Consider the following 288,358-nt stretch of genomic DNA (forward strand, 5'->3'; position numbering starts at 1 on the left):
TGTGACGTCAGTTTGCTTGCTTTTAAATCAAACTCTGGCCAGTAAGTTTAAAATTGGCTCGGGAAATGGGTCTACTAAGAACTTGCTCCTTTTAGGATCTGTGTGATGCATATTTTCAAAGTACCTCAGTCAGCAATTTTCCATTTACCTCTAATAAGAATTTGTAAAGAAATTTGGCAAAACAAACACTCAGGCTTTTTTTTTTATGTTTTCATCTCAAAAATTGCCTGATAGTCGTCTTAGAGCTAGTCCTTAGAAATAATAGATAAAAACCATACTGTTTTTCAATAAATAATTCATGCGCATAATATTCTAGACCAGTTTTAATATTAGTAAAATGTAAATAAAACAGAATCTGTAAATATCATTAATAATTTAAATTGGAAATTTAACTGAAAGCTATACCAGACATGCTGAACGTTGAACATTTTTGGACAAAAGGATCTTTATTCTGAGATTTTCACCCGCAGCTATTTTCCAAAAGTTCATCCAGAGGTCCGTTTATAGTGGAGCTTCATCACCTCTTCTTTTAAAAATAATGCCAGAGTGAGTACTAATTCCACTATGCAATTTTGTGAAAACAGCAGCCTTTGATCCACAAGAATACACAGGTTATTCATGCCAATTAGATTTTAAACTCTCTGATAGTATTGCACTTTATTTTTGTTCATGTGAAATGAGCTCAAGTCCAAAAAAGTAGCAGCACATCAAATTCTTTGGTAGAGCATCAACTTGTAATGCTGGGTATAGATGTGAGATTGTGCCCAATAACAAGACTTTTAAGAGGTGCTTCGATGCCATGCAGTGAATTCTGCCTGCTTTTAATTTATTAACAATAGAGCCTTTCAGTACTATTTTTTTCAATTTGAAAGAATCAAAGAACTGCTTCTCACACTCTGCATGTTAGGTGAACTTTTTTTCAAACTTAACAGTGAGACACTTCAATATTTAATTTCTGAGAATTACCACAGTGAGGCTTTTGTGTATTTTACCTGAATGTTAGTTTTGAAAGGCTCAGCATCTATCAGCATCTTTTTGTACTTCATTATATGACTGACCAGTCAAGAATTGACCTAACAAGCTGAAGCTAGTTCCCCTGGTGCATGTTTTTCTCCTGTTTTTTATTCTTTTTTATATACAGAATGCATGTTGGGTTTTGGAACATGCTGTTGGCAATAAATAATAATAAAAAAGAAGCAAAGCTCGGTTCAGAGAAAAACTGAGAAACTAGTGAAGATATCCACAAAGTAAGGTCCATGAGGACCTGAACGGGTGTTTTGTGTGAACAAACTTCCCTGGTTTGCACAGAAGCAGAATGTGTTCATTTTTTAAATGTATGCATTTGTCCTTATTGAAAGAAGATCATATGCAGACCCACCAAATACACACAGATGACAGCTTAGATGTTATTGATTTTTTTTTACATCTTAAGTTTTAACTATTTCTAAAGGAATGTCAATGTAAAATGTAATCTGTTTGCCAATGTCATTTTCCATTTGGCTCCACTGTGCTGATTCTTTCTGCTTCTTTACCAAGGTCCTCTAATGAACCTCTGAGGACAACACAGAATAGTTGTGTTTATACTGAGATCGATTTCGACATGAGGGCTCTTTAGTAATTACATGACTTTTGATAGTAGTTAAATACTGTGTAATTTATTCAGGTGTATCAAAAGTGTTACATCTAAAACATTTCAGATTTTTGTATGTAAAATTTTGAAAACAAAATTGCATGTCTCTGCATCGGCACCATGTATGTCAGAGTTGATAAGACTGTTGTTTCTATATTTTACTCGTAGTAATTTCTTATGAAGTGTTACCTCAGGACATATACAGTAGGTCTCATATATTCAACATTAGCTTCTGGCTTTGGCTTTTATTGACCAAAGAATCCCTGATTCTTTTTACAGTATTATTCTACTGCAGATATTCTTTGTCCTTTCGACTTGATATTGTTTTTCTCAAATCCAAGACTAAGCTTTTTGTGAATGCTTCTTTTTTGCCCAGTTTTGACATTCTCTGGTGTCAGAAATGTTACTTTCGTTGTACAATCTTCCAGAATGTTACCACTTATATATATATATATATATATATATATATATATATATATATATATATATATATATATATATATATATATATATATATATATATATATATATATATATATATACTGTATTAATCTTTCTGGACTGATTTTTAAGGGTGTTTCAAATCTGTGAGTTGTCTACACTTCCACTATAGGATTACCAGTTGTTTTAACTTAGCCTTGTAAGGTTTACTTCAATTAATCAACATTTTGTGAAAATTACTGTGCCCAATGTTCCAGTAAACTCTGTAACAATAGCCTCATAATTACAATCCAGTGCTGTCTTTCAAACTCCCCCAAAATGTAACATTTTATGGCAGTTTTGTGTTACACTTATTTTTGATTCAGAGTTCAAGGACTGGCAAGCTGTGTGTTGTTAGGTTATTGTATGGCTGTGTTCATACTATCATTGGAAACATTGATTTAAATGGCACAAAGACTCATGCTTTGTGTCTTTTAGCGGTGTTAGTTTTAATTCCTGAAAAATTACCTTATAGACCCAGATGAAATCAGCTCATAGTTGGAAATATTTACTGAAAATGACAACACAGAAGGGTAAGTTCAGTTTGCTAAAATTTAAAATAAAATAATAAAAAGATTACATACCTGTGTGTGCGTTCTGCCTTAAAAGAGATTTTACATTTTTACGATACTTTTTAATGGTTATTTATACAGGTGATATCTCAGGGAGAAAATAAATTCTCATTTTCAAGAAAGACCTGTTCCAATATCATATAAAATTGTAAAAATTGCATTTGAAATAACAGTATATTTCAAATGCATATCAAAATAGTGTCAAAATGTAAAAGATATTTAATAAAGCTATGAATAAGAAAAGAAACAAAGGCTCACTGCCATGTTCTCAATATTCTACCTAAATACTCCCAATGGAATCAGATCAGACAGTTTAAGTTCCTTTTTGGAGATGATTCCACATTAATGGTCCAAAGTAAGAGAAGGCTGGCTTCCCTGAGGAAGCATAAAAAGCTTTCCTTATCCAATATAGTCCACACGTAATATATTTGCTATTGCTCTTGGAATTAAGAGGCTTATGTGCTTCACATCTTGGAATACCTTTCCATTCTTCAACAGCAGAGAATTAAATAAACCCTGGAAGTGTCCAATCCAAGTCCGAGTTCATCCAATAAACTCTGCTTGCCTACTTAATATAGTCTTAGATGAACCTTTAATTTGTCCTAGAGAGTCAATTGCGAAGGAGAAAAGAGCCATCAAAAGAAAATCGACATCGCTGTGGGCAAACAGAACTTCAATAAGAATTTTTAATGACCCATCAAGAACGACCGCTAACGGCATTACAGGCACAATGAAGCCTGCGTTGTCTGGTCTTTGTTTAGCATTTCTACCTCAGGCAAGTTTGTTTATTGGATTTCATTCAGATTAAAGTTAACTCACTGAGTTTAATAATGCAATGTGTGGAATCATATGCACAGGAGGAATGAGTGATGAATGTGTTCCCGCTCTGAGAACACACTAGGGTTAAAGGTCAGAGGCAGTTTATTGCGAGTGTGATGGCAACAAACTGGCTGATATGAATGGTTCAATCAGGACACAATTTAATAACTGCAGATTCAAATGAAAAACTGCCTCCCCTCAACACTAGAAGGGTAAATGAAGACCTGGTTTGGAGGTAAGCGGTCAATCACTAGTGACAGTCAGAGGTCAGCTGAAACTCACTGACGCCCTCTGGTGGACAGGTGGAATGGGACGACGCATAGATTGCTGATAAGGGTGGATAACAATGTGGCAAGCAGTATGTACCAGTCATACCACCTTTGTCATTAGAGAAAAGAGGGAGGTTGGTTTGTAAACACATTTTTCTACCCCAATGGCTTCTGAAATTGTTCTGTCACAAATATTTAGTCTGGAAAAGGATTTGGCCATGAGGAAGTCAGGTTTCTGAGTTATGAGTGTGTACACTATAAGAAATCATGAAAACTGGTCTCTTCCACAGCAAATATTTTAAACTGTCAAAGTAAAGAAAACTGAAATCTGGATCATTTCCAAATATAATTTTTTGTGTATGCAGCATATTTACGTTTTCTTGAATTATCTTAAAATAGTTTTTTTTTTGTCATTGACTGAAAGAATGTAATGCAAAAACGTGTCCTAATGACATTAACTATAAAAATTTATTGAATAAAATACAATGTATGCATCCAAAATATACAAAAGAGTGAAATATCACATTTGCATATTCTTTCAGAAACTTTGTAATAGTGTATCGTACTTTTTCAGTTGTCCCTGCGATGCTCTTATTGTTGCCTAGCTTATTCTAATTAAACTTGCTAGATGCATGTATGTGTGTACAGTGTCTCTTACTCAGGAAGTAGAAAAACAAGCATTACCTGTGACATGGATGTTTGCAGAGTTGGAGGAGCATATATAGTGCAATGAAAACATTTCCCTCCCACTTATGGATTTCTTCTGTTTCAGATCACCATCAATTTTCATAATATCAGACGAAGATACCTGCAATAAATAGAAAGTACCGTGTTAAAGTGATTTTATTTATTTAAAGAAAGAAAAATATTGCTGTCTAAACCAATCTGGCTCTTTGTGAAAAATCCATTTCTCTCTAATAGTTGTTTACATTTATGTAAGAGTATTTGACAGTCCTTTTAATTCAACGTGATTTACACATCAGCATGTAACAATGTAGTTAATGTCAAAGCTGACAACAAGCTGTTAGTAGCAAGCCCACTGGTCAGGTTCTGTCAGAGGTGACAGGCCAGCTACTCTTGGGATTCCTCATCTGTTCATCGTTTTCCCCATTTGAGAATAATGGCTACAGCTGTAGTTCCACAGCCTTAGAAATGGCCCTTTAACCCTTTCTGTTCAGATAAATGTCAGTGACTTTGTTTCTCATTTATTCTTCAATTCCATGAAACTAGGGCATGATGTGTGGCTTTATGATGCCTATTATCCAGCATCGTTTTGTTAGATAGGTTCTATTTAATTAAGTTTTGAATTTCCAGGTCATCAGAGTGTTGTGTTGCTTGTGAAATTAAACAACAACAACAAAAAAAACCCAAGATTATAATTAATTCCTGACTTAACAAGAAGTGGGGTGGAGGGACATTTTTCAAACAGAGACAGATTGGTTTGGATAGCTTTTTCCTTTCATAATTAACATCATTTATAAATATCTGAGTTACAATACATATTATTCTCAAGCCAAATAAGCAGGGAGAAGGAGAGAAAAGCCAGACAAAAGGACAACCATGAGCACAATGCTCCTCCAGTCCAACATTTATGGTGTTTCATCGGGACATAGAACTTTCCTCTTTAAGTGACTCACTGCAGCCTGCAGGGAATTTGAGAAAAAAAACAATTGTGTAAAGAACTATTAGAGCGTAGGTCCACAGAATCTTAGTCTGGTGGGAAGGTTTAGAGTTCAACAAGGCAACAACCAGAGGAATACAGCCATAAAACTATTTTTAAGCTCTATAGTGATAAAGCCTATCCTTGGATTCAAACCCAGGGGACAATCACTTTAGTGACATGACAGTGGCAGCCCCAGCACTTTCTCTCTAAGTATTTCTGCCAAGAAGAATGGGAGGGAGATCAAAGAGACAAAACACCCAGAAGAACAAAATAGAGACTTTTGAAAATGTATGTCAAGTGAATATTTGAAAATTTGTGTCCGCTGATCTGAGAGATTAGGCAAAAGTATGGTGGCATCAGTTCCCTTGCAGTAGTAGGTTTGCTCTACAAAAGAAGCCAAAGGAGGATATTCCTCTTGTTGCACATTTGACTTTTTAAAAAAATGTAACAGGTTAGAGGTTGGTTTGGTTCAAGCACTAAACTGAACAGGCCAAAACAACTGCTAAAGAGACAAAAATATAAGCGAAAATTTCTTTAAACTTATTTCAAAATCACTTCTCAAGATTAAAGTGAATTACAATAGGCCAGATGCAAGAAAATTATCCTTGGATAACAAAAACAGAGTAGGGGGCCAGCCAGAGAAATAGTAACAATCGTGACAAGGACATCAACCCAAAGTTTAGCATGGAAGACAGATCCTCCAAACATCCACAGACAACCACCACACCAGACTTGGCCCTACAATCCACCATGCCTCCATAAATACCCACAGCACTGAGCAGCACCAAGCCAAGCCATTTACTCAAAGTCAAGCCACAAGGCCCTAAGGGTCACCCATTGCATTCAGAGCATCACGTCTACAAGACACCAATCCCAACAGCAGAGCAGGTCAGGCAGTCCTCACAGCAATACAAAGATGCCACCAAACCAGCCACCTCACACTCGCATCACCAAACTCCAATCAGCCAATTATTGTTGAAGCTAATTAATTAACTTAATTGGGATGGTTGTGGTCTATTGGTACCCATGTGTTCTCTCAAAAGGGCTTTTTGATTTCCTACTGTTGTCGGCGCACTCTGCTTCACTGAAGTCATCTAGACCAGTGATGCAAAATTCATATTACTATTGAACTTAAAATTTGCAAAACCTCCCAGAGCTTTATTTTGGTTACTTATTAATATTAATCAGTGTAGGCAATCTTGAAACACAGCAAGATCCATAAAAAACTTGAAAATCCCTAAAAAACTTTCCATTGGTTGATCATTTCTGAGTTTCTTTTTATAAAGAGCTCTCTGTTCAACTCAGTGCTGTGGCATTCATTGTCTCTCACATCATGGCAATCCTTTGATGAAAACAATATGCAGGAAACAATCTGTTTCTCAGTGATACAGGATGCTTCTTCAGTAGGATCATAGTGAAGTTTGTCCTTTTAACATTTTTGTCTCATAATAGAACTTAGCCTGATACGACTCGATGATATGAAAATATACTTCACTCCCTACAGATTCCTTCTATTTTTGCTGTTTGTCACACTTAAACATAAATAGCAGCTTTCAGTTAATTTTTCAGTTGTAGAAAGGAAAGAAAATCCAGCCCAAGCCCGCTCTTTGCAGTAATTCACAATGAGTGTTTTACATTTCTTTGTAAGGAACTTCATTTGGTCCATTTTCTTTCGATCTAGATCTTAAGGAAGCAAAATTAAAAGCCTCAAGGTATCACACTGCAACTTCCGTATTTTTTTTCCACTTGATACAAAACAAAAGTTATCATTTGAAAACTACTTGCAGTCTGGTTATGTTTACCAAATATTAACATTTATTTATTTTTAAATATTTAAGTGCGACAAATAAAAAATAAATATTTTGTGGGCCAAATACTTCTTCACAGCCCTGTACAACTTAAGGCTCTGCTCAAGCTAAAAATAATGTAATCTACAACCCACCATTTAATGAAACTGATTATCCAGAATTAAAGTCAGACATATTTTACATTTGTGATGGTGCCAGCAGTATTAAGGAGCAATTTATTATAATTATGGAAATGCACCACACAGGCTGTGGGTTGCATGCTGCACAGTGTGAATTTGTGTGTGTCAGTGAAATGTCAGGATGGTCTATAGACTCTTGAGGCCTGCTGTGATTTAAAAAGACAGGGATGGGGATAGACACAGCACTCTTACCCTCTTCCTCTCTCGTATTGATCACCGTATAACTCAAAGGTTGAGGAGAAAACATGTTAATTGACTTCTTCCCTGCCGAGAAACAACCTCTCTCATTGCAAAGCACTCGGAGAGTATTTAAAAGCCCAATCTGGTTATTGACCTGAAGCCCATAATCAAGACATTACCTCTTTTGCTTAAAGAAAAGATCTTCTACCTGCAGCACATATCACTTCTATGCACACTTTTATGGTGCATCACACCCAGGCATTTGCATTTAGATCGCCTCCCCTTACACCCCCTTACACTGCATATTGTGTGGTGGGATTTGAGTCGATACTGCAGCGGGCTCCTAAGGAGAATGGATGGGGGCGGTAATGAAGGCGAACCACCAACACAAACAAGCCACCCGGCAGTTCCCTCGCCCGGCACCATTCAGCACCTGGAGTCGTTAGTTTCAATTAGCAGAGGGGAGTGATAGGAGCTCCTCTACCCTACCACTCGCCCACCCACCAATCCCCTTCTGAAGGGGAGCAGCTGAATACCGATGCTCTTTTTTTCTTTCTTTCTTCAATTTTGGATATAATTGCAGTAACAGATGAAGATCATGACAAATTTTGAATCCACAGAACAAAGAAATCTTCAGACATGTTGATGCACTGACTCGGGTTAATAAAGAGCTTAGTCTGATTGTGCATTATTTTTTTTTCAAGTGAGCTGCAGTGGAAAAGGAATATTTTTTGGGCTGCAGGGGAGAAGTTAAGGGAGATGGATGTAATTTGGCAAGCGGCATCTATCCACTCATGTTCCATGGAATTAACCTCCTGACAGCTGCAGAGAGTTAAGCAGGGGATTCCAGCATCACCCTGAAAACTGCCTTCCCTCTCAGTGCTGTTCTGAGCTGCTGATAAGACCTAAAGTCACCTACACTGTCCTGACACTCCACCCACACACCTACACTTCTGCCTGGCGAGCTCGAGTGAGAGGAGGAAGCAGCAGAGCAGCCCTCTGAGTTCAACCAAAACTGAAAGTCAATGTACAGTGATAACAGCCCCTTGTATTTAGACAGCAGTATTGCAATTTTCCACTTTTTTTTCCTCTGAAGATTATGGTTTTTATAATGGCTTCTTCGGGCTTTATCTGTTTCATTCTTATTCAAACCTGCATTCTTGGGATTTGAGTCCAGATAGAATCCCTCGGCTTTATCCAACGCCCTCCTCTCTCCGTAGAGAAATACTCCATGATTTACATTACCCATCATATCTTTCCGCGCGCTGCTGTCAGCCACTGAGCACACCCTTCCAGCCTGGAATAGCTTAAGCTCCACCTCATCCTCACAGTGTGTGGATGCTGAAAATGAACGGGTGAGGTGGGGTTAGGATGTGCATCGGTCTTGACAGACTTATTTCTGAAAATAAGTCCAGTGTTTTCGAGACCTGTAATAGTCTGACAGTCCCATTGGTATGTTAAGTCCCTCCTTGGTTCAAACATGTGGAATATCTTTTCCACTTTCCAAGGCCTCTTGAGTACCAGCCAGACTGGAACAATGTATAGCGTGTTAAACTGTTATATGCTCCGTCTTAAAGCTTGCACGGATATATGAAATGACTTGTGCGTAAAGTAATGCATCTGAGAAGAAGCTTAGCCATGAAGCAAACTCCTCACACAGTTTGTCTTGGAAAACAGAAAAAGTAATATTTCACCTACACAACCTTGTACTCATTGTGAACACATGCACAGATGCCTCTCAGTAAATCACATTATTTCTGTTCATTTTAGTGATTGTCTTAAAAAAAAAACTAATTCAGTTCAAATAGAATATTAGACTAATCCAAAAGGGTCTAATGTTTAGTCATAAAGTTTATGTTTTGGTCATTTTGTGGTCTAAACAATCATGAGAAAGACAGCTGACTTGACAGTTGTTTAGCAGTGAGTCACAATTCACAATGGAGGTCAAAATGTAATTGTTGAAGAACCCGGCTGTTCACAGATAATAATGGAAATTTGAGTGGAAAGAGAACATGTAGTAGAAATAGACTGACAAGCAGGGGATTATGAAGATGAGACCATTGATATTGGCCAAATATAATACTTTAGTTTATTTATACTGTCTTGTTTGCCAAAAATTGTCATCTGAAATCACTTGCAAGAAAAAGAAACATTATTTTACAGATTATATAAATAATTATATAACCAAATCAACCAAACCATATAACATAATCAAATTCAGTTATGTATATTTTAATTAAATCTTATAATAGAGACCATTTGAACTCAGTTACATCAATTGGTTAAACTGTTTTCTGTCTAAGGAAGTCTAGACAAAATTGATTTGTGTTAAACCATTCCTGAAGCAGAGGCGTTAGAAGCGTCTTACTCAGACTGAACAGAAAAAGGACTAGACCTTCTTTCTGAAAGAAATTACATTTTTCATATCATTTTTGAATTATTAATCCATATTTATTGCAGGTCCGAAGTTTCTAAGGCAATGAATTTTGAGTTTTCAAAAACTGTCAATCATCAAACAGACCAGAAATAAACCATTGAAATTCATCACTCTGTGTTTAATATAATATGAGTTGAACTGAATCACTTACCTAAATTAATCCTTCAGCTTAATTATAAGAAATCTAGAGAGCCCTGTGTACATAATGCAGTTTATGTTTGCTTTGGACTAGCATTGTGGTCTTTAAGTGTTTTGCTAATTTCCAAAAACAGGTGGAAACACATATTACCTCACAGCTATTACAACTCACAGCTTTGTCCTAAAATCTGCATACATTGTATGTCAGTGGTGCTCAGCCTTATATTACTCCTGGGAGGGCTACGTGTTTGAGAGCTGCACAGAACCTCCTGGTCCATGTTGATTAAATCAAACAATATGCAGCACGGCTGGAATACATAAGTGCATTTTCCCCCACGGCTGAACTGTGAGAGAAGCCTCTTTATCTCAGGGCTCAGTTTAATACTCCAGACTTCGGAGGAGCCACCTTGGGGTGGATAGATAGGACTTGTCATTGTTTTACTGGCTCACGCCCCACTATGGAGCTGTACAGGCTCCCCTGTGTGCCTCAAGTCAATATAACAGTTCTACAAAATCATACAGCATGGATTTGTCATTCTGGCTTTTCATCTTAAACCGCCCAATCTGGGCTGAGGTTGCAAAGTGGATGCCACTTACTGTTAATGTCAGATTAGAAAATAAGATAACTTTGTGTAGGGTATGGGGAGGGCTGCATCTTAAATGAGAGACTCTTTGCAATTATTCTATGTAAATTTTATATTGTATGGCCTTTAGACCAACAAAAAAGGATTTTGTTACAAAACTCTGCGAGCATGTCCAGACTTAAGAAGTTAAATTAGTCCAGGATTTGTGTAGACCCCTAATAAAAGGAATATACTTGTACTGCGATCATGCATCAGTGCATTTTCATGTAATACTATAATGCTGTATATGACTAACTTAATCTCTTCTTACACCCTAAAGGTCTCTCTCAGTCTTTGTCTCTCCCTTGGCCTTCATTCACATCCATCACCGCGAGTGGCCAGTGGCTTGAAACAAGCCTGCCGCCTCATAATGGATGGTTCCGATTAGCCGCCTCTGCGTATATGCTCGACAGATCCACGGCGACTTGAGCACTGTGAGGCTGGTGATTTGTTAGGTCACATGTGATGATACAGTACGGGGAGGGAAAGATATTAGCAGCCGTTTGGCGTCCCAGGAGATGTATTTTTCCTGCTGACGCCATCATATCTGTAGGGAAATGCGTGCATGCGTGTCTACTGCATCCTCTTAGCCTGTCTGTCTCTTGCAGGCAACGGGTCTTGCACAAATAACCTCCTCCTGGAGTTAAAAATGAGCTTGGGGTTGCACCATCCATCGATCTGGCATTCCTCCTCCATTTCCTGGCTCCAGCTGTTGGGAAGAATTTCCAATTCCCTTACTCTTCCGCTTACTTTCTTGTAACAATTACAAAAATGGTCCCAGTTCTATTTTCTGCAACTGAAACTGCAACTCAGTTTGAGTTAAACGCAAATAGAACAGTTATGGAAAAAAAATTAAAAATGAGAGTATTTTTTCCATAACGGGTAAAGGAAATTTATTGTACTTGCAAAAAGGATTATAAAAAAGAAAATGAAAAGAGTATACTTTGGAAAAAAAGAAGAGTGTGAGTTATGACAGTTCTATATGAATAGTATAAAGATTAGGGTGATGGCAAGGATGCTTTTCAACCACAAAGACGTGGAGCTCATCACCATGGGAGCTTGTTAGTTATATTACTAATAGATTTTTAAATGACCTTTAAGCAAGTATCAAACATAATTTTCTCAAAATCTGAATTAAGAATGTATTTTTTACAGGTCTGGTGAAATGTTTTTGTTGTAAATATGGTTCCAATTGTTTTAGGCAGAAAATCATCATAATAAGCACAAATAACGGCTTTAAAATTAAGAATTATTTCCAGTCATTCCACTTTTTTACAGATAACACAATTTTAAGACTTTTGTTTTTATGTGTTTATATGTTTGGATTATCTAGGTTGCTATTGACTTATGGTGTGAAATTCATGCTAGCAGCACCATTAGAAGCATATTTACTGAAGAAAACATCATCATGTTAAATGCTTATTTTCTCACTGTTTATATATTTTGGTCAAAGTACCAGCTGAAAATGTACCTCATCTTTGGAGGAAGACTCTCTGTGGAGGCTTCAGACCTCTATATAATAAGCAAAGAGATAATGTATTTGAAGATGATGCTGGTGGAAAATCGACTCTGATTAAGAAAATCCTCTTTTACTTCCTTTGGTGTGGTCTCATATGCATACACCTCCCAAATTCCCTGCATCTCCTTCTGTAATTTGGAACTGATTCCCAAAGAAAAAGCCTCAGAGGGATTTTCTGGGCTCCTCTTGAAAGCGTCACGTTAATGATAACAACCCAGTGTTGTTTGTTTTTCTTATGACCTTGGAGGTATTTCAGAAAATGTGTTTCTGTTTCTTTGTAGAGAATCATAACAAAAGCTTTGTTGCTTTTAATAATCATTTGAATATTTGCGTGTGTGATCACAGCACTCTTTACAGCTCCAATGATCAGGGAAATTTCTTGTTTTGGTCTTATGTCATCTGCAGGAATATGTTTGTTCTCACTTTACAAAAATGAAAATAAATAGTCACGCGATATCAGTGTGAAGAAAAACCCTTCCAAAAGGTTAGTCATGTCTTATAAGGGGGAAACAGAGGAAGAGTTTATTTATTGCAGACACATCCAGCATCCTTTTATCCTGCTGATTCAGGTCTGTAGCACTGCTCTGCAGCATAAATCCGCAAACCGGGTTCCTTGTTTTCTAAACATTCATCATCTAAGTTTGATAACATGCCCCTGTGAAGATTTGTATGAATGATCCACTGCAACTAAATGCTCTAGCCAAAACCAATAATTTTGTTTGATTCTGGGAGTCAAATAATTACTGTCTTTAGAGCCCAGACTGAGGGGAATCCCAAAGGTCCCTAAGTGTGACTTTCCTTCAAAGAAAATCTCCTATCTGTGATTGCTACTGCGTAAAGGGGAGGAGAGATACACCTAGTTGTTTTTCTGAGCTCTATTTGGTTATCCATTTGTTTCACATTTGTCTTCCATGGCTCTATCTGCCATAACAAACATTTAGACATCCACAGATCTTCACCAATTCAGCTGATAGGATCATATCAGATCACATCTCCCACAAGTCTCTGTGATTTCTAGTTTTGAATACCGCTTCCTCGTGTCAAATTGGGAAATTAAGTTTAAAGGCATCATTAATGCATCCCTAGTACTCATTCCATCCCATCACATTGCTACAGTTATGAGGCATATCTTGACTTGGGTGTTTCCTCACAATATGAGACATTTTTCCATATATGGGATTTTTTTTTTGTGGCTCCACCATCAGTTTTAGTCTTCCTGTGGAAGATGAAGCACATTATCTGTAGTTTCATCAGGTTACCAGTAGCATAAGCGGGTGCATGAGAGGAATTTTAACTTGACTCAGAGCTTTGTACACATACCTCAGTGAGTTCTGTCAGATGGTATTAAGCTCACAAAATGTCTTTCACAATAGGACAAACACAGCCTGTACATATTTAGACTCCAGGCTGAAAAACCCCTTTCCTAAATATCCCTGAGCAAAATTTCACTTATAACCAACTTGGTGGTTTGGATCAGTTAGTCAGAGGAGGAGTCTGAGCTTGGACCAGTATTTATTGGTGTAGAGATTGTCAGTTTTTCATTGGTGTCTGCCGAGATCCTTTTGATAGTAGCCAGAGCAGCGGGATGAGGTGAGTATAGCAGATGGTGTGTCAACAGGATTACAATAACTTAAAGTGCTGCCAACTGAGGTGGACGTGACGAAGTTCGACTCTGCTTTTGGACGGTGGATCCACTCCCATTTGAAATTCTTTAGCACCTGCTGCCACCAGGCTGGCCAAAATCACACTCCTTTGCTTCCTATGCTGCCACTGTAAGACAGACCCACTTTGATGTTATTTTTATGTAATTACTTAAGGTCAGTCAGGCAGGGAACTCTCCTGGGTCCACAAAGCGTAATGGAGAGCACACTGTGTTCTTAATGCACAACTGGACACTTTTCCAAGGTAATGCAAAGACCTTCCTGATTCCAGCTAACTTTTCATAGTGCTATCTTAAAATCATAAGGACTGGTGACTAGACTAGATTATCCTCTTTGAAATCAAAGGAAATCAAACCTACAGTCCCAGAAGGACTCAAAACTAAATGATTTTGCGTTACATGTATTGTTAAGCTGGAATTATTCAAGCCACATGCAGAAATAGATTTAATTTCATTCAACCAAGAAGTTTGTCTCTGATAGGAAACGAGACAAACCTTTATAAAATGATAATAAATTAATGTAAAGGGTGATGGACTGGTGACCTGTCCAGGTGTATCCCACCTTTTGCCTAATGACCCCTGGAGATAGATACCAAGCTCCTAGTGACCCTGAAAGGGTATGCTGGTATAGCCAATGATTGGATAGATTTAAAGGGGGGATCATCAAATCTCATTGAATGTAAATATAATGAGAAATATTTATGTCTTTCTTAATGATTTGTGGAAAAATCCTAATCTGTATCACATTCGTTTGTCTTTTAATTACTGTCTACCTTGTTGAATACCTCCACAGATATTTTGACGATTTGCCTTTGGTAATGACTTCCAAACCTTTGAGGATGGAAGGGAACCCTGATATTTTACTCTATCCATATTCTCTATCAGGTTCAAGTTAGGACTCTGATTGGTTCACAAAATATTATTATTACATCCAGTGAGCAGAAACATGTTAGCAAAAGATTACTATAGATCTAAGTTGGTCAGGGGTTTGGATAGTTTCTGCCTGAACAGTGTGAAAAGAACTTGGGATAGAATTAACTATGAAGTCAAACCATATTTAGATTCTGGTTTAATATTCTTGAAGACCTAAATCTTAAGTCACTAACCTTTTAAAGGTATCCAACACAAAGTCCATTACATACCATCTGTGCGGCAGCTGTCAAGGCATTTACTGAGTTCCTCTATGAAGAAAAATCACTCAGACAGGCTTTTCATTTTCTCTATGTCTCAGTTAATAGTTTGTGGTAAGATAAGGTCCTTGGAGGAAACTTGTAAAAAAGTCTCATTCTTTCCCCTTCTTTTTATGCTTTCCATTACTCTTGCAGGGGAAATAAAGAAGCACCGTCCACACCTGTAAACCATAATGACCTTCAGCCATTTCTCCAAGTGACTATCAGGGTAAAACAAAACAAAGACAGGTCTATACAGTCTTGGAAATATATACAAAATAAATCACTTGACACCAAGTGGAGCTTTTCGAAAAAAAGAAAAATGCCAATAAGAATTTTATTTATTTATTTTTTTATCCAAGTTGATATATAGTTAGACTTGTCAGGCATCAGATGTATTATTCTACACAAAACAGAAATTTTGGCTTCATATTTATTCTGTTGATGAAACCACAAAAGAGCATTTCTACAGCTTTACTGACAATAGCACCACCTTAGATTCCGACATGCATTAAATACATCAAACATAGAGACACATAAATCTGTCAACAATGACACTCAAAAATTCTTAACTATATCATCAGAAATTGTAGAAATGTCTTTGACAATTTCTGATTTCAAAGTCATCTGCTAGCATTGAACAAGAGGGTTATTTTGAATTTCAGAGGACAATAATATTTAATGCCAGTAAACCTAATGACCTTATATTTCATACTTCAAAGTATTAAACATAACACATTGTTCCAACTGGCTTTCAAATGAGTTATGCAATTTTAAAATGCATCTTCCTGACATAGAAAAGCATGTTGAGTCACTCCCTGAAAATCTAATACGTACTTCCATCTAATGATTATGTGGCGTAGGAAATAATATAACCTGGATATCTTTCACAGTAATCATAGAGCAGAACATTTTCATGATAAAAACTTTCCTCTTTAATAGGAAAATATAAAATGGATTTGTGGCAGGCTGGACGGCTGCACAGTTGCAATGCTAAGGCTCTGGATCCTGTTTACTCTGCCTCTCACCCAATGACTGCTGGAGACAGACGCCAGCCACCCGCAATTCTGAAATGATAAGCAGGTTTGATAATGAATGCATGATCAATGTGTTATTCATTGATAGTCAAGTTTTGCATTCTAAGTGTAGTCTCATCCTCTTCTGCCAATTTCAACTTTGTTGTTAGTTGCTTGCATTCATGCATATTTCTGAATGTTGCACAGAAAGTTTTTATAAGTGTGAAGAGCCGCCAGCCCAAATAAAGGAAAAACTTTAAAAATTATGATTTGTAAGAAGTCTACAAATCACTCAGTACAATAGTATACCTTTGTTATGTTGTCTCCTAAGTGTTTGGATTTTTTTATTATTATTAATTTTTAGTTGCTCTGCTTTTTAAATGTAAATCTTCTCACCTTTTGAGTTTTCCTTGCAATATAAATCTACTGCAAAATAGTGCGCTCTTGCGCTCTGCGCAGTCCAAAACCATTCCACCCCCTTGCAGATTAAGGCAGAGTGATCCACACAAATTAATAACACTGCACTGATTTGGAAACTGATTACCATCAAAAAAGAAAAAAAATGCAAGCGATGAATCTGAAGTGAGGTGCAAATTTTTTCTGTAAAAAGAAGCAAATAATACCAAGATTAAAAAGAGTAAAACTATGGGAGAGAAGAGGGTGGTAAAGGGAAAAATTGAAGCTACAGAGCTTACTGGCATTATGCAACCACAAAGATGGAGATAGAATTGAGAGTGGGAGAGGCGGGATAGTTTTTTTTCTAAGCAGGTTTTACATAAGTAAAAAAAGAGATAAGCAAAAAAATTGGCAGATCCCAAAACAATTAAACTGAAAGAATTTTTTTTTTTTCATGAAATAGGGTGGAGGAGAGATTTTTTCTAGAGACTCTCGGGTAAAGCAAGGTCAAACATATTAAGGCCGTACAAACAGAAAGACAACACATTGCCAAAAATAAATGTCTTGGAAAAAATTGCAATCCCATGTGACAATGGCAGACCTGTGGATTCGTGTGAGAGTGTGTGTGTGTCTGCTCTCAATCACAGGCCTGCAGCCAGCCTCCCAATATGGAGCCAGCCCATAGCCCAAAAAGATCAGGTAATTTGACAGATCGTGCCACTCAGGCTGGTGATGCTTGCAGCTCTCTCTAGCTAGGGATTGTTTCCCCAAGCTTGTTTGGCCGGCCTGGCACGCCTAGAGAAGATGAATAGCAGCTTCTTTTCCCACCCTGTCTGTCTCTGATCTGTCCTCGCTGCTCGAAGGTCAGCCAGCCGAAGAGTTGCAAAGAATGGGAATGTGGACTTGGGATTGCTGCTTGTCTGACTTACGAAGGGAGAAAAAGGCAGAGGCAGGGGGCAGACGTAGAGTTGTGTGCGTGTGCGCGCGTGTTAGTGAGTGTGTATAGGGGGGAGAAGACAGATGTCAGGTAATCTACAAGGCAGGTACATGACTTGGGTCTGAGCAGGTCTGCGTATGCCCTCTGTTTGTCCTGTGGGTTTTCAGCAAGTGTGTGGGTTTTTGGTGTGCAAAGAAGGAAGAAAAGGGCAAGATACATCAAACGAAATCAGTTTGAGGCTGCCAAAATTCAGTTCAGCCCACCTGCAGGTCAGTGTAGGTCTTTTTTTGTTTACCTCTGCTTTATTGAAAAAAAAAACAAAAAACAAGGCTATTTCTTGTGTAAAAACCCACTGACCTTAATTCACGACCTAAAGGAACATATACTGTATATTGATTTTATTTCAGCAGGATTTTTAGTCTGTAGCAGAAAGCTTGATTTTTAAAGAGTTCATGAAAGCTGGGATGGCAAAAAACATTTTTCAAAGAGAGGTATTCCCCACAAATAAACCCCTGAACTAAATCATCAGAGAAGGAGAGAGATGCTGGAATGGAGATGGAAGTAATTGCAGACATTCAGCATTGAGCTTTTACTTCAAAAAAGTTATTTCTAAAACAGGTTTATTGTATACTATGAGAATAATCATGACGTAAATAAAATTTTTAAATAAACTGAAAATTGCAAATCCCATGTTGACACCTAAATGTTTATGTAAAATAAAAACATAAATAGGTGAACTAAAAAAATATGTCAATCTTGATTTTAGCATTCAAAAATACCAATAAAAAAGAAAATATCCAATGATATTTCTCAGCTTCTGTATACAGACTAATATTGGTCAGCACTGTAAAGGAAGTAGAAGCATAGCTCAATGATAGATGGACCTGAATTATAAAATCCCTTCAGACTTGATTTAAACCACTGGGATCAAATTCTGGTCAACTTGAGCTTCTTACATGATGACATAGTCTTGTTTCAGTGTTAGAGCAGGGATACATCTAAAGTCAAGTCTGAAGGCTCAAAACTTGACTTAGGCTTGTGGTCTGTTATCAAACCTTACCACCAAGTCTTGTTATCAAACCTTATTCCACGAGTGAAAAGACGTTACAGACGTAAGAGCTAACAGATGATCATTGTGAAGGGATGATAAACTCAAAGTTCGATAAAATAATTTTGGTTAAATTTAGAACAAAACATCCTTAATCTGTTGGTGACATTTTGCTCTCTTCCTGTTGAGATACTTGCATCATTACAAAGACTCTTGTTACTTATCAAAATAAAAGCACATCTCCAGTTTAATCAGAAACTCAAAGTTTTTCTTTGTCCTTCACACCAGAATGTTTTTTATTTATTTATGTATTTTATTTAATTTTATTTTAAACGCGTGGCATGTTGGTGCAGGTTCACCTTTAAGATGATTGGTGGGTGGCACCAACGTAGTCTTTAAAACCAGGTGAGCACCGTGCGCGAGCATACACATACCATTTCTACTGGCCTTTGTGGTGATCACGTGCTGTGAGCTCCCACAATATCTCGTTTGGGTCTGTGTCTTTTCAAAACGTTGTGGATTTCGCCACCGCATCCAGGTAAGTTTTGTGGTCTGAATTTGTCTGGTTTTTAGACTGGTTCTTTGTAATCGTGCCTGTTTTGGGTTCAGAGTCGCGGTTGGGTTGTGTGATCTCGCGCCTTTTCCGCAGGGTGTGCGCGTGGGCTCGGGGTTTTTACGGGCTAAGTGACTTCATTGTCCAACTTGTTTTGGGATGACTGACACTAAATTTTGGCTTTAGATCCTGGGTTATTGCGGGTCTTGGCCATTAATCTTCCGCGGCTCTCTTCCTCCTCCTGCGGCCTGCGGGTGCCCGCGCCTGACCTGCAGGTACGTGGCGCACGGTGTGCTCAATCCGCTCATGGTGAGTCCTTTAGTAATTTTGCTGCTTGTTCATTTGCTGCTTGCCGTTTTTCTTTGCATGCAAATTGTTTGTCATTTACTTTCATGTTTTGCTATTTTGTTGATTTGATTACTTTGCATATTTGTCTTTGCTTGTTACTATTTCTCTTGCAGTGCTTTATTCCTGTAGTTGCATTAATTTTTTTTAGTTATTGGTTGAGTTTGAAGATACCATTTACTGCTGAAGGGGTAATGTGCAATATATGTTTTGTAGCTGGTGCATCCTGTAATTTTGTCTATGTACAGACTCTATTTTGTTGTAGGCCTATTTTTTTTTTTTACTTTTGAGGAAATAAATTACCATTTTTAAAATTAATTTTCCACCGTTCTTTATTGTCCCGATCTGGCACAGACTTTTTTCAAAGATTGGGAAGCTGAATAGTCCTGCTGTTCATGGTATTTCACAATTTAGGTTTCTGACACAGCTCATGTCACAAATGACGAGACTCGATGAGCACCAGGACATAACAATATGCTTTTGCATATCCAAAGTTGGTCTCAAAATCTAGGCGTTTATTACATTCTATGTGGCAGTAGAGAGAGACTGAAGTGACACAGACACAGTAACGGATTGACGACGCTCATTGAGCCTGCTCATTTTAACTTCACTTTAGAACATGAATGTTATTTGGTTGGACAAAAGAAATGGTCTCTTATGAAAGTCTGTTAACCGTTTAGGCACATCATTAAAAAAAATATTTTGATTCTTCTTGCATTTTAAAATGTAAGAAGTAATTTGTGAATGTGTCTGTTAAATTAGGCCTGATGGGGGGGGGGAAACCCCATTTAATTTTATGTAGTTTTTTTGTCCTTGGAGGCAATTCAATTCACATGGTTTAAATTTATAACCTACAGCATTGCACTGTTAATTTTACTAATGAGACTTGACTTGAGCTTGCTCCTCAAAGACTACTCATGCAGAGGCAAACATTCTTCAAAGATAGGGAGGATGATGCTGTGATGGAGGAAGTTCAGCATGCACATGACTGCTGCAGAGAATAGCGGAGAACACAGCAATTCTCAAACAATTTCCAAAACTGTTTGTCAAACTGTGAAAATACTAAATAAGAACAAGGTGTAATTATGTCAACATTTTAGAAGAAACTGAAGAAACTGCCTTAACACCTGAATGTTTATTTGCAAAAGCAGTATGCTGTCAAAGACAGCTGGCTCTCAGCAGGGTAGATGAATTTGGGATAAGTGTGGAAAATAATGTTAATATTTTTTAGCAAAGAAGCAAAAATCAAATAAAGGTATGATTTTTATTTTATTTTTTTCTAAATCCTATTGTCTTGCATGCTGCCTAATCCTCTTCAGGGTCATAAAGCCTACTGTCTTGTGTCACAGCCAGTGTACATGATGAGTCCCTCATTTCCCTAACTGGTAGTAATGGGATTACTACCAGTACCAGAATGTTTGCGCTTTCTCAACAAAGCACAAACATTCGAATGCGTGCGGATGGAACCAGTTCCGGAACTAGTTATTTTAGTGGAAAAATGCCTTCAGTTAATTTTGTTTCTGTATCTCTAACACACATGGTACACACCCCACTGCACTTTTTTAGATATTTTCACAACCACAAACTTCAGAAAAAGTTACTCAGATTTTATGAGGTGGAGCCTCACAATGTAGCTCAGCTGTTAATTAGAAGATTTTTTTTTTTAATCTTTGAAAGTTGGAATACATTAATATAAAAGCTGTCATTTTTGTCTCGTTTTGAATTTATTGCTGACATTAAAATAAAAATTACACATAAAAAAATTACATAAAGCATCGATAGGTGTTCCTTGTAGAGGCGTATAAATTATTATGTTTTTTTTTTTCAACAAAAGAAACAAAGATTTTCTTTCTCACGGATTCCAAGCAAAGTCACCACTGAATCAGAAGGAGCTTGTTTAGAACACCCAAAAAGCCCCAGCATATATACTTTCAAACAGATGAAACTATTTTTTATCTGATTATAATTTTCCTATTAAATCTTGTTAGGGGATGTCCATCCAAAAGTAAGAACACACCATGGTGTCTTTCATTAAATATTGATACTTTCTTATACATATTTTCCTGTTTTAGTCCCAAATGCAGTCTGAGAAGTTATGATTATCCAACAGTCTGACATAAACATGGTGCATAAAATTCTTCCCTTGCAAATGTTTTTAGGTATTTTTTATGTGCACTGCCTGATTCAAATCTATTCAAAGCATTCCAATAGGATTCAAATCTGGGCTTTGACTCTGACTCTATCGCCCAAGCACTCCTTGATATCATGCATAATTCATTTGCACCTCGTTGCTTCACCGTTGGTTTGAGATTCTTCTTGATCATATTTGATTAATCTGTCCACTGCACTTTATTACTTAAGGTCGGGTCTTTGCCTTAATGCTGATTCTCAAGCTCCAGTTCTGCTTAAAAATACATTTTCTGACATCTCTAATAATGTCTCACTTGTACAACACCACTTACAAATTTTACAGTTTAGAATTTTTTTGAAGTAAGATTTTGCAGAGTTATCATTAATAGTTTCTCTATTTCCAGCAGAAATATATAATGCCATTGTAGAATTGTAGAGAAGTGAATAAAATTTTAGGAGAGATTAACATTTAGTCAGAAGAATTCCAAAATGTATGTAAAGCTACGTTGGTTGATGTTTGATGCAGCTGCTGGCTTCTTTTACTGGCAGATCAGTGATTGTGTAAATCTAGATTCTGGATCCAATCCAGATTACATTTATTTTTTAGGGGATACTCAGCTGAGGCTCAGCCAATAGCCATATAGGAGGGAACCGATTATAACTCAAACACACTGCAATAAAACAAATTGGTACTAATTAGAATGTTCAAATGAAAGCATTAGGTTTATGACATGTTTTTTTTTTTTAAATCCATACATAATTAACTGTAACTGCCGAAAAAGGACATTAGGAAGCATAATACAATGAATAATGTTGAAACAAAAAGGTAGCAAGATAATGTGTATTAGTACCTCAGCAAACATCTAGTTAAGTAAAAGCATACTCAGCAAAGGAAGATGTTTATTGAAGACATTTTGTACATCACAACAGCTGTATAAAACCCAGTGTTTTAGCAACTAACAAATTTTGTTAAAGCTGATAATTTCATCCCCTCTGAGTATATATTACTCTTCTGCAAACTTATAGCATCACTACTTGTCTGTTAGTGGCAAGTTAACAGAAGCTTTCTTCAACAACAACAAAAATCTATGCCTTAGGTAAAGTTGTTGGAGTGCAAGTCATTTGAGATTTACAGCACATGTGGGCAGTGATATGCATGAACTGAAGTTCATGAAGTAGAAATGTTTATTTTGAACTTCAAACTGAAAGATTATTTTTAACTGCAGAACATGAACAGACCACAGCTTGTTCTTGCATCATTAAAAAACCAGAATAGCTGAAAAATCGAACTTAATAGGAAAAAAGGTTGTTTTTATTTCATGTTGCTCTTTTCTTAGGCTAGCAACTTCCACTTTAATTATGTAGGAAGCTTTAGGTTGCTGCAGATCTGTATCCTCCACTATTTATATGGGGCCCATTGATAAAAATCCTGTTTAGTCACATTGAGGACATGGTCCTCTTCACGTACTGTATGTACTGTACTATTTTGTGCCAAGCATAATTTTGGTTTCATCAGACCGTGATACTTTTCCACAGGGTACTTTGGGAGGTGGGGGGGAGATTCTAGCCAGCTCATGCTTTTTATTGAAAATTATTTTTCTGGTATCCTTACCACTTTGTTCAGATGTTGAATACTGAAGAATGGTTTTCATATGTAGAACACAACCACTGCTTACCAGATATTGCAGCAGCTCCTTCAACTTTACCGTCAGGCTCTTTGCAGCCTCCCTGACCAGCTTACATTTTGTCTTTACATCAGTTTTGGAGAAACTCGATGTTTTTGTAATGTCCGTGTTAAATATTTTTCTCCAATTGCTGATGAATATTTATTTTTTGCCACCCTTCTTCTTATTCATGCTTTTTCACATTAAGATAATTTTAAGCGTTTGGAGCCTCTGTAAAATATGTTTTTAGCTAAAGGATGTAAACAAGCAAACATGAGGAAAGCTGTATGAATGCAGATTAACTTTATTTATGGTTAATCAGCCTCTCTGTATAGTGAACCCCTGGTATTAACAGGGTTTAGGAACCAAAGTCACCCATGAATAATTAAAATCCATAAACACTTGAGACTTCCTTTAAAGACGTTTGTAACTGTCTGTTTTAACAGGCAAAGGAAAGTAAAAGGTGTTTCTATTGGCTGCATGGTAAATGCCAGCCAATGGTGTATCCAGTACCATTGCAACCAGATATTTCTGCTTCCTAAGTTGTATTTCTTTAGAACATTTTGGATAAGCTCAATGAAAATATTGGCAAATGCTGATTTACATCAAAAAATGATTTAACAGTCTAAGGGTTGCACACTTCAACAGTAAGTTTGTAGCTTTTTTTTTTTACATCTTGAAACAATTAAGATTATTTAAATCAGTTTTAATCTCTGAAATAAACTGTTAACTAAATACTTTAAAGGATAGGGTTTCATAATGCTGCTTTTGGCCATTTTGTGTGTAGGTGAACTTATTTGAATTAATTTTGAGATTTTGTTTTTAGGCATGGCCAATAACATCCGATTATTTTTGCAATTTGTGCACCTCCACTCACTTAGTTGAACAAATAAATAAAACACCAGATGCTTAAAACAAATACTATTAGTTTGTATCATGTAGGTTTCATTTCCATTATGTGTAGGAGAGAAAAGGTCCATTAACAAAAACAATGTAAAGTATGCTATAGTTTTGTTGCACTGACTCAGTTTGTCAGTGCAATTTTAATAAATAATCTTAATAAATAAAATTATCCACATCAGTCCAATATAGGAAATAGAATACAAATAAACAAATCAAAAGAAAACATCATCATTCCAGATGTACTGAAACAAGGAACATAGTTAAAACTATTCCTATATTGGACATATAACCTAATCTTCTGGTTTGGATTCGATTTGATGCATAGTGTGGTGTTTGCTACTTAACTAATTTCAGTGTTCAGTTTACAATCTATTAAGTGAAAACAGAACTTGCTTCAAGTTTTGAACAGCGAATGGATTTAAGGGGGGGAAACTGTTAAAATGTCTTAAAGTGCATAATGTGACGTTTTTGGGGCAGTTTTGCTCAGTTTAGTTTTCTGTCAGCCAAACAACATTGGTAACACTGATATTTTTTCCTTTCCTGTCATTTTTATTCTTTTCCCCTGCATCACCTGTGGCTTGAAAACAGTCACCTCCGTATCATCTTTTGAAGCTATGATTGGACTTTCCACTCTGTGGCCATGCCGAGTTTCTTTTTACTCCCACTGTTTCTGTTTGGGAGAGCAGAAACCAAATGTGACTCGCAGTGAGAAACCCAAATGAAATGTCTGGCTGATATGTTTGAACACTACCTTGTGTGTAGCTATTTAAATTTATCAAATTAGTTTCCATGCCAAATCAGAGTGCAAAATAGCATTTTGTTCCAATATGTGCAGTTGCATATTTATTTTCCTCCTGTATTGGACATGTCATATTTTATTCTACATAGTGATAAGCTTGCTTTTGGCTGTTGCTGTTACTCCTTACACCCAGATGTTCAGGTGCATTCCAGCTTTGTGCTATCATTGTCTGCATTATGTGTGCCATTGTGCATATGTGAACCTCATGTGAACGTCACTAGATCATTTTGGTGGAGATGTGGCTGAGTAAGTGTAGCTCAGAAAATCAATTTTATGTTCCACCAGGGTAACATGATTCTCCAGAACATTTTTTTTTTATTTCAGCTAGCTAACCTTTAGTTCTGTTGCTCGAGCTTGTACATCACGCTGGGCTTTTTTCCCCACTGACTAATGCAAGTAAAAATCGCAGTACAAATGATGCAGTTCTTTCTGTTTTACATAATTTGTTCGCTTTTTGCACAATACTGCTCAGGCGCCTCTTTAATTAAAATGTGATTTTCCTTATACAACATTTGATTTGTCTTGGAATCGAGTTTATATAGCAAATGAATTGCTCTCTTGTTTGGGGAGATGCGTAAAACACTTCTCTCTCTTTGAAATGCAGTCTCTTGCATTTCATTTACCAGTAATGAGAATTTAATGTTATTTTTTCTGAGATGTGCAGTCCAAGGCCGAGCTTCTACATTCCTCAACTTACCTCATCAACTTTCACTTCACCTCTGTTCCCCTTTACTCTTCATCTTAACTAACCTTCTCCTCTTCCTCCACACCTTGCTGTGCTGCTTTCTACCCCTGCATCTCCTTCTTCAATCTTTGCACTGTCAGTTTGTGGCTCTCGCCTCTCCTTCAGTCATTGATCACTGTGGCAATAGTGTGGTGTTTGCTAGTCTGGAAATGTGTGTCTCGGTGGGGAAGGAAAGGAGATCAAACACTTTAATTACGGCAGGCTTGTAGGTGGTGCCAGCTACAGGCTGCAGTCATGTAACAAGGACAGGTAGAAGAGAAATGCAGGGGTAAACATGGGATGCAACGAAGCAAAAACCTTCTCAATCTTGGTACTCTTGAAAACGTGCATGGGACAGCCTCATAAATACCTTGACACATGTGTGCTCATACATCCTGTTGACATAGATGAGACTTGGATGTGCTTGCCAGATGAAAGCTCTGCTAAGCTTGTTTTTAGTAGAGAAAACCAGTCACTCGCATGCGAAAACCATAGATGTACCAGCACACACAGGCAGTCAAACCACAACTCCATCTCTCATCAAACTAACAAGCTTCATCATTTGCTTGTTCACTCAAAATGTAAAATCCTGTAAGACCCTAAATGCCATTGCTATTCAGCCTTTATCGCCTCGCTGATTTATTTGTACTGTCCAACTTGCACTGATCCAGCAGAGAGTTACACGGAAAGGAGGAAAAGGCTGACACAACTGCTGCTATGATTGATGCACTGTCTGGCTCGTCTTAGTGCTGATTCAGAAATCTAGACAGTTGTTCGAACCAGCTCTCTACTTTGCTGGGTTTTATTCCTTCTGGGTAATGCTTCCCTGTCACTCCACGCCCAGTCATGACTGCTTACATTGTCAGCCAGTAGATTTAATGTGAAGTTGACAGAATTACAGCATTTCATACAGCCAAAGGTCAGAGGGCTGTTTTCGGTCAAAAGAAAAGCAATGTGCCCTGAAGGTCCAAACATTCTTATAAAATGCTTTTTGTCAATATCAATTTTGAAAAAACAGAAACATCAAAAGTGTCATGCCAAAAATGATTTATGCTGACAATAATATATATATACTGTGTGTATATATATATATATATATATATATATATATATATATATATATATATATATATATATATATATATATATATTACATTAACACAAGGCCTCTTATAATTGCTGACCAGCATTTTTGCAGGTTTTTACTGCTATTTTGACAATTTATCTTTACTGATTAGTTGCAGGTGTTAAAGGTTGGAAACCCTTCTTGCCATCACCTCAATATTTAGCTTTCTCAACAGATTCTCAATCAAATCAAGTCAGGGCTTTGTGTGTGCCTATAAAAAAAAAAATCCTAATAGTTCAAGTACAAAAACATACATTACTTTAAGCTTACTTTTAGTCTCTGTCACTTCACCCACTTTTGCTGCTTGTGATGGTTGGAGGGCTGATTGAAGGGCAGTTAGTTTGTTCCAGGGCAGCTGTGGCTACAATGTAGCTTACCACCATCAGTGTGTGAATGGGTCAATGACTGTTAGTAGTTTAAAGCGCTTTGCAGTCTTGATAAAGACTTGATAAAGCACTATACAAGTGCTGGACATTTACCATTTAAACTTAAATCTTCTCATGGAATAAATAATTTTGGACTTAACTGTATGCTTTTCTGTACTCAAATCTCTTCAGGGAGTGTCATCACAGCACAAAGTGCTATATTCTGTTTTGAGACTTAAAGGAACTTAATGGTAGTTAAAATGTTATCCAAGCAGCTATTTGTTAGTTTATGTGCTTTGCAATGTCACCATCCACCTCTGATCTCAACTCTATTGAGAACCTTTGGAGTTTCCTCAAGCAGAAGATTTGAGGGTGCAATGCAGTTCATATCAAAACAGCAGGTCTGGGAAGGTTTTCTGACATCCTTCAAAGAAATTCAAGCAGAAACTATCCACAAACTCACAAGTTCAATGGATGCAAGAATTGTGCAGGTGATATCAAAGAAGGGGTCCTATGTTAACATGTAACTCGGTCTGTTAAGATGTTTTTGATTAGTACATGTGACCACTTTATGTTGCACATTCAAATAATGACCGTTTGCAGTTCTTTATAATCCATAAAATGTTTAGAAAATCTGCTGTGCATAATAATTTGGAACAGTGCATTTTGAGTTTTTTATTTTTGAGAAATAATACTGTTCTCACGTGGAGCTTTGTTGAGTAAAATTTGATTTATACTGCAATAGTTCATGACTTGAAAATTATACTGACTATCATTTGCATTGACCATTTAAGAAAATCTGAGCAAATATCACCTGCATAATAATTTGGAACACGGTGTATGTCACTACTGAGAAAAATAAATATTGAAAATACTTTTTTTAATGTTATTTACTACTTATTTACTAAAAGTGTTCAGAGATGATCACAATGAACCTTCTGCACTCTGCCATAGATCTTCAAATACCTCAAATAGACCTACGATGGCTAGCGTTTCAATTCCTGCTCTTGACAGACAAATCTTCCCAATTTTCAAACCAAGATAAAACTCTAGAATTAAATGTTTTTTTTTTTTTTTTTTTTTTTACCCCTCCAGGGGGTTAGAATTAAATTTTGACATACTTAATAATTTCACTCACCAGGTATGAGCAATGTATCTGCCCTTAATTTGTTCTACGGTATGGTAGTGCTGAAGGCTATGGGAACAAACCTTTCTCTAGGATAAACCTAAAGTCACTTTCCTCAGTGATCAGACAAAACATCTGCTTCGAACACAAAGAATCTGGAGGAAAAAATGTTAGAACTTACCAAGAATCTCAGCGAAACAATCAGAAGTCAGAAATATGTATCTGTATCTTGCAGAAACCGTAAAGAGAGAGTCAGCACAGTTTGCGCATGGCGGTCTCAACGTGAAACTCAAAGCTTCATTCCTCCCAGCTGTAACATTTTAGAGCACAGTGGGTGTCATGGTCTTGTAACATGTTGCTTTTCTTTCTCCTTTGCAAAATGGGAATCATGAAGGATTACATGCAACTACAAAAATGACTCGCTATCAATTAAAGCAAGATCCCCTTAAAGTGAGCAGTTTAAGGTATAAGCTATAAACAAAATAAACATTGAGACAAATTTTAATTCAAATTTTCAGCTTTTGCAAATATGGTAATGAAAGAAAGAAATTGGCTGGCAGATAGGTAGCATCAAAGAACGAGAACATAAAGAGTCGATATGAAAACGGCATGGAAAAGGTTGTAATTTTTTCTGCCACAAAGCCTTTTGCTGCTGGGTTTGTGTTATAATTGTTAAGGTTGCTTTGTGTTGGGGGTTTTGGCTTAATGAGAAAATTAACTGAGTGCAGATGTTAACTAAGCCATTGAGATGAAATGTTTTTCTTTGTGAAACACTGAACCTTGTGGGCAAAATGTAATCAAGGAGCCTGATTTTGTCTTATTGTTAGTGAACACAATTTATATTTTTAAGATCCACGCCAGAGGGTGTCTTCCTTTAAAGACCACAGTAAAAATGAAGAGATAATTGGCATAGATATGATAAATATTACTATGCAAAAAGATGTTTTTTTGGGGGGGGGGGGTGTTTATCATTTCTTACCTCTAAAATGCACTGTTTCATCCATTCCCCTGGGGACTAAGACATATCGGCTTTATGGTTGTTTGGTCTGGCTTGCACCACAGAAATGGATTTATTTTTTTCATAAAGAAGTGAGGTCTTTGATATGGCAGATCAATTTTTCAGAAGTGTTTTTCTTTGATAAACAAGGGCTTTTTCCTCAGCGGGTGAGCACAGGCATGCAAGCTTGGACCTCACCCAGAGCAGGTTGGAACGAAAGCAGTCAAAGAAATTACGAAGAAAAACAGGAAGAGAAGGGAGAGAGATAGACAGAAGGAGAGGGGAAGGAATGGCTGAAGATGGAGGCAGTAGCAGCGAAGAGTGAAGAATAAATATTTATGTCCTGTAATGTTTCTGCATGACGGATTCTACATTATATTTGAATGCGGCGCTACACCTCTACCATGAGGAATGTGTTGGCAGCGAATAGCACAGCACACACCAATAAAGCACATTAGTGGTTTTGGAAAGAAAGAAGAAGGATTATGCAGGGAAGAATGGGGGGAACGTAATGATGAATGAGAAAAAAGAAATGCAGCAAAAGAGAAAAGTGATAAAAGAGGGGCTGAAGGAGGAGATAAAAAGCAAAGCTCAGATAGACAAACATTGACATCTTGGGCGCCACAAAATGGCACGATGTACAACAAGCAGGTTGAGATAATGTACACAGGGAAAGATGGTAAAAGAATGAAAAAGATTTGTGGCCTGTGGAGTGAAGGGCATGAAATGAAGGGAGCCAAGAGGCCCAGCTGTGTGTGTCCTGGGGATACGTGCAACCCGATCAGGGAAAAGAGTGGGCCTTAGAAGCAGGGATGGTTGCAGGATGGGTTTATAGAAGCGGCTAAAGGAAAGCAGAAGAGACTGACAAGGCCCATTAACTTCCCTATAGTAGCTACCAGGATCACCCAGGAAGGGGCAGCACTTTGGCTCTGCACCAGAAAGAAGAGTGTAAAGTGAAAACTTTAGTCTTTTCATTTTCTTGTGAAACCTTTTTGTTAAAGTGTAGATTTCATTCTGCTCCTGCAAACTGATCAATCATTACCAGCTGATGTTACTAATACCCAATCCACTCTGTCTTCCTCAGTATGGCAAGAGCACCATAGTGTATTAACTTAAAAATCAACCCCAGATTTACTTTTCTTTTGTGTCTGTTTTTGCTGCGTACTTCTGTTAGAGAAGTGGAGTCATTTTCGATCACCCTGATTTACACTTCATGCGTCTTCACTTCACTGTAAACCCAATCACTGTTCTCGACAATCAGAAAGACCATCTCGCTTTTCAAATCAAGATAAAAATGTAGTTTTACTATATTTAACAATTTCACTCACCAGGTGTGAACAATGTATTTTTCCTCAGTTTGTTCTAAAGCTGGTGACAAAAAGAATGAGTGGTGTCAAACAAAAAACTAGATCTCAACTTCCAAAATTAACCTTTTCCCATCCATTGTTGTACCTGTGCACTTCCCTGATGAAAATTGACTCGACTCTGTGTCTGGCAAAAATGGGATCAGCTCTAATTTTGATGGATACGCAGACATTATAAATGTTTTCATTGATTATAATGGCTGCATATTCATTGTGAATAACAAATCAGATTTTTTTGATGGTGGAAAGACTGGAATTGGGCTGTTCAGACTGCCAGAAAAATAGCTGGAATAGGGTTGTCGTGTGGTGCTCTGTTCTTTTGGAGTTGCAGCTTCCACCAGAAGGCATAGCAGAGACCTGGAACTGCTGGTTCTCCGCTGGAGGACGGTTGCTGCAGGTCCTCATTAAGATCATCAGCAGGAGGATAAGAGGAGCTGGATGCCAGACACTCTGCCAGAGTGTGAACCTGTGCAGCAACCCAAGCCATCTGTGTCTCCTTATCTTCTCAGTGCCTGCAACCAGCTCTGACTTCTCTCCTAGTGCTTTTTTTTCCTCTAGACATTTCTTCTTCCTTGTAACTCAATTTTTTATATGCGATCACCTAGATTTCCTCACTCCAACAATACCTGTTGGATTCTTCTTACATCTGGCCTCCTCTACAGTACACTCCTCTTAGTCATCTTCATACTCTTGCGAACCACCTGTTTGCCCTCCAGAATTTCACTCTGTAATTCTGTTCAAATCTCTAGCTTACCTCTGTGCTCCTCGTTCCAAGTCTCCAGTGTCCTCAGGCCTCTCGGTTCTCACAACTCTAAGACTCATCGCTCCATCTGACAGTCATCGCTCAGCCAACAACCCCCATTCCACTCATCTCTCCCTTTTGTCCATCAGTCTACTATCATCGTCATCAGTCCTCAGTCTCTCACCATCATTGCTCCCCAGCTTTTACATTTTGTTGCTCTCTTCTTCATCTCCTCAGTGTACCTGTTGTCCAAGTCTCCAGCTTCCCGCTTCAGCACCCTTTCACTGTTCATTTTCTAAATAAATCTTCAAAACTCTGTTCAGCCTCCTGGGAATGTTTGTGCATGTGGGTCAGAATTAGTGGTGCAAAAAGTGGGTATATGTACCATATGTGACACATAGGTGCGCCGCTTTTGCTAGAGAAGGTGCAAAAGCAATGACGTAAATCAGCATTCTTTGTATTTAACACCCGTCTGTTCATGTGATGTGTGATTAGGCCCCCCTCTGCTCCTTTACCATAATTTCATATTTCCACAATAGAAAATTTGAGCACCAGGTGCTGCTACAGTTACATTTCCTTATATTATTATGTTGGAGATTGAAAGGTGCCTAAACTCATAAGATATTTAAGTAAAGAATTACACAAGACTCAGAACTCCCTCTGCTCATAGTCGAACGGGAAGAGATTTGAATGCACATCTACAAAACAACTCCATAAGAAGTATTTCCTCTCTTTAGTGATTGTTATTAAACATCTCTCCAAATCTGAATTCCTTCCTGACTTCTAGGTCAGATTAACCCAGTCCATTTGACACAATACACTTCTTTTAGGTTAAAACATATCTTAGTGCGAACCAACCAAACAACATAATTAACTATTAATATAATTATAGTCCTCTACAATTACACACTATTTTTTGTTTTTGATGAGATAACCTATGATAATGCATAATATAAAATAAAAATCTGCAATAGAAGTCTTGTATTTTATAAATCTATGACCAACTCATTTATCCATCTGTAAATTGCAAATCCTTGGCAGGGGCACCTATATTGTCTGTTTACATCTCTAAAAGTATTTAGTTGTGCACCTAGTCAGCAATGTATCTAAAACCATGACATGAAAGTTAGATGGGAGCAAAAAATGTGATTTGGATCACATTTGCCTGCTCTGTGAACTTCACTTTGCACTTCAAAGTGAAGTGCAAAGTAATGTCACTGTTTAATATGGTTTAATAAAAACACACTTTTTTTGTTTCTGTTAAACTAGGCTGGCATGAAGCAATCCCGTGCAAGCATCTTTGGATATAATGTGGAGGTTGTGACCACCTCTAGTTTATTCATGTTGCCTGCTCAACAATTCATCTACAAGATCAGGTGGGGATTAATGTCAGGTAATTGGTTAAAAATAAAATATAAAAAATACTCACGTTTTTCTTTTATGTAAACTAGTTTTCAGTCTCACCGTTCATTTTATTAGCCTACCACATAACTCGGATGCATTTTGGCATTTAGACATGGAAAGGAAGAATTGAGGATCTACGTGTACTTTGTACATTGTATGATTTTTGGTGCTAGACAGGTTGGACTGAGTATTTCAGCAACTGCTGATCCACTGGGATTTTCACAAATCTCTTAGGTTTACGGAGAATGGTCAGAGAGAAAATAACCAGTGAATGGCAGCTGTGTGGACAACAATACCTTATTAAAGTCAAAGCTCAGAGGGGAATGGGTAGGCTTGTTTGAGATTATATAAAGACATAAATAGCTTTAGAGGAATGTGGATTATCATCTCTAAATGCTCAGCATGTTGACCCTTAAAACAGATGGACTGCAGCAGCAGGAGACAAATTTGTGCCGCCTGTCTTCTAAGAACAGAAAACCAAGTCTAGAAGGTGTCCAAGATTGGAAAAAAAAAGTCCAGAAAATAATTGAAAAATAATTTTTTTTTTTTCTGTTCAAATAAAAATTAATTTCATCTTTAGCTGAGGTTCCAATGTCAAGGTCAGAATTTGGTGTAAACAGTACTAAAGGATGGATCCATCTGGCTTTGTATCAATCTTTCTGGCTGATGGTAGTGTAGCTGTGTGGGAGATATTTTTCTTTGCACACTGTAGGTTCCTTATTACCATTTGAGTATCGTTAACCATCCAAACCTACCTGAATATTGATCGCAGAACCACTGGAATATGGAATGGGAGATTTACATCATGGATATGCAGCTGAAAAATCTGAATGACACAATCAGTAATTAAAATCTCAGAGGAATGTTTCCAACACCTTGTTCATTTATATTAAGGATTTGAACAATCAAGGCAGCTCTGAAAGCAAAAGGTGGTTCAATCTGGTACAAGCAAGGTTTAGCTATCCATAAAAGTTACCTGCCAATACAGTCTCTAATAGCTTCACAAATTTGTGGGCTGAAACGATAATAATACTGAAATCTTACTTATCCAGCTTGCAGAAGCAGTGGGAACTAATGACTAGTCCACTTCTCTTATCAATACAAATTTATGGATCTCAGCATGTCAGAAAGTGAGATTATTTTCATGCTAAAGTCCTTGTCTCAGCAGTTGTTTCATAATGTCCATTTACTCTTAGGCTCTCAAACTGAATAAAGTCCTGGGTAGTTTATAAATGAAATAATTATATGGATAGAAAGTATTAATCTACTCGCTGAACTCATGTTCCAAGCACTCAAGACTGGCGAGCAAGAAAACACACACATATGGAGTTAGTTTTTAATCATATAATTGTGGATACTTGCTTAATTGTTTACTCAAAAGATTTGACCCACATAAAAAAAATGTGCCAAGATAATTTTCATTATTTTAGCACATTGACAACATATTTTATTTAAATAATTATCATAAAAACAGAACTTAAATATTTGTATAGGTTTGAAATGTAGGTTATGTTGAGACCTGAGTTACTGCCAAATGCATGCATCTTCAATTAGAGGCATCACTGGTTTAGAGCCCACATTTTCAGCCTGGTTAAGCTCACTATGATGTACATTACACCACTCTTCATTGTATATTTCTACAATGAAGAGTGCACAACTTTCAAGCACAACTGATTTATTGATTTTTGAATACATGATATCTGCTAAAAACAAACTTTAGGCAAGGATTTAGGAATCATTACATTTCTGGATGAAAATAATATTTTTGGTTTTTACTGCAACTGTCAAAAGCCTTCCACAGTTTATTGACCTGCTGCTAAAACAACACCCACAACCTCACAAATGTTGTTCAAAGACTTTGTTTAGGAGGCTACAGAACTCATGTTTGAGAATGAGTCAAATGCTTTTGTTTTTTTTTTTTTTTAAGTATGATGAAAAAAGAAGCGCGTTATTATTGTTCTGGTCGTCTTTGAGATTTTTACATTGTTCATATCCTTGCAATGTTGAAAATTTTGTCTTTATAAAACATTCTGTTCTATTTGTGATGCTTCAGGCGGTGAATCCTACTGAACTGTCATGACTGAATGATTGTTTTCTGTATTGTGCCTCGAAGCATTTAATACCTTTTTTGGCACTTCAAGTTACTCACAAGCCTGAAATACAGCAGACCTTGTGGATATTGAGTTCAATGTGAGATTACTAAGACAGATTTCTTACTAGAGCTGTTTGGGCCACATTAAGCAGACCAGGGGTTGTTTCTTCAGATATTCAGCTTTGTTTGAGTAGATTTGAAAGCTCACAGATAGATCCATCCATCCCCAAATTGTCCTTGCAGGGTGATGGGGGGCCTGGTGCTCATATCCAGTGGACTGCACAACAGACCTTGTGGATATTGAGGATAAAGATGTGATCTTTTAATTCACTCTTACTGTGTAATCAGAGCAGCATGTCTTAACATCTGCTTTTTTCTGTCTTGCTGCAGTCATCATGTATACAGAGCATCATGCTGGATATCTCATTTCTTCGCCTACTGCTCATACTGGGCAGCTTGTAGAGACGGCTCTGGGATGTTGTCCAGGTGGTTTTGTCTGCTTTCAAAGGTGCAGAGCAAATGGGACCCAAATCAAATGAAAGTGCGAAATTTTCCTGTAATCTCCATCTAACCGAACCAAGCTCCCTGGGTTATCCTGGTGTGAAGGCACTCCAAGGATTACTGTACATGTGTCTGGCTGAATTGTTCCTTTCTGACCCAAACACGTGTAAAGCCAATAAACAAGGTTAAGAAAATGTTTATTGTAAGATTAGTTATATTTACATAACTGGGAGAAACAAAAAACACAACAGGAAGAGAGTCTGAGTCAAGGTTGGATCATTTGGAAAGGAATAATATTTGTATGTAACTGTAATTGTTTCACAGTTGTTACCAGCAGGGGTGTAGGGTGTCTGTAGATCCCAGACATGTTAGATTATAGTTAGAATAAATGGGTTGATTCTGCAGTGAAATCACATGGATCAAGTACATTTTCTCAGGTTAGTACTGCAGTTATGGTCTGAACCAGGAACTGACTTAAAGAGCCAGGGGAAGTTCTGATGGTGCCAAGATGTGGTATTTCAACCTCACAGGGAAAAAAAGGAGTGACAATAACATGAGTAGCATACAAGTCTGTAGACTGGATTAGAGTGCTGCTGGTTCTTCTAATCAGCATTTTGAGTCTGGCTTTTTTACTTACTAATTCAGCAAATGTTTCTGCCTTGTTGAGTATTCACAACAAAACCACGAGTATGTAGAGTAGTCACAATCAGTTTGCATTCAGCTCTGATTTTTTGGGATCACTTTTTGTTTAACTGATATGAGCTGATGAATCTACCCAACAGCTGTGAATATATGAGCAGATATTTGTCAGTGTAGGTGTCTATTTCTGGAGACATAGATGGATATGAATTTAACAAAATTAAGTTTCTACAGTTTGGAGTTGAAAATTGTATACAGAAATAATGTTGAGGTAAAATAACCGTATTTACAATGTACACAGTGTAGTTTTTCAGAAGTCGCAACAGAAACCAATCCAGCATTAACTAGAACAATAAATTTTAACTTGCTCTCACTCCGATTAAATATTTAATTTGTGGAAGTAATTGACAGGATACCATCAATATATGCTCATTAAGGCAAAACTGTTGCATGTTTTACCAAGATTTAAAAATTTCGTTCCATTAAAATGATTAATACCTCAAGCAGTGATAAAAACACAATTAAAAGTACACAAGGGTTGAAGATGAATTGAGATTTAGAATAAACAAGAAAAAATGAAGTGCTGTTGATAACGGAGTGAAAGAGTTCCATTCATATAGGACTAATTTCCTTGGGTGTATAAAAAGATTTGTAATGATTTCAGAGCTCAGTGCTGCTTTTAATCCACAGGGACTCTGCCATGTCTACTATTTCAATCTTTCTTGTTCCATGAGAAATGAAGGCAGGTAGCGGATGAATCAATAAAGGAATTTTTGCTTTGCTTTACTGAATCAGAATGACACAAAAGGGGGAGAATTTTGAAAATACCTACTGTCAGAGAAAATTATATTTCATTTGAAAGTGTATTAAGCAAGAATGTTTGTTTTAACAATGAATCAACTGACAACCTTATACTGAATTATTGCAACTACTGCAGTTTCACAAATATTCAGGTGGATATTCAGAGCCTGATTCCTTCCTTGCTTATTTTAGTGACTCACTCTGAAGCAAAACCTGAAAATTAAACTGCGGGCAGCCGCTCAGTTCTCCGGCACACAAGAGCTGATTGTAGGCCCTCTGCCCAGAGTGAAAAGATGGGGAGCCAGAATATCTGAGTGCTTACTGAAAACAGATGACGATCCAGTACTTAGAAGAAAATAGAGGGCGGTGTTTTTTTTTTTTCATTAGCTAGAAAACAGAAAAATTAATGGTAGTGAAGATTGTACTTCCTTTAACAGGTGGTGAGATAGTAGTCAAGGTGAAACCTCATGTTTTATTTTCCCTTTTCTGACAGACAATTTCTATTCTCTTGTATTTAGCAGAGAGAGGATGGATCTGGTAACAGGTCCAGCATGAAAGTCTAGCCATCCTACAATCCAGCAGGGCATGTCCAGAAAGACCTCCAAAGGAATTTCCAACTCCCTGGAGGCATTCTTATCAGACACCCAGATAGTCAGATAGTGTTAACCCAGAGCTTCTCATCCTTTGGTTGGGAAGCTAATTCTGCTCCTTGTATTCATAATGTTGTTTTTTCAATCACAACTGATCTCTAATGACCATAGGTGAGGATTGTGTTACAAATGAAAATTGAGTGCTTCTTTTTCAAAAGAAGTAACACAAACAGCATCAGATTATTTCTATAAAAAATAATTTAAGGCATGCTCTTGAGAGTTTTGCAGCTGTCCATGATCAAAACAGCAACTAAATGCCCCTGAAAAGAATACAAAACTATTCTCTGCTTAGATCAGTTTTCACATCTGCCCATTTTACTAGTCTATAATATATGAACGGACAATGCACAAGATGGCCCACACAGTTTAGTGCTATATTGCACCAAGAACAAGCATACCGTGTGACTTAAATTGGCTGCTGACCATCGATGTAAGCCCACTATATCGGTAGGAAAGTTTTTTTCACTTCTTTAAAATGCACAAATACATTCAGACAAAAGCAAAGTCAGACCCTGCAGAGTGAATTCCTGAAAAGTACAGCCCTTGGGGCAAAGACTTGAAAGTCAAAAAGTTTTTGTGCAATGTAAGTATTTGGAGCTCTGTCTGTTTTGTTCATTTAAAGACAGTCGGGCAGGTCAATACTGCAGTGGTGCAGAGCCTGGCATAAGCCGAATTGGAGCGGTGAGACTTGAACAGTTGGACCACTGCTTGAAGTGTCCTCTGTCACCACAGAAAATATGCTGGTATTAGTGTGGTTTTACTTTTTATGTGTTTGTGTTCTGTTAGTCCATAGCAGTAACGGGGGAAAAGGAAGATTAAGACAAAAGAAAGATGTAGTGGTTTAGTTAGAGTTGCAGTTTCACTCATTGGAAAGGCTCGGCAGAATAAGTTTGGAATAAGTGAGTCACAGGAAAACACCCTAGATGTGTTCACACCGACGGTACACCCCTACATTTTTTCAGACATGTTCCAGAAGGGTTGGAAGTAAACATTTTCTCTGAAAGATCCAAATGCAGCTGTAAATGCATCTGTGCCAATGATGTTGCTGTAAACTCTTCACCCTTATGACAAGAGGGATTACATTTGCTCATTTTTTCCAAAGTAATTGTCCATAAATTGGCACTCTGGATATTTAGGTTTGCTTCCTAACTATTCCTGCATGTGTACTGTATTGGTTGGCTTAAACCAGGACCTGGTGATATGTGGGAGAAGGGATTTACCTAAAGGTTATGGGAAAGTGGTTCTTGAGGACTGGGGTTGGGCACCCCTGATCTACAAGGGCAGCCGTTTCATTATTTTTACAAAAAGAAATAACTGGACAGTAACACAAAATGTAATTTGAAGATGTAAATATTTGTTTAAAGTGACAGATAATTCAACAACATTGCAGGACTTATAGTTTCAGTTTGAAAGATTCATTATATCTCTGAAGTGGCTTTGATAATGTCCACATAAAGTGACTCTCTATGGGAAACAAACTGTAAAAATCCAGTGAACCCAACCTGCCTAGCACCAAAAAGCAGACGGACAAAATTAGCAACTGTGTTAATATTGTAGAATATTTAGCAGCTAATGAACTAAGTCTTTCCCAAACAGTTGGTCAGAGTCTAAAACAAAGCAACCAAAACATAAATATTTCATAAAAAGACTGCTGAATTCAACTAAAGACCATTGCTACTCAAAATTACTAATTGACATGAGTTGTATTTTATGCATCTTTGAATTTAAGTCCACATAAAACAGCAAGAATAAATTTGTTGTGGTTTTTTCAGTTCGCTTTCATTTTCATTTAGCTATGACTCCTCATGATTGAGCTACAGTATAAGTCAGTGGTAAGCGAGTTTAAAAAAGATAAACGGCTAGGCAGCATTTATTTCTTATATCATACCAATAATCATAAAATTATTTAAATGATAAACAATGCTCTACATGAAGATGGCATGGTCTGACCGTGCATTTTAGTTCTCTATGGATACTCCAGCTTCCTCCCACAGTCCCAACACATGCAAGGTAGGTTAATTAGTAATTTGCCCTTGGGAGTGAGTCTATATGTACATGGTTGCTTGTCCTAAATGTCTCTGCACTGCCCTGTGACAGACTAGCAACTTTTCCCTTGGGATTAATTCCAAGTTCTGCCTTGAGATTCAGATAAATCAAACAGGCTTGTGATAAAAGTTAAATGATGTTTATGGATCAAAAATCAATGATTAATACTCATTAATCACAATCAACCCCTTTAACTAAGTCAGGCATCAGCAAAAAGTTCATATTTTTGCCCAAAGATGTTTCATTATAGTTTTAATTTGATTTATCAAAAAGGCCAATGAGTTAATGAGAAATGAAACAGTGACTAATTATAAAACTCAAATGATAACATACTATTACAAATAAAAATGTCAACTCATGATAACATTTAATTAAATAGAAAGTAAATAGAAATATTAGAAAGTTGGACCCCCTTGTACTAAACATGCATTAAACTTTAAGACCATTTAGGGGACAAAATCAGAATTGATACTGGAAAATTGTAACAAGTATTGGATAAAATATACTCCGTTTGTGTGGTTATTCACTAACCACAGAAGCCAGAGCATGACATAACAAAGCATGTTCCCACAGAAAAAAATGTTTAAAGAATATCTGGATAATCAAAGAGTTATTACAGAAGGCTGAGGCACTTTGTGCCAGATGTGCCTGGAGGGTTGGAGGATGAATCAACTGCAGTAGAGCTAACAGGCTCCATGTCTAGAAGTGCTACCTACAAATCAGGTTACAGTTGAGCTATTAACATACTTATTGCTAATTAGAAATGTGATTTATTTTCAAAAATATACTTATGGTGATTAATGTTCCTGACTTGCTTGAATAGATACAATCTAAGTGTGGGGAAAAAACTGTTTGGAAAGAGATTCATTGTGTGAATATATGAGTGGATGAGTAATTATTTTAGTTTGTAGAGGTTAGAACACAGCCTGAAAATATAAAAAAATGCAGTCAACGGATGGCACAAACATAATATTTTTTCTGTTAAAGTTTTAGTTAAATATTGCTTCTACTGGAATCACATTTATTTTTAACCTTAAGTTTTGCATCTGGCGATGCTCAGTGGTAATTCATTATTTAACAAGTTTGTACTGCCTTCACATTTGTAGGCTGCACTGGTTTTATCCTAAAACAGGAAAAAATACGGCCGTGTTTTTTGATGTGTTCTGTTTGTTGCCCTTTAGCGTGTCCCCATGTGCACAACAATGTCTGACCATTTTATTTGTTTACACGAACTTGTAAGATTTTCTATTAGATCAACCAGAAGAAAACCAACTCGTGTGGAATTCTCAGGTTTTCATCTCACAGAAGACAAGTTGAGAACAGCACAGTTTCAAAAACATGTTGAGCCATGTACCTCTACAAGCTAGTTAAGATGACATTTTACAAAATAAGAATGTCATTCAACATGACTCAATCAATTTTGTTGCATTTCTTTCTGCTTAAATATTTATTACCACAAAAATTATTTCCTCTAGATCAGTAATACTTGGTGTTCAGCTCCCTTTGCAGGATATTAGATAAAGTGTGGTCATAAAGGAAAAAGCCCATTCAGCAGAGCAAAATGCCAAGAAGTGATTCGCACTCAGACGCTAAGGTACTATTCTTTATCATCCAAGTAATTCCTCATTTTATTTGTACTTGCCTTTATTTCTTTTTTTGATGGCCTGTCGCACAGCTAGGCCCTGCCACGACACACTTCTTTTTCAACCTTATATAAACCCCTCTTGAGATCCACTTTATTATCAGGCAGTAGAATGACTCCTTGTCAAGGAGCTTACGACCCTTGATGTTCCCTTTCTTTGTCATTTATACTGATGGTAAAAGGACAAAGCTAGTGATCAAGCTAAAGCTAATCACAGCTTAATGTTGGCTCAGCATGCAGAAACGTCAATAATGCTATTGTGTTCTGTAGCTGCTTTTTGCACTTTCTGTTTAGAAAACAAGATAAAAGGGAAATATAACTTTAATCTTGGAATTTTGATTAAATTTCAGAGCAATTTCCAAGTATCAAATTATATTTTTGTCAAAGTATGTTTCTGTGGGTCTTGATTTAAAAATTACTCATTCTCAGTGAACTTTTCCAATTTTTATCATATCAAACAAACTTTAATATATATTACTTGTGGTTAACAATTTTATGAGACCAAAACAAATAGTGCATATTTGTGAAGTGAAACAAAGTTACATATTTTTAAAAATGTTTTTCACATAAAAATCTTTGATTCTGAAACCCCTATGTAAAACCCACTTCAATCACAGTTTCAAGGTGCTGTTGAAAGAAAACTGCCAGATCCACTGGAACTCATCAGTCCCGTCTCTGCCAAGCAGACTGTCGGCTGTTCAATGGCATCAAAGATGGTATATTCCTGTGCTTTACAGGTCATGCAACTTAAAAAAAAAATTCCACATACTTCCAGTCAGCAACATCCCCCATATAAGCTGATGAGCTAAGCTCAACCAACGCAACTCCATATAGGAACACAGTGGTTGTCAGGACAAAATAGCATCTAGTTTTTTTTTTTCCAGGCTCTAGTGTTTTATCCCATTGATACAAACATCTTAATTTTGATTCGCTAACGTAAGTCTATATTCTTAGCGTTACACCAGTTACAGAATATATTGAATTTTATTTTAAATTTAAGCTCATCTTATTAAATTTTTCTGCTACAGGTAAGGGAACTATGCCAATAAAAACCCTGAGTAGGCTAAAGAGTGAAAATGTGTAAGAAGGTGCTCTAGTCAGTTCGGTACCAAAACTGAATTTTTTTTTGTCAACATGCGACATATCATATGTGGCATAACTCTAACAATGCATCGCCCTGAACACAGGATGTCCATGGTGGTAGTAGTATCATGCTGTGGTGTTACTGTTGTTGAGTCAGAGAACCTGATCAGAGTTGGAGTGATTAGTGATGAATTTGAATCACCCTCTCAAATTTCAGCCCTAAATCCAAATGAGTATCTGTGAATAGATTTAAAAATTGTTGCCCACAGATGCACTCTATCCAATCTGAATGAGCATGAGCTATTTTGCAAAACCTTTAGTCTGGTAAAGACATAACTCAAAAAGACTTGCAAGTGTAATTGCAGTGAAAATAAGTTCTATAGAGCATTGACTGAAGGGAGCTGGATACAAATACAAATCACATTTTTTCAGATTTTCAATTTGTGAAAAAAAAACAAAAAAAAACTTTTGTCCTTTACCTTCCACAATTATGTGCCAAACATAAAGGCTTCTGACTGAAATGTGCAAAGGTTCTAAGGATGAATACTTTTGCAAGGCACTGTATTTAAGCTTTTATACACACCAAGGCCACAAACCCCCAAAACATTAGCACCCAAGGAAGGACGCTACTTAATCTGTCTTTCACACTGCTTTTTTTGAAGACTTCTCTTCACCTCCATCAAAGCAACAATGTATGACACATTTTGCAGACTACAGAGCTTTCTCCTTTGCAGCCATTTCTCTTTTTTCATTTACTGTCTTTTCTCCCCTTCTGCTGCAGGGTATTGTATGTCATTTCACAAAGAAAGTATTGCTAACAGTATGTGGCATTTTGGTGTGAATGCATGGTGGCCTTGCAGGTCACTTTAATTTATTATGAAGCTTAGACCATGGGGAAATGTGCTCTACAGCTGTTAATACATGTCACCTGTGTTGTCGATGTGGAGCTTAAAAAGTTAAAGCAGAAAGTTTTCAGACCCTGTAGAGTTCAACATATGTAATTATATTTCAAACTTCAATTAATTCTTTTTACTTTTTCATAAGTCTACAAACACTTGTTTGGATGGATTTTTTAAATGGCTTTTTTTTTGGTAAGTTTTGTTGAAATCTTAATTTCAAAAAATGCAAACCTTCACTTAAACCTGAGCACACTAAGAAACTTCCTGATCTTTTATTTAACTGGCTCTAGAAGGTCAATTAAGTATTGCTATTCACTTCCTCCATGTTGGAAAGTATGCACCGCTTTTAACTAACTTAAATGCTTAGAAAATGGTGTTTTTCCATACATCCCTGCTCCTCTGAGCCTGGACACAGGGAAGTTACAGTTTCAAGATACTTTTCTGATCCTTGTGGCTTGGTTTTGACTCATGAACTGATCTTAAACCCTGGGAAATGTGAGATGTCTTAAATATTTTCAGTAAAATTAACTATGCTGTTATTTACTCCACTAAAGTTGTTGAAGGATTTCAAGGATCACTTATGAGTTCAATGCACCCAGTGAGTGTTGCAACAGATAAAAGGGTTTAGAGGCACCTGTTGAACTCTTTTTTTCTTATTTTCCCCTCCTGTTGACAAGCTGCCTTTTATACAAGATGTGGAAAAAAAAACAATCTTGCTGTTGTTGGTAAAGGGACGTTTAATTTTTTTGTTGCAAGCATTGGCGGCTCTATGTTCCTGAGATTTTTTTTTTTATATATATATAAGTTAAAGTGTTTACTCTCCAAGAGCCTTTGTGGATTATTGATTGCTTAGTCAAAGACTCAGCTTTTCTCTGTTTCGTTTTTTTTTTTTTTTTTAACAAAAGTACCATCCATGGCAAGATCGTTTATTTATTTGAAAGTAAAAGTTCTGTTTCCATTCATTCTTCTGACTACCTATGAGGCTGTATTTGGGTCCTCCAAGCATCATAACACCCAGTTTCTAAGTGCCTTGCGGGGATCTGCTTGCCTTCTGGTCATGGAGTTTAATGTTACACAGAAAAATCCAATTTATAATACAACATAGGCACTCCACCTTTTTGTAGTAAATCTACAAGATTTGGTTGTGAGCAGATGTAATTTTTATGCGGTATAAATGTCAAGATTTTAGGCTTGTGAGGAACTTGGTGATGCATAGTATCTGCTCATCCCAAATCATATGATATAATAATACAAATGCTGAATTCACCATCACTGATAGAATCATAAAGTTGTAGTTGCCCGTTAGGATGGGGTAAATTACCATAGATCTATCACACACATGTACAATAACAGCCATTGTGGTGTACATTCCTGTTAGACCTGAATTTTCCCTTTGCAGGATAATAAAGCCAGATTCTGATCTATTCTGCTTCTAAAGATCATTAACTCTTGAGCTGATAAAAGGTGTGCATATTTTTTCTCAAGATCAGCATGGATTAAAAATAACTTAAATTTAGCTAAAGACAAAGGTGGTAAAAGTTTGACTTGACTACTTAAAAAAAAAAACATAAAAAAATCAACCCCAGACTTGTTACAGGGTGCCAGCGAACATAAAATTCACAGCACGGACATAAATGGTGGCATTCTCACCAAATGAGGCACAGATCCCAGCATAGTGCTGTAAGTGAGACAGAAGGACAGAATGATCAGTAGCATTAAAAGCTGCTGTGAGGACCAGCAGCACCAACACAACAGGAAACCCACCATCAATGGACAAAGCAATGTCATTGCGTGTGCTTTTAGAAAGGCAGACTCTGTGCTGTCATTGTTTGAAGGCAGACTGGAATTTTTCAAAAAATAAAACTTTCTTCTTAAAAGGAATGTAGCTGGGCAAGAACATTACAGCACTGTAAGACAATACTTTTTTCCCTTGGGATTCTGCCCAAAAACAAGGGAGAGATGTGGATAAAATTAAACAATCCAGTTTAAGTAAACTTTAATCACCAAGAAACTAGACCACTTGAATGAACAAAATTGCAAGAATTATGGTGAAATACAGATGCACCTGAAAAAAAATTATAATATTGGGAGAAATATATATATATATATATATATATATATATATATATATATATATATATATATATATATATATATATATAATCATTTGAAATCAGTCAATCGTTTGAATTTCTCTCTTAGACCGCAACCCCCTTCCTCCATTATTATTATTATTATTATTATTATAGTCACAGTTCTGATTACAGATGCTCTCACTATATATATGTATAGTTCTTTTGGAAAGTTACTTCTATATAATGTGTAATTTCAATTAATTAGCTGATTATTGTGTTACACCACAAGTTCCCAATATTTCACTTTTTCAAAATATAAACATTTTCTGAGACTATGTCAAAATTGCAAGAGATAAAACCTTGAAATATTTCAATCTATGTGGTGAATCTGTATATTTAATTTTCTGAAATGGCTCATGAAAAATCTAGCTTTTTCATGGTATTTTAATGGTTTCAGATGTCCCTGCTTGTCACTTTACTGGGAAATATCTGCATAATTCAAATATATTTTGTAATATATTTTCATTATTAAGTACAGCATTAAGTTAACACTCACTGAATTAAATTCTGATTTCTGTACTTTGAAATTTTGAGATCATATTTAAATAGACACATGGACACATTTCATCAGCCCACAATCTGTAATTTATATTTGTCAAATGTAGATTTTCAGCCAAAGAAAACATGAAAGAACAACACTGGCTGTGAATGTAGCCATCCATGAGCATATTGAGGGCACACTCTCCGTGAAAATAGAAGACAGATTTACCAGGGAACCGAGCCGAGCAGAGAGAGCCATCCCATTTGGATGGAACCCTAGAAGAGCATCTTGAAGCTAAGCTTTTGGAAGCAGTCTGGTGCCTGAAGCAAGAATTATACTCTTGCACTCTTAGAGTCAATCTTAACTATTAGGATACGGGCACTATTGGCTTCCATCGACTGGCTCAGCATCTGACACCTGCTGCAGTCTGTTTGTACAGGTGCATGTTGTCCCTGAATGGCTTTGGTAAGAAGCTCATGCCAGTTTTTTAACTGCGACAAAATACATTTTTAAGACTAATCTGGTAATTACTCTGGGCTCATGTTGTGAAATCAGTTGTTTATTTTGATGCGTGCCAGCACTATTTTTGGCTCGTTTTAACTTTTGGTAAAATGAGAAATGCATTAGGTGCATAAAGAGATGGTCATGAATTGGGCTGCTAGCCTTCCGGTTGATTAATCCCTGGAAGTAACTCACATTCCTATTTCTGTCATATTTTTTGGTTCAACAAAAAACTCTGAAGAAACATTTTTTTACCTGTCTGAACCTTTTTTTTCCAATTTCCTGCTTTTAATATGTTGAGATTTTCACAGCAAGCCCAAACTGCTGGTAATTTAGCAAACCATCATTCAGCCAAGGCCATATTTAACACTTAGGAATTCACACATACTCCTTTTACTTTCGAGTTCAGATTTGTGCTGAATTCAATTCCTTTATTCATTTTATGCTTTTTTTCCAAGATAAACTGAGAGATCCTGGAGGAGTTAACTCCTCCAATTTTAATTTTGTCACCTCAAAAACACTGCTGCATAGTATTTCTGCCAAGCGGACGGTGGTGTGGGAGTGAGGCTGTTATAAAAGCACAAGGGAGGGAAAAAAATAAACCACAAGACAAGAACAGCGAACAAGCTGCAGCTCTTTTCCAGGGAGGAGTTTCCCCAAATGTCACGGCATCCATTCAAACTTCAATTTACATTGGTAAACGTACTGCACAATGCTTATGCACTTACAGGGCCAAGCAGAAATTTTAAACATCTTTATTTTACATCAGATCAGTTGCAAAGAAACAGCAGAGCACAAATTCTTTGGCCCCATTAAATAGCACCTGGTTACCAATGCTTCGTCTTCAACTGAGAATAAGACATACAAAGAATCAAAGACACATTAAATACATGTGTATTTAATGTGTATTTAATGTGTCTTTTAGCTCTGGGTCAAACATAGCTTATGTAACTGAGTTAAACAAGTTTAATATAATTATGAAAGTAGATTACGTTATTACAAGAAGACTGGATAAAGAATTCAGTTGCAGTTTTCTAGCTGCAAATAAAAACCACTGTGGTATTTTAGGTCTGTAAAGCAGCTCTTGTTTAGATAGATTTATATTTAGGGAGAAGATGATTAGCAGAACAGAGACTCCAATTTTAATAATCGCAGGTCCCATTGTTAAAAGACTGAAATTATTATTAAAAACTTAATTGGAAAACATCCCCCACAAAACAATGAATAAAAGAATATTTTATTTTCATAGTCTTTGAAACAGTGTCCTTGAACAATGTTAAAGGAAGAACTGAACTTTCATAATTTATTTAATAATATTAATATTGTAAGATTGGGCTATGAAAATCAACACCTTTAGCTTCTGGAGCTAGTATAACTCGGTAGCAAAACAGCTTCAAAGTATAAAAAGATTGTATAGCTTTACAGTTTCCATAGCGAGTTGTGTGGCATGTGCTTGGTCATTTTGTGAAGTGTCTAAAGACAAAGAGCTAGTTCTACTAAGTGAATTGGTGATTCTTAATTGACCATATGTGTGAGTGGGCTTACATGGTAGTCTGTTTGTTTATATAATTCTTAGTTGCCTGGACACTGCATCTTTTACAGTGATAGTTGGATCAGTCCTCAGCAAAATAGTTGTTTTGTACTTACTGTAGATACGTTCCTGAAAGTTACAGATTGTGTGGCAATGAGAGAAATATAACAATAACACATCTTCTATTGTTTTATTATATGAAATTATCTAATAAAAACACTACCAGGTGGCACAATGCTGTGGTCGTGGAGCCAAAATAGATTATCTAGAAGGTAATGTAATTTTTCAAATGCATAATAATGAGAGTCACGCTGAGTTGCAAATCTGTTTTCCTCAGAATGTCAGTGAACTACCGTAGAACAACAGCTGCTGGCCTGTCAGGACAGCTCTATCAGACAAGACAAAGCATTCGTTCTCAGCATTCATTTTCGCTCCAAATCGCTTTCCATAATTTGGCTGAGAATATTACAGATTTAAAAAGTACCATCCACAACATGGCACACAGGTTCTGATTAGACGTGATCAATGGGTGGTGAGTGGGGATGCATTGAGGGAGGTCAGAGAGGCGAAGAAAGAGAAAGCTGGAGGGTCAGGGAGAGTGATGGATATGTGCAGACTGAGTGAGATACACCGCAACAGGGATAGACGAGCTGAGAAGCAGGTAATGCATCACTAATTGGCACTGTCATAAAGCCACGTCAGCACTGAGGTGATAACAAGTATTGACAAATGTCCCTCATGCTTGGGAAATAGAGGTGTTGTTTTATTAATGGACAAATCAAAATGTATGTTTGAGAATTTAACAGACGAAGCACCCAGAGGTTGGGAAAATTTCCTACAAATTACAGAGAAGCTTGACAGTGTCTAGAATCAATACATTAATTACAGCAGTGTGTGATAATCATGCCAGGATGTTGGTGACAGATCTACTTTGATTAACAATTTCACTGGGATTCAGTCCAAGTGCAAAACAAATGTGCCAGAACTGGTACGCTAATAGTAAAGCATGTCCTTTACACAACTGTTTAAAAGCGTATTGATGGGCCATGCTAAATAGGTTAGGGGACAGGCTGCAAAATGAATGGCAGCAACATAAACAATCACACATTTAATTGTGCATTCCACTCCACTTAGCTCCTCCGTTGGGTGAAAATAATCAATTTAAGAAGCCACAGAGGTTACACTGAGAAGTGTTGTATCTCTTCTTGGATGAGTTTACTGCACTGTAGATGGTATCAATACGAAGTTAAAATCCCTAGTTGTATCTTTTTTTCAACCCTCAATCCTCCCTTCAGAATCCTGCTTAATTCCTTTCCTTTTTCTTAAACTATTTCCTTGAAGAACATTACGAATCCGGCAGAAACCTGCTGAGAGAATGAGGCATGACACAGATTGATTATCGCTCTCTGCTTATGCATCAGGGAATGCTACCCTGTAGGAATGTTGCTGAATTTTGAGAGGAAATGGATAGCTCTACCCGCATATGCTTGTGTGATTACACTGCACAAACAGCTGAGTGCAGCTTGTTTTAAAATTGTTTTGCATCTACAAACTGATGAGACTGTTATTGTACTGATGAGTGTATGTTGTCGTTGTATACATCTCTGTCCGTCACTCCGAAAGGTGTTTTCATTGCCTTTTTCCCCCCCCCCCCCATCAATCAGATTCCCAGCACTGCGTTTTATGAGAAAAATTGTCTTGAGGAAACTGCCTAACAGCCCAGAACTGAGAAGCAACCATCAAAGAGAAGAATAAAGTCTGAGCTCATTCGTGTGCAGGACCATTTAACTGCTTCTTTTATGCACCTCGGGGGTTAAATTGATGGAATCAATATTTGCCCTCTTCTCCACCTGTAAGTATAAAAGCTGCATGAAGCTAATGATGGAAAGAAGTAAGTGTGTGTCTGATGTCTCTCTGCAGGCCTGAAATCTTAATTCATGTCTGAAATTTTAGCAGGTCAGTTTCATGACTGCACTTATTTTCCTTTACACAGTGAATTCAAAGGCGTTAATATCTCTTAATGTTTCTTCACATTTTGTCACCTTATGGCCACAATTTTATTGTTCTTTACTGGGATGTTTTGGAATGACAAACAACATGGTGCATAACTGTGAAGTGAAAGAAAAATTATTACATTTTTTAAAATTAAAATATAGAACATATAATGTACACACATAATTCAGAAGTAAACTCAAGTTACTCTTGAGTTAAATCCAATGCAACTAATTTGTTTTAATAGAGTCCACTGGTAATTAAATGCCAGAATAAATCCAGCTGTTTTGTGAAGGTAACCAAAGTTTTGCTTGTGAGAATTGGTCAGCAAACATCGTCAAGACCAAGGAATATCAGTGATAGAATTGTTGAGATTTAAAGCAGGGTTATGTTTTGAAACAATATCCCAAGGCTTGAATATCACTTATAGTCTTCAGTCCATTAGTTGAAAATGGAAAAAAGCATGGAATAGCTGCAAATCTACCAAAACCGACAGGCCAGGCAAGGACAGCCTTAATCAGATAATACAAGTGTTGCACGGCAAAGCTCAGATGGGAGAATCCATTAGCAGAGCAGCTATTAGTTCTACACTCTGCAAACCTTGCCTCAGTGGCAAAGTGGCTAGATTAAGTAATGACAACAAAAACATAAGAAGTCCCATTAACACTTGCCAGGTGCCATTTGGGATATAGCAAATGTGTAAATGAAGGTGGTCTGGTGGTCCAGATGAGAAAAAGGCTGGCCATTGCCTTCCCATGCAATTTCATGGTTTTTACCAGGCTAATGAGACCAAAACAGAAATATTTGTTCCACATGCAAAAAGCTGTTTAGCATGTCTCCACACTGAATTATGTTTTTTTTTTTTTTTTTTTTTATCAGAATTTGTTGGGAAGAAACTTGGAAAAAAATTGTTACTGGCTATAAACCTCGAGTCTGGGGAAGTTCATCATCCAACTGAATAACTACCCTAAACTTTTTACAACAAATGGCAACTTAATAATTGCTATGTGTCCCAAGCACAACCAACCCTATGTTCATTGAAATATCATGCTGTTCTCCACCCACCTCACAATTTTATTATTTTCTGTTGGTTTAAAAGAGTCAGCTCTCTCTATGTAAGTGCAACTGGTGATGATACATATGGTATCTCTCAGAAAATAAATAGATTTTTCATTAAGCCTTGAACCTAGAGTCAATATGCTGCTTACGTATTTGGCAAAGTTTCCTTCATGCTTACAAATTTTCTGCATGCGCTTCTACTAATCACTTGGCAGAGTGAAAGATCTGTCTCTTTGTGCTCAAGCACTGCTTTTACTGGCTGTTCAAAGACTGCAGTGTTGTGTTCAAGCTCTAGCATGTACTTGATTTAAAGGGATTTCAGAAACACACAATGTGTTGTTTTAAATTCACTCCACTGTATTTCTGAATTGGCATCCATAACAAATTCAGTATGTTAGGCTTTCATAAATTCTTAGCTTCTATTTATGGGTTTGCTCAAGCAACAATTTAAGTTTCCTTTGTTTTTGTTCTACCTCAGTCAAAGATGCAAAAAAGTTAATGTCTTGCCAAACAAAATGGTGAAACAGTTGACCTCACTGATTGGTCAGAGAGAAATTCACCCTCTTTGTTTTAACAGCAACTCGTAAACGGCAACAACACATCCAGTGCCGCAGTCACTTTTGCCAATTTGTGGGCAGAGTTTGAAGATGTTGCAGCACTAACTGAAAGACAAAACCCAACTGTGACCTGAGACAGTCCATTCTTGGTTTTCAATTCAAAAATTGGCTACTTCATTCCCAAATAAGGGACTCCATATACATCTACAATCATATAATGAAAAGCTGGTTTAGTTCTTGTTGTTACTGGAAAAAGATGAATACACTCTAAAATCATTTTGAAGAAAATAATTTAGGGAAACCAAAGTAGTGCAGTTTAAAACATTCTTGGATCTTACGTATGTGCAGGAGCTGCACATTCATGAGCATGGATTAAGAAACAAAAGGCACATTTTGGTGTCAAATAGCATCATGAAATCATGACAGGCAAAGTGAATAGTAGTAATTACTCCTTCATCATGGCAGCTGTTAATGGGAGGGATTTTGTCCTTAAAGGTGATGTTAGAAACTGTAAATATGGTCAAGTATGAGAGAGCTTGACAAGGACCAAAATGTGAAGACTAAATGACTGGGTTATTTTATCTACAAAACTGCAGCTCTTTTTTGTGAGGCATTTCTGGTCTGTAGTGGTTGGTATTGGTAAAAAATACCAAGAAATGGTGGGGGTTCATTGACCGGTTTCAGGGGTGGTGAGTAGTACCATTTTGACAGATGGCCTACAGTGGCTAAATCTGTTTGAGTACATTAATTGTGATTCAGATGGAAAGGTGTCAAAATACAAAGAGCATCACAACTGGACTAGATAGCATGGAAGAAATTATTTTATAATATTCTCTGGTTGTGTGTGTGGGCGTGCTCTTATTATTCAATAATAAGATTGAGGCAACAGTATTCAAGAGTCATCTTTACCAAATCCAACTCAAGTCTCATATCTTTAGAATAGTTATTTTTGCCACTTATACAACAGGAAGAAGCCCTTTGCATGCATATAAATGTGAACAGTACAGTATATTGTTATACTTTCACAATACTCTTATGACAGATAGTGTACATTCACTGTACTTTACCTTACACTGATCATTTTGAGAAGCAACCAGAAAACACAATGTGACCAAAAGAAAATTTCAGGACATATTTAGGAACTTTTGGTGTTAATGTGTTAAATTAGCTTCTGGAGTGGTCTCCTATTTGGCTTAGTTCACCATGTTTATTCTTACATTAACTTTTCATTCCTTCATCCATCATCACTACCTCTTTCATTCCTTAGTCTAACCTCATTCGCCCTTTACTGTCAATTTCTTTTCCAATCTCCTTCGTTCCTCATTGCAACCTTCTTTGTTTTGTATACCTAGTCTCGTCATACTTTCTTCATCCTACTGTCCTAACTTTTCCTGTCCTCCTCTTCCCTTTATCCATCCCTCCTTTCAGTACATCTACTGTCTTCATCCTCTATGTATAACTTAATCTATTCCTTTTTTCTTTTTCTGTACTTTCTTCATTTGTTCCTCTATTATTTCATCCCTCAACCTTACTTTAATCATCCATCAACGCAACCTTCATCATTCCAAATCCACATCCCTTCATTCTTTATCTCTACTTTCTTTGTCCCTCACCACTCACCGCCTTCATCACTTTTCCTTCCTTTTTTTCATCCTTTATCCAATTTAATTTAGCTTCATTTATTATTTTACCTTTTTGGGACTTTTGACAAAATTCTGGGCCTAAACTAATTTGAAATGTTTATTCTCGGTTTGACATTTGATTATATAAAAACAAATATTAAGTAAGGTTTAAAATGCAAACAATAAACAGACACTACACTTATTAAGCCAAAATCTAAAATTTTTAAAATGCATACAATAACATCAAAATAAGCAGTAAAAGGTGGAAAACTGACGCTTTCATCTCTCATCCTCTGCTCCTTCGCTAGTCAGCTTTAACGCCATCATTATTAACCTGTACCTCCCTCTTCCCAAATCTTTTTTTTTAAATCTCTATCCCTTCTTCCTTTATCTAATTCTCCATCTTTTCTACCCCTTTTATCCCTTGTTGCTACATCCTGCATCCTTTATTTCTGGCTTCTTTGTCCATTGTTTCTTCTTCTTACAACGCATCATCCCTATCTCTTTCATTATTTCATCCTTCATCACTCATCAGTACTTCCTTTACCATTCATCCTTGCCTTCTTAGTCTCTCATCACCATCTCCTTTTTTCTTGTACTACTGCCTTCTTTCCCCATTTCCACCTCAGTTCTAACGTCTCCCATGGCATCCACAGTTCTCTTCAACAAATATTTAAAACCGAAATTGTTGTGGTATGTCACTTCCTACTAAAACCTATTATACTACAACTGTGTGAACATGACAAAAAATGACTCAATGGGCTTAATTTGTAATGAGTTACAGGGGGCAACACATAGCAAGAACAAAACAGTGTGGTGTTAATCAGCAAAGATGGAGTTGAGCAGAATCAAATGAGTTAGCAAGAGAGGATTGCAGAGATACATAAACATTTAGAAATACCAAAATCAATTCTGGACGAAATGAGACAGATTGATTTGGAAGAAGACGAGGAAAATGGTGATGAGAGTGGGTGTGAGTAAAGACAGAGAAAGGTGAAGGAAGAGATGACAGAAAAATAGATGTCACTAATGGGTGACTGCAGGTCAGAAGAGAAAATGAGGGCTTGTCAAATTCAAGAGGAGGGTGTGGAGGTGCAAACTACTTGTCAGGATATACCAAAGCATTTTATGTTTTTGAGTCCTGCATTGTGAAAATCAAGTTTTCAACCTTGTTGCCATGTTTTTGTAACCTTTTCTATCTGTCTGTCTTGGATCAGAACTCAGAAATGAAACAAGCTATCAACACAGTGCCAGAGACTTTTTCTATATGCTGTTCCGTTGCTTTCTCTCTGCCCTATTTGACATGCATATGTGTGTGTCTTTGCAAAGAAATTGTATAGGTCCATTCTTACTGTGTTTGTTTGGTTTATCCTATTCTAATTGCAGAGTCAGGAAGCAGAACTAAGTTGTATACACAAGCAGGAATATAATGACTAAATTAAACAGAAAATGAAGGTAAACCTTACAAAATAAAGAACCACAAAGAACCAGGACAAACTCCTAACCCTAACTAACCCAGGAAAGAAAAGAGGCCTTCATCTGTTGCGCTGGAGTTACATTTTGAGACGTAAAGATATTATTTATCAAGTATACTCTTAATATGTAATTTTAATGAACAGAGATCAATTTTCAGATGTTTAATCAATGCTCAGAGAAGGACTTCTTTGAAGTTAATTTAGTAGTTTTTGCTTTAGTCTAATTTGGATTGGAGCTTTAAAGCATCATTATTCATCCGTTGTTTCTATCATCTTTCTTTTCTTTTTTTCCATCTATCCATTTTTCCCCCTGCTAGCATTATCAGTCCTAAGTGCTCTTTCAGATGAATAGAGTCTCTATAGTGGCATCATTCAATCGGCTCCTCTTGGCATAACTGCTGAACTATGTTTAGTGTTTGAAACCGTGTGTGTTTGATTTTTACATTTTCTAAGCCACAGCAACCTTGGCAATGCTTTCCAGAGATTAAGCTAAATCAAAGATTTACTCTCATAATTCTGACTCTTAATAATACTACACAATTTTTAAAATTTTACTGTTCAAACATTTTCTAGTGCAAGCTTTTATTAGTAATTCCATTCAAAAATCCTGTATGTAAGATTCACTACGCACAGAACGATGCACAGAGGTAAAATCAAAATCAAAAACATTTCATCTGTGTTTTTGTCACCTAAGTTCTTCAGATAATCTAACATACTTTCATATTACACAGTGTTGACCAAAGTTAATCAAAGATGCAGTCTTTAAATGCCAGTTTTATTTAGTAAGGACATCAAAACAATACCAAACCTACTCAAATCCTAATGAATGCTTATGCCACCTTTAGCACAGATAACTGCTGCATAGTGTTTCTCAGAATAGTTTCTGTGGGAGAAATGATCAGACTCTTCAAATATACTCATGCATATCCTATCAAGAAGTAGTTACTACTATAACAAGGTTACACTGCCCTTATTAATACACCTGCTTGTCATTCATATTTTGGCATCAGTTGGTAGTCAAACTGTTAAGCATTACATTTGTGCTTTAACTTGATTTACTGCTGTAAATGTTAGGCATATCAGTGTGTGTGTCTGGTTTTCTTAATTTATTTTCCGTCTCTTTAATGCCCCAGGCAAAAAAAGATGTTTTGATCCTCATTAACCTCTCTGCTTCTCAAACTCACCTCAGGCCAGTCCCACCTCAAGAAGCCCTCATAGCTGCTGAATCAAGCTGGGGAGGTAGAAACTGAAGCTCCAAGTGAGAGAGAGATAGTGAGACAAATAGCCAGCTGGAGATTGGACACTGCCATAATGGGTGACAGACAGGAAAATGAAAAAAGATGGGCGAGACAACAACAAAAAACATCTGAGACGGGCAGAAAAAGCAGTGATTCACTTTACTGTGGTTAAATGAAAAATGGATAAAACAGACAGAGTGACACAGACAACAGGGGTATAGAATCCATTAGGGAGGTTGGGAGTGGCTAAAATGATATGTGAGCCAGACATAAGCACATATTAGAGGTTGAATTGTAGCACTTGAAGTGGTTATCGCTGATACATATCTACCTTCAGAAACCAGTGATTCATCAGTGTCATATTTGTGTTGACTTCAGAAGGTGTATTTTCCTAGCAACAACCGGCAAAGAAATTCATGGGATCACAAATCCTTTCTTAAAATATGAGTTTATCCACTTAAATGGCCCTGTTAGAGTTCTGCAACTCCCAAACACATCACTGGTAAATTACCAGCTGTGTAAAGTGTTTTAGACCCATTGAAGCTTGATGTCACAAGTGCCTCCTTCATCCATGGCATCAATGTTTGGCAGAAGAGTCCCATTGCAATACTGAGGTTAAAAATAAAAACATCTGAAATTGTTCATTTCAAAACTAGTCTGCTAGAGAATTATTTTTGTAAAGAGACTTTGATGACTTACAAAACTTTAAGAGAGTATTGCAGCTTTTTATAACATGGGATCATCTATAATTTGCTCAATTTCAGAATATGTTTAATTTTAGTGTCTTAGCAAGAAAATAATGTGACATACAAATGTAGGAAGGTGCTCAGCTTTAAGAAAACAAAACTCAATTTCCTTGTCCACTCCATTGCTTTCTTTCCTCAGACATTTATATGAAGCTCTTAATTTTGAGTATAATGTGCCGCTAAACAGTTTAAACAAATGTTTCTTTTTTTAACACAGCCTATTCAGGTGTTTACTTAATTACGCTCATTGAAAGATGTTTGGCTTTGATGACTTATCAGAACCCTGCTAATGAGATTTTAAAAATGATCTCCTGCAAATTAAATCAATGATATGTTACATCACCAGTTTGTTTGAAACAGCAGCTTGTCCAAATGAACTAATACAATATGTTGTTGTTTTTGTGTCATAGCACATTAAAACCGAGTAAAATTGTGAAACAAACATTTTAATAGTTTTGTAAATTTTATAGAAATTGTGCAGCATTGAAAATAGTCATTAAATTAAATTAAACTTTTTGTATTTTTTTTACTGCAATAGAACATAGAAAGGGAATATGAGACAGTGTTGGGCAGCAGACATGATTAAATTCTATCATCTATTGCAGCTCGGTTTGCAACTTTGATCCGGCTTCAAGGCCGAGCTCTCTGATGCGCTCCAGCTCCATTTGCTGCTTAAAAGGTGACCCATGTCTTGTTTCATTATTAACAATCCATCATTTTCCACCTACAGCTAACCAATTTGAAGTGTATATGCTCACCAACACCTACGTACACTTTCCAGCTACTAAACCCGTAGTTAAATTAAAAACCTTGGCTAACAGCGTTGACATTTTCACCCTGAGAGAAATCTTTTTGGTCATATTTTTCTCTTTTCTTCTCATATCAGATTGCTTTTTTATTACTCTGCAAGTCCCCTTTGTCAACTCGGTTTCCGTTTCAAAAGAAGTTTTCCCAGCATGAAAGCACTTAACAAGCACATCATGTTGCAGCAAAAAGAAATCAGGGCTGAAAACAAGTGTGCCTTAAAGCAAAATGTAAACATCATAAGATGTTCTAAGAAACAAACTTTTCATTAAAAGTGTCAATAAATCATATTAATAAGCAATCTGACTTTTAAAATCAGAATGAAATCTTTGCTCCTGCCTATTTTGAGAATATAAACAATGATTAACAGGAACTAGTTGAAGGCTAACATGCTTTTATCTTCAATTTCAAGGAATCGTATCTAAGAGAAAACCATAATCTCTAAATAATCTAATTATTTTCAAAAATTACCATTTTACTGAGGAGCTTGTAGAAAAGCATCTGGAACCACAAATCCTAGAAATGTTTCTCCACCTTAGTCTGTGGGTATTTTTTTTGTTTTTATTTTTTTACCTCATCACCATTAACCATTCAGAATACAAAGTGCATTGCACTACTGCACAGTATCTTGTAATGTATCACGCATGTCTTTTACTTCTGTTGTACATTTGATAATCGCTAATATTTGTGGTCTTCCACTCACCCTGAATACAGTGTCTACAGTGGTGGCATCATCATACTTTTCTCATTAAGGACTGTGAAGTTATTCAGAGTTCTTGGAAGTGTGGGAGAGCTAAATACAAGGAGAGAACCTTGACAGATAAGTTTAAATCTCGAAAATGTATATCCATAGATCCATTCCTCATTGAGTCTGATTGAACTAATTTTGGGAGATAAATGGGCAAAATGCTAGTTTCTATATGTGCAAACCACGTACAACCAAACTCTACAAGACATGTAGGTGGAAGAGCAGATGATATAGAGACCCTGATTCAGGTCAAGCTAGTTTTCTTGTTGCTACCCCAAAGTATAAAATTGAAACTGGTAGGCACACATCATACTTTTTAAATGTGTTTTCAGTTGAACCTTCATGCCATTTATCTGGCTATAGAATAGATTAATTCTGTTCTATTAAGAATGTTCATATTAGTGGTGATGCTGTGTCTACTTTGTCATGCATCATTTCAGAAACATCAAAAGCAAGGATATATTACTTATAACTTTGTTCATTCTCAGCTTGTTACGGAAGGAAGAAATATTTTGTGGGTATATGTGGATAGAGGGGTGCAGGGAACTGAAAACGCTGACCAGATTGCTAAACATGCTCTTAATACAGACAATGTAGGCTTAAATATTCAGTTATCTAAACAAGAATGTAAAAGTATTGTTTGTAGACACATTAACCAGCTTTTGCAACAGCAGTGGGAACAAGAGATAAGGGGAAAACCTCTTTTTGCATTGCAGAACACAATTTTCAGAACCAGGTATTGTGGAGGAAACAGGAGGGAGGATTCCATATTAAGATAAAGAAAAGGTCATACATGTCTGAACAGCACTATATTTATTATTGGGAAATATGACAATGGAAGTTGTGACTGAGCACAGAAAATGTGAACCATGTTATCTTGAATGTTTCCTTTCAGCTGAGTAAATACTCAGCTGAAAGGAAACATCTTTTGGACCAAATTGCAACCTAAGTATCAAGCATTGCTTTCTTGACGTGTTTATTGGATTGGGGTCTACTAAAGGAGATTTAATATGTCAAAGGATCTAGTACCTTCATGTGGCAGTAAGACGTTTTTTATGGATGTAAGCTGTCATTAAATTCCACAAAAGATTGACTGGAAGAAATGGCTTTGAATAAACAGGGAATGTGGTAAAAAAAAAGTGAACAATCTACAGTAATTACACAGACATAAACCCAGCATCATGACATGGTTCACCATAACCCATCCTCCTGCTTTGCTGAGTGATGTGTCCTGTAACACATAGACTCCTAATCAGGCTCACAAACTAAGAAAATGTCATCTGAACTGTGCAGAGATTATGTTTGGCAGAACATTAAATACATTTCTTATAAATGTGACTGACCACCTCTCAGTCATACAGTTCTCTTTTAATAGTATTTTAATTGTTTGCAATTGGAGAAATTATTAATAATAAATCAGAACACTAGCTTTAGAATATACTGGCAATGGAAAAGGAATCAATTGCCTTGCCAGTATAAACTAGGGTAGGATATGAGAAATACAGTGGGCTCTTTTGGTAGGTAATTAATGGGATTATATGCCTTTGTGGTTTTTAGAAGTCCAAAAGACATTTCACACTGGACACAATTAATGTAGGTTCATTTTGGAAGTCAGAAAACCTTTATTATCTTGTGTTGACCTGGAATTCCCTTCTGCCTCCATGCTTCACTGCAATCAAAACCCTAACCTCTTCCATCTCTCCACAGCTTTTCTAAACAATTCAATCTCTGTCAGTAATCCTCTGCATGAGTTTTCCTTTTCTGCCTACGTTCTCCTCCTGTTCCATTATTTGTCATCTTTTTTTTTTTTCCAGGAAGTGCTCAATACAATTTTGACAATTTCCCAACTACTTTTTTCCCGTTTTTTCTGATTGTTCTATGTCCTTCCGCCTCGCTTTTCCACCCTCTCTTTGTCTTCATCGCATCTCAAAGCATACCATATTTCAGAAGACAAGCCCTTGGAGACCAAGGACTCTCTTTCAATCTTCCTTCACAGCCCCCCCTTTCAATCCTGCTCAGTAGGGCTCTCAGAGGGACAGTGATTACAACCAAGGTACTGCTGCCCCTGCCATGCCAATTAATGTTGGAGGCTTAAAGATGGAGCTGTGGGAAAGAGGGAAAAAGGGTATGTGGCTGCATCTCCATACATTACCATGCTGAACAGGCTGCTGGAGTGTCTCAGCCCAACTGGTAGCTCTACAGCAGACACTTCAGGGACACGTCGCCCCAGCCAGACGTACTCTAAGTCAGACGTGTTTGCATAAACTTTCCCTCTCTTTGAGAAAGCTCAGCGATGTGTCCTTCAGTGTTTGTCCTCCTACAGTCAAGATGCCACAATCTGACGTCATTGTACATGATTTTTTGTGTACTGACCAGGTGTGAAATAACTATTGGGACAGTCTGGCCACTCAAAGTGCATCTTGATGTTGGTATTAGGAGCAGTAGGTCAGGCATAGACCCTTATCTGATTTACATCCAGTTTATTTGAAATTTGTTTTTATTACATTGTAGACGGTGTATGTATCTTATGCTAGCTATGTATTATTAGGTCAAATGCAGCATTTCTCTTATTTCAACATGGCTTATTGAGGTGATGATACAGGTTTTGGTTTTTGTAACTTTTAATAACACTTTTTTCACTTTTTTTTGAATGAGTGACAGAACCCTACACAATGACCCTCATTAAAATCAATGGATTTTTTGTGCTATTTCTCTTAATTTGGTTAAGTATAATCATTGTCATTTATAATATGTTGCATAATACATATAGCTGGTTCATCAAACTTATAAAGTTATTAAACAGACTAATGTGGTGATACATGATAACGGAGACCTATTCTTTCACACAATAGTCATGAATGACACACAGACTATAAATAGTGTAATGTTGACTTAGAAATACTATAAAATAGACAAAATTAATTTTGAATGGTAAACACAGTCACACTATAGTGATGAGTCATATGAGTCATACAAATGAACGCACACACACATTCGAGAAGGTTAGTTTTTCTTCTCTCCATTGTCGCTTTATGGAAACCTGGTATGAGGGATTGCTGCCAAGTCAACACAATACAAGCAATTGTCTACTTTTGCTATGTGCTCATCCAGGAGGAGTGAATCCTGCAAATCAATGTCTCAATGCAATCTTGTAGTTTCAGTAGATAGAATATGTTTTAAATTGATTTGGATATTAAACTGAACTTGATGCAGTGCTTGATAATAAGTATCTATTGGAATGGATAATAAAAATCTTTTATGATTGGATAAAAAGACTTTTTGTTGTTTTGCAAAGTGCCTTGAGATGATGTAACTTGATGCAATATGAATAAACTGAATTGAATTAAATACAGTTAGCTACCTCAGTTAGCTAGTCCTATAGATTTACATCATTTTTGAATTGCTATGCTTATTTGTATTTGTTTGGATAAATAGTTTAAAAAAAAGTTAGCCAGACCTAACTTCTCCCTAACTCTTTCACACAATATATATACATACAAATATGAGGTAAACAACTGAAGATAATAAGTACATGCATTAGATGCATGTGATGTGGTGTTAGTTATATATATCAAGCTCATCTCTGTTACCTCTGCACTTGGGTTAGAATATGTTTTGTAAAATGTATTGTAGTTATAATTAATCATTTAAATGGCATAATTTCAACAACCCTCTGAGAAATAGCTGGGATGTGAAATATCTATATTAAATAAAGATATGGCAAGAAAACAACCTCACTGGGTCATTTTTTATCCTCTAATGCATCTAAAGGATAATTAACATTTTCATTAGCAGATTTGTACATGGCCTGTACATTAGCCCTCTATTGTAACAGGCTGCAAGATGTCCATTATTATGTTACCAAAGGTGTTTCTAGTGAATGTGACCCAAGCTGGTTCAGATCATTAACAAGCTTCTCTTGTATTTATCCCTCACCTTTCTCATGATCTTTCTCACCCCATGAAGCGAGACATTGAATAGAGCTCCAGACTGTGAGCTATTGGTGGTCATTTCATGTTTAACTTCTCTCACAGGTTCTTGCTGATGGTCCCCTGATCCTTTCCAGCCTTGTGCAGATCAATTATCTCGTACCTGATGTCCTTTGACAGCCCTTTGGTGTTGCCCATGGTAGTGTAGAACCTGGAATGGAAAACATTGATGAACTTTTTACACATCACAAGTTAGGGATAGCCTGTCTCACCTCACTTAATTGAAGCCACAATAAAAATCAGAGGCTTTGTAAGTGAGCAAACTCTCAAAATCAACAGGGAATCCCATAATTATTTCAGTATTCTGAACCAAAAGCTTTCTGTCTGCATAAAACTATGGATGCAACCTCCACAAAGGCCTGAGAGCAAGTAATGTTGGTTACCATCCATCAAACTGGCCTTTCTGTTTCTACCTCTGATGAGTAATGATGCATTCAGTTCCATTGTGTCCAGTCACACTCAGCTATTGTATGCATTGCCGTTATCTTAAGGTACCAAACAAGAGATTAGGTACTTGGTGGTCAACAAAAGCAGCAACAAACCAGCCAAGTGAATAAAGAATGACCAGATGTTCAAAATCTACAAACCTGAATATGTCAGTTTTGTTAAATTATGGTTTTATTGTATGGCTAAAATTAATACCAACTTCTTTAAAAATATCACAGCTACATTTTATCATGAGAATATACAAGTTACCCTGCAAACTACTGTCCAGACTCTGCAACCAGTTAATTAGACCACAATTTTCTTTCACAAAACTCTTCCAAAAATGTAATTATCTCTTTTACATGTGTGGATCTGCCTTCTTGGTGTGAAGTACAAAGCTTTTTGCTTTTTGTTATGTTTTGTCTTTCATGAGCATGGCTAATAGTTGTACTGTTGAGATATTTTGCCACATGAGCTTTGGCTCTCTATTGCTCCTCCAGAGCAATCAAGGGCATCTTGGCTGCTTCTCTAAGTAAACATGTTTACTAATAAAGCATCTTCTTAAAGTAGTAGGTTTAATGGAATTTTATTTGGGGATTTTAGAGTAATGTAGACTAAGTAGAAATGCACACAATGCTGTTCTGAAGTCTTGTATATCTTTACAAGATTTGTTTTTTCACATGCACAATTAAAGAATAATTGCATTGTGTTATTGCCAGCTAACAGAACATAAATAAACCTTGTACTTGTACCACTAACAGGTTTATGCCTTTGAATGTATCAGCCAAATGCTATATGGGTCCTTTCTTTGATCAACATTTTGATTTTGCTGTCAGTGGAGCAGGATTTGTCAATGCTGATTGCAATATAGGTGGGTTTATGGTCCTTTTAAAACATCAACTATGGAAGAAACTATATCAAGATAATTGGCTTGAGCATATTGGCTCCGTATAAGCATCACTCAGACTGACAAGAGCTTCGCAAGACCAAACGTATGCATTTTTTTTATTGCTAATACGCCTATTTCTATATCAAGGGCAGCTTGGAATGATACACAGAAAGTTAATTCAAGTGAACATTTTTAAAAGTTTTAAGAGTGAGAGTGCAAAGTATTTGTCTTTTATGAAATCATGATTTCTTTTTCATTTTGATTTCATAGTAATTATCATAAATTTCCTTGGCACTCAAAAGCAGATTAATTATTAAATTTGGTTAAATACAGAAAGATTTTAAGAAGTGCCCCTTTCTTATATCTGAGAAATGACACCAAAGAAGTGAAAATCAATCCAAAAATGAAGGAAACTATTTTTTATCACAGTAAACATTCAAATCATAAAGAATTTATAGTTCTATTTCCTTCAAAAATTGGACTACTTTATTTTAATAGAAAATTTGCTTGCTTAGTTTGTTTTTTATGCATTTCTATTAAGGAATAGATTTATAATTTAGAACTTTAGCATTTTTCTGTAAAAAACCTGCATAGTATTTTTTCAGAAGATACCAAAACATTCCTTAACATTGTGTTTCTAAGAAATTACCACATGGTAATTAATACCTTGGTTATGATTGGACGGCTTTGGGTTTTTGGTTGGGTGATTCTAACTTATTAGTTTGAGTGACAGAAAATTTATTTTTATTTATTTTTGCATTTTTTGATTTTTGAATATTACTTTTGTTTCTGCGAATAATAACAGATGGTGACTGTTTTTCAACAGACACCCAAACCTTGACATTTGATTTTTAGGCTGCATTAGTTAACAAATCCACATTTTTGTGACTCTGTGCTCACAGCAAGGAAGCTGAAGAAAATTTTGAAAAGCCTTTTACATCTTTTCAGCTTGCGTTATGACAACACCATGAAGCTTGTTAACTCTGTTCAAAAATAGCTGGAAAATGGTAGTTCACTGAAGTAATGACACATAAAGATGTTGAGAGGGTAACATTTCTGAAATATGACTAAGATTAAGTCAGAAGTTTAGTTACAATAATTGGTCAGTGCAGTTAAAAGGAGCCTCACTAAAAAAAACTGTTGCTGAAGGTAAAAGAAATGTGCAAGAGGTTTAGACCCTGACACTGCAGAGCTAATTAATGTTACCATGGAAGACGAAGTTTTAAATTTTTTCTAAATCTCTCCTCTTCTGTGAGTAACTGGGCTTTTTTGGTCATTTCTTCAGCAGTACTGTTTTCTTTAAATAGAAGATGTCCTGTCAGCTGTCTGTTATGATCCAGCAGAGCCTAGTTTGCTTCCCCCTGTCCTTTAGTAGCAAACGGGGTTGGTGGATTTGGAGGACACAAATGTGGGCAATTGAGATAGAACACGAGCAAAAATAAATCTGATAACGCAACAACAAAAACAAACTAGTACTATGGAGGAAATATGATGGAGAGTAGATTTTCATAGAATAGATTATAACAGGATTGAGCAACATATAACAATAAAAACCAGTGATGATGTGTTCCAGTAATTTGTTCAATTTAGAGATGCAGGTGCCACATGTAACATTTTTACAAGTGTCTCATCAAGTGAACATGTTTCCATCATAGTTTGTCACTATTGATGTGAGGAGTGGCCATATTGAAACACAAAATCTGCCTCACAAGTTGTAACTGGGCATAGTTGGAGTTGCTCCCCTTTCTCAGTGGGAAAGCCAACATCACCTACTGTATTTTCCAGTTCCCACTACAACTGGAATGCATCATAAGCTTGCATTCAGAGGGAAAAGTGGGGAATTACATTGAATGCAGGTGATTTAATCAGGGATTAGGTATTGCTCTGGAGGAGAGCATACAGGCAGACTGAGGGATGATGAATAATGAACTCAAAGTAACCTGAACTAGACAAAGAAAGACAAAATACAAACCAAGGGGAAAGTAACTAAACCCTGGACTAAGAGAATTAAATCCAAATGCACAAAGAACAGAACACAAGAATAAACAGAAACCAAATATAATACTATTAATATGACACAACCATAATGGCAATAACTACTGAATGTGGGAAGACATTTTCTAACAATAATAAACCCAGAAAGAGGAATGCAGAAGAAAATACAAAAACACTCCATCATGTATTGTCACTCTGTTTATGTACAAATTGACCCTTTTTTTTTTTTTTTTACCAAACTTCTATTTCACTCTTCTACTTTATGGAAATGCTTCAACCTCCTGGACATTTATGAGCACATTTCCATAAAGCTGTGTTTGTTGAGGACGATATATTCCCTTTGTGGAATTAGAACATAAGCACTATTGTGCTTCAAGACAAGAATTTGCAAACAAAAGTTAAGAAAAATAACTAAAAAATAGCACAAAAAAACCCCCCAAAAACAAATATATATTTACTTTGTAAGCCTGGGGACAGCAGTCAGGAGCCCTAAAATATCTTGTTCCTAATTTTAAGCCAAGGTAGTAAAAATTCAATATAATTTTTTAAAACTGCTTCAAACCAGACTTTCCTAACTTGCGAACTGCCTCCTGTCTGCTCACTCGCTTTCATCGTGCTCGGGTTGTCACCCAGCTTGATGGGAGCTGGTGAGGTTTGAGGGTAATTGCCTTTTGTAAAAAATCTGAGTCAAAATGCAAATTTGTGTCAACATTTTTTCAGGTGTTTCTATTTTTGCAGAATAACTGGCAACAACAGATTACAAACAAAGTCTGACATATGACAGGTGTATAAATAATATTTGCAAGTACAACAGAGCCCAGCTGAATCACTGATTGCAATAATGGGAGCCATTAATGAAAGCCGCCCAAGTGCAAATACCATATCTTTTGTTTGGATCTCAGTTCTCAGCGTCACACCAAGCCAATATTTCTATGTTAATGTGGGAGCTGTCCTGCGGCATTTCAGTGGAAATACTGAACTACACTTGTACCGAAAACAAGAAGGGGGGGAGGAGGACATGCTGATTAGAAGAACAGCATACCATACTAGTGTTGGAGTTTTGTTTAAAGAAATAGCATGCCGTTAAGCCAATTTTGAAACAGGGTTTCCCTCTGGCCCAAGACCTGCTATCTTTACTCTAGATAATGTTTCTATTGTTCAAATTAGCACCTTTCTGCATTCATAAATGCAGAAATTTGATATTGTAATCATCTTTACAACAGACATATAAAGTGTTTTGGAAAAAAAACATATTTATTTTGTTTGTTTCTCACATTTAGACGTTGAACTCCTTAAAAAATTTCAGGTAAAGATTATCTGAGTAAATCCCAAATTGCAAGTTTTAAAAAAGGATTTCAGGTAGCCTACTATGGGAAAATGAGAATGAATAACTTGGTTAGGGTCATGTCACAGCATCTCAGTCACATTATAGTCTGGACCTTGAATGGGCATCTTCAAAGCCTTAATTTGTCTATGCATTTATAGTTGGTCTTGCTGATGTGCATGAGGAGACACTGTGAGAATCACATTCTTTGATTTCTCCAGTGCCTTCAACACCATCCAGCCTCTGCTGCTGGGTGAGAAGCTGCGGAGGATGGGTATCAACGACTCAGTGATCTCCTGGGTGACTGACTACTTGACAGGCAGGCCACAGTTTGTCCGTCTGGGCAGTGTCCTGTCTGATGTGGTGGTCAGTGACGTAGGAGCTCCACAGGGAACTGTGCTTTCTCCCTTTCTTTTCACCCTGTACTCCACTGACTTCCAGTACAACTCTGAGTCATGTCACCTACAGAAGTTTTCTGATGACTCAGCGGTTGTCGGGATGGAGGGGAGGGGGAGTACAGGACACTGGTGGACAGCTTTGTGGAGTGGTCTGACCAGAATCACCTGAGGCTCAACATTAGTAAGACCAGAGAGATGGTGATTGACTTCAGAAGGAAGAAGATACCTTCACGGCCACTAAAGATCAAAGGGGAAGTGGTGGAGGATTACAAATACCTGGGAGTTGTAATCGGCAACAGACTGGACTGGGCATCTAACACTGACGGTGTGTGCAGGAAGGGGATGAGCAGACTCTATTTTTTAAGGAAGCTGAGATCCTTCAATGTGTGCAGCAAGATGCTAGAGACCTTCTATCACAGTGTTGTTGCCGGTGCCATCTTCTTTGCTGCTGTGTGTTGGGGAAGCAGCATCAGAGCCAGCGACTCTAATAGACTAGACAAAATCATCAGGAAAGCTGGCTCTGTACTGGGACTAAGGCTGGAGTCCCTGGAAACTGTGGTGGAGAGGAGGACACTGAAGAAGGTTATGTCTATTATGGACAATAAACAGCACCCTCTCCACAACATAGTGGACAGACAGCGGAGCACCTTCTCACATAGGCTGCTCCAACTCCGCTGTCGTAGGGACAGATACAGGAAATCCTTCCTGCCACATGCCATCTCACTGTACAATAAAAGCTAAATCATTGTTCTGCACTAATCAGTCCAATTTTGCACAACTGCACTGTGGCACACTTGCTGTTACGTATACATAATGTATCTGCATTTTTTGAATCTTTGCAAGGACTGCTCTAAGTTGCTTTTTATATTGACAGCATGTTATATTTTATTTTTATTTTTATTTTGTCTACAATTGCTACTCAGTGGTGGTTGTTGTGTGTCTTGTCTCTATGCTGCTGTAACTGCGAAATAATTTCCCTGCTGGGATGAATAAAGTAATCCTATTCTATTCTATTCTATTCTATTACCCAAGTCCAATTGAGTTTAAGATCACAAAATGTTGGTTGGATAATATCCTTCAAGAATTTCTTTCAGAGCAACATTTTCTGTTCTGTCAGCGTCCATGTCATTTTTTTGTATATAGAACTTTTAAAAACACCAAAGTGATATACAAAAATGATAACACAATAGAATAAAATCTGTAAATAATTGCAAGTAGAAATGTAGTTAATCACAATGAATTTAAGTTAACAAGAATGGGGCTAGTTTTTCAAATAACGCTAGATTTTTTTTGCTTTTTTTTTACCTTAATAAATGAAAAGTCATATAATTTGAATTTTTATATTGAGCTAAAGGACGTGGTGATTTGTATCAGAAAAAACTGCAGGCATCCATTCAAAGATGTGGCATCCTTTTATTATTGCTCAACTTACAATTCTTGATGCAAAGAAACTAAATGATCAGCAAACATCAAGCTTATAACTCCCTTTTGATAATACAATTGCTAATCTATTGAACTACTTTTTGCCTCACCCAAAGTAAAACTGTTTTATTACATAAGTGTGCACACTTACACTATTAAGCACAAATAACAATGTAAGGCCTTTTGTCCTTCCATTATACATCATATCCCAGATATATGAAGAATACAGGTGTTCCCTGGTCTATTTAAAACCCTAAAAGATTCTTCGGCTCTCTTTCACTGACTGGTATCGTTCAATAATGAACGTTTTCTAATTCTTTGGAGGCTCAGTGTTGCATGTGACTCAAAAATTGTTGAGGAAAAAAAACAGCTGAACTTTATTTGAGGTTAACCAGGAGTGATTATTTATTTTATATCGGACAAGCAAACAGTTATGTTTTAAATAGTGCCCTAATGAGTGACTTCAGATGTTCTCTGCTGCATCAGAGCTAATTATAAGGAATAATATAAATTTCCGGGCAAGTCATTCACAGTTTGTAGCTCATTCCAACAACGACCTCACTAATCAGTCCTTGGTTTTTATTAATATTGGCCTATTCCTCTTCTTGGCCTATTCATCTTTCATCAGAGCCTGAGATGCACTTTGTTTATCCCCAACTGTATTTGTTCTAATTTTGTCTGAATAACATAAATCAGCCAGCACTGCTGTATTACTTATGTACTCAGCAGTTATAAAGCATTAATTGGCTATTCTGGGAATAAAAACAAAGCAGCACTCAAAAATGAAAAAAAAAAAAAAAACTTAATATGGAAATAACCTATTTAGGAATACTGTATATAGAATGGAAAGACCACTGTGAGCTAAATAACAAGGACTATGTGATGTTTTATGACTGTAATGAGCTGTCAGGTGTTTGTAATCTTATCATAAATATGCGACGCAAACTTTTCTGCATTTACCTTCCTGTCTGTGGTTGTCATCAAGCTTTGAAATAAGATTACCTGCTCACTGTGGCCCCTTACTAAAAGCAACTGCCTCTTATGTAATTGGCAGCAGATGCAGCAGAGACAAAGAGACTAACGTGCCTACAAATAGCTCATTAGTTGTCTACTTCTGCATAAATTGAAGATGTCTACCTAAATGGGTTTATGTTGGCGTCTGTTATCAGATTGTTACAGACACAAGTCAGTCTGTGCTCACACGCATAAGACATCCTATTTTTTTCTCCCATTTACCTTCTTTGGATTGCTGACATTCAACATTTGAGTCATGTCAGGTTGAAATTCATGCATAAATCATAAAAAGGATTATGACCACTGACAATTAAAGTGAATAACAAGGATTATCTTTTCATCATGGCACCTGTCAGAGCAAAGGGATAGCAGCTAGAGAATATTTTGTCCACCAAGTTGATGTGCTAGAAGAGGAACAAATTGTCAAGCATGAGGATTTAAGGAAGTTTGACAAGAGCCAGACTATGATTGCTGGGTCTGAGCATCTCCAACACAAAAATGTTGGACACAAACACAGTTCATACCAGAGGCATAACTGGTAGCTCAGAGTCAACAGCCAGACCATCATACTGTCGCAGTAGCTGCTTGTGTGTGTAACGTTTATCTGATAGGAATTTGCTGTTTTTTACAACAGTAACGTAAAGCAAAAAAAAAAAAAAGAAAGTCTGCTGATGTTCATGGATCATTTTAAATTACTGCATAGTTTGCTAATATATTTTGCTAGTATTCTAGAGAAATGCAGGAGCTGGTCACTGCTGGCCAGATATGAAGCAGAAATTACAGTGTTCACCTGAATGCTGCAAAAAAAATCTAGCTTTATGAATTACAATATTTATCATAAGCAGGCATTCATTACTATGGTGAATAATGTAAAAAAAAAAAAAAAAACATAAGCTCACAATAGATGGCTTTTAAATCCCTTTAGGATGGAGGTTTGTTAAACTGCTCTCAAACATTTTCCCATGGCTTCCTCCACCTCACCAGGAAAATCTCCACATAAATCTTCACATTATGAACTTAAATTCAAGCTGGAAACCTTAGAATGATTACTTTTGTCTTTGGTGGCTGAAGGGCTATACATAGATCCCAGAGAAACATAACATCATTGTTCCTCATCTTTAAGGTCCAAACACTAATGAAGGTGGTCATAATGTTCTGCCTAGTCTGCTACAACATGACCACTGATGTGAGGACTTCACCTGCTCCTGACTCCATCCTCCTCCTCTGTCCCTGTAGTTATCACGGCTGCCCGCCTGTCCTCCCGCCCCCCAGTGGACTACCTTCTCTGAGTACTGCAGCAACACCAAACTGGCTATAAATCACATTGCATTACCACCGCGCCGCGCTTTGCCTCTCTATCCTCCCCGCCCACCCAGCGCTTCCCATTGGCCTGCTCGGCTCCTCGGTCTGCCTTTCTCTGCGGGACATCGGTGCAATCGTACATCCCGCCTCCTTCCTTGGGGCCAGCGATTGGGGGAGAGGGCCTCTCCTTGAGCTGCCAATCATGCTCCGCGCTGTGCGCCTCGCGTTCAACGCTGCTCTCTGCGACGCGCTGAGTGCGGAGCGAGGAGACGCGCTGCATACCAACAGAGACACAAACGGAGAGGCTCGAGGTTTTTTGGCCAGGACGCACAGACTCCATCCTGCTCTCTGAGAAAAACATTATCAAATCAGATTATCGGACGGTGTGAATGTTAACCTTTCAGTTTTCATTCGTTTTTAGAGAAATTCTGCTTGTTCTTCAAGGCACTGAGAGCCAAACTAAGTCTGTCTGGGATATTTTTGCTTTCTGCTGTAATATTTTTTTCTGGCAGACAGAGACATTTAAGAAAATCTCACTCTTTCTTTTTCCCATCTTTTGCTCTCTGTCTCTCTCTTTCTCTCTCTGACGGGACTTATTAAAAAAGTCGGATGTAGAAGAGTTGGACTATTTCTGCTGAGAGTCATCCAGTGGGTCGTGTTTACATAGAGAATTCCCGCAGAGGTTCCATAAGGAAGGAATACCGTAACATTTGAGCAGAAAATCAATCAGAACTCCATCATGGGCTGCCCTCTTTTGCAGAACACATTGGCTGGTTTGATCCTGGTTCTTCTGTCTAAAGGTAAGTTTCTTCAGTGAGCTTTTGCTTTTTAATATTCTGTTAATGGTTATGGGGGGGAATACTAATGATGATGAGAAGGAAGAGGAGGAGGCTGGGGGTCCAAGCCTGCATGTGGATCACGCGTGTCTGCTGTTTTATGTTTGCTTACACACAGATGTCAAGAAATGCTGCTTGTACGCATGCACACAGAGCGCGTGCGTGTGAGCGCAGAGCAGTGTGCAGCTACTAGTAGACATCGTGGCTTAGCGTGGGCATCGACTGATGCTTGTTGAGATGTTTACAGAAGGGGGGGAATAGACTCATATCCCTCGGTTCTCGGTGAACGTTCCTTTACTACGTGACTTGAATGGGCCGGCGGCATCCCCATGCGCACGACGCATTTTGTGTGCAGGAGGGAGGGGGGTGCGGGGAGGCTGCGTGGAGTTAATGTGAGTACGGGTCGGAGCAATGCAGAGAGACAATGTTTTTATTCTTTCCTCAAACCAAGGTCGCGGAAGAATGAGAGATGGATGGAAGGTTTTGGGATGCTGAAGTGATCCAGCATGGACTGCCTGGGTTTCTTCTTTTAATGCTGGCATAAAACATTTTAATTCAGCTCATCGCGGGAGGCAAGCGCACTTTAGGAACATGCGCCAAAAATGACTACACATTCTTACTCAATATTATAGAGTTACCAGATTCACATTTTCTGAGTTTTTAGTCAGTTTTGCCTATTTTAAAGTTGACCAATATATTGAATACAAATAATTCTGTCAGTGACCCTTGTGTAAGAATTGTGTAAATGGATGATTAGATGGATGGATTGACACATGGATATATTGATGGGTGACAGAAACAAGGCTGGCTGGATTGACGGATGAATTAATTCATAATTACTTCGTAACATGGGTCAAATTGTGATGGCCAGACAACTGGACTAGGGCATCTCCAAAATCTTTAGCTCTTATAGGTTTTGGAGAGGTCAGAATCATTACTGATCTAAAGAAGGAACAGTGGTGAACAAGGTAGGCTGTTACACATCAATTCACATTAATTCTAACAAGTAGCTACTGAGCCTCAAATTGCTGAAGAAGTTAAAGCCAGTCCTTCCCTGAAGGAACACCTGCAACAAAGAGACACCATTGGAAGAAGGATAGTTAATGCGATGGGCAATGTTCTGTTGAGATCCATGTAGATTTTTCTCTCACCCATATCATCTAACTAAACATTGACCAAACACATCCTTTAATGGAAATGATATTCATTAATGCCTATATCCTCCACATATCAGAAATATTTCATGATTGGTTTTAGGTGGGAAAGGTTTGACTGCTGAATTGGATTTAAAATTTCCCTAATCTTAATTCAATTCAACATAAGTGATCTCCATCATGCAGCTTAAAGGATCTGCTGCTAACATCTTTGTGCCAGAAATCACTGCACTCGTTTGGGACTCTAATGGAGTACATACATATATTTAAAAGTCAGGGCTGTTGTGGAAGCAAAAGAGGACCAACACATAATTAAAGAGGTGGCCATAATGTTGTGCCTTATTAGTGCATTTTTATCAAAATCATCCACTAAGTTCTCACTTTACAGCTGGGCGATCCACGACTCACTAGCTGTGCACATACCATTCTCACCATATCCTCTTATTTCCCTTGGCCCATCAAGCTCAAATCCTCACACCTGTCTCAATTAGTCCTGCCTTGGTCTGGTGGGAAATCAGTATATAAATAAATTACTCTGGCTGCTTAATAACAATAATTGATGTGTCAGTGCAATGAGATATGAGGTTAACAATCTGCAGATACAGACAGGCCTGTACCCTCCTGCTCCTGACTTTCTTGTGGGCAGTGAAAGCCCAGCCGGTCATGCTTGACTTCCTGCAGCAAGCTCCCCATATCCAGCCCAGGCAGACAGCAGACGGACAGCCCTGCAGGACGTACACACAGCACACAAAACCACAGCAGGCTTCGGTGTCACACAAACCAACCCCACGACAAAAAGTGAGCCTCATTTCAGATATCATTTGTCTGAATTTGTAACCTGTGGCATTCTTTGCGATATGAAGGTGCGATCAATCATCTCAGGCATAGCTGAGGAGTGATTGGACGCTGATGTAAGCGCATTGCCTTACATGTGAATCAGAACCATCTTTGAGAGGAATGCTGCCTTCTACTGCAAGGTGCTGTAAGGCCTTTCGTATGTCCATCTATTTAAGGTGGAAAGCATGCATTATAAAGGAAGAACAGAACTGTTAAAAGGCTGCAGCTCAATGCTTTATAAATCATGCAGCAGCAGAACAATCCTTCATATCTGTGGCCCCAGGAGACGTGTGCACACTGTGACTGCCTAAATACTTCACCGACACTGTTTAGCAGACTGTATGTGAGTTATTATTGGCTGTTTAATGATGTAGAAGACGCATTTCTCTGTATTGTAGAACTATTTCTACTGAATTCTGTTTATTTAATATTTAATTCTCTCATTCTCAAATCAGAAATGCTTTACAAGAGTTGCACATATTTTGCACATGCACTCAGAAACAGCAAAATATGATTCAGACCTGCACAATGGCATGCCTGCCAGAGGATTTTTATGAGCTGCAAAACACCATTAAGCTATTCAAAGGTTTCCCACAGACTTGGCCTGTGAATGCACAAACCACACCACACATGTGGTATCCAGGTCCTGGCATGAGATCATACCTTTCTCTTTCTCATTTATTTGCCCTTGTTACGTGAAATACAAAATTTGGTTAATCTGGATGGCTGGCCAAGTGCCTCCTGAAATTCACGGCAAAATATCTTTGCATTCTTGGCACGCACACCGCCTGTGATTACTCAAAACCTGTTTCATTACTGAAATCAGACCAGGCACTGGACATTATAGCTGGAATATATCCATACAAATATACATATGAAATTAGAGAGAGACTTCTGTTGTAATAGAATACTTTAATATTTAATGTAGATAATGAATCCATTGCTTATTCGGGAGAAAATGGAGGTACGAAGATAATTTGTTCAAGATGCAACAAAGATCCCAGCAGGGTACATGCCAGACAGGGCAGGAAAAAGCAAGAAGGGGGATGTCCTCGGCATCATAGTGGACATCTTCTATGGAAGTGTTTCTGTGCCCTGCATGTTTTAGATGTTTCCCTGCTTCACTACACCTGATTCAGCTGATTGCAGTTAAGTAAACACCTGTCAATTAGAATCACCTGGGCAGGGAAACACCAAAAACATGCAGGGCAGTGTGCCTTGAGGACCAGGGTTGGAAAACACTGTTCTATGGGGCCTGTTCATGTTGAATAGCAGCTTTAGTGTGAAAGAAATCTTATAATTTCATGCTCCCTAAAATAGAACACATCCATTCCCCCACTGCCAGTTTTATTTTGGTCTGGAATGAATCTCTGTAATAAAAGTTTATTAATCCTCAGAGTTTATTTCATTGTAGAAAGTGTCTTAGTGTAACATTTATCTTAACTTTTCCTAATTATGGTTAGTGATATTAGTGGTTGTTTCCCCCTGGATTCTGAAGATCTGATTTGTAGCTTCTGATTCAGCAGCTGGGTTAAGGGATTTCACTTGTTTAATTTCTAAACTGGAATCTTCAAACAAGATAATTACTCCAGCTTTGTGTTTTCCACTTAAAGTAGTTAGGAGTTTACCAGATGAACCGCTGTCTTGCAAATCTCTTTCAAGGAAAAAAAATATATATATCTCCTTTAAAGAAAGACCCCAGCAAGCAATTGATCTCTATTTAGACATTATCATACCCAGTAGTTTACATTTTGTTGCTGCTAGATAACAACGAAAATATTATATTTGAACCTCTGAATTCATTTGATTTTATTTATTGTGAACAGCATGCGCCTGTCTCTGCTTTGTTTTGCAGTCAGCTTTTAGTGTTCATTTCAGTCTTCTGGTCCTTTTTATTAAGTCTGCCACAACCAAAAAAACATAGAAATAACCCTGCATAAAAGGAATGAAAATTGTTTTTAAATTACATAACCATTGTCGCCCATACTGGACAGAACAAGATGCTCTTAAGATCAAGCTTTTCACCAATATCCTATAATAATCTAATATCTTTAAAAGTGTGATTTATGAATTGACATCTTTTATCCATTTGGTGTTACAAGTTGAAGAGGAAGTGGGATGAAATTGTGAAATTTTATTTTCTTCTTCTTTTTTCCCCCAAGACAATAGTGGAAAAAGTTGATGCCCTCAATTGTTAAGTTATAATTCCACTGGGTCTTGGTTTAATTTTTTTTTTTAATTAAACCAGATAATTTTATTTTAGTTCTAATTTTATAATGAACCTGTTTTCCCTTGTTCACAAATGCCCTAAAATTTCAGTTTCACACTGACGTATACAGAGATCATATTACATATATTGTACTGAACCAGTGCAACAGACGGGTTTCCTAGCAGCATCCTGGAAGCTTCAGTAAGAGGAAGTGTAGAAGGTAGGAACGCAGGTGAAAACATGAGAGGTCGATTTGTATCTTGTTTCAGCAACATATGGAGGCCAAGTGGGGTCAATGCGCATTGCAAATGTTAGCACATAGACATCCCTCTTCATCCTGGATGCTCAAACACACATGCATGCATAAACACACACACACAAGTCCTCCACTGGATCAACAGTCTTGGCTTGGAGATGAAGAGAAGAGAGTTGCCAGCATCAACAGATGCCTCACACTCCTATTCTGGAGGGGCTTCTGGTTTTTCTCCCTCCCTTTGAAATCCTTGGTCTCTGTGAGCTGTTGTTCTCCATGTTTGGCTTAGAAATGCTCTGCTGGTTTGGCAGATTTTTATTTATCTGCTAGTGTTCAAGTGAGAGGGCTATGATTGGTTGTGAAGAGCCTCAGGGACAAGGGTGGAAGGTATAACCAGAACTGAGAGGGCCTGTGGTCTGAAAATTCTCCCAAGGGTTTCTATTTTTTTTTTTTTTGGTCTCCCTCTCTTTCTCTGCTGTTGTGTGGTGGTGTGCCACATGTGCTGCCTTTACAGTGAATTTGTTGCTCATGCACCATTGAGCAGATCAAACCTCAAAACGCTACTGTTTCACATCAGAGAGAGAGGTTGGGAGACTGAAACGAAAGTGAATTTCATTAATCTTAATTCAAGCAATGTTTAAAAAATATTATATTTTAATTACATGTTAAAACACACTAAAACTGAATAAAACGGCATATTGTGAAGAAGAGGGTTGACTTCCCTCAGATTCTGATGTTTTATGCTTCTTTTCTAAATAAATACAATGATGAACCAACTATATGTGCAATTACTTCTATAAAAACAGTGAAAGTAAATGTGTGTGGATGTTTCATGTTCTGACATAAAATTGAGGAAGACAGACTCAAGATGCCATTTAAAAAGGCATTTTCTGATACAAATATTATTCTACTACAGTCATGCACTCTAACAATCCCTGAGATTGTCAACATTTATGTTGGCACAAGTTTTAAGGTTGCTGCTTAGCTGTGCATATTTTCTACATTTTAAGACACCTCTCAGATTAGGTAGTAAAAATATTCATACCTCTTGAACTTTTTCCTATTTTGTCACATTTCAACCAGAAACTTTAGTGCATTTTATTAACATTTAATGTGATCAACACAAAATAGTCCATATTTGTAAAGCAGAAGGGGCAGGTTATGGTTTCCATACTGTTTTACCTTTAGTAAATAATTATAGTGAAAAACAAATTAAAGGTGTGGCATGTTTGTTCAGTATGCAAAACAGGTAAGATTACTTCTGGACATCGTGAAGTTGAAATATGTTGATTTCTGTATCATGTTGTGGGAAGGTTTTTCTTTATTAGGGATAGAGAAGCTGGTAAGTGTTTGAGAAAATTATTGGGGGGTAATTCTGGAAGAAAATCTGTAAGAGGCTACTTAACACTTGAAACTGAGGCAGAGGTTACCATTGACTGAATACATATGGATGCCACACCTCTCAGATTTTGGGGGTAAAACATCTTGACTGTCCTTTTCTACTACATTATTATGCACTAGAGCGTTTATTGGTTAAAAAATTGGTAAAATACATTTAAGTTTACGACTGTTATGTGGCTGTATGTAAAAAAGTTTAAGATATATGCATACTTTACAAAGCACTGCATTCAGCTCAAGATGTAGTGGGTATGATTATTCAAAAGTGACCCTGATCACTTGTCTCTGTACATATGAGGCACACGAGGTTTGAACTATTTATAGAAAGAACACATTTGCAGCCTGAATAATAATAATATTTTTTTTTCTCCTAACCTTTTTACTCAGTTTTAGCATCAGTCTTGTGTGTGTCTTGCTCTCTGAATCGGCTTGTGTGTCTGAGCAGACAGCTTCAAGAGTTCTGCTGTCATCCTCAAAAATCGCTCTGCTGCGACTGTCCTGACGGCTAGAAAAGCTGAGTCGCTTTGAATGGATTACCCTAAAAAATATTTCACTGAAGTCTCAGAGCAGATCTGGATCTGAGTGAGGCGTTTGGGTCTGGATCTTGACGGTGTAGAAATTGGTGACCTTGGATTTAGTCAAAATTAAATCAAAGCTCCATGAAAGCCCGGAATCAATGTTAAGGTTGTGTTGCTGTGTTCAGGGGTCGGAAAACATTGAGACTTTTCTGTACATACTATAACTTTGAATAAAGATAGATTGGATATATTTGCCATGAACTTGTAAGGTACTCTCACAGTGTGTAAACCTTGAGTAAAAATACCACAGTGTTTTCACAAAAATGTTTGCAAAAAATTATAATATGATCTAATCACATGTAAAATAAGAAATGCAACTGTTACAATTGCAAACATAATTTATCATAATAATTAATACAATTTCAAAGCATATAATAAACACCATCTAAATTTAGAAGTGATTTCCTTATCTGTTCTTCAAAGAGTAACATAACTATTCCAACGTGACATTACCTGATTATTTGAGGTAGCTGGTTTATGCGGAGTGCAATTTCAAAACAGTGCTGCTTTAGTAGAAGTGATGTGAAGTGCTCCTTTAGTTTCCGTGCCATGAATTTCAAAGGTTTTTTGCAACTAGAAATATTTCAAAACAGTAAAATTTGTCGGTTTTTTTTTAGCAAGGAAAAAATGTAGAAACCTTCTTTCAGTCAGCTGACTGGCAGGTGCAGCAAAACGTGAGGGGTGCAGTGCTCTGGTACTCAACGCCTCATACGACTGGAGAAAACTGAGTAATTTTAGCATTTCCTCTGGTGTGCTAAATGGCATATGCATGTTTTATGGGCTTTGAATCATAAACCCCCCCGCAAAAAACTTAATTTACCTTAATGACGGAAACTGCCCCAGGGATTAATATGAAATTAAAGTTACATAAAGCAAACTTCTACAAACAGGTTAGTAGGATTCATATGTTTCACAATTTGATCTACCAAGTTAGAACAACTAAAAGTAGTTGAGCACCATTATTTCAGCGAGAGCTTCATTAAATGGAACAAAGCAAAAACATCCCACCATTTTAATTTTTTAAATGCATCAACCTTCAGAATGTACTTTGGCGTCGAACAACATTTGGTTGTTTATGAGTTTAGTCCTTTGAAATGAAAAATTTCAATCTAATAAAGTCAGATTGGGGCCTGAAAACTTAAGTGTTTTTATTAATCGATACTGAGCCATTGTTTCCTGTTTCGTTAGATGTTTTTTTTTTTTCAGTATTTCTCATAATTTGTATATTAAACACAAAAAGATAGAATGACATTGGTTTGATGTTACCATCGCAACTCTTGAGTAGTAAAGTATTCAAGTTGGTGTGACAGAAAAAGAGAGCAAACTTATGATTTGCTTCTTTTTATGTAGGGATAAGATTTTGTAAACTCACCAAAGGTTCTTGAAACGAGTCCCTGTTACACACCAAAGATTGTACAGAATCACTTGAATTATCAGTTTTAAATTACGACTCAATCATTCAGGTGTGAAGTGGCTATTGTACCTTGACTTTGGTCTTGCGAATACAATCCAAGGAATAGCAGTCGAGTTGGCAACCTTTGGCAGAATCTGTATTGAATTTCGGGAAGTCACGGAAGTCACAGAAGCACATCAGCAGAAGGTAAAAAAAAAAAAAAAACGCTTTACTTTTTCTTGGTCACAGTGGATAATTTAGCTGGAGGCATAATTTAAACAAAACCATCCGATCTGACTCCTAAGCAGATTTGTGATAAGCAATCCAATGCAGAAAGAGGAGGATGCAACAAAATTAAACACTTAGACAGGCAAATCTGGACAGTTAAATCTTAAATATAGTAAGACAACAGAACATTTGTTCCATCCAGTCATCTTACAAACCAACATTCCAAAAGTATTTTATTTAAATACATACATTCTGTTACGGCCCTGGGCCTTATGGGCTGGGTTGCAGGTGTTTTGTTGTCTGTCTTTGTGCTCCTCCCCTTTACAGGTGCTGCTGATTTTATTCATTTGGAGCACAGAGCATTTAAACCTGGCTGTCTCCACCTTCTGGGTCGCCATCGGCGTCCACTCTGCCTTGATGCTTGCGGTGTTTTGTTGTCAGGCCTCAGCTCCCCTCCTTTTTGCACATTTGAGTTTGTCTTTGTTTTTGCACTTCAACAACTCCATATACATTCATACACCACATCCAAGCATTTGCATTACACCACTGATACTGACATCCTCAATCCATTGTTGTTTGTGTTAAACATTCCTTTTTATGCACTTTAATCCCTGCATGGTCTCCCGTTATTGTTATGACCTTGAGCCAGTCTATATATACTGTATATTCATTGTAGTGTTTGTTGTACATATTCCAAAGAAGTGCATCATATCCTCCTAAAAGGATTTTAGACAGTAGTAAGGTTTTCTACTTATTTGTTTGACAGAGATAAATAACCAATAAACCAGTGACCCTGTGATATGTCAAGCTAAAGCTGAACTCTGCCCTCAACATCTTATGGTGTTAGCAGCTATCGGACTAGAACAGAGAGTGAGAGGTCACAAGTTAAAATCCCCTTAGGATGGTTATCCACAGTGCCTCTGTGCATAATAGGCAGCAGGAACACTGTCTTGATACCGCTGAGATTCCTTTAGTTGGTTTTGATGACCGCTCCAATAGGGCTTCACGCATTGGGCTTAGGAGCTTAGCAATTACTTATGTCACTGTCATATTCAGTTATAGGAAGAATAATGTCAGTTATTATTCAGATATCTGTTATGATATATGATGAATAATAAAAAAATTTCTAGTAGTTATGATATATGGAGAAAGGTATAAGGAAAAGTAAAGGAATCTTGTGCACAGTCTGAAAACATCCGTCCATCAATCCTTCCTGACAGATTGATGGATCCATCAGGCAGGATTGACTTCTAGCTTTGTGTGTGTTTGTGCTGATGACACAACGGGAACAAATCAACTTTTCACAGATTTTGGTGTAATCAATTAATGTTGCACAACCAAATGTGGTTGGCAATGCAGGGATGACAACAACACTGATTCTCTACAGAACTTTAACTGGTATGAATTTGCGTATATTCCTCTTTTGTTTTCTACTTGAATGGTTTTTGTGCGTATTTGCCACTCTTGAGTAAATGCCACATTTTGAATGTTTCACCCTAAGGTCTGTAATTTAGTAGTAGATTGTTGCTGCATGCAGTCTGGAACGACCTCTCTCTTTTAGACTGCCAAGTGATCTTTATTTTTTTTTTTTTATCTCTTCCCTCTGGGAGTTGGCAGGAGTAATGCTGATGGTACAGGCTGTGCTGCAGGTGCATGCATGGTGGGGCTAACTGCTTGGATTGGGCTGATTATTGGTTTTCCTCTCTGCGATCATTTTCCCTGGGAGGAGCAGGCTATGCAGCAGTTCTGCAGAAAACAGTTGGGACTTGAAAATCATCTTAATGCAATGCATCGTCCAAATCATGTGGTTTTTATAACTACATGACTCAAAACGATTGCTGAAATCAGTCGCTTTTCCTAAAGACTTGAAATTGATCTGACATTTGACTCGGAAATGTTGATCCAGCTTTGGAGAATACAAGTAAACACAACAGAAGGAGGAAACAAACAACATGGGTTAAATGAAAGATAAATGCAGAAAGATGTACTGATAATATAAGATAAGATGAATGAATTACAATGTTCTCTCATTGAATGAAATCTGGTTAACCTGCTCATGCCTAATGTGATGTCACCAGATGCATGTGCATGTGGAATATTGGTTTTGGGAGAGTAAATTTTATCCTGAGCAAATAATCTTCAGGAATGGTATGACATGTTGTTCTACTGGCAACACTAAATCTAATAAAGTAGGCTTGATATTTAGACCTCTAGAAATGTAGCCCAATTAAATTAGACTGTTGTCTTGTTACAACCTTCTTTCGTCCTTCCTGTCTGTTATGTTCAGCAGAAAGACCTGTGCGGATTTTTGGCATGAATACAAACATTGTTTGAGTGTTCTTACTATTGCAAACTGAAAATTAGAATCTATTATTAATGATGAGGGATGGATATTTCATGAGGGAAAACTAATTCTTGTCGAGGAAGCAATAAGTAATGCCTCAGCCATTTCATATAAAACAGGCGCACACGGTCTGAGACAGAACAACATACTTTTGCCTATATACGCACTGAATAATAATTTATTTGGGCTACAGGGAATATGAATTGCACCAATTTCCTCTAAAGCTGTAAGCGGTAAATCAGTGGAAATTCAATAGTAAGTGAATGTCTATGGTAGTATTAATCAACCTAAAAATTTAAGAAAAAAAAATGCTTAACGACTACCTTACTCTGTGAATTATTGATAAGGTGAAACTTTACCCCTTTTGCTCTGAAAACTACCTGCTGACATTTTGAAGCTAGTAACGATTACACACAAAGTATTGAAACACTAAACCCCAGTCATGTTAGATTGCCAGAAATTATTTTTTAAAAAGAAAACTTGATTACCACAGGCAAAAAAAAGGCAAACAAAAAAACCCCCAAACTAAATCAGCTTCAGTAAAAATGCACTAAACCACTGTATTTTGATAATGTGGCATAAGCTTCTAATTAAAAAGGTTACACACTAATTGACGATCATTTAAAAAGGCTGAATATTAAAAAAAGAGAACAATGTATTCGAATTCCATTCATATAAATTGGTTAAAAGCTTTTTTCATAGGCAGTGCAGTGATAATGGACATTTGCTTGCATTGTGTTGTTGACATTGCAACAATCCCTCATTTAGCGCATGCATGCGGTGATAGTTGAAAGAAACTCTTCATGAACAGGAGGAAACTTCCACCAGAACCTGGCTTAGTATGCATGGCCTTCTGCCACGACTGACAGGCGGTTTGAGAAGACAGAGCAGTATTTCCTATGTTAACGAAATCTTTTTTTTTAAATTAGGGTAATAAGTTTAGAATCTAATCATTTTAAAATATTTTCTGATGAATAAAATCCATGAATTAAAAGAAGATGAACTTACAATACAATGATGGAAAACTTTTGATCTTCAAATATATCAAGATGCTATTTTACTATGGACGCTCGTCACTGGGGCCCCTTTTTGGAGCCAGGCCTGGTGGCCGGGCTGTCAGCCATGGAGACCTGCTGGGCGCAACCTGAAGAGGAGACAAGGGTCAATCACCTGTGGGAGAGGTGAAAGGTGTCGGACTTAAGCAGAAATCAACTCAACATCATCATAAGGCTCAACATTAGTAAGACCAGAGAGATGGTGATTGACTTCAGAAGGAAGAAGATACCTTCACGGCCACTAAAGATCAAAGGGGAAGTGGTGGAGGATTACAAATACCTGGGAATTGTATTTGGCAACAGACTGGACTGGGCATCTAACACTGACGCTGTGTGCAGGAAGGGGATGAGCAGACTCTATTTTTTAAGGAAGCTGAGATCCTTCAATGTGTGCAGCAAGATGCTAGAGACCTTCTATCACAGTGTTGTTGCCGGTGCCATCTTCTTTGCTGCTGTGTGTTGGGGAAGCAGCATCAGAGCCAGCGACTCTAATAGACTAGACAAAATCATCAGGAAAGCTGGCTCTGTACTGGGACTAAGGCTGGAGTCCCTGGAAACTGTGGTGGAGAGGAGGACACTGAAGAAGGTTCTGTCTATTATGGACAATAAACAGCACCCTCTCCACAACATAGTGGACAGACAGCGGAGCACCTTCTCAAATAGACTGCTCCAGCTCTGCTGTCGTAGGGACAGATACAGGAAATCCTTCCTGCCACATGCCATCTCACTGTACAATAAAAGCTAAATCATTGTTCTGCACTAATCAGTCCAATTTCGCACAACTGCATTGTGGCACACTTGATGTACATATATTTACATATACATTCTGTTCTGCATTTTGAATCCTTGCAAGGACTGCTCTAAGCTGCTTTTTATATTGACAGCATGTTATATTTTATTCTTATTTTATCTTGTCTACATTGCTACTCAGTGGTGGATGTTGTGTGTCTTGTCTCTATGCTGCTGTAACTGCGAAATAATTTCCCTGCTGGGATGAATAAAGTAATTCTATTCTATTCTATTCTATTCTATTCTATTCTATAATTAACAGAAATAAAGACATGAAAACATCAGTCTTTGTGGAACAAATCTAAATAGGCTAATGTATTTCTTTTTGCTTCATTTAACTGAGTTACTGAAATGTACTTGGCAATAGCATTAAAATGTATGGAACGTGACTGTAAAAGTCACTAATACAGTATTACACTAATTCTATCTAAAATAATGTATTTTCATATAGAATATGACAATGTTTACATAGTCAATTTACAGTAATTATTTTTTTTCGTTAAACTGTCACAGACGGCTTCTACGTTAAACAAGGCTCATTTCAAGAAAGGCTGATTATTAAAAGGAGAACTGTCACATATTTTTGTAAATTTTTTGTAAAGATAAAAAGTGACAGCAAAAAAAACGTGTATTATTTTTTCTAAAAATTATCCCATAGTGTAAGTATCAAGCATTCATTAAAACCTTGACTGGAAAATTTGGAATCATTTATCTGCATGCCAGATTTTAGTTCTAGATTTTGGTTAAATCATATCATTCCCTGAACAGCTAGATAGTTATGAATGCACTATCTATGAGGAACTGAAAAGTATAATACACTTTTTTTCATAACTTGTTATTGCACAGTTTTATAACTCAATCAAAGAGAATAAAATATGACCAACATATTACCTTGAAAGTTTTGTTTTCAGTTTTTTTAAAGAACTTTATGCCCTCTTCCAATTTCTGATGCAGATCAAGTAGTGAAAATTAAGCCCCTTCAGTAAAAATGTTTCTTTATTTATATAATATTTAGATAACATTCATGAACTGTCTGGACTGCAACAGGGCAGATAGAGGGAAAGCTCAGTGAGCAATTGTAGCTTAAAGAACAAAACAGAATCTGAAAGATGGTAGAAATATTTTGACGGGGGATAAGGCAGAGGTGGTGGTTTCATTGTATCCAGAGGATAATAATTTATACCATTTAAAGACACACTACTCAAATTCAAGGGCACCAAATAAAATGGTACAGAAGACTTTTAAGTAGAAATCTGCTTGCAAAGCAGAGAAAAGAACAAGAGAGGAAAGCTTTGTCTGAGTAACTTAAAGTAACGAGACACACAGACCGTACGTGAGTACACTATCTATGGAGCACTGATAGAAGGCCTCCAGCAGGTCCGAGGGGAGACGGTTCTTCTTGAGTATTCTCAGAAAGTACAGTCTCTGCTGTGCCTTCTTCAACAGCTCCTTGGTGTTGGTGCTCCAGGTTAGCTTGTCCTCCAACTCCATGCCCAGAAACCTGAACACTGGGACCCTCTCCACACAGGTCCCACTGATGGTGAGAGGCTGGATGTCCGTTTTGTTCTTCCTGAAGTCGATCACCAGCTCCTTTGTTTTGGAGATGTTGAGGAGCAGGTTATTGACTTTGCACCACTCTGACAGCCGCTTCACCTTATCCCTGTACTCCAGCTCCCCCTTCCCACCTGAGATGAGACCAACAACAGTCGTGTCATCTGCAAACTTTATGATCTTGTTGCTGAGGTGGTTGGAGACACAGTCATGAGTGTAGAGGGTGTAGAGAAGTGGGCTGAGCACGCAACCCTGTGGCGATCCGGTGTTCAGGCTCAGAGCAGTGGAGGTGTGGGGGCCCAGTCTGACCCTCTGGGAGTGACCTGTTAGGAAATCCAGGATCCAACTGCAGGTGGCTGATTGGGAGTCCAAGGCCTACTAGCTTGGACATCAGACGTTGGGGAAGTATGGTATTAAATGCAGAGCTGAAGTCCACAAAGAGCATTCTGACGTAGCTCCCCTGCTTCTCTAAGTGGGTCAGGGCAGCATGAAGTGGCTACAGCATGTGGATACAGCACCCTCTGTGGACCTTTTTGCTTTGTAGGTAAATTGGAGAGGGTCCAGCTCAGCAGACAGGCCAGCGAGGATGTGACTCCGCACCAGTCTCTTGAAGCACTTCATGATGATCAGTGTGAGTGCCACTGGGCGGTAGTCTTTCAGGGTGTTGATATTGGTTCTTTTCGGCAGGGGTACAATGGTAGAGGACTTTAGGCAGGGAGGGACAGTGGCTCCAGGAACCTCCACACTGTAGCCCGGAATAAGCGAGTGTAGCCAGGTTTCCGTGAAGCAGAAGATACTGCACTCCCAGTACTCCTTCTGGGTCCTACCCAGCGCCGTGAGTTCATCTGTCCAATTTACCAAAGACCTCACGTTCCCCACAATAATCGCCGGTAACGCTGGCCTGCGCCGTCTCTTCTTCTACCTCCGTTTAACTCCAGACCCGCAGCCCCGTCGTTTCCTCCGTAACTCCTCCGGAACCACAGGCCCGTCTCCGGGCAGCAGCAGATGCCCACACAGCGCAATCAGCCATTCACGCGAGCAAACAATGCCGCTACACCACTCGGCAAGGTTCTCCGCCACCAAGAGTATAAAAAGTAGCAGACAAACGCAGAGAACATAGACAGAACCACATCCAGCCATTGTGCCCAACTGATGATCCATGGGTTCTTCAAGCACGGATCATTAATTGGTTACAGCAAATATACACAGACAAACACACACGACGGGAGCTGCGTCTGCAGGCAGCCAGCTGCGCCGGCGCCATCTTGACGAGATGACAAGATGATTGTGTTAATGATTTATAGAATTAACAGAAATGTGATGATTTAAAAAGATGGAATTAAAGTGATGAGTGAGGTCCTTTTCTCAGGCTGTGTCGCAATAGGCAAGCTGAGTAGAGCGGGGGAGCAGGGGAGTGTCAAGGAGTACGATTGCGAAAGACGCCAGATGACTCGCAAAAAGAGGAAGTTCACATGATGTTTAACGCTGTTAGTTACGCAAGGGCTGACGGTTGGGGAAGGTTGGGACTTTCCATAGACTCATCGAACGTTCAAGGAGTCACGTATACCATCTCCCCATACACAACCATGGGCTGAGATAGTATAAAAGATGGCAGAAAGAGGAAAAAACTGCATTCCCCCATCGGCTGATGCAGCGGTGGACTGTGACGTCATCAGCTCTACCGCAGCCAAACTCCAGACTCAACACCCGGACGTTGTTATTGTGTCTTGTCTCTTGTCTTGTCTTGTCTCTATGCTGTAACTGCGAAGTAATTTCCCTGCTGGGATGAATAAAGTACTTCTATTCTATTCTATTCTATTTAAATATGAGCCTTCCCACTGCTGAGCTGTACAACAGCACTGTCACTTATAAATGTGACTTTAACATTTATAAGTAGCTGGTTTCTGAAAACCATGGGCAGCCCTGCTGTACAATTTAGTGAAGTCAGGATATTTCTCTGTGATTTGCACCAGAATTACATTTCTGCATTCCAGAAATTTGCTATACTATTTTTGTCAAAATATTGAACTTCTCTAAATTTGTTCTAAAGATTCAACCCTCTTCTTTTAAGAAGTCATTTTGTTATTTTTCTGCAGAAAGCTCACGCTGATTAAGATGGCTACTTTATAAAACGTGCAATTCCTATTTTACATTTATTTAATAAAATCTAAGTCAATATGCAGAATGTAACACAGCACTAGCTCACGTTTTGATTGAAACAAAAGAGAAGCAGAACATCTCCAAGAATAACATACACCATGTTTCAAAATGTGTGAAAAGCCTTATAATATTTTTTTATATTGCAGTTGCCTACTTTCATATAAGGGACACTAGAGCCCACAAAAGACACCCTGGAGGGGAAAAAGAAAAAAAGTTCCTTAAATGTTTACAAATGTTTTTAAATGTTTTAGATAATACTTCTAATAATTTATTTCTAAGTGCATTCCTACTAAATTAAACATAAATCCTTCCTTTGTTTTCCAAAGCTTCGGTTTACTCTGCAGATGAATATATTCTGCAGACAGGAGAGGAGTACAACAAGAAAAGAGATGTTTTATTTTTTGGCAATGTGTATTACATTGCATACACTTTGGAGGAGTGAATTCTACTAGACGGAGAGCTCTGTGTGATTTTCTTTCCTCTATTCCTCATTCTTCTGGTCTGTTTTAGTGCCGGGGAGTTAGAATCATTCGAAACACAATTCAGATTAGTGCGGGCGGCTTTTCCTGAGGGAGCCTGGAGGGACCAGGGTCTTGCTTTTCTCCCTGTCCTCATTACCAAAAGACAAGGCGCTCTCCAGCAAATCAATGGAAAAAGCTCAGGCGCTAATGCAGGCCATGTCTGGTGAAGGGATTCAGCCTTGTATTCATGTGTGTTTTCCATGTCCCATGTGCTGCGTTCGAGGACAAACCTCCCTTTGCTGTGTTGAAATTTTAATCATTCTTTAAATCATTTTCCTTTGCAGAGGAGAAAACATTTATTTCAGCCAAATTTTGAATCTGTGTAAAATTTTGTGCTTCTCGTGGTTTTCATGTTTGGCTCAATCTAAAAACATCCAAAAATAGAACAAAAGTGTAGAATATAAATAAACTAAATAAACAGATTTGTAAATAGAACTGGCCAAATGTAATTGCACTTTATTTTATCTCTGTATCAACTTCACTGTCATTCACAGGCTGCGGTGTATAGCCATATTTTCTTACACTTTTTACTAGGTAGACATGGGCGCTCTACTCCCCATTGACTTAAGTTCAGTTCAATTCAGTTTATTTCCATAGCACCAATTCAGAACACATGTCACCTCAAAGCATTTTATAGAAAGGTGATTCAATCCAAGCATATATATCAGTTGGGAGAAAACTTATCCACAGTGTTTCTCCCCCTGCTGGCTTCCCTCAGGCCATGCTGCCCCGGGCAAAAAGCCACTTCATCCATATCAAAATCGGCACTGACCCCACTAACTTTGTTGCTCTTGTAATTATAATTACTAAGGGCGTTGTTGCCATGACTACTTCTACCTCAATAGCCAGTGGTTTTGCACAACTTCCTTTGCACAGAACAAAAAAGAGGAAAAAAAGCAGCATCAGTGTTTCCTGTCAACAACTCCGTGAAGCAGATGCCGGCACCAAAACGTGCCGAACGGCCCACCTGTCTCACGACTCAATCGATGCCAAAGCTGCTGTTCCAGCTGGAGTCAACGTTGCCATGTTTTTTTCTCCCTCACATTTTCAGCCTCCATCCCACGCTCGCGCCTCTCATTTTCTGTTTACACAGGTGAAACCGCTGGGTGCAACAAATGCTAAATAATAGTTTTATGTTGTGGATTTTCTGCCTCTCCTGCTGCCTCTGCCGTCTCGTGGCGCTGGAGGTGTTTCTGGGTCTTTGCAGACGGGATGGGAGAGCAACAGGAAGAGAGGGAAATAAATAAAACTGAGGGAAACAGATCAATAAATATTTCAGCATCTGCTCCCTTCACAGAGTTCTCCTGTAAGCCATAAGAATAGAGAAGCTAACGCACAGAGAGAGGGAGGGATGGATGAAGCGGAAAAAAAGAGAGAAAGTGAGAACAGGGGTCATTGTGTTCCAGACTCTTATTCACAGCGAGCTCAGAGGGAGATGGAGGGTGAAAGAGACCGACAGAGAATGGGGATAATTTGGTCCCAGACTTTAATAGACAGAGGGAGGAGGCATGAGTGAGGAGTGAGAAAGAGACATAGGGCGTGCTAACGAGCGGCACATACCAACATTGTCCTCCAAGGGAACCCAAAAAAGCCATGAGATGGCTGCGGTCTGAAAGTTTGGCTCACTATAACAATGACTGTAAGAGTCTTTCCCTTGCTGACTTTCACTTAATTTTAATTCCTGTCAGGAGTTAGCGGCAGACTGTGTGGGAGTGTAGTTTGTGCACCAAGCACTTCTAAATGATAATGAGCCGCTCAACAGCTGAGATGGCCAACGTGTCGCCGTGCATCAGGCGCAGCCGTCGTCAGTGCCAATCATCAGCTGATATGTACTGAAATTTGCTCGTCCAGGAAACGTGTTACACGCCGCACCAGAAACGAGATGCACGTATTTAATGCATGGAGCAGACGCAGCATGAGAGGAAAAAAAGATAGGGGAAGCATATGAGAACGGACAGGCCGCAGAGATGGAGGAGTTATGAAAAAATGATTGAAGGAGGGCTGCGGGGAGAGGGAGCGAGGGAAGAGAGACAGATGGCGTGAGGGAGGACGGGGAGGAGGGATGCAAAGACCCGCAACAGGCGGTGATCGAGATGGATTCATTTCGCAGGCAGATGATTAGGTGGAGGCAAAAAAAATAAAAATAAAAAAAATACATGGCAGGTTTATCCTGCCAATGAAAGACAAGTTTGGTAATATTGCTGCTTGAGTGGGAGCGGTGAAACCTTTTCAGGGTCACTTGTTGTGTGATATTGCGGTGTTAAGGAGCTGGTGCTAATGCGATATGCTGCTGGTTAGGGAGCCATTCCAGCCAGGCAGCGCACCTCTAATAAGACAGTAATGCAGTGCGCCCACATAATAAGCTGTTTAGAGATTGTCAAGAATCCACAGGTTACACACGTTATTATATTTAGACAATATGTAAAACCAATTACACATCATAAAAATACTAGTATAACATGATCTGCTGCTGGTATATAGAAAGTTACATAATTGTAACAAAAATGTCAAGATTATGAAAGTCATTGCCTTTACAATCTTTACCCTGTGATTATGATACCCTCATCTGTCACTGTATTAGGTACAGCTTACGCCATCTAGTTCCAAGCTGTATGGTCCTTTACCTTCAGATCTAACTCAACACGGTGTCAGAAATATTGAATTTTGGTTGAAACTGACACAGCATCACACATTTGCTGCAGATATGTAGGCAGTGAATCTCCCATTCCATCACACCCTAAAGACGGCCCGTTAGGCCCGTGATCTGATTCAAAAAATCAGCTTAAGATGATTGGACCTCTGACATGGTAATAGTTTTGGTGAATGCTGGAATGATTATATAGCCTGATGTCATTTAAAAAGTTGCAAATGGGTACATCTGTTTTTGTTTTGGTGCTCTAATAAAATAGTTGTTTTTTCAGAATAATTTTACTAGAACATCTTCAAACATTTATTTATTTATTTATTGCTTCTTAATGGAATCCATATGTTTAGCTAACATTTATTGCTGTCCAAACTGTTCTTTGCAATATTGATATCGCCTACAGTGATAATAACAGTATGTCGTGCATAATTTATGTTCTCCAGAACTTGCATTGACTCCCATATAAATTGTGGCATATGTTTTCACAAAATAGAGAGTGGGATTGTTGTGCAAAGACTAAGTATGCAGATGTGTTTGAATTTATCTGTTGTCATGGATGGCCATGATCTGCAACAATATTTAGGTGGTGTGGTTTTGTGTGTTTATTTCGTGTTGTTTAACACAAATTCTGACTAACATCTATCTATTGTGATTCACGTCGACAGACAAAGTAACATTTCCTGTTTGTTGTTCATTTTTGTTTAACAAAAAGTAAACATCCTGCTCACTTGATAATATCTTTATTTTGCACATTCTTTGTAAACCTGAAACATTGTGGCATAGGTGAAAATCTCATTATATTTGTAGCTTTTTTTTTTTTAGAAATACAACAGCCCGTTTGTTTTTCACCAACAACCATGTTGGAAAAAGAAAACTCTTTCTACCCCTTACTTGATTTGAACTTTCAGCCACTTGCCTTCACCTGTTAATGTTTGTCAACTGCATCTAAAGCCAGCAACACAAACTCAAACACTACTCCATCATCTACCATTGATGTGAAGAAAGCTGGATAATTAGAAAGAAATGTCAACACTGTGTGGAACCTATTGTTTTTATCATTTGTATTCATCCAAACTGTGATTATAGAAGTATCACAATTCTCCCGTCGTCAATACAGACACACGTCTCCAACTCAAGCAGTGAAAGTGCCGGTGGGAGTTCTTGTAATAAAGTGTCCATGTTAGCATGACATTCTGACAGAAGAGACTCAGTTAGCAAGGATTTGGATGTGTCAACCCGTAAATACATTCACAGTTCTGCAGCATCTTGAAAAGTTGTGTTTCTGCTCACCCTGGCTTCTATGTATTAGGTATTGAAAAATTCTTCCACAGATTTTGAGACAGGAATAGTCTTGGGGAAAGTGGGGAAAGACTAGCAAAAATGTAAGGATGTGTTGCTGTTATAATTGAAATGTTTGCTTCTATCAAGTATTTTTTGCTGTTGCAGACATTTAGCTGGGTTTAGAAGATGATGCAGTTGTATTGAACTGATAGATATTTATGTGTGCAGTTAGATAACACTAAAAGCTTTCACTGCTCTTTGTGATTCTAGGAGCCAGATCCTATTATTGGTTGAACCTGAGAACAGTATTTGAATGAGATTATTTAAGAAATTTCAAGGATGTGCTCTGCTTTTAAATTGGACTACAATCTAATTTTCCTGCCTTACTGAATGACAGATATGAATGGATGGTTCAGTCTAATTTATTGAATAATGTTATTCCAAGGGTGTAGCTTTTTAATTCCTTTCTAAAAATCAGTTTCTGATAAAACTTTAAGACTGATGTGGATGCATGATAAAAACTCAATCTTCATTACTTTCCTCTGCCATCTTGTGTTTGAGCACCAATACATTAAAAGAATCTTGTTGAAAATGGGATTGTCAAAATGCATGACATTCTCCAGATTTCATCAATTTACTGCTTTCATTTAGTGACTGTTGGGTCCTAGTTGCTACAGTAGCAGAGCAAATGCTGGGTATATGAAGAAAATGCAGAGGTAAAATGTTAAAATAAATGTACACGCTCAAAAGAAATATCTTAGCAACATTCCCTACCAAAATATTTTATTAAGTAAATTTGTCAAAGCAATAGAACACACTCCTGCCAGTCCTCCAGTCTACCCCAGCTACACAAGTAGCAAAGCATCTCATCCCCACTGCTAAGTATGACAGAGGACCTGTGATGATCTGGGTCTTCTTCTCTTGCAAAAGGAAAACAATTGCAAAATAACAAAACTTGAATTGAATATCAAAGTATATCTGCTAGCTGGTTACTCAACAGTATATTAGAGGTCTATTTGAATATTGATTGTGAATACATAAATTATTGATCAGCTACACACCATATCATTTGTTCATACTGGTTTTAATGGTGGGAAATACTATTAATTAATATTTAAAGTTTGCATTGTAAATATTTCAAAGGGGATTATTTTTCACTAGGAAAAATACTAGTTAATGTTTTTATTCCAAGTATATAATTAAAAAAATATATGTGGATGGGACTGATAATTGTTTTGCATAATATATAAGCATTTTAAGTCATTAATTTTTTACATCGTAGGAATTAGAAATCACAGATGATGGATGTTGGAGGAGCATCACATTTCTTAGTGGGATATTTTACTCACTACCTGAATCAGGTGCCTAAAGCAAAGGGCACTTAATTCTCTGTTTCAACTAAATAGAGAAAACTGGACAAAGGACTGGGAATGATCTAGAGCCATTGTATCCTCCAGACTTGTGAAATGTTATAGGAGATGACTAAGGCCTATTGACGAAATAAAGGTTGGAGTTCCAGTGTGTGATTGTGCTACTCTAATTAAAGAAGAATTTGTCTTAAGGTTCTATACCCAACTTTACGATAATGCAGTCCTGCTGTGACAAATGGAATGTTAAATGAGATACCATCAGATATTTATACTGTTGTATTAGTGTGCCATAAATCTAAAGCTATTGATGGGTATGATGTGAAAAGGCTTGACTGAAATACTAAAAGTAATTGTAGTTCATAAAAGCTAATGTCTTAGCAGCTCCCATCCCAGAAATGACTTTTTCAAACCACTTTGTCAAGCCAGCAGAACATCTTCTTTCCTGCTATCAAGGGGGCACAGCCTGTATTGATGTGACCTTTCTCTGGCCAGCAGACCTCCAATTCCATTAAGAAATAATGAAGGTGTCAGAAAAGGGCAATTAGCTGCTTAATGTTGGGCAACAGTACTTTAATGCAACATGCATTTGCTGACAAGTCAGTATAATCCCCCTTGATGACACAGATCCACAGACATGCCATAAGCATGTTTTACAACAGATTTGTTCATTTTCACAAGGACTCCTTCTGCTGCAGTCAACAGTTTAGTATAGGTGATTAAAATGAAAATGTTATAAATGTGATGAAATGAAACCCAGGCTAAAGAAAAAAAAAAATCATTATGAGGCTATTGCCAGGCTCGTGAAGATTGAAATCTGATGTGAAGAGACATTATCTGAGCCACAGAAGACAAACAACCCAATTCATAGCTTGTTATTAAAGCCTCATGTATCGTAAACATCTGCTTTATCACATCTTCAGATACCTTTGTTTGTTATTTTGAACGTGACAGCTGTAATCAAAATTGATCTGTATGCTACAGGGAGGCTGCTAAAACTGACATGACAAATGTTGGGCAGAGCGTGCAGGTGTTTTCTAAATCAGACCGACGTGATTGATCCTCCCTTGAATCCATCATGATGAAGCCATATTGACAGTGAGCTCCTATTAAGATTTTCTTTTGACAGTTGAGAGAAAAAGAAAGATAGGTGCTAATTGACTGCTGCTTGGAATGATTTGGCTAAAAACGGCGCTGTCACTGGGCTGTAGGGAACAGTTATTAGTCTAAAAATGTTAAGGGGAATTCTGCTGCTTGTGCTGGTGCTATTGATTTTCCGTTAATTAGACTTTGTTTCACAGTGTTTTTGCATGGTAAATTAATTTGAAGACTTCAGACTCTGGGTGAACACTTGCTCTTATTATTTCAGCCTGCTAAAGCAATTGCACAACCTACAGTATGAAACATATAAGCTTAACTAAGACCTGATTTCACTGCCTTACAAAAGTATTCATACACCTTGCACTGTTTTTGCATTTGTGAAATTGCAACCACAAACTTCTGTACATTTTATGTACATTGTGTGGTAGAAAAGAATTATGAGGTAGGGGGATAGGTTTCACAGTTTTCAACATTTCTACATGCAAATATCGTAAAGGTATATTTTGCAGATGTATTCAGACCTATTTACTCAAATACCACTTAACAGAATATACCTCAATGTCAATACAGCTGTTCTCTGAAGGCCTCAGAGGGTTGTAAGAAAACATTAGTGAACAAACATGAAGAACAAGAAACCTTTCAGACAGGTCAGGAGGAAAGGGGGAGAAGCATAAAGCACGGTTAGGTTATAAAAAGATATTTCAATTTCACTTTCTAAATATGCAAAGAGGACACTCTCAACAGCAGATGCAATTGTAAGTAAAAGGCGAGTCTACAAAACCTTGAATTTTCTCTATGGCTGAATAGATTTTTGGAAGAAATTGTGACAATTCTAATTCATTTTGCTTTGCTTTCACTCAGATGCAACAGTTGGTGTTATTTTCATAAAGGGTCAATGAGATACATGAGTCTTTGTGATTACAATGTAACAAAGTGTGCAGAAGATCAATGGGTGTAAATAATATAGAAAAGCTGTATAACGTACTTAAGAAAAATGATTTGATATTATGAGCTAAAAAATAGCTTCTTCAGCCACTCCCCTCTCATTTAAAACCTCATTTGTGTTCACTGCGTCTCAGTGAGGTTTTTCCTCTCAAGCACATATACATGTCTGCTCTCCTGATTTTGACAGTGGCTTTTGATGTAGCACAGTAGTTATTTTTCTCTCTATTTTTCCTAAAGACGGGACTTCTAACCAAGAAACGTTTCTATACAAGTGTGCAGCTCAGGCTGAAAGCAAAGATGGCGTAACGCAAATTGTCAGAGCGTATAGACTGACTGGCTTTGAAATGCATTGCCTTTGAAACTGCAACATTTCAATTCAGAGAACAGCAATTACACAGTCAAACATGGAAGGGGATGGAATTGCATTACAGCACTGTCACATTTATTATAATTCAGTCAGTTTTTTGCTCTGTGCTTAGTGCTCAGCCCTGGGGACCCCACAGGCCTTCTGACTGTGCCCACTCACCCGTCCCTGCTTCCTGCTCTCAGCTCACACTTCAAGACACGAGCGCACAACCTAAGGCCATCTGTTTGCCTTTTCTAGGGCCGCTCGATGCCTATAGGGATGTGGGCATATGTGGTAAAAAAAAAAAAAAAAAAAGCACCAGCAGACCTGTCAGCCCTGCTGTGTCTGTGCTGATTACCTGGGGACCAAACCACATCCTCTCAACCTTTAATAAATGCTGTATTTCCCCTGCTGCGGTGGATATTAATGGCCTCATTCATGGCTAATTCCATCAAAGTGGCTGAAAATGGCAAATATTCTCCTCAGACAGACTGATTGTTCAGGGCGGCACTTAACAGAATGACAGCAACAAACACATTTTTGGTGGTTTTAGATACTGAAGTTTGCAAATAAACATAGAGTAATAACTAACTTTTTGCTAAAGCTGATGTTAAACAAAGACTGAACCTAGGTTTAGTGCAGTATAATTACAGTTTTAGCAGTTTTTTTTTTTTATCTCTTAAGTAGCTTCTATATATAAAAAGCTATACAATTAGCTTTGATTTTATAGCATGCCTTACTAGCAGTGCTGTAAAAAGATGTATATGGCCTCAGGCATATTGTGAACTTTGCACTAGCTATATAAACAATATGTTAGGAATTGTTAATTAAGGAGGTTTAGAAGTAATTACTGCCTTCTGTTTTATCTGCTTCTGTTTTTCACCTACACAATCTAAGGACATTCCTTTTTATAACCAAAACAATGGCTGTATCTTTCTTCGCTGTATTTTCTACAAAAGTGATGCGTTCCAAAACTATAATTTTGACTTCACTTGTCAACCCACTGTCTCATCCACAGAATAGGAAATTTAAATTTAATACTTATCTACTTTGCTAAGACTGTCTTTAAAAAAGTTACAATATTCTTCTTTGTTCATGAGCACTTAGACTAATTGGTGTTAGCATCATAAAAGAGAAACTTGCATTACATGGATTTAAATGTGTGGAAATCAAGGAGATTTTGTGGAACGAGTCACGTTATGTAAGGTCATGTTTGATTTGCTCTCGTGTTGTGCCCATACTGGAAACAATTCACAGTATACAATTATGTTCTAACCAGGTACGTAACTTTTCAGTGACATCACAGTCTCATTGGGTGTGCATATATACGCATACACCCCAAGTGGTGGTTTAAGTTTCATCTTCAGTTTCAAACATCCCATGCCAAACGGCAGTGAAGTATTAGCATAGTGTAGTATGAGATTAATCAACATTATTATTGGGTCATGGTTGGGCTATTTGAGTCACATTGATTGTGGCAGTAGTGCACATTTGCTGTTTGCATGATGTGGTAGTGCCTCAGCCCTCAAGTGGCATCCAAAATATCTGTGGTAGACTTGCTTCTACAATGGCGATCAGATTGTGCATTCTAGTGTTAAATGCACATGAACGTTAGGGCATTATTTTTATACGTCATCATGCCTTGCAATGTAATTTTGAAAACCTGACAGTGCGACTTTAAAACAAGGATTTTCCAGTGTGCTTAAAGATTTTGAGTTCACAATTTTTGTGAATCAGAAGTAAGCCTCCAGTTACCTAGAATGACCTTAATATTAGGTGAAATGTGTCTTTATGAATTAGGCCTCCCTACAAGATCAGGGAGGTCTAAGATACAGAGTTTTTTTTTTTTTTTTTTTGTAGAGTAACAAAATATCTATATACTGGAAGCAATATTTAATTTACATGTCCTCTCACCCTCCTGATTCATGGGATTGGTTGTACACTACTGTCCAATCTATATGCCTGTTTAAGTTAAATTATTGGTGCGAAGACAGTGACTTAACTATTCCTCAGACTACATTCTCTTACTTTCCTTAGTCTTCAGTGTTCCCAGGACTAGATTCTAATGCAGTCTCCACCCTGTTTTCTTAACTTAGTTGTTGGCTATTTCTCCTTACTATTTTTTTTCTTTAACTGCAACTCTTATATGTTATTTGGATCCTCTACTCAAGACTGAAATTTAAACAATTATTATTTTTTATTATTTTAATTTTGTAGAAATTTCTACAAGGTGCCCATTGGGCCAGTAGGAAGTGTACTTTGTCTTCCTCTCACAGTCCAAAATTATCCATGGTAGGTTTATTGACCATTCTAAATAGCTTTTTCTGTGTAGCCTGTGTCTTTTTGTTACCATGTATAGGACTGGCAACTCATCCAAGGTGTACCCATCTCCTTGTCACTGCTGGTGACAGACACCAGCTCTCCTGCAGCACTGCTGGGATGAGCTATAATAGATGGATAAATAGATTATCTGACCACCTGCTGGGCACCAACTGTGTAGAGCATTGAACTTTTAGTTAAAGACGGTCAGGCTGCATCACAGCATAAATGTGATATTTACTCTTTTCTTAGATAGTAACACTGTAATTTATATATCCTTCATTACAATACACACAATTTATGTAACACAGGTGCAGCACAAACTATACACAACTAAAGTTTGAACAGTATCATACAACATCGGCATAGCAGGTTAGGTTTTGTGCTTAACTGTTGATTTCCTTGTACAAATGATGCCAAAGGACACAGTTTGGTTTTATGCAATGCTGTGATTAAAACTGCAATGTTATTTGTTACTCTCTGTGTTTCTATCATGTAGTAAATAAAATCCCTGTAACAGATAAGCCTTGTGCATCAAATTTAATAGCATACATAGACAGATATTTTATTATTACTCGGTTGAAGTAGGAAGCACTCATCCTGATTATACTGAAAATAAAGTGAATCAGTTTTAGAATCAAGTGTGTATGTATGATTATGTGTATGTTTACTGAACAGAAGCATGTATCACTATTATGAAGTTATTTCCAAAGCAAATTATGTTGTCAACTGATGTGAAACTGGTAATTTATCACATGGTCATATAGTCCTTGAATTTGCCAGTACAAAATCAAAATGTGTGTGTTTGCTCATGACTATAGAATGAAAACAATACAAAGCACCATGTTTTATTTTACTGTCAAGCAGCTTAATGCATTTTCTACAGGGCACCTGGGCCCCATGCTGTAAAACCAGGGTGTCACTGAATGGTTCCCTAATGCATTAGACCTATTAAACTCATGAATCTTCCTTGCCTGTAGTTCAGGAAGATAGCAGAACCTGCTCTTGCTGTCTCATTTGGGGAAGTGCAAGATGAGAAGAGAAACCGGGCTGGAGTATATAAGACCCCTCCTTGGATAGACTGTGTATTGCACAAAGGATGGATAGCGGCAGATTGAGATAGAAGTGGACCATATGGAGTGCTGTGTCCAGCTGTAGTCGGTTGTTTTATTTATTAGCCCTGCCACGTTGGTTGCAACATTAATTTCATGCCTGTGTTACCACACCTGCATCTTGAGCTGAGGTTGCTGACTTCAGATAACACAAAATAAAGAAGCATGGGCTCCCTCTCATACAGCAGGAAAGCTACATGAAGTGATTAATAACATTTTAAATGTCTTGGGTTCTGCTCTAATCGCTTAAAGCTCACAATGACATTTCTATCTCACTCTATATTCTCTTAAATGACAAATCTTCATGTGAGCTACAAGGACACAAGATCTTAAGATGACAAATTAGCTCAGCATTCACCTGCCTTGACACTTATCTACTTCAATCATGTTCTCTGACCTGCTAGGTTTCCTTTTTCATTTCTCATCAGTGTTGCTTGTAGTTGGTCATCATAATGTCAGTCACCTGAGTGTTGACTTACAATGGGAGAACTTGTTAGAGGGAAAATATATTGAATATTACAATCTCAAAAATGACAAAGAAAATAAACGTCTGCTCAACTTGAGGTGCATACAAACCATCTCATAACATTCAATGCTTTACAAACTGGGTGTGTGTAGGCACAGCTATGGCTAAAATGGTGAATTGTTTCTGAATTATTGGCAGCAGATTAGACGGAAGAGTGGAAAAGAATCAAGAGGAAGGTCCTCTTGATTTGGAAGCTTCCCAAATCTGGAAAGCTTCCAGATTTGTCTTTGTACTGTGTCCATTTTAAAGACACAATTTTAGGAAAAAAAATAAAGTTGAAGATGACTCACCTAAATCTTAATGGAATGTGCAACATTCTTCACTGTTTTTCAAATAAATTTAGCATGCAAAAATTTGAAGGTGACACTGTTTAAATATCCACAGTACTTGTTACTTTTCGACTCCTATAAAATCTTGAGCTTTGAGTGGTTATTGACAGCAAAAATTGCTCTGTTCTTGGGCTCCAATTCTGAAAATCAGTTGACCTAGATATTCACAAAATAAACTTTGATAGCAGTGAGAGAGAGGCCCCTGACTATCGTCTGCGACAGATAACTGCAGACTGCTGATAAGTAAAAAGCTAAAAACGGTGCTGTCATTCATTCTTTTTTTTCTCTAAAATGCCACAATGTGACTTTTAAATTAAGGGGCTTATTTTAAGAAGATGGCTAGGTCTTTTGCATTCTTTTGTACAGAGATGCACAAAGCCAAATTGTATGACTGATTTCACTGCTTCTTTAAAACTTTGACATACCAATACTGACTTGAGTTAATTTCAGTATAAAAAAAATATTTTCCATCCATCCATCCATCCATCCATCCATCCATCCATCCATCCATCCATCCATCCATCCATCCATCCATCCATCCATCCATCCATCCATAAATCCATAAATCCATCCATCCAAAATAATTTGGTTGTGGTTCACTGCAATTAAAGCATCTACATGTAGACATCCTTATCTTATCTCTTAGATAAGGTTGCGATCAGGACCAAATCCATCATGTTCCATAAAAGACAGGTTGACAGTTTGACCTTTGTTGTCTTAAAACCTATGGAAAATGTAAAAGCTTTGAAATTGACAAGTCAGCTGATTTTGATAAAAACTTGCCTCTGCCCAAAAAAGTATATAAATGTGAAACAAATATAGTACTGGTGAGCCTCCCAGTGTCTGAAAATCATACGTTAGGTTTATTGACCATTGTAAATTGCTTTTAGGACTGAGTGCGTGCGTGCTCCACTCTATAAGCGGTGTACCTCTGTGTTACCGCTGGCGACCTGTCCAGTGTGCATCCTGCATCTACAGACTGTTGGCAATAGACACCAGCCCTCCTGTAAGACTGCTGGGATGTGTTTGTATAGATAATGGATGAATTAATGGATTACTGGACCACTTGCAGGACACTAACTTTAAAGAGCAGAGGTCTTCAAATCCAGCCCTCAAGTGCTGGTGTCCTGCAACTTTTAAATGTCTCTCTGTTTTAACACACCTGAGTCTAGTAATTAGGTCGTTAGCAGAACTCGGGAAGCTCAATACATGCAACAGGTATATTTTTTATACCTGAACAGACTTAAGGTTTTAGAAAATGTGTTTTATATTTAAACCTATGAAAAAGCATTTCTACAGATTCAAAGACACATGTAGCAAGATAGGAAACAGCTTAGGTTTTGTGCTTAATTTCTGATTTCCTTGTACAAATGTTGCAAAAGGAATCAATTCAGATATCTGTTTTGGAAGAAAAGCTAATGCTAATATAGCAATGTTTTATCTTTTCATGGCAATTTTTAGGGCATTAAACTCAACTGTTACCCACTGCTAAATCGAAAGAAGCAAGAATGGCAATGTTATGTTAGGTACAAATATTTCACTTTTCTAGATGTGCAGAGATGAAAAACATTTTTTTGCATTGAACTAAGTAACTAAGTATTGAGTATATAGCTGAACTTTGTGGAACCTGATTAAACAACTCAATAAAAGAAATGCTATATACAGTTTTGCTACTACATCTTGCAGAAATGTTATCCTCGAGTGTGAGGTCTGTCTATTGGATTCTTTTATCCTCTGAGTGATGATTAATGTGAGGATGGTTGCTGCCCAGGGCAACAAGCAATAGAATTTTTTTTAGGTAAAAGCTTGCATCAGTGAGAAAGGAATACTAAGTGCAATGTCTTAGCCAGGACAAAAGTTTATTTGTTTTGAAAATCACAACAGCTGTTAAGTGCTGCACTTTAAAATGCAGAAACTTCTGAGAGGATGTATATATATTTGTTAATTTTTTTATAATAATAATAGCTACTAAGCAAAATAAAACAGAAATATGTGTATTTCCTTTTAGGCAGCCACAATATTTGTCAAGAACTTTTTATTCTGCACTCAGAAACTATTGTTTCCCCTCGACAGATTTCCATAAATAAGATATGAACCCGACTGGCCTCTTTTTGTGTCTGCATCAGGATGACCCACCTGTCTGAAAGATTGTATGAGATCGTGATTGAGGTGCTCAACCTGAGACACTGAGACCTGGTGGTTCATCAAAACCCTCTAGGGAATAATTCTCCTCTTTCTTTATTTCTCTCTTTCTTTCTTCCATATCAAAAAGACAGACACTGCTAAAAGATTCATGCATGTGGACTTTAGGGTCATTAAAGAATGATCCACTGCAAAGCTGTTTTTTCACCCTCATAATGAAATCCAATATTCATGAAATGGATTTTTTTTTCTGCTCGCCAACTCATTCTAGTCACAGATGTGTGTTTGCTGGTGTATTTGGACTATGTTTGCTCAGACTTGTTAGGCTCACACAGGCTAATGGTATCCTTAAGGCGCATTTTCAGACCACCTAGTTAATTACATATGGTTGACTGATGACCTCCCCCACATTACCTGTGTAAAGCAATATAGAGTTGGGGCCTATCTGAGCTTTTCTGAGATTGAGGTCAGAGTGAAGACCAGTTAATCATAGCTTTGTTTACAGAAGTATTCTGCTAACCACACAGGGCTTCCAGGTAGACTGTATAATTTGATTGGCACATCTGAAACCAATGATATGCATCTGAAACCAATGATATGATGTAACAAAGTTTTTCATACTTCATACTACTACAACACAGTAAACTGCATTAACAACTGAGGAAAGAACGAGAAGTCTTATATATATATATATATAAAAAATAAAAAATTCCCTTCTCACCCACCGCGGGTGGTTCTTATCCTCTGAGCTCGGGTCCTCTACCAGAGGCCTGGGAGCTTGAGGGTTCTGCGCAGTATCTTGGCTGTGCCAAGGACTGCACATTTCTGGACTGAGATGTCTGATGTTGTTCCTGGGATCTGTTGTAGCCATTGGTCCAGTTTGGGGGTGACTGCCCCGAGGGCCCCGATGACCACAGGCACCACTGTGGTCTTCACCTTCCAGGCCCTCTCCAGTTCCTCCCTGAGGCCCTGGTATTTCTCTAGTTTCTCGTGCTCCTTTTTCCTGATGTTGCAGTCGCTTGGTATTGCTACATCTATCACAACGGCTTTCCTCTGTTGTTTATCCACTACGACAATGTCTGGTTGGTTCGCCATTACCATTTTGTCTGTCTGGATCTGGAAGTCCCACAGGATCTTAGCTCTGGCGTTCTCCGCCACCTTATATATATATATATATATATATATATATATATATATATATATATATATATATATATATATATATATATATATATATATATATATATATATATATAATATGTTCTGTTTTAATGGTTTTGTTGGCTCTCGTGGTCTTTATTTGAAAGTGGTCAGACAAGAAAGTGGGTAAATGAGAGAGGGGGAAGACATGCAGCAAAGGTTATCAGGCTGGGATTCGAACCTGTGACTTTTGAGTAGAGGGCTAATACCTCCTTACATGATTGTATTTTGCCCTGCACCATCCTGCGCCACCTGTTTTGTCGTATAATTCTATAATTCCTGTCATCTCATATAATTATGAGACACAACATAAGAGTTGATGTTAAATTGTTCACAAAATCAAGCTACATTTTGTTTTGTTGTGTTACGAGAGGTATTTTTATAATTCGCTTCCTTAAAAAATATTAAGGAATGAACCGTTGACTAAAAAGTTTCATATTTTTGACTTTTTGTTCCCTTTCAGTATAATTAGTAAAATTATCAGAAGTAATAACTTCACATTTATATAATTACAATAAGAAAACTTTACTATGTAAAAGAAAACTGCTACAACACATGGTTTGTGGTAAAAAGAAAAAGAGTGTAATCCTGTTGATCGTCTTTTTGTATTGTATAACAAATATACATGATAAAAAATGAATTAAATTGAGTTGAATTGATAAATAACAGATTGTTCCATCATGCAAAATAGATTTTGGATTTAAAATTAAATTAATTTGCTTTATTTTGGGCCTTTTGTTAGGGCGGGTTATTTTTGACCCGTAGGACAAAGGGAGTAAACAGAATGTTAGGATCGCACGAGGGTTAAATATCTTAGATAATTAGTGTGAAACCACTACAATTGATGGTATGAAACAAAACCTCTCTTGGCTATCATATTTAAGATTTAGATTTTGCTGTAATAAAAGCAATAGCAGCAGATTTTATTCTACTTGAAAGAGCATCTTGCCAAGGGCCATCTCTGACTTGAATGTATTGTTTTGCATTTAAGAGACTTAAACCTACAAAAGAAAAAATCTTAAAAGAAATTTGTTTATTACAGTAAGTAAAGAATTTGCCTTTATTCAGCATACTGATTTGCATTTAACAATTAGATAGGTTTTTGATTAAGAAAAATGCAGTTATTTTTGAATCATGTATGTCACAGATTTATTTATTTTTCTTTGTTTTCTCGCCCTCAGGCATATTACCTTATTGGTATGTGTGACAAGAGCTGGGTAGTACCTTCACTCACTGAAGGGAGAGGATTGAAAAGCTTAAAAGCTTTTCTTCTCTGGATAAAAATGGCGTGTGTAGGCCTAATTTAATTTTTAGTGTCAGTAGTCAAACTAGATTTTAAATAAAAGCAAGTGAGTGACACTAGTGTTGACACCCCAGGGCAGTATTTGTAGTGGAATATTCATAAAGTCATATGGGGTGCTGTGTTCTGCATTGATGAGAAAAAATAAAAACCCGAAAGGAATTATGTGAAGCATAACAGCTTCTTGCTGCACTGAATTATGCCAGAATATGTGAAATCAGATATCAATGTGATTAAAATTCTGCCAACAAAAATACCACTATCATCATTGGCATCAGTAGCAATTTTAATCAAGTCATCTTTTTTGTCATATCATCAAGATATTATGCCACATTTAATCCTCACCACCTTCATTATGATAACCACCAACACTGTTATCATCAACACCGATAATCATCTCAATCTGTCCTCCCCATCGTCTCTCTGTTATCTCCATCTTTATCGCTGCTGTTAATTCCCTGCATCGCACTTGGCTTTCTGCTGCACAATTGTGTTTTGTTGTTGCAGCTACTCAGTGTTTTTTGCTTCCTACAATTACATACTCCACTGAAGCAAAAGAGGTAATCCGTTCTCCCACTTTGATTATGTTTTGTTGCTCTGTTCTTCAACCCAGAACCACCCAATGAACTCATACTTCTCCTAAATTTCATCTATGCAATTTAATAATTTGTGGCAACCAACCAATGTGAACATTTCTCTTCTTAAACTCATATTTAACTCTAAATCATTCCTGTCAGAAAAAAAGTCTGTCTTTTTGTGTCTTCCATCAAAAAACTTTATTTTGAATGTTAAAACTTCTTTAGAGTTAGTTTACCAGAACTGTTTTACTGACCCAGCTATAGGCTGAGACGTAGCAGTATGTCTAGAGCTGGGGTGCTCAAGTCCAGTCCTCGAGAGCCACCATCCGACAACTTTTAGATTCACTCCAGCTTCAAAATGCCTGAGTCAAAAGGCCAAATTCCTTCACCAGCAGTAAGTGAGCTCTGCAGAGGCCTGGGAAGGAGCCATTTATTTGACCCAGATGTGTTAGACAAGGGATGCATCTAAAAGTTGCAGGGTGGTAGCGCTCGAGGACTGGACTTCGACACTCCTGGTCTAGACCTTAATGCTCTGTACTTAAAGGGAAGATTGTATGTCATCTTGGTGGACACAAATTATGAATAATGCTGAGACACTTTTCCAAATAAGTGAATCCAGGTGTTAAAATCATCATCATAGCCCAATATGTATACAATCCAACAGCTAGGCAAGACTGCTTGTAATTTGGTTGTGCTTGTAATAACAGATTGAGGCATAAATGTGATGGGCAATGTAAAATCATGTCAAAGCATCTAATGCACAAAAATAGACTCTAGATCAGTGGAGACATGCTGACTGAATTAGAGCAGGAGATACTTTCTCTGAATTTTTTCTTGACCCCTTAGTTCTAACAATGGAGCCAAAAAATATTTTGGGAAATGCGATATTCTCTACTGTGTGGGACCAGTCTATGGATAGCCGCTTCCAGCTCCAACATGACTAATCAGTAGTTCGCAAAGCAAAATAGGAAAGTTAAGGCACTGATGAGCGAATTTGGTGTGGAGAAATTTGATCGGCCCAGAAAGAGTTCTGGCAAAATCCCCCAGAGAAAATTTAGGGTAAACTGTAGTGGAGTCAGTGAGGGAGACACACTTCTCCTGTTTGAGAGCCTTTCCTCACAAATGCTCTCCCAGAAGAAAGATCTAGTATTTCTATAAAGACCATTCTAAACCTAGTGGAAAGCCTTTGGGCCGTTAGAGGTGGGCCAATTTTCTTCTAAAGTTTTTCTTTAAATTCTGAGATGTCTTAAGATTTATGCATGAGTATAAAGGCAATTGTATCAAGACATTTGGCAATATGGTATCACTCAGTCCGAATACCTAGAAAAAGGACAGCTGTCCTAATGCATGGACGGCCATGCATTAGTAAACATACTTTGGGTTTAACAGATGTATGTGCAGCATGTGAGCACAGAATCCTCTGCTCTCATGTTTTTCATGAGAAGGCCAAGTGATGTTTGTGATACCTGAAGGATTGAGCTCTTATAAGGAGGAAAGGTGAATATGTCAAACACTTCTATAAACATCAAGTTACAGCAAGAAGTGGATGCACACACAGCCCCAGATGGGGTTTCCACCCACATCTGCACCTCAATTTTTGTAGCGGTAAAACAATAATTTCTTAGGAGGATCTGTCTACACAGAATAGGAAGCTCATGATGAGGATGTCAGTTTAAAAGGTATTTATTTTCACTGCTTTGGTTGAATGGCTTAATCTTCTGCTGGCTTGACTTTGTTTGTATTTGACCGCATTGCTGACTTTCTCCTCTCAACTTCTCCATCATATCATCATGGATATTGATCCTTCTGACTATATCTTCTTTGTTTCTTCTATCCCCCATTTATGTTGTCTCTTTTTCTTGGCTGTGTGTGTGACAAGCAAGGGAAAGAGCTGCCTTTGCTGATCTTAGCATCTTCATACTCTGTTGGTTTCTAGGGAAGGCATTACTTGGAGCTCCCAGATCTTTTGTTTGTGTTTCAAAACCATAGAGCTGACACCTCAAGTACCAAACATATAAAAGTTTGAAATCTCCATCTTAACAGCAGAAAAAAATGAAGTCACACATAGATGATTTCAGGAAGGAAGACATTGCCTCATTAACAACTGTTTTCTAACTGGCTTTGAGCACAGACAGACAGTCATGGAAAAGTGAACTTTTTATAAATACAAGCTTTCGTTGACTCAACCTGAAAGTTCAATAGGATGAATGCTCACATTCACACAAGGCATGAGAGACGCAAACAACTGAATAAATACCATGAATAAATTGCAAGATCTTGATATATTTTTCGCTCCTTTCACCGTTTCCTTTTGCTACTGCTGCCTTCTTGATCTTTCAGTATCAACAGGAAAAGAGAAATTGAATTAAAAAGCACTTTTGATATCTCCTCCTTGCTGAAGATAAATAAAATGATCAGACTCTGTCAACAGGATGACTTCCGCCCCTCTTTCACCCGTCTCCGCCTCCTGCCGAACACACCCTCATCCTTCTATCTTTTCACCCCCACTCCTCTCCTCTGATTGGAATCTGGAAACCCATTTGCTATCTTGCTCTCAGACCTAACTCAGACCTTGTCAGGTAGTCTGCTCACGTCCCTCTCGCCTTTTTTCTCTCTTTTGCTCTCTCCTTTCGTCTTTATCCCCTCACCGTCTGCTGCGGGCTCTGTGGAGAATTTGCCCAAATTACCTGTCATACTGGCAGCTACGTGTAAATAAGCCAGGAAAGTGTGTCGTTTTTTTCCATGTCCCCCCTTCCTTACTTCTGTCTCCCCCCACAGCTTACCTTAAAGGCATTTCATCTCTCTCAAAACTACGAATACCCCTCTTTTCAACCCATCACTTTTTTCCTTACTTTTTTTTTGCATGCCCTCAACCTCAATCTTTCCATGCTGGTTCTCTGTTTTTCTATTCTGTCTTACCGTTTGCCATCAGGACTGCGGGGAGGTTTTCTAAGCTCTCATGCCTTTTTTTGTAGAGAAAATGAGTTCATTGTGGACTCTGTGGGAGATGTAGCATGTGGAGAATCAGACTTCATCACCATTATTTGTCGTATAAGCTTTAAATGAGAGCAAAAAAAGATCTGTGCATCATGTTTTTAATAAAAACCTTATTAGTACCTCTAGCAGTAACCTTAAATTAGATATATTTTCTTCAAAAAATAATCCCCCACATTCTATTCTTTGGGATTCAACAGGTGGATGTTGCTGTTAAGCAGTGCATAAATGTGTTTTTCAACATTTTCAAATGATAGATGGAGGTGGATGTGTTTGAATGAGTTGGAGGCCAAACTCTGAGGTCAGTTACAGCTCAAGAAGGGGTAATCATCTCCCACCCAGGGTTACAGGTGCAAAGACGGTAATTTGATGGGAGGTAGTGAAAAAAACGCAGGAATGCATGCTGTTGAGCTGCTAGAGGAACGATAAAGAGAGCAGCATGGAGAGGGGTAGTTTTTAGACCCTGTCCTGCTATCAGAGCTAGGCTCCAACAGACATGCGGTGAGATTTATTGAGACTCCCCCACTCACCTCAGTCTATGTCAATAGACATTTATCTTCCTGATAAATGAAGGTCCTTTTAGGTAATCTCTAGACAGTTTTAATGACTCTGACTTGTAGAGAGTTGAATGTTGCATCCCCAACAATCGACATTCTGTGAAATAGGCATGCAACAAGAAAAACTTTATGTCCACATTAGGACCCATTTAACCCAGAGCAGAACCCTGCTGTAGACCTCAAGACCTTCAAAAATGTCCTGAGGTAACAGCAAATCTGTCTAGTATGAAGTCATTAATGAAGTTATTGAGCACACCAAATAGCTTTTTTCTTGCAGCTTTCATGATCATTCTGTCTTGGGTATCACATTAGCAATAAGATGTTTCCTCACAATCTACATTTTCCTTTCATAATTTCCTAAAATATAAGTTAGAGTTCATTGGTAACTTGACAAGATGCAAGTGAGGGAAGGACCCCACACCAAGATTAGAGCTAAGAACAGTGCAACGGTGCTAACAAGTTCACCATTGTGCAGTCAAGACCTATTTAAATGATGAAAAATGCATTTGCATGATTTTAAACAAATGCAGACTGTTGACCATTCAGGCCAAAATCAAGGTCACCTTGCTTAAAGATGTAAAGATTCAATGTGATGCTTGTAAATTGATTACCGGCCTCAGGAGTATTACATCACAAAAGTTTGAATATGGAAATCCAATGACAACACAGCAGATTCTGAAATTGTGATCCTTAGCTGCTGAAGCCCACTCTCACTTGGAATTTCACACTGTGCCTGTTTTTGGGATCAGATTATTCATACATTTGTTAATCTTTTTCACCTCTTGTGGGGGTTATTGGTGTAAGGTTTGCAGAAATGATAACAGCTGTTAGCTCACGGGGACTCAATCATGAACAGTCACACATCAGCTCACTGTGATCTTGCCATGTAGGAGAGAGCAAGATATGCAAACCGAGCAGTAACTGTAGCGAAAGCATGGTGTGAATTCTCTAATCGAAGAGCTGGTGATATATACGTAGGGAAGGAAATACTAAAACTGAAAAAGAAGACTTATTCTATAGAGTATGTGTTTCTCTAAAAATATCAGTCCAAACCCAAGCTTCTAATCCCAGATTTAAATGTCAACTATAGCATGCATTCTTGCAATGCAATATGTGCTTGTTGTAGCAGTCTCCAGAGATGAGCAATGCACTTTGGAGTGTGCGTTATGTGCTGTAATGAGGGGAAAGAGGTGGAGGTATGGGAAGAAAACAACAGGTGCTGGATGACTTTTAAACTTTGCAGCTATTTTTCATAAAAGCAACAGAATCTTGCAGGAACTGAGAATTCTAATTTGCTGCACGTCAGCCTTCCTCACAAAGTGATTCCATGTAGCAGCATGTTGCTGTCAGTGTCTTTCTACTTTTCTTTTAAGGCCACCCTCTATTCACATTAGTGTAGTGACTCTGCCAGTCAATCTGCCAGCGGAAGACTGGGCAGAGAAGCAACAGCAAAGACGTTAGGAACTGACAGCAAGCTGAGAGAGAGGCCTTTGATCAGGGCAGATCTGCGTCTACAAACAGCCCTATTTACTCCGATCTTCCTGACACACAGCTGGCCTATTGTCATAAAGCACGGAGAGACTTTAGGACAATCTTCCTCACGTCTTCTATGGCCCACTGTTAGTGTGACAAACTGAGGCCAGGCTGGATTTCTCCCACGGACTGCATGCCAAAAATTGTATCTACAGAACAAAAGCTTAAATTAACATTCCCAATCAAATGAATTCATTAAAACCTGAGAACCAGACAGCTTAAAAAAATCTCTCAGCATACTGTGCACTATTGCAAGCAAGGAGAGGAACATGTTTCTCTAATGAGCTCAGGATAAAATTTCCCACCATGCCATGTTGGCTTTTCATGGCTTGATTTCACATCCATTTATCCTCCCCCTCACAGCAAATGAGCTTGAGAATTTATGCTTTTCTACAACAGTGGCGCTATCAAAGCAGAAAGCTGCCTTTGGACGGGAGAGGAGATAATAAAACGAGTATACGGCTGGATCAATACCACTACCACTCGCTTGTGTTCAGGCGGGAGCATAAAGGTGTAACAGAGATTGAAACACTTGAGCCAGATGGTGAGGCGACATGGTCTTGTAAAGAAGTTTTGTAGGTTTAATTTTCTTTCTATTCCTTTAAAGATGAATTTAATCACAAGCAGGTTCACTCTCCTTACCTTATTGTGATGCATTTTGTTGGGTATGTATGTGTGCCTGTCTGTAGGTAGATTTAGATTGCAGACAGATTTATCTCTTTGGATTGAACTCCTGTGTCCTTTCAGTGGGAAAACATGTGAAAGCAAATATGCATCTTCCAAGGACTCCACAAATATCTGCACTCATTTTGTTGCAGATGAAAGCAACAAAATGCAACAAAGTTATTCAACTATAACTTCAGTGTAATAGTTAAATAAGCAAAGTTGCAATTTAATTAAATTCAGCTAGATTGTCCATCTTATTTAAGCTTTTTCAAAGAAGATAAGCATTAGGTTTTTAGTTATTGATTTGAGCATTTATGCTTTATGTTCTTTGTAGGCACTGTCATTAGCACTGTTACCACGCAACAAGAAGGTCCTGGGTTTAAATCCTGACCTAGAGACTTTCTGAATGGAGTTTGCATGTTCTCTCCTTGTGCATATATTCTGAAACATGTCAGGTTAATTGACTACTTAGGTGGGAATGTATGTGTCTGGCCCTGTGATGGGAGTGGTGACCTGTCCAGGGTTCATCTTTACCACAGGGTACCCCACCTCTTTCTTATTGCTCCTTGGGACCCGGTGTAAAATTAGAATGTATAGCACAGACATGAATGACAATTCTTTGTAGATATACAAATGAGCAATAACCAGATAAAACTACAACTGCTCAGCACCTCAAATCATAATATCATATCAAGGACTACTTGGATGTAAATACCATACATTCATGCCATGGACGTCAAGATCTTTTGCAAGTTCAAGGCTTAAAACCTACATTTTATCAAGGTTTTATTTTTCATAGTGACAGTGGTAAGGACATTGTTGATGAAAAAGAGAAGAATGAGGAAAATGTGAGCTAATTACAAAAATTGCTTCTTAGATAAAACTATCCGGTATAATAGTGTTTTAATTCTAGTTATCCTCTGTTACTTTAGTTGAACAAAAATGTGGAAAAGATAGTGAAATCCTTTAGGTATGAAATGGATTTTTACTCCTCAGTAGAAAGAGAGGCTTATACATATTTCTGCATATGTACAACCCTGAGATGGAAAGATAACAGCTGTTTACCCTGAGGATGGGACTTCCTTTAAAACAAACTCAAAAGGAAAGCAACAACAGTACATTCACTGCCTTAGTGTAAGAGATGTCTTTAAGCAACAAAGACCTGTACACAAATTTGCACTGCAGGCTAACCACGTATTTATATTTTCTGGCAAGATCCTTAATACTGTGCTGTCAGTGGGATATTACATCTGTAATTCCTGTTATTAGGTTCAAATTATAGATGATAAAATAAATTTTGCAGCAGGCAGAGCAGGTGCATGCAAATGCAAATCTGCTTTAAAAATCTAACCAGAATCCATATGCAACTGCTCGATGACAATGTTTTGTGTATGAATAAATATATAAATGAGCAATCTTTCAAGTAATACATTACAAAGTAACATATTGAAGCGCTAACAAGGTTACTTTTTTTTTTAGCTCCGCCTAGAATGGTGGTGTGCTACTTTCAGATTCTAGTCACTGGCCTGACTTTGTCAGAATATCAGCTGGCAGTTTACATTATCACTTCATCTTTTTCCCGCCACAAAACATCTAAAGCGGGAAACGATCAAAACAGAGAAAATTCTTATGGGCACATAGTGGCTTATTTTTGCTTGTCTGCAGGAACCCAGGCTTTCACATACAGCCATGTGAAAAAATAGGATAGTCCATTAAAATTGTTGTTCTTTTAAAAGCGATGTTCACATATCAATGTCTACTTTGTTTATCTCTGAAATAAAAATAACTTGTGAAAAAATAGGATAGTCCATTAAAATTGTTGTTCTTTTAAAAGCGATGTTCACATATCAATGTCTACTTTGTTTATCTCTGAAATAAAAATAACTTAATAACAGGTGAACACTTACATTTAACATTGTTGTACTTAAACAAAAGATTAAAAAATATATATTTTCTAACCAACTTTTCTTTAAAGGGGGTGTATGCAAAATTAGCTTTTTTTTTTTTTTTTAGCTTTATATCATATTATAATGTCATTCCCTCATCAAACACATACTCAAAGTTTTGCTTTGACTCATTTGAAACTCCAGCATCACACAAATACATGCAACTCTATTAGACTAGCGGCAGCGACAATTAGCAAACAACTGGTGAAGCTGCACGTCTCCTGAGCTTGTAAACAACATCAATAAATGACATGGAAAAGCATTGCTGTCATGACATGCTGAAGAAGCAGTGCCAGAAAGGGTAGAAACCTTCCCAAAGTTTTTACCAAATGACATTTTATAATTAAGTAACTTTGGTTTTAAAGTCATAATTAACATTATTTAGGAATGTATGTAAACCAGTGTATATCATTTGAATGCACTTGAATGAATTGGACTGATCTTTACATCTCTACATCATGGATATAAATTGAACCTATTTAGATTTTAGTGTGCCCTAATATTTGATTTGTTGCTTGTGCTTTATACAAAATAAATTAAATTCAGTTGCAAACAAGAAATTTTGTTTCATACAAGGATGTTTTTTTGTTGAATGTAACATTGTAGCATCACTTGTTACTCTTTGAAGGCTGTAGTCCATCCTTTTTTTCACATTTGCATTTCAAAGCAGTGTCATTCAACACTGGAAATGAGCACCCAGTGGTATCCCCGTGATGTGTTTTCATTCAATTAATCCACTACCTACTAAGATGCTGGCTCAATATGTTGGCAGTGCAATGACTGGGGAGTAAACGGACTCTCTCACATTGGGATTGATTTAGCAAGGCACATTACTGCAGTGCCTCTTATCCACTAGTGTTTCCTTGAATACCAAATTATCTGGAAAACACAAGTAGATTAGAGCTATTACCTATTTTAGGAGGTTTACTGTCCAAAAAATAGACATACATAGTAACTTGGAGTGAAATTCTTAGAATAGCAACAATCGCAATTCACTCTTGGATTTAATGAGAATTAGTCTCTCAAAAGGGAATGCATCATCAAGCCCTGCTAGTCATTTTTCAAATTCTATCAAAACCATTAATGACCCTTAGCACAATTTATTTGATAGAATTGCTCTGCAGAGCTGTAGAGGCTGGAAACCTTCAGAGCCTTCATTGGAATTAAGAGGAGCTTCAGATGTGCTAAGATGAAGGCAATTCGGTCAGAACAACTGCGCATTGTTGGAGACTAAATTACACGAAATAAGGAGGCAAAAAAATAAAACATTGTCAGAGTCGGATGGAAAAAATTAAAATGAGTTTTTTTTGTTCAAATCGAGATTAGAAATAATGGAAGTGTCAAAGAAACTGGATGAAAGCGCAAATTGGAGTTAAGAGGGAAAAGGAGATCGGTGAGAGAAGATGGTGTCAAAGCTTAAATGATGGACCTATATATTAAATATTTTAAGGGACATAATGATACGTCTGGGAAAGGATACCTGCTGCATGTTGTAAAACTCATCACTGCCAAGCAAATGGGCACATTTATATTTAGAATGCATACCGGTTTCTGCAATTAAATCCAAAAGAATTTCATGTTCATCACCTTCATAGGTTTGTTGCAGGACAACTTTGGATAAAAAGAGGGGTCCTATGTGGATCCTTTCATTTCAGACCGAGGTGAAACCTAAATTGTCTTGCAAAAGAACTTAAGTCTCAAAATAGTATTTTATTGGGGTTTTATGTACCAACACAAAGTAGTACATCATTGAGAAAGGGTAGGAAAAATATTTAATGGTTTTCAAAATGTTTTACAAAAAAAGCTGCAAAGTGTGCAGCTTTATTTTGAGACCTTATGTCTCCCTGTTAAATGTGTTTTTTTTTAGATTTTATTGGCTCTAGTGGCCTTTATTTGATAGTTAACTGACAGGAAAGTGGGTAATGAGAGAAGGGAAAGACATGAAGCAAAGGTCGCCAGGCCGGGAGTCGAACCTGCGACAGTCTCGTCAAGGCCTAAGGTCTCTATATGTGGGTTGTGCTTAAACCCTGCGCCACCACAGCACACCTTGTTAAATCTCTTTGAGACTTTAAATAAACATAAACTGAAAAAAATAGCTAGTACAAAGAAGAATCTCGTTTTGTCATGTCTGCTTCGGAATTATCCAGCCTGATTAAAATCTTTGTAGACCTCACATACATTAGTTGGCTAGATATCAGAAATGAATAAGATGATGGCATTGGAGTTGTTAATGCCAATTCTGCAATACAATTGAACAGTCTATCAGCCTAAGTATGTAAAGCAGAATATATGATATCATTCGTCCCATCTTTGTAAACCTCTGTAAATCTTTTCTTATATTTATAAGGGAATGACTGGTATCCCTCTTGGTTTGAGACAGATGAACCACTAATAAAATGATTGCCATCAACACTCCCACAGAGGATAAACTGCATGTTTATTACTACTGATTGTGTGTTGAATGACTTTTACAGGGGAATACAAAATGGTTCTTGGCTGTCCCACCGTCCCCCCACAGGCCAGAGCCTCTCACAGAGGCAATTAGAAATCAAGCAGAGACACAGACGTGTGAAGAGAGGGAGTTGCACGTCTGGCTCCTTGTACCCCTGAGTGAAAACCAGTGTCTGTGACCTTGAGCAAGGTACGCAATTTTCAGTCACTGAGGATGTGACAAGTGCAGCAGTTGCATTGAACAGAGGGTCGTATTGGTTTGAGAGACATCTCATCAAGCTGACATGCAGATAATATAATGGCTGAAAGAGAAGAAAGATAGAATGCTTTAGGAGAATAAACCTTTTGCTTCAGCACGATTCTCTGCTGACAAGCTCACGTCCTTGGCCCCCGCCACGATTTAGCTCATAGTTCTATGAATTCTTTAGAATGCATGTGTGCATGGAATATAATCAACAATGTGTCTCAATTGTATTTTTGTGCCAGCCGAAGAGAGTTTGCCAGCAAGTGATCTGTGGTTAGAGCCTTCCCCCAGGTGTCTGATATCTGATCGCCTGGATTGATCGTCCCAAGGAGAGCATGACATTCAGCTCGTACTATTAGGCCACAAGCTCACCCAACAAAAGGTTTGTGGAGCAACAAAGGTATAGACTTTTGATCTAGGAAGTTCATTAGATCCACCTAAATCAAGTAGATCTAAAGTAAAAAGAAAACAGGTTAACTTCAAAGAAATACAATGATTTTCCAGCAGCAGATGGTTGCCCCCATGCTGTGTGTGTCTGTGTGTGCATATACTGCATATGTTTGTGTAATTGATGCGAAGTTCCTATCATTTGTAAAGTGAGTCCCTGGGAATGCCAGCTTCTTCTTTAGACGCGCCACATAGTCTTTTGTGAAGACTCCAGCTAGCACAAGTTGCTATTCTTATTTATATTAATCCTTTAGTGCATCATAGGGAATACCACTGGTAGAATGGAAAGCCCTTTGACTTGGCTGTGGTACTTTATGATCACAGAGGAAAGACTTTGCAGCATTACTGTCCATAAGCCTTCACGTTTAATGGAAGCTGCACAAACTGCTGATTCTACTAATGGAATTTAATGACCAAAGTACTTTGTTTGTACACTACCATTTACCATACTGAATGCATCGCTGCGTTTCTCAAGTCTCAGCAATTACTCTCAGGATGGTATGAACTTACAAATACTTGCTGATTTCTATATATTTATGTTGTTTCAGCCTGAAATAGATCTGGGTTTCGCCATATGATACCTATGATAGTTGTTCCAGCATCCATTACACAACCTGAGTTCTTAGCCTCAGTGCAGTATTTTCAAGGTGTTTTTTCCCTTTCCTGATGTCTAACATAAATAATAAACTAAGCTACCAAGTAAGATTTTGTGAAACTGATCTTGGCATAGTTCTGTACTCTATGAGAACTGTTGATACTGATCTTTGTGAATCTGTTCATTGTGATACTTCCCTGGTTTGGAATGCTTTTCCAAATTAAATACAGTGTTGAAAAGGGTATGTCCTTGACTTTATTTTGGAAGGTGGTTTCATTTTAATGGTATGCAGAGGCTACTATGGTGTAAAAATAAAAACATTATTATATATGCCTACCCCCATTGCATACAAATATGCTACCATATCATTTGTTTCTACATCCATTTTGCACCAGTAAACAAATAGTTTTGTACCCAGGTACTTAAATGCATTTAATTTTATTTACCATTTTAGTTGGGTACTTTTGATCGATTGTTGTTTTGCTTCATTTTTTCTGATCTTGAAGCGACCTATAACCCAAAAACTACTTTGTAGTTTGAGTTGAGTCTTAGGTTGTCATTGACAACTATTGCAGTTTTAATTTTCATGTTTAAAATGTTGCAATTTAACAATTTTAATTAAATGATTTTAATCCTAAAGTAACATTAATACTAGGGCTGCATGGTACACAGAGTTTTAGAATTGCGCTTGTAATAGCATGGGCAAAAGAAAGTTTGAAGGACATGCGTTTTCATTGAGTGCATCTCTGTAGCCTCTCCCTCTCTGATTAGACTTGATGATGAAAAATTACTACAGTTCAGCTTTGAGCCTCCTACTCAAAATGGCTCTCTATGTACTGCTCAGCCTCGAATTATTAAAACATACTTTTTTGTGAAAATGATTAATTTAATTATGTGCTTTACTGAAGCAAAAATGTATGGTATTTTAATCTGTTTAAGCAACAGGATTCTACCTCATGAAATATTTTCCCTGAATATTTTTGATGCCGTACCATAAGCCTGCTTATGTTTGTGTTTACGCTCCATGCCCTTTCCTTCTGTACATGTTGGGACCTATTTGCCCTAATTCTGTAGAACTGTGATGACTCACAATTTAAGTTGTTTCAACCAGGATTCGGATACATAAACAAGTGTTAGTCTTTGGTAGAGTACAAAGCTTTCAGTAGACTTCAATAATTTAAATAAACCTTTATTTAACCAGGGAGACATCATTGAGATTAAGAATATCTTAAGAGATACTTGGAAGGCTTCCATCTCTCTCAATTGGCACCATATAGTCCAGAAAAGATTGGTTGTTGTCTTCTGCAGCCATCATAGTGCACTGAACATTGTCTTCCATGATTCAATAAACTTGCAATATCCAAAGTCATGTATTATTGCTACATTTCTTATAAGTCCACAGGCCCAAACAGGAATCAAAACCATAATGAACAGAAACATGGTGCAGCATAACATCTTCAGTGAATAATATGTAACAGCATTAAATTAAATAAGTTTTAGACTTCTTTAGAATTTCATAATTCATGAAAAGGGTAACTGCCTTGCCACGTCAACTGGTAGGCTGTCTTTGCAGGTACAAAATGGAAGCAGGTTCTAACAAATTAGCAGCATGTGATTGTAAAGTGGGGTAAGAATTATCAAAGGGGTAAATTGACCCAGGACAATTGGCTTTTTCAGATGTTGATGACACCATGGCCACTTGAGAACAATGTGCTTATTGTGTCATTAACCCATGGATTTTAATAATTGCAACATAAATATCAACTGTAAAATAGACTTTATGTTTGAATAAAGTGAACATTAACAGCAAGATTACAAAATAAAAACTGGAAATACAATTGTGGCGTGCTGTGGTGGCGCAGCGGGTTAGCAGGCCTTAGACCCGCGGACGTCGCGGGTTCGACTCCCGGTCCCGATGACCTGTGCCACATGTCCTCCTTCAAAAAATGGCGCTGGCTCAGCTGGCTGCCTGCAGACACAGCTCCTGTCGTGTCCTGTAACTGCAAAATAATTTCCCTGCTGGGATGAATAAAGTAAAAAAATTAGAAGAAATTAGAAAATTAAAACAGTACCAAAGATAACACACGAAGAAGCTCCAATATGGAATGAAACATCAAAATGAACAACTCTCAAGAGTATTAGACAACAGTGGCAAGATGAGTTTCCATCTGTTTCTAAAGATATAAACCTTAAAAAATTCAATTCTACATCAGTAAGTTAAATGTGTGCGTTCATCATTTTGTGATAAAGGCTATCATGGGACTTTGTTACTGTGGCAGAGGTAGGATTTACTGTGATTTACTGTGGTTGTGGACTAAAGTGATAAAATGTTAAAGTGATAAAAGGGCGGTTCAGAGGAAAGACCGTGCCTAAGTCATCAATTTAATGAATGGTCTTTTCTTATGTGGTCGCTTTTTCACAGTAGAGCTCTGGGACACAATGACAGCACTCACACAGTCAGCCGAACATTTTGTTTCCCATTTCTTGTTCAATGAAATTCTCCTGCCAAAGCTCTCTCTGTATCTGCCAATTGGGAAACAGGTCTGGAGAAGACCAGAGCTCTGATAATTAATGATAACTAATGATATATAATCATGTTATGATATTTTTAATGAAGAGTTTCATTCTGTAAAAGAGGAGTTAATGGTAGGTAGGAAATATCAGAGAGCTTTGTACTAGTGCAGAAAGACTCAGTGGACCCCTCTGGGCCTGCATCAGGAGTCCTGGTAGAGGATCCCACAAGACTTCATTAATAGTATCTCTGTTAGCTGACTGATGGGACATATTCTCTTAATATCAGACTCTGAACAATCCCCAGATGGCAAAACCTCTTTAAAATGTCAAACCAAAGCAAAGTCATTAATGAAGAATTGTGGGAATACAGGCTAAGTGAAAGAAGACAAAGAATTATATGAATAACTGATGATGCATTGTGTGGTTTTTGTTTCCGTGTGAATGTTTCTTGGTGCCAGTAATGGTATTTTTTGGCTGGCACTGCCATCCCTTGATACAGCTGATAATGTTGCTTCTATGTTGTGCATTTTTCTGGCCAGCAGCCACAGTCATCAGTGGTAGTTATGCTTGTTTTTGATCATCAGCTGGGAGGGCAGAGCTTCACACTTCACAGCACCTGGTTTCCTCACACCCCCTTGTATCATATACTGCACCCATCTTCCCTGCAGTCTGCTGTGTCCTTCCAAACTTCTTTATCCACTACCACACTCCAGATGTCCAAAAATCAGAAATATATGACAGACTTGGATGTAAGTCTTTAGTGAGTCAACTTGCCTTGTTGTCTTAATGTTGTAGCATAAGATCTGACAAACTCTTTTCAGAATATTCATTGTAAACTCGCCAATAGTGGCTCTGACACTATAGGTTAGGCTTGGATCCCCTAAAAAAGTAAAAGGTTCTGTGTTATTTATATTAATATAGTCATAATAAATGTGTTCAACGTAAATATATGGAAATCTTGATTCAAAAAGAATAGAATAGCAGCTTTTTAATTTCCAGAAGTAATTACCTAGAAATGAAATAATTTGTTCAAAGAAAGAAAAAAACTTTAGTAAGATGCCAATGATTTAGATAGCTTGCTTCTTTCAATGATTGTGAAATGAGGAAATTTCCATTAACAAGAGACAAATAAGGTAATAAAGACAATGTCAAAACATAATGTAAAGAAATCTCTTCTCTAGAAATGCAAATAAAATATTCCTCATTTCTGCCAACAACATTCTGTGAAACCTTTCTGTCTTAGATTTAGTGGAGTAGTCTTGACCTTAAATCACACCCAGGTTTTTATTCAAAGTTATCGCTTTTTTTATTATTCTTTTAATTCTTGTTATTGGAAACAGTCAACAATTTAAGAATAAATAAAATGCTGAATCTGAGATATGTACTATAAATAAATCTAAGATAATCTTCTAGCCTGATGCTTATATGTAGTGAAATTTTGACTAACTGTAACCTTTTGAGTTCACAGTGATTTCCACTAAAGAGAAATTCCTTGCTTCCCAACTGAAGCAATGTTGGAGATATGCAGACAACGAATTTTGTGCAGTTCTAATTACTGGATAGAAATATGAAGCAAAGAAACAGAAGGTTCAGAATGAGATGAATAATTTTGTGTTGAGCCACACTGTCTGTGACACGGGTGGACACACGGTCTCAGATGTTTCTCCCTCACCAATGTAATTGCATATGTTTTAGTCAGTACTTATTTAGTCCGCACAGATCAAAAGCCATGGCTGACATTTTCTTAATGTGTGTGTGTGTGTGTGTGTGTGTTTAGTGAGGTCGCCGTGTCCTTTTCTTCCCTTTTATTACATGCAGAGCACCTACTAAAACCTTTCATAATTTGCTAATGTAGCATTTCAGCTCTGGGGTCAGCTGGAATAACACATTTCGCTAAACGTTTAGTTTTATCCGGGGTTTTGCATGAAAAGCGCTATTGGTGTCCCATTCCAATTTGTTATTGGTAAACACAGCAAAATTGCATGAGTCAACAGCTTCAATGAAGACCTGATTTGCATCTGTCTTCGTCTTGAAAAAGCATCCTCCCTCCTAAAGCGTGTTTTAGTCTGCACCATCTGGTCTACAGTTCAGTGTCGAATTAAGCGTTGGATCATCTCTTCCGCCCAGAATGGAAGGTTTCAATTTACATCTCAGTATAGGAGTATGTAGCATTTAGCTTAAAAAAAACAAGCACAGTAAATTATATGATGCACAGCTACATTTCATCTACTGTGCTGAGTAAATCTTAATCACTGTTTTACAGACGGACCAACATCTATCTTCAGATTTCTGATCCATGTCTTTTAGCTTTCATAGGAAGAGTGTTTATTTTTCTCATTTTGAAATGCCAGACTGCACAGGCTATAAAATTCTGTGCCACGCAGCAGTCGCAGCAAATATATCTAATGTGTATTTTTATCACGCCTTTGAAAATGGTTGACTGCCAAGTGGCAGGATAATAAGATGTGGAACGTGCGGGTGAATTTTAAAACAATTCCAATTTTGCCCTCCTTTCGCATTATCATAATCTTCAAAGATGCTTGTCTTGTTCATTTTGCTCGTGACCCTGGCAAGTAAGTCATTGAATTTCCTGAAATAACTGCAAATAGGAGCGTCATCATTAAGATCCCCTGTGTGCATGAGTGATAGGGCAGCAGAGACTTCAGATATGAAAGGACATCCAGTTGATGGCTTTGCAAATGATCACAACTTCCCTCATGACATGAATGTAAATCTGTCAAGTTTTTCTCTTCATTCTGCATTGCTGACTGACCCTCATATTTTGGTGCATGCTGGGAGTTATGCTCAGCTGGTGACAACACTGATGCTGGATCAACTGAACCATTATCAAACCTGGTTTTAAGGCTGTAAAACAAACTCTGACAGGACTGTGGTAGTGTGAATTGCCTTTGTGCTGTCTAATCCCACAGGATTACTATTTTGTGAAAAATATGAGCTTTTGTAATCTATCATTTCTCACTGTTGTGATTCGGGTGCCAATATTAGCTTTTTACAGTTTAGACCTTTTATAAGCTACACATGCAAAAGTGTGTTATATACTGTAGACATTCATGCTAATATACTGCACTTGGTTTTCACCAAAGTTAGCCTTGAGAAATAAGTAGAGCCATCAATTATTTTACATTTGTTTGGAGAAGATTGATGCAGACAGTTTGTGGAGATCCCCAGAACCAGAACCAAATGAGGAGAAGCAGCATTCAGCATCTATGCACCACAAATTCGGAACAAGCTTTCAGAAAACTGTAAAACAGATGAAACACCGACTTCCTTTAAATCTCGACTAAAAGCCCATCTGTTTAGAACTGTATTCGAAACTTAATAAATTACGAATTTAATGATGGAACTTGACTTAATGTAATGTTTTGATTGTTGATTCTATGTTGCATGACTTTGTGTTTTTGTGTTTTTTATGATGTAAAGCACTTTGAAATGCCTTGCTGCTGAAATGTGCTATACAAATAAAATTTGATTGATTGATTGATTGATTACATTTTAAAACACTGACTCAGATATTTATGGGAAATATAAGATGTAAACCACATTATTTTTCCAACTTCATTTTACAGTCTGTTTGTGTATTAATAAAACAAGAGTTCTCTTAGCCTGGTAAAAACCAGCCTCTTATTCTACACGTTACTTCATACAGAAGGTCTGGATCCTCAGCTATTGAGAAACGATTGCTTGCTGGAGGCTTGAACTCAGATGAAATCTGAAATGTTACCCAATCACTAATGTTTCCCTGCAAAGTATGTAATGTGCCAGATTGATGCGATGAAGCTTAATAGAAATTGCCTGTGCTATAAACAACCAACATGAACTGAAAGACTTTGTTTTCTTCTTCTGCTGTTATTGCTAAAACTACAGGCAGATTATAATTCTAAAACAGCGCAGACAATCAGTGTCATCGTTCACAACTTGTCCTTCTGTTTGCTGATTGCTCCAGTTGAAATTCTAATAGAAAAATCCACTTCAATGGGAGAAAACCCAGATATAAATGTGAAGAGAGATTAAAGTCAAATTTTAAGGTAATGGACAGGCTAGTTCACAATAAGATTGATTAGCAGACCATGGCTGCTACTTATCTTCCTAGTCTCAATGAAAGGAGCAAAAAAGTACTTGTTTTTCCAACACTGCTTCTGTGTTTTTTTTAGTTAAATAAAGAGGAGAAAAAAATCTAATTAGGGACTAATAAAAACCCAAAGAAAACCACAAGGAAAACAAAATCTTAAAATGACTATAGAAGATGTGGTTTAGTAAAGCAGAAACGTCCTTCCTTATTTATAAAGGAAGGAGTGAGTTTTAAGATAATTTTACCAATACTTGCTTTTTGTGTAGTTTTTTGCCAAAAAAAAAAAACTGATTTAAGGAGAGCAGAAAAAAAATATTGCAAAGCTTTGCTTGCAAAATTGAAATGAAAAGCTGGTTTTATTGATTCCAGCAAACTGACTGGTTTCCAGTTATCCATCAATTGCCTATGCATGTTTTGTCCTTGTGGGAGTTGGTCACCCACATGCACACTATACTGAGAGGAATTCAGATTACTGTACTTTATGTAGCCTACTCAGACATAAGACACACTTAATATCATAGTTCCTTTAAATGTACAATAAATCTGTAAATCTGTTTTTTTGTTTGTTTGGTTTTTTTTTTACCTTTTTATAAATCCTAATTTTCTACTCTAATTTAATAACTCCCAGCAGGACAATTAGCACCCTAAGTCTTTGTTTAGATGAATCAACTAATATAGAAAGCCATGTTCATTTCCTTTTCCAAACTGATCATTATTAATTAAAATTTGTGAAGCATGCCAGTGTAAACGGTGGGAGTGACAGATGTGGTTTCAGGTGAAAATTAGGAGCAGATGTGTGAAGATCATGTGACTGGGAAAAGACATCTGTTGAACAGTTACTTTACTGTCTTTTTACCAGTGTCATTTTCCTTTTATATGTACTAAGACTCTGTAAATGATAGGAGGTCGTTCATCTTAGGCCCTGAAGAACTGAATAGTGAATAACAAAACTCTTCAGGTGAGGGAAGACACAAAAATCACTTCCACTTAATGATTCATCAATTTTGTTTTCTACACTAATATCTTAAGATAAAAAAAGAAACCTTACATATTTAGTTAAAGTAATCATAGTAAATACTTCCCAGTCATTTGTTATTTAGTTGCATGTGTTGTTTTAGTCCACGGAAAACACTAAAACCTCAGTTTGTCTTTCAGTTTATTTGGAAAATAATATTCATTTCACTTTTACAATACTTTTCTGTATTCAAAGTTACACACTGCAGGACAAGATAATAAAAACCTTTGCAACTATTTTCTAATTTAAATGTGTTTATAGGAATTAAATTCCTTTCCAATTATAGGATTGACCTATCTTCTTACTATTTTTTAATGTTCTTCAAACTGTCTGCATTGCTTTTAGAGGTGTATCAATAGACTTGTGTAACAAGAAACGATTTAAAACAAAATTGAAAACATACAAAAATATTTACTACATATATTGTTTTGAAGCATTCTCAATGTGTTATTTCTTTCTGAGTAAAATTGTTTTTTTCAGGCCACTCAGTGTCATTGCTCTCCCAGCACCCACAAACTTGGTCTACTGTCTTTGATTTGTTTAAATTCACCCTGTCACACTTGTCTTCCAAGCCCATCTTTACTTTACAGCTCATCGTGGTTGTGGGTTACCTCCTGAGGTGGATCCAGGACTTAATAATGATTGGTCAACTCAAACCCATATTCCATTAAAGAGCTGGGATTAAAGTACAATCCAAAAGGGTCTAAAGTTAGCCTATGTCAAATCAGCAAATCTTGACTCCCTTTTCCTTTCCGTCGCTTCATTATAATTTGACCAACTCTAATACAGTTGGTCAAATTACAAAAAATCTTCATCTTGTGTTTCTGTATAGTGTGATAATAATAGCATGAACCCAACGCTTTGATTTACTGTTTAAATTACCTAAAAGGCTGAAATATAAATTAATCAGCAAATAATCTTTAGGCTGAATTAATGAGCTGCTGCTACAACATGTTAAGCTATTGTATAAAAAATAAAAGGCCGCTTGCCTGAGACAATTATTAGATGTCTTTACTGTAATTAACTCACGCACTAGTCTCTATTTTGTGGGTTGTTCCTGTCATTCCTTTCAGTTTGAGACCGTTTAATGCTGTCACAGTAAACCCTTTCTAAGAGATACTTGGAAAATATGTGTACAGCCTGTCAAAATGTAACGTGCAAGTTCAGGATTTGTGTTGTGAGATCTGTTAATGAAATATATGCATTTAATCTCTTGTAAAGCTGCTTGCCTCAACACAGCAATGATGCCTTTCCAATTATTTATCCAACACAAGGACATCTTTAATGGAACTGGACAGAGTGAGGCACAGTCAATGCCGAAGCAGCTTACCTTAATACCTGCATATGTGGTATAAGTTCTGCTGTAGGACTTGGTGAACTACAATTTCAATTAAAGGACACAGCTTGGGACAAAAGAACCTCTGACTCACTGCACATAAAGCACAGTTCCACCTTGTGATGTAAGAAACTAAAAATGCTGTGCAGCACATTGAAGTGTATCACCACAATGACAGGAATCACTGTAGCGGTACAGTAGATAAATAAAACGCAAAGTTGCTAGAGCACATATCAGGTCATAAGATTGTAATTCCACTGAATATTCACATAGAGGACAAGGTAACAAGCATTAAATCCTTCTACACTTGGCAGTGGGGCATGTCCAACTGGCTGCCAGTGGTGTGGCAGCAGCAGCAGACCTGGGAACTAATGCCACATGCTTTTCCTTCCTGCTGGGAACACTGACATCGAGGCTTATTGTTTTATTCTGTCACTTTCTCGCTTCATGGCTGCCATAATCTAATGCAATTTAAGCCACTTAAATTTTTCATACAGTGCACATTTACGAGTTAGTGCTGCCTGAGTTGGCCTGGTTAGGGACCCTACTGAAGGACATTGTCAATGTCATGCTCACACTGCTTGTATGACTTACACACCACTGTGTTTTGTACTTTCTTGTGTGAGGGTTACTTCATGTTGGGAATCTCCTATATGTGGCTTGAAACCCATTTGCAGACTTGAGCGTTAGAATAGATGTTGAAATATTTCATCTCCATGTTCTGCTTGCAAACTAAAATGAGCCCTATGTGGAAAGTTACCTTTGTGTGTATATAAACATGTTTACAGTATCTGACCCTTTCCATATTTCTTCTGATTTAGTCATATTTCAAACACGATCTAATATTAAATAAAGTTAAGTTCAAACTGGGTATCTACAGGTCAGACAGTTTTCAGATTTGTATGTGGCTAATGACGTTGATCCAAAAAACATGACTAATCATGTTTATAAATTCAATTTTCATTTAGAAATAGCTTTTGTGTTTACTCAGGTTGTTGTTGCCTGATATCAACATTTTAATGGTGATCTGGAATATTTGAATCTAAGAAAATCAGTAAACCAATAAGAAATCTGTAAGGTCAGTTACATTTCTGTACATATGTGATTATTTTTTTAAATGAAGAGGGTGACTAAGCATTAAATAAATATTTCAATTAGATTTTATTGATACATTTAGCTAATTTCTTAATTTGATATTTAAAAATATATAGGAATGTTTTCTGCTGTTGCCTATCAGTATCACAACAGTGATGGCTTGAATGGCACTTTGTAGCCCTTTGTTTTCACAACTTTTTTTATCTTGTGTTGACTTGACCATGTAATGCACTGTATGAGAGGAAAGTAAGAAATGGATTGGGAAATAAAGGCACTCATGCTGTCCATTAAATGGCAGAGTTGTGGGTTTGCATTAATGTCCCACAAGCAGTAGCAGGGAGGTTAGTTATTACCAGTAGTTAAACTGTATTTGTTTTTTGTGAGCTTTCATGGGCTCATTTAGGTTTGATCTATATGTTGAGTAGTCCTTTACGAATTTATGCAGTTAATTAATTTATAGTAGGGCAGTGTATGAGCAGATATGACTTTGCATTCGCTCAGAGGAGTACATAATCAATATGGCAAACTTTTAAAGTGACTGTGAAGGTGTAGGATAAATCACCCTGGTGAGAAAACTTAGCAGCAAAACGGACAAGGAGCAAAAAACAGATTTATCTGTCCTTTTAGACAGTAAAATGTGATAATGATCTTTACACAATTGCTTTTTCTGCACACTTCTACACATTTTCTTGTTTTACTGCCTCTATCCTCCATCCCAGTGGGCTATCATACCAATGTAGCGCTTGTCAGGGATGGAGGAGAGTATTCTAGCTGTAGAAATTCACATCGATCTACTCACCCTCAGTCCACACACAAAACTGCTGACATCAAGCAGAAAATAAAGAGAGACAAAAACAGTCAACCCCCAGGCCTTCGTATCCTGCACCACCCTGTCGTTATTGCAACCATCAACAACACCAGTCATTCTCTGGACTCTTGCTCTTCTGTGTGATTATAAATTCAATTTTCGACTGCCTTGGTTTTTAAGCAATTTGCTCAGATCAGATGACATTCCCTGGTGTTTCTCTCCTGTTCATCATTATTTTACATCCCTACATTACCCCTCAACTTTTTATATTTCTGCTCCCCATCCAATTATTTATCTCTTTTTTAATTTTTTGCATCCATCTCCATTGTAATGTAAGCAAAAATAAAAAGCACAAACTTGCACACATATGCCCATATATTCCATCAGTATCTCAATCCCCACCATTTTGTGCATATCAGAGGCTCAGTCATCAAGGATTAGCCACAGACTTGATCAGAGTCATAGCTGTTGACAGAGTTGATTCTGTCACATGAGGATTTAAAAGCGGCACTTAATAACACACATGTCAAGGCACTGAGCCTGGCGTCATTTTCAGGGCAAACTGAATGCTCACTGCATGGGCCTCTTGGAAAAAAATTTAACATTTTTTTTTAAAGACATGAAAGCCCCGCACTCTACACATCCTTTCTGCACCGCCAGATAAAACATTTCAACTTGTCATGTGTGATTTACCCGTTGACACATGATCCCATCATCTGCCATTACCTGCTGCCCCTCAGGTGTGACATTATTCCAGTCAGTGGATACAAGTTCCAAAAATACTTTAGTTCATGCAAACTGGAAGCAAAATCTTCACACATCATCCACTATTGTGACAAAAAGACTTTGTCTATGGGTGTAATGATACATACAGCTTATGTGATAATTAATGATATAATTTTTTTACTTAGAAATTTGCACAATATTCTGGGGAAAGTAAGAATCCCAATTTTTGTCTGTTTCTAGAAATACAGGATTCATAAATACATTACAGGCAGTGTTTTAGGGTGTTTTCATTCCTATGAATATTAACCCCTTTACTTCACTTTGTCTATATGTTTATTCACTCAGTTAAATTTGATGTATGTTGGTCTATAACCCATCACATATTATAGAAAGTGAATTATTTTTGACCATAAAAGCTGCCAAATATCTGATCCTCTTCCAGGTGAATTCGCAAAGGGATTAGTAAAATCTTGAGTGTGTAAAAACCAGAGTTTGTGTATTTTCAATTCTCACACTACATGCAAAGGAACATTTTCTCCTAAAAAAGCTCCACCAGGCTAATAGCATCTCCTTAAGGATGTGGTGGCAAGTGAGTGCACATCTAACACCCTGCTATAAAAACATTTATTAAGTGAAAATAAGAGGATATTACCTTTGAATAAATCAGTTTAAGGCATTAGTCATTCTATCATCTTCTACATTATGCAGCAGTTTAATAAAAACATTCACATCTGATTGATTTTGAAAAGCCCTTCAAACTGGATTCTCCCCTAATACTGTCACGTTTTGCTGAGAGATACTGGTTTGCAGGCAGGAAATATTTTTTTCTGTCTCCTTCATCACTTCTGCGCTTGCTAACTTTGTTGTTGAAGTGAGGAGAAGTTCAGCCTGACACCAGAACATCAACAAACTGATTGCATTTGCTGAACTTAATAGGTGTGTTTGAAGCTGCATATAAATAGTGCATTCTATTATCCAATTCTGTAGAAATAAAGTCAGCCTGTGCAAAACAATTGCAAGAACTAGAGGAAATTCCACTACTTTGTAAATTGTCCTTCTGGTATGTTTTCCAGGAAGTATGCTAACAGTTTCTACTTTTTGTCAAAAAATTAAATTGTGAAAAAAGGTATTTATTCCCTATGATAAAACCATTTACCCACGTAAGGATTTAATTCACTTTGTTTCAGCAAATAAATCAGTGTTTGCACTTTTAGACAGCAACAGCAGAAGGGTATTCAATGTTATATGCCTTGTATTTGTTTGAACCCTGTGATTTGATGCATTGCATATTAACTGTCCAATAAGCAAGGCAGGAGCACATTTTGCATGCAGTTTTTCATCACACAGACTTAATTTATAGAGCCTTTTCATCAAACCCTGCACGAAGCTGCAAGATCAATGGGTGTCATGTCTCTTGATGTAGATTGATACCGGACGGCAGGAGAAATGGTAGCTATTCTGCTCATGTCTGTTTACAGTTTTACATGAATCTAAGCTTTTAGGAGTCAGAGCTTTAACTCTTCCGGCCGCGCTAAGACACATCTGATCCCCTTCTTCACTTGGCTGATGTCAGTGGTATCATTAGAATAAATGAATCACCATATTGCAGCCTCTCTGCTTCCTCACTTCATGCATATGAGAGGAGGCGTCTGTTGGCAGAAACTTGTGCACACTATGTGGTGTTTTATTTCCCATTTATTGACCTCTGCACATGAACACATGCATTTAAGTTATTCAAATGTAGTCCAAATTCACACAAATGAGTGTCTGTGTTCCTGGTTAGGCCTTCCAAACGAGGGCCTAATTAGTTAATTAGCTTGTTACGCCAGTTGCTCCCAGGGCGACCGGTGTGGGCTGGCTGTCATTTACAGCAGGAATAGCAAAAGAAGGGCACCAGTGAGGGACTGGGGAAGGATGGAGAAGAAAAATGTGGTGGCTACTTGTTGATTTATCAGAGTGTGTTGACATTTCATGCTGTGATGGTCACTGTCCCCCCTAACCTCAGCCTGATAGCTGAACACAGGGTGAAAGGGTGACATTCAATTAGCAGAATGAGTCTAATTAATCAGCAAGGAGGTGATCTGTAATAGAAACCAGAATACCAGCTTGCTCGACACCGTGACAGAGCGAGGATTTTTGCTGCTTGTGTAACCATGTCGTGGTGACCTTCATTCCTACAGATGGTTGGGGCCAGAGGTCACACAGAAAGCTCATAATCATTGTCAAACTCATTATTAAACATTGTTGATATTTTTTTCCACTCTGGACGTATTCCAAGTGACATGAGTATTATATCTTTATCTGCAGTATTTGTCAGCACGTCAGCAATAGTCTACAGTGGACTTTATTAAAATTTTATCTCTTATGATTCCTATCATAAGATATAAAAGCCAAGGTTTCAAATATTTACACAAAATGTTTTGTTTTTCCTTTGGTGGGTTTTTGATGGAACATAACTCTGGATGAAAACTTGAAAGTGAGTATGCACAGTTAATCCCAAAAATACTTTTACATGACAGTTACGTGACAGCTACGTTAGTAACCGTCACATAAACTTTTATCTGAATAACTCAGGTGATTTTAGAAAACAGAAATATTTACTTCATTAGACATATTAAGTGTAAATTTTAAATAACTTTTCCACAAACTTCAGGTGTCAAGTGTCAAGTGATGCGCCTTCCAAGACGTATAACTCAATTCTATATCTGAAGAAATCAGGTTCAAACATACTAAGTATAAACTGTTTTCAATGTAAAACATCTAATAATATTGATAACTATGTGAAACAATTATATATTGATAGTTGTTCATTTGCACAATCAGCCACACTGGTTGTGAGTCTGTCACAATCGGTCGCCACTCATGAGGTCTCTTGACACAGTTAGGAACATTAACATGAATGTATTATGGTAAACAACAAGAAAAAAATATGAAGGAATGACAGCACACACCTTTTTGATATGAACAATTATTTTGTTAAAATTAGGGAGGTTTTTTGACGAGTCTTTTATATGCAAGTGCATTTTCTATTTCCAAAATTAGGAAGACGTGCTTGTTGGTGTTCATGGCTAATAGAAGTTGTAAAGGATCTAAACTTCCTTTGTCTCCAACTGAGAATCTTGCATAGTTGTGCGATTAATAAAGTAATTACGCTGGTGTATTAAAAATGCTTACACATAGAGTTTCTTAAAAAGGTCATGGAGTTTCTTTAATCTTTCTCACTCAAATGCAAGTCAAATATGAAGATAGAAATCATTAGGGTCAAATATTGTATTAGGAAATAAGCTATTAAACTCTCATATAACATTATTGGTGTCTTTGGGTGATACAATGGTCCTCAGTGGTAAAATTGTCTACTCAGAAGAGGTTTAGACTACATTTTGTTGGGCACAGCAATGCCTGCGTTGCAACAGCTTAATTAGTCTGCTCTCTGATTTTGCTAGTTCACTTATTTGCACAATGTGGAAACAGGAGGAAATGCACATGAGAGCATGTAATGACATGCAAATGTAATATGTACTATGTGGAGAGCTTGTTTGGTGTGTGCGTTTGCACTGTTTATATGTATGAGGTGTGGGTTTGAGTTACTGGAAACAGCGTGGGTGTTGATGGTGCATTCATATTGGCAGTGGACTCTGGCAGGTCTCTCTCTTTAGGCTAAAATGTTTGCACTTGACTAAAAGCAGAACACCCACATGCTCACAGGCCTTTCATAACTACCTTACTGTTACACAAGTTGAATGCTGATGCCAGCAGCTTCACGGGATTTCATCTCCTATTTCTCCTTGTTTCTTTGTTGCAATAATGGCATCATAGAACGTTTCAGAAGCAAAGTTCCACACACGATGTTACAAGGGCACAATTATTGTCAGATCCATTGGCTTTCTATTCATCACCGTAGCATTGTGTTTTGTTTAATTGACTGTGAACCTGCTGGTGTGCATCCAGCTTGTGTTCGGCAGCCGCCAGGCCTCACAAATGAGTCTGGGGGGAAATAAGATGAGGCAGTGAATTAGTCAATTCACATGCATGTCAGAGTACCATATTTAGTGTGATAGCGCAATGATGGACGTAAAAGACAGCGGGAAAAGAACAATCTAAAATATTCACGACAACAAGACTTTCTAATTGCAGCTTCACTTTTCTTCAGTGTTTACCATTAGCTCAGGGGAGGCTGTGCTTTGTGTTTTTTTCTCCTTTTATTCTGTTGCACATGGAATCAATTTGTCACTCCAGAACTAAGAGAACTTGGGAAAAAAGAAGTTACAGCTGGGACAAAAATTTTGAATCAGTTTATGGTTTCAGTTCTAATAGCTGGTAATTGTGCTCCATTTTAATCTGAATAATTGTGGCTTATTAGCTAATAAAAACACAATCCAAAAGTGTGTTCTCAGAATATTATGTTTTTATATGAGACTAATTAAATAATTTATTTAGTGTTAGATGCTGGATTAATGAACATACTCAATCATCTGGGATAAGAAAAGACTTCAAATATTAAATTTTCTTGACCCGGGTGAACATCTACACAGTAGCCTTGTATTGTCAGCACTTCTACTTAGTACTTAAGTAAAAGGTCACTGGACTTCTGAACTGTAGTTAAGAACCAAAAAAGCATCTTGGATGAGAGGTGAATCATCTTCAAGTAAAAAAAGAAGTTCAGTTGGCTTCTATTTAAGCACTTGTCCATTGTTGGCACAGTATATTCACCAAGTACTCAGTATGTTTGAAAAAAAAAAGGGTTTATAAGGTTGCTAGCAAATGAAGCATGGTCAATATATAACACAAAAAACATGTTTTGATACTTGTAGCAAGTTTGGAATTTCCCATTAGACTGACCTTGGACTTAAAAGGGGATCTATTATGAAAAATTGACATTTTGCACATTTTTGTACTTTCATTTACTCCCTCTGGCTTCTAAAAGGCCTAATCATTTTTTGTCAATAAGTTAATGTTTTGGGGGTCTGGAAAATTGGTCGTTTCAAAACTCTTTCTAATGTAACTGCACGTATCAGCAGCACACCTAGCAACCCTACTAAAGCCCAGCCCGTTACCTAGCAACCTTGGCATAGCTCCGCCCGTCACCTAGCAGCACAAGTTGAGCTCCAGGACATTTGGTTAGGTGACTAGAGGTAGTGTTGGTAAAGGGGTCTCCTGTAAGTATAACAGAAGTACCATGTCCACAAACACTTTGAGTGTTTTGTCAATAAAAGATTGGATGGTCTTTTGCATTGGCCATCTGTGGCTTACTTTCCTTGTGAAGGATGTCAATTACTACTGTCAAGTGGACAGTCTTGTCCATGATTGCATGTACCATAACATAATTTCTGCATTAAGAATGCTGTTTTTATTAGTACTATATCTAATGTACTGATTTTCTAAAAAAAAAAAAAAAAAGCTCAATGCTGACATTTCTCATTTTGAAATATGTTTGGAAAATCAGTGAAACTATATTTTATTGAGATGCAGCTGCGCTTTGTAAAACTTTTTGAACTAACAATCCATGTGAGTACAAGAAAAAGAAAATGCTCAGTGTGATTCATGTTTGTATCTTTTATTTTTTTTATTTGGCTGTAGCTTCCAGAAAAAAATGAGTCACTGCATATCTGCAAAAAGACAGTCTGTGACATAAAGTGGCACGCAGGTCACAGGTCACTGAGTGTAATAGTCCCCGATAAGCAGAGCACTCAGGGCAACCCATGGGTTTGCCTTGCTTGTCGTGGTCAGTATGAGCTGGGGTGTGCGTACCTGTGTGTCTCTGAGTGTCAGAAAAAATACAGTAAGCCAGTGTGAAAGGCATACAAACCGAGTGGCATTTCCCTCCTACTTCCTTTCTATTTTAACTCTCAGCCCATCAAATGTCCTATTGCTTTAACATCACTTTGTCACTTCCTCCACAACACCACTGCAGGGCACATTTCATTAGCTGCTATTTTCAGCCACAGCTCTTGTTGTCTTCCTCAAATTATACTTAGTTATGAGCCTGACTTCAATAATTCTGTCAGGGTTTCAGTCTCGTTTGACCCCTCGCTCAGAAGGTGGTTCGTGGAGTTCAATCATGCGTTGGTTCCAGCTTGCTGCCTGTCGCTCATATTGACAGGGTTTTTTTTATTTTTTTTTTAACATGTCTATACAGTGAGTGGTCTGCCACCATGCATTTCCATGGTTCCAGAAAATGGAAATAGCACTTGATTTTCCATTCTGAATGACATTAAAGCTTTACAAGTGTGACTTGACATGGCAGTGTAGATGTGCTAAAAGCCAGAGGAGGGCCTTTGCTCACAGTGAGGGACACAGCATCTGCACTTCAGGATGAATGTTTTCTATAAGCTCTATAAGTTGCTGGGGTTGTTCAGATAATTAGCAAATTAAGTGGTTTCTCTGTGTAAGTTACTAAGCCCATCATGTTTGCCTCCTAGCAAGCTGATACTGACAGACATGCATTTAATAACTATAATTAGCAATATCCCATTTTCCCTCATTCTGACAAGAGTTCATCTGCATACAAAAAGGACTGTTGTGTCAAGATTTATGTCCAGGCTAATCCATTTCTTTTGCTGTGTCAGAAACCCCATTATCCATATAGATATGGTGAATCTTATCATATGCACTGCATCCATTATGGTATTTCATGCAAATGGACTTGAATTTATGTAAGAGAAATTATTATCTACAAGAATTGCTACCAGTATTGCACTATAGATAGGTTTATCTCTTAATAACTGTAATTATAAGACATGTTAACACTTTACATATATGTTCTAGCATTCATGACATAAAATGATATTTTATAAGAGTAAATTTTCCCTGTGTTTTACTGGCCAAAGACCAATGACATGAATTTGCTTAAGTTTTAAAAGATAAATAATTTCAGGGTTTTTCCCAGCACATATTTTTAGAAATCAGTTTTTTCCTTCTTAATCATTTAAGTTTGAAGTAACATAATTATAATGGCATTGTCTGCTTTTAAATCTTTTTTCTTAAGCCTACCGGAACTACTTGAACATTTCAGGACTTTCTCTGTCTTTAGAACATTCAGAATTAATTAGGTATTTTATTTGTGACTCTAAAAATATAATCAAGCAGTCTTATTAAAAATGTTAGCATCGGTCATTGTTGAATTACTGAATGAAGCAAATAGGAAGTGATTTTATTTCAATTAATTATTGATATTTGTGTTTTGATATGGTTAAAACCAGACATTTCCTTTGCTTAAATTGTCAATTTATTTGCTTAATTTGTGATATAGGGTTTAGAGGCCTTGTTTATTCTTTCTCTGAACAGTAATAGAAAAAGATGACATAAGTATATTGATTTTTTTTTTCTGAAATGACCCAAAGCCCAATATAGACTTCTGTTTGAGAGACATCTGTGGGATCTTTTCTATGATGTTACACCAAAGATGTTGCTATGATTCGACAGTCTGCCAAAGTCTGGGATTAATATACAAAATATACATAAGTCATAGACACGAAATCAAAGTCATGTCTTGAGTCTTTAAAGTACACTTCTAAGTCAAGTTTCAAGTAAGCTGAACTCAAGTCTTAGGTACAAATTTGTGTGAAAACTAACAAAACAAGAAGACTGGGAAAAAAACCCCTGCAACAGTCTTACACAAAAGAATTCAGATGAAAGTGAAACTTAGGTGGAAATCACCCCTTCCAACTTGAGAAACACATAAGTGGTCAAATTAAGATCTAGTAACTTTTCCTAGTTTGAACTGATTTGACACGCTCACGTCAATAGCAGCGGAACATCACCTCTGGTTCAAGTCGTGAGTGATTTGCAGGGCCAGTGGAAGAAGGAGGGCTTATAGAGGCCAATAACAAATTAAATTGTGCCATGTTTAAAACTCCTGAATAAATTTTACTTTTAGACTGCTTCAATTTAAAACTATAAAAAAAAACTTCAAATAAAACAGAAGGTTATTTCATAACACAAGCTCAATTTGTCCGCCCTCTCTGTTTGTAATAATCCATCAAAAAGCACTGTTTTAACTTTAGAAAAATCACAGGTTAATTCTCGTGCAAGGATTGTAGAATTCAATGTGACGACATCAAAATATGAGTCAATTATCAATGAGTGATATCAAAACAGAAAAGAAACATTAGCATACCAATACAGATAAAATCTTCCACACTGTCAATCTTGAGAGCCAGCCAGGTTCCATACTGTGCAATGTTTAGCTTTAGACATGCTTTTTTGTTTTACCAGAATCATTAAAAAATCATTCAGTTCATCAGGAACTTTAAACACATTTCTGTGGCTGTTTAGTGCTACAGACTCCCCCACAACCAATTAATCTCTCTCATAGCCAAGGACAAATATTAAAGCATTGTGTGGAATTTTCTTGAAAAATTGTACACAGTGTTTGTCTGTGTCTTAGCAAACTGTGTCTTAATACAGTCATGTTTTCCCAGTCATGTGTGCTCCCAAAGTAGTGTATACCAGGCTGAAACCCAATTAACTCTAGAGAGACCAAATAGGCACCCTTCAGTCAAAATTTAATTTTGTTAGTGAACACACTCAAGTGTGTAAGATAGTGGATGGAGGGAAAGCACCATTAGGGCCAAGAAACATACAACCCATAAGTCAGAGACAAAAGTAGTGGATAATGTTAAAGGTTAAAAAATAACAATTTCCCATGTTGGAGCAACTCTTGGAGCGTGGTTGTGCAATGTAAAAAAAATTCAACTTTGGGGAAAGCTGAAAGTTAAATATGATTAGCCTCACCTCGGCCTGTGTAATGACTGTCACATATTTCTAAGAAATACATTTACAGATGAGGAACTTTTACTGACATGTATCACACTAGCAAGTGTTACAGAAAAAAAATCTATGAGTTTCAAATGTATTTAAACCAACATTTACTATTTTGGAGAAAGCATGAAGCAGTGGGAAGATCAGTGTTGATTCAGCAGCAGGAAAAAAACTGAGTGAAAGTAGCATTCACAATGATGCCAGGACAAATTCTGGAAAGGGAGTGATGTTAGAGGTTGTCTTCCACTTTAACTGCGGAAAGCTAAAAGCTAAATTTGAGTAGGCCTGTTTACTGTCTGTCACATATTCTTAAGACGTACATGTACAAATGAGGAACATTTACTGAAATGTATCACACTAGCAAGTGTTATAGAAAAATAATCTATAAAAGTTTTAAACTTAAGTGACAGTTTTCGAAACGGATGAAGGAAATCACAAACTCATAGTCAGCACTGACTAATCGTGCAACCATAAATAATGCAGTAAAACAGTTAAACTCTAGGTTTTCTTTAGAGGTATGGGTTTACTCTTACACAGGGATGCGCACACGCCCACACGCGCACACACCCGTACCCACACACACGCACACACAGATGCCAGGGCTGGGGTCAGCCCCCTACCCACTCTTATGTCCCAGACACATACACACACACACGCCGATCACCCCCTCACACATGCACACACACATAGATGGCAAGGTTAAATCTAAACTTATCTAGAAAAGGAGACAATCTATGTATTAATCTTGATACTGATGATCACTTATTATTTTTTGTGCTCTAATTGTGCTGTACTTTAATTTGCTCACAAGTGGTCCCCCCACCCACACACACACACAGACAAATGGCTTGGTGCGTATCACTGCCATCGGCCCTTCCACCAGAGGTCATGAGAAGGAATCTGTGCTGGCGTTTAAATCATACCAACCAGCCCCTGATAAAGACTGAATTGAAATTACCGAAAACATAGAGTATTACACGTGTCACGCATGCTGACCACAGGTTATGAGAGTCATCCTGTTGGGTCAGCCCTGTCCCGCTTCAGGCAGTGTATCAGAAAGACATTCTGTTTAAAACCGGAGATAATTACAACATCCATATCTATTTAAACTTCTCTAGGTATAGTACGGTATATACTATATATATTGTTCTTGATTATCTATCACTTATTGTTTTTCATACTTTAATTGTATTACTCTTAAAACTCATAGAGATCAGGAGGAGTTTACCAAAACAATGTATCGCATTGTGTTTAATGGAAGTGGGGGGGGCATCCTGTCACCAGAAATTAAAAGCAATTAATGATTAGGGTCGTCAATCACTCCATCGATTACATTTTGACAGAAGGGTGCCTATTTGGTCTCTTTAACTCTATACTGGAGCAAAGTAAGCTGTCTTGCAGGAACAAAATATCACTAACTGTCCTGAAAAAAATATAGAAGAGAATCCAGTGTCAGCACATAATGCAAACATGAAATCCACTTCCCCTGTTGAAAGGTTACGCATATGATTAGACATTCTTAAGGTGAAAAACTGTCTAAAACATGAAATTAGGAAGAAAAATGAAAATGGACAAAATTGAATTTGGTTAAAAAAAAATATTCAGGGGAGCACCTGGCACTCTTATCAGCGATAAAAGCCACCTGGAAATTGCTGAATGTACCTCTCAAAGTGTTCTTTTTGTCTCCATAAAGATAGTTATACTAAGGTACAAGTTATTACACTTTAGCATCGGCTCAAATTTGACCATTTAATTTTTGAGAAGCATGCCTTCCAGTTGAACGTATCTAATGTCTGGGATTCTGGGATGAATATGCCGATTTTGTTGTTTCTTGCCTGGGATTTAACATTAAATGAAAAGAGAATCACCCATTTTCAAGAAAAGACCTTTTAAGTGACATAATGGCATAGTGCGGATCTCAAATTGTATAAAACCAGCTGGTTGTTAACTGCTTTTTATAAAACCACTTAAGAACCATGGTGAACACTGGAACCACTTTGGTGGTAAAACTTGATTAACCGCTTCAAACAATGCTAAAAGGGAAAATTCACAATACCTTCCATAAATGTCATCTTTCTTTTAAAACATAATGTAAAACCTGTTAAGAAAATTGTATATAAAAGGTAGAGTAAATAGAGCAAGAAACATATATTTTCCATAAGAAAATATATGTTGGTATAAGGTGAGATCTTCATTCAAGAGTAATACTGTGTCAATCTTGAACAAACATTTTTTAGTTCATACTTCAACAATAACTTTATTATTAAATTTACACTTCATACAATATTATTCTATTGATGACTTGGTTTGTTTAATGCATATTAAACTAAAGTACAGTATGCAATGTATTTTCATAATTTTAACACTTCTATTAGTGCATTTTAGCCATTTTAATGAAAGCAAAATAAAGTGAAAATTTTACTACCAATGATATTTTGAAAAATTTGGGGCTAATACTTTAATATATGTTGTTTCATCCATCCATGCATGCATGCATGCTTTTCCTGAGGGTTACTAGGTTACAGACATTCATACCCTTTTAGGATTTAGGATCTGCAATTAGCCTAATATGAATATTTTTTTTTTTACTTAGGAAGTAAATTGGAGCATGTGGTTGCTTTAGAACTGAAGACTTCTTCTCTCTCAAAAAACTGTTATGACTTAGATTAACATAAATGGGCTTCTTTACAGTACACTAAAAAACAGTAAAAACAAAAAAATATGTGGTTTAAAGCAGGTAATTTAAATTGTGCGTCAATCATCAAGACTAAAGTATTATGATGATGAACATCATTTTGTTAACAGAAAATTTAGGACAGAAAATATGTTACATTTTTTAGGGATATATTCCTATATGACTTCGATAATTGTACAAATGCTTGTAGTATATTCTGGTAACTGGTTTAGGGGTTAGGTGGGAGATCTGTCTATTTGTAGCTCAAATAGTTTTTCTGCAGTATCCTGAGCTGTAGCCCTTCTGAACCTAATTTATCTGAAAAGTGAAAGTAGACAGCAAATCATTAAGTTTCATTTGTTTATACAGCTCGAAAGGTTTCTTTTGAGGACAATTATGTCCCAGATCATTTTTTTTTCCACAGAGCAAATCACCACCTGGCATCTAAGCCTTCTTAATATCCACGCCTCTAGGATCAGCCGAAGCTGTGCCAAAAACTCATTAGAAAATCCACTAAGCAGAAATGAGTGTCACGGGACAGTAGGAATAGGGAGTAAGCAATACCACAGACTTTACAAATTTTAGCGAGCAGAGACCTCACATACATACAGAGGCCGTACGGTTTAGCACACTTGAAATTGCACCAGTCTCTTTGGGCAATACACATGGGTAAGCATTAGTGTAGTGACAAAAAGACTTCAAAGACTCATCCTCCAGGAAACAGGCTGTATCAAAGGCAAGGACCATCATAAAACATCTATGTTAAGCACTACACTGTCACATAAAACACCCTTACACATCCTATATATCAGAAATACAGTTCATCAGTACTGCCTGTCTACCAGTGCATATGTAATGAGGCAGCTATGGTCTGCAAAGCAGAAGTGTTAACACGCTTGAATGCACTAATTAAAGGGATCACTGTAAATCATCTCTGCGGCTGCTTTGCGGTCGAACCCTCTCAGACGTTCTGACCTTTGCCAGTCAACTATACTCTTTGCACCCTCCTCAAAGACTAGTTCACTGGATTCAGGCTAACAAGCTATTAGACTGTCCAGATGGCTACGGTGGCAGAGGAAACAGGCTTAAACGAGGCTGGTTCATTGTTGGTGTGGACTTTGTGTGTGGCAAGATGTCTGAAGCCATTTTTTCCTCCCTGGGAGCTGTCTCAATCTCATGGTTGCACGCTGATATGAAGTGAAAAAGAGAATTCCATGCGTTTTCCTTGAAGTTATTTCACAGGCACTTATAATCTCTTTAGAGGAAGGAAGAAGAAAGCTGATGCTTTTGCTCCTGTAGTGCCCCCCACTTCTCCCCCATCACAGGGACTCCAGAAAGAAAGCAAACTGGAACAAAGAGACAATTGGGACAAGCACAAAAATAAATATTATTTAATCAGGTTTGTTTGCCTATCTCTCACTGGAGGTGTTTACTTCTTCCCTTTAAGACAGGCAAGAGCTCTGGCATAAGCACCTTGCTTATCTATTTTACCCAAGTTAAGATGCAATGCCACTCTTCCTGGGAATGTAAAACTTCAGATGCTGTTTAATTATCATCTCATTAAGACATGTCTTCTGGACTTAAAAGCTAAATTGGAAGAGGCATTGAAAGTCATTATTTAAATGACCAGTTGAATTTGATAATTAAAATGAGGTGTGGGAAGGAAATGAGGAAGCCAGTTGGATTCTCAGGAGGAAGTTGGACCAAACCTGGCGCTGGCTAACCTTTTCCTGTGAGATTGTCTAGCCCATAGAGTCTCAACATGCTCCCACAGCTGCAGGCTCAGTAGGAGACCCCAGCACTAGAGTACCAATTTAGAGCCAACTTGGATGATTGATTAATGGAAATAAGACTGGCTAAGCACATGGAATGCTGAATTTCTTGCCAGAAGAACTAATTGGTGAAACCAAACAATTCTGCAAGAGGGATGCTGGGTTTCAATGAGTTTTGCAAGCATTCTACCAGTGTTTTGGTATGAATATATGTTGAGTAACATGAAGGAACAACACAAAAGGGTCAAACTGGGGAGTCAGTTTTCCAGCCCCCAAGAAAATCAGAGTTCTTGCCTCTCAACAGAGAGAGACCCTACTGCCTGTTTCAAAAAGCACTTTTATGTGTGTTTTCTGAAAGGACTAAGATGACAAGGGGAGATTGAAGTCAAACCTCTGAGGTTTTGAGAGAGGTAGTCACAACCCTGTAATGGCTTACTTAGGTAAGGGTTTTCCAGCTTTGTGTACAGTTTGTTTGTAAGGCTTTATATTTTTCCTACTGAGTTGCACTTTTTGTCTCCTTTGGATTCACAATGCCAGCTTGATTTTTAAAAAGCTCATGGGCATTAAAGATGGCCACTGCGATTGATAATTTATGAGCAGCCGAGAAGCAAAGGCGGGGCCTGTGTTTACAATTTTATGATAGAAGTGTTTTGTGAAAAAGAGGTTGACTTGTGTAAGGGCTAGCCTTATTCAGAACTCAAGGGTGCCATGTACTGATGACAAACAATCTGTGCAACAAGCTCAAAAGCATATTTAAAGCAAAAACACACCAAGTATGCCACAGCACAGTGCTTCATGCATATTAAATTTTTCGAAGAACAAAGTGAATAGGTAGCGGTGAAGTGCGGCAAGGCAGAACGAATCTTTGGACTTCAGCTAAGGGGGCAATTTTCTTAAATTTTTTGTTTCATTCCACATCTCTCGGTAAAAGTTTGAAAGCTTACCCATGTGTGGGACATGATGACCTTCACTGGCATTTTACAAATGGTAAGAAATGGCTTAGATTATCTTTGCACCTCTTTAATGGAATTTCTTTGTGAAAGGTTTGTTAGGTTCATAAACACAACTATTGTACTCTAATTTTAAAAAATAAAGAAAGGACTTTGATTTCTTGCATCAGTATCAGGCACTTTGCCACAGATAGTGGCAGGACACACAGTGGTCTGGGTACCATTTAACCCGCATGACACACTCCCTGATTCACACAGGCTGCCTGACAGAAACACTAAGTGAACTGACTGACAGTGACTCGTGGCAACATAAAGTCTCATTACAAACAAGAGGAGAGAAACCCCACATAAACATCCCACATTTTTTGGACATATGCAGGTATAGGTTGGATACTAAGGATGTTCTGCACAAAATCATTCCTCTTTAGCTGAAAACAGAATAACCTCTAATAAGAGTCAACGAGAGAAATGTAATGAATAGAGGCAAAAATGGTCCATCTTGCAAGACCTGAGTGGGTGTGTTTGACTTTTTCAGATCAATAGCTCCTACAACCAAGCCATGAAAGAGAATTTGTGAAGCATAAAGGGCAGACATGTTGGTTTAGTTCCAAGTGCCCAACCCAAGTCTAGTAATTCTTCAATATGATTCTTTGAGCAGTTAATTTCTACTATTTTGTCATGCAAGTTTGCAGCTCTTTTGCGTACTGTTGCATATTGTGTTTTGTAGTGTTTACTAATCTAAATTTTCCCTTTTTTTCTGTGGTGCTTTTCACCTTCCTTACACAATTACATTTCTGTATGTGTTTCAGTAACTGTTCAGCTTCCTCTCTGGCCCCCTTTACTAACTCCACACACACACCCCTGCACACGCGCTCACACACGCGTATACTCTGTGCCACAGTGCCAGCTGTGTGATGAGCCAGGGGGCTGATAAGCAGTGGTCAGCTTCTCTCCAGATGGCAGCCTGAGCATCAGCTGCCTGCGGGGGAAGGTGGGCTTGTGTGTGGTGTTGGTACGGGAAGAGATTACAGCCTTCATGCAATTCCAGGTGAAAATGGGCGCACACAAAAGAAAATCAATTGTCAGTGGCATGCTATGGTGTGACTGCTTCAGCCACTGATCGACAAACACAGCCAACTCTGTGCTGCGTGGTTACCAAGAGTGACTTTGTTTCACGGGTTGGGTTTTATGGAATCGGTTTTGGAAGCAATGTGCTTGCCACCTCCTATGACATTCCCTTGTGGTGTTAGGCTAGTGCATAGGTGTCCAGCTCAGATATCTCACTGGTCCAACAGCAGTGAGGCTATCTCAGATGGTCCATCTAACTTGTACCATTTGAATTAGCTTCTTCAGCATGTTAAAGTTTTGCAGAGGCCTGTTAATGAACCATCATTTGATTCAGTGTGTTTTGAACTAATGCCTGGTAAAAACCAACCCCTTTTTCTTTGCTTTGCTTTGTACAACTAGTCTGGACCCTCAGATGTTGAGAAACGATTGCTTGCCAGTTGCCAATGTTTGGCCATGACCTATGTAATACGCCAGTTCGATGCTATGAAGCTTACCAGACATTTCCTGCACAATGAATTACCATTCCTGACTGGAAAGAGAGAAGAGCCAAGCTGAAAAAGATGGCTGTTAATGTTAATTCAATATTTGGAAGTGTGGACTACATGACTTTATTCACTTCCTCAGCTGCCATTGCTAAAACTACAGGTAGTCTACTGTTTGAAAACACTGTAGAACATTGACAACATTTTTCAAAACTTCTACTTCTGTTCACTGACTGACACTTGAAATTCATTTTGAAAAATTTAGCTCAATGGGAGAAATCCCAGATGGAGCACTGAAGGGAGATGATAATTAAGCGGAATTGAGTAGGAAAGTAATGGCCAGACAAGCAGAACTAGCAAAAGAAAATAACATTCCTTTAAGGACTGACTTTCAATCTCACTAGCTTAGTTGAAGACGCCTCAGTTTGAATTGCCTCTGTGATCTAAACATGGACAATGATGCTTGTTCAGATTAATCACACTGGTTTTGTAACCACATGATTTTGTCAAATTACATCCTCCCACAATATTTGCCTCATCATGAATCATCAATGTGCCATCATATAGCAGTATGTGATATGAGCCTAATTCCTTTCATCTAAAAAGACTGTTGTTTAAGCCAATGTGCTCAGTCACAGTCTTTGCTTATTTCTGTGGGTATTCACAGCAGGGTCTAAATGAGGGGCCAAGGTGAGGGAGAAACTCTTAAAACACCCAGTGTTTTAAAACATTTCTTCTAGAATTCCTCAGATCTAACTTTTAAAATATATAATTAAAAAGTGTTACTGATGTTTCTTCATAAAAAAAAAACAAAAAACCTCTGCTTGCAAATTATTTAACAGTAAAAAAAAAAATAGAGAAAAATTTAGTTCCATGCAAAGGCTCAAACCATTTTCTCAGATGCCTACCCCCTCTTGAACACCCCCTCCTCTTAAATTTGAATCCTAACTAGGGCTAAACTCTCTCAGCAGCTCCTACAGCCACTTCAGACAAGGCTTGTTTTCTTAGAGCTGTCGGTGGGAAAAGCCAGTGCCGGCTATGGAGGGTCTCCAAGGGACTTGTATGAGAGGCGTATGAGAGAAAAGGCAGTGGGGGAGTCAGAGTGGAAAGTGAACGTTTGGGAGAGAAAGGAGGGAGGTAGGATAGAGAGACCCCTTGTGCATAACAATGAGGAGACCATTCAATTAGCATCGCTTTATGGCCCCTGATGTTGATTACCTCAGACAGGCCAGCAAGTCCCATCCTTTTACTGATTAAAACCAAGAGGAGCCCAGCAACGAGACACTCGTAAGGATTGGTCAGACGTTGGAGGCTTTCTAATTTCTGTTTCATAAGTAAGGAGAAACAAGGTCAATGTATGCAGCGAAATATAGCCCACTTGTATTTGTCACTCTTACCACCAGGTACCAGGATGTAAATGAAACACAAGCTGAAACAGTAGTCAGTTTGTGTCTTTTTATAATGGTCCTGATACATATGTCTTATATAATTCACCTCTGTAAAGAAAAGTGGTGCTCAACATGTGATTATTTGCACTCAGAAATGTCATTACCCCCCACAGAGTAATCAGGCTGGCTTCCAGACAAACTCTGTGCTGATTGCAAAATGTGTCAACCATGCCAATCCTTCATGATGGGCTGCCTATGCAAGAATTATGGCAGATTATTCTCAAATTAGAAACTGGACGCAGTTCAATGCTCTCCAACTCCAGCTCAATGAGGATGAAGGACAACAGTAATCTTAGCTACCACTTAAAAGCAAGCTGATGTAAAGAGTACTACATAGAGTTTTACAGTGGAAATAAAATATTTCAGGACATTACTCTCTGCTATGTGATGTAATACTTTGCCCTACTACATGTTGTCCAGGATAAAGTTGCTTGGGGCTACAAAAGCTTCAGAGATGATAGTACAAAGAAAGCAACATCACTGTCTTGCGCCACTAGTTTGGTGGCATCCAGTGGCTGCTAGTAATTCACAACAGCATGCATTATTGTATTTGCCTGTCTTACAAATAAGACAGGTGAATGTAATAAATACTTATTTACTTAATGTTTGTCTCAGTCCTTATTAATAGTGTTGTGCAGCAATAGGTTTGCTTTCACTATTATTAAGTAAGAGTTGGTAACAAAATTAGTAATTTAATCAAAGCAACTTCTCTCTAAAATGTAATAATTTATTAACAAAATATTTAATTTTTGAGTTGAAATATTTTATTCAACAAATTAATTAAGCTTGTAGCGCAACTAAACTAATAAGGGAAATTAAATCAAAGACTCAAAGATAAAAAAATATTTTAATTAATTATTTGTTTTATTAAATAATTTGCTGCACTAGAAATCAATAACCTCTAGATAAGTGATTCCTAATGTATCACTTAGCCACTGAAGTGACTGAGTGGACTACGCAGCACAATTTTAGCAGTCCCTTTAAGTCCGACATGTAATTTTAAGCACTATTAATATTAATAATGTGTTTATGAGCACCCATGGTGGTGATCATATGACTGATTGTGACACAAAGTGAATACTGACTACTTTACTTCCCCAATTTTCCAGTTAGTATTAATAGGTGAGATCGTGGAAACACAATTCCTATCAGAAATCAACTTATTGGCTATATAAAAAATAATTTTTTAATCAAATGTGATAAAGGTATAGATATATGTGTGTTCACTGTATTGTATGAAGACGTGCAGCACAGTATATGTACTCAACTTGATTCTTCATCAGGTTTTCTTCTACATCAGACATGTCAAACACAAGGACAACTTTATGAATCTATTATTAATGGCTTATAGTATATATTAATAATATATACTATATTATTAATATAGTATATAGCATACTATATAGTATGCTATATACTGACAGCTGGCCAGTATATAGCATACTATATAGTCCTACACATGGCTCAAGACATTAGGGCAGCTTGAGGGTAAGTCAGATGCAGCAAGGAAACTTGTTGCACAAACCAAAGTCAGTGTTCTCAAGTGCACGTTTAGCTGATAAACTGACCATGTGTATACAAATGAGTTCACGGGGCAGTTTGCTGTTTTTAAAGTTGAAAATAAAATGCAACTGTTCCCCAATCAATGGTCATTGACCTTAAGAGCACCTGTAAACATCCCCATAGGTGTAAAAAACTAATGCATAAAAGCACACTCAAAGAAAAGTACAACTTTGAGTCCCGCACTGTTCTGACCTTCATCTCTTAAATGGTGTCCAAAATGCATCTAAAATACTTAATAATGCCAACCTGTTACAGCAGCGAAAATAGTTCACTGATAGGCACCTCCGAACTATCACATCTCAAACCCTATCACCAAATTTTAATGAACTTCTTGCAAATAAATGATTCCATGCCTGTCATAAAGCACAGGAAAAAAATCATTAGGTTTTCTATTATGTTTGTTTTATTTTTCATGCAATAGCAGGATTAATCCTCCAATTTTATACTCAAAGAAGTCTGATCAAACAAAATTACCTAATTCTTTAACATTATTTTAAGACCATTTGGAGAGCTTTTGCCTCATTTTCCTGACTGAAAACATTTCTAATGACCATTACAGATGTTAATGTGAGAAGAAGGGCAATGGCCAGGGTAAGCGGCCTGTGAAAACATGTCAATGTATTTTTTACCGACTTTTATTAACAGAGTTTGCTGCTTATTTAATAATTCATCCCAAAGCCACTGACCCACTCAATTAAATTTCCCAGCCTTCTGTATTACATTTTTCCTTTTCTTCAAGAATGCATAGGAAATAAAGCAATTTCAATATTCAAACAGTTGCAGGGAGGCGTAAACAAGCGGAGGAGAACTGGTAAATGTGATTGCCTTGGTAATTAGAGACAGAGGGCGAAAAGCAGTGGATGAAAGGGAAAGGCGAATGGACGAGAGGATGCGTTAGTCATATCTGAAACGCATTCGTGACAAGATTATGCAAAAGAAAAATAGGAGGAGATTACAAAGGGGCGAGAGGGGAGAAGACAAATGGGAAGTCGTAGGAGGATGAAGAAACCGGATGAGGTTTTGTAGCCCTGAGGTGTAGGCTTAGGCTCCTGTGACCTCACCACTGAAAGGCCAGAGGATTAGCTTTTTATGCTTTTTGTTAAATAGATTTGTAAAGAAAATGAAAAAAAAAAGATTAAAGAAACGAAATATAAAGTAAATGTACACAGAATGCTTACGCTTGAGTCTTTGTTGGCTGTACAGTACAACTATCCTGTGCATGGCAGCTGCTGCTGGTGTGGAGGTTTGATCAATAGTAACTTGCTGTTCATAAAAGCACTTTTTAGTTTTTCAGAAAGAGAAAACCTGTCAACCTCCCTGTGGGGTCGCTCATGGCCTTTTCTGCCATGGCTTTGATGGAGGTCAAATGACAGCGCTTGTGTCTGTATGCCTGTGTGTGAAATGCCCTTGGCTGTCCCTTTTGTGTGGGTATTTTACCATTGTTGACCAATGCATTCTTATCCCTTATCTGGAGCATTGGACTGGGATTAAAAGTGTAAAGTGTGAATTAGCTTTGTTCATACATCAGTAACAAACATATCTGGGTTAACAGAAGTATTTTTGTCTACTCCGACCAGACTTCCCTTTAGGAACTGATTCTTGGACCTATGTGTTTTTTCCATTGTGCATTTTCCTTTAGTGCTATGCAGATGATATTGCTGTAAGGTCAACAACTCAATGCAATTATGTGTCCACTGTTGCCACTCCATTGCTTAGGAAGAGAGATTGCTGCAAAGTTAATCATGTGGTGCAATTGCTTGGCTTCCTTGCATAGATACATTTCTACAAACTAGCTTTCCAAACTGAACCAATCAAATCTAATCTGTCTATATACAAACTGGGCCTGATTTTCTTGTAAAGCGGCCTTATTTGACATTAGCTGTGAAATGGCCTTATATAGATAAATTTAATTTAATTCAATAAATTTGACTCTGACTTAAGCCTGCATGTGTACCTATAGTTCACATTGCTCCGCCAAAGCTCATTCAGTCATAAATGCTGGCAGCATTGGAAAAATAAATTCGCAGAGAAATCAGAGAGGCATGTATCCAACGGTGTTGGAAAGTGGGGAGTGGCTGTTTTGATGTGGAGTTGCTCGAGGTGATGCTGGCAGTGGTGCGATGATAGCAGAACTCGAAGGAGGCCACTGGCAACCTGCAAGAAGGCGGCAAACAAGATCAATGACACGGCGGGTGCGGCCAGAACAAAGTGCTTGGGCCCTGTGTGTTGATGTGTTGGAAATTGCATCTTCAGGAAACATGCTTGATGAGATTGTGGGATCAATAGAGAAGGGTTGCTGCCAGGCTGCTGAGCGGCTGGAGAGGCAAGGGAGGAAAGTATGGGCCTGAATGAGAATTGCAGAGGATATAGACCAAGGCTCAGTAACCTCTGTCTGATGGTCTAATACAATATGTCACCTCACCCACCAGAGGGGTTGAGCCTGTAAGGTTGGGGGGAAGGGGGTTTGGCTACAGTAAAGACCGTTTAGGTCTTTGGAATACAGAAGCAAATTGAACAGATTCAATTCCAGCACAGCAATCTTCGGATTGGCTCGGAGGCTTTAACCAGGCTGGGCTGTGTAATGGACCTGCCATGCGTCCAGCAAATGTAAGTGATGCCACTAATCAAATAACCTGTCTCATTTACATTAATGCTGCACATTAATGGACTGTGAATTAAGCCTGTAGCAGCAAACTGGCACCACTGCAGATAGAGACAAACAGAAATACCAGGAATACAAAGGAAGTTGGTGTTTAAAATTACTTTACAGACATTTAACCGTATGTAACATGCAAATACTTTTATTTGCTCTTCTTTTCATCCCTTCTTTCTTTCTCTGAGGCACATTAAGCAACACACATCGTCTCTCTGAAACTCCCTGATTACACAGTCATTCATGAAGTCGCCGTACACACATGAACACACTCGCACATACAAAACACTAGTCCAAGTTAAGTAATGCTGCAGAGATTTTTTTCCCCACCCCTCTTATACAAGGCTGTTTCTATAGCAACAGGCTTCAGTTTCTGGCACTCGAAGGGGAAATATACAGGAAGTATAAATGCCTCCAGGGGGCACATTTGGGGTCTTTGGGTGGGGGGGAGGTTAAAGGGTCAGGACTCAATGACGGACATAGTTGTTTGTGGACAAACTTACACTAAGTACCACTCTTGAAACACTGAAGACAAAAGAAAGAATTACTGTTTATGATCTTCATGTTCGTCTCCTTTACTTTTGCTTCTCATTCAGATAAAGCAGTTCATTTAAACTCATCAGAAAGATCAGATTTACATCTGAGCACCTTCTACAAAATGTGCCATTCAAGGAGGGTCAGGAGATATTTCAACCTCAAGGCCTAACATGGATGTTGAATGTGTCAGGAGTTTATGCACGTTTCTTCTGGTATCTGCTTTCTGTCTTTTCTTTTTCTTATTGAAATTCTCCAGCAGGTCTGTCTCTACCCTCCCGCTGGGCTTAAAGATTTATTCTGTTCACTTTTTGAGCTGGTTTCATGGAAGATTTATCAACGTCTTACCTATAATCTCGACAGCGGAGTGACCAAGGCTATGTAAGTGCTGAGGAATCCTTTGGTCCTGAAATATATCCCCAAGCATGGAAAACACATTACATATGCAGTACCATGCAACTGCAGCTTGATTATCTGCCGCAAGAAAAGTTTTTTCTTTTTTTTCCCTTCTTCTTTCTCTGAAAATGACTGTCTGTTTTTGTTGTGGAAAAACTGCCTGAAGGGGACGTGCTGATAGCTTGGCAGTAGTATTAGTGAACTGGGGCCATTTTTGCACCTCAATCCTGCTTGACTTAGTGCAATATTATTATCATCTTCTTTTTTCCCTTCACCTCACTTTATCTCTAAAGAGATTTGCAGTATAACAGTGAAACAGATCTAAGCTTTTGTTTTCATAATTTTGTTGCTCCTGGTTACTGTGACTTTCACTTGGACTATCTCTTTTCTTTACCATAACTTTTGTTCTTTATTTTCATTGTCATCTCTTTGCTTTTATCTCTACTGGTGTTTCACTTTAAAGGCCCCTTTTTAGCATCTACTTCAAAATAACTGTGACTGGCACATTCATGTGCAATTTTATCACATTCTTGCCTTCTAAAAAGAAGGATTTTTTTTCAAAGCAAGGCTTACAGATATATATTTCTCTGGCAAACCTGCTCTTCATGTTTGAGTTTCTTTAATTCAGTTCTTTTTAGTGATTCTAGTTTAATTATGTTTATTTATTAATTGTGTCTAGACATTTTTGCTATGGTTGGATTCATTTCTTTGCTCCCCTGTTTACTCTTCCTTGTCCCACTCTCTCTCTTCACACCTGTGACCCATTAGCTTATCAGACCCTGTCTATTGTTCCATCACTCACTCTTACAGTATTTAAACACTTCTCCTTGCTGGTTCCTCCTCTTAAGTCTCGTTACTTACCTGTTACTCTACTGCCGTTTGCTCCTGTATTGCTGTGTCCGCTATGGTTTGCTAAGTTTTTGTTCATCAATTCTTTATTAAACTTTCATTGCATACTTGCTGCCTTTGCCTTTCTGCATTTGGATCCATCACCACCACAAAATGACAAAAAGTGTATTTAAGTTGGATAATTAAAAAAAAATTATAAAATGTGAATACATATCCGTGCACTAAAAACAGAAGTTAAAATAAAACTATAAACCAGATATGCAAAGGACAGTAGGAATTTTAGTTGAAATGAGAATCTGTGCAAATAAAGTAGGGATGTAAATATGTATTTAGTTTGTCGGGAGCAATGATGGTTATAAAGTCTAACAGCTGCTGAAAGGAAAGATCTGTAGTGATGCTCCTTTTGTGCCCTTAGGATGCAGCAGGTTGTTACTGACTTTAAAGTAATATGTAAAAAATCCAACTGAAAAATGCCCAGGTTTTATTGTGAATGTACTTTTTGTTGTTTTATTAAATAAGAACTCTTCACATTAGAAAGTCAATCTACATTGCAATTTTAGTGATCAAGGAAAATGTGTATTACAATGGGTTTTAAAATAAATAAAAAATTATGACTTTTTTCCCACAATTTTATAATCTTTTTAAATATGCCATTTCTACAGAGGATTTTAGAACCCCTGTTTCTTACTTTGTTTCTAGACTTTCTGTCTATGTTTAAGCACTATCTATGCTTTTGACTCTCATTGTCAAAAGCATAGATAGTGCCAACTATTTATGCTAACAACTTCCTTTCAGTTTGAAGGAAGTTGTGGTTAATTTCATCAACTATCTTTCAAATACCTGTTCATCAAACTGCCTTTACTTCACATGACTACCGCAACTGTGGCAAATAAAAGCACACTGACCTCAATTGCAATGACATCCAAATAATCTTACAAGCTAGGAAAGCCCAGATAATGTGAAAGTCGACATGCATTCAGCAAGGTTAACTTGCTTATCATTAACCACTATACAGGTAATGGTTACTGGACATAGACTACTTTTGTTAATCAGCTAAGTTCAGCTAAATTAATAAATGTTAATGGCCTTTGTTATTGCAGAGTGTTGTGATGTGCTCAAGACTCTTCCACACATTTGTTAATTGAGCCTTAGCTGAGTGTGTCCTAAAATAATATGTAGACTACATTAAGTCTGACTTGTTTTGTGGTCCATATCAGTGTTCAAACTTTGAAAATGGCTGATTAAAGGTTTACAGGCCTAGCAAGATTGTATACATGGGCTTGTGTTGAGGATGCTGTTCTGGTTCAAGAATTAAGCCTTCTTATGAAAGAATTGATGAGAACTGTAGCAAAGATATACATTTTCTTCATAGTGTTGTGAATTAAAAAGGTCAGATGGGACATGAGGTTATAGTTAAGTAGGAGAATGATGATATTTCTTTTAGTTTTTATTATGGCTTGCTCACCTCGCACTATAATTCCTATACCTATAAGGTTAAAAGCTCCTGGCAGCCCTGTTCCTGTGTCTATTAAAAATGTCAAAGTAAGGCTGAACTATTTGAAGTTATAATTAGACAATAAAGACTGAGGTGAACTGGACTTGAACATGCAATTTTTGAGCCACCTGAATATAGAGAGATAGCTTTGCTCCTTCTGTGAACTCTGCATGAGTTAGCTGAAACCTGGCAGGCCAATTTGTAATTCCATGATCGACTTAAAAACTTTGAAGATGCCTCTGACTGGCATCTTTAAATTAGTTTGTCTGTTTTTGTCTCCATTGCATTTGTGTCCTAGTGCTCCCTTGAGTCTGTGAGATTCTTTTTCTTTCTCTTCTCTTTTCAGTTTTTTTTAAATATTTCATCTTCACATCATTTCTATTTTTTGCCCCTTTTTGCCACTCCTCTAGGTAACCTTGTTTACCTTTGTTCTCCCTCAATCAGACTTGGATGAGCCCAATTTTTCGGAACCCTTGTTCCTTACCCGGTTTCTAGACTTTCTACGGGAATGAACAAATCTGATGATCAATTCTCTCTCTGCTCCTACAGCACACACCAAATTGCCACAGAGGGCAAAGATCAGCTGAGCCAGTCTGTCTGCCAGCCAATTACAACGCCACATCACCAACACTGCTGTTGCCACCCCCACCTGTGTACCTCTATGCTTCCATCCATTTCTGTCCACTTCCTTCTTCTGTTACATGCTGCAATCGCAAGACTCTCATTTTATCACTTTTAATTACAGGCTGTGCCAAAGGTCTCCCTCCTACAGTTGATTGTCTTACACCTCCAACCACTCTATCAATCCTCCAACAGAAGTTTACCCTTTCCAACTTGTTCCCAATTATCACCCAAGTTGCTCTTTTTTTTGCCCAATTGTTACTTGACATGTTTCATCTTTTTCTTCCACATACACAAGCACGGCAGATCCCCGCTGAGCTCCCAGTCCTCTAGATATTATTCACTCTCCTCTAATTAAATGCTGTCTGATATAAACACCCATTTTGTAGTACTCTGAGATTTCCTTACTGAAGGTGTAACAGTCATGTAATGCATTCTCATTAAATACGTATCTCTTACATAACATGGGCCCAAGAGTCCGTGGGCCCATATAAATGTTACTTTACATTTCTTGCAAAGGAAATATGTCATCAGGACTCGCATGACAAATTTGACTTTGAAAATTTCAATCCCAACTGTTAGCACACTTAGCTAAAAATGTCATAATATGTTTTTTCTTTCAAATCTTCCTGGTTTAGTAAATTTAAGGTTTTTTGGAATGCACTCTGTGATATTTACAACTTACATACTCACTTCCATACCACCAACATCTCATTATAGGATAAATGTATACATACATTTTGGTTCCAAGCCATTCTTACCTAGTTATCTTTTTGCATTTATCACATGAAAACCATAAACCGCAAGATATTTTATTGGGATCTATTTAGAAAAATAACACAAAGTAGAGCATAATATTGCAGTGAAAAAAAAGGACACATGGTTAAAGTTTTTTCTTTTAGTAAGGCATGCACACAGACACTGACCTTTTGGGCAGTTCTTCTTAAAATAGCCTTTGTCTAAAGTCTTTTGCAAGTACTAACATTTTTTTCTTTTCTTTTTTTGAATGGACCTACAGGTAGGTCCATTCAACTTCACGTCAGTTCTGACTGTAAAACAAAAAAAAAAAAAAAAAACTTTTTCACAGCATGATACTCCCTGCACCATGTTTCATAGTGTGTGGGGCATGTTCAAAGTGATGAGCAATGTTAGTCTTTATGGCAATAGTTAATTTTACCAGACCACATCCTTTCACATATTTGCTCTTTTCTCTTCATAAATGAAACAGTTTTTTTTTCTCTTGCCACCCTTCCATAAGCTTTACATTTGGGAAGTGCACAGTTAAGATTTAGCTCTCAATAGAATTTCAAACTTGAAATGTGGATCTCTGAAGCTCCTCTAGAGTTGCCCTGGACTTCTTAAATGTTTGTTATTTTGGTTAATTTCCTCTCTGCCTGGCTTGTCATTTCAGGTGAATGGCCATGTTTTGGTATGTATGCAATTTTGCCATACCCTCAGTTTTCAGATGATGCATTTAATTGGTACTTACTGAGATATCAAAAGCTAATATTATTGCTTTATAACCCAATTCTGTTTTAAAATTGTTTATGTTGTTCCTGCTTGCTTTGTTGTTTGGTTGTTATGATATTTTTTCAAAACTAATCTCTAAGAAACCTCTGATGCCCTCCCAAAGTAGCTGCTACGGTTAAATTACACATATTTATGTGGACTCTATTTACAAATGAAGTGATCTCTGAATGTAATAGTTGCACTGTAGTACTGTAATGGTAAATGTTTTAAATACCTCTACCACTACCTAAAAACATTTGCTGTTTAAACCCTCAGCAGCCTTTCATCTTTTAGTAGTAGTATCTGACATGTTACTCTACCAACAGAGTCACAAGGTCAGTAGTTAACAGCTCTCTTGAACTAGCTTGCTTCCTCCTGAAATCCTCATTTCTCAACTGAAAGGCATATTAAAATGTGAGAATGTAAACCTAATGGGCTTACAGGTTAAACACCAAGTTCATCAGTTAGGACTGTTTACATTTAAGCATGCTTTGAGGAGGAGAGGGAAGATTGACAGTTTAGTTCAAGAAAATTGTGTGAAATGCAACCATAGCTCCAACAAAAAGACAGAAGCCTTCTCTCAGCATGCTGTGTTTCTGCTCATTATAAAGCTGTCAAAAGAGCAGGCTGAAAACCCTCAAACCCCCTTGTCTTACGAATAGTCAGAAACAGCAATGTTGAACAAGGCTTAGCCTCTCTGTTCTGGTGTCAGGTTGTGTTAACAGCAGAACACTTATTTGTCCCATTCATCTGTAGTGTTTTGACCTCTTATCCTCTCTGTGCAGCCAGAAGCCTCCCTCTGACTCCTCACCTCAATTTGCTGCTTCACATCCAAAGACCAGGGCTTCAAAGTTCTTGTGATGGGTGTGCCTGTCGAACCCCGTGTTTCAGAGGTTCCCTTTGATGTAAAATTTTGGTCTGGAACATTTCACAAGCAACTTATTTTCAAGTCATTTCCTTGATTTTCTATTGATTCCAATCTGCCTTGGTTGTGTGGAAAAGGAGGGGGAGAGAGACAAGAATGAGGTCGGTGGATCGATGTTAGCTTCACTTCTCTTGGGTGTAACTCTGAATGAATTTTTGATGAAGGTCCTTTACCAATTCTGTTTTCCATTCTGAGTTAATGAAATAAAACTACCAGAATTGTTTGCTTTTTATTTTAATCCTAAATGCTACCACAAAATTGAATTTTCCATGCAACATTTAGCAATTTCCATTCTTATTGAGCTTGCAACCGGTGCGACTGCAGGATGTCAGTCATTATTGGAAATCATTGAAGGACATTAATTCGTAAGCTCAAGGCCAACTTTGGAAATAATTAAAGCAAACATCTGTGTCCAAAGTAAATATTGGGAATGTTCTGCACAGCATTAGTAAATCTTGCCCTGCAGCCATTTCTGTGCTTTCAGGTACACCTGAGATTGTAGCCACGTTGCTGCCTCTGAAAATGGACAGAGAGCATTTCCTGCTGTAGCCATACAGTCTAAGATGTAGGGAGACACTATTGCCATACAAATGAGAATCACAGATGCTCTCCCTCTTCAAAATACAATCAAATTGACTTGCTGTGTATGCCCATGTAATCAGGAAACCTTGTAATTAATTAAGGCAGGTTAGTAGACCTTAAAACCTTAATTCACCAATGGCACAGCTGCATGTTGCAGTCTCCTCTGTGTACTCTGCAGCTCCATGCTTATTCCTGGAGTGACTCCCTCACCACCCATCCACCATGGCTTTGGCCAACCGTGCAAATGGCAAATGGACACTGGGCACCCCAGCGGTCCTTTCAGCCTATGTCTTATTCATGAGCAGAGGTCGGTGCAATGCTCCTCGTCACACACCATGTCAGAAACACACTCTGCCCTCTGCACTGAAGCCCTGCTCGCTCTGCCTCTCCAAACCTCTTCTTACTGGCTGAAAACTGCCATGACATTTTCACTTTATGTGCTGCTTTGCTGTTATCCTGCCTTGCAAGGGAAGGTGATAATAGAAATAGCCAGCCGTAATGCCAGGAAACAGTCTGCTGAAATGTAATCTTGCACAGAGCCCAGCCTCACAGCTAGTTACCGCTACTCTAAGCTGCTGAGTGAATACGATCATATAATTACTGGTGGTGTTTCTGTTTATTGCAGCACATCAGTGTGGGGAATGTAATGTAGTCACGGTTCAGGCAGAAATGCAAGACTTCACATCCCAACAAGCGTCTTATAAAGAGCAGAGAATACAGCAGAGCAGGAGAGGTTAGATGATTACATGCTTCTGTTGTTTCATGAAGATGGGTCCAACGTCCCGGTCATCTGTGACATCAGCAGTCTGACATTCAGGATGAAATGTCTACTATGCAGCTCTTGCTCTACTAAGCTGGTGAAGTCAATAAAGTAATAAAGCCATATTGAGCACTGGGGCTTTGTTTAAAGGTCGGGTCATTTTTGGTGGCCAAGTGAATGTGGTGGTTGTTTAGAAGATGGTGACATTATCAACAATAATATGGGAGCTCAAGAGAGAATTAATGCACTAATTATATTCATCTTTAGGGGATAAGTACAATTACAAGGACTTTTCTCCTTTTGACCTCATATTAAAGTAACAAGATCAGTATTGGTGCCCACCTGAGATTTTTGCCTCTTAACACCTTAGATACATATGCTGAGATGAGTGGACATGAGCCTCATTGAAGAATTTCACCTTTATAGCGCAGTGGCTTTTTTTTTTCTTGGAGCTGGCAGTGTCATTGAGAATCAACTGATCAATTAAATTTTAACAAGATGCTAGTGATGGCCTCTCTGCTGGTTTTAAACATCCAATCTATCACGGCCGAGCCGCTCCCCTTTTTTGCTTTCTATCTGCTTCTGCTAAATGGATTGGGGATAAAATTATCTCTTGATTAAATTTTAATTAAAAAACGGTTAAAATTTTCTCTCCTGCTTTCCTCAGCACTCTTAACAAACAACAACTGTTCTCCCCAGGTGGGTAGCATCTCACTTCGATGACTTAAAAACTACTCCATCCTCTCCTGGGATGCTGATTATTTCCCAGCTTCTTTTATTAGAACAGTAGATCAGCACAATTCCACTCCAAAGAAGAGGGACATTGTAAAAACCATTTTCTTCACACATTTGCATTCTGGATACATAATGTAAAGATCTTGACTATTCTGGATACTTTTGCTTGAGTGTCATAACTCAACAGTTAAGTCCAGTCAGTCCAGGGAAGCAGAAATCAACTCTAATCCTCTTATCTATTTAATCTATCCAGCTATGACCCTTTAGGTGCTGACTTGATCTTGCTTGACGATCATATCTTTTGACCTTTGCCTATGCTCTCTGTCTTGGTCTGACTAAGGTCAAGGTCAGGTATGTGCATATCAACACTGACATTGCAGTAAGGGGTTCATCTTCTCAAATATCCCCTTCTCTGAAGTCAATGGAGGTCCAGAATTTAATTAAGAAATTGAGTAAATGATTCCCATTTGGCTAGTTCTACCCACACCGGCTCCCCCTGTGGAGGATGGTGGGAGTTGTGTGTGTTTCTGTGCACTATCCAATTTCTCATTCCTCTATAAACTCCATGGTGCCAAAGTATGGGGCACTGTTTTTCTGTAGTGATGTCACATTTAGTTGTTTGTGTGCATCAGCATTCCTCCGTGTGCTTTTGTCCGGTCATCCTCCGGCTGTGCTGCTGCTTCTTAATGACCCGTGCAGTTCCTGGGAGCCCCGGTTGTCACTGCGTCGTGACTAACAGTCTGGGTAGATTGGCTACTGCCAAAAAGCCCAACCCCGGCCAAGCCCCCTGCGTGCATCAGCCTCCATCAAACACACACAGACCCCGATGCATCCCCCCTCCAAAAAATACACACCACCATGTCTCCTGCTGCTTAGATTCTTTCAAATGTGTTTATGTTGCTATGGATGATTGCCTGAAGACCCCATTATGAGTTGATGTGCTTGGAGGGTGTAGAATGTATGTGAAGACTGAGAAAATGTGTGTGTGTCTATTTGGGAATGTTTGTGTGTGCTGACTGGACATATATTACATCCATGTGTAAAGCTGAGATTGATTGTGCTGCTGTAAAAGACTGCAGCTCAAAGGAATTTTTATTTTTATAGCATGGGATAACACCAGAGCTTTATTAACCTGCTTTGGGCCATAGGGCAGATATGAGTCCTCTGTTTGAACTCCTGTTTTTGATTTAAACACAGCACCATGCAGAAAAAAAATAATATTCATAATGCAGATGTAAAATTAGGCTTGGTTGTAGTTGATAGCCATTAAACAAGGACTCAGCATCACCAAAACGGAAAATTTCAAGACCATACTGAGCATCTGAATATCTTAAACGTGGCATGATTGCCATGTTCTTAATATAAAATAAACAGCGGTTGGACACACAAACACACAGAAGACATATGAGAAATTAATTTAACTGAAATTGGTTCTCATTTTCGCACTTGAGTGAATTGTGTTGTTCAGAATTTTTTTTTGTGGAAAACAGCTCTAACTACTCGACTTCCAGCAGTCAGTTTTTCAGACAGAGAGCAGGATGGGAAAGTCTTGAGGACCAATTGTTATAGGTTGTGTGGTAGTACACACAAAACCATTAAACTACCCTTGCTGGGCGTGCCGTGGTGGCGTAGGGGTTAGCACGACCCATGTTTGGAGGCCTTGAGTCCTCAACGTGGCCGTCGCGGGTTCGACTGCTGGACCCGACGATATTTGCCGCATGTCTTCGTCCTTTTTTTTCCCCTTTTCCTATCAGCCTTCTTTCATATAAGGGACACTAGAGCCCACAAAAGACCCCCTAGAAGGGTAAAAAAAAATACCCTTGCTTAGTGCAATGAAGAAGGTGTCCCACCAAAGCCTTCTCTTTTTATTTTATTTTATTTTGGACTTCTGATAACATCCATCCATCCATCCATCCATCTTCTTCCGCTTATCTGAGGTCGGGTCGCGGGGGTAGCAGCTTCAGAAGGGAGGCCCAGACTTCCCTCTCCTCAGCCACTTCTTCTAGCTCCTCCTGGGGAATCCCGAGGCGTTCCCAGGCCAGCCGAGAGACATAGTCCCTCCAGCGTGTCCTTGGTCTTCCCCGGGGCCTCCTCCCGGTGGGACGTGCCCGGAACACCTCACCAGGGAGGCGTCCAGGAGGCATCCTGACCAGATGCCCGAGCCACCTCAACTGGCTCCTCTCGATGTGAAGGAGCAGCGGCTCTACTCTGAGTCCCTCCCGGATGACTGAGCTTCTCACCCTATCTCTAAGGGAGAGCCCAGCCACCCTACGGAGAAAACCCATTTCGGCCGCTTGTATCCGCGATCTCGTTCTTTCGGTCATGACCCAAAGCTCATGACCATAGATGAGGGTGGGAACGTAGATCGACCGGTAAATCGAGAGCTTCGCTTTTTGGCTCAGCTCTCTCTTCACCACGACGGACCGGTACAGCGCCCGCTTGACAGCAGACGCTGCGCCAATCCGCCTGTCGATCTCCCGCTCCCTTCTTCCCCCATTCGTGAACAAGATCCCGAGATACTTAAACTCCTCCACTTGGGGCAGGACACCCCCCCTGACCCGGAGAAGGCACTCTACCCTTTTCCGGCTCAAGACCATGGCCTCGGATTTGGAGGCACTGATCCCCATCCCGGCCGCTTCACACTCGGCTGCAAACCGCTCCAGCGAGAGCTGCAGATCACGATCTGATGAAGCCAAAAGGACCACATCGTCTGCGAAAAGCAGAGATGAGATCCTAAGGCCACCAAATCGGACCCCCTCAACACCTTGGCTGCGCCTAGAAATTCTGTCCATGAAAGTGATGAACAGAATCGGTGACAAAGGGCAGCCGTGGCGGAGTCCAACTCTCACCGGAAACGAGCCTGACTTACTGCCGGCAATGCAGACCAGACTCTGACACCGGTCATACAGGGACCTGACAGCCCGTATCAAAGGGCCCGGTACCCCATACTCCCGGAGAACCCCCTACAGGGCTCCCCGAGGGACACGGTCGAACGCCTTCTCCAAGTCCACAAAACACATGTAGACTGGTTGGGCGAACTCCCATGCACCCTCCAGGACCCTGCCGAGGGTGTAGAGCTGGTCCAGTGTTCCACGACCAGGACGAAAACCACACTGCTCTTCCTGGATCCGAGGTTCGACTATCCGACGGACCCTCCTCTCCAGGACCCCTGAATAGACCTTGCCAGGGAGGCTTAAGAGTGTGACCCCTCTATAATTGGAGCACACCCTCCGGTCCCCCTTTTTGAACAGGGGGACCACCACCCCAGTCTGCCAATCCAGGGGAACTGCCCCCGATGTCCATGCGACATTGCAGAGTCGCGTCAACCAACACAACCCCACAACATCCAGAGCCTTAAGGAACTCCGGGCGGATCTCATCCACCCCCGGGGCCCTGCCACCGAGGAGCTTTTTAACCACCTCGGTGACCTCGTCCCCAGAGATTGGAGAGCCCAACCCAGAGTCCCCAGGCTCCGCTTCCTCAGTGGAAGGCATGTTGGTGGGATTGAGGAGGTCTTCGAAGTACTCTGCCCACCGGCCCACAACGTCCCGAGTAGAGGTCAGCAGCACACCATCCCCACTATAAACAGTGTTGGTGCTGCACCGCTTCCCCCCCCTGAGACGCCGGATGGTGGACCAGAATCGCCTCGAAGCCGTACGGAAGTCTTTCTCCATGGCCTCTCCAAACTCCTCCCACGCCCGAGTTTTTGCCTCAGCAACCGCCCGAGCCGCATGCCGCTTCGCCCGCCGGTACCCATCAGCTGCTTCCGGAGTCCCACAGGCCAAAAAGGCCCGATAGGACTCCTTCTTCAGCCTGACGGCATCCCTCACCGAAGGTGTCCACCAGCGGGTTCGAGGGTTGCCGCCGCGACAGGCACCGACAACCTTGCGGCCACAGCTCCGATCGGCCGCCTCGACAATGGAGGCACGGAACACGGTCCACTCAGACTCCATGTCCCCCACCTCCCCCGGGACGTGTTCGAAGTTTTGCCGGAGATGGGAGTTAAAGCTCCGTCTCACAGGGGATTCCGCCAGACGTTCCCAGCAGACCCTCACAACACGTTTGGGCCTGCCAGGTCTGACCGGCTTTCGCCCCCACCACCGGAGCCAACTCACCACCAGGTAGTGGTCAGTGGACAGCTCCGCACCTCTCTTCACCCGAGTGTCCAAGACATACGGCCGCAGATCCGATGAAACGATGACAAAGTCGATCATCGAACTGCGGCCTAGGGTGTCCTGGTGCCAAGTGCACATATGGACACCCTTATGCTTGAACATGGTGTTCGTTATGGACAATCCATGGCGAGCACAGAAGTCCAGCAACAGAACACCGCTCGAGTTCAGGTCGGGCGGGCCGTTCCTCCAAACCACGCCCCTCCAGGTCTCACTGTCATTGCCCACGTGAGCGTTGAAGTCCCCCAGCAGAACAAGGGAGTCCCCAGGAGGAGCACTCTCCAGTACCCCCTCTAAGGACTCCAAAAAGGGTGGGTAATCTGAACTGTCGTTCGGCCCGTAAGCACAAACGACAGTCAGAACCCGTCCCCCCACCCGTAGGCGGAGGGATGCTACCCTCTCGTTCACCGGGGTAAACCCCAACGTACAGGCGCCGAGATGGGGAGCAACAAGTATGCCCACTCCTGCCCGACGCCTCTCACCTTGGGCAACTCCAGAGTGGAAGTATGTCCAGCCCCTCTCAAGGAGACTGGTTCCAGAACCAGAGCTTCTGATAACATGAAAAATAAAATAAGATGTTGCAGTTGCAACCTTTTCTTTTTATCATGATGTTTAGTACACTGATGTAAACCACACATATGAGAAAACATCATGAAGTGTGCTGGCGGGGGTGGAGTTTCACAGGAGCTTGACTTGGTGTGTCTTGTGGACCGAGTCCACAAAAATTTGGTCTACAAGTGTGGACCTTGAAGGATGTGTGCATAAACCAGTGTCTTGCAATCATATGCAAGACACCGGTTGGGGTCTACTGTTCGACTTCCGTCAATAGTTCACACAGTCATACCAAAACTGGACAATAACACATCCAAAAACTGTTAACTGGTTCAGTGAGTCTAAATTTTAGCAGTGATATCAGCAGGATGGTAGGGTCAAAAGAAAAAAAAAACATTTAAAGCTATTTCACAGAGGACTATGCCACAAATCTTAAGTTGTTTTTTTCTTATGAATTCCCTGCACTTCAGTAACCTCTGCATTTTTCAGGAACTAATCCTGTCAGATATCAATCTTTAGGATATGGTGTAACAAGGACTTGGAATAAAGGGTGTTCAGCCAAAAACTCTGCTGCATCTACGAAACCTGTCAAAATCACTCAGAATGTAAGAACGCCTTTTTGAATCAGACATAATTAGGGAATGAATACAAGCTTGGATCTAACCCAGCACTAGTAAGACTGAATAAAGTGGTTGATGATACATTTAAACCAAAGCAGCATTGCCTATGTAACAACTTAAACTATTACAGTTTTCACCTCAGTGTCTTATCAAACTATCAACATCAAAAACAGAAAATCAGAACTTCTAACATAAGATACAGCAAAATCTAATTTTCTGTTTAGACTCAAATATAACACGGTGCCTCAAGACTACAGCAAAAACCTACTGAAACAATGCCAGGACTCCACTTCAGTGAGACAGGCACACAAAAGCTTGCCTTGTACACCAGACAAAAAAGAGTTGCTTCAACACAGAGACTTGGCTTTCTTCTAGCAGAGGAAAAAAGTATTCAGCTCTCAGATTGCCTTCCTTGCACTTGGGCAGGGTGATAGACTTGTAATGCTTTGGGAATTTTTGTCAGTCAGTGAACTGTGGGACCCTGTCAGCACAGCTGGTATCATGGGAAAAGAGCTCTTCATTAAAATTCTAGTAAGACAAAGTACATCTTGTCTGCAGTAAAACATGGTTTAAGGGCGTTTTTAATCAACAATCGAGTCAAATATTTGTAATTTGCTGCCAAAATGATTGTAAAACAGATATGAGTCTGGATTCAGACCCAAACAGCCTTCAAGGGCAAAGATTTTAATGAACTGTTCAAGAGTGATCAGAAAAAATATATTTTTAAAGCTTAGTCATACAGATATAATTTTATTGCTGAAAGTACTGATAAGCATGAATGACTGCAGAATATCTATCAACTCAAGATAGGGTTAAACTTTACAAATATCATCTTTAACCCTTTGTTTTCCCATTATATTTTACTGATGATTTTTTCCACCAACAATTTTCCCATAATCTTGCTGGTTATCAAAAATTTTAGAGGAACTTAAATAGGGTTGTGTAAAATATCTGTTAAAATATGTTCCACCTCATTTTATAAGGAATTGCCAACAATATTTAAATAGCATGAATACATGTATGTGTTTGTAGAGGCAGAAGCAAACTAAAAAGCTGTTTAGGGACCCCTGAACTTCGGCCCCATAAATGCTTGAAGTTTAAACTGATGTTTTTAACATATAGAAGTCCCAGTAAATCATATTATCTCCTGTACATAATAGATATTATTCATGTGCTCATGCAGGGACAAAGACAAACTTTGTTTTGTTTTCCATGTAGGTCAAAAATTTTAATATCAGTTTTATCTGACAAGAGCACCTTCTTTCAAATTTTGGTAATGCCCCAAGCATGGCTTGTACCAAAGTGCAAATGGTAATAATTATGATTTCCTTTCAAGAATAGTTTTCTTTTTGCCACTATTTCATAAAGGTTGTATCTGCAGATTGTACTACTAATAGGTGTGATGTTGACAGATTCTCCAACAGTTGCTGTCAGTCTCTGCAGATTCTAGTTACTTCTGTGAACAAACATCTCCTTGTCACGCTGGTCAGGTCAGATGAATGTTTTAACTTGGTAAATATCTTGCTGTACTCTTGTGTGAATACTGTGAAAACAATTGGTTGCACTTGACTTTATGAAGAGGTATAGGAATATAGGGTGCTCAATACTTATGCATGCAGCTTTTTATGATAAAATGTTTTGAAACCTATGTCCTTTTGCTTTCCCCTCACAATTACATCCTACTTTGCATTAGTTTCATAAAATGCATTGAAGATTGAAGATGTAACATAACAGAATTTGAAGTTCAGGGGTGCAGATATTTTTTAGGCACTGTAAGATTACACATGTGACTGAGGTTGGTGAGTGATGAGTTGTGTGCTGTCAGAAATCACGGGATTTTTCATTGACTAAATTCAAAGTGTACCTTATATAGCTACATCTCTTCTCATAACAGATTTATGCGGGCATAAACAACCCTTGGAGATTTAAAGACGAACAAAATGAGAGAAAGAGGAGAGAGGAAGAGAGAACCCTCATGTCCTTTTAACTGGATCCCATAAATCACAGACAGTTGCCTGGCAGGATTATGATGTCAAATAAAAAGTTGTGTGTGTGCACTCCCCTATAGCCTGTGTCTGATGAGATATTGCTGACGATGGGGCAGGTGGAAAGGCCTTGACAAAGCATTTGAAGCAACGTTCAGTTGCTGATGAAGAAACGATACATAAATCCACCTCATGTGGGGTGACAGCTGAGCAACTTGAAAAGGTTCAGCACCAAGAAACCGAACAGGTGGATTAAAAGCTGAAACAGACGTGTAAAATGTGCATGTGCAGTAAGAGGCGGGCACAGAATGTGTTTGCGTATGCATCAGAGAGACTGAGGCTGTTGGAGAAGAATTTGGATGGCTTAGTTAAATTATCAAGAGGGAAAGAAAATAAGGCTGGAATATGATTCAGATATTACAAGAGAAGTGAAGTGGGAGAGTGTTTAGAGGCAAAAGAAACAAGATGGAATGAATATGAGTGAGGGAAGAGAGAGTCCATCACAGATCTCTGGTTGCAGCCTTCAATCAATTATTAACGGCATGCAGATTAGCAGTCGGGCGACAAACGATGCAGTGATGACTGTCAGTTCCCCCGCACTGCCGCCTACCCAGGGAATGGGCCAGAATGAGAAAACTGCAGGAAGAAGATAGAGTAGAAAATCAGGGATGGGAGAGGAATTGTTGCAAAAAAAAGTTGAGAAAACTTATTTTATAACTTGTTTATTCCTTTGGGAGATAAAAATGGGAGAGGCAATGTGACTTTATTTGCAAAATCTGAGAAAATTAAGTTGTCACATGTTTCCACATTTAGATAACAGTATAGTTTAGTTTTCCAATAGGGTCTCTGAAGAAGGATATCTGGAGGCCGAATCATTTGTCAGATAAGTGGAGGATTATAAAGTCTATTGTGTTGCTTTCAAATTTTTGCTTGTTTATTTAGAACAATGCTGCTAATTAATGAAAATTATTGTTTGTCTTAAACAGTGGCTCTTTTTAATCATCAGGGGAACAATCAAGGCACTTATCAGTAAACAAACAAAAGTCAGAATAAATAACACTTTTTCTTGATTAAAAAAAAGTATTACTAAAAATTGTGAAGCAATAGTCATTACCATGTAAAATGGCTCCAGCTCAATCAGATTGGATGGAGAGCATTTGTGAACAGTAAGTTTTAAGTTTTGCCTCAGATTTACAGTTACATTCAGGTCTGGACTTTAAAGAGGCCAATTTCACAGTAGTGCTGATGCACTAAAATTAAAATGAGCAAAACCGGAGCCAAGGAGACAAAACTCATATTAACACGACAGCTAGCAGCTTCATACGTTTTGCAAAACACTGTGATTTGCTGAACAGTAAACATGCTTATATATGTTTGACACTGAAATTGTTCATAATGTGTCTAAGTGTTCTACTTTTTACAAATAGTTTCAGATGTTTTGCTAATTCTGTGAAGTGTTATGAAAAACCCTGTTTTCTAATTTGTGTTTAATAAATTGAAAAATATGTAAACCATAACGTTCTTGCCTCTGAATTATGGTTAAGTAAGCTTGCGTAACATTTCATCCATACATTATTGTTCTTCAAATTCACAGTTGTGCATTACTTTATGTTGCCCTGTCACATAAAATCTCAATTACATACATTTAACATTGTGCTTGTAGCAAAACATGTACAGAAATCTATTGCATCTATTACAAGATGCAATAGATCTCACATCTACAATTCACTGTAGATGTGAGATTATAATAGACTGAAACACCTACACAGAAATTATGCACCAGAGAGAGCAGGTAGTCTTAAATATGCATGAGTAGTCTGTGTCATTTCCCTAAACAATCAGCACAAGATCAGGGATTTTCTACACTCTTTTGTATTGCGAGCAATTCATCTTAAATGTCATCACTATCTAATTGTATCAAGCTGATGTTTTGCCAGTTTTTTTCTGCAAAGTTTCCATGTAGTCATTGCACTTAACATCTGCAGTGTCTGTGTTTGAGAACAGCTCTCACCCGGGGGGCTCTGAAAGCAACCAGCGTTGTCAGGGGAAATGATGATTTTGATGACGAGGCAGTTTGTTTGCAGAGGTTAGAGAGACAGTTGAAAAGGAAGGGTGTCTGAAATAAAGTGAGTAAATCAGGAGGAAAAGCTTCAAGGGGAGGGATTGGTTGGCCTTTAAACACACAATGGTAGATCTTTCAAGGGCACCACAGCTGGGACGTCCTTGAGTAAGCACAATTAACCTATATGCCCAATGGTACTATACATAGCTTTCTATAGAGGTTAACATAAATAGTGTTGAGCAATGCTGTTTGAGCATGTTATATCTCCCTGAATTCATAAATCATTCAGTGTTACCTCAGGATGCGTTGACCCTACGGGGACATTCGAACTAGACAGTACATTCCTTCAGATGACCCAGTATTTACAGTACTAACTTTATTTATCTTTTATTTATGTTGGAGCTGTGGACTTGCTGAAGCAAAGCAAACATGATTCCCTGCTGAGGCCATCTCAGATCAGTGCATGTACCAATTTTAAACGTGCATTAAACGAGTTTCCTCTCCAAAAGGAAGTGTAGATTCAAATACATCAGGATTTCATTACTTTTGCCACATTTACATGTAAACTGAAGTTCGACAAACCTGGTTAGGGTTACCAAACACCCTCCCATTTACTTAGCATGTTGGACTGCAGCAAAAAAATGGCTTGGAAAACACAAAAACCCTCACACACATACAGACAGATGTAAAATAACCTTCCCAAAAATGCTGCCATGGCTCACTTTTGAATTGGAAAGCTTTTAGCTAGGCTACAGTGATAACCACCACTCCAAATGCTGATCCGTTCCTATCATCATTCGTGATAACGCAGAATTTGATAGATGCAGTAAACAACTGAGACCTCTTGGCAACTTTTAGCTTTCTTCATATGCTTTTTCTGATATTTCTAAATTTCTGTCATGTAAGTTAACATAACTATTGTCAGCCACATGTTTGACTACAACTCAAAAGGTAAAAGTGTAAAAATATATACCCATCAAGAAAGCAGGAGTTTGCTTTAATATTTCTTTAGTTTGTTGTCCCCACAAAAAAAGTTTACGTTGGAAATAATTATATGGATTGATATAGCATGCTTTGTACAGCTGAGTTTTCTGAACTTCAAAAACTGTTAAAAAATAATATACATAACACCTTAAAGCAAAGGGAAACTCTACTTTTTTGCTGTGATTTATAGTTGTTTTTCTCACAGTCCAAGGACAGAATGAATTAAGCATGGAGTACTGCAAGCTATATGTGGGGTAAAAAGGGAAAGCTGATAAGGCTGTGTTGCTGGTCGGAAAGGTGGCAAGAGCAACTCAAGGGTTGTACTCCTTGCCCAAAGCCATCCCCGCAGGGAAAGAGGTTTTAGACTCACCAGAAAGAAACAAGGATTTGCAATTAACTGGAGTGCCACCTTGGAAAAAAGATGATGAGAGTGTGGGTGTGAAAAACAAAAGACAAAAATTCTCTAAAACTCGAGATGTGTGTGTGCTATGAACACCTGCCTGCCTGAAGCGTGCACATAATTCCATGCAAAGGAGGAACGGGGGCTTAAATGAGAAGATATTCACACATGTGTTTTGAGCTACTTTTTTTTTAAAGAGAGGTGTTGGCAGACGGTCTGCTGCTGCACCGTTTTGTCTTCCTTTCTCTCTCCAGTTTGTTAAGCCAGGGCCCTGCCACCAGGGGCTGCCTGCTGCACCATCTGTGGCTGCAAAGTGCCCAAAATTCATTAGTGGAGAGAATAAGCAAGATGAAGAGCAAATATCTACCAAGAGAATGCCACAGATGGAGAGAAAGGGGCAGGAAGGAAGAAGCGGGGGACCAAGAGGGCTGCAGAAAATGTGTTTTGAAGCTTTTTTTTAATGGAAAATCTTTCTCAAAAGAATTTTTGAAGAGTTGCAATGAGAGAAAGGAAAAGCGGTAGGAAAGAGTGTCAGAGCAGAGTCAAGTAGGTGCACTGAGAAAACGAGTGCAGGGAGAGACGATGCAAAGCGAAAGAGAAAAATGCGAGGAACGGAGTGAGGCAAATGGAGAAATGAGGCGGAGAAGGAGTGACAAAAGAGATGGAACCTCGAGGGGATGGGAGCCAAAGAAGAGGAAAAGATGACGAAGACGAAGGAGGAGGAAGACTAACAGGGGGTCTCTGCAAAGAGGGGAGATGTGCTTTGTGCCTGTCAGAGTTTGACTAAAGATCTGGATTTGTGTGACACAATCTTCACCAAATCTCAAACATCGACATTCTGCCTGTCTCTGCCTTTATCTGGGGAGTTCTGCCTCTCATGCTCTGCCCCCTCTATCCTCATTACTTTTACTTTATTTTCAGTCCCTTAAACCTGTTCTGTTCTTCGCTACACTAAAATGATCACCTGATGATCTGCCATGGCAGGTGACTGGAGCAGTTTTAAAGACGTATTCACCAAAAATGGTCAGTTGTTTGATTTTTACTCACTTCTCTAAAACTAAGTCCTCTTCTGGTTCCCAAGTGCTGCCCAACATTGTCATCATCTTTCTGACACCTCCTCTATCTCCCATGCCAACCTCCTTGTCCCCCAACTCCGTTTCATCCTCATCATCTATCTGCAGCGCTGACTCATGATTCCCACGGGGCCAGTGAGGTGACAGGGATCGCAGGCCTTTGTGGAACTTGTATGCTTAGATAAGCGACTGAATTAGACGTAGGAGAAGATCAGCTGTGGCACGGCCGGGGAGAGGAGATGAGCAACTGCTTATGTGAGAAGATAAGAACAGAGGGAGGCAAAAGAGGAGAGCCGAAAAGCTGCGGAACAGAAAAAGAGGAGGCAGGCTGGGTAGGATGGAGCAGAGAAGATAGGCAAAGTTATTGTAGGAGGTGTTAGGAACACAGATGGAGAGTAACATGATCTGCAATTGTTTTACTTTTTGCAATTTCCATTTGATATTACCCTTAAGATTTATTATGAGTCATGTATTTTGTTCTTTGTCAGACATTTGCTCCCACAATGTACCGTTAAATCACAACCCCATCAGACTGAGGAGATAGTAACAAAGATGTGTCAATGCATTTTTGACACTTTAACTTAAGTGCAACATCATTTCCGTTCATGTGTGAACTAATGTTTTAATGTATGCATGTCAACTACATGTGACCCAGTGGAGATAAAAATATTTCTACTATTGAGCAAAATTCAATATCAAAAGTATATTTACATTTATGTTAAGTTTGTGTGTAGTCCAGCTGTGCTTTGCCCATTTACATAAACAAACTGGCACCGATCTGCAAATAGCATTTTTAGAGAATAAGAAGTTTGCACTCAAGCTGCTCAGTGATGAAGTGGTTGGCACTGTTGCTTTGCAGCAACAAGAATATCATATTTGAATGCCTGCCTGGACTTTGACTGGCAACTCCTCTGTGGTGTACCCAGCCTCTTGGGCAATGACTATTACATTTAGGCCCCACCTGTAAAATAAGCAGTTATTGAAGGATAGATGGCTGGCAAACTCTTTCATACATATCCCATATTGCTTTATTTGCCAGAAATGTCAACTAGAATAACAAAGACGGTCTTAATCACAACCATAAGCTTCACTCAGAACGACTTACTTTGCTTCTTTGATGCTTTGTTTTTGTCTCTTTGCACCCAGACAGTCAGAACTGTCAAGTTGTTGATTATTTTGATTTTATCAGCAGTCGTAATCATGTTGTAAAAGAACTTCAGTGAAGTTACAGAAGTTATTTTTTAATTTTTATGTTTATAATGCTTTTTACATGAGCAAATACTGTCTATAAGGTTGGACAAATAAAGAAAAAAATATTGCAATACCATGAAAAATAAAGCAAACTAAGCAGACTAATCACTGATTATACATTGTTCTGATTTTTCATCAATTTGAAAGTTAAAATGTAGACTTTCCAATTAGGAACAGAACCTGAAAGAACATATGTGAGGTGAGACAGAACTGCAGTGAGAACCAGAGAATAATTCACCTAGAGATCATCTGAACAAACTAGAAGCAGGCAAGAAAACTGATTTGCGTCAAGCTACTTTTTCTTATCATGTCTCTCACAATTGGAATACATTTCCAAGTTACATAAGGGACATTTCATTCTCATCTCATTAAAAATTAACATCTTTAAAAACTGGCTCTTGGAAAGCCAAAAATGTCAACATTGGGTATATGCAAAGATATATAGATTTTAAGGTAGTTTTGTGTATTTCTTATTCTATAGATTTTGTGCTACAATGTATGCTGTTCTACCACTAACTGTAAACTTAGTTTGCAACAGGGTAAACTTCTACTTCTTCCAGTTCGAAATTCTTGTAGTTCTCTTCTTTTGTGGATTTTTTAGACAAACCAATTTATCCACCAAATTGTCAGTTATTATAATAAGCTAGGAAAAAAACAGCAAGACACTCTTTTCTTCTCTTCTGTTGTTTTCCTTAAGCAGTCACCACAAATATCGGGTTTTATTTTATGATGCCACAATAACTTTAAGTTCAAGGCTCAATTTTAAGCTACAGTTTCAACAGCAAAATTACAAATCACAATACATTAGTGTAATTATTGATGCATTATGGTTTTCCAGATGATTTCTATTGCGTTATAAATTAGATCAAATCTGCAGTTGAAAGCAAATTTTTGCCACTAAATGGACATTGCAGTATAACGGAGATAAGCAGTCAGAATGGAACATCAATGAAGCCACTCCAAATGTTATTTGTGTTATAACTACTTATGCTAGCTCAAGCAAACAAGGCTAACATTGCCCTCGTTGCTTAGAACTTGTGAATAGTTCAAGTTTAATGGTCCTCTTATGTCACCTCGGAAAAAAGAATGGGCTGTTTACCTGTATATAAGCACTCTGATTTAAAAACGTTTAACCAGTTTCAAGACGAACAAAAATGCTGGAGCGACCAGAGTTTTATCTGGCAGAATAGAGCAGAAAGTAATGCATCACTGAACTACCCTACACTGACATTCACTTGTTGACAAAAGCCTGTCCACTAACCCCTTGATTACAAGAAAGAAAAAATTGACTTCTTGGAAAAATATCTGGTCTGTCGTTGCATGGAAACAAAATAAGTGTGTCACCATTTTCATGTTTTATAAAACTGCAGTGCTGAAGTAACAAGCACTGCAGTTACTTGTTAACAGTGTCTTAACAGTCATTGTCTGTTAAGGCAATAACTGCTGCATGTTATGTATCCTGACCAACTAATGTCAGCTTCCTATGCTTATGTTGCTTTATGATGAGCTAAGCAGTAATTCTGCACATTAAGGCCTTTAAAATTAATACTATTAAATTTGCAGGGTACTTATTGTATGTTTTTGCTTAACGCAATTAATCAAAGCAAAAACAATAAATAGATGCAATAAACAACATTAATAATTAAATTCAACCCAGTTTAGTATATTTATATGTCATCAATTCAGAACAAATTTCATTTAACATTGTGTTAATATACTGTACTTTTTCAGTTTTGTACAGACTTCGGGTCAGGAGCGCATCCTCCCAAGATATCAATGACAATTTCTACTGCTGGTGGTATTTTTAAGCAATAGCTAGCAGGGAATTTTGGGGATTAAAGCCAAATTTGTCATTTTAAATTTTCTCTGGCATTCTTTTTCACTGACAGTAGTTTTCAAATGTATCTGTAGCTGCAGGCAGAATGGTTATTGGCATCTTCATGTAAAGCCATCGTTTTTACACCACCGGGGGTTTCTATTTGACCATTATTAGCCTCATTATAGAAACACTGTCAGCACAGACACTAGCCTGGTGTGAATCCAATCAGCAGTTCTCATGTGGGTAAGGTAAAAAGTGTGACCAGTCTTTTTCTTTAAACATTCTCTCACATTCACTGGGCCTTGGTAACATTTCCAAAATACTAAGACAGCAATGCACACGTAAGGATAATTTTAGTTGAGCATGTGATAGTTACCTCAAAAATATGAAAAAAAGAAGAAATTCTTCTTTTATTTTATGCAGTTGTTAGATTTTCTTTACGAGACTTTATAAAAGATCAGAATTTGGAATAATAATTTCAGGAACGGCTGAAAATTAAATTGTTTAACTTCTTATATTGGGACATGTTAGTTGTGAGTGAGGGTTGTTTTTCAAACAACAGAAGTAAAATCAGAAAATAGTAGTGAGGCTCACACTATGCCACTACACAGTTATCTGAGAAAAAATAAAAATGTAACTGCAATACAGTCTGTCAGTTTCTATGTATTCATGAGAGTGTGAAATTGTTCTGCATCAGCATTGTTATACACATGCAAACATAAACTTTGTGCCGTATTGCAAGAAACAGAAACTGACAGGCTAATGCAGGGAGAGGGCAAAGAAACTGAACAAACAGCAGGGCAGCACAGACAGAAACAAGCAGAAAACAAAGTGACATTTTATGCAGTCCAAGACGGAGCATCAAGGGATTAAAGTTTGTAAGAATGTATATATGTTGCTTTGCAGAGTAGAATAAGATATATATTTTTAAAAGAATATCTTACCCTTAACAGGATAAAGTAAATGTTTAAGATTAGATTTCAAAAATGAACTAAATGTGACATCTTATTCATAGGCAGCTCAAAAAATGAAAAGATTTAGCAAAAATAGGTGAAGCTGATTGCTGCAAAGTGGGTACACCAGAGAGAGTAAATTACATTGCCACAGAAGAACTCCTGGAACACTCTGAACGCAAGAGATTCATGATAAGTTGCATAAAATGTAAAATAATAATTTCTGCTATTTTTTCCCCTTCCCTTAATACCTTATCTGTGGCCTCTTCTCTTCAATCAAAAGTTTTTTTTTTCTTTTAATCATGAGCTGAATGTCGTGAGTCATGCATAGTCATGGCTTTCTGGAAGTTAGTGTTGATTTTAATCTTATACCCCAGACGCTTGTGCAAATGCAGAGAGTAAACATCTGGCTAATGTTTTCTCGGGTCATTTGCAGAGGAAGTTGGTGCCACTGTGTTATGGAGTGAGGGAGGATAATGAGGCAGCTTGTAAAAGGTTCAAAATTGTGTGATAAAAAGCAATCTTGCTTATGACACAGTCTCTTGCACTTGTGCTTAATAATAATAATGAAGAATGACATGAAAATGAAGGAACATGACCAAAAGTTTCTTCTATATCTATAAACTGGAGCTATGAAGGTTGTTGCAGCACATTAACAAATAACTTATACAATAGATATGTTCATTCCAACGTCATTATGTGCTGCATAATTTTCAGTGATCTTTGTCAGGCAGCAATCACGGTCTTTGTCAGAGTATTTTCTTTTTGATTCCTGCACTGTTATTTGCATTGAATTCTGTCTGTTCAAGATGATTTGTCATACCATGACGATTCCTTCGTAAATTGTGACCTAGATGACCCAGTGTTTGTTTTCACAAATGTAGAAACAATTTCACAAATGATTCATGTTTTTGACTCTATGATCGCCGATCTCCGACTCATCCCAGATATGTCGAGAACACCGGGGACTTCTCACTTCTCCCGGCCGGGTGGAAGTGTACGCAGGCCGCGACGAGAACGTAAACAAAGGCGGGGTAAGCGTGGAGGGGTGCGAGCTAGGCTAAAGCTAACACCACACCGGCTCCCTTTACCCAGCATTTTCCTCGCCAATGTCCGTTTTCTGGCTAATAAAATGGATGAGTTACGACTATCCATCACGAGTGACAGACGGATTATGGACTCAAATGTCATGTTTTTCACTGAAACATGGCTAAACAACAGCTACCCGGACAACGCTATCCAGCTAAGTGGACGCCACACACCGAGCCGACAGGACAGCAGATGACTCCGGCAAGACCAGAGGCAGAGGTTTGTGCATTTATATTAACAAAGCTTGGTGCACAGACTCTGCTACTACCGAGAGTCACTGCTCACAGAATGTGGAGTTTTTAATGGTCAAATGCAGACCTTAATACCTCCCAAGGGAATTCACCTCGATCATCCTCACTGCCGTGTACATTCCCCCCCCCGGATGCTAATGCCAAGCTAGCCATGAAAGAACTCTATGCGGCTATTAGCAAACACCAAACTAAATACCCCGAGGCTGGTTTTATTGTTGGGGGTGATTTCAATCACTCCAACTTGAAGACAGTTTGTTTTGTTTTGTTTTTAAGGATCCTTTAAATATTTAAAGTGCATGTACTGCTACCAATGTAAACTCCATACAATAACCACAGCTGGTCCAAAAGTAAAAAGTGACATTACTGCAGTAGTTTTAAACTATCTGGCAGAGCCACGAAAAACAACAAGAGTCCTGACTGTGAACTTTAAAGAAAGTGAAACTATTTCATGCCTTTGAGGCAGGTACCTCCTTATCTTTTAAAACAATTCATACAAATAAAGAAAAAGTGGATTAGTATTGCTTTTCAGATAAGCAGCAGTTTCATCAAACCGTCAGGTCCTTTCAAATCACCTTAAAGGCTTTTCTCAGCATGACCAACATGAAGACATTTAAAGCCCTTTCGTTTCGTTCTGTCTTCAGAACATGGCAGGAGACATGTTGATTCCACCAACATGTCTCCTGCCACACCAGAGGAGACAAGACCCTGGACCATGTCTACTCCAATCTGGCTGGAGCCTACAATGTGACATACAATGTACCTACATAGTTTTGTACATCTGTAAATAAATATTTGTATCTCGTAGAGCACTTCTGGATAGATGCAAACTACATCTCGTTGCTTGTACTTGTGACAGTGCAATGACAATAAAGTTGAATTCTATTCTATTCTATGTTTCAAAGAATCTCCATCCTGGTCATTGCCTTCCTATGCGATCAGTTCAATTCTCATCTCCCTTCAGTGAGCAGTCGGGCCTTTCTCCCATTGCCCTTTATTTCTCCAGTTGAATTTCAACCAGACCATCCAGCAAACAGAATGAGTAGTACAGAAAGACGGCATTGATTTTCTGAGCTGTTTCAGAATTTCCATCTCCCTGAAGTTTTAGAAATTAGGAAGTGAACAAAGCCGTTCAGTCCATGTTGGGGACGCCTCAAAGTACTGAATTAATATTAACAGCTGCCTTTTTCAGATCGTGATTTTCAGATCACTGGTTGTTTGTGAAGCATTGTGTATGCAATGCTTCATAACATCAAAATGCTACATTACATGTGTCATGTCAAACCTTAGCAATTGGGAAATATTTTATACTGCTATAGAATTCACATCTTGAGCAAGCAATTGTTTCTCAACAGCCAGGGGTCCATACCCTCTGTACGAAGCGAAGCGTGCAACAAGAGGCTGGTTTTTACCAGACTAAAGTGTAATTAGCTTAGAATAATTCAGTCCAGGGTTGACCAGCTGTTAGATTTTGAATTTGATTTAAATTTAGCTGTATCACCATATTTTCTTGCATCAAAGCACACTTGCAATGACAATTTTATTATGTGTTACAGGAAGTTACAAATGTGCCAACTTAGGATGAAAAAGCGTTTTATTCATTTTAATTACCACTATATGCAGCTGCACCATGACATAGCAAGTTAGAGGTTATGTTTATGCAAATTTGCAAGTCAATAAAATCGGAATGTCATTAAAAGTTCTTTTCATTTAAGTAATTCAGTTCAAAAATTAGATAAAAATATATTCATTACACACATACAGTACAGACCAAAAGTTTGGACACACCTTTTAATTCAATGAGTTTCCTTTATTTTCATGACTATTGACATTGTAGATTCACACTGAAGGCATCAAAACTATGAATAACACATGTGGAGATATGCACTAAACAAAAAAGTGTAAAACAACTGAAAATACCCCTTATATTCTAGTTTCTTCAAAAGTAGCAACCTTTTGCTGTGATTACTGCTTTGCACACACTCTGCATTTTCTTGATGAGCTTCAAGAGGTAGTCACCTGAAATGGTTTTCACTTCATAGGTGTTGCCCTGTCAGGTTAATAAGTGGGATTTCTTGCCTTATAAATAGTCATGAAAATAAAGAAAACCCATTGAATTAGAAAGGTGTGCCCAAACTTTTGGTCTGTACTGTATGTATTTTAAGGATACACTTGAGTTTATTTTGAAGGCTATAGCTGAATGCCAATGGATTTTCAAAATTTTGACATAATTCTTCATAAAGCCCTCTGGACCTCAGGCATATTAAATAGTTTGCCTCCTCTCTAACACTAATTTTTCTATTTTATGTTGTAACATTGAGATATTCAGAGAAACCAGAAATAAATCAACTTTTTGATGATATTCTAATTCATTGAGCTACACCTGCACATGCATAAGGTTGATATTCAGATGGTTGCATCATGTGCTTACTGCGCAGAAGTTGAACTGATTTTAGCTCCTTTGCCTATGTGCGAAAAGTGACAGAGATTGTTTCTAGTTCTTCAGCTTAAGGAGCACTAATCCAATTTACAACAGCTCCAAGGAGGGAACCTTCTAATAACTTAAGGAGATGTATGAATTTGTTTATATTTGTTAAAGTGCACTGAAATTTAATAAATGCCAATGGGAGATATGCAACCATTTCCACTTGGAAAAGGCTACAAGAAATTGATGTTGTGATAAATGAAAGGCAAATTAGCTTGTGGCATTGCATTTAATTACACGTTACTTCTGTCACAGTGTTAGTTATGCTCCTTATTTCCTCCTATTGCTTGATAGCCTCAGGCTTTGGTAAAGCGGTCTCGCTGGGAACACAAGCCAGCTGATTCATAAGTGGCTCAATCCTCTAGGACCAACATAAATGTACAGCTTAGCTTTGCCTCCAGTGACTGTATGCATACTTTTTTTCCTTCTCAAAACAACTATGACACTTTAATTCACCTTCACATCTTTGCTCATCCATTTTTTTTTTATCTTGAGTATATGTGTGTGTGTGTGTTTTTTCACCATGCCATACACAAGATCCCTCTCAGTTTTCCTCAGCTACAAAGATTAAATGGCCTCTCTATTGATTGCCACTTTCTGATGCACTGGCCTCTCTTAAACACCAAAAGCTCCATCACCCAGGATGAAAGAAGTGGCTGGAGGGTGAAAATGAGGGCAGACATGTCTTGAAAGTCTGAGAATATTTTAAACTCAGAGGGCCTCTTTTCTCATCAAGATAAGAGGTCGACCAGTGAGCATGAACAAGACTATCATGTTGTCATAGGGAATGAGGGCCTTTCTGCGGCTGAGCAGCGGTAGTGTGATGGTGCTGCCAAAAGCTAGCTGAGATGTCATCCGCCTCCCATCTGGTGTGAGACAAGGACAGAGAAAGGAGAGCTTCAGGATTTGTAGAAGGGGAGTACATGTTTCCTAGCGAACCAAACAGAGCGCAGAGGAAATTCACATCAGCCAACTTCCCTCTGACTTGCAGGCACGAGCTCATGGTGTTGGTTAAAATGTCTGCCATGTGGTTCCCAGCACAGCCGTAGCCAGACATAACTGGCACGGGGACTGTGTGTGTGTTGGTTCCAGCTGCAACGAGTCACAGTAGTACAGCAACAATGGAAAGAGCTGCTGCAATTCCGGATGCAAATAAACCTCTTCCACAGCTTGTAAGGATGACTGTGGGCACAGCTAAGCACAATCCTACTGCACACAAACAAAGGGTAAGTGTGCAAACACTTGTAGAGAATTGCATGCTCCCACACACAGTGTACAGAATCAAAACACATTCAGAGATTTTAAAAACCTTGCTGACACACATATTCAAGTAAATTCTTGCCCTGTCACTAAAACACACAATGCACCAAAATGGCTGAAGATGTGATGTTAATCACAGACCATGACAAAGTGCCAGGCAAAAATCAATCCTTCCACATATGACATTACAAAAAATCTCAATGTTTTTTTTAATAGGTAAAAAATACCTAAAACACCTTTTATTCTGAAGTCACCTAATTAGTAAATAGAGTGTGTAATTTTATCTCAGAATAAATACAGCTGCTCTGTGAAAGCCCTAGAGGTTTGCTAGAGAACATTAATGAAAAAAACATCATGATGAAGTGGAAGGAACAATAAACGGAGAGGTCAGAGTTAAAAATATGTTTAACACACAAATTGTTGTCAAACAAATTGGCCTGTTAAGGACAGTATTCATGAGCGGAGCAGCAAGGAGGTTTGTGGTGTCTTTTGGAGGAGCTGCAGAGATGCACAGCTCTAGTGAGACACTACGTCAAACCCCTGCCACTCCACAAATATCTAATTATAGCAAAGTGATCTGAAGAAAGCCCTTGTTGAATGAAAATGGTATTAATGGTGGAAATCTAACAATAGACTGTGAGCATATCCTTCCTACAGTGACACATGGCTGTGTCAGCATTATGATTTCGGGATGCTTTTCAGAAATAGAGACAGGGAAGCCAGTCAAAATTGATGAAAAGATGGATACAATGATAATTGCAACACAATCCTGAAAGAAAACTTGTTATAAGCTGCAGAAGATTCCAAACTGGGTCATAGCTTTATCTTCCATAAGAACAACAACCCTAAATATAAAGTTGTGATTTTGAGCAAAGTATAATAATTTCCAGCATTTCAAAGCCTTACATCATTTTAGTCCAAGTTTACAATTATCCTCTGCCTACATAACAACTCCAAAGCTTTTACCTATTTCTACTAGAGTCTTCTAATGTCCAATGGATTCACTGCAAGGTAACAGAAACATCCAAAACATGCAGAAAAACAGTTCTCATGGACCAGGATTGCCTACTCCTTGCCAGTGGCATAAAGCCTCGATAAAACATGAAGCTTGAAGCTGAAATATAAAAGGAATATTTAAGGGATATGAATGCTTTTGAAGGACATGGCAGCAAAGGAAAGGAGTTAGCACATTTCTATTTCCCCAAGTAAGACTTCTTGTTTGCACCAAGTATTACTGCTGTGAACTATCCCTGCAGCTCCTTATCGCCAAGCACTGGTCTTCACCCTTTTCTCTGTTCTGGCCCCTAGACTATTTCTCAACTTTTATCCTGCACCTTGCACCTGCATCCTTTCCTCCCCACTTGGATCTTGTGCTTTCATCGACACGCTCTTACCAAACCCCCTGTGATGCAAGTAGCAGGACCCCAGGACAAGCAGCCTAGTGGTCTAGAAAACATTAAGACACACAAATAAACTAAGTTGAACCTTAACATTACCAAACAACCAGTGGGGAAAAAAACATGTTAAAGATTTTGTGCATACATTATGAACAATTACCTATGTGCATGTTGCATCTTACATTTTTGGCATATTTCCTTTTGGATTCACTGGAGATTAAATTAATATGAAATTAGCAGTGCTTTTCCAGTTTTCTAAACGTTGTTTGTTTTGCTGCTCACAAAAGCCACAGAGAATGACTTATTTTAGATTGCTCATTAGCATTGCTGCTTCAGACAGCCGCTAATTGCCCTCCATTCACTCATTACAATTAACCGGTCTTATTGCTATTACATGTTTCGCATTTTTCCACACAAATATGTCATCAGAAAGAAATGAATGTCGGTGGAAAAATTAATAAGCTAAGTCAGTAGTGGTGGCTGTAAGGCTCTTGCATGGAAAAAATGTGAAACAAAGAGCCAAATGAAATCTTTTATTTAGCTCCATAATAACTGGAGACTTTCTTTGGAATCCACTGAATACATTTTCAGTACATTATAACTTTGGCTTTGATGGAAATTGCATGATTTTTCTTTCCCAAATTAATGGCCAGATTAACAAGAGAGTTTCTAACTCCTCATCTCTCATCATAAACTCTGTTTTCTCATTAGAGCAACTTTTCAAGTGTTCCATAAATGACCATTGTCAGCTTGTCTCCTCATCCATTTCACACACATACTTCCCAAACACTCAACTAACGTTTTCATGCCTCATTCCCTTTGACTCCACTTTATGGGCAATAGTCCCTTTAAAATAGAATGGCGCCCATGCTATTACACTTCTTTGTCACCTGTCACCACAGGCTGGTAATTGCGGTTTTTATTGTAGCCTCTAAAAAGCTCAAGTATATTATACAGTATGAGCTTTGCTACTGTGTAGAAATGTGGCCACTTGTTTAGTCTCACAACAACCTACAAAGAGAGGCCTGTAGTGGACTAAATGTTACTATTTAGAGTTTTATACTTTTTGAAGTGTATAAATTTGGCAGTTCTTCATAGTTTAGCAGTAGATTCAATGAAGTAAAATTCTGCGCTGGTCAGTGTTGTTTATAAGTGAACTGTGAAAATGGTGAAGTAGGTTTTGAAATCTGAAGAAATGCATAAAAGATGTATGTAATTTGTGGTAAAAGAAGAATTGAGTTACTTTTTTAGACTGTCCTTCTAAAAAGCATAAGAGTATAAGCTTTTTTAGGATTGTACTAAAGGTTTTCATGCGGTACAACTGGCAACCTGAAAAGCCAAATATAGTTGGACAGTTAGATGCAGACAACTGCTTGTGGTAAGTGCACTTTTTCAGTCAATGGGTTAAATCCTCATTTGGGAAATTCTAACAAAAATGGCATCAAACATATTGCAAAGTCATGCATTTACCTCTCTACTTCATATAAATCTTAACCAAAAAGTTGAAAACAAATATCCTCAATACTTCCTACCAGTTTACTGCCTAACAAGTCAAAATCACATAGAAAGCCAGTAAACCACAAAAATCTTCTCTCATACTGATACTGGTTTAAACACACTTCGGTACGATGCTAGGGAGGAAGCAGACTTTTCTTTTGGCAAATAGAAGAATAATCCTCCATGTATCCCCCTGAACTTTTACTCTGAATTGTGAAGCGACTCCATTCATTTAGCTCATGACACAGAATGACACAATATAGTGGGCTCCAGAGACTTTATCTAAATTTATGGTGGTCCTTAATGGAAAAAAGAACTGAAACACTTCCTTTTTGTATTTTCATAGCTGAAATAAAGGTCTCATAAATCACAATCTGGGCTATAAAGGGAAACTATTATGCAAAATTCATATTTTGCATGTTTTTATACTTCCATTTGGGACTCAACTGCTTTTAAAAACAGCCCAAGCACTTAAAAGAAACAGCCAGAGGTTTATTGGCAATAAGTGAATTACTTTTGGTGTCTGGAAAAGTAGCCTTTTCAAAATGCTCCTGATTGTTAAGTCACAATGGCCACTGAGTCATTACCTTGCAATCCAAGATGAGCTCCAGCACATTTGGTCAGCTGGTTTTACCAGTGTATGCACTGTATAATGGCTGCTGGAAAAGATAAGTCTTTTTTGTTGACTTACCATGCAGAAACCACTCACTACATTCTTGTTGGCTATGCAGGAGGGTCTACATCTGCTTTTCAAAGATGTGCAGTTGTATAATTGCGCATCTGAAGGCAGCCATTTTCATGTAAGAGTGTAAATTTTAAGGTGAAAGCGTGAGGTGAGATTTGCTATCAATATACACCCTACCTCATCTGGGTGTAAATAGACAAGCCTTACAACTAACATTTACACCACACACTGAATTCCATCCTTAGTCATTAGATCACACTTGTATCACATGAAATTCTAATAAACAGTCTTGTCACAGAGAGAGCTGTAAACTTAGTAATCAATAGGTTTGTAACGTTTCCTTCTTTTGTATTACATAATTCTTCAGAAATCAAAACATCCAAGTTTCATCTCAGTTTCTTTTCTTTGTAGCTTTCATTCAAAGTAACTTTAAAGGAAATTGACAGAGAGCAAGAGTGGTGGAAAAAATGCAGCAAAGGTCAATAAGTTGGCAATCAAAGCCTGAACGGCTGTACTGATGACCGATGACCTTCATTTATTGGATGCTGACTCTACTAAGTTACAATGTAACTTATTGCCCTCTCATGCAAGTTTTTATGATTATTTTGGCAACAAACTACTTAAGTTGTCCTGTGTTGCTTAACAGATGTGATACAAGAGAGCCATTACCAATCTCACCATGGAGAGAGTTTAACCCTTAAAAAAATAAGAGCAGTGAAACAGCTGACAGCTCTTCTCCATAACTTTATCAGTTATTGCACACTGTGATCCGTAACATTTTGAACAAATATTCTACATATACAGAGATTTTGTGCATTGCAAAAATATTTTCTAAACATAGTGATAGCAGAGGGTCTAAGGATTTGAACTAAAAAAAAACTTTTCCAATAAAAATCTAAATTGTTGTTCAGTAGTAGTCAATTACTGACAGTAGCATAATCTACAAAATATTACATAATCTACTAAATTAATTTTTATTTCATTATTGAGTGACAGTCTTCCAGTGGTTCTTGCATGTGTCCCAGAATGTGTTCCAGGATGGATCACATTCAAAACCACTAAACCTTTGCTGACTTCAGAACCCAGTCAGAGGAAAATTGTGCTCAAGGCATCTTGAGTGTGTTCAATTCTGATTTAGTGCTGTCTTTACACAATCAGATCACTCAAGAGGAATATTGTTTCCATGTGAGAGCGGAGCATTGTTTCAAGAAACAAATTCAAATGCTGACACCACCTGGATAGTGGGTTGTAGGAAAAGAAATATTTTGACATTTCAATACTATAAAATAGATTTTTGAAGTAAATGTTTGTAACAATCTACATGAGACTGTTAGTTAAATATGAAGTCAACAGGTGGCTCGCCATTGGCAAAATACCCCCGAACAATAATGCTTACAATAATGTTTAACATCACAAGTGTTTTTTTTTTCCTATGCCACTTTGTGCATCTGCTCAAAGTCACATTGTGCTTTAGAATTATGTGCTGCTTTTCTGGTGTTTTAGTTGAAGCTGCCTTTAATTGGTATTACTGATTAAAGCTGAGATTTAATCAGGATTGTATTTTTTACTAACTACTTAAAATCAGTGTCATAAATAGTTTTCTATTGTTCTCTTTGTCTCCTTATGCTCATCTGTGCATTAGAATAGGAGTAAATGTTCCTATTTATTAGTATATTATAGGAATATTAATATTATATTAATATTCATACTCTAAATAATTATATTATTTTCACCACAATGGTACCATAATGCTGTAAAAACTATATTTTTTGTTTAATACTGAATTTGTCCTTAAGACTAGACTGTATTGGATTGGTTTTATTGTACATTTCTGGATATGAATTGAACCTGTCTTGCAAAGCGCGTTGTGATTACATTTGTTGTGAATGAAATTTATCAAACTGGTGAGTCATGTTTAAACACGCTGTACTCACTGACTCCATATTAACCCCTACATTTCGCTGAATATTAAACTGATCTTTGCAACCGATTAATGGAAACAGGACTTTAGCTCTTTTTTCTTCTTCTTTTTGTTTTTTGCTTTTAAGTAATATTTTAATACATTACATTCCTAAATGGATTTGTGTGCAGATACCTGTAATACCTTCTGGTGCCTATGGTGTCAGTAGTTTATTGAGGCCTCTGTTGTCTTGGCTGGCTGGGTGACCTAATCACCATTTAACCTGATGTTCTTTATGCCTTATTGATGTTATTGGGCTTCTTGTGTAGCTGGGATTATATTCCATTTGGTTGCTTTTTCAGTGTGTGCTTCTTTTTTAAAGCAGTGTCAACACTAACCCACAAATCTGTCAAATTACCAGTGCACAGGGTGTATTTAAGGGAGTCTACAGGGTCTTGTGTAAGGCAGGCGGGCACGCGTGTCTGTGAGTGGACTCACCGGGAAAAGGAAGTAACAGTTTAACTACGATATTGATTTCGAGAGTGCTAAGGGGTTTAGATGTCAGTTCAGGGAAAATAGGGGGTAAAAGAAAGCGTAGCAGGGCTCGTCCCAGGTTTTAGTGCGCTTGGGTTTTTCTTCCCTAGCCATGCTTGATTCAGTGGTAAAGATCTGTGGCTGCCCATTGAAGTTGTACAACTGCTGCATTGAGTACTGTATGGCTCTGTGCACTCTGCAGTCCTCTATTGATTGATGTGTGAAGAGGGATTAGTAGGTGGGAGGAGGAGGGAGCCAGGGAGGAAGGGGGAAAGATGCTACGTTGGAGGAAGTGACTAGAGGCAGAATTGTGGCTGCAGCATGTGTACTATGAAAAGAAGCCAATGTCACATCTTTGGCAAGACACAAATTTGTAATGTGCTGCATTTGTTTACATCATGATTCAAAAATTTAGATGAGTTAAGCATTATTTCTGTGTCAAACAAAATGACCTTGAGGGACAAGCAATGAGATGTCAAGCCAAACTTCTTGATGCATCTGAACAGTCCCAGTGCAGCATTTATAATGGCAGAATAAATCACTGTAACAAAGTACAATTGATTTTGCTATTTCACTAAATTCATCCGAAGGAAAAAAGCATATTTACTGTAGGAGGAAAAAATGACATTATCAGACAGATTCAAAACAATCCATCCACCCTGACTTCTTTGACATTTCTTAGATTTCCTGTCAAGTGGAATCCTGCCGACATCCATTTTGCCTCACAAGCAGTTGTGAAAAGCAAGCGACCCTTATATTCGTCTTGTTGAGCTGTTTGCACGAGGCATCCAGGTGGTTTCTCGCCACTTGCTCATCACTCTCTTCCTGCTCTCCTGTTGCTCTGTCCCTGACAGGTGGTACCGAGGGTGGAAGCAGCCAAGGAGGGGAACCTGGGGTTTTATACATAGGCAATAGAGGGGTTGAATGAGTACTGAAGTGAAAAGGTGGTTAGAAAAAATGAGGGCAGGAAGAGAGGTGGACATGGGGTTGGATTTTGGCTGTCCAGAGTTAATGGGATCAGACATAGAAGAGAAAGGGATATCGGTGCCTGTTAATGTTTAATCCCTCATCTCCAACGCCTTTGTCTCCTGCCTGCAGCTCTGGCATCTGATAATTCTTGGGCTGCTTCTGTTCATCATCAAGGTGTCGAAGGGAAGGGCCCCTGTAAATATTTAATTGGCTGCAGTATGCCGGTGTTAATTATGCGGGTGTGTCTCTCTGTGATTTGTTCTCTTTTCCAGCAGCACTTTATCCTCACCACAGCATATTGATGGCTTTCTATTGTGTCTTTCCTCATTGCCATTTATATTCACAGGCTATTTTTATTTGGTAAGCCTTGCGAGTACCTGGTTGTACCCCTTCTTTTTCAGCACTGCTTTAATTCTTTGAAGTGCAGTTTGAACAAGATACCAGACAAATTACTCTGAGATTTTGGTTCATATTGACATAATATCACCACACAGTTGCAGGGTGTTTGTCAAATGCATATGCATGATGCAAATCTCCATTTTGCATCCCAAAGGTGCCCTTTAAAACTGAGACCTGTCACACAAAGAGGAGGACGCTAGTTGCTTTTAAACAATTCCACCTGAACTTCAAAATGTTCACATGTGTCAACATTTTTGTTACTACTTTTTTTGGGGGCGAATTTTACCATTGGTTTCCTGTCCTTAGCTGGCAGCAATGTGTGATTTTTGTCTGACGTAGTTTCAATATGTATGTTGAGATGATGGTCCTCATACCTTGATTGTAATGAGTGACTATTTGACCTACTGTTAACGTTGTCATAGTCCTTCACAAGATATGTTCTCCTTTTTGGAGAAAAATTCAATTAAAGCAGCTTTTAAAAATATATATTCAGACTAGTCAGCTTTACCATGTGTTGATGTCCCAATACATTGTGCTGCTACCATGTGATTGGCTGATTAGTTAACATGCTATTGAACAGGTGTACCTAATAAAATGGAAGGTCAGTATACCACTATTATGTCGGTTTAGATTCCCCTGCTGCTTTGACTGTGGTTACCATTACCTCATAATTCCCTATTCCATTACAGCTTTTCCATCCTCTCAGTGACTTTCCTTTTCAGGTCCTCACCTCACCCTGGTTATCTATCTTCACCTCTCCCTTCCACCTTGTGCTGCACTGCTCTTCTTCTCTGTTTAATTTCAAAAACCACGGCAAACCTCTTTCAAACAGATTATTGTTATGGGTTCCATTATAACGTCTGCGTCTTATCCGTCATGACACCAATCATGTTTTCTGAAGTAGCGTCCCATTCTCCATATGTTTATGTGATAGTCAAGGGCAATGCGATGCAGATAAACAGTAGAAAAGCAGGCTTTCAAGGAGTTTTTGAGGTAGTTGTGCAGCTCAAAAGAGTGCTATGCACAAATTTCTGCCTATAGCGAGTGCAATTACAAACAGGCTCATGTAAAAGACAAGATAATACAAATCATATAAAAGATGTCTGGTGGTTAAGGAACAAGCAGCCTTGCAACACTTTGACAGACAAGAAAAAGTGTTCTAGAGACAAAAATAAAATAAAATGCAAGTGATGGGATAATGGTTGAATGTCTAGGCCAGTGACAGATAAAACATTATCATCAGATGAGCCAAGTATGTTTTTGCTTTCTCTGTATATAGCAGAGCTGAATAACCAATAAAAAACTTGCTTTACAGTGAATAATAAAATGCATTATTGTCTGCCTGCTATCCCTGCTTTTTTTTTAATGATGTCAAATTTAGGCTTGAGGTTCATAACTTTGTGCAGATAAAAGCTTGAGGTGCTTGGCTGAATATGAGCGTTTTTGCCTGTCTGTGTGTGCGCCACTGGTGGAGGTTCCATTTGTGTGCAAAGCAGGTCGTGGCAAGGACACGAGATACCATTCGCCAAACCAGACTGTATCTGCTGTAGACAGCAGCAAGAGGGGAAATTCAATATGTTGGTGGGCAACAACATGAGAGGCCACTGCGGTGTTCGGCAGAAACATTCTCCAGCTCTGTTCTACATTGGTATTTATCATTTGTTGTCAGATTTTTTTTTTTATGTTGACTAGCCAGGTTTTGCTCTCAGTTTTGTTTTAAGAGTAATAAAATAGCAAAGAAAACAGTCTTTTCATTTTGTGTTTCCCCATTTAGAGTGATGGTTTAAGCTTCCTTGTTGGCAAGCATACTCCCTTTTGGTGGCCAAGACTCCTGAATCATTCTGGTGGGTGCAGTTCAGCCTGTCTGCCAAACCCAGGAGAGAGCAGGGAAAATGAGAATTTAAGACAGTGATCTAAGGCTAAAAAAACAAAAAGACTGCTGAAGGTGACAGAGATGTTTTTGCTTTTGCAGTATGAAACTGGTGGCTGCTGTCTGGCCTCATTAGTGTTTCACTTCTTGATATTTCTTGTAATGTGCAGTCAATTTTATTGACAAATGTTGGTTTGCAGACATACTGTCATTCAGAAAAATTATGATTACATATTGTTTTATACTGCCTGTTAGTTCATATTTCTCATTCATTTAGAAAACCTATAAACAACTCTGGGCAAAAACAATTATGTAATATCTTCAGCTGCCATTTCTGTAGTTGTCTTTTCATTATATTTTCTGTTGCAACGAAATACCACATAAATAAAAACAATCTCAAACTGGCTAATGAATGTTCAAGTCAATTTAACTCAGTTTATGTACATAGCACCAATGCATAGCAAAGGTTGTCTCAAGTACAAGACAAAAATGTCTGGTTTATACAGAGGAATATAAAATCAATTTTATATAATTATTATTTGCATTTCAATTAGATTCTAGTCAAACTCAATTCATAAGGCAAGTTGGTATGTTTTCTATCTAAGGATGGCATGAGATCATCCATCCATCCTCTGTGTATACCCGCTTCTCCTTGCAGGCATGAGGGGGTGGTGATTACCTTCAGCAGTCATTGGGCAAGAGGTGGGGTACGCCTTGGACAAGGCAACAAAGAAATGTACAGGACATGCAACCATGGGCACACATACACCTGTTCTGCACTAGTTTAATACGAGTAAAATATCTGATTTTAAATGATTACTTTCTCAGTATACTGATACTGAATTACATAAATAGTGTTTCTTGTCATTTTGGTCTGCAGATTTGCATGAAATGACCTATAAATCCACATTTTATGGGCTTTTAAACATACTTCAAAGTTGTTTTTTTTTTTGTTTAATTGAAATATTTTTTGAGAATACAGACTGATATTCTCAGAAAGATGAGAAGACTAAGTGGTCTCACTCATTTCCTGTAAGTGCATCACTGGCCAGCCTGTATGCACTGACCAACCACTCTACTCAGGCAGTAACTCTTGTGTATTAATTCACTCTGACAGGAAAATAGAGCATTAGCAATCTTTGCTAATGCTCTCACACGCTGTCTCTGATGTAAATATTTGGCTTTAATAAATTTACACCCTAACAAACCACTGACGTCAAGGGTTTTTTTTCCAACCTAAATAAAATACTTTGAGGTCATCTGTCTCATAAGCATATCTGTAAAATTTCCCTTTCCAGTTAAAAGCTTGTATAAAAATCTAAACTTGACACTGTGTGTGTATTTTTATCATTGGTCCTTCACTTCTATTGAGAACCACCAACAAAACCATCTATAAAAATGCAGAACTCTGTACCTGTATGATGTTTAATATACAAAAATGTTTTTACTGATGTTAACACACAGCGGCATCCTTATCCCTCTAGTGTTCAATGATTTTATCACAGCAACATACACCTGCCAAGCTAATTGTGACTATTATATATTTGTTCTGTAGTCATAGTGTCCTAAATTGGTTCAAACAGTTCATTTAAGACCTAGTGTGTGACTTTCATGTCTATGATCAGTCCATGTAAACTTCACAACGGAACTGCATGATACTTTGTAAGGAAATCTCAGGTACAAAAGCTACTGAAATCCCAGCATTTTTCATAGGGCACCTTTGTGGGAGGACAGAGGTGGTTTCCCATTGCTGAAATACAGGTCTTGTTTCACTGATGCATTCAGAGAGAGTGGCAGAGGTCAGAAGGAGTTATACAGTGCTGCAGGTGAGTGCATGAATCATTGAGTGGGGATTTTCACTTAAAAGTATATGTGTGTATGTGTCTTATTTTCAATAAGAAATATGAAGGGAATCTTTTCTGATTTTGATGTCACAGTGGATTCTTTCACATGTGGCAGCTTGCGTCATTCTTTGTGTGTATTCAAACAGGCTTGTCTGTGATTTGTCCAGTGATTCAGTGTGAGAAAGAGGAGTACGTGGCATATATGTTGACCTGGTTATCATGCTATGCAGCGCCTGGAAGAGAGGAGACTGAGTGATGCATGTCTTAGAATTTGAGGTGCCAATCGAGCTGCGAAGCTGGGAATTGAGTAGGGAAATGGGAATAGCCCCCCTGCTGGTTTGTAACCTTCGCAGTGTTGTTTGGAGTTTGCATTTATCATTCATTCTAACAAAACGCGTGCAGGGTATGTTTGTGTGTGTAGAATGTGTTTGCCCCAGCGTTATATTTTATTACAGGGATCATCTTTTCTTTATGTCTGTGGCTATAATTGCGTCTGTGAGATGTTTTTATGACAGCGTGTCACACGTGTCTCCAAGCTCTGGAACTGAATTAAATTAACCCAAATAAAGCTGGTGTCTGGAGTACAAAGCACTTTAAAGGTACAACTAAAAAGCAGGAAGGATGATCTCTGGTTAAGCATTGCAGGATTATTCCACAGTATTAAAAGAAAGAAAACCTAAAACTTGTGAGCATTTTTGAATGTCAAACGAAGCTGCTAATGTACCATGCCCCTCCTTCAAGGCTTTTGGGGTTGGAGCCAGTTCTCAGATCTTTGGCCAGCCTAGATAGCAGCAGCAGCAGTAGTGGCAACAGCAGCAGCAGCCATTAATGCGATTACAGCTTTTAGTGAGAGATTTTCAGGGCCAATTTTCTTCCGAGGCGTCATTAGTTTGTCCTGTTTTCTTTCTCTCTGTTGGTATGTCCGCAAACAAGAATATACACAATCACTCCCAGCATCTGCCATGAGCATCGCACGGAATGAAACACACACAAGTCATTCCACACATGAATATACAATTACACATGCAAGCATATAGCCTTCAGTACCACGCTCCATCCATACAGGCAAGCCAAACCTAATTTACATTTACAAAAACACAAAAGAGCCATAAAATCTCACCATGAAGCTTCTCCTCAAGCTTTTGTTTCCTCCGTTCCACCACCATTTTCCCACGCACACATACCCAACCTTTGTTTTTATCTGTTGACAGCATGACACTCTGGAAAACACACTCTCAGTCACTCTATGTTGTAAACAATCTTACTATGGTGACAGAAAATGTATCTCCTGGCTCCTTTATGTTTATTCCTTAACATTTTTTTATTATTATTTTAAACATCTACGCTGCCTTACAAAAGTATTCAAATGTTTTTCACATTTTGTCACAATGCAAGCTAAAAACAGCAGTGTATTATTATATAATTTTAGTTAGCACAGATGTGGAATTGAAGCAACATGATAGATTTGATGCAGATGAAATCTGTGTGGTCTGGATTTGTATTTAGGCCCCTTATATTAATACCTACTGTGTTGTGATGTTTTGGGTATGTTTCTACCTCTATCCCAGTTCCAAGTCTGTTTTACTCTCTAACGGGTATTCTTCCATAATTACCCGGTGATTCGGTCCACTTCCCCATCAACTCTAAACAGCTTCCTTTTCCTGTAAAAAAGCTTGAGGGGTGAGAGTACTTATACAAGGCACTATACTGTCATTTTGTTTGTCTCGATGTCAAAGGATAGCTTGTGTTTATTAAGAAATTATAAGTCGTTCTTTAGTATCAGTAGAAGTACTTCTTATTATGCTTTTAAGAACCTTTTGATTACTGATGCAAGATGCCCATTATAATATGAAACCCTCTCTCATTATTCTGTGTAATCAAATAATGATTCCTCAAAAACCCATGTCTAATTTGAAACCCAGAGTTCTCATCTTCTTAGATGTGCATTGCCATTACTTCTGGCTTTCATCTTTAGCAAGTTCTCATCTGCCATGCTGAACGTGTCGCTGACTTCTACTTAACAAACCTTGAGGTGCTTCTTAACACTTCAGCGCGGCAGCTTTATTTCATAAAGTCACCATTTATTAAACCTCAAGGCTAGGTCCCAGTAAAAGCCTACTGAGATATTGAGGTCATCTTATGGGAAGAAGGAATAAAAGATTATCAAAGATTGACTGAGCACATGAGCCAGCTTATTCAGTGTCCTGTTGTGTTTCAGCAGTTAGAATAAAGAGTGCCACCTGTCCTACAGGGGGAGCTACCTTTTTTGACATACAACATCACACCCATCTTATAAATGTTTTGTCTCCAATGAACTTTAGCACAGAATTTATGCCAACTATTTAAATCTTTTCTCTCTTTTTTGCCTGACTAAGACACTCAGAGATGCCAACTTTGTTTTTCCACTTCAGCTAATGGCTTCCAGGATGTGTTTGTTCTTGTGAGAGTTGGTGATATAGTATACGTTTGTGCTTTTCCGTGCGTGTGCTCCGGTTCTGTGTGTGTATTGGTAGGCAGGATGAGCATCCCTTCTGTTACCATTGCTGTCCCTTCATTTCACGCTCCGGCAGCTCCGCGTGAATCCTCTTCCCTTGGCTCATTATCAGTGCTGTTCAATGAACGCACATCCCACCAGAATGCTGGGTAAAACCGAATTATTATTCAAGTATGGGGGTCAGTGCAGACGTTATGGCTCTCTTTTTGTTTTGTACAGCTATTACTTTTCCTTCTGAAGTAAGTGAGCAGGATGCAGGACACATCCGTACTGCAGATTACTAGTTGAAGTATTGAATCTTGAAACACCTGAGCTGAGATTGATGAGCAGCCGTGGAGCGTCTAGTGTCATTATTGGATGCTCATTGCACTCTTCTCTCATTTCTCTTGGCAGGGTCCAATGTGCTCGGAGCAGAATTCAGCCACCTGCCGGACAATATTACAGTTTTGGAAGGCGAAAGCGTCACTTTGAGGTAACTCCTGATCCTACACCTGCACCAACTGATTACATAAAAAAACCATGTTTGCCCTTCTACTGCCTGTCATGCATCTTTAATTGCCAAGTCTGTGTCTCATAACCTCAATTAGAAGTCCTAAAATGTGCAATTATTTTTAGCTCTGTCTGTGTTTCTAATTGAATAATGTTAAACTTTTAAATTCAAGTGCCAACTTCATGTATAGGCAACACCAATGTGCAAAGATGTGCTGAATGTCTTGAAATAAATGCATCTTACACCTCCTGTTATATCTATGCAGATGACATCCAACTGTATACATCTTTCAAACCGTACTGGTAGGATAGACTGTCCACCCTCACATCACTGACTTGCTCTTCAGCATTTTTTTTTTCTTTGTTTGAACACTAGTCATCTACATTCTTAAATCTGTCAGACACTAGCTTTTTTCATGAAGCAGCTAAGGCTAATGTAAGAAATTAGAGTTGATTCCTTTCTTCACTTTGACTTGTATCTGATCAGTTTCTCCTCCCTGCTTCTTTTATTTAAGAAATATTTTTAACATATGGTCTCTGGAGTGGATCTCTGGAACATTTATTAAGCATTTCTGTTATCACACTTCTACTGAAATCATAAGTTTTATCTGCAATCCATTCAGAACACAGCAACCAGAATTCTCTCTAAGTTTAATAAATGCACTCATATCACTTCAGATTTTACTATCTGGATCCCAAAAGATTAAAACACCTGGATTCACTTACAAGGCCCTAACTGGCCAGGCTCATAATAATATATATGTCTTTTGTTTTAACCACAAACAGAGCTAGTTGTTTCTTTTTGTGCCACGCCCTGGATGTCCTGGTTTTTCCTCTTATTAGATTAAAAAACAAAGTTAGGCTGGGCCTTTCGGTCTGTAGTTCCTAAGCTGTGGAACAGTCTGACTTTAAAACTTTGTTCTACAAACTCTATCAGTGCTTTTAAAAAACAATGGAAAACTTTTTTATTCATTAATTTAATTGTGTATGTTTATATTTGTTTCAAATTTGATTTATGTTGTACATCACTTTGTGACTTTTTTTCAGTAAAATATGCTTTATAAATAAACTTTATCTATTTTCCACTTCCTTACTTACCAACTAAGTCAAGTTATGTGGATTATTTTAGACAAGTTACAAAATGTTTTGGCATGTGCATCCAAATCCTGAACTGGTAGAAACCACTGCTGTGAAACTGACAAAAAGCATAGCACAATCTTATGCTGTGCTATGCACAGTTATTCTCTGTACTGGTGCAGATTCATTCACCATGCCATGCCAAATGCTCAGAGCGACTCAAAGTGCATTCTGATCTACTTTTTAACTAGGCAAGCTAATATTTATTTGACCACTTGGGGATGCTGATAAACTATGAGCTTTCATCTCCAGCTCATAAAGTCTTCCAAGGAAACAAAAGAAGATTGTGACAACAGGACAAATGTAATTTCTCTTACCTGACGCAGTAGGACACAACAATATTCAGTACAAGCAAGTTAACATGACAGGACTTAACGCTCCACATAATTTTATTTCCACATGTTTAATGCATTTAAGACTTGTTTTGAGGTATGCCAGCATGCATAGCAAGATAAAAATATGACAGCAGCTTCACCATCCTGATCACGGGCAAACTCAATTTATAAGAATAACTTACAGTGCAAGATGCACTCATCTTGCACTGTGTAATATTTATACCTTGGGGAAGATTTCATAAAATGCCAATGGTGATTTTATCAAAAACAATTTTTTCATCTCTGGATACCTTTTCCTTAAATAAATTGTTGGATTTTGTTTTAGTGTGATACTATGCTACTGCCATAACAAATAATTTATTTTAGAGCGTTTGGTCCATCCTTCTCAGAGGAGTCAATAAATTTGTCCTTGTCCATGGATGGGTGAACAGCCTCTCTGTCCAAACCACACCTATCTTACTGTGCGTGATAAAGTAGAAATCACAGCTTTCCCTGACTCCCAACTGAGGGGAGGAAAAGAGCCAACTTGCTTTTTTCCCCTGGCTGTGACCTGGCTTGGCAGTACACTCAGCAATACCAAAAAGTCCTCAGTCAACATTACTTAAACCTTTGAGTCTTCACATCTCTAACAAATATGAACAAATTTGTCCTTTAGTACCAGGCTTTTTCCCTTGAAAGAAGAGCCAACCTTACTTTAAAATCAAACATGGTGTTGTGAAGCCAAGTACAATTCTGTCAATATTTGTCAGCATCAGCAAGTCTCCACGAAAGTTGGAAATCAAAGAAGCAAGATCTATATTGTCATCAGGACATGAAGCCTGAAGCTGCTTTATTGATGTTGTGAAGTCAAATACATGAGGTTTATTTTAAGCACAAACTTAGGCAACAAAAACTGCTCTGTCAGTGCGACTTTTTTTCTTTCATTCTAAGTTATTCTTACATTTTCAATGACTTTATTATCAAGCGTAAACTACATTTCTAGAGTTGATGACTGCGACACGGATTAATCAGCGCAACTTATAATGAAAACATATCTGCTTGGTTATAGTCTGTGTTGGTCAGTGCATAGCTGTTAAACAAAATACTTGACTGCTTTATTTTCATGCAAATTGCTTATGCCCAAGTGGCACAAATACTTGTGTTATGCCTAAGACAATGCTGTTGTGTTGGCTTTGATGCGGCCCATTAAGATGAGGCTCAGTTGATGTTATTATGGTGCTCATTTCCTCTGGGCATGCAGTCTCATTGCAACAGCATCAGTGCAGAAGTGATTAATTTTAAAAATAGATTATTAGACGATGTGTGTACATAGATAATGAATTTTATGGAGGGATTTATCACTAGATTGTCTCTCCATTTAAACCCACAAGCTACAAACAGTGTACTAATCTGTATGAGTAGGATAAGAACGCTGTGCTTTTAGGTCTCATGTCGACCTGAACATCAGATCAGTGCCTTGCAGTCTGTTTGTTGAAGACTTCCAAGCTCACTTGTACTCTGGTTGTTATGCATTGTGTCACTGCCTGTAAGTTGGCAAGTGATCTACCTCAGAGATATTTATCCAGGTCATATCAATTAAACATGAGGACTTCAGTATGCTGGTTTCTTACTAGTTGAAGCTGGTTAAGGACATCTAGTGGCCAAGCTAAGCACTAGATGTCAAAGCTTTGGCATTTGTGTCAGGCTGCACACAACAAAACAAAAGCAAATTACACAGCTCCAGCAAAAAGTGCTATATTACTTCTCTTTGTTTGACAGATTTTTCAATTTATTGCTGTTAACTTTAATTTAGGGAGGAAATCTACTTTCTTGAATTGTAGACCAAATAGGTTTTCTAAATTTGCTTCCCGACAAAACAAATTACTAAGCTGTGAATAATGTTATACAGCCTCTTGTCGTGCAATGTGTTGCTCACAAGCTGTTTTCTGACATATGACTGGTCTTAGACAGCCAAATGTGTTATCACTTCAATCCCTTTTCTCCAGGAGTGCAGCATAAAATGTTTGAGTGCATTGCAGAACAGTTAAAGACAAATTAAAGAAAAAAGGTTGCAAAAAAAATTTTGCTAGACAAAGCAATGCTGATTCAGCAGATAGGGTCATTGAATGGTTTGATGAGAATGATAATGAGGTAAATGATGTGCTGTTTCCTTTGCAGTCACAGCATTTTTTCTTAAATGAACAGAGAGTGCTCACTCATTCTCATCGAAACAGCAACAGAAGGATTATTTTTAGAAAAATGGAGGTCGGGTTCTTCTGCAATGCTAAAAGGTTTTGCAGAAAGCTTTAAAAGGCATACATTATAAACACAGTCTGTTTCATACAGCTCCTGACATTTTTCTTATGTTGCAACTGCAAACTTTTAATGTATTCTATCTTTGCTTTATGTAATAGACCAACACAAGGTTGAACATAATTGTGAAGTGGAAAGAAACTACATTTTTACAATAAAAATTGTAAAGACCTCATGGAGCACTGTTTAATGCTTTTTTTGGACATAGAAAGACTGTAGCTCAACTCACTTATTTCCAGAGAAGTAATTGTGACACGCTGCAGAGAGCTGCAACTCAGGTGGGACCATCAGTAACGGGATAACTTATTTTTTATGCACTCCAAAACTCTGGGCTTTGTAGATGAATGATGAGAAGAAAGCCACTGATGAAAGAGGCCACATTATGATTGTGATGCTTTTCATCAACAGGAACAGAAAACCTGGTCACAGATATGGGTGTTAAATATTAGGCAGTCTTAAAAGATAACATGTTAAAAGTCCAGACCTAAGTTCAACTGGCAATCTGTGCCCAGACTTGAAAGTTGACATTTATACGTGTATTTTGCAAAGAATAGACAAAAAAAATGAATAAATAAAAATCAGTTTCTTACTGTTCATAAGTATGAGAACGATATCCAAAGAAGACTTGTAGCTTCTACTGTAGTAAAAAGTTAGAATACTAACACTATGCTGTCTAATAGATGTCGGATCGACGAGGAGGTGACCCACAAAGCTTGGCTGAACCGCTCAAACATCCTTTTCACGGGGACTGATAAGTGGTCTCTGGACAAAAGAGTGACGCTGGTCAACACCAGCAACAGGGAGTTCTCCATCCTCATCGACAAGGTGCAAGTAACAGACGAGGGACCGTACACCTGCACCTTTCAGGCCAACAACAAACCCCGCATCACCCATGTCTACCTCATAGTCCAAGGTCAGCAGCTGAGATGTGACAACTGAATTTTAATGTGTGGCAGTTAAATGTAATAAATGATTAATAGTCTGCAGTCTGCATTTTTTATGTATACTGCAATTTTAGATATTAGCTATGCAAATATCGTGCAAAAGAAAGGTTTATCATACACTCGTTGTAGGCAAGACCGTCATTAATATTTGACTCTTCAGAATGCATTTTAAATTAGCTTTTTTCAAAATGGAATTCATTTATTACAGATTTTTTTTTCTATTATTTGAAAACATGTGTAAAGTAAACTCAAAATATACGCACACCAACCCATTAGTATCTGATCAAATGTCATTAAGCAAGTTACCGACAAACAACTCACATTTATGGTCAGTCTTATCAGCAATCGTAAAGTTTTTTTTAAACTGGTCGGTTTACAGGAAAGGACTGATCTTTTGTGAATATGTCACACATTTTTAATAGGGTTGAACTCTGGATCATTCTAGAAGTTAATTGTTAGCCTGCTTTATCTGTTCTAAAACCTGTTTTGATGAGTGTTTGGGATTCACGTTGAAGCTAAAGTTAAGTTGAAGAATTTAGATGTGGCCATCTTTCTTCATTATGTCAACTTCTTCCACCAGTATAAATAACATCTAAACCAATACACAGTACAATAAACTGCCCTCATGCTTGATAGATGACACAGTATTTGTAAGTTTGAAATCCCAAGCTTCACTTCTTAAAGTCAAGGAGGTCATTACTACCAGAGTTTTACAACAAATAAACACTGACTGCTGAGTAACTGCTGAGTGTAAAGTAAACACACATTAATTTGGTTTTTAAATGGAAAACTGCTTTAAACTTCCTGATCTTTATCTCAACCTTATTGAAAATCTTTAAACTGCACTTGAAGGACAGGTCAGGACCAGAAAAATAAGCTTTCTGATAATAACATTATTCAAATATCCTGCCAGAAATATGTCAGAAGTTTGCTAATAGCTTCAAAAAGAGTGTGGTCAAGCTGCAACTTGGTAAGGAATGTTTAACAAAAATTAGATGGGAAGTATTGATTTATTCATTTTAGCTTGTACGTAATATTTTGTAATGAGTAATTCAAATGTATCTGAATTATTATAGAAATTCATACCAATGGAAGTATTTCAACTAAACTAAATTATAAATGGTATTATTGATAGAGATTGTTATGATATAAATATACTGCTCAAAAAAATAAAGGGAACACTCAAATAACACATCCTAGATCTGAATGAAAGAAATATTCTCATTGAATACTTTGTTCTGTACAAAGTTCCATTTGCACAACAGCAGGTGACATTGATTGTCAATCAGTGTTGCTTCCTAAGTGGACAGTTTGATTTCACAGAAGTTTGATTTACTTGGAGTTATATTGTGTTGTTTAAGTGTTCCCTTTATTTTTTTGAGCAGTGTATTTAGGTTATAATCACTAACAGAAAACAGCATAGCAGGTGACACGGAACATGAAGGTGTCCTGTCGAAGAACTTAAATGCATTTCTTATTTTGTTTCTATAGCCTGCTAACTTTCCATTAACCTTAAACAGAATTTTGGGCATGCTTCGAATGAATGAGCATCTGTGTTGAGTAGATTAAATGCACAGGAGGCAGTCCAACTGTCTGACTAAATACAGTGACTGTCAGCGTAGGCTCATGACTGAGGCTCAGTCATCACGTCAGCAATTCAGTGCAGTGAAACTGACTGATCTTGAGTGACACAAAGTATTGATGCAGGACTGCCAGGAGGGCCTCACACCCCCTATTTACAGTTTATGGTCTGGTAAATTGCTATATTCATATAATAGTTATACGTTACTAGCAGATTAAAACTACTGATAGCTATATTAGTTACATTTTGCTTAAATATAAATGATAAGGGTTGGTCACAGGTGAATATGAGCCACTTTACTAACACATTTAAAAGCAGCTAAGTCTGCAGGATCTGAAAGCTGGCAAGGATGACTGTTTATGTTCAGTTCCAAGTTTCCTCCAATTGAAGTCAGAGCTTGGTGGTACACAAAATAATTATACCCCCGAGCAGTAGCAGCACTGCAATCTGTGCTTTATCACTGCAAGCTTTCCACTCCAGAAAGACATAACATGAAAATCCTCAGTTGATGTTACAAATTTCTGAGCCAAGCTCATTAAAAATAATGATACGTGGTCATTTAAATTCAAGGTCCATCATGATATCAGACTAAGAACATATGTAGTGCACCAGTACTTTGAGTTTAGGGTCATTATGTTAAAGGAATACAAGAAAAAAAACTCCTCCAACAAGTGAGTAACCTAATAGATGTTCTTTCCAGCTAAGGATGAAATGAGATCAGATGTTAGGAGGGCATTTTAATGTTCATTTGCAGGAGCTTAAAGATCTATTGCATTTTAAGTAGATGGTCGACCATATTGTTGCACAGTTCAGTAAGCACCCAGGCTTAGATCATTAATCAGCTGATTGCCTGTCTGTCTGAAACGCAAAGACCTTAACACCTTAATAAACTGCAAGGCCAAGCCTTATCAATAATTTATGAGTGAAAGGTGATTTTGAGGTCGGGTTTTAATGGTGAAATCTTGTTTTTCAGTGCCAGCAAGAATCGTAAACATCTCAAAAAGCGTGTCAGTGAATGAGGGAGAGAATGTAAACCTTTATTGTCTGGCTGTCGGCCGGCCGGAGCCCACAGTCACATGGAAGGACCAGAAATGTAAGCTACTGATTCTTGTTTTCTTGTTTTTACATCCAGATATCTTATGTTAACACCCTTGCCTTTATCTCCCAGTCTACACGCTCATCCCTGTCCATATTCTGCCAGCTGAAGTCTATCCATGCTTTCTTTTCCAACCTGCAGGCTTATCAGCATTCAGCTTGCATCCATCTCTTTATCCTTTGTCCCTGTGTCATCTCTCTTAAATCTAACTGTTTATTCTGTCCCCTGCCTAAATCATTTTGCATTTCTCCTAATGTTTTGTCCTGAATACCCGCACATTACACATAATTATTCCCACTGCACCACCTATAATTGTCGACATCTGTCTTCATCCACCCTTTCAGCCTGCACCACATTGGCCGCATGGCTACTTTGGGCTTAAAATCTGACCGTTTTTGCTTCTAAATGTGTTTGAATTCATGATTCTTGATATTATGAGTGCAGTTTTTGTAGCATACAAGCTCACATCTTTGTTGTTATCAGTTCAGACTGAGACAAAACAATCTCTGCATTGCCTCTGGAAAGTGTCAAGTGTAAAGACTTTATAGCTCTAATTGGGAGTATAAAAACATGACTGTTAGGTAAATGGTCTCTCTAAATTGCCCTTCGGTGTGAGTGCGTGAGCATGGTTGTGTGTCTCTATGTTCCCCTATGATGGTAAGCAACCTGTCCTGGCTGTGTCCCTTCATCTCATCCAACTACAGCTTTTCAACAACTGAAGGCAGAAACCTATGAAGCAGCCTAGTGGTTCAGCTTTTGAAGCTGCTGTGTGGTTTGCCTGATGGGAACTGTTTAGTAGGAAAGAGAGTGAGGATTCTGACAGAATTCGTGTTCCTATAACTATGCTAAGCTCTGAACGGAGGATAGAGTCCACTAAATTTCTCAGCTCCCCTCACTATCCGCTGCTAGGATCTCTTCTCTGTAATTTTGAAAGTACAGGTCTACAAACACAATACATGTTATGGTTCAGGGTTTAATGTTCAATATTAAATGTTACTCGGTTTTAAATTGTACAAAATTGAAATATTATGCTTTGGATAGAGTGATATCTATTTCTTGCATTGATTGTCATGATGTGCGGTGAGAAGTGGTGAGGCAGACGCTGAGGACCCAGGTAGAAAATGAAAAAGCAATGATTTAATGATGAATTCAGAAAAAACAACAATCCAAAGTCCAGGCAGCACAGATAAAGAGCGGAAGGCTAAGGCTAAAAAAACTGGTAGCAACTGGAAACTCAATTGACGGTAGCAACAGACTTAACCAGACAGCTTGACAAGACAGATACGACAAGGACCCGACAAAGAACATTGAACACAGGTGGCATTAAATACACAGAGGGTAATCGGGGAACGAGACACAGCTGGGAACAATCAAAGGGTAGACAGGACAACACAAAGACTCAATAAACTGAAAAACGACACACAAAAACCTAACCTAACACAAAGAAAAACCAAATCCTTACATTGATGTATAACAAGAGCATTCTGATTTGATCATGTGACGTAATTAATGGACACAATGTTTTCTATGTATCTCTTAGTCATTCAGCTCACCTAGATGTACAAATTGCTATCTCTTTAGTGTTTTGAAGAGCTATAGCATTTAAACCAGGGGTGCCCAAAGTCGGTCCTCGAGGGTCGGCATCCTGTACTTTTTAGTTCTCTCCTTGGTAGTACCAACAACATTTTCAGCATGTCAGTATTCTTCTTAGGCCTTCTAACAAGCCATCATTTGATCCAGGTGCGTTAAACCAGGGAGAGAACTAAAACATACAGGATACTGGCCCTCGAGGACCAACTTTGGGCACCCCTGATTTAAACTATAGAACCAAGTGATCCCACCTGTTGGAAGAGTGCCTGTTTTTAATCTGTACAATTTTTATTTTGTAATTTCTGCTGTTGTTTTACATTTCTGTGCTACTTTATGTATTGCACTTTGTTCAACAACATTAAGGCAAACCATATTTGACATTTGCTTTATTGCATTATGTTTCCAGCAGTGTTCACCCTCACCCTGTCTACTGCTGGATGATGTTTTGTTTTTAAAGTTGTTTTGTAGATAGTGATAAGCAGCAGGATAGTAACAATAAACAGGTCAGTGTGAACAACTACTGAAACATACTGTAATTATACAGCAAGCAAATATATTCACAAACAACTGTACTGGTGTATGTACAGTCAGCTATAGGCTTGCTCAAAGGTCGGATCCCCCTCCTCTCCTGTGTTCCTACCTGTGTTTGCCCTTCTTCCCACAAGTATTGTTTGTGATGCTGCACAGTAGAATACAGTACCTCGGGCAGGGACAAGCCCAGTGGAGATCATACACACCCACAGAAACACAGAAGTAAACAGGAGAAAAGGAAAGCACGCATGAATGCACACCTGCAACAAACACACACAGACACAACTCCGCATCACAAACTCTGTGCGGTTGTCCTCACTTGAAAGCCTACAGCATTTCTCCTCTGTCAGCAGTAATCCTCCCTCTCTAGCCGCCCCCATCATCTCATCCTCCCTCCCTTCCTCTACCCCCTCATAACCCCTCAGCGAGCAGAGAATGAGATAGCGCCCACATTGCTATTCCATGGGAGTTTCTACAACCAAACCATCAGTTGTAGGAGACCAGGGGTTGCTGTAGATAGGGGATGGGGGGTTGTTGAGCCCAAAGAAACAGCAAGAAGCTGCTAGCCATCTGTCCCCATTACTCAGAGACTGCAGAGAAAACTGCAGGGAGGGCATTCTGGAGAAGAATCTAAGTTGGATGGGGTGTGTGTGTGTGTGTGTGTTGATGTGCGAATTTACACCAGGAGGCTGTGGATTAGGAGGAGCCGGAGGACCTCAGAGGTCACAGGGACCTGCTTAAAGTCCCAGAAACCTTCAGAGTGTGTCTGCAGTTTCCTGAGATCTTACCTGCATGCTGCAGTGAGACTGTGCTGCACCATTATTTTCAGGTGCCGCCTTCTTTATCTTAACCGAAGCACAGATCTGATCTTTGACTCACCCAAACATGAGCTCCATCATTTACCCACACAGCAAAAAACTTGCCATTTTGTCAAATAGAGCCTCAGATGCAATTCTTTAAAATAGAAAGACTTAACCTGAACATACTGTATGTCAAGAAAGGTGATGGGAGGATGAGACATGAGCTTCTAAATCAAACTAAAATGTCAATAATCCTTTTCTTTAAAAAAATGACTCTTTTCAGAGTTTAAAGAACAAAAGACAGTCAGTCAATGAGTCACTCAGCCAGTTTCTGAAAAAGTTCTGATTATCTTTAAACGTCATACTCATAGTAAATAGCATTTCATTATGTTAAAACTAACTTCAATGATGCCTACAAAGAGGACAGTGGTATTAAATTAAATGCCTTGGCTGCTATTCTAATGCAGAGAAAAAGCAGAATCAGCTGAGGTCAGATCTAGACAAGGTGAACGTTTTTGCAGAATTTTTTTTTTTTACTTTTTTTTTTTCAACAATAGTCAAAAAGAACCAAAGTTCCCTTTTTCATCACAAAAGACATTTCACAAGATTTTTGCCAGGGGGCTAGCTTTCATTCATCTATACCAACTTGAATTTTCTTTGTGAAGCTACCAAAAGAAAAATCTTCCTTCTAAATCAAGTATGTGAATTTCAAAGTTCATATGCAAATGTGGTGAAATATTGACAAGAAAAGCAGCCAAGATATCTCAAGGAAGCACAAAAAGCTCATAGACATGAGATACTTTTTGACTCTTTCATGCAAGAATGGAAGGAGTGGGATACAGTAATCATCAACAAGTTGTGGTACTTCCCTAAACTGGGCCTCATATAACCTGTGTAAAACAGATCAGCATATACCAGCCTCTTTGTTCATGGCAGCAGATGTGGGACAAGTGTATTGCTCTTTACTTTGGCACAGTGTAGGTGTTAATGCCTGACCTTTTTTTATTTTACTTTATCACTGGTACTTACACGCTTGTTTGTTTGTCTTGAGTTATAAAACCCATCATGGTTTCCACTAGTAACCTTAGTACGTCATTGCACTTTGACTTTGGGTAATTACCTCAGGCAAAATCCTGTTTACTGTTCATAGAAGGATTTGTGATAAAACACAAGATGTTTTGACAGGCCAAAGGTGTTACTGTTTGTATTGGACAGCCAAACAAGTGCAGATTAATATTAGACATATTTTTGTTGGAGTTAACATCAGTGGAAAAATGGTTATTGGCATTTTGTTCATTTTTTGTTTCTTTAGTTTTACATAAGTCTCTTCTGAGTCTCTATAACTGGATATGAATACCGTTTCTGAATCTAAATCTGAATTAAAATGTGGCGACAGCACATACTAGGATTTATAGGTCTGATGCACAAATGATAAATGATTTACAGTCATAAAAGTGTTGTACCAAAACTTCCAAACAAGAGTTATGACTTAATAAAACTTTGTTTTTCTCAAGGGAATAAATTGCTTCCAGCTTGGTCTCAGCACACTATTTTTCAAATATTTTAATGCATAATGTACCAAAAATCTTTTACAGTACGTTTTTCATAAGTCAACTTTTCAAAGGTGCAGACCGAGACTGCTTCCCTCTCACTTTTGTTAGAGCAATTATTTTCAACTGAGACAATGATGTACCTTGATTACTGTTCCCTAATGAATCTAAGTGATGAATATCAGCTCTCAGTTTATTACAGTGATAATGATAAATGTTTTCAAAATGCAGCTAAAGTCCCCAAATCAGTCTGCAGAATGTTAATCAAGTCAATTTACCAATCCTTATCTAATTTAATTGTTTTGATGAAATTATTAGTAAAAACATGTTCCTAAGCATTTTAAATTGTTTTTAAAAAATCTAATATAGCTGTTTAGAGTAGCTAAATTACTGAAATACAGTGGCAACTGTCACATTTGAAAATTCACCTTGTAATCTGAGTACACTTTCTTACACGAAAAACAATCCATGTCGAGTGTTCTTTTTAACAAAATTACAGATGGAGAAAGTATTAGCGGAAATTCTTTAAAATAGATTCAACTGAAGTATTTTTACTTGATGCTTTTAAAAGTTGAAAGTTTTCTAAACTTTGCTGCAGACATCGTAAGTTCAAGGCAAGTGGCCCATATCTGGGCTTCAAATACTTGTATCCAATTTACAAGGTAATGTCATATATCTTTTATAAAAGACCCACCTAATGTTAATTATGGCAGAGAATCCATGATGCTATGGGCTTTTTTGTCTTTTAAATGTTCTATTAACCTTGTTAGATATGATACTGTGGTTTCTTGGAAATACAAAATTTTGAATTAAAACCTGTCAACCTCTGGCAGAAAACTGAGAATAAGTCATAATTTTGCATCAATAGAATATTGACAGAAAAATTTTGCCAAAGCAGCAATTGATAACTAAATAAAAAAATCAAACTGTTTCCATGGTCAATAGGGGTAGGACTAGGGTCAGACACCAGATTTAAAATCTGTTGAGACTCAGGGCTCCTTATGAACTAGAAAATTGTGCAAAAAGAAATGGTCAAATATAACTCTGTCTTTTAAAAACCTTACAAAGTCCATATTTTGCAAAGGACTAACATCTGGCTTGCAGAAATTGAGTATCCAAAGTATTGACAGTAAAGGGTGCCAATAATGAGGTCAGCAGTGAGTTTTTTAATAAAGATTTGAAGTTTTACCCCCACCAAATAAGTGTGCTCAAATGCAAGCTTGGGTTTTTCTGAAGGTTTTTAGCGTAAACTTATATCTTTGCAATCAAAACCTTATTTACCGTTGATTAATTTACACTAGTCCCAATAAATCAGGTCAGCACTGTAGTAGCAATCACCACATTTTTCACAAAAACAAGCAAACATAAGTCCTCCCTTCAGAGTTCTGAGTAAAATTAATTTTAGTCTCCCTATTATTCTCTTTTTCAGCCTAACTTCAGTCCTCTTTGCCATCACTGTAGTTTTTGTAATGGAAACGGATCAGAGAAGCCCAGAAATCAAGCACCCTGAAGTTCCACTCAGACTCTCAGTGCCGTCGAAAAATAGAGCACCATTTCACTGCTGGGGAAAGCCAAGAGTCCTGATCCTTTCCCCCATTTTTGTTCATTCACACTCCTCCCTTTCCCTCTCCTCCAAGGTGGAATCCAATTATCTCTGGTGGTCAGGAGTTAGGCTCCTTCAAAAGCCTTAAGTGGTTGATGGAGCTGTATTTTACTGACCATTGTAGGAGTGCCAGAGGCCGTCTGCTAAGATATGATCACCCGCCAAAGTGCAAAGAAATGTGCAAGGCATGTTCGCAGATCTCAGGGGATGGAGCAAGAGAGGGGCTGTCATATTACATCATACAGTCTGTAGGAGCTGTCGATGAATTGTCAGTGAAAAAAGACCAAGCATATCAAAAACCCAACTTGACACGTTACCGTTCTCCTCTGTGTGGCTTTTTTTTTCCATCCTACTCACCTTTCATCTCTGCATCTTCTTCCAAGTGTTGTATATTATCGGTCTTTATGTCTGCAATGTAAAATTTAGCACTTGTTTACTCCAATGTGTCATTTAATTTGTCTTCTTTATTTCTTACAACTCCTCTGTTAATGTCAGTTTACAGTGAGTCAGAAAAATCTTCATGGCCCTGTTAAAATGCCAGATTTATTTGTTTACTAGTTTTTTTTTTAAATGTGACATTAATTAAGAGAATAAATAATTACCAACTTTTTTTGACTTTAATGTCACTAATAAGAACAGTGACATTTATTGGGTTGAAGAATAACAACTGAAGAACTAAAGCAAAGGGGTTGTGTTAACACATTTAAGCTCCTACTTTTTCATTCATTGTTTACTGTTAACACAGTAGCCAGTCTTTTCTCCAGCAGAAGTCAATGAGAATAACACATCTTGGCATATTTGTCTAAATGCTGCAAAAAATCTTCAGATTTGCTAGATTTTGAGGGCATCTTCTCTGCTTATCTCACTTTAGATCATTAGGTTCCTAAAATATTTGAGCTGAATTAAATTGAATAGGTTATAGGTCACATTAAAGAAAGAAAGATGCTCTGCAGTGATTTGTCTTGTAATAATATATTTTTGGGGTTTTTTTATAAAACAGGTTTTCTATTTTAAAAGGTGTACTGATGTTTTATATTGTTTCTGTCTGCTTAACAATTCTGTCACAAGAGACCTACGGTGTACTTTGTTCACTAATGGCATGAGTGAATAACATTGCAACCACCCGACCGCAACACTTAGCGTCTGCCTGCCATCTCTTGGGTGGCACATGCAGTCGTCATAGTGTCGGCGTTCTCCTCTCAGCCACAATGGATCGTCTCCAGCTCAGTAGCCTCACTAATAATCCTCCAGCATAATCTTCAATTAGAAGCGCAGCGCTAATCTCTGACAGGAATAATTGTAGCGTTTAGTGTCTTTTTGGTGTTTGTGTGTTAGTGTTGTTCTTAAATTTCCTGTTGCAGAGTTCATGATGGGAGGTATAGGTCTACAGACTGACACTAGATTGGTGGAATTTTTTGTTTGTTTGTATTCCTTAGAGGAGGGTTCAAATGGAAAAGTAAGTAGCAAATTAATAGATGGATTTCCTTGTTAACTGTGAGGTTATATGTTCTGCTGTGTCACACAGTCTGGCTTCTTTAATTGGTTAAAGAGGAAGAAAAAATAGGCCTGATGGCTTTAAGGGCTAAGAGACAGCTGGCTGCTGAGGCTGACTGGATGGAACGTGTGCACAGTCAGTCTTGTCCTTTGTTTTCTTCCTGTCTCAGTCTCTGTCACTGTCGAGCCAATAACATCAATTCCCCCCACATGAAGGAGCAATAACTCGCAGTCTATTCCCTCGACTCTCCACCTCTGAAGAGATGTTCGTCGCCCGAGGAAAAGCGCTAGACTGACTAATTTGGTTTTAGCTGCACCTGGGAGTTTGTCAACATCAAACAACCGCCAAATATTCTTCTCACCATGTAATGTGGCGAATTAGCTATTACACCCCGGCTCATCCAGTTGTTTGTTGAAAAGTGTCCAAGTTCCCCTAGCATTTGAAAAGTAATAGTGCCACTTACGTCAGAGGGTGTTCGTTTTTCTACATGAACAAGTGCAGTTATTTTGTGTCAGTGTCGAACTGGCTGCTGGCAAAAACTGCAGTATGATCAATTTTTCTTCATTACAAATGTTTCATTAGTGTCTGTTGATAAATTCATTATCATCCTTTTCATCATGTCATTACAGTTTTAATTATCATGATATTGATTTCCATCACATCCCCCATCTTTGTATATCAATATTCCCCGGCAGAATTGAATGATGCTTCATTTGCAGTTATTTGCATGTTGGCCTTCTGCATGCTCTTAAACTGTCTAAAGCTGGAAGGGCGTATGCTGTACTTCAAGTAGTGTGCCGTAAATCTGCAGACTGAGTCGCCTTGCACTTGATGTATTGTGACCTTTGACTTTACCCTTTCTGTAATTAGATGGACTGGTGAGTGAGGGGGAGTTCTTGGATATCACAGAGATCAAGAGGCAGCAGGCTGAGGACTATGAATGCATCACCCACAACGGTGTGGCTCCACCTGACCAGCAGAAGGTCAGAGTAACGGTAAACTGTAAGTACTTTTCTGTTTGCAGGACACAAAAGGCCAGTGGTCGTAATCCAGGTCAACCTCATGTGCATAATTATGTATTAATAATATATGTTAATGTTGTGAATGCATTAGTCTCTACACATTTTAATTTCATTCTCTGTGGGCATTTTTCAACCTTGTACGCAACCCCCATCAGACCTGACTTGATTATTCAGTGAAAGATGGTGTGTATTAATTACTGAATTATCTCTTGCTGATTTTATTTTTCTACTTTTTTTTTCCACCAGACCCTCCGATGATCACAGACATGAAGAACATGCCTGCAAATCTAGGAAAGACAGCCATCTTGAGGTGTGATGCAATGGCAGTCCCACCAGCTACATTTGAGTGGTACAGAGACGATCATAGGTAAGGTTACAGAGTAAATAGGTCAGGGTTGTTGAGATTATTTCTCTATGACCATATGAAACCACTATAAAACCTTTTAGAGTCTGCATGGATGCATTTTGATAAATACTCTTCATAACCAAATCTAAGTTTTTACACGTCTGATTTTCTGAAACATCTTTCTTGTGGTGACATTGATTCATACTTTACATCTGTTATAAAAATGTATTAAGAAATATATATTTTGCTTGCACTGGAAAGGAGTGTGAATTTTCTACCACACAAAGAATTTTGCCTGTATGCCAAAAAGGAACTTTTTTGTCTCACGTATTCAGAGCCCCTTCCTCCTCTGTGCCCCCTACCCGGCTTGTGGTAAATAGGATTTCTTATGACTTTCACTCAATAGCAGGGTACTTCTCACATATACAGACACATAGAAGCCAAATTTGAAGAAGACACAGCTAAAAATCAACCTGTTGGCAGATTCTCCCTCTTTAGGTGAGGATCTCTGCAGCTCCTCCAGTGATTCCATTTCTCTGCTTTTCTTGTCGAGCCTGTCAGGATGGCCGTGTCTTGATTGTAGCTGTTTCAAAATCTTTTCATATTGAGATGATGCACTGAACAGTAGTCTGAGATATTGAAAGTGGTGCTGCTTTTCAAGATAATCCTGCTTTAAACTTCTCTACAACTTCATTTAATGGTGAATCTTTTCATATTTTTGTTTGTCAATGTCAGAAAAATGCTAAGAGGCTTAAGTTTAATTGATAACAATGTATAGCTACATTGTTTATGAAACTATATTACATTGCAGTATTTGGAATGCCAGCTCATTAATTACTCTTTTATTACATGCAAATTGAAGAAAGAATTGTACTAATGTTATTAGCTAAATGTTAATATATTAAGGTCCTGGCATTAACAAGTAGTTGGGATTTTTAGAAGGTTATTAAGAAAAGCTTACAATTATGTAGAAATAAAATCTGTGCTTTTTTTACATTAAATGTTAGTCAGTTATTTTTAAGGAGTGTCTCCATATGTTGTTAAGACAGCACCAATGTGTTTGAACAGCCTTTTGCAACACTTGTCTTTTGGGCCTAGTTTTTGTCTTTATAAGAGAATCACTAAATATGTCAGCAAATTCTTCTCTTAAGAAATTATAGCTAAAGCAATGTAGAGACAAGCTGGTGACGCATAGAGCATTAATAGAATGAACGCTCAGAAAAATAAAGTTTGTTTGTGATGTCGCCAGGATATAATGTATTCCATCTTAACTCAATATCTAAATGCAAATAAGCCGTTATGGATTTCTGGGAAACATCTTTTAGGCATCAAATTTCTCAGAGGGTTAGAATGATGGGTTCATGAGCCACAACAATTCCCTGCTTAATGATGACAGAAAAAGTGACATAGAAAAATGTGAGTGCATTGTTTACTCTGATTGAGAGGGAGTTAGAAAGTAAATTAGGTATGCACAGTTAAAGGAGTTATATGAGTTGCTACAAGACTATAGACTTCATTAACTTTGAGTAATAGTCTAATTTCTACCAGATATGTGTTGATTCTGATGAGAATGAGTTGTTTTTGATAAAAACACAGAGTTAGTAATTGAAAGGAATGCTTATCTGTATAATTCAACCTAAACTTTGGTGAACTGAGATGTCAAGCTGACCCAGCACTGGTTCAGTGACCTTGTAAGTAAACAGGATCTTGAGAAGCTCAAAAGTTAAGCTTGAGAACAAATTTGTATTCATGATGTGAGATATTTGGCAAACCTGTAGCATTTATATAAAACTTGAGTATCAAGAAGGTCTAAAAGCTTAGTAGTTCTGTTATTTTTGCTTTGTTTTTTGCAGAGTTTTGGACACATGCTGTGTGGTTTCTGTCAGTAAAAAATCCCTGAAAAACGCAGTGACTACAGCAGCTGTGTCTTTTTTAAAAATATTTTAGAAGTGAAACAGCACATATAACCACATGAAAAAATGCTGCAATACAATGTTTTTTTTTTGTTGTTTTTTTTTCTGACTTTCCTCATAATCATTTGTTACCAAACACCAAAGCAGAAGAACAGATTTCAGAATCTTCTGTGACATTTTATATTTCAAAACAAATGGTTGTTATTTTCAAGACTTCATATACTCATAGCTTAGGTCAGATCTTCCCCACCCTAGTCCTTATGTCATTTTTGCACTGTGTGTTTTATTTGTTACTCTGCTTTAAAATACTCAATTCAGAAGATTGCAGTTCAGTAAAAGCCTGTTAATCAGTCATCAATTGAAATCAGGTGTGCCAAAGCAGGAAAACACCTAAAACATGCAAGGCAGTGTCCCTTGAGCAGCATGGTTGAGTATTTATTAAGTTATCTATTTTTTTTATTTATTTTTGCTTTAAAAATACTTTAAAATGAAATTGTCTGTGCATTTTCAGACAGTAATCTTATTACTGTGTATGACACTCCAGTCAAAGTCTATGAAGCCATATGTACATGGCCAACTGCCTGAAAATAAAACAAAAGAGAGAATTAATTAAGAAAAAAATGTCTCTATGCTGCCAAAAGTACCATGATGTGGAAAAGTATTCATATTCCTTGACCTTTCTCACACATTTTGACACAATACAACCTTATTTAATGTGATAGATTAAGATAAAATAGCAAATAAGAATTAGTCAAGATAAATGATTATGTTGCTTTCAAAAAATAAGTGTATTTGTGGTGTGTTCAGCCTGGAAGTCCTGGTTAAAGTTTACCCGAAACTTCCTAAGGCCCATAGTAAATCTGGAGAAAGGTGTTCCTCTTGATGTGTATACAAAATGCTTCGTGTGGCAGGGACATAACACAGCATGTCATCCTGAATGAACCACCCTCACAGTGTAACACAGTGGTAGGAGAATCATGCTGTGGGGATGTTTTTTCTTCACCGGGGTCAGGAAAGCTGGTTTGTGTAATAAAACATCTTGCTTTCGTATTTGCTAGTATTAAATGGGAAAAAAACGTGCTCTTAGCTTGTATTGCTAAAAAAATAAATAAAATCTGCCTGATCATGTAATAGAACAATTTGTAAGTCCTTCTGAGTTAAGACTTGCAACAGGAATACAAGTTTTGATGTTATTCTGAGATCCAACTTTTGATTTTAGGGGCAAAATGAACCACAGTGTATTTTGCCATTGGCGCTTGTTTTTGGTTCACTTCTGAGTCGGTTCTGAAAATACTCTCCCCTGCACTTCACCTCTGAGTGTTATCTGTCTGAAGCAAAGAATAATATGCTTAAGCTACTCATCCTTATTTGTGCTTATTAGTGTCACATTACGTCTAATTTGCTTCAAATTAAACTTGTAAACAGTCGATAACAAAACCTCCCATGAGTACCTCTTTTCAAATTGGGTAAGAAAAGAAAATTTGCCATTCAGATAAGGCAAAGCTCTTCATAAATCAGGAAATTGCAAAAAAAAAAAAAAAAAAAAAGACTTATCTAAACTTGGTCATATTTAGAGTCACACAGGTAAAAAACAACCTGAACTATGACCAACCAGACTGGACAAGAACATAATACACAGTAGGGCTAAACAAGATTAGAAACTGCTGTGATGGAGAAAATAATGATAAATATTGCAATGACAAATATTAAAATTCTTTTTTCTCTTATTCTCATCTGTGTATCCCACTCTGTTGAACTTTTAGCATTTTGACTGATTTGTCATTTGTGTCCGGAGTTATGAGTATTACAGTTATTCCACTCTAAACAGTCCTTAGTTATGTGAAAATTGCATGTGTTGGCAATGTATTTGCACTATATGTTGTGTAGCCTTAACAAGGAGAATGGGCAGCAAAATTCTTGATTGTCACAGCTGTTTACCTTCAGCAATATTAAACAAACTGTTGTTCTATCATATTCAGTAGAATGAAATGAAACAACAGACATAAACATGTGTGATATGGTATCTGTTAAACAAATACGTGCTAATAGAAATTAAGCTTTCGTTTGAGAATGCAGTATAATAGACTTCTATACAAAGCATTTGTTGTTTAAACACAGTGAGAGTTCAAATGTTGTTACAAAGTAAGATCATTATTAGAGACTATGCTGCAAAAATGTTAAATGACAGAGTAATGTATTCTTCTCGGCAGTCTGAGTCAGGAGGTGTGATATTATCCTGGGTTTTCTTTCTGTTTCTCTAAAAAAACTCTGTTGTTCTGTTTCTTTCCTTTTCTTTTCTTTGCTTTTGCGCACACAACCCAGGCCAGTAGAGAATGACAACACCTTACGGATCAAAAACGAGAAGACGCGCTCGCTGTTGCTGTTTACCAATGTGACAGAGAAACATTTTGGCAACTACACTTGCTTTGCCTCAAACCGTCTGGGCTCCTCCAACGCCAGTATGCTGCTGTTTCGTAAGTTATCACACACATCTCACATACCTAGGTGTGCAAGCGCATTGACCTTTTTTATTTATTTTTTTTGCCAAATATGTTCACATTCATCTTTTGTGACTATCCGGAGTTAGACAGGACTGTCTGCTGCAAAAATATTCCAAATCTGTTTTTGCTCTGCACACTGCACAGCCTTCACTGAGCCTTTACACTCCCTCCTTCTTCCCATTTACGTTATTCTCCGCCCCATTAAAGCTTTGCTGCCTATATTACAGCCTCTTTCTCTTTCTGTTCGCTCACACTCTCCCCTACTATAGCTCGTCTGTTCGCACACCCGCCTTTACACCCCGACTGTCGCTCTATTCTGTCCTGTTACCCGAGAAGTTGTCATTTCTCTCAGAGCCCAATTCACATTAACCGTCCCCAATGAGCGATTTCCTACCCTTCCATTTCCCATCACCCTCCCTTTAGTGCATTTGGCATTACCATCTTAAGTGAGTCCTTCATCTATCCCTTTTCTTCTTCCATTCCTTTCCCCATTATCTCGTCCAGTCTCCCTTCAATGACTCACTCCTCTGCCAGACCCATACATCTTTCTGCTCTCTTTTTCACCGCCACAGTCACTTCTGTCAGCCTATCTCTCCATCATCTGTCCTTCTGCCTCCTTTTTCTTTCCTAATCTTTTCCTGCTATCATTAGTACACAACAAACCCACTTCTTTCCTCAACCAGTAATGGACCATAATCTGAATCCTTTTGTGTTTTTTTGTTCACATTCAGAGCCTCACTGTCTTTACCTCACATGACTTAATTTGTCTGCTACTATACCTCTTTGTTCACCATTTTAAAAGTACCAAATGCAATGTTTCAACACCAGCAACCCCCCAATCATGTCAAAATTGGCACATTATTGTAATTACTCTCTGTCGATGAGTCCATTACATAGACCATTGGCAGTCGCTGCTTGCTTTCACTTTACACTCATACGCTACAGCATAAATCACCTGCTTTTATCTCTGTAAACTGTAAAACAAGCGACAATATGAATACAAAGGGTTAATTAAGGGGTTTCCAGTTTAGCCTTTTAAGTGTTACTGCTGTGTTACTGCTAAACATGTTTAGTGACATAAAAAATAATGACTTGTTTTTCTAGAGAATTACACCCACTAAACAGTGACTTTGTGTGAAGATTCTCGGGGTTACAACAGATCCTTCATCTTTAGCCGCAGACACAGAGGAAAAAAAAGATTTTTTTGTGAGATGTTATAATGTTTTTGTCTGCTATGTTTTAACTTTTGCTGCTCTCATTTCTTAGTATTTTTAATGTTTGCTTAGTTATCTTAGATACCTCCTAAACATTCATGTTCTCAATTGTTTCTTGAAAAGTTTAAATGAATAAAGATCAGAGTAATGCCACTTAAATAACAACGCCAACACCAGTGTGTTTGTTAAAAGTAAAGGCTTCCTTTACCTACATGTAGCCATAATCTGGTTATCAATATCAGGATTTCCAAAATGTAAAATTTGCCTGTCCATGAATTTAAAGTTTTTTAGAGAATACACCAGAGAAAGTGCAGGAGTATCCAAACTTTTCTCAGGCTGTAAGGAGCATAAAGTATAGTCCTCGGTACATCTTCAAAAAACACGTTCAAGGTGAGAAATGTTTTATCTTCAACATTCATTCACTACCAGTCTAATTTTCAAAAAGTAGATATTGCTCCAACTAAAAATCTGCCTTTATAAAAGTCATTGGTAGAAGGAGAGTCTACAGATCAAGTGCCTTCATAATAAAGCACTGTAACTGAAGTGATTCACTTTATAAGTGTTGCTTTTATGTAATGATTGAGTGTATGTAACACGGGGATGTGTCTTTATGGATGCACTCAACATTATTATTTTGGAAGAGATTTCTAATCTGTTAGATGATTTTCAAATATACCACAATCTTTTGTACCTTCCTGCCAAAACAGGTCATGATGACAAAAATTAAACATTTTAAGTTGAAGCACTCAGGTAAGAAAACTAATAAAAAATATAATACAAACTTATACAATAATCATGATTATGTCATAATATAAAATGTTTTAATGAGTTTCAAAACCATAACACAAATTCTCACTACCCAAAACAACTATTGAATAAACATAGTGAGCCAAGCACAACATGAACAGAAAATAATAGTATTTAGGCTACTACATACCTATATTTTAATGTTGAATTAGTTAAACAAAAAATAAACTTTTAAGAATCTCCAGTCTTGGATTCATTAAATAGTTGAACTCTATAGCACTCAAACTCTTCTAGAGTATCTTCAATCAGTCACTGTTTTCTTGACAATGAGAAATGACTGTGAAGTACAATAAAAATACAACAAACCTCAATCTGTTTTGAGGTGCAACAGTATAAAATAATAAACAATAATATTAGCCCATGTCTACTGGATAACTTTGATACACATTTTAAATTAAAAGAAGTTTACAGTTACACCAAGCCATCAGGAATCATCAAGAAAATAAGTTCAGCTGGGTGATCAACTTTGCAGTTTTTCTTTCCTTCTACTGAGCAAACCAGCAAAACAATTTTTCAGTGGTCAGCTGCTTGTTTTTTGTTTTTTTTTTCTTTGGTGGTGTTTTTGCTCTATGTCAGAGTCTGACTCAGCATTGACCACATACTGTGAACTAAGATACCACCATCATTAACCTCTTCTGAGCTGAAATGAAAATAATTTCTGCATTAGATTGTGTGCAATGCATTTAATTACTGAACACTTTTGAGCAGGATGGAATCAGCTTGCTTATCCAAATGATGATCACTGACCTAAACTGACACACAATTATTAAAGAAAGGAAGTTTGAACAGTTAAAATCTACTTATTAATCTGACAAAAGATCAAATGGTCTCTTATAATTTCAGCACAACTACAGTAGTTGTTTTTTTGGCACAATGATATAAATAAACATCAGTTGATGACTGGATGTTAATTTATTCTGAATCACACAGTGACATACATTCACGGGGAAAGAGATGCGCAGAACCAGATTTAGCTGCTGGCTAACATATAGCTGTCTCCAAGGCTTACTTTCACATAAGATGTTAGTGTCCCAATTTATGAGTTAAATCACTCATAAAAGGAGGATACAGAATCAGCATTTAGTTGTAAGTTTAACAATACAGACTGAAAAATATGTAGACAAGCCTGATACTAAGAAAAAATGACACGTGACAAATTACAGTACACCAAGAAGAGTACAGGATATGTAAGTCTGTCAGATGTTCATTTGGGCAACCAGACTAAGAATGACAGGGTAAGATATAAGAAACTTTGATTAAAAATTGTTTATGTTCTGTTAACTTTTTGTACTGAAAATCACTCTTCAGTTACTTAAGTAATATTGATGAATCATGAATACTGACATAAAAGGGGAGCTATTATTTTTTGGCCTCTGGAAAATTGCCCATTTCAAAAACCTCTTAATTGTTGAGTCACAATTGACTGATTGTATGCCGTTACCTAGAAATCCCAGCTGAGCCCAGCCTGTTACCTAGCAACCCAAGTGGAACTCGAGCATGTTTGCTCAGCTGGTCTTACCACTGTGTGCTGTACAATGCCTGCTGGAAAAGACAAGTGTTTTGTCTGGCAAGAGCCTCTGAATCAGCTCATTCTGAAAGGAGCTCAAAATAGGCAGAACCGACCAGACTAAAATCTCATTATCTAAGAATTATTTTGTGTAAAAACACATATTTTGTACAGACCTACCCTAACCTGTTCAAGAAAAAATCAAGGTCACCTTTAATTGAGACAAGTAAGGGTAAATTGTTCTTTAGAAGTCGATCTTTGTGAACATCAGTGAGGCCTTGGCCACTTCTGAGAAGGCTCATCACTGTGCCATATTTTCTCCTGGTTTTTGATAATAGCACACACTGACATGCCACAGAGTGATCATAGAGGCTTTAGATTAATGTGTTGCTTTTTGAGATCTTCAGCTTCCTTTGTTTTGTCAGACACATTCTACTTATTAAGTGATCTATCTATTTTAAAAAGCAGTCAGTATTCTGGTCTTGGTGGCCAGATTTAAACTTTAAACTCCTACAAAGGTTGTCAACAGCTAATTCATGATTGAATTATATATTCACACAGTGCCAGGATGGCTTGGATACATTTCTCCCTCCAATAAAAAAAGTATTTTTGAAAAGAGTTTTTTTGTATTTACTCTGGTGGTCTTTGTCTGATGTGACACTGTTATGGAGATGTTGACACGGTGTAACGCCTCACTGGGATAACTAAAATTGCCACAGAGCAATCAATGTCGTTATTTTTTGACAGATGTCAAATTAATATTGCTTGATGAGTCAAAATGACAAGCCTCATGCATGCTTTCATGACGTGGGATTCACCATGTTCAAATCATTAGATCAGGACATTAAGGTCACCTTTTTCATCTCATGTGTCTAACACAGATGCATCAAAGTGAAATTAATAACTGCCATACCTTATCATGGTTATAAAATGTCATGTAGTAAAGCAACATGTAAAAGTTATTAGGTCATTGGTATTAAGCTTTTTATGGGAGGAATTTGAGTGCTGGATGGAGTTTTCACTGTGTAACCTGCATTTGTCAACATATAGAATAAAATGTATGCAAACTAGCTATTTATAGCCAAACAGGATAGAAATATTCATTTATTTTTACACTACAAGTATATGAAAATTTTTAAGTTTAATTGGCAGGTTCCAGCCAGTGACACATCCAGAGAGCATACTGGATACCTGGTTTTATCCTTTAATAAATCAGCACACAGTCAACAGCCAGAAAAATATGTTTTTGCCATAAATCAGATTACAAATCGATATGAATTTAGTCATGTGTGAAAAATCTCAGAATCTAGATGTAAATTGTGATGGATGTAAGAGCTAGTGATCTTCAGGAACTCATGTTGTAAGTGATAGTAAATAGACCTCTTTTTTTTTTTTTTCTCCCTCACCTGTCTCCCGGCTCTCTTTTCCAATCTCCTATTTCTCTATCCAGGACCAGGAGCCCTCCAGGGGCGAGGAGCTGGTTTACATGCAGGGATGAGTGCCAGCCTGTGTGTTTGGGTTTCCCTCTCTGCTGTTCTTCTGGTGAAAGTGTGAAGCTCTGTTTGCTGGAATCATCCTCAAACACCAAGCCCCATTTCTTCCTCTGCTCCCTCTGTCTCACTCTCTCCCCTCTCTCAAAGGAAGGAAAACGGAAATGAAATTCTTTAATTACGAACCCATCACTGTGAACAAAAAGAATATGCATTATTTCAGGAGCCATTGAATCACTGCATCAAACACGACTACTCCCTTGAAACTCCCTCCCCTGCACCCTCTGTTCAGTTATGAATTCAACTTAGTCACAATATGTCTTTCTTCTGTTTCTCTTTCATGCATACAATTTGTCCTTTTCACCTTGCAGACTTGTCTGACTTGGTACTTCCCCTCTCCGCCTTTTGCTTTCCCCCATTACTCCCACTGAGGTGAAGCTGATAGAGAGTGTATATTAACAATGACAGCGACAAACGAGAAAATAGATAATCTAACAACTGTATGGTCATTTATGTAATATAAAACAGACTATTGACTGACCTACAATGTTTGCCTTATGGAAATAATACATGAAATCACAATATTTTGGTGGGTATTTATGGAAATGATAATTATAATGTGATACTGGCTGTCATGTGAAGTTTCACCCTATGATCACACACTTAAACCAAGTGGAGACACATGTATGTTTTTTTTAATTATTATTATTTTTATTTTACCAGTGTAGCAGTGAAGCTGCTATGAATGATGTCAAAATGTATTAAAAAAAGGATGGGTGGTGATGGCGCCAGTCCCCTTTATGTAATTTGGGGAGGTTTATACTAAGTTTTCGCATGTAGCCCTCACTACCCAGACCTTTTTAAGTCCCTCCACCCTCCTCCTTGCCTCTCTGTTTAAACTGCTTTGTCTAGTTGAGCTTCATATTGCTAGTGTTCTCAGCTGTGCGTCAATCCTACCAAACATCATCACCTGCTCTTCATCCCTCCACTGTAAATATACGCAGTACAGAGGCCATGCTGGTGACTTCAGGTTGCCTCCATAAGATCTTCAGTAAGCCTCTACTACACTTAAGTCTTCTGAAGCAGCAAGAGACTGTCTATTGATAAATAATATCTTCTGTTTCAAAGCTGTTGCTGCTCCATTATCTTTGTCGCTTGTTGATAGCATGTACTGGTTAGAGATGTTCCTGTTGTGAGTCCATACGCCCTCTCTCCCTCCCTGCACTGTGTCTGTTTTTTCTCTGCAAGGTTACCTGCTTTTACTGCTTTTACTTTTTTGGTGTTAATACTACTACTACTACTGATGATAATGATTCAGTGATGATGATGATGATGTTAATAAGTATTTGAATAACTATGAATAGTAATTCCATGTAAGGAGAAAACATGAACAAAATACGATGGTAATGAGTTGTGCGTGGGGAGAAAAAAAAAGAAATGTTTTCTACTTTGCTCGCACACATCGAACAACTTCAATGAAGGTAAAAAAAAACAGAACAAAAAAAAGGTGTAAAGTTTTTGAAGTGATGTGGTCTATTTTGCCATGGCAAGCTTTTTAAAATCACATTTGAAACAGTTCGAGGGGGTCATTTCGATCGGGTCCTGAAGCGGTGGCTGGTGATGTAATTTATAATTTGTAACAGTTTATGTATTTGACTCTTTCTGTCATGCTTTTAACTGCATCAAACACACATTTACACCACATCTGTCCTCTTGTCATGGTGTGTCCTCTACCGACCATCTAGATAAATGATTTTGATCCATGTCGGTCTCTGGCTGTGGCTGTAAGTCAGTTCTTGTTCTGCCAGACCACAGGGAGATAAAGATGTAATTAGCCATTACCTGTGGCTGGCTGAGCGAAGGAGCCCGAGCTCCACCTGTCCTTTCCGCCGCTCAGTTATGGCCCCCATAAATCAAGCTCAATCCTACCACTGACAGGAATCCTCTTCAAGGACAAATCTCACCTTGGTGCACCACTACCCCCTCTGGTGTGTGTACCTGTGACAAAAAACCCTGTACAGCACAAACAGCGAGAGGAAATCCCGTATTTCATCATGCCTGCACCCATTTCTTGTGTTCAGCTCACACTCAGAGACTATATGCAAATTTGCCATAGCAAGTGTGCACCAAGAGATGAGTCTACCCCAGCTAAACCCTGACTACTACAACATGACAGGGGAATTACTCAATACTGAATCAAATGTGTGAATGTGTTTTTGTTTGTTTGTTTGTTTATTTTGTTGTTTCTTTTTCAAATCAGCAATAACCCCTAATTTTACTGTGCAAGAGATTTCCATCATGGTCAAATCTGTGGTGTAATATCTGAAATGATCTGCCATTAACAAGCTCTATCAAAAGTCTGTTGTTGTACTTTTACTGTGTACTTTCCTCGGAAATGATTGTGAAGCTCTGTTTAAATGGCCCTTAAGCTAGGACACTATATGTCGTTTCCTCTGCGATGTATTTGGGTGTTAAAGAACACATATTGTGCATGCAACTACTTGCTCCCAAAACAATGATGGATTCCATTTCAAGCACAATAACAGGTCATTTGGTCTGTGAAACATTTATTGCCAATATTTTTAAACTCTTACTGTCTTTTAGAAGATTTTTTTTTCACACTCACTTACTGTCCTGCGTCTGCTACCCACTGAGGGTTATCAGTGGCACATAACATCTGTCTGTACATAATCTGTTGTTGATAAAGATAAAAAGAAGATAAAAAAAAAAACTGTGGACGAGAAAACATGTCATGTTTGTCAGCGTGTGTTTGAAAATAGCATGTCTGTATTTGTGAATGGGTGGATTTTGAAAAAAAAAAAAAAAAACTACCAGATTTTGTCTGTTATGTTCAAGTTTAATGGTGAAAGGTCTGAAAAGAGTACAGGTTTAAAACTGAATCTAAGCATTTCAATGTTTGAAACATTTCTCCCATTTCACCATAATACACTTTTATATGATATTAGGTTTTACAACTTGGAAAGATTACTGGAATTACTTTAGATTTCATGAATTTTCCTAGGCTATTGATTCAACTAAATATGTATTGCTATTCTTCAATATGTTTTAGTAATTTTACCATCATTCAACTGATTAGATTGAATTTAGGAAGGAAGAATTATGAGAGGGTAATATCTTGCAGGAGTGACATTTAGCTTCATGCTAACAGCATGCTTATGTCTATTGATATATTTGAGTCGGCTAGTTTGGATTTTTAATAGGAAATAATGAACACATTAGTTTGTAGAAGCAGAGAATATGGGTCCTATCCGTATTTCTTCCCTTGCAAAACAAATTTAATAACAGTTCATTTAAAAAATGATTCTTTATAAACCTCCACACATTTACTGTTGTGTATTTTTAAACATAACTCTTATAATTTTTTGCATTGAAGATCAAGGTTTGAGGGCCATTTCAATGCTACCCGGATTTGGTATCAGACTAAGATCTTCCAGTAGAAAACTTTCTGGATGCTGTAGTTTAGCAAAACTGGGATTAAATCAAGGGAACAACTACAATCAAAGGCTGTTTTGACATATTTTAGCTTGTTTGGATTCTTCCAGCCTCCTTGAAGGTAGTCGTTATCTTACAGCAGAGTTCTCTGAATGGTATATTTCAGGGAAGACTCGAGAATCATGTAGTGCCAACACCAAGTGCTAACAACTTGTCAGAGCAGTACTGGTTTTAATGGAGCAATTTCAATCTCAAACATTTTATAACAGCTAAATGTCATTCTTTGCACCTTTACACTCCTGACATTTTTATGTTATTTACTTATTTGCATAAGATAATTTGGGAGTGTCCTCCTTAGCCAAATTTTTTTAAATGTGTGAAGAGTGCTTCACCTTACAAAGTAACTAACTAACTAAAGGTAAAGTATCAAAATCAGTAGTCGAACCACTGTAACACTTGATTTTATACCACAAGAAGTCATAAAAACTTTGGAAATAGAGTTGCTTTGCCAGCGGTCCATGTTAAATGTCCCATTCCATACCCAAAAATGGAAAGCATAAAACTAATTAATCTGCTTTGGATCTTGCCTCTCTTGCTTACTACTGCCAAGCAAGTGTTTTTTTTTTTTTAACTATTTCCACAAAATACTAATTGCTCTCTTCATCTAATCCAGTTTCAGATAAAACTGAAACTACCACACTCCTTCAACACCTGCTACACTTGGGGTTGCCACTCCTTCTATTAGAGATCATTGTTTCCTCATTGCTAACCTCTTATTTAATCTTTAGTATCAACTACTGAGCAACAGGTTGATAATGACAGGCCTCTTTGAAGCTTTTTGTCAATGTTATTATATATACACAAGCGCATATCTTTGCTCACAGCCATACATGATTCACACTCTTATTATGACATAAAGGCTGCAGAGAGGGCTGTCAAGCTGGAAGAAGATCCCTGGGGTGTAAAATTTAAGGGCAGATGAAGTTTCTGCTGAGGGAACAACCAGCCGGATGATCCCGTGGGATGATATCCTGACAATGCAAATCCAAAAGTTCATAGCTAGAGGGAGATGCAATGACACTCACCAGACAGTGAACCCTTCATTGAGAGAAGGAAGACAGACAAGCATTCAAATTGCATTTCCAAACTTGAGCGTTGTGGTCCCCCCCCAGGGGAAGGTGTAGCACATTCTATTTATGCTTGCACCATGTAATATGAACATCATTAACATAGCCTTGATCACAAATGCAGTCTGGCCTATTTCCAGTGTGTAAATAACACTCCAACTGGGGTGCAATGCGTTTACAGTGATATAAACAAGACAATTCTTCAGGCCCTAATTACATTCGGCGTACCCTGATGAGAAAGTGTTGATTGGCTCCTGTAGCTGAAGGTTATGATGATCTATTTCCAGAGTCATTCTTAATAAAGTGCCATGTTGTTTGGAGCTCACTAAACTTCAGCTGTTTGTAGCATTGTAGTGCACTTCAACAGCTGTATTTGTTTCACAATTGTTTCACATAAATGCTTGGTCAAAGAATATTAAATGAATAGATTTATTGGATCTTTATTTATGTTTAGCATATTATTAAAGTTGCATGAAGAGGATTGTAAAATATTCAGAGGAATGTGCTTTTAGAAAAGGATAGCATATTTAAAAGCTTAATGGTACAAATAAAAGCACGGTAGTAAAATAATAAATATAACTGTTGAAAAGTAAATCTGATAGTTAGAACAACATGAATATATCCCGCAATTTAATACATGGTAGTGGGCTTACAGCATATCCCCTCTTTACAGCAGGTTTGCTGCTCAAAGCAAATCCTGGAATAGACTTTCAATCCTCAACACAATAGTTAATCAATATAGTTGACTGAACAGCTTTGAAATAGAGCAATATCTCCCCAGCCTCAGAAGCTGGATTGATCAAGTGTCCATAACCCAGCCTTAGAGCAGAGAGCATTATTCATCATGCCTGATACAAGACACCCCTAATTGCACATCGATTTTAGGCCCTTTCCTGAAACTATTTGGGCAAGCTGTAATATCTGCTTGGTAAACTCTGTACTCAGAAGTATGAGTCAGATCCAAGGAAATAAAGAATTAATCATTACTTTTCCATTTCCAAGTAAATGCAGTCTTGTATTCGTATTGCTTGTTTTGGTACATAGCCTCCCTATAACATTGCATGTGCAATTTAATTCCAGAGCAACTGCAACACAGACTTAAATTTAGCTATTATGTCAATATAGGGTTGACATCCACAAGAACAATAAATTATGTGCAACAGATTAGTTTCATTTGTGAGCTACAGCATGGTCTCACAGCAACTAGAGGCAGTATACCAAAAGGATATGCTACACCAGAGTGATAATTGCATATGAATCAATATCATTATTCCAAATCCCCTGCTCATGTCCTTTACTACAAAGCATGCCTAATTCCCATATATTATCCCAATCATCCATTGTTTACCAGCTATCCGGAGGCCCATTTTGCTCTCGTGGGCAAAGTCAGTGTTGCAAGTTTATTAAGACGCAATATAGTTTCATTACTGCCGCTAACGTGTGCCCCTGTATGCTGCCTGTTGGGTGTCAATAAGGCGAGGAAAAACTGCGATGGATTGATAGATGGACAGACAGGCAGAGATTCTTCTCTTAACAAAGACTTCGGGCCACAGAGCAGAAGGATTGGTCTAATTAACAGCATGCCACAGTCCACCACCTGGGCAACAGCAACATTCAGGCAGGCAAAAGCAGGAATCTCGCCCACCACGTCTTTCTAGTCATTAAGTCGCCCACCTCGCATCTCCAACACAGAGAGAGCACCATTACTTGGCCTCTGTGAATAACCGTCCTACGCGTTGCATTTTCCTTGTCAATCAACTGATGAGTAAATATTGGTTGCAGTTCCAAGGACTGACAGGGAGAAAAAAAAAAGGTGGATGATTTTTTTTTCCACAACTCACAGTCACAACTGGTATTTTTGTGCTGATTAATATTGCAGTCATGTTACAGAAAAGCAGTTATGTTGCAAACCAAGGCAAGCTGAAGTCACAGCTGCAGGGTAAAATGCTGGAATCTGGGATACATGAGAAGATAGTAAGAGGGCTGTGTGCCTCTGGATGGAAATTACTGCTTCGAATAGAACAAGGAAAACGTCTCATTTGAAATCTGATAACAAATTTTACTTGAGGACTCCTGATGTATATAATTGCTGGAATAAGCTGACTTAATGTTGAATGTAAAAACCCATCTCTCCATATTTCTCTTTTTTACAATTTGAATTTGTGCAGATGATCTGAGAAAATGGTCCCCACCCCTCTTTTCTACAGGTTTGCCCACCTTTTTGCATTTTTTAGAGATGCATTGTGTATAAACTAGCACAAGGACTGCAGTGATGCATGTTAAAGTGTGCATTATCCATTAGTAATACCAAGGGCCTTGTATCTGAGCAGTATGTGTGCATCTGCGTGTTTGTGTTCCCTCAAAGCTCCACTGGGCAGGTTGTTTCATTCGTAACATACACCTGGATTGCAGGTTCTTATTACATTCCTAAAGATGTTATCAACGTAAACACACAAGACAAAATGAAAGGAACAAAATGTTTGTTTTCCATCCTGAGAGTTGTTGTTCTGTGCTGTAAAGTGATGATTGTGTTTTTTTTAACTGCAAATCCTGTCTTTTTTACTTTTATTTCATTGCTGTTGGTATTTTCCTTTTTTTTCAAAATCCACAAAGTGGAAAATGATATCAAGTGGAGGGAGACAAAAATAAAACAGTTTTGTTTTTAACAAAACCTATTTTGTGTGATTTGTTGCTGGAAATGGGGCAGTGTAAGAGAATCAAATTGAGAAAATGAGGTGAGGTCAGCTTGTTGCTTCTTCACCTTGGTTTTAGCTTTCTATTGTTATAAAAGGTCCTTGATTTTGTAGTGTTAATGCATGATTTTCTGTTTGGTTTGTTTGTTTTTTGCCTTCATGAGCGTCTGACATATCTGTTTAAACAATACTCTTTAATTTTAGGCTCGCATCAAATTGATAACCAACAGCCACGCACTGTTTTGAGATAATTGATTGACACAATGTGCTGTCATTATTCATTTTTGAGGAGAAAATTATCGCTGTCGCTTCATGTTTGGTGTTAATTTCACAATGGTTTCTCCTCAGAAGATGATTTTGCAGCCAAAAAAACATCCCTAAGGACAAACATTGATGTGCTCTCATCAACAACTTCTGCATATTTAATCTAAGAAGATCACATAGATAGAGAATCACTTTGTGCACAAATTTGGTCCAGTTAATTAGGAAAGCACAGAAACATTACCACACATTTTATGTAGTAAAGTATTTTTTACCAAAATTTACTTTTTCAAATTTTGTAAACTGAAAACATGAATGTCAAAAATGCAGAACATAATTGGAAGGTGGAGAAAAGAGTTAATTGTATCTTTAAGAAAAGTTTTATCTTTGAGGAGGAAATAAAATCTTAAAAATGTGTTACATTTGTATTGAGCTCTCCTGAGCTGATTAGATGCTCCAAGTGTTTTGAGCCTCTAGAAGGTTTCGACATCTAGATGCTTAACATTTTGCCTATTTTTGTTTTCGAAATAGTTCAATATCAGTCACACTGCATGTAGTATGTTGTCCATCTACATTTTCAGGAATGGTTTTACTTTTTGTGTAGGTTTGGACTTTGGCTATTTTATGTGATGAATATACTTTAATCTGTTGTTCTGCCTAAAGGCTACTCTCTACCCCAATCTCAAGACAATTGCAGATGAAATTTGTTTCTCACACATTACTTCTACCAGCCCTTTCATTAAACAGCATAGCTGTTTTTAAAGCAATAATATCAGTTCATCTCTGACAGCTTGGTGGGAATATCTCAAAATAATTAGATGTTCAATTCTCCTGTGCAGACAAACACCCATTTGGAACAAGCTTCTTAACACACTTAGTAAAGTGGTAAATTATTTAAGGAATGGATGGAAAAGATTCTGTAGCCTTTTATATTTTTAATGATTCATGTTACATTGATAAAAATAATTAGTTTCAATTTGCAACAAATATCTATTGTCTGGTCCAAATTGAAGAGTGACAAAGTGGGCACAGAACTTCCTTATACTTTGTCCCCCGAAGTTATTCCTAAAAATGTAAATAAAACATTTAGAAATAAGGTTGCACAGTGGTGCAGTTGATAGCACTGCTGTCTTGCAGCAAGAAGATCCTTGGTTTGAATCCCAGCCTGGGGTCTTTCTGCATGTTGTGCACACTATAGGCAATTATTTCTGCTTGTTATGTATGTTAATGATTATTGTCAGGGATATTTTTCTGTTCTTGTTTTTATTGCATACAATGCAGTATTTAATGAATACTTCATCCTGTTACAGTATCAGCTTCAAATGTCCATCCAGTTTGGATGATGGTAAACTACAAAAAAAAGGCTGCAAATAAGACATTTGCAGCCTTTAACAGTTTGTTTTTCAAGTTCACTCCTTATATACCTAGAATCATCTTCCAATCTACTGTACTGTGATCGACTTACCTGCCTGTGCAACACAAAATGTCTCCATAGAATGATGCTTTCATCATGATGCATTCAGGGTGATGTGCATGTTTTCCATTACAATGTTTCCCAAAGTAGGCCAAAAAGCTCCTGTTTTCTTCTCATGTGACCAGGCTACATTCTTTCATGCATGTCTGTGTCCCATAGAGGCAAAATGGGAATTTGATTACTTTTACTACAGACTCTCTTGTCTGAGCAGTGGATTTCTGCAGCTATTCCAGAGATATCATGTGCCTTCTCTAATTGTTGTTGTTTTTAAATGCTCGATTAGTTTAGGTACACATATGTTAAAGTGTAAAAGAGTTATTAACTTGAAGTACTGCATAACTGCATAACAAACTTGCAAATAATTCAGGGAGGAAATCACAGGAAACTCTTTGATAGCCATTTAGAGCACAAGAGATTCCTGTGGGTTTTATGCAAATTAACAAGAAAAGTTATTGATGTTTATGTTTTTTATTTTTTAAGGAATTGGTCAGTATGCTAAATTCTCACATTTTTTATTCATCCTGACATCAGAAAAAAGTTTAATATAACCATATTGGTTTATAACATACAGTATCACTATAAAAAAAAAACTAGGTATTTCTGTCAAAGTTGCACATTCAAACCTCAGTTTAAATATGATCATAATGACTTAACTTAATGTTCAAACTCTGATGTGTGTTCTGCAGAGATCATTTAACATCAAATCAAATTTGCTCATTAGGTTATTTTCCACATGGAAAAATTTCAGTGTACATTTAAATGAGTATGTGCTTGTGCTTGTAGAGAGTTCTTGTGAACTATTCAAGGTCATTCAGACATTATGCATGGTTTCTTACTAACATTATTTACAGTTATACTATTTTCCTTTTTTTTTCACTATTTTTGGTATTTTTGTAACAAGTCCATCTTGTCACTTTAAGAATACAGGGTTATTCCTTTTCAAATCAATGTAAAAAAAGAGTTTTCAAGGACAGTCATATGATACTTATGTTAAGCAAATCAAGTCCTAGCAGACAGCTTATTATTGAACTTGAAAGTAAGTTACTTATGTTGATGAAAGAGATTTAGGTTTTACTGTACCTTGTGAGAGCACAACATGTATTTAATGCTGTTGCATAAGTAAAAACTCACAAAATCCAAATCAAAGTGAGACTTGAAAAATATGAGTACACATAGGACTATGATGCAAGTGCTATGCAAAATGAAATGAAATAAAAAACTTCTTTCTGGGTCATACCAAGGATTAAAGATTTTGTTCTCTTAAAAAAGAAACAGGCACTACTTGAATCTAAACTGCTCTTGTCTAAAGGTGTCCTGACTAATCTGGGTCAAAAAAAGCACCTTACAGAATAATAATCAATGTTGCAATGCAGTTTATGTCAGCATGCAGGCAAACTGCATAATTGTCTTCCTAGACACTGACATATGTAGTTTTTTACCCCATTGGTCACTGAGATGCAAGTTTGTGCTGAGACATGACCTAATAATGAACCATCAGCGTTAACTACAGTGTGATGGGTAAAAAAAAAAGAATGAAAGCTGAGAGCATCAGAATTTAATGCTCAGCAAGGTTCAGATTTCACAGATCCAGAGAAATTATTTCAGTACTCAGAACAGCAGGAAGGAACAACTGCAGTATGGTAAAACAAGCAAATCTATGTTTGCTTATGTAGTTGACTCCCAATAAACAGGTCAGACTGAATTGTCATGTTCAAAATTGTTTTTTTTATCTACTGGTGATTAGTTTTAGGTTAGTATTGTATTAATTTGACTTTTGCAGATCTCTATCTTTATCTCTATCTCTTACAATTAACAATTTATTTGTTTCTCCAATTTATAATTTATTGTAGGCATGGTTATAATTTAATGCAATGAGACAAGACAATGGTTCTGTTTGGAAAAAAATCTCATTGAAGTTAGTGAATTCAACCTTGCATAACCTTATATACTTTTCAGCAACAACGGAAATATTTATATGAAGTTGGATCAATGGATTTTCCGCCTTCCAGCTCAATTATTAAATTCTAAGTTAAAGAGGCAGGTGCCTCCTTCCTCTCCCAGTCTAAATATTAATATTTTTGTATCAGACTTTATAAATCACAAATTTTCACATTAACTTAGAACACGATATGTTGGCAGATGCTGCTGAATTTTAAACATTTATCTGGATAATACTTTCTCTGCAATTAAAAACCTAAAAAAAACCTATTTATTGTAAAGAACTTTAAATATGAACCACCCTGTAGTTTCACACAGAACCAAATGTTGGATGTAAAGCAATTATATTTATACAGTGAAGCTTAAAAAATATTTCTGTAAACAATGTTTGGTTTACAGACATTTTTTCTTACCTTTAAGTTCTGAGACAAGTTGCACAGCATCCTTGAAGTAATGCAAAAATAATTTTTTTAAAATCTAATTTCAAAAACTTCAAATTTTGTTTTTAGAAAAAAAAAATCTACTGACTTCTTAGGAAATACAACTTGTCATTTTGAAGAGGTTAGAATTTTGGAGTATTTTTTTTAGATCTTGTTTGAACAGCTCTTTTTGTGCTGAAGTTTTGATGAGGGTTGTCACCCACAGATTCACTATACTTTGAGAAAACATCGTCCTGAATGGTGTCCGGATTGCATTTGTTATTCATGTCTCCTCCTTATCAGAACAACTTTTCAGAAATTGCTGGAACAATTGAGAGACTTGGGGAGACGTTAAAATCTAGTCATCTCAGCAACATGTCAGAGATATGTGAATCTGCTCCAGCCAAGAGATGTCCCATCAGTATGGTTCAGTCTGATCTGCTTTGCCTTGTGTGACTGGCTGAAAATCCTTTGTTAGGTTTTGTTTGTGTCAATGTTGCTGCTTTCTGGGGGGGGATTTTTTGCCCTCAACACTCCTGAGACTCTGAAACATTCCTGAGAAGAGACTTTTGTATGCAACTTCTTACAGACTGTGTCACTTTCTCATCAACTGGGAAACCTCCCAAGAATCAACCCCGCAAGTAGCCGTCTTCTTTTGTCCACTGGGCGTTACATTAATAATGGTCCCTGGAGGCATCGTCCAAACAACCTGTTGCCTCCTCTCGTTCCCCAGAGTAATCCAGGCCTTTCTAACGGTCTACAGCCTGAGGCAGCTTCGACATAAAGAAAAGGAGACGACATTCTGTCTGAATACTGAAAGCCTGAAACCAAGAAAGCAAGTTTTCCACAGGACACAAGGTGGAAAATTATGTGTTGCTGTGCTGACTGGGAACTGGAAAAGTGAGATCCTTTCAGTAGTGATGGTGGTTCTGTTTTCTGTCCTTGTACATACAGAGCTTTTTGGAGAATTTATCCATTCTTGGTGTCTGAGGTTGAAGAAGAGTCAGTGAGTTGAATTCATGAATTCCATTTATTAATACCAAAATACAGCTGGTCCATTTCTCATACTACCTTTAGGAGCTGGCAGGACAAAATGGCAACAAGCAACAGTTGGTAACTTCCTTTGTTAGCCTCTGTCTAAGCTACGCCCTAAAGAGGGCGTTCCCTAGTGTGTCACATTCTTTAATCCTAGCTTTGAAGGCATTTCCCAACATGTCATTTCTTTTAGCTTTAGCTTTGCAACTAGCTAAAAGAGATAGAAGTAAAAACACAGAATGATTTATCCTCAACAATTGACAACTAGATTAATTTATATACATATGTAATACTGATAAATTCATTAGTTATGCAGTAGTTTTGTTTGTACGTGTTTTACTTACTAAAGGATGTAAGTATTTTTGTTTCTTCTATAAAGCTTGAAATAAAGCAATAATACCAAGTATTATAATTTAGTTAATCACTAATATCCATTAAAACTTGTAACTGGTTTGACTGAATATTAAATATTTCTCTGTTTTTTTACGAATCTACAAAAACTCATCACTAGTTGTCAAAAATATATTTGAACTTTCTTATTAGATTAATCAGGTTATAATTTAAAGTAGTCTATCACTTGCAATAATCCATTAAAATTTTCTTTAGCTGTAAGAATACTATTGCTGTAGAATGATTTTATTATTCTCACATTTCACTGTGATATTTGTCTGGACCGACAGGACATGTGACTTCCTTCCCCACAAGTAAACATGACAAACATGGGACCAGTTTAACCCTTGTCAGTTTACCTTAGAAACACATTTAAAATAACATTTTTCATTGTCAAAATACCTTGTATAACACATTGTATTAATGGCTCTGTCTTTAGGCCTCACACCAACACCCAAAGGACTGAAGGTTAGACAGTATCCTCAATCTCTCACTGTCACAGTGGGCGAGATGGCAACCCTGTCCTGTCATTTCAACTTCAAGTCCCTTAAGTCTGGGGTTCAGTGGTTCAAAATGAAGCCTGGAAAGCAGCTCATCCCAAAGTCACTGAAGCGGATCTTTGTAGAGAAGAATCAAACCTCCTCTCTGGTGATCACTGAGGTGACACTAGAGGATTGTGGGTGGTATTTCTGTGAGGTGAACGTCCTACAGAAGGACCCAAAGCTGGGAAATGGGACCAAGCTGCTCTTCTTGGGTGAGAAACAAATAGTCTGTTTCAGAAATGAACATGGCCGCAATTTATTAGGCTTGCCGTGTTTGGGAGATGTTGCTGTGCTGGTAATTACGTCTCATTTGTATCCTCTGTGCACAAGAGCAACACTGTTTAGTGTGGTCCTTACGAGGCCCATGTATCACAGTGAAAAAAGGAACGGCCAGGCTCAATCTATAAAAATTCAAGTCGTGAAATTCCCTTTGAGTTCATCTTTTTGCCTGAGCAGTTTCGTGACAGATCTAGAAATAATCACCCCAGCACGATTCGCTGTGCCTTGTATTGATCTTGCCCCGGGAATTGAAACTCACCAGAAAACAAGGCAGGGAGGGATGGCCAAATTATTATGTGGAAATCCTTCATGCGGAAGAAAAGCTTTCTTTTGATTTCCCCTGGATGTTGTCCCCACCGAATGGCCAACATGTTTTTACACGTTTTTATTGGGGGGTTTTGTAATAATTTTTCTTGCTGTTGTATTGTACTTTAGTTAGCTTCAATTTCTGGGTTTATTTGCTGTAGGTTAAGGTTTTATAATCCATTGTTTGTCTGAAATGACTTCAATAAGTCAGTTCAGTGTAGAGTTGTTAAAGGAAGTATCAGAGATGCAATCATACCCTGTCCATTTTTTAAATATTCTTGCTGTCTTAAATAAGTTAGAGCCCATTTTATGTAAAACAAAAAAATAAATAAAGAGGTGGTTTATCAAATAAAACTTGCTGAAAACCCTGCAAGTTCTTTTTTCTTTCAACTTGAACCTATGACCTTTCTTTTTTAAACACCAGTATTACTACCAGTATCACCCCTGATGTTTTTAAACATGCCTTTGTAAATTCTATCATTTGGGCTTAATTTGCTCAAACTTTAATTTTGGAGCTCCCTTTTTTTAATATTGTTTTAAATTGTTTTAAATGCTTATTTAGGGACTAGTGTGGGAATGTTTAGTGTTAATATTTTGTGGTTTCCAACCTTGAGAACTTTTAATACCAGTATTAGACTTTTTCAGTAGCATTTGGCCAAGCGTGAGGTAACATGCTCTTTCTATTTACTCTTTTCTGATTATAATAGTTTTAATATGTTTTATGTCATGATTTTATCTTTTTTAACTACAGTGTCATATTCTTGTACCGCAGGGTAAACTTCATAAGCTTCAAAAATATATTTGATTTGGATATGGTGAGGCTTTCAAATGTCAGGATTTTATATAATAGAACAATTGTGAAGTTGTTAAGTTGAAAAAAAGTGCTACCTAAAGTAATTATTTGAAATACTTGGTCCACTGTTGTATTTACCAAATGTCCTTGGGACAAAGTTTTGTAGAGCCACCAAATCATTTTGATGCTGTCTGGCTTTTGCCAGACCTTGTACTTCATTTCTTTATATTAATTTTGTATCAGTCACTTTCTAAAAAGTAAAAAGTTTTTTTGTGTCATAGTGATGATATACTGTAAATATGTATGTACATGTATGCCTGTTGTTGTCTGTACTTGCTTTTGCCATTTTTCTTACAAAAGTAACTCTGTCTCAGTTGGTTTGGATGGAAAGATTCTGTAGACACAAACAGAACAAACTAAGCAAGTCTGATGCATGAATATTATTCGATCTAAAACCATCCTACTGCTGCTCTGGCTGGGCCTTTAATGTTTTTGTGCTGCTGGAAGCTGAACCTTTGTAATTCTTTTGGACCTCTAACAGTTTTTCTAATAGGATCTACACATCAATTCAGGCTAGCTCCACTATTCCCTCTGAATTCCCAGAGCATGATGCTGCCACCAACATGCTTGAGCATAGGAATGTTAAGGTTATGGTGAGATGCAGTGTTAGTTTTGCACTTCACAATTCTGCAATGATCCTAAATGTGAATGAATACTTCTGAAAGGCAGTTTAAGAGTGTGTTTGTTCACCTACTTTGTGTCTCATTAGAGTTCATGAAAGTAAAGTTTGTTGCTATGTTACATAAATGTGGCAATCATCCTCACCATATTTTTTTTTTTTTTTTACTATTTTAATTGGAGTTAGAATGGTCTACCTGTAATTAACTGACACTGTATGAACTGTTAGCTTGGTTTTATGCCCATCTCCCAATGTTTACCATCCCTTCCGCTCCGAAACTCTATCTCTAGACTCCTCCTTGCACACAGGGCGATTAGTAGGCTCTCCTTTGCTTCACTGGAGGGTTCCCTCCAAGCAGACTCTCTGTCACCTGGATGTATCGAGGCACAGCAGCTGATATTGATCTCCTGTCAGATGCCCGTTGCACCCTCCCAGCCAACATCTCTGGAGGCAGCATGCCTGAACCTCCTGTTGGCAGAGCCCTGCTGTCTTCAGGCTTGTTGGTGAACTCCATCCCTTCACGCCAGTCAAAGTGCTTTGTGGTGACAGACAACCCACGTCTGAAAGTGTAGCTGTTCAGTTGTATTATCCTTCCCAGAAAGCAATCCCTGAAAGCAGGGATAGCATTCACATGGGTGAAGTAACATCTTACTATGAACTTTGCTTTGACTGCTTCCTACTACACAGGGTAAGTGTTGCTGGAAAAGGAGCTAGAAATTTGTTGCTTGTTGTTGGATTATTTTTACTCGAGTCCTTTTTTAAATTAGGCAATTTCTTTCAATTAAAATTAGTAAGTAGCATAACATTACATGGGATTATATATGCTACTCCCACCAGCAATTTATGTAACACATCATGTATATTTTCATTTTAATATGACAGATTGCACTAAATATTATGATAGCTGCGGCTTGTTAGGAAAGCTGCCACCTGCGTGCATGAATCACAACTGCAAACCAGGAGCCCAATTCCCTTCAATAAACGTTGCTTCTACATCACTGAACATAGTTACAGCAAAAACAAAGTGCAGAATGGATTTGTTTAGACTTCAGGAAACCCATAAAACAGAAGCTTTTTTATATTTTATTTGCTGAATATTTTAAAAAGTTAAAGTTTTTTGATATTGCATGTTGCATGTCCCGGCAAAAAGCACTGGTGTTTATTTCATACAAAGTTTAGCTTTCAAGACGCTAAAAAGCTTATTTGTTAACAACTATTACAGCAGGAGCTCAGTGTTTCTGCTGTTTGGTGCTCATGATACATTGATGTCTGCATGTTTTTTTTTTTTATATAAAATATGTTCCCATTTAACTTCTTGATATTAATTATCTATCTCAATGCTCTGATTTCAAATTAAATGCAGATAAAAAGTCATCTCAATACATAAGAATACCATCAATAACGTTTTTTTTTTATGTTCAACAACTCACTACATAAATTCTTACACAAATAATACATTTAATAACTTTGGATGACACCTAATGAGAGCCCCAGGTTGGCTTTCTTACACAATTAGACATTATGGAAGGCCTTTTTTGTTGTTGTTTAAATCAGAAATGTTGCATTGTAATCCACAAAGGAATCTGATGGAAACTGAGTTGACAGTTCTCCAGTAAACAGTTAATGAATCCAAGGAGGGTAAACCACAAAAGTTATTTGCTAAAGATGCGGGCCGATCACAGAGCGCTGTGTCCAAGAATGTTGATGAGAATCTGAGTAGAAGGAAATAACATCAGAAACATTTTACCTAGTCCAAGGAGAATCAGGACTTAACTGTTGCCCATTAGTCCAAATTCCTGTTTAAAAAAAAATAAAAAATCTAAATGAAAGTATGGAAAAAGAGTGGATAGGCACAAAATTGAATGTATTGAATAATTGAATATATTGTATATCTTTTTGGTGACATTGTATTTATTAACGCAGGTAAGAAGTACTGTGTCATACTTCTCAAAACCTGATAAATCAGGTGTGAGTTCCTATTTCATTTAACCATCAGATCTCTTCAGTTCACTTTGAACAGCCAGTCAATAAACTGGACTTTTAATGATCCCATAAAAAAGCAATTGCCCACTTTGCAAATCAACTCATTCTGCACTGAAGCAGAGTGTCTGGGTGACAAGACTTCACTAAAGCTGCTTGATCTATTCACAGACTGATTAGTCAGAGGCATCGGGTTGCCTGAAATAGAACATAGCTGGGCAAGTTAATGATTTTTCCCAGTCAGTGCTTAAAACTTCCAGCGAGAAGAGGAACATTTTTGCACCTAATCCAGTTTAGCCTCGTTTAGATTTTTGTATCAGTCTCAATAAATTGATCAAACAGACAAGTCAATGCTGTAATTTTCTTGTTCCAGATTCCAGATGCCACACCAAATTAGTTGATTGCACATTGGAATGTAAAAATGTGCTTCCTCTGATGGCTGAGATGTTTACTGGAAATTTCGAAGAATCCTAGAAAGCCTTTAAAGAATGTTGTTTAATTGGCTCAGCATTGTTTTTCACAGCAGTCAATGATGTCTGGATACAGGGACAGTGATGATGGTCATGTGAGGACAGTGTTTCTCTGCCTTTGGCAAACACAGACGCTTGTACTGATATCATCTCCCAAGGGTGTTTTTCTTATTACCTTATCACTGTAACTTATCACCCAGGATTAGAAAAAAGTCAACACTGATGGGAAAACCAATGACTGTCTTTCAGGAACTACATATTCAAAAAGGGACTGCTGGGATTCTGGGTGTTTTTTCTCAGCAAACCAACCTTTGACAAACAAGTTCATGCAAATTTAAGCAGAGATCCATCACAGGACAAACATGATTCATCCCTAGTTAGCAAGTACTCTTTTCCATACAGGTGTAATCACCCTTCCCAATGGAGTGATTATAAAAGAAAATCTACAATGACTTTTAAAAACTCTCATTAAGACAGGCTCCAAACTTTCCCTGTAGGATTAAATAAATACATGCATCTATTTATTTTAGGGGTTTTTAACATGACAGAGCTACGTTTTATAAGCTTCTTGTCAGTGATGGCAATTGGATGAAGTTCAAAGTTTGTTTTTGGACTTATTTGGCAGCCGTAACTGGACTGACCAATAGAAGTGAAGTGAAAATATCTACGGATAATTGTAAATCTGAATAAATTGAGAAAGACTTGTGGGGCCATTTTTATAACATCCAAAGATTTCATGACCATTACTTAAAATATTTTTGCAAGAAAAAACAATAATTGAAAAAGTGGGCATTAAATCACTGTATAAAACATTGGTATAGTGAAAGAGATGTGATATGAAGTGTAAGAAATTGATATAAAATATGACAATTGTGAATCTTTGTGTACATTTGTACTTATTATGAGCATGTTGCTCTGTTAATTTGGGACTGTTCTTAAACTAAATAATCATAATACAAACAAGTGCAATCCATGCTTGTGTAGTTTGAGATTATTTTCCCTTGCTTTAGTGGTTTGTAGCCTGCCCATGTTAGTCATTCTCCAGCATTTATGAGTCAAAATGCACAATTTCGTCATCCACCTGTCAAGCAGATACAGTGATTAGCTCAACCTCCGTACTGTTCTAATCCTCACCAAACAGGATTACTGCCTATGCCAACATTTTGCTTATGTCAGAGAATTGTTTCTCTTTGGAACATGTGGTGGATCTGTTCATTCACATGTTGTGTGATCTATAAATATAACTCTGACCACAAAAAAAGAAGAACTAGTCCCAGAGAAAGTGAACACAATATGGAGAACCATTTATAAGCAGATTAGTGACGTCAAACACAGGCTGTTTTATCAACTTAGAAGAGTTTTGAGTGATCGCATTAATCATTGTTTTCTCTAAATTTATAAATGGAAAAATACACAAGTAGCGTGCATTTTATGTAACGTTGCTGATCTGATGGAGATGCAGTGGGTACAATCAGCTTTCATGCTTTTGCTTCTTTAAAACCAAATCACTCATTATCTCTACTTCCTCATGCACACAGTGGCTTTCTTTCTTGCTCCTGTTTATTGAATGGTTATTAATTACTCAAACAAATTATTATGTGATTCATATATGGAAATTCTGTTTATAGAGGAACCTGTTTTCTTCCTCTTCTCATTAAGTTTGGTTTCCTCTCGCTCTCTCTCATGCACACACACCAGCTTTACATGGTTGATCTTTTTACAAAACACTCGGAGACATGATTATGTAAAACTCTTTTTATATGATTCATGTATAAAAAATAATGCTTACGTTTGAAGTACTCAGTAAAAATATAATGTATAATCCACATAAAAACATGACCAAAGCCTGAAATATAATGAGCCCAAAGTGACAATATCTCTCTATTGATTACAAATGGAAATAAACAATCCAAAAAAACAACAAGCTCCTCAATCTTATTGCAGGGAAGTGACAGTTGAAGCTATTGCTTAGGTGCTGCATATTTGCAATCCCTGCGGCATGCAATCCCTGCACCCCACTGCATTATGGGTGTTATTATGAAACCCTGCTACTTAATGCAAGAAATGCTTTTTTTATTTCATGTGACAGTTCAAAGCACGCCTGTCTCTGCAGCTTTACACACTACGCTGCCTTTAAAAATTGCTGCGGCTTGTTCAGGCAAACAAAAGGGCGCCTCACATCGCAAGTTCATCAGTGAGTCAAACAAATCCCGCCATAGTATACACAGCCAAGTCATTTTCACATGGGTAAAAACATAAATGCGGTATTAATTTCCTGCTTGCAGAGATGAAGAAATTAGTTGAGGCTACTGCTCCCAGTCCCCTTCCTGTCAGTTGTGATAGCATTGATCTCCTGTTGTTTGTGTTCCTTATCTTTCTCATTCTTGTTAGCTCTCCCACACATGTCCTGGAGCATGTGACAGGACACGCACCTGCAGAGGCAACTTTTAACTCCTTGCTTCAATTTGTCGACAGTTCCTCTCACAGCAGAGGAGGAGAAGTAGAAAATAAAAGGGTCCAGACAGGCGTTGAAGGTGCTGCACAGCAGTGCTTTGTCTCTCCAATCGGGACTCCTCTTTCTGATGAAGCCCACAATGTGTGAGACGTTGTAGGGGCCGAAGCACAAGGCGAAGACGACTAGTGTCCCCAATGCCATGCCGATGGCCCGCAGGCGGCGGCGGCGGTCGATGTGCTGCAGCTTGGACAGAATCCTGATGAAGTTGATGTAGCAGTAACTGGAAATGAGGAAGGGGATGCAGAAAAGCACTATGCAGAGCTCCAAACGCACAGGCAGGAGGACCTTCAGTTGGGCATCAGTAAAATTTTCATAACACACGTCCTTCTTGCTTTCAGGGATGGCTAAGGTGGAATTTATGCCATGTTCTTGTCCAATAAATGGCACTATGAATACAATGCTCAGGTGGAGGAAGGAGAAGATCCAGAAGAAGATGCTGGCAGCGACAGCATAAATGGGTCGACGCTTCAGGGTGTGCTTGATAGGGAAAGCGACACCCAAGTACCGCTCTACGCTGACGGCAGTGAGGAAGAAAGTACTGTTGTAAATGGTCATGTAGAAAACAAAGCCAGACAGTGGGCACAGGGCATAGGGCAGGTTCCACTTCAAGTCGTCCACAGCTTCCTGCATCTTGAAGGGCAAAAACAGGAGGAAGAGGAGATCAGAGATGGTCAGGTTGAGCAGAAGAATGTCGATTGGCGTGGGTTTTTGCTTCACTTTCTTCCAAAAGGTGTAGAAGGCCAGGACATTGGTGGGGAAGCCCAGCACAAAGGTGATGATGTAGACAGAGAGACACAGCCCAGTGTGGCACTCCTGCATGTTGTCTTCAGATTTATTCTCGCACAAGTGTCAGGGATTGAGATGTGTCACATTATATCCTTGACTCTGACTCTGAGGACAAATGGGCCACTGCACAGGAATGTTTGATCTGTCATGCAGTCCAAAGCAAAGGACACAAAGGCTTCTTATTTGGTCAGTGGCCTGGAAAAAACGTGACAGGACAAGATGGTTTCACTGTCTTCCCGACGCTCATCTTTCCCTTGAGGTCTGAGTTCTGATGATAAGAGAGAGTAGAAAGTGATTACTTCACTGTTCAACAAAGTACATACAGGTCATTTACTTCTTTGCTTTTATTTAGCTATAATGAGGATTATATGTATAGACATAATATAAAGCAAAAATAGACTATTTATTTTAGGAGTTGTTTTATTTATTTATATATTTTTTATCCCTTTTTTCTTACCTGGTTTTTGTTTTTTTAAACAAATAATCCTTCTTTGTTAGAGGTTTGGACCCCTATCAGAACTGATTGCAGTTCTGGGACATTTTGTAGATGGAGATAAACCTAAATCTTTATTATTTGGATCGTGTTATACCATAGGGACTGTACGACAGCCAAAACCAGTGGCAATTTTAAAGAAGTTTTTCCTCTAAATTTTGACACTTAAATTTCAATTCAACACCTCTCAATTATAAAATAATTGAGATAGAAAATGTCGTTTGTATCTTGCTTTTTTTCATAGGTGGACAAGTTCATAAGTCTTTTAAGGAATTAAATTACAACAAGCCTAAAAAGGTCAGTCAAATCAGAAGTTTGATTATTTTCTAATTATTTGTTAAAAATTAAATATGAATGTGTTTTAGTTCAACAAAGTCACCATGATCCCCCTGGCCTTTACATCGTTCTCTAGGGATATATAATCACAATTAGGTCAAATAATACTTGATATTGAGGCCGTTGAATTAATACAAATGGCTTGCCACAAAAGTGCTACAATATGATGAATAGGATTGTTTAAACTATCTCTCTAATCCACTTCTTTTTTTGTTGTGACACGTAAAAGTAAAATAAAATATTATATTACTGTCTACTGAGTTGTATTCGCTTGTCACAGCTGTGTTCCTTGTGTGACCTATAGGAGGCATCGGTATGTAGATTACTCCCAATTAATGTATATACCACTACCTCACTGTTGTTAAGCTAATTTTAGTTCGGGAAGCGTTTTTCTTTTAAGCAATGTTGTTTGAAAGTAAAAAGGTCTCAAAAAATTTAAGAACCTTCAAATAAATTATGAACACCATTTAAGTCAGTCTGGTGAATAAATAAAACCAAATTAATCTGAAAAGGAAGGTTTTGTGCCTAAATTTGATCAGAGAAATAATTATTTATTCAACTACTAGCCCAAGTTAAAAATTAAGTGAAAAACTGCAGATAACCTGAGACCTGGACTGTAGTAAACAAGTTCAAATGACGGTCTACATTTTTTAAATATCAGCATAAAACTGTAGAAATGCTTGATTCTTAAGGAAATCGAGCACTGATTTTCATACTGCTAAAAGAAATCAAAAAACAATTTACAAAAACATTTCAAAATAAAAACTATGTATTTCTTACCTCTTCTGTAAATGGTTGTTTCGATTCAAATGTTTACTTGAGCGGCTGAATCTCTCCTCTTATAGGTTACTAGTGTAGCAAGAGGAAGTACTGTTTGTTTCCTTAATAGCATTGTGATGAAAAAAAAGAAGCAACACTAACTAAAGTAACCTGAAGAAGACTTCCTCTTTATGCGGTGGGTTTTTTTCTCCCCTCAGAGTAAATGTGCTCTACCACAAGCTTTCAATTCAAAAGAAATAACACAGGTAATAGGGGCTTACCTCCACTGCAGACATACTTGGATGGACCAACATGCCATGATTGCTCAGCTGTTTTGTTTGATATTTTCCATTCACCAGCCTTCAAATCCAATCTGCCTCTGCCTGGCACAGCCCCTTATTTACATGATAATCTAAACATTCAGCACTGATAATAGAAATTATTATTAGTGAGACACCGCCACAATTTATCCCCCACATTTGCCAAACATAGTTTCCTTGGTAACAACTGGCCTTTTCCCTCTGTGACAGTCACAGACAGTCTTTGCAGTCCTTTTTGATTCCAGACAGTTAAATCGTGTTTAGTAGTTCATGTCATCACGTGACGCAGGTAAGTGAGGTGATCTGTAAAAGCGATGTCCCTCCCTGCAACAACATGTAGTAAAGCCATCTATATGACTGTCAAATAGAGGCTTAAAATGCCATGTGATAAAAAGAAAAGTAAATAAACCAAATTAATGCGAACTTTGGCTTACATTTAGAGGAATAGTTAATAATCTATTCCTGAATAACTCTCAGTCATGTCAGAAATCATAGACTGTTTCTGAATGTATTGAAAATTGGAGCCAGCAGGTCAGATTTGTCTTGAGTAGGTGATAGAGGAAGTAAAGATGCCCCTGGTTAATTTTTACAAAGTCACCTACCCAGGCTTTTGAAGTTATGACTCAGAGGAGTATGGAGTCCTTTTGATGTTGCTAAATGTATGCAATCACTGAGTTGGTTTCATTTAAAGTAATTCTTTAAACACTTGACTTGTGAGGGCGAGTTTCAGGTGTTTTGCCAGACCTATTTAATAATCCTTTTTAACTTTGTCACTCACTTCTAAGTGCAGCTATTGATCTTTTTTTTTTCTTAAACCCTCGTTATGCTGTTTTTTACAGGGGGTAAAAAAAACACAAACTGTGTTTATGTCAGTTTTAGTATTCCTTGCACAATCCTGGACATAATAGATTATGAAAGCGTCTTTGTAACACTGTAAGACGTGTTTTTACAGAGTGACATCAGAGAACTTTAGAGACGTTGTCTGACCACCAACGTCTCAGTTGTGATGCTGTGTGGTATGTCATAATCGTCTTACAAAACCGCTTAAGAAAGTAGAAAAAATTTGAGCTCTCGGCATGAGACAGAAGCACAACTGAAAAAGGATTGATTTGCATACAGGGTTTCGCTTTGCACTTTAACATTTTCTTATCTTTTTGAATGCCGTCTGAGTCAGAACATTATTTTTAAATTAAAATTATCGCTACTAGCAATGGAAATATTTAGTTCATTATGTGGAATAAAGTTTAAATCCAACATTTTGTAGTGTATGAACTAATTTAAATTTACCCAACCATTTGAATATTATATACAAAGAGCATTGTTAACAAAAAAATAAAAAATAATTATTAGCCCCTACAGAGTTATTTTGTGTCCTGCTGTTTTTTTTTATCACATTGATAAAAATAGTCATTTCTAAGGCTTTGGTGCTTTAATGAACCACAGTAGGAAATTACAGGGATTCAACAAATGGACAAGATGGAGCACTGAAAAACCAGACCAGGAGTGCCTGGCCAGCCAAATATTCCAAAAGTCCATCCACAACTCATCCAGGAGATCACAACATGTGACGCACTATAAGCATCACAAGGTCATTAGGTTAATATTTAGTTAATCAGACGAGGGGAAAGTTATTGTTCACGTAGCTTCAATCATTTTTTTAGTCAAGTGATCAAGACAAAAAACTTATTTTGTATTTTCTCAGGTTGTCTTTGATATTCAAAAGAGTTTGATCTTAAACATTTGAATGTGTATAAACAGCAAAATTAGAAGAGGAAATATTTTTTTGAAGAAATCTGTGATGGGTTACAGCACTGTATTTGAAAGGTCAAATTCAAAATTAAAATATGAGTGAAAAAAATAAAACAAATTGAGAGTCTATGTGTAAAGTCCAGATCAAGGGGTCTTCAAATTAAGTCTTCAAGAGCCAGTCTCCTGCAGCTTTTAGGTGTGTTGTGTGTGTTAACACCTGAGTGAAAGAATGAAGTCATTAGACTCCAACTTGAAGAATTATGTTGGTCAGTTGTTAAATGAAGAAAAAAGTATGATGATCTTAATAAGATACCAAGAATTATATGAAAGTTTACTTTCTCAATATACAAAAGTTGAGTCAGTTGGTAAGTGAGGTAAAAAATCTTTAAAGCTTACTCCTAAATAACTGCTGCAAAGAATTGTTCTTGGGTTCAACAGGTTTCCATTAACAGCAATGTATGGAAAGTTAAACATCACAGTCGGCTTTAAAATCAATCAAACTCATGTAAATGCTGCATCATCAAGGATAACTACCAAGAATCATGGGCAAACAGACAGCTGGATGAGGCGTGTATTTCAGCCAGTCAGCCCCATCGTGTCTGCAGCTGTTAAACATGATTCAAAGGTTTGCTATTAATTGAAACAAGGAGTGAGCTTCGTTGCAGCGAGTGAACAAGGGAATCTTTGAAACACAGCACCCAATTCTATTATGCACAAATCACGCGATTAAGTCTCAGCTCTGTTTACTCACATTCCAAGAGGATTAATGTATATTATGTTGGATTTGTATATCCTTTTTATGCCTGCTGACCTGGCTGGTCACATATTTTGTTGGGGTAAAGCTGGCAGAGTACAACATTTACAATTGTTTGCAGTTAAATATGTGAAAATCTGTCAAATGTCAATCCTTAAACTGGACTGCAAATAGATTTATAGGAGTGTAAGCTCAGGAGCCAATCACTATCCCAGTCATTATTTAATTCAGCCTCAGTAGATGGTTGCAATCCATATCGGCTGGTAAATTTTCTGTAATTTTCTGATCCAGTATTTGAGGCTGAAACTCTTGTAGCTGGAACACTACTAATCTTTGTCTGATTGTAGTCCATATGAGTTGTATTCATGAGGGAAGATGTCTGTCTGACCAGAAGAATTCAGATTGTTAACTTTTTGTTTATTATAGCCAATTAATCACATGGATAAAAACCAGTCTCCACTATTGTTCTCCCAATCTAGTGTGTGCGTGTGTGTTGTGTGCACAGGCGTGTGTGTGTGCGTGTGTGTGTGTGTGTGTGTGTGTGTGTTGCTTGAGAGAAAGTTTTTAAAGGTGTATTTATAGTGTTACAAAGCGCTTAAGGTGACGCACAGCAGGCTGAGCTGTTATTTTCATCTACCTGTGTGGTTTAAAAAGGAATTGCAAATTAAGATGGAAACATAATGTTACATGGTTAGAAACCCAAAGATTTTTGCTGGAGGCTTTTTCATATTAAAAGGGAGTTTTTTCTTTCTACTGTCGCCACATGGACGCTCTGTTTTTGATTTGCCTTAAAATCAGTGACTCGATACATTCAGATGGGATTCCTTATATAGCAAACATTTTACCACCTGGCATGATAAATTTGACTTCTTATAGTTACTTTAAAATCTGTTTATTAAAGCTTGTGTTCAAATGGACTCTGTTAGCCTGAATGTGAGTGAAAGCCACAGTTTTGACCTAGTCTCTACCTCACAGGTTTAGAAAACTATACAAATGTTTGAGATACAAATGTAATTTTCCACTGTGCAACAGTCTGAGGTATATTCTGTGGAAAACCAAATTAATAGAGCATTATGAAAAAAATGCATGATGACACTTGTGGTCTGTGAGGCAATAGCAAGAACTGTGCTGCATTGTGTTTGTTCATATGTTCTTACACAACACCTATGTTACAGAATGACAAGTTTGACGTCTGTCCTTCTCTTTTCTTTTGCAAATTTTAGAAGTGTGGATGAAATTCAAAACTTTCAGCATTAAAACCTTAAGAAAAAGTCATGTTATAAAAGAATAACTTCTAGCTCTATTGTTCTAGTTAGCCTCACTGTAAAAAAAAAAAAAAGAAGTAGACTGTTGACTCAGATCTTAATTGTGGTAGTTACTGGTCTTCACTTGTCACCACAGGTTCAGAATCAGCACATTGACACTATTTAAAAAGGTTGTGGGTGTTTAACAGTGTAGAAGCTGCATTAGAAATAGTGCATCAAACTCCTTCTCATTTTCACATTTTGTCACATAACAGTCATAAATTTCAGTGTTTGATATTGGGACTTTACATTTTGAGCCAACATGAAGAAGTACATGATTCTGGAGAGTAAAGGTTGTTGACAAAGTTTCTAGAAATTAAAATCAAAAATGTGTGGCAAGCTTACTTATTAATATATTGCAAAACTACATTTCACTGCAATGTCTGTAGTAAATCTTCCTCTCTGCCAGTTTTGCAGATCTTGAACCATTGCCTATTAGCTGCTAATTTGCTCAATTTCAGTCAGACTGAATAAAAACTGCATATTAGCATCAATTTTTAAGTACTGCCAAAGGTGCTCAACTGGATGGTGGTTTGGACTAAGACTGGGTCATTCTTCCTGTCTCTGCTAAAAAAGTAGCCTCTCTTCATGACCCTGCTTTGTTTCACAGTGTAGATGGAGTGTTAAGGGACATATGCAATGGTAATTTTTCTCCCCTCAGCTTTTTGCACGTAGATCAAAACGTAAACTTTTGTCACATAGTGTCATTGTACCACATGCTTGCCATGTTCCCCTCTGACCTTTAACAGGGTTTCTTATGCTGTTGTCTAAAAGCATAAGAAACTGCTTGCTTTTTGTCATTCTGAATATAAATGCCAGATTTGTAAAGTGAGGAATACATTCTTGTGTTAACAAATTGTCCCTTCTGATCTCTGAGTCTCTGAAGCTATACAGAGTTGGCATGAGTTCCTCCCACTTCACAAATATGAACTATTTTGTGCATATTTATGACATAAAATCCCACTGAAATTGACTGACATCTGTGTTTGTAACATGACACAAACGGACACAACCTTGGTAACTAAAAAGGCCAAACCATGTCACAGGTGTTTCATTTACTCAGACCAATACAATATTAAAGACTTAGCATCCTGCCAGCTTCTGCAGACAACTGTCTAAGAAAAATAAACTATTTTCCATTAGATCTGGTTTGTTTGAAAACAGGCTATGGACAGCAGCATCAAAAACCCTAGACCTTCACAACATAGCTGGTCATAGCTGATGCAATGAAATGATATTTGTGACAGAGCGTAGAAAATAGAACAAGGACATGGTTCAAAAGTGTTGCTGAGGTTCACAGAAAAGAGTCATCAAAGCAGCACTCTGTGTGGTCACTGGAGTAGCACGAATACAATCATGCAATGGGTAGAAAGTAATGGTGTGTGACTGTATCAGGCCGTGTTGATGAAAAACACAAAGATACTCTCATTAAAATATTTAATAAAAAGACTGCATATGTTTTTGGTTTTGTCCAAGAAGATTATGAGTTTATTTTGAAAATTCCTACTTTATATTCTCAAAACAAATGTACAAATGTTAACAAATGTTTAGAGATTTTTTTTTTCTTTCCTAGGCGGTTCAGAGATCAACAGAAAAAGTTCAGCAATTATGCTTAATGGAGCTGCTAACTAGAATTTCATTATACTAAAAAGGTTTTTAAGGGGTTTATGAAGTGAAAATATCAGAATATTTAATCAAATCTACAGCAGCTAAAAAATAGATCCTGCATCTATTTCTCTGCGCCCAACAGAAAAGGCCAGTTTCGAGTCCAATTGCCATTGCTGTTAAAAGCAGAGCGTGAGAGGGCTTGTGTTGTTGAAGAGCACAAACATGCTGCTGTAGAGACGAGAGTGGCTCTGCTGCGTTATCAGCATCTGTTTGAGAAGCAACTGGAAGAGTTTGGAGATGACTGTGCAGTAGGATAAAGTGGGAAATACTGTATGTGCTTTAACTTCTTCATTTACTGTAAATTGTAAGAATAAAATAAAATAAAAAAAACTCTCAGCTTCCTGAGCTCTTCAGAGAAAGGAGAAGGAAATAAAGTGAGAAGAAATTCTCTGCTGAGGTAACCACCACCACATGCAATGTGAAACATGTTCTAACATCCCTCACTCAGCTCGTCTGATGGTGATTATTTTTGTTGAAAGTTACGGTGGTAAATACCCAGTGTGATTCAAATCTTTCCATTTGTGAAATGTGCAAAAATGCTCTTAGCTTAAAAATTGTTTTTAGATTAAGAAAATAAATGAAAAGTCAGTGAGGGAGATTTGTTTTTTCTGCTATTGCATTTTATATTTAATGTGGGTCAGAAGGGAATCGAAAAGGTACCGTTGAATTTTGCTTCATTAATGTTTATTATTGTTATACTGACATTTTATGTATCTGTACCTTTAAAAGTGTCCCTTTATAAAATAAATGAAAAAATGTAAATTGCAAATTTTAGAAGTGTGGATGAAATTCAAAACTTTCAGCATTAAAACTTTAAGAAAAAGTCATGTTATAAAAGAATAACTTCTAGCTCTATTGTTCTAGTTAGCCTCACTGTAAAAAAAAAGAAGTAGACTGTTGACTCAGATCTTAATTGTGGTACTTCCTGGTCTTCACTTGTCACCACAGTTTCAGAATCAGCACATTGACACTATTTATGAAATTGTATGTACCTTTAAAAATATTACTACAGTTGACAACCTAATTTAGTTCCTGCATTTGCTGGTGATGCTTTATTCTGCACGTCTAGAAAGCAAATAAAAGCAAGAATATTTCTCAGTCCTGACGGAAGTCTTCACTTTGTCTGAGCTTTTTTAAGTTGCCTGGCAGTGGAAAAGAAAACTGCTCTGTGGTTTTGTGAATAAAAATTGGAAATGCACAGAAAAGAGGAACAAGTCTGCTTTCTATCATCAGCATTAGTGCAGCTGCACAGATGTACATGACATTAGCAACTCTTTCCTGTGTCAAGGCACTATTAATGAATAATGCGTGCAGATATTTGAGGAAGAGTTTTGGTGGGAAACTGAACTGCTAGCTGCTAAGAGATACCAGCTTGTAAATCAGAAAATACAATGTAACAACCACCACCTGTGGGAAGGTGGTGGTTGTAATCAAAGATGGTGGGTGCAATATGGGATGGGTAGAGGCCAAACCTTTGTAATCTGATCTTCGGCTACTGAAGATGGATTCAGTGTCTTCTTTGTTATTGTTTCATGTTAGCTTTAGCAATATTTGTTTGCTTGAAGAAATACACTTAACGTGTTACATCCTTCACCCACCACAAGGGGATTACACCTCAAACTGTATCTTGCTAATTTTAGTTGTTCCGTCTTCATCTATGAAGTGTTTTAATTAAGTCTATGAGAACCATTTGCTACATCATGACGTTAATTCGTCCAGCTTCACAGTTTATCTGACCCACATCTCACTGAATTCATAGCTTCTTATCATCGCATAGAGTTATGGTTCAGATTATAGAGGAATAATTGCTGTCTGAAGGAAGACAGTTGCTCCCCACACATCATGTTGGGTCCCCCACAGAAAGAAAGAATGCATCTAAAATCTGCTGCCATCTTGTTCTGGGGCGTTTGAAATAAAAACCTCATTGTGTTACATCAAGGAGATATCTCAACAATTAAGAGCTTGCTGCTCTGTGCATCACAGACTGGAGCATCCCAGAAGCTTGCTTCACTAATCCCTCTGTTAATACCCAGAGCATGAACCTATAAGCTCCCTTATGTTTGTGGTGGAGGGAAGAGAATGACAACATAATTCTCTCAACCCAACAGAAGAGTTCAGTCGGAGCTAAGCTACCGTGTTGCTATTTGAAGAGTGATTTTGTGGCCAACATGGCTTGGGCTGATTCCATTCCCAGTGACACATTAATGAAATAAAGCTTGCCATGTTTAAAAGATAATCCTCCACATTCCGCTGGCAGCCTTATCTAGAATGACCTGAGTCCAAGAAACAGGACAGGGGAGAAAACTGGGCGTAAAAATAGAAAACACTTAAGGGCCACAAAGACAAAATTGATTTTCAGACCTTGGCTCCCCTCCCATTTCAAGTAATCACATTCATAATGATCAAATCAATATCTTTTATACAGAAACACCAAAAGGAAATTCTCCAACAGACTCATTTTGAAATGCCAGATATGTGCAAACACTATTGCAGTAATTATGTACTCTTGTGAACACAGAAACTACGACAGTTTCAGGAAACAGAACAAAGCGCAAGCCACACAAAGGTACAATGGGTGCAGACGTGGGTTTATTTGATCGTGTGTGTTTCTGGAAGTGCATAATCAGGACCAACACTGGCTAACCTATTTGTTTTTTTGGGATGGTCAGTTGGTTTGAGTCTTAAAAGAAAATATCCTTTCAAAACATACACAGTTCACAATCACCCAGAAACTTAGAAATACTCTGTCTACTAGCAAAAAGATTTAAAATTTTTCTCATTGTATTACATTACAACCACTAACTATTCTGTGAAGGCCTCAGAAGTTTATCAGAGAAATCTAGTGAATAAACAGCATCATGTTGACCAATGAACATAGCTGGTTGGGGCTAAGCTTAGAGAGAAATTTTAAAGTGGAAATAGGTTATAAAATAATGTCCCAAGCTCAAAGAGCCCTGCGTAATCAATCATGTGAAAATGAAAGGAGTATGAAAACCTATCAAAACTGAAAGACTGTCTGAGAATGCTAATCAGAGAAGCAGGAGGAGCTGCAGCATTTCAGTTTAGGTGGGAGAATCTGTGGACAGAACTATTAGATGAAAACTCCACAGATGTTGCGTCTGTAAAAGAGTGGAAAGGGCAGTAAATTGTTGGAAGGAAAAAGAAAATTAAACATTTTAGTTTATAGATCAGAGGTAACAGAACAAAGAAGATGCTGTGGTCACAAGCAGTGACAGGGTAATGGGTCAGAGTTCATGGGCTAGACATACACAAAGGGCAAACCAGAAAAAAACGTCCAGATCTTGTTGAAAATCTATGGTAAAACTGCTTTGTAAAGAGGAATGTTAGTTGCAGTAGATGGTCTATTCTCACTCTAAGCTGTAGGGAGTCATGTCTTTCTACTGTCACCATCATCCATGCAGAAAAATTACTCCAAAGTCAACGATTCAATCAAATCAGCTGTGCTTTTTTCACACCATATAATAATCCAAACTCGTCTGAATGATATTATAACTATGATCAAGTTTGAATTTAAATCTGTCAATGTCGTTGCATTGGATTGCAACGACATTGACAGATTAGTACACCTGGATCTGGATCAGTATCCAGGTGTAAAATTTAAATCAGTTTATTTTGTAAAGTGTTTTGAGATTAATTACTAATTAATTTATATCTGTTGGAATTTAGGAGTTTTTGCATTAACTGGCTTGAATGGGGATACAATTATTCTGTTCCAAACTTGTAGGGACATCCTAGAAGATGTGCAACTGGTAATTTAGGACAGAAGATATTAATTCAAGTTGGCTGAAAGCAAATACATGCCACACCTTTTCTTATCTTATATGTAAAGAAACAAAAAAACATGCATTCTTCTATTTCATTATCACTACCTTGTGTTGAGCTGTCAAAAAAATACCCAATACAAGATATTGAGATTTGCATGACAAAATGGCTAAAAGTTACTTTCTGATGGACTTAAATTCAACTATTCCTTCTGTTGTAAATTCTTACAAATACTTTTTATACTCTCTGACAGTTGCTATGATGTGTAACCATGGCAGCAAGACATTGTTTTTACAACTGTCAGCAACTGATTAGCATCTCAAAAGCTCAAATAATAGCAGAACTGCAACCACATGACAGAGCAGTTGAAAAGAAACTCCTATGCTCTTCATAGATGCAGAGCAGGACTAAAGGGCTGACAGAGTAGGAGGAAGTTCAACCCATTGCTTTGTGGTGGAAAATTACTACAAGTTACCATCTGCTGACCATGTTATATGAAATGCTTGTGAACTCTCACCAAAAGAACTATTTGGGTTACATGTACAAGGCTGGGAGTTGTTTTCTACAGCTGCATCAGAACCAGACTGTCTCGTCCCTTGTTTTGGAGCCTTTATCTTTGGTATAAAACTCACGTGTTGTCTGGCATAGCTTTTCACCCAGACCTGCTTCATTATTGATTGTCCTACAAGCTCTCTGTATTGTGCACAATATATGAATAAACCTGATTGAGTGATTTCACCTGACAGTGCTTGGTAAAATAGTTTGTTTTGTTTTTTTTCCACAACATCTTCCATTGATCCTACTGGGCAAGAATCCTGTCCCCGACACCAATGTCTCTCTGTTAGGACTTTTAATGATACGTCCACACAGATTCAAAATAGGTGCAGCAAACGCAAATGATCTAGATTAGCAGTGCTTGGCATCATCCAGTACATGTTACTGTGAAATATTGTCTGTTAGCATGTCATGACTGCCATGAGACGGTCAAACAGCAATAGCCTTCAGTCAGAGGCCTCATCAAATTGTTGCAAGGCTGACTGCTACCACAGATCGTTCCTGCATCACCATCCATAACGACTCTTTGAAGATACTTGGATGATGTGAGTTATGACCTCATTTAATTTCCATTAGGAATAAACAAAGCATTAATTAAATTTGAATTTAATTGAATCAGGTATGGGCAACTCAGTTTCTTCAGTCCCAATGTCCTATATGTTAGATATTTTACCTGAATTAAATGAACTGCTCCACAACCAGGCCTGTGTGAAACTTGATAACATACCGAGGAAAGGTCATTAAACTCTCAGCTCAGCAGAGTTTGTCTAAAAAATGAATGATATCACCTCCTGAAGATGAGAAATGTCTAGAAAGATCAAAAAGCTTTGCTCTTAAAATGCATCTAATTATGGAGACAAAAAAGGAGCTAAATCATTGATTTCATCAAGCAACGGGTGTTTGGTGAGATAAAAGCAACCTCCTTTTGAACCAGAGGCACAAGACGAAGAAATCGCACTCATTCTTCGAGGTCAGTCCAACTTGAAAGTCACAACTCCTCTAATCAGAGTGTGAAAAAGATGAGCAAATTACATCTCTATAATTTACAGTTTAATACAAAGGAGGCTGCTCTGTACCCAAATTAAGGTGAGATGAAAGTTTAATGATGGCTGTGGGGAACATTTGACATGTGTTTGGAACATTTTTATGGGCAGCTGATGGACCCACAGTTATAGCTGTAAATCTAATCAATGTTTGTTTTCTTTTCATAAAAGGACATTTTAAAATAGTTTAAAAAAAAAAGTTAAAAATATAAAAATAGTAAATGAACTTATGAGTGGTGTTATTTTGGAAAACCTTTAAAATAAAAACTACTATATGCATATACTGTAAGTATACCTACTTAACAGCAATTACATTTATTTGACACCCAAATAAATGTATTTGGTATTTGACACTAAGTCAAATTATATCTGATTATATAATTTGATATAGGTACAATAATAATAATAATAATAATAATAATAATAATATGACCTTAGTGTCTTTGGGTTTGATCATGATGCTGTAGGCCTTCCCTAGATGTTGATAGACATTTTGCAAAAACAAAAAAATATATATGCATATATTTAAAAATATATACAGTACAGACCAAAAGTTTGGACACACCTTTTAATTCAATGAGTTTCCTTTATTTTCATGACTATTGACATTGTAGATTCACACTGAAGGCATCAAAACTATGAATAACACATGTGGAGATATGCACTAAACAAAAAAGTGTAAAACAACTGAAAATACCCCTTATATTCTAGTTTCTTCAAAGTAGCAACCTTTTGCTGTGATTACTGCTTTGCACACACTCTGCATTTTCTTGATGAGCTTCAAGAGGTCGTCACCTGAAATGGTTTTCACTTCATAGGTCAACCTGCCCTGTCAGGTTAATAAGTGGGATTTCTTGCCTTATAAATAGTCATGAAAATAAAGAATACCCATTGAATTAGAAAGGTGTGTACAAACTTTTGGTCTGTACTGTATATATAAAGATATATACATTTGTTGTTGTTGGTTGTTTTATTTTGAATGGCATTTCTAACATCCTCCAAAGGGAAAGTGCTTTGGAAATCAGTTTGCTTAGTATGTTAAGGTAAAATTAATTGTTGAAAAATAATTTCAAAGCAACCTAATTTTGAGCACAGCAGCTTTCTGCATCAAAACAACTCAATGTCCACAGAGATGTTTTTGTTGGGGATTTTTTCTATGTGTATCTCAATTTGAGCTGACTGTTGCCATTAATCTTAAAAATATGATTAAAATGTTAATGGCTGAGAAGGTGTGGAAGTTAAATATTCTGAGTGTTTTTGTTGGACATTCTGCTCATCATATGGATTGAAACAGATTTATGAACTAGAGCAAAATATATCTGCTTAACAAAACGTATATAGAGTAGTTATTGTGACCTTTGTCCACACAGCATAATATGTTCAACCTCAATCAGATTTGATGGAGAGCGTTGGTGAATGTCAATTTTGAAGTCTTGCCACAGATTCTTAATTAAATTTAGATCTGTCATTTGACCTGGCCATTCTAACATATGAAAATATAAAGCCTGGCATTTATGGCTATATGTTTATGTTACATTGAAAAGTGAACAGTGCCTCAGTAAAGTATTCACAGAACTTCACTTCCACATTTTGTAATGGCACAGGCTTATTCCAAATTGTATTAAATTAATATCTTTTCTCAAAATTCTGCACACAAATAGCATATTATGGCAATGTAAACCAAACTGTTTTTTGTATGGTCCTCGTTCTTGCTTGCTTGTTCACTGTTTTCTGCAGAACTTCCCTCACAGAATAGCTGGAATTATACTAAGATGTGCTATATATGTTACATCTGAAGACTCTTAGTTGCACTGGGTTTTATTTAGGTGTAACAGAGTCAAGAGTGGTGAATACAAATGCACTCCATGTTTTTTAGATGTCTTTCCCACCCCCCAAAAAATCTGAATTGGGATAGGAGGGAGGATGTACTCTTATATCTCCCAAATAAAAGAATCTGGACAAAAAACACTGGTTATTCTAAATATACATTGTTGTCACTTGTCAAATAAAAACGTCATCATGATTCTAGTGTATATTTATTATTTAAGACCTTGCTGCTGCTGAGTTTACAGATAAATAAAAAATAAGTTATTACTATTCAGCTTTGAAGTGCTGACTCAGCTCTTTCTGTGATGACAGATGGAACAAGCTGCATTTTTTAGGTCAGCAAAATGTCACTCTCTGCAAAGTCCAACAAACCTTTTAGAAAACATTGTCCTTATCAAAGGCCATTGGAAAATACATGATAGTGGATTTTTTTTTTTTTTTTTTTTACAAAATTGAACCATGCCTAATAGTTTTTTTTTTTTTCAAATGTCACATTTAACTCCCTCAAAGTCCTGCCTTATGTGGGGTCACATGGCAGCGCGGTGGCATTTTAAAGGCAGAGATATAATATGAGCCTCAGCAAAAATAAGCAGGAACAGGTTGCTACTCTCAAGGTCTGTAACAAATGCTGTTTTTCATTACAATTTACTTTCTGTCCAGGTTCTTTATTTTAAATGCCAGAATTAATTACAAAAGTCCATCAGAAACCAAAGTAATTTCCAAGAAGGACTCAGTGGGAAGATAATGAAAGCAGGGTCTTGTTTGATGGATGTTTTTATTGGCGAGAAAATAAATGAATAATTTCTCAAAGTTAGGCTTTTTCAAATTGCAGCTAATTATCTGTGAGTGTATAAAACCTAAAATATTATCTGTTTCATAAAAAGGACTTTCTTGGTTAGAAAACAGCTCAAATTAAATATCAGTGTATATCCCTCAGAAATCAATCAGAAAATTATTATTATGTCTGAGTGCAGTCTTTCAAGCTGTCAGTATTTGACTATGTGATTTTATCTAAGAAAAATACCCGTATTTTCTTTTTAACATTAGCAAGAAGCATTCAAACACTTATAATTGCTGTTTATCACACAGCATGAACAGATAAGAGGACTTTTGGTTGATAATGAATGTATTTGGGATGGGTTTATCCTCTGTGACTAATCTGTAGAAGGTTTAACACAGATAAAATTATTGTTGATATCATTTGATGGAATACATAGTCATAGAGCAGGTAAAGCATGCTGCATGGCCTTATTGTGCAGATTTCAGGCAGTCAGACAATTTCAAAGCTCCATTTTCAAATGATGGATTCATTTATTGAAGGAAAAGAGCTATTGCAACCAATTTGATTCTACATTAGGTTGCCCCTACACTTTATAACTGCATGTACCGCCCTTGGTGGCCTATAGTACAGTCAAGCAACAACTGGAAATGAGTCTTAAATCCCCATCAAGTTATTGTGGCTCACACTTTATTACAGAATTGTTTATCAGCAAGACTGGAGGGTTTTCTGTGGATGAATGGCCTGTTTAAGGTCATGCCTTTGACCCCTCTACCCTTTTTCCAGACATTTTGAGGCGGGCTTGCTTATTTACTTTGGTTAATTGATCTGCTACATAACTCAAGCGTCAGATAAAAGGTCAAAGAGACATTATCCTTCATGATTAACTGGTAGAAAAACCACAAATTCTCATAAATCTCATGGACCTACCACTTATAAAGAAGCCAAGCAACCCGAGACCATCATACTAACATGATGATCTTTTTTTTTTCCTCATTAATCCACAGAATATTTTCCCCAAAGACCTGAAAAATCATTCAAATGTTTTTTTGGCAAATATGAGCTGGCCATTTGGGTCCTTTGTGGTCAGTGTTGGTTTTCAGCTTCGAACTCCCTCATTAATTTCAGTTTTTTCCTAATCTCTTTCTTAACACTGATGATGACTGATGATTACTGAGGAAAGTGACTGCTGCAGGGCTGTAGATGTTGTTCTGGGTTCTTTTTTTTTTTGTGACATCCTGGGTTAATCATTGATGCAGGCTTGTAATTTTGGTAGGCCAGCCACTCCAGGGAAGGTTCATTTTTTCCATGTTTTACCCTTTTGTGGATAATGGCTCTCACTGTGGTTCGCTGGAGTCCCAAAGCTCTAGAAATGGCGTTGTTATGAAAGAGGAGATTGCTTTTTCATTTTGGGCCAGGTTGTTCTGCATAGCTCTTTTGCTTAACATGAAAGACTTTGAAAGCTGCATTTAGCATTTACTCAGGTTATGTTTGTAATTATTTGGTGTGAAGCATGCAAGTGTGGCAAATGAGCAAAAACTGAAGAAATCTGACATGGTGGGAAACTTTTAGGATAACCCTAACATATTAAAACCCAGTCAAATGATCCCCACACTGTTCAGTGACATGCATGAATCAATGCAAATAAAAAAAAAACTTTCATTTGAAACAGATTAAACTTTACATTTAAAAACTTTATTAATTTAAAGCCCATTTTGTTTGTTGCTTTGAGTGTAAAAGATAAAATTAGATTTCATTTTACAACAGTCACAGATTGAATGCAACCTTTTGTCATGGTGTTTTAATGAACAAATTATAAACTTGCAAACAGGAACCAACAGGAGACAACAGGAGAGGATGCAAGGGAAAAATCCTACAGAGTTAGAAACAGAAAAGAGTGATTACTGACAAAGAACAGGTGGCTGAATGGCAACAAGGTGCAGGTGAAAGAGAGGACCAGACAGGCAGGCTAGGGGAAAGAGAGCATAGTGGCAAGTGAATATTACCACAAAAAAAAATAAGCTGAAGAAATAAACAAAACAAGACTGATCAAAAGTACAAACAAAAACTCAGGCTGATCACAGGTAAGCAAGAAAGTGGAAACTCAAACAGAAAAAGTATAAATGCAAAAACCTCCAGGATATTACAACTTTAAAACTAGGCTAGGAGCTCTGTGTACAAAAAGAAGGGTTGCATTTAAAAGGAATGTTGGAGTTCACACCAGAGTGCAATCAGTGCCATAAACAGGAAAGATCTGTAAAAAGAGCATGTTAGGTAATCTAAAAACAGTTTTCCATAAAGGCTTGTTTCAGAGCAGGATGTGAGCTGAATGTGAAGTACAGCTTTAAAACGCATCGTGTTTAATACATGTGCAGTTGTGGCAGTGACACAAATGTTTTAGACCTCAGCATTTATAGATTATTTTCAATTTCTTTGGTATAGATATGCTGAAGAAATGCAAAGGCTTAAAAAAAGGTAAAAGTCCTAATAAATCTTGTAATGTAATTGCACTGATTTCTCACAAAACATGCTGCACCATGCTTCCTTTTACTTTGTATTTTCCTTCACTTTGTTTTTTTTAGTAATACAACTTGGCTTTTTGTTTTTCCTTTCAGAAGTGACTATGTATAGGTGACTTTTTTGGAATTGTAAGGAATAGAATTAATTCATTTTAATTGTCATGGCCTTTAGTTAAGTAGGGATTTTAACCCTTTAAAGTGAACTGAGTTTCTTTCTTACTTGAGAAAACATTAAGTTAATATTTATTTCAGTTTAACAGTTTAAATGCATAGAACGTATCACTAATACCATGCAAATTAGACAACTACAGCGTAAACAGTGTCCTACAATTTTCTGTAATGGGTTGTTGTTTTTTTACATACCACAGAGTCCCTCCTGTACCTTTGACTGGAGATGCGATATTTATTTAGGATGCAACAAAGGGAACATTTCTTTATTATTTGCATCGTAGCACACCCAAAGTTTTGTTGCCCCATAGTCAAAAGCCACATTACTCATAACAATCTCTACTGGACACAATGTTTCATCATGGAAGATACACACAGATATTCACCAAACTGGAACTGGATTGCTGGGCCTGAATGTTCTGATCCTAATCTTTATTTATGGCCGTTTTGTTTACCATGGAAAAGCAGCAACTCCAAACAAGAATTGTTTTAGGATCCTTCACTGATAGTACAGCTTACCTTTCCTTATCTGGGCAAATTATTTTCCAGGCACCCAACCATTTAGAATTGGTTTCACTAAGTAAAATGAGTCCTCTGCTGCATTGCATTCCCAGTAACATTTCAGTCTATTCACTGTTTTTCTTTAAGACAAGTTGGGATCTTTGCTGTCCTTATTCTTCTCACATGGCCATTACTAATTACCATTTCCACCAGCATGCATGCAGATTGACACACAACAATTTGCTGCCTTTGTTGCACAAGCTCTACATTGGTCCTCAAGAGGAGACAACTCGCTGTGGTTTTTGCTTTATACTAACATCTTCCTCACTGCAACTCATCTCATCTCGAAGTTCTTGATGATGAAGGAAAACAATTATTTGTGCAGCAGCTTCCTTCCTTGTGAGGCCATTTTGATGCAAAGTGATGACAGGTGTTCACTTTTCTTTTGGAGGCAATTGTTGCTAATTACTTCATGCAATCAGTCTGCTAAGGAGATTAAAAAAGGGATTTGATTTTACTCTTTCACATCTTCACCTGTGCTCATTGAGTGACTGTGCTGAAATGCTTGCTCGTAGTTTCTAGCAGAGCATATATATATATATATATATATATATACTGTATATGTGTATGTATAGCAAGAGAAAGAGAGAAATTTTTTCAGCTAAATTTATTTCACAATAAATTTATCTAAATGTTTAATATTCTGTACCAGAGACCAGAAAACGATAAGAATACAGATTTCTGCGGCAAAGAATGTGTCACTTCCAAAAGAGATCAGTACTATATGTCATGATTTGTGATTTTTAGATATTTTTGACATGTTTTGGTTGTATGCCTTGCTTTGCAGTAAAAACATATGAATCCAAACATCATAAATGAGGGAAGAGGAGAAAGCAATCCAGTTGGAGGCATGAAAATATAGCCAATAAATGAGTAAACCACCCGCGGGGTATTTACAGCTCCTCTGCCAGCCCTATGATTATGTTTATTTAACTTTTTTTTATATTTTTTTAGCTGCAGGTGTAAAAGTGCTGGAGGACAGAGGGTTGTTTGCTTGTTTAATCAGTCTTCCTCTATAATATTCTGCACCTTACCTCCACCCGGTTGTCACAGGAGCAGAGCTGGCCTTAACTCTCTGAGCTCTATCTTCTTCATCCTCTCCTCCCATAATAATGAGCACGAGACAGGAAACAGTTCAAACAAAGTAAAGAGGGAAAAACTCGTTTGAGCAACTTTCATACTCCTTGGCTACCGGTTCACTGTACTGAATTGATCATCGCTTGTTGCTACTTCAGGTTAGGTTGTATATTTAAAGGCCATGTAGAGTTATGCATTGAATACTTATGAGGTCTGTGCCTCCAGCTTTCAGATGTAGTGCGTTGCAAAAGTATGCATACTGCTTGAAATTCTTCTCTTTTTGTCCACCTCAAACTTCTATTTCATTGGGATTTTGTTTGATAGGCCAACACAAAGTAGCACACAACTGTAAAACGGTAAGAAAAACCAAAGGATTTTCTTTTTTTTAAGGTACAATATTTGAAAAATGAGCTGCTTTGACGTCCAAGGTCTGGAATCAATGATTTGAAGATACAAAAACCATGTGGAAGAAAGTTCTCTGGTAGGAAGAGATTAAAATAAGACTTTCTGGATACATGCAAAACACTGTGGCACACACAGAAAATAACACTGAGCATCACCTTGAACATAATATCCCTACTGTGAAACATGGCAGTGGCAACATTATGCAGTGGGGAAGACCGTTCTATGCAGGAAGAAAGAAATTGGTCAGAGTTATGGCAAAGTCTCATGGAGTTAAATTCTGATTTGTTCATTTTTTCATTTCTGGCTATAAATGTGAAATGTGGTCAGTGTGCTAAAATGTGGATAAAATCAGCTGTGACCCAAATTAAAAACTCATGACAATCCATCATTCATCAATTTCGTTTTCTATATTCCATTTACTGGATGCTGAGTAACTTGTTTTGTAAGACATAAGAACTTAAAAGTTAGTGGAGAGAGAGTTGACTAAAAGGCATAAAATTCCCTTCTAAAAACAGAGCAGAAGCAGCATAAGTCCACTCAGCATGCGCCTAATGTTCTATCACTTCGCTAAATGCACACCATTCTGAGACTGCATGCATTGCTATTCTGGGCTTACATATATTTTTAGTGAGTCATGTGTCAGCTCACTTTTTTTTGTTTTCCTTATATTGAGTTTCTGCTGCAAATACACATCCCCCCTCACTTCGAAGAATCAGCTTTTTTTCAGCCCCCTGAATTTCTTCTGCACTCTCCTCCTCTGCTGTTTCAGTTTTAGATGACAAAACTCGGCCTCTGACATACTTAGTAGCTGTGGATTTCAGAAGCTTGTGAAGTAGGGCATGATGGGTAAGCACAGTTTCATTTGCACTGTGGTAGACAGCCTCAAGGTCAAGCACATTTAACATGAAATAAAATGATTGCCTATTTCTAGTTCTAAATTTCATCTTCTCAGACATCTTTAAAAACATCACAAGGCAGAAATAAGAATTCATCAATGCTGAGAAGAGTTTAAAACACTAAAATTCCACAAGGACTCAGATTTTTTCTGACTTATTTTACTGCACAGTAGGAATAAAACAGTCTGCCTGCATCTGAAGTGAAACATGCTGAAAATATTAAACAGAACATGATGCGCTCAGTTGATCCAACAAAAGATTATGATAGAAAACAAAACTCTTTGAAGAAACTGTGGTTTATTTGTTCCCCTGAAGGCAGCAGTTCACCTTTAAACAAGCCTGTGACAACTGAGGGTTTTGTTGTTCTTGCACTTCTTTCCCCTTGCTCTTTTCTTTATTTATTATTTTTTTCTATTTTTTATCGGTCTGTTGATAAAAATAACTTTGCCTATGGCTTGCAGCACACACCTTTAGAGTTGAACAGATGGCCAAGGCCTCGAGATGCTGATAAATAAGGAACTAAATGCAACTCAATGGGTGTCAAGACTACTTTCTCACAGCTCCCCCTGGTGGGTGAAGAGACCTAAACTGTCACTGTTGCAGTTTCAGTGTGGAGACTTTCATACAATTTTTAGCCTATAAGCAGCACAGACGTATCTTTCTGGCCAAAGGCCAAACAAAATGGAAGAATAAATTGAAAAAAAAAATATTGCCAGACAGCTGCAGTGATGATGGTTTCCTTTGGTTTTCTTGTCTTTTCTCAGATGAATCAAAAATTTAACAGTTATTTTCAATAATATTCCAGTAAGATGCAAGCTTATGAGGGCTATTTTATCCTACTCTTTTATTATATCTACTTATCTATGCATGGGAGATCAAAATTACAAATGAAGTTTGTCTACTAGTAGAATATGACAAAGGTGTCTCCCTAAAAAATGGGGCACACAAAACCTTCTTGTATTTATAAACATTTTAGACACAAAAAATAATATCTTAAAGACAGAGGATGTAGCTGCCTTTGAAAGTGGCATTGCTGTTGGCTGATTTCAACCTACAGCCATCTCTTGAATTAAAAGAGAACAGTCCAAACAAGAGAAAATGTCCTGCGAGCAGCACAAAATGCTTTTTAGCCTTCAGGGGAGAATGCACAGACTGGTTGTAGATTAAAGCAAAAAAAAAGCACTATCAAAGATTTACATCAAGGAAGAGCAGCTGAGAAACCTGCTGAAACTGTGTGATGCTATCATGTCAATATGGATGAAAATCTTTTGCGGAATGATTCCAACACGTTTAATCTATGCCACAAAGAATTATGACAGTTGTGAATAAAAAAAGAGTAAAATAGTACAAACCCAGAAGTAGTGCTTTTTTCAGATACTGCAGCCTTTCTATTAACTCAGACCAGCCTCACCATTCTTCTCTGGCATCTTTAAGGCATTGCACTCTTTTCTGTAAGCCTCAGAGATGGATGTGCGTGTAAATCCCACAAGCTCAGCAGTCTCTGAAATACTCTGACCAGCCTGTCTGGCAACAATGTTAAAAGTCACTTAAATCCCCTTTCTTCCTCATTCTGATGCTCAGTTTGAACTTCAGCAACTCGTCTCCACCACATTTAGATACCCGACTGTTTTGAGTCGATGTGATATGACTGGCTGATTTGCTACGTGTGTCAATATGCAACTGAACAACAGCAACAGAGTGACAACCAAACATGCAGTATATGTAAATATTGCATTTCTTTAAAATAAAGAATATAAAAAAACATTTCATGTGGTGAAGAAAATCCCCACCATCACTGACATAAATAGATTTAATGGTTTTGTTTATTTATGGCATTAAATTGTTAATGAGAATTAATTCAATGTTGGCTTTATTCTTGCTTCTACACCACTTCCAAACTATAAAATCACATCCAATTTGTAAAATTATGTTCTCCTGTAGAGCTGAGGAGATTTAAAATTAGTTGAGGGTTTTAATAGACATCTCGCAGTATTAAAATATTTGCACTGCTGTTTCTTGAGGTCCTTCAGCATTGGTGTTATTCACATTTGAGTAGCGAATGTATGTCACTTGACGCATACAAAAAAAACAGAATTCATTGACACAAAAAAAATGCCCTATTTTGCTACACAGTACTTGAGTTATGTTTCCCTTTAATTTCTATCTCCAGAGGGATCCGTAAACATTTACTATACTTGTGGTTGTCAGAGTAAATCACAGTAAATCAGTGCACTGGGGCAACATGAGCAAATTTGCATGCAAATTGCCCCAGAGAAGGTTGACACATAAGGTTCTGAGGTTTACCATGTTGTTTATCACAACAAAATGTCTTGCAATTTCATTTGAATTGTTTAGGCCATAAACAACAGCCTTCGTTCCAAAGACAGTAGGCACAGGATTTTATACAAAGGACTTCATTTGTAAAACTGCAGCAAACTTTTCATAAATCACTGCTTTCGTCTGGAACCGGCAGGCAACGCTCCAAGCTATTCTAGTACAGGTACTCAAATGCACTCCATCTTCACTCATTACAGTGCTAGTATACCGTGAAGTGTCTCCGATAGTGAGCAGCAGGACTTTTCATCAGAGGTGACGTAAAAGTGGGAGCCTGGATTGGGAGACGGATGGAGCCGTGATTCAAACGCACGCTCTGCACCTCCACGATGAGACGAAGGAGGAAGATTCATCTGAACAAGCGCTCTGTGTACACAAGCACCATGAATAATTATCACTATGCACACACAGTGAGCAGAAATACACTCTGGCTGCAGATAGCTCTGTGATTCAGAGGAGCTTCAGAATAAATAGGTGGTTTGTGGACTGACTTCTCGTCTGCATGCTTGAGGAGATTTTTTTTGTGCAGAAAATGAAAAGAATATCATGTTTGGCAGGTTGGATTCCCATTGGGAAGAACTAAATGAAATATTTTTGCAAGTGCAAATCTCTTGTGAATAGAAGAGATGAGAGACTCCACTGTGATGACACTAATTCCTTGAAATCCATAGCACCTATATAGAGACACCAGTAACAAAAATCTTTATTAAAAACAGTTATCTCAAAAACCCAAAGCAATGTACAAACCCCCCACAAAAAGTGACAAAAAAAAATAAGGTACCTGTGGTATTACAAACTGTATGTTCTGGTTATAAGTATCATTTATGAGGCTAATCATACATTATAAGGCAGTGATTAATGCTTAGAATATTGTTGTTTCTTTAAAATTAAGATATTAATGTCCTTTAGGCTAATTTTTACTTTCAATCTTTTGCATATCCAGTGAAAAATTATTTTAAAAAATACAAGAAACCTTTGGCCTTGTGTTTTTTGATCTTCTGATCTGTAAATCTAGTCCAACTGAGATACAGTTGAGGGGTAAGATTTTTTTAAAACCTTAGTGAAGTTGGGTTCCACCTTCTTCAAATCAGACAAAACTTGTGTCAAACATTTGTGCTACGTTTGTGCTGGTTTGTGCAACAAAAACTTTTTGTTTGTGCTGCTATCATTTTAAAGATGATAGCAATCTAGAGGTCATCAAAGGTCAACCAGCCCCCCCACCTTCTTCAAATCAGACGAAATGGGTGTCAATTAACTCGACTCCGTTTGTGCTGGTTTGTGCAGCAAAAATTTTCGTTTGTGCTGCTTTGGCTTTGAAGATATTAATGAAAGTTTAAAGGTCAACCAGGACAGACACTCTTCCACTGTGTAGATTATCATTGCAAATGGTGGAAATGTTTTGTAAAGGCAACCCAAAGTTGTTAGATCATTAAAATAATGCACATGGCATATACTACAGTTTTGCAAACCTTGAACACACATTTGGGGCTGGTTTTAAAAATATGTCACAAACAACATAGCCATACAGCTTCCTAGGGGTCTTAATCCACACGTTGGATCTAGTAGCGTCTTACCAACACAAAGGTGATGAAAGTGAGCATATCATTCATGATCACGGCTATACAATTTGTTTAAGATCCTCTTTAATTTTTGGTCTACTGAGATTAGCTGTGTGATTGAGTCTCTTCTGAGAATTAATGCCAGACTGAGATAATTCAGACAGCTGTCAACAGCAAGTAAAATACTGACTGCTCCTGACTACTTGAGAGAGCTCACTTCCTTAATAGTCAAACAACACATTTGAGTGCTTTCTGCAAATAAACTGGAGCTGTAGCTTTAGACATACACACACCAGTGTATAGTGCTTCTGCTGTGGAAGGTGGTATTATTCTAAATTATCAATCCACAAGGACACCATTTAGCTTAGAAAATATAACCATTATAAATCAATAAATACATAAACAGTAAAAGAAAAATATGTGCATGACCCACTAAAATGACAACTCTGCTTTTTCAGCAGAAAAGCATGACAGTTCCAGGTCTTTGTGCTGACCCCATTCATGGTTCAGTGTGATTATTTTCCAAGCCATTTAAGTCACATAAAAGCATTTAATTAATAAGCGCCCATCCGTTCACGGGATCCCCCTTCTTGTGAAGCTGAGCGTTATTTCCGAGCACCAGTGAGGCGAATCCTCTTAATTGAGAAGTGTCAGAAGAGGCATCCGCTAACAGAAGGCACAAAATAAATAGCTCAGTGTGAGTCAAGACCACCCCTACTGCTAATTTCTTCTTTCATAACTGTCACCGCTACAGGCAGCTGAGTCCATCTTGCGCCGGGGTCCCTTTTCCATTTGCCTTCTGTCACTGCTAGCTCAGGTGTTCACAGATATTCATGCAAGTGCTTCTCATGTAATTTATCACAGGAGTGTTGTTTAGTTGTGTTGATGAATGGATGGTAGGATGCGAACATGGTCAGGAGCCATTGATCATTAAACTTTCTTTGAGCAGACTCTGCAAATTTTGATATATGACAAGTGAATTGGGAGTCAGAACAGCACAAAACATCCCGGTCTGTGGAACAGTGAGCTATCCTTTTAGTGCTGCTTTTTAGTTATAACTTAAGCATTGTTCAGATAATCTGATTTCGTAAATTCTCAAAAGGATCCATATTTCTTTTAAAGGAAATGACAATACTGAAAGCTTAATATCCCCATGGGTGATGTGTTCACTCCTTTTGCAGGAAATCTGAATTTGCACCAACTTTCAGGGAATGACAGCCCTTTTGGAAAGCAGACTCTGTGGAGTCGGTCCTGCTTGGCGGAATATTAGATCACGTCTGTCAGCTGTTTGTTTGTGACAGCGCATGCGGGATAGTTGCAGAGCCTCGTCTGCTGACATCTGTCATCATCTTGGTCTTCCTCTGTGGGCTTGTTGCTGGAAAGACACAACAAGGCCCTCATTGGCAACATGTCATGCAGAGGAGGCAGCAGTCACACAGCTACTATGATAAACTACTCTCACAAACACAAAGGAGTAAGGACAGTTTTTAAGGTATGAAGACAATAGTGAAAAGACATACAGTGCCTTGCAAAAGTATTCATACTTATTCTACAGTATTTTTGTATATTTTGTCACATTACAACCAAACATTTCAGTGTGTTTTATTGAGCAGTGCATAAATGTGACGTAAGAGAAAAAAAATACATGTTTCATGTCAAGATGTTTTACAAATAAAATTCTGAAAAGTGTTGTGCCACCTTTAATACCTATTTTAAAAAATCCAATGCAACCAATGCATTAATTATCAGCCAATATGTGCATGGTGACTCTGGACGAACCATGAAGATCCACAGCTTAGATGTAAGAATTTTGTTTTTTTTTTTTTTACAGTCAACAAGTCTGACTTCTATGGAAAAAGTGGCTGGGAAACGCTGCTGTTCAAAAACCACAAGAAGTCCTGTTTAAAGCTTTCCATAAATATTGCAGAGGAAACAGCAAATGAGGAAGATTTCTTTTTTCAGAATAAAACAAATAAATCAGAAAATAAACATAGAAGAAACAGCAGGAGTCTGCACAAGATGAAAACTGGGGAAGATGTTCAGCTCCCTGTAGATCAGATCAAAGCATACTCATATGTTGGAAAGGTCTAGTCAAAGTCCAGATCTAAACACTATTGAAAATCAGTGGCAAGAACATTTTGTACACACAGATTATCTCAGTCATATCTGACAGAGAGCATCTGTTTGTGTGAACAAAAGTTATTTTGCAAAGGAGAACAGGGAAAATGTTTTGTCTCTTAATATACAAAGCTGGCTGAGACATAGCCAGGTTTGGGTACATGCCAAACCTTTCATTTGTAAAATATTAACACAATCACAAGTTTTTGTTCATAATTTACAACTATAGCTACATTGTGTTGATCTACTGCAAAAAAATACATATACAATAAACTGAAGTTTGTGGTTAGAATGTGATCAAATTGACATGTAAAAAATATATACTTTTGCAAAGCACTGCAAGCTTACAGATGATTTCATATGCAGAAAGAGGTAAACAGAATAGAGGAAAACACAAGCTGCTGGGAAGAATGAAAATGAGCTAATAATAACTCACAAACACAGCAAGCATTTGCTATAGGTGCACATCTGAGAGGACCACATGCTGGAGAAAATAATACGATCATTAACCATATGGCATCTGCTGCCTGCCATCTTTATGTACACTCACCTGCCATGCAGCGACATTGGCGGGGTGCCTGTGGTTGTGAGCATGCACATGGCCGTGCCGGTGTGCGCCTGCCTGCGCGTGGCCTAGATGATGGTGATGGTTGCGAGGCATCATGGTGGTGTGGCGAGGCGCACCGTGCTGCCGCTGAGTTGCTGGCATGTTCTGTCTGAGGGGCTGTGGAACCCTTGTTGGGGATTTGTGTTGGGTGTGTGTCTTGGGAAGGGCTTGAAACTGTGTCAGAGGGATAGGAGGAGGAGGCAGAGGTGGCTGTTGACCTCCAGTAGCAGGAGCTTGAGTCTGCACTGTGCCAGAGTGAATCAGGGCCGCCTGAGTTTGCTCTCTCCGATTTTTAAATACTGGAGCCCTCTCAGTGTGGGCTTTCACTGCAGCCTGGGTTAGGTTACTGGGATTATGCTGGGCAGGAGGCACTGGGACTGGATCGGTGCCCCCCTGACGCGACTGGATGGCACCATGCATGACAGGCTGTGTCTGACCTCGCTGTGTTTGGGCTGGTGCAACTATGTTTTGTTGTGCTGTGTGGGGCTGCTGAAGGTGATTAGGATCAGCCAAAGCTCTTGTATCTATGCCCTGTGGTGTAGTAAGTCCCTGTTGTGCTGTGGGTCCTCGTGACACAGCAGCATGGGCTGCAGTGGCCTGCTGGCTCATGAGAGGTGATGCCTGGGGGTTATTGCTGTGAGTAGTTTCCTGCCTGAGGGCAGTCTGGCTACCTCTGATGTCTCGCTGAGACCTTTCCCTGTCTGCACGGGGGTTTCTCTGTGTGTGGTGTGAGCGCTCGGGGAGAGTAACATTATTAGCATTTGGAGGACGATCAGCAGCATGATAGGTCTGTGTCTGACTATCCTCTGAGGGTGGATCGCGTCTCGGAGGAGTTCTACGCCGTGTATCGGCTTGGCTCTGAGGCGGCAGTCTGTTTAGTGTTCGTCCCTCTCGTATGAGAGGATGCACGGTGTACTCTGCACTGTAATCTGAATCAGCTTCAGGTTGCATTTGTGCTCTTTGAGGTATCCCGCTGGGGTATGCTGGCGTTCCTCTGAGAAAGTCCCATGGGTTCTGTCTCTGCCTGGATCTCGGTGTTGACTCATGTTGTCTTGACTCCCTGTCTGGTCTTCTATGAGGCTCTGGCTCCTGCTGATAGGTCTCTGTGTTTTCATTTCGCTGGGAAGTCATATTGTTATTAAAATGTGTGTATCCAGTTGGAATAAGTCCAGCTTCATCTTGAAAATTTGGATTAACATGACCATTTAGTCTGTGGTTACTTGAATGGGACCGTCCTCCTTGTGTTGCAGCATTTAACCGCCTCGTGTCACTGAAGTTGTTTTGTGTTTGTGGAACACCATTAAAGCCTTGATTACTTGGAGAAGAACTTTCTTGCAGAGCCTGTTGGCCATTGCCTGGATAGGAGTTGAGGTTGACATTAATAGTGGGTATATGAGCATTGTTGTTTGGATTATTAGAGTTTGGCAGTGCATTGAGGCTGACTTGAACTGCTGGAGGCTGATTGGCACCCTGGCCAGGAATAGCCTGAATCAGAACGTTTGGATTTTGCTGCTGCTGCATGTTCAGAGCCGTGTTTACATCCTGAGAATCCAATGTAAAAGCTGGATTGTCAAAGCTATCATTTGGGTATGAGGTAAGATTTTGCGGAAGTTGGTTTGTGCGAGTGCGGCTATTATTTTGCTGAACGTCAAAGTCACGCTGCCTGTTCAGAGTCCGAGCCTGTGGGCTTGCCTGGGTTTCAAGGTTGTTGGTGATTAAGCGCTCAGGTTGGCTTGCTTGCCTGTTCATCTGATGGAGCGGAGGCTGGAGACCTTGGTCCAAATTCCATACACCATTAGTTTGAGGATCTGGAGGCTTGAAGTGAGCAGGTGATAAATGAGGGCATGGAAGAGAGAGCAAAAGAAAGATAAGGTTTATTTGTGAAGGGGCCTTCAGCGGCATCGTAACGACAGAATAAAGACAAAATCAATAGTGAATCATGTGTAAACTTTGTGGTGGCTTACAAGAGGCCTTTGAATTGGATTTGTCTTCTGAGCAACCACAACATTTCTCTGTTGTTCCTGTTCTGTAATAACAAAAGAATAAATTGACATCTTAGGGCAAGAAAATTACTGTCACATTAGAAATTAACATAAAAAACGTTACGATGCCTGTTTTACTACAGACTTACCTCTTCTCTTTCGCACAAGAACAACGAGGAACAAAATAAGAAGCACAATGATTAGGAGGCCCAGGAAAGAGCCGATCACAATCCCTGCAACTTCCCCTCCATCAAAACAAACATCTGAAACAGAGAGAAGGGAGGCATGGAGGGTGAATTAATAAAGGTAATGATTCTGGAGCTCAGACAGGCAAGAGAGAGGATGGAAGGAGGAAAGAACAAAGGGATGAGGAAGTAACTACAGGAAGGAAGCGACAGTAGAAAAGACCCAAAAGGAAAGGAGAGCGCTGAGTCACTGAACGACTTTGACCACAATCTCACTAGATCAATCTCCCAGGATGCTCCCTGTCCCTCTCCTGTCGTGAAGACAAATACAGCAGCAACTCCTAAAACCAACCGAGACCATCATCGGTCACAGAGGCAAGCATTCACCATAACTCACCCACAACTGCCAAGTTGTATCTCTGCGTCGATGTGCCCCTGGTGATGCTGTTTGTGGCGCTGCACACGTACTGGCCGCTCTCATTAGTCGAGAAGGTCTGGAGACTGAGCACCCCGCTGTCTGGCGCCCCGGATGAGATGGGCTGTCCATTACGTTCCCATGAGAACGTGGCAGAGGGCAGCGAGGTAGATGTACAGGTGAGACGCACCGCCTGGCCTACCGACACGTCCCCTCCACCGACACATTTTTTGGGGGAGTCGACAGTCAGGACAGGGGTGTCGGGTCCATCTGGTCGGTTAGGATCACAAAATATTTATTACCAAACATGACATAATTCAAAGACCACATGATATTTAAAAAGCAGTGATTGACAAATGACATGTTCTGCTAAAGGGGGAATTACTGTGTAAGTTAAGACCTTTAGTTACCTCATTAGTCTTAATCACTGCAGTTAACCCTCTTTGATCTTTCTCAGCTAATGAGCGAGAGACGGGCGTTTTGTGTTTTGTTTCAGAATTTGAAAAACTGCATTTGCTGTGGGATTTAGGAGGAACATTTCCATTTTTTTAAAAAAACTTCACACTGCTTAAGGAAAGGAACAAAGACAGAAGACGCTAATTGGTTTTATGTTGCTAAAAACAGTCAGGTCCTATGTGTGTTGTGTGTTCAAAAATTGTTCAAATCCTGTCATGTTTTCTATTGTCTGACATGCCTCAGATTCATCTTGAAAGAAAAATATTTTTCATTATAAGTCTGTGAGCAGCTGTCCACAATTTCAAAGCAAAAACAGGTGTTTAAATCTTTCTGAAGGCGTTCACTTCCTTTTGTTTCAGATGTCCCAGAGATACTTCTTTAACTTGATGTGTAGTCTACAAACTGAGCATAACTAATACATTTTGCACAATGCAGGGTGAATGGTAGCCATGAGGTAGGACCAGAGTATGTCAAGATATGTTACAAAAGTCTATCTACCAAGAAGGACTTTTTTTTTTATTAGTAGTAAAACATGTATTAGACAAGCCTGTATCAGCAAGGCTGGGAGCTTATTTTCTTAAAAACAATATTTTACAAAGAGAACTATTTGCATGTTTACATTTCTCATGTTTTCATTTCGTGAATTCAGCAATAACCTACATGGTAGAACACTTTAAACCTTTTTCGTTCTTTATCACAACAGAACCACAAACTTTAATATCTTATCTACCACATAAGATTCTTGGGATATTTTGAAATAGAAAGTGGTGCATTGTGAAATGAAATGAAACTGAAAAATATAAAATCTAAAAAGGTGTGGTGTTCATATAAAATCCATTAAAATGTTTTGTTCTAAATCACTGCATTTAGCTTTATGTTTATGGTTGTTTCTGTGATGGAAAGTGAACTTCCACTCAAATCTCAAGCTATATATACCCACTAACAGGCTTTCCTCCAGGACTGAACTGTACTTAGCTACAAGAAATTATGTTTTATTGTGCATGTAGTATTATGAGCAATGCTCAATTCTCACTGGATGTACCACTTTGCATGTAAAAGGTTCATTTTGGTTGACCAAACCACCTTCTTCCACACTGTGTGTTTTATTATTTTAATATTAATTAACTCAAAGGTGGACACTACTAATTAAGTGAGGTATGAAGGGAAATGGTTATACTGGATTTCATTTCAGTATCAAAGTAAAGGTTTCTAAATGCAAATAAATGCCAAAGAATTGAGAGTTTAATGCTACAAACTTACACTTTCAAGTTATTCACTACTTTAGTGTTAAACTGTCACATGATGTCATTTGTGGTAAACAATGTGACATTTTAAAAAGTTCAAGTGTCTTGCAAATTTGCAAGGCACTTAAAATTTGGAGTTCTGGAATTAAAATATATTTTCAGAGGGTTTATGGTACCACATACAAAAACCTAAAGCAGAACTCCAATCAGAATCCACACAGGACATGAGATCTGCCTTGATGTCAAATGTTTTTAACCTTATAGTCACTAAAGGTTGCAATGTACCTTTGAATTACAAAACAACTGGCCACTTTTCTCCATGTAAAATATGACGGCACCACTGTAAATCATATTGGCCTGAAAACCAGGCCATTTCTAAGGTGTCACCAACCAGGTAAAGGACATTTTTCACAATTTTACTGTTAAATTATAGACTGACCAATTACTTAAAAAAAAAAATAAAACAAGAAATGAAATGAGGTTGAAAATGATTAGTTGCACTTCAAGATTTATAAGCTATAATCAGGCAGCAGGAAAGCAAAAGGCCCCGTGATCAGTTAAATCACATATTTTCGCTGCAACCAATTCCTCTCAAGGATTTTTTTTGCACCGCAGGGTAAAATAAAGACACTCAATTTTTATTTGCCTTCCATCTACCAGACCCGAAATGTTTTGAGCCTTTTCTTTTTTTTCTATTAGTTAAGGGGACCATTTTTCTGATCTAAAAGGACAATGATGCATTGCATAAGAATGGCAGCGAGATATTCTGCTGTAAGAGCATCGTATCAGAATTAATGATGTGATCAGGACAAAGCCAGAAGCAACACTGTGAGCTTCTGGAAGGATGTCTTGTGCAATCCGGGCGTAATTCAGCACGCAGCGTGCAGTGCAATGTGGATAGGGAGATAAGCCTCTGCCATTTGTTGTGGTCACAGCAGATTAGCTGCCTCTTGTCTTGGTCAGTGTAAACTCACAGTAGACAGTGAGGCTCTTTGTGGAAGTCTGGGCGCTGACATTGTTGCTGGCGGTGCAAGAGTACTGCCCGGCATCATCACGTCTGGCTGGGTTGATTACTAAAAAGGCACCGGAGATGGTGATTCTGGAATCGGGTGTGATGGCTGTGCCATCTTTCTTCCACTGTGCCGTAACTTCAGTCCCACTGGTCCATGTGCAACTCAGAGACACATTTTTCTCCTCCACTGCAGCTGAAGGGACAGTCAGACTTACCCCAGCTACTGGGTCTGCAAACAAAACACAAACATTTTATCTAAGAGCTCAACAAAACAGAACAGTAAATGTAGATTTGCAGCCTGAGAGCACACTACAAAAGTTGGAGCTATGGAACAATAGGGAGCAGTTTGCCGTTTCTGCAGAGGATAATTTGTTGTAATCAAAGCAAGAAAGGGTTGAGAAGGGACAGCATTTAGCTAGAAGCACAGATGGTGAATAAGAGGGCAAACGATGCGGGTGGTAGCCAAGATGCCTCCTGGCAGACTGCCTAAGTTAAATAATTGGACGGGGACAAGAGGGGGCGTATGGATAGAGGACGGAGCACCGAGTAGAGGAACCGCGGCAGCAACAGCAAACAAACAAAAACATTAGAGCCACTACTAAACAGCCCTAATTACTTTCTCAGAGCATCCGCATAAGTGTGACTCAGCAGGAGCATTTCATATTTCAGGATTTAAGCAGCCTCTGATTCCAAAGAGCATCAAGTGAGTATGCAAGATGTTCAGAGTACGGCTCAAGGACTGGTTTGGAAAAACATGACCTTTCAGCAAAAACAGACTTCAGATAATTCGGTCACCTGTCCATCCTAGTATTGCTGAGAGGGGAGAGCAAGACTGTGCATCATCCTTCCAGTGTGGGCTGGAAATAAAGAGACACTCAGCCATTCAAGCTCCATTACAGTACTGAATATAAATGAATGCAAATACATATCTACTGTCTCTACTTTCAACACTGCTTTTAGAGGATATTAGACATCTAAGAGCAAGGGTTCTGCACATCAAATGCGTTTTAATTGGCATAAAGCCTGTAGCTACTCTCTTCCCCCCCTCCTCCTTTTTCATTACTCTTACCTGACTGTCTGTGGGTCACTAATTTCATTAAACCTCCCAGATTAATTCACACCCCCTCCTATTCTCCATTTTCTCTCTTTGCTCCCTCATACACTTTCTCACATACACCACCCCTTCTTTATTTGTGTTCAGACACACTTCTTCATTTCTTACCAAACACCTTCAGCTCCACGGATTGGGAGTTTTTCACCAAGCCTGTGGAAGGGGTGGGCGCCACATCCACTGTGTAGAACCCTGCATCTTTGAGCTGAGCAGCTTTGATTCGAAGCTGGGTGGCACTGATGGAGAGTCTGCCTTGGAACTGAGGTACACTGTTGTCAGAAGTGCCAGATTGGGTCCACAAAGCCAGAGTAGCTCCGGTTTGGTAAGCCCATGACATGGAGAAGACAGCAGCATCAACCTGCACTGTGAACACGATGTCACTGCCTGTTTGGACCTGCACCAGAGCTGGGATGAAGTTGATTGGCACCGGGTTCTGTGCCAGGACTTTGGCAGAAAGGAGAACTAAAAGAAAAATAAAGAAGTTATATTAAAAAATTATACAAAGTACAAAAGATCTAGCATCGACTTTTGTTTGGGTAAATAATAAAACCACCACCAGGTGGAGCTACATCAGAAGTAATACCATATGGAGTACAAACTGATGGCTACATAAAGGTTACTCAGCCTTTAAAAGGACCTATTAAATGGTACCAAAGCCCATCTTTTGCATGCTTTAAGAAAAATATAAACCGTTTCACCATTAAAGTTCTATTTGTAATTAAATTACTTCTGACGGGATGAAAGAGTGAATGAGAGATTCTTCCTTCGGTGATTAAACATATAAATTTACCATTTTTAGTGTGGTTGCATAGTCTGCACTAAAATTCTTTCAGTACAGTGGAATTAGTATCAGTTTCAATAATAAACTTCTCAGATTTTTCCTCTTCTTCACCACCATTGCAGCTGTCCATGGTGGCGAGGTGAGCTTCAATGCTTGTCCAACCTTGCTTGTCATAGTTTTTAATTCTTCTAAACTGCTCAAATAACATATTGGGAGCTAAATGTAAAAGTTAAATGTAAATGAAATGTTCTGTTTATATGAAATGTTCTCTTGTTCTTTCAATTTTGAAGAGTAGCTAAGAAAAATGGGCCCCTGTATAATGTTATATTTAAAACACAGGAAAAAGTGGTTACTAACAAAATTAAAATTAAAATTAAATTCCAAGAGTTATCAAAATAAAAATCAATAATGCATTTTTAAACAAATGCTCCAGTTACATTTAATTTAACAAAAATTGTCTAAGGTACCTATAATTCTGGATGTGGTCTGCTAGACAAGCAAAATGATATGTTATTGAGTGGGGATTATTTCTTCTACTGAACATCTAAACATTAGGTTTTAAAGAATACTGACTGATTATCCTTCTGAAATGACAAAATAATGCTTTTAAAGCTTTTTACTCATCTTCACAAGCAGTAGGTCTGGCTTCATTTGAGGTATAAATAAAATGTCATCATAACACTCCTATGGTTTCAAAATCCTTTCAATGAAATTCAGGAGAAAGTGTCACGTTCTCCAGAGTTTTCTATGGCTGTCTCGGGTGTACTGCAGCACTGCCCCTATCCCACCTTGAGTTGCTCACTGCTGGATAGCTGACTGAGAAAGCAGCAAAACATTTCTCTCACAGGAAACACAGCATGCTTTATTTATTTCACACTGTTTAAAAACTAGCAGTTTACTGCAAAGTAGCTACAATGCAGAGTCAACTAATTAACCATTTAATAACATCTTGTTGTCCTGTGTTAGTCTTTAAAAGGAAAAGTGCAAAAAGGTATAAAAATGTAAACTACTACTGAGGTGTTAATTTTATATTTTTATTAGATCTATTCCTCAAAATCAGCATAGCAAATAGATATTACAGAAAACACAACTGTATTAAGATGATGGGCAAAAACGGGAATATTGTTGCTTTTCTGTTTTAAACAAAAGTAATAAGATTGTGCTTTAAATTTTGTGTTAAGTATTGCATAAAAATATATTTGTACATTTCTAATACAACTTGAACGTATCTTTTTACTTTGCTGAAAATTCACAATTTGGATTGTGAAAGCTTTAGACACAAAGGTGTGCCATCTTTCCTTCCGCATTCTTTGACCATCTTGTTTGTTTGGATTGTGATTCCCAGCTAAACAACTAGGTTCTATTTTTATACTTATACCTCAAGCTGATTTTTCTATCCTCCTTGGCAAGAAAATGGATAGAGAATTGTCACTTATGTTGCAAATAATTTTTTTAAACAAAATACATTGTACTTCTTTATATTTAATAGCAGAATTAAGATGCGAATGAAGAACTCATACTTCAGCCACAAACGTGTTGGAAGAAAGCGATAACCAGTTCCATTTGCTTACCACAAGCCATGTTGAGGACACTTTAACCCTTTGGAGTCTTGGGTCTAAATGGCCGTTTTGGTCTAATTTTGAATTTACCCTTATATTTTCACCATAAAAAGTATTTACCTTACCTTGTTTGGTATCATTACTTTCAGAACATCCTAAACTTTGTGATTTTACAGTGTTTGTTTCATTTTGACAAAATTTATTATCACATTGGAGCAAAAAACACACACAGAAACATGACGTCATGCCCGCCACAGGGCGGGCGTCGACCTTAAAAGGTTAAGCTTGTGAAGAAAGTATTCTGGACAGATAAGAACAAAATAAAAAATTTCTGGCCTATGTGCATCATGCCATGTGTGAAGAGGTAGTAGCACTGCAAATCACACAGACTGCAACATTGCCACCCATTTGGTTCCACTTACATTATGTTGCTCGGTAGAGCACTTCAGTAACAATACTGGAGGTTAAAGGGCTTGAGTGCAATGAGTGCACGGTCAAGTGTTTTGATCAAAAGCTAAAACTTTCAAATACAACTCCCGCAAAGTAAATGTACCAAGTTGAATTCACAATGTGATCACAGTATATTGGGCCACAGCCAATGTGGCATTTGATGGAAAAAATAAGCCTGAAAATTCTGCCAGAGCTTGAAAATGACTTTCACCACATGCTGATGCCAAATAGAGATGAAACAAACTTTATTTGCATAGGAGTTGTGACAAAAAACAGGCCCCTGCAGCCTGAAATGAGCTTCAGTACCAAACTCAGTTTGCAAATTCATGCAGACCCAAGAGAAGAGCACACCAACGAGTGCAACTACGTTGCAACTATGTTGCAACATAGTTAGTTAACATATTAGTTTTTTACTTACAAAACTAATAATGCATCGACAAAGCTGTCTGTATTTTGCAGAAAATTCAATAGATATGTCAGTATAAAGTAATACATTATTTTTTAGTGGAGAGAAAAGGAACAAAAGATAACCTGTGACATGCACAATACTTTTTAGGTCCCTTTGATACCACTGCAACCATTTTGCTTCAGAAGTCACCCAATTAGTAAGCAGCACCTTCTGGTCTTTAATCCTAAAATACGATATGAAACAGCATCATGCTGTTGGTATGCTTTTCTTCAGCAGACACAGTGCAGCTGAGTGAATGGACTGAGCTAAATGCAGGGTAATCCTGGTAGAAAGCCTGTTGGAGGCTGGAAAAGACTTGAGGTTTGGCCAGAAGTTCACCTTCTAGAACAAAGAGACTAAATATGCAGCCAGAACTAAGCTGTGTTACAATCTTTGGCAAGACTGAAAAACTTCTCTTCTATTCAGTCTGTCTGAGATTGACCTATTTTTCAGTCACTTGAAGTGCAGAGGTGGTAGAGAGACGCATCCAAACCGTCTTCCCGCAGTAGCTGCAGAGAACTGACTCATGGAAAATCAAAGGCATGCCATGTTTTAGATTTCAGCTTTAGTTAAAACCATCTTTCCTTTGCCTTTAAATTGAAATTATGTACTTTTTGTGTTGTTCCACTATATAAAATCTCAGTAAATATATGCAAGTAAAAATGTGAAAAGGTTTCAGAAATATGAATCCTTTTGCAAGGTACTTTAAACAGTTTGTAAATGTTTAGGGGATAATGTTCTGTGAAACAATAAACTGAATACATTTTATGTATCTTAAGGATTTATTATTGTACAATATCACATGTTCAGGCTGGAAAGAGTCACCTGAATCAGTGGTCCCTTTTTACTGGCACATAAAACCATCTAAGAGACCTCTGTCCACTAAACCACATGATCGGTCTCACTGGACCTTTATTGCACAATCTTTAAAGGAGAAACGAAATACAGCAGCCTCAGTTACTTGAGTCAGTTATAAACAAAAGGGTTAAATGCTTCAACCTTTTGTTGCATTTTCAAAGACTAATGAGTCATGAGAACAACACCTATGAGTGATGTAGCAGTTTATTGCTGCGTTCAAGGGCTGTTGGCAATCTTGTCACAAATACCAGAAGACTGATTAAGAGTTGGGTAAAATTAAGAAAAAAATATATGTGCATTTTTAATCTAACTTAAAATATAACCCTTAGGTTGTAGGCCAGGTTGCCAACTGCGGTTGATGACAATAAAGCAGACTTTATATCACAGAAAGAAACAATTTGATATTTTGTTGCTGAGCTTCAGGTTTTTCTGTGTTGATCCAAAGAGAGTGAAATTTTAACCTGACAATCGATCTCTTCAGCTTGAACAATTGTTTTTGTGTTTGTCCAAAGGTTTATGTCTCTGATTCATCCAGAAAACCACGTATCAGAGGCACAGCAAAGATTTAGAAGGAAAATTCAATTTTGTAGACATTTCTGCTTGGATGGCTGTTTCGTGGGATCTTTAGACAACCGCCAAATGTGTATTTAATCATTTGAAAATGTTGCTAATGATTATTTCAATTATTATCTGTCATGCATGAACAACAGCCCTTAGCTAATAAACAAATTAAAATATAATTTACATTCCTAGAGATAATTTTCTTTGCTCATCTCACTGCTACAGACACTTAAAAATTTACATTTGTCGATATTATACTTTTTGGGGTTGTTTTTGCGTTTTCTTGGTTCAATGCACAATGCAGTTAAAATATAATACTACTACTTTGGTTGAAGGCAGTTTATTTCCCTCCTAATAATTTCTCCTGATCGTTTCCCTAATCCTTACTAATGCACCACTTGTCTAAAAATTTCAGTACAATTAATTTTCTTAAGATGAGCTTAGATTTAATTTAATGCACAAAACAGTCAAATGCTCCCATTTGTTTTATGCATTAGGGAGAAAGAATGGTTTCATGCGTGTAGCAAGTATTTTAGCACAATTCTGTAAACTTTAATTATTTCTTAACACCCATTTCTCAGGTTGAATAATTATTTATTAATAAACAGACACCTAAGGTGGCACAATTTTAATTTACAGAGCTTAGAGATGTAGCTGAAAAGTAGTTAGCTCTTTTTCTGTCTTAATTTAACATCACTTTGTTTTTTTATTCGGGGGGTTCCCATTCAGTTCTCACATTCCTGCAGATGGCCTAACAATTCACAATTCACTAACCTCCTGCTGTATTTTTTCCCTCATTCATCCACAAGACCCTATGATAAACTCCTCTACTTGAGCCAGGTCCTCATCCTCAACTCAGAGAAAGTACTGTACCTTTTTTTTGGTCAGTACCATGGTTTGAGGTGTAGAGGTGTTGATTTTCATCCCAGCACGACTATCCACTATTTAACCAAACCTTTGACAAGAGAACATACTCTTGAAGTGGGGAAATTAGGTGTCGATTTTTAGAAGAAATAATATCAATCAGAGCAACATAAAAGTTGCAGGCCCGAAGGCCTTGAGGACTGGGGTACCTCTATTTGACTAATATGTTCTCCAAATAGAATGAAGACATGTCTACTATCACAAACATAAAGTACAAGATCTAATTTAAGCAGCAGACCAACAATATGAGATGAAGAGAGTATGAGACCCCTGATCTCGACTGATTGTGCAAAATAAAAAATAAATAAAGGTCCTTCTCCAAGTGTGCTTCAGCCTTAAGACATATAACTTATGTAAAAGTGAAATGACTGTAGTGTGATTTTGTTTAAACAAATATTCCATAATGTGGGATCTTTTTCTCCCAATGAAAAAATGTGAGTTAGAATAGAAATATGTTTTATATCAAACTTTCCACAGTAATAATTTACACTACTGCAATACAATATTGAATTAGTTTAAAGCTTTTAGTACATCATTTCCAGGGAATACCTAAGAGAGCCAATCATTGTGAAAGTTGGAGAAAATCAAGAGAACTAAATGACTTGAGTTAATGAGTTATTTCTAGATATGATTAATTGACCTTGGCAACTTACCAAGTACAAGTAGTAATTACTGTGTTTTAAAATGTCTGTACATCTTATCTTAAATTACCTATTGTTTTCCTGCAAATCGATAATGACATATATCTACGTTGAAAATGGATTTTAGAACCAGTAATTGACCCTCTAAAGGCATCACGTCCATCACTGGTTGGTTCACAGATAAGAATGTAGCCGCGCAGGTTTGGGAGCGCGAACCGCGACTGTTTTATTTACGTGCCTGGAATATTTCAGCGGTCCAACCCTCACTTGTTCAGTGTTTTTTTTTTGTTTGTTTTTTTTTTCCACTGTAAACACTCTACCGAAACTACTCAGCGACAGTATGGGTATTTGATGGATACAACAGGAAGAAGAGAAGAAACAGTTGCAGCAAATGATTTTTACCTGCCAGAGACAGACCGATGGAGAGCCAGCGTTTCATGTCGTCAGTCAGGCCGGTCTGTGGTCAAATAACAAACAAAACTACCTTAAATGCAAAAGTTTGCGTTTTTAAAGGTTTAGCAGTCATTTCATCACAAAATGCTATTAGAGATATCTAATCAGAAATTTCTCTTTGCTTTGAACACAACACAAACAGCGTCTTTACAATTTAGACGAGCCTATAAATGGTTATATAACCCTTACCAAAATGCTTTCGTCCTTCCCTCATGTTGTTTTTACACCGACACGGCTTCAAATGTATAGCTTGCTTCCTAATGTGACAACTTCCTGTGTCTGCTTCACCGGTCACCGCCGAGTCACACCTGTGTCTTAAAGGGCCAGGACACATTTAGATAACTGAAAGTGACAGCATTCCTGGGATATCCCTGCAGTTAACAGACGGTGCGCTTAAGTTTTATTAGCTATTAAAACCATTTTCAAATCAGTTTCCATGAGGTTTCAATGTGAATTTGTTTTTATTATTTAGGAAAAATCTTTCTTCTCTTGATTCAAATATGTCAATGATCAGGTAACAAACAAGAAATATCTGGAAATTCTTCTAGATTTGCTGTTGAATTTTAAGTTACATAAAAAATATTTCTGCTTTAATTGAGTGTTGACGGTTTTCAGACGGTTTTATTTCTGACTGATCATCCAGATTTGAACCTTGGTATTTTTAGTAACCAGGTCTATATTCTTAAGACAACCTGTGATGCTGTTGTAGAAAAGCTAAATTCAATCTTGGAGAAAGCATCCACAAAGCCGAATGTCTCATACTTTTTACATAATTAGAAAACAAGATGTATGTATTTTTATAAAATAAATGAATAAAAGCTTTCTGCTTCAAACTTTGAATGTGCTTTGTTGTTTCTTATTCTCTGACTGACTACCAAACCAACCACTCAACCATCAAATGAAATAAAGCATGTTTGTAATTAAGAATGAACAATAAAAAAGACAGGTGTTAGTATTATCACTGTCTCTCAAATCTTTCCATTTCTAGACTTCATTAACTTTTATTATTTAATGTTTGTATTTAAATGTTTGACTTGACCTTTCCCACCTTCTCATTTGAAACCTATTGTTAGTTTTACTGTTTTAGAAAATATGTTCAGACTAGTTGACTCAGCAACAAAAACTCATGTCTAGTTAGCCATAAGTTTCGTTTTATTTTGTTGTGTGCTTTCTCTGATATCGTTGATGCCATTGTAAGATGTATTGAAAGATTTTCTTTTATATTCTGTTACTAAATAGTTTTGTAAGTTTCAGAGATGTTTCAGACTCTTGGTAAACTGCCTCCTGCATTAATAATCACCCTTGCATTATTTACACTTCCTCCATAGTTCACCGATTGAGTTAAGACAAATGATTAATAGCCCTCTTGGTCCTTCCACACAAGCTTAGCATACTTTGACACCAACTTCAGGATGCTGATGTGAGCTGATGGCTATCACTTTGCGCATGGCTGACATGCACCATAAATCATCCACTGACATTACTTGACAGAAGTAGCCACATGCAGTGTATCCATACATACAAGGAGAAGTACTAATGACACAGTTTGTTTTATTTTTCATAGCATTCAAGAAAACTCTACAGTCCATCGTGGTTGAGTAGGGACACAGAGCTTGTAATAAAAGTTTTTTGGTCTTTACTGCACAACCTCACCCTGCATGAACTCCAGCTCAAGTATTCCTCAGAAAAAATCTCAAATATAACATGGAAACAAGAGCAAGTAACTAGGCCAGCATGTGGCCAGCACTCAACAAATCCTCTTTTCCCTCTTTGCTCTTCCATATTCCTGTTAAAAATGATTGCTTCCTTTTATAGCTGCATAAAAAAATCTATTTGCAATTGTCGTCGCATTGTCAGTATTTGCAATATTTCAATGCAGTGGACTGATTTGTTGCAGGTACAGTACCCTGCAATCACACAATGCAATGCAAGAATACATGTGGTAAGTTGGATGGATGCTAACTGCCCTCAATACCCACTCCAGATGTATATCTCTAGTGGTGGAGATGCTCAGAAAAAACGTTCAGGGCACTGTAATTTTGGAAAATAAAGAAAACTGGAGAATTTAGGTTAGTAGTAATTGTTTTTGACACTGCATGATTCAGCAAAACTATCATAATCACATGTTTTTCTGATGTTGTGAAAACCACTTCTGCTTTGTCTCTTGCTCTCATTTTTTTTACAAAGCTGATTTCTAACATTTACTCTTTAAACAAGAGTTGCAAAAACTAAATAATTAAAGTAGCATTAACAAGAATAAAAGACAGATTGATAAAATTAAGGAAGACGTTACTCAAGTTTTCTAAGCTAATACAAAATAAAGCTGTTCTTGGAGAACTGCACTTCTTTATCTCTCATCAAAGCACTTCAGTTGTATTGATCTGGAGTTTTAGGTCAGGCAAGAGAAAGCGGTGCTGACCACTTCCACGTAGTAGGTCCCTGCATCTCAGGGCTGAGCATATCTGATTCAAAGCTGGGTGGCAGTAACCCTGGAATTGTTCCAAATGGCTGAAAATCCTCCAAGCCAAACTCCTAGGATGACTCATTCTTGGTTTCTATGTGTCACTGTAGAGACTCCAATTACAGTTAGCACTATAATTAGGATTTCACCTACCAGTTTGAACATATACTGGTTCAATGTGGCACTGGACTGGTGTTTCCTCAGGGATATTATCTTTTTCTCTTAGAGAGAATGGAAGCGAAAATAGAGATTTCTGGTAATTAGGCTAAAGAAATTTTGACAGTGCCTCCCACTTGGTGCACAATACCCACAACTACTAACTTCTGGTCTTCAGGAATCTGGAATCTATATTTATGATAACCTTTCTACTTGTTATTTCTATATTTATGTTAATCTTTCCCACTCACTTGTACCATGATGTGTTTGTGTGAACCAAAAATTTAACATTGCTTAATTAGCATTTTGATTCTCCTTTCATATTTGTGATATCTGCTTGTATAAAGACCAAAAGAGATTATGTCCTTTATCTGTTAGATTAGTGCCACCCACTGGATAATTCCTGCTAACTACACTCCTCTGTGGACAAAGAGCTCTGTGGGAGCCACAGCTGTGATTACTGTGATTATTCATAAATCATATGTAAAATGCTGAGGGATTTATGACCACTTTTACATCATTTTTATCTAAGCTGCAGGTTGTCCCTCCTAAGGAGAGGAGCATTTGCATAAATTTCTGAATACTTTATGCTTTGGATGTGTAAAATATATGCATAGCTGGGTAATCAAGCTAGTTTGGTTGCTGTTGTAAAGCTCATAAGTTAAAGTGTTGCAATAAAATGAAATCAAATGTCAGTTTTTGTGTGGTTCCCCTAAACTTTTCCCAGAGAACAAAACTGTAGGCATTTCCCTTTACATGCCTGAAGATATTTTTCAGTAACAATAATAGGAAGAAATATGAATAGAATAAATCATGTCCTCTATGGCTTCTGCTTTACAATATAAAGACAATGTACTGTGTCTGCAGCCATAAACGTTTTGTGAAGAATAAGAGGTCCAGAGTACAAAGATCACTTTGTCTTTTCCTCATCCAAAGAATACGTTCACATTTTATCTCTGTTTACAAAAATTACAACACAAGTTTCATGAATGTCCGGAGCTGAACATGCTGCATTGTTGAAGGACTGAATGTTGGGGAGCAGAGCAGAGAGAGTAGGAGAGGGAGTGGAAGGGGGATTTTTTTTTCTTTTTTTTTACTGTTGAAAGTTTGGTTATAAAATCTACAAAAAAGAAGAAGGAAGGACTGGATGTACAGAAACACTGGGGTGGGGTATAAAGAGGAAGGAAGCAGATTTAAAACCAGAGACGGCTGCAAAACACACACTGACTGGACAGCAAACAAGCCAGCAAAGACAAGAGGTTTCTTTTTCTCTGTTTTTGAGAGAAATCATCCCTTATTATGTAACCGAAAGCGCTCCGGAGGTGCTTCATTTGGGGCCATAAATCTATTTTCAGTCTGAACCGTGTTCCTCTTAAACACTCTGAGAACACAGAGTGAAAACCTCTGCGGTACTGTTCGCCTCATCTTTCCATTGGTAAGGTGAATCCTTCTCTTGCTGGTTTTGTTGGGTTAAATTCTCTCTAAACGACAGGAGAAAATTCTTGGATGTATTTAATGGGATGCAGGTTGTGTTCCTGAGCCGTTATCAGTGTTTTCCCTCCCTGTGTTTTGGTGCTCACTGTGCTTCAGGGGTTCATGTGTTTTCACTTTCTATTTTAAATGAAAGTTTTTGGCAGCAGAATGGTCTCTGTTTTGTTCCAGCTCCTAATTTTTGTGCTGCACTTCTTTGGATTCCTCACACACACAAAAAAAAATAGAATAAAATTCAGGGAGGAAAAAGAAGCATGTACTGAGCATTTGTATTCCACTTGTTATGGTGGTGAACACTGCCTTAATTGTTATTATATTTTCTCTGAAGGTGATGTTATTATTTTTGCTGTTTTGGCTCCCCTGCTGCCTGAGTAGAGAGAAAATGGCGAGCTACTGCTGTTCCTGTTGAGGTTTTGGACAAATTCCTCTCTCTCTGCTTTCTTTCAGCACCAGCAGGTGTTATGGATCTGCAGTGTCTCCGATGCTGGAAAGTTTTGCCACTTCTTCTGTTGTGTAAGACTGTTTTTGTTCTAATAATCATTCGTATTATTTTGATTGAATTTAAGGAGGGAAACTAAGATACTTTTTGAAAGTCTCTCTGCATGATGTGGCAGCAGAATACTTTTATCGTCATCAGAGAAAACAGAAGTTGGAAAACTTTAGATTCTGCACTCTTACGTAAATGGAAGACTTCTTGCTAGCTACCTCTTGCATTAGTAACTTCAGTTCTGTTATTTACATGTCCTCCATAGTCTAATGATCAGGTTAAGACAAATGATTAATAGCTCTTGTAGTGCATGCATGCAGTCTTAACAGGATTTGACACAGACATCAGGATGCTGATGGCTATCAGATTGCACATGGATGACATGCACCATAAATCATCGCCTGACATTATGTGACAGACAGTATATGCCTTGCATCCATGCATATTTGTAGCATAAAGATCGATTCACTGATTCATGATATGTTTTTTTGTGAACGTTACTCTCCATGTAATAAGAAAAACAGACAAAAAAAAGAGCTTGCAGAAATATATCTCCCCTTGTTGTTCTCAGTGCCAGGTAGGTTTTGGTGCATGTCAGTTCACATCCTGAATGAGCAGCCTGTCCACATAATCCCAGGCTCCAAGCTGGTTCTCACAGCTCGGATCGAGAAGAATCTCAGGGAAGAGATTTCCATGATAACGTGGACACGGGAGCCTGAAACTGGACATGATCGGACCAAAGTGACGCTGGCTACGTGTTCTGCCAAAAGCCCAAAGTGTTCTGGTGGAAGGCCAAATGTACAAGTGAGTTTGAAGCAGCAGGAGACGACACTTGAGATGAACAGATACAGCACAGAAGACAGCGGAGAGTACTCAGTGACTGTGATAGATCGCTCAGGAGCCAATGCCACCGGACGCTGCATCGTCAGGGAATACGGTACAGAATGATACGCGACATTTAGAAGACATTAATTATGCTTTATAGTCACCTTGTTGCACTGAATTTGTCCAAGTTACCTTCCTTTTTTAAAACAAATACTATGTGTGTTGGCTTTACATTAACAAAAAGTGTCAATAGGGTGTGTATTTAAAAAAAAATATGATTATAGGTTTGCATCCCATATTTAACTAAATACATACAATTCACATAAGGTCACATGTATCATAGTGAAGACAACAATTCACATGTGAATGAAAGAAAACTTTTCACATGTGAAACAATTTTCCACTTATTTCATGTAACTCTAACATTCCCATGTGTTTACATTCTTGTTGCCACGCCTAAAACATTTTTCCAAATGTGTTTCACATGTCAAAACACATTTATTCTCTAAATGTGAAACAAATGAATAATGATCTTCACCAGCTAATTCAAAGAAGCTTCAAATAAAGTTTTCACATGAATGCAACCTAGCCTATTAAATACAATTAGTCTTTCTGACAAAACTGAGAGAAAATGTCATTGTCCCAAATTTGATTTTCTGGTCTATCTGTTATTTGCCATTTAAAGCCTGTAGATTACTTCATTTTGCACAGTCAGTGGCTACAGTCTTTTATGGGAGTGCATCACATTTTCACTGTCTTCAGAAAGGTCAGCATATGCTGAAGCCATTAAAGTGCAACAGTTTCTTGTACTTTTGCATAAAAGCAGTTGAAGTGATAATTTGGACTTTCTAGTTTTACATTCAGCAGACTCAATAGTGCTGTGAATTTTCCTTAACTTCAAACCAGAATTAGTTGTGTTCTTCTGAAAGTGAATGTCTCATTTAAAAATGTAACACTTGAAATTAAATTTCTCAAAGGCTTTGTTCTCCTGTTTCTCCTTTTTGTTTGTGTCTCTCCAGATGACTCCTCTCTCACTGTAGCTTTCCAGCTTTCAGTTTTCCCTTCATCCCATTTTCAGACTTAATACCTCCCTCTCTGATCTCATTATTGGCTTTGAATCTGAGCCAGTCTCTCCTGACAGCATTAAATGTCTTTCAAGGTTCTTTGTCTTGGACCCTCTTTGACAGCGTGTACCATTATTCCTGCTCTATAGCAGATAGAAACCCACAGCAGAGCACTTCATACCTCTTGTTTCCATCTATTTCTCAGTTTTACCTATTTGCCTGTCATCATTTTTGACCTCATCACAGTTTCTGTGTCTGTGCAGAGGCAGTTCATCATGTCTCCGTCAGCATCAACGTGTCTCACTCCTTGCTGGTTTGCCACGAGGCGTGGGGGACAGACCCCAGCTTCAGCTGGCTACACGAGAGAGCTGCCATCACCCAGCAGGTGGGAAAAGTCTCCAAGGATGGAGACATGCTGATTGTAACCATGAATCCCATTTGTGGTCACTTCACCTGCATGGTTGGCAACAAGCTGGGATACAGCTCTGCCACGTACACTGCAGGTATGAGAATACATTCATGCATATGAAGTGCTTCTCTGACCTTTCCAAAAATTTAAATGCAGTTTGGATCAGTAAACGTATTAGTTTTACTTCTGCACTAGTCAGATGTTTTACTTCAACAATGGGGTTTAGAATATATGGCTAAGTATGAGCGTCATTGCCTCTTTAATCACTTTAAAAAATTAAATTTTAAACTTTAAGAAGTTTTTGATACGCTTAAAAATTCCTGTAAAATTAATATAAGTGAAGCATTTTTTTTATTAGATTCTTATCCCCACATTTATTATATAACCACACACAATGAGGAAGATAGTAAGTGATTCACATGAAAGAAAGTTAAATCTCTCAGTTGGAGAAGTGAAAAGAATGGACAAAATATCCTTCTCTACATATTATTATTATGTATTATTCTTATACATATCTATTTTTGAAAAGGCACATTTAATCTAACAAACGAGACTCATTGGGACCTTTATTCTAATTCATTGAATATGATGTATGTGTGCAAAGCGAGATATTCTCACTATGTATTGCAGCTGAAATTACAGCAATATATAGTGTTGATTCTCAGACACTGAATACAAATACATGCCTCACTTACCTTATTTATTCATTGTTTTATTACATTTTGAAATCTATATATGTCAGTTTCTGTATTTTTCAGAATAAATAACATT

At 37.8% G+C, this 288,358-nt stretch overlaps 4 protein-coding genes across 5 annotated transcripts in view; 2 read left to right on the plus strand and 2 right to left on the minus strand.

The window, feature by feature from the left end:
- The first annotated feature begins 70,961 nt into the window (after positions 1 to 70,961).
- iglon5 (IgLON family member 5) lies at positions 70,962 to 221,693 on the plus strand. The gene is made up of 8 exons (XM_023331025.1): positions 70,962 to 71,586; positions 193,011 to 193,089; positions 197,551 to 197,783; positions 200,370 to 200,489; positions 208,932 to 209,063; positions 209,330 to 209,450; positions 213,665 to 213,816; positions 218,822 to 221,693. The coding sequence occupies exons 1-8, from the start codon at positions 71,526 to 71,528 to the stop codon at positions 218,923 to 218,925; spliced, it is 1,002 nt and encodes a 333-aa protein (XP_023186793.1). The 5' UTR covers positions 70,962 to 71,525; the 3' UTR covers positions 218,926 to 221,693.
- A 16,756-nt stretch (positions 221,694 to 238,449) lies between these two features.
- LOC102233154 (free fatty acid receptor 2-like) lies at positions 238,450 to 242,148 on the minus strand. 2 transcript variants are annotated; one of them, XM_023330359.1, is made up of 3 exons: positions 241,871 to 242,148; positions 241,611 to 241,679; positions 238,450 to 240,269 (listed from the first exon to the last, which is right to left on the minus strand). In XM_023330359.1, exon 3 carries the CDS (start codon positions 240,032 to 240,034, stop codon positions 238,997 to 238,999), a length of 1,038 nt encoding a protein of 345 aa, XP_023186127.1. In that variant the 5' UTR covers positions 240,035 to 240,269; positions 241,611 to 241,679; positions 241,871 to 242,148; the 3' UTR covers positions 238,450 to 238,996. The 2 variants fall into 2 exon arrangements, with proteins under 2 accessions (XP_023186127.1, XP_005806545.1); XM_005806488.2 differs by lacking the exon at positions 241,611 to 241,679.
- A 22,449-nt stretch (positions 242,149 to 264,597) lies between these two features.
- On the minus strand, positions 264,598 to 280,976 carry LOC111607679. Its single transcript, XM_023329931.1, has 9 exons — positions 280,884 to 280,976; positions 280,644 to 280,698; positions 274,131 to 274,481; positions 272,871 to 273,137; positions 270,179 to 270,466; positions 269,746 to 269,859; positions 269,579 to 269,640; positions 267,558 to 269,429; positions 264,598 to 266,264 (listed from the first exon to the last, which is right to left on the minus strand). The coding sequence occupies exons 2-9, from the start codon at positions 280,678 to 280,680 to the stop codon at positions 266,235 to 266,237; spliced, it is 3,021 nt and encodes a 1,006-aa protein (XP_023185699.1). The 5' UTR covers positions 280,681 to 280,698; positions 280,884 to 280,976; the 3' UTR covers positions 264,598 to 266,234.
- Positions 280,977 to 284,469: 3,493 nt separating this feature from the next.
- Positions 284,470 to 288,358, plus strand: part of LOC111608021 — a 6,045-nt gene continuing 2,156 nt past the window's right edge. The window contains exons 1-4 of the mRNA XM_023330182.1: positions 284,470 to 284,746; positions 285,250 to 285,315; positions 285,861 to 286,226; positions 287,442 to 287,681. Of these exons, the coding sequence (XP_023185950.1) occupies positions 285,264 to 285,315; positions 285,861 to 286,226; positions 287,442 to 287,681 (658 nt within the window). The 5' untranslated portion in view covers positions 284,470 to 284,746; positions 285,250 to 285,263. The remainder of the gene's footprint in view (positions 284,747 to 285,249; positions 285,316 to 285,860; positions 286,227 to 287,441; positions 287,682 to 288,358) is intronic.

The sequence above is a fragment of the Xiphophorus maculatus genome, chromosome 3 (genome assembly GCF_002775205.1).
Source record: "Xiphophorus maculatus strain JP 163 A chromosome 3, X_maculatus-5.0-male, whole genome shotgun sequence".
In the NCBI taxonomy this organism is placed as follows: Eukaryota; Metazoa; Chordata; class Actinopteri; order Cyprinodontiformes; family Poeciliidae; genus Xiphophorus; species Xiphophorus maculatus.

Bases quoted from the DNA above. Each gene is read 5' to 3' on its own strand.
- iglon5 (XM_023331025.1), top strand. From the start codon at position 71,526: ATGGGCTGCCCTCTTTTGCAGAACACATTGGCTGGTTTGATCCTGGTT. The intron at 193,090-197,550 runs GTAACTCCTGAT...GCTGTCTAATAG, and splicing joins GGCGAAAGCGTCACTTTGAG to ATGTCGGATCGACGAGGAGG. The intron at 197,784-200,369 runs GTCAGCAGCTGA...CTTGTTTTTCAG, and splicing joins TGTCTACCTCATAGTCCAAG to TGCCAGCAAGAATCGTAAAC.
- LOC111607679 (XM_023329931.1), bottom strand. From the start codon at position 280,680: ATGAAACGCTGGCTCTCCATCGGTCTGTCTCTGGCAG. The intron at 269,860-270,178 runs GTGAGTTATGGT...TCTCTGTTTCAG, and splicing joins ATACAACTTGGCAGTTGTGG to ATGTTTGTTTTGATGGAGGG. The intron at 269,430-269,578 runs GTAAGCCACCAC...GCTCACTTCAAG, and splicing joins ATCCAATTCAAAGGCCTCTT to CCTCCAGATCCTCAAACTAA.
- LOC102233154 (XM_005806488.2), bottom strand. From the start codon at position 240,034: ATGCAGGAGTGCCACACTGGGCTGTGTCTCTCTGTCTACATCATCACC.